A 248070-nucleotide genomic window follows, 5' to 3' on the forward strand; every position below is an offset into this window, starting at 1 on the left:
GTTTCAGAAAAAGAAAATGTGAACTTAAAACACTACTTTGTTCTATGTATAATTTAATCCATTTTTTTATTATTTGCAAAGCGTTAGGACATAAAAAAATTGACATTTTTTGTCAATCTTCCTAATGTGTTCTAAAAAAAGATTGGTAAAGAAAAATGAAGATTTCGTGGCTTTTCCCTTTGCAAATAAAAAGTAATTTGGACATGGGTATCTACTACCAGATCACTTATAACTTAGTAAAAAAAGAATTTATTTACAACCATGTATGCTATATCGATATTACTACCTTCATTATAGGTTAGAAAACCTACCTTTACTTTCAGCCTTTATTTTCGCCCTTAATTTCTTAGTCTATTTTAATTAATTTCTAGCATTGTTTCTGGCATATTGTTACAGCTGACATGCAACTGTTGCAGGTAAAAAACAGAAGGAACAAATGCATAGAGCGCTCAATCGAGTAATCTATCTTTCATTTTATTTTGTATGTATGTTGAATATTCTGTATACTTGTTTATGTTAATATTTGCATGTTTGTTAGGAAATTGTGGAATCTTTTAGTCATAAGATCTTTGCTATATAAGGAGACCATTGCTAAGAGGAAATAAGCTTATTCTAAGGTAAATGAGCCTTAGAATAGGCTTATTTACTCTTAGCAATGTTAGAAAAATGATTAGCCTGTTTGACAAGAAACTAACATTTGATTAGATTCCGGATGTTTATTTATTCGCGTCAACTAAAAATTTTAATTGGCAGACATCAAATCAAAAAATATCATAGAATTATTCCAAATTATAAATACATGTTATGGTTGTAAATGATAATGTATTATATACCAAGGTTGTGAAGTACATTATTGTGATTTCAACGTCAAGTTTAAATTTCGATGTGTGTAGCACTGAGAGTTCTATGACGTGAAAGACATAAATGTTTCACAACCACACTGCATATACGACTTTTTCCACTACTAGACGTTTAATTTGACATTCATGTCCCTGACAACTATTGATAAAATAACATTTGAGAAAAAAGCGAGAAAACGTACTCTACAATCAATTAACTCACCTAATAATCTTTTACAGCTAGCAGTGGAAAAACTTTTTTTAACGACTACTGAATAAATTGTTATTTAAAGCGTTGTTTCGCATTGAATAATTGACCCCTTATATCAAAATTAAATAAAACTACATATTATTGTTGTAAATAAAATTGTAGACATACCACAGTAGAAAGATTGCTTTCCTTGCTGTCTCAAGCTTATAGCTAATCCTGACGCTGCGCGCTTTCGTAAACTCTTCAATCCTACCAATAATGAAATGCTTTCTACCTCGGTATTCAATATATTATTACCTACTCTGGGAGTAAGTATAACATGTAGGCAGTATAATAAAATAATGTAATACTACCTCACTTTTTATCGTAAACTTGTAAGTTAAAAAAATTGTTGGAAGCATCACATAAAAAATTTGTTTTAATTTCTATTTTTCTATACAGCAGATTCATCAAGTACAGAATCAACTTTATTGGACAATAAATCACATTTAGAGGATTTCTTAACAGATTTCGGAATGGAATTTTCATTGGTTGTAACCACATTCTCATCTTCTTGTTTTGCTGCAATCTCACGATTGTGAAGGAATCCGGCAAGAGACCACCTACATGTTTTCAGTATGAAAAATAAAAAGGTGCGCAAGTCACAAAATTGATGTCATACCTTCTTCCTTTTTTGTCAATCACTGATGGCATCTCTGCTATGAGATTATTCTCAAATTCACTAAGCATCAGGTAGTTTTCAACTTTATTACAGGACGTAATGCAGTCTCCAATGTAACTTAAATCGTCTAAAATATCATCTGGAAGATCCATGTCAGCAATGCCTAGAATATCCATATTATATTATCAAAAACAACTTTTTTTTGTTCATTGATCAAACCTTCTTCAGATATGCACGTAAGTTCGCCCTTATCTCCAGCAGAAATCACTAAGTTATCGGTAACTCCTCCAGAATGATTCTGTACCATGTCTGCACTCAGTATAAAAGCAGTGGCAGCGGTAGCCGAACCCAAACCATGATCATTTTCAGGTTCTTGCGTAAAAGACAATTTCCTAGTTTGTGGACAAGATTCATTTAAGCACAAGTGACGAGTACCATTTTCCCTGGTGTGCTTATGCGATATTCTGTGCCTGTGCAAATCTGTGAGAAACAGAGCCAGGCTTCCCAGCAAAGTGCATACAGAGCTAAAGTAGTACCCTGTACGATTTCCGAATTTGTCGTTTAGGTAGCCTAAAAAAATTGTAGTTCTTTAGTTGGCAGACTAATCCTCAACCTAAATCAAAAACTACCTGATAGCGGAATACCAATTGCTATGGGCACAGCTTGTGAAAATTGAACAAATCCCCACGTCCTCGAAAAGTGCCTGGCCCGTACACGTTCATAGGTGTACATTTTTAAAGAGTAGCAATACCCTCCAAAAAAGAAACCTGAAAAACAGGTTAACTTAGTATTTGCTGTTAAGTATAATATTCAAACAAAATAAAAAGTCGGATCAATTGTCAATTGTTTGTTAAATGAACAAACATCAAAGGAAAAACATACTGTTCACGAAATCTAACAGCTAGGCAAAGGAGGACATACATTGTATGGATCGGTTTGGACCGATCGACTCGGCTGAAGGCATCGTCGAAGATGCCGCACTTTGAATTGGCGTCGACACCTTTAGCGGGGGTTGTTCAATCACATTTCTTATCAGTCATGTCATACCTACCTACTAAGTAATTTTTAATTTATCATAGTCACAATATTTGCATCCTTATATTTCGTAATGGTTTCAAGTTCCTTAGATTATGATTAAGATATTACAATTGCCTTAGCATAAATAGAAAAGTCATCAAGTTGTTGGATTCATGAAATTGAAGTGAAAAGACACGCACATTCAATTAATAGCTCGTCAGAAACTCACTACAGTTAACAATTTACATTGGAAACAGAGGGTCGCGACTAAGAATGTACTCAGCAAGAACAGCATCGGAAACAAAATTCGCCGATTGTTAAAACTTAGATATTTAATTACTTCATCTTATAAAAGAGAAAAAGGGGCAATAAAAATGTGAAATTTATTTTGACTGGTCTTTTAAACGGGAAAACATTAAAATTTAAAGTTTATTAGAATGTATGCTTCTCTGGGACAGGGTATACAGGGTGTTTAAGATTAGAATTTCCAGTACATTTTCCCCGAAACATGTTTGTGGCTGATGTCTTTGGTGTTTGTCAAGGACTTTAGGTTATTGTTTTTTGGTGTAGTTTGCTTAGTTAATCTATTCGTACTTTCATCCCTTAAGTTACGCCCATGTGTATCGACACTTATTTGGAGGATTCCATCTGGGTGCCAGATATCCATACCCATCAGGCCACGTCGAAGGGCTCTTTATGGCTGGGAAATACGCTACTTGTCAAAAAAAGTTTTCTAAATTGGACTATTGTCGCGATCTGCAATTCGGCGGATCTGCAATACTCCAATAAAAGCGACTTGTATAGGTATTCACCCGATGGCTGCGATTTATGACATCGGGCACGGCCATAGCCCGTAAGGGCTCTTGGTAGCGGTGCGCCCCTGGTTGGAGCTCCTTTGGTTTAGTACTTAAGGGATGAGCGAAGTAGTTTTGTTCTCTTTGACCAGTGTTCATTCTAGACGTGTGATTGTAAACGTAGTTCGTAATCTACCCAGCTAAGCAAACTCCCGCTTCATACTTAAACCAACAATCATTATTAAAATAAGTGAAAATTACTACAGTCTATTTTCGTAAACCAAATTGTTGTTTTTATGGTTTCGTTTATCGAAGGAACCTTAACAGTTTTCGTAAGGATTTTCAGTGAATCAGACGAGTTCATTGTGACGATTAAATATACTTGAATTAGTGAACCTGCACTCATCTGTCAATATCAATATCACGTTAGAAAAAACTCAATTAAAAAATGTGAGTATTCAAGAAGGCACCCATAAGAAATAACAAACTTGATAATAGTTTCCGAAAATCAAAACTTCCGGTTCATAAAATATGACATCGTAACGTTGTAGAAGAGGAAAAGTTGCCATGATGAAGTATCAATAATTTTGAATTATCTTGTCGAATAAATCTAGGAAAAATCAAAAACCTGCTTTCAAAATTTAGATTTTTTTCTAGTTTTTCAAATTTTGAACTTAGTCTCAATTTAACCGACTTCGTATCTCATATGGTTATCGAAATCTCCACGGTTGAGCTTAAGAAACGCACCCTACATAGAGTTCATTACGCAAACTTGTATTGTCTTTAAATGCACATTTCACTATTAACAGCCCAATTTCAAGACACGCTGTAATAACTGCAGCTCTGCAGCTCGATTCTTCAAATCTCGAATCCATATCTACTATTGTTTTATTTTTAATTGTTTTATTACAAATGTTAGAGTATAATATTAATCAAATTGTGTTAGTATTTGTGCGAGACGGCTGGCGGTGTCACCGTCACTTTAGAGTGATATTCATCACTCAGAGTAACTTAATCTTTATGCTGTTAATATAAACAAGGACCTAGAGCGCTGATCCCATGACAGTGAGATATTGTAAACACCACGGAGAAGGTTAGTACTTTTGGAACGATATGATATCTAAGGCAGTTGACTGATAGATTTTGTGAAATTAAGACATTGATCGGTTGTATTTAATGTAACTAGTGCTTGACGATTACACGTGCCGTTTTGACCGTTCGAGTGTTTTATTTCATTGAACTGACGACATAAATAGGGATTCCGCAAATTTTCGAGGACTTTACAGATAATGGTACACAATTTCGATCCCTATTAAATAAGACTCATATCTTGTTTCTATGTCTTAATAATTAGTCAATAATATTAACTAAATAAAAAATGAACTCATTAAAATAACAATCGTCATTAACTCGAGATTTCAAGAATCGAGCTATTGTACTATGTTTTGTACGCTGGGAGCAACTTGTTTATTTCTTTTACACTTCCAAATTACGTATAAGGCAGTATTTACAAAAAAAGGTAAAAGAAAAGAAGTTCAAAAAGCAGATGAATGCTTTTGACTTGTACAATAGTATTTGTTTGGTTTCTTAAAGAATAAGGAATATCCGAATTTTATAAAATATGGGGCAACAACAGATGTGCAATATTGAGGAAGCCCTCAGAATTTAAATAAAATATACGCGCTGCAAAAAAGTGTATAGACATCCACAAAGAGGGAGAAAGAAAATTTCATTTTCCGACACCAGATAAGGGTTGCCCTTTATGGCTTAATCCTCTTTCAAAAAATAAATCTCCAACATAATCACGGTCATCGATCATCTTTAAAGCGAACAAGTACAGAACAAGCGACGTTGCCAAAGCAAACTTGATCAGCTCAGTCCTCTATAACGAATTAGAAATTGGGATAGAAGGGACAAAATTGAGTGATGCTTCTAAATAACATGCAGTTTTCGATTTTTTCGATAGGCAATCATATATTCTTGAAAAAACTACATTTCAAAAATGCTTCCTTAAGGCAATACAGGGTGTTGAAACATAATTTTGAACAAGTATATTTGTTGACTGACCCGAAGCGACAGAAGATATTTTAATGAAAGTTATGTTTTGTTGAATTTGTTATCGATGATTTTCAAGGAAAAGGCACGCTCTGCAAGAAAAACTATTATTTTTGTACCAGGTTCGAGTAATATTTTCAGTTTCCCAAAATACAAGATCTTATTAAAAAACAAGGTCCTTTGAAAAACATTGCATTCATGTGTATCTTAATTGGTGGTAGTCATTTTGAATATATATTTTTTAATTTTGATCTCAAAAACAAAATGTGATACGAAAAAAAATTAAATGATAGAGAAATGGTATTTTTTGTTACTCTATTCGAACTAATAATGAACATTGAGAAAATCAACTGGATATTACTAAATATTTGTGTGTAAAATTATGATACACCTACCTCATGGGTAATTTATGGATCAACTCAAATACTCTTAATAGTTATCTCATTATATTGTAATTAAAAGAAAAACATTTTTAATGAAATCGGTATAAGTCTTTTTTTTTAATAGTAAAAAAGATATTTTTTCTAAGCATCAACGGCCTGTATTTCAGAAATGAATCGATTCTGTATATATATTTATTGAGACCTTAAATTATAATTTTCTCTGTACGTTTTAGTATTAGAAATAACTCTTACCATAAATCCAAGCAAACATTACATAAGCATGATAGTTGTCGTTGACCACAGTAAATGCTAGAACGGATAATCCACACATGAAGACAGCTGATTGACACAGGTACTGTCTGGCCACTCGACATTCTGAGGTTTTATGAAGAACCAGAGTACTGAAAATAATGCATCCCAAGGAGCAAGCAAGACCCAGGTACACTTGTATTAGTACTATCCAGTCATCTAAACCTAAAAGTAATAAGTAGCTTTACCAATCAGAGGAAAAACATAATGATTTTTCTCCGATTGATATCTATTAACATTTGTTTTGAATTGATTATTGTAGATTTCTTGTAGTTAGGCCGAACTTAACTAAATGCAAAAAAATACATTTTTTTACATTTGTCCTTTGTAAAACTTTTATGGTCTAAGCAATAAAAAACTTTAACTGCCACTTATCTATCAAAAGCAGTGATTGAAAAAATGTTTTTCTCTGATTGACAAAAAGAAATATTTTAATGACACAAAAAATATTGTAAAGTATCCCTTTTAATATTTATAAGGTTGCAAAGTAAAATTTTTAATGTTTAGGTACTAAAAGTGATATTTTACCACTCGTAAAACCTATACCGTTCGTGATGTTTTAATATTTTTCGTGAGACCACATAATTATAAAATAAAAAAAATAACTGTTGGCATGATATTTTTTTGCATCCAGGTAATTTTTACACACTTTTACACAATTGACTGAAATATTGAAGTTTATTTTGTTGTTGCTTCAAATTTGAAACATTCGTAATTCACTCTAAATTACTTACCGCCCTAGTACCATAAGTGAAATCCCATACAGTACGCGATTTACTTATCATTCTGGAACGGTTAGAAAATTCTGTTATCGTTATCAACTGTGAAATATATCTTACTGCGTTCTAAACGAATATCCGCAGCATTCAGAAACAAGCAACTTGTACAAAAACGAATTTCTTAACAATTAAACAAAATTAAGGCAAAAATTAAAAAAATATTTCTGTCATAATAGGTGTCGAAAATAGGACGATGCGTTTTCAGCAGTCATAGTTTCTTTAGGTATACCCATAGTACCTATTATCCATTGTATTTTATTCTGTGGGATTTTAGTTATGGTTCTAGGACGGTAAGCAAATTTAGGGTTAACCACGAACGAATATCACGATATACCACGAATATTTCAATCCATTGGCATGTAAAAAAATTTTCTGGAAGCAAAAAATATCGGATTAACAGTTTTTTTTTAAACTATTTAAAGCGTCATGAACAGTAATGGTATTAAAAAAAATTCAAAATTTACAAGTGTTTTTTTTTTATTTTGAAAATATTACTCTATGAATTACTATAAATGAAGATGTAAAAGTGTAGGTCATTTTGTTCTAATGCAAATGGTTTCCATTTGACTGTTCTCTAAAAAGCGAACATTTTCTCTTTCAGTGTCATTTGTTATATCTAATTTTAGGGACAAACTTAATATGACAAAAACTGTTCGACTATTATTTTAGAAATGACATGTTCATTACTATTTTAGGATTCGTTTTAATAACTTCTAATTATGGCGTTGAGGGTTAGCGAGAAAAACTTTAAATTTTTACGTTTACACACGTTTTTCAAAGTACGAAAGAGCTTTTGTGTATTTCTTGATCCGCTGACCATAAATGACCGCCTTACACAAGGAAATTGCAAGAAACCTATAACCAATACCCTCAATCACATATTCAATTCCCAAGACCTTTATGAAAATTTCGAATTTATTTTCCAGATAAACATTTTGTTTTTACGTATACGTTCAAAAGCTGTATCTCTATACTATCCCTAATTTCATATTCAGTTCAGGCGTTGTCTTAGTGCTTTTCAGTTAAGTTTCGAAAGCTCCTGAACTTTAGAAGCATCAACTTGTCGGTAATGCAAATTTCAAACTTAGTTTACCTATTTTCGACCAATATAAATCTAGGACGAACCAACTTACCCTCCACTTTTGCTTGATAGGCCAAATAAAACAGTGGAGTATTTATCCCGAATGAAGTGATGGCAGTGGAAAATAAAAGAATCCTAACCGTTGTGCTCTTCAATGCAGTCAGATCAAAAAATGGGGGTTTATCGTCTGCCCGGTTCTTTTCTCTAATTTTTCTTTTTTGATTTTTAATATGTAGAATGGCGCGTCTTTGCGGGTGGTACAAAGATGCTGATCTGTAGAATGTCCCTAGGATAAACGTTATTGATAACGTCCCTGTTACTCCTTGCAGCCCCAGTCTCCAACCCATTGAGCTAAAATCATGATTTATTACGAAAAACGGAATCTTTAGTGTCACAGTGGGACTATGCGAATCGTTTCGAAATGTCCTTATATAGCCTTAAATAGAAGATATTCAAATTTTAAACGTCCTCAACGCTTGGAGGGAAAGGGCGACCCCAAAATTTAATTCGCCTTCACGGCCATCACATAAATTTGCGACAGAAACAAATCGCTTCTAGTTGAGTCGGAGCCCAAGTGTTTAGTTAAACGGATAAGCATGCGAGTTGGGTACGAAGACCATGAAAAATAAATGAGGTTAAAACTTTAGTTCAACTTCCTTCCAAGTTTCTGGAGAAAATAGTATTATTTATTATGAAATTTTAAAAATCGACTTACCTAACCATTACTTTGAGCAACACTGACATTAGTGCCATGCCAATTCCAGTTCCAGAAACTACAAAAACTTCGACAAATTCCCTCCTTCTTTTGAAGTACTGTGCCACCATAAGGGTTGAACAGTCTCTAGTGACTCCCACGCCAATACCAATGACAGTGCCGTAACTGAAAGGACACATGCGATGAAGTTTCTATTTATTCCAACCATTCTTGTAGCGTTTTCTATTCGTGCAAAAATAATCTAGGCACTCCTATCCCTATGTTCTGAATGCCAATGAAGTTCTATGGCAATGCAGAAGATCTATATTAAATTTATCAATATAGAAAACGATATAAGACACATTTTTATTGGTAGGAACTACACCCCGTTTTATTTCTTTACGTTTCAGTATTTCAGACAGACATGTTCGGACACAGAGAAAAACCGATGCCGGACCGTTAGAAACAGTAAAAAATATGCGCAGTACACCGGTCGGGACTCCTTGCACATCTTTTTGACGGTTTCAAGCGATCAGCAGTTGGTTTTCTTTTGTGTTGAAACAAACCTAATACTTTGTTGTTCACATTCTAATAACAAAATCGAGCATCCAAAAAATGTATGTACATACATGAGGTGTGATAAAATGGTGGACTTTTTCCGCTGTCTTTGTTATATTACTTTTGACATTTACTATCCCTGAGTGCGCATCTTTTGAATGCTCTTTGCGATAAGTGGTTATTCCACTTTCATTGTTAATGTTTCGATGATAAATATGATATGTTACCGTTTTTAGAACCTAGGAAAAATGAGCAAAAAAAACGAAAATAAACGATTAACTAAAATTTATGAGAGGTGAATATTTAAAATGTGTGAAAAAATTTGAAATTTCTTTTCTCAATCGCTATGGAACGATATTTGTTTTATATGATTAATGTCATTATTCCAAAATATTGATGGGAGATAGGTGAGCGGTGTTTGATCCTTGTTGCCTAATTAACCTGTTTTTTTACTTTCATTTTCTGCTTTGATGATTATTCCAATTGGTATTAGTTAAATAACTTTTTTTCGCTCCAATTTCTAGTCTTCAGAATTTTTTAAACACTTCTTTTCTATCCTTACAGAAAATCGAATGGCACAAAAATGATTTAGGGGTTACATATTTCAGTAACTTATGGCTGCATCTATTTTTTATTTGTTTCGCAACTCGGAAATTCTAGTCACTTTCTTCTTTTTGCTTCTTTTGTACCTTTCGTAACTTTTTCCTTTAAGACTTCGGATTGTCGCGATGTTTCGGCTTTTTTTTAAGGTACAATTATCCTCTTCAGTTATAGTTCTTGAAAATGCAGGGTTAAAATCCGAATCACGATATTCATCCATATTATTATGTTGTTCTTCAAAATCTACATCAGGGGCTTCTATTAGGAGATGTGTGTCTACCAGAAGTTTTTCTACATCTTCGTTAACTGTGCGCATTTCAGTATCTTCAGAGGGTATTTATCATATAATAATATTTTTCAAAGTATTTTGGTTAACTTCCTCCTGATTATTAGCTACTCGCATTATCGCATTTATTAACTAAAACGCATCATTGAATGCATAAACCAACACAATTTAAATAGGTAAACAGTAGTTTTTTCATATTAATAGTATATTTACTATGCTAGTAGTCAGAAATACGTACTTAGCTAAATGGGTGTTAATTATATTTTATTAACACCCGTTTTAAACAAAAGACAACGTGATATTAAAAATTGAAATTATGAAATAAACAATTTCTCTAATGTGCTTTGCAACTCAGAGCAAATTTCTCCAATGTGAATGAAAAACATACATTAGAGATATTTTGGGCTTTATCAATAACTTCGATGTGTTGTAAATGCACATAGAAGTTATTTCGGTCCCAGTTATTTTAGATTCGTCACATTGGAGCTTTTATAAACCACTCGTTTACTCCAATTTATGCAGAACTGTCACATTGTATTTATTGTAGGATGTGCCTAATGTCCCCCTAAAGTTTAAAATTCAAAAACTTCAATATAAGCATATAGGTTACATTCGAGGTATTACTGGCCCGACGACGATATACTTTAATTCGTACAAAAAATTTCCTGCCAACTAAAAAGTCTTTTATTCAAAAAAGCCATTTCTGAAAAAATGTCTAAAAACTACCAAACTCTTGGGAGGATCCCTTTTATAGAGAATGTTCCAGCTATTTCTGTTAATTTCTGCTGACGAATTGAACTTATAGTTGGAGTTTGAGTTGGTGGTTTTAGCCGTTTTCCGTCGTAGTTTTGTGGGATTCGGTAGTCAGAGTTTAGCTTTCGTCGAAGTTTAGTATCAAGTTTTCTTATCCAGTTTTGACTTTATGTTCTAATGTCGAGAGAAAGTACGGTCGCGTAGTTATGCGAATAAAGACATAACATCGCTGTGAACTCTATTTGTGTCTTTCTAGTTAGTGAACTGATTCGAAGTTATTTGAGATTAACAATTCGGGCCGAAATTGAATAATTATTACAAGCAAACGGAAAATTGTGTTTCAACAAGTAAAACATTATTTACATCTGTATTTTGAATTGAGATCCTTCTTTGTGCAAAACTGTAATATTCGTATCCAATAACAAAGCGGGCAGACGTTTTCCAATTCCAAGTTTTCCAATTTTGAACAGCATTTGACTGATTGTTATTTAACATTTCTATGGAATTGTATTTTTTATACATTTTACAAAATAATTTACAAGATTTTTCAAAGAAGGAGGCTAATCCGTTAATATAAGATCTTTGAGCATTAAGAAATCTAAGGAAGCAAATTGGATTCTTATTTCTCGAAGCTTTGAGATATACAGGGTATTTAAATTCAATTTCCATTCTTCATTTTTTCGTCTTAACTCCAATAGTTTTCAAGATATTAAGTTAAAATTTCGTACACGCACTACTTTTTGATAACATAAATGAATAAATGTTAAAAATCGTTGTTAGAATATACGGGTTGATCCTTTTTGAAGTAGAATCTACTATATTATCTAAGTTTCAGTAATTCTAAGTTCTAGGAGAACATAGAAATCGATGCACGATTTTTTCTTTTGAATATATTTAAATTCCACATATTATATATGTTGGTTTCCTAATATGGATAAACTAGGGTAAAAATCAGATTTTTTTAAATTATATTTTTACTAATAGCTAGAAAAAGGTTACAAATACGAAGAAAGATACTACAGATATAAAGTGTGTTAAATGAACAAGGAATTCCCATTTCACGAACTACTAGGGGTTAATGGCATGCTACATAAAAGTATGAGGGGTAAAAAAGGCTTATGCTTAGAAAAAATATCCCCATGTAGATTTAAGCAAACAGGTGAGGAGTTTCTACATAAGTAGGCTATGGCAATGTAGTGCACATTCTTCAATGCACTACCCTTAGATTTATTTATGCTCTAAGAATCTGAAGTTATAATAGATTGGCTACCTCTTTCGAAAAGCTCTGTATATGGAAATAAATTACCCCTAATACTGCAGTATTAGCAGTTGAGGATTACGGACTTTGGGAAGTCGAGTAAACCCCCATGTAGAGACTTACTGAGAACACCATTTCTAACGCACAATGCTAAAGCTTTTCTAATAATTACTGATGAAGGATTTTTGACTGTAAATAGTTAGGTTAAGTAGACTGGTACTATGGACCTTTCTAAACTTTATTATAAATTATGTCACAAACTCAAGTTTTTAAAGAAATTTCAGGAACTGCGCATGACAGATAGATCCCCTTTCAAGATCGATCCATAATAAGGATTAGAATGCTCAACTTTTTCCTAATTTAATCGACCCTAAAGTTTTTGCCATTTCGAATGTTCCCATAATGCTTATTATAAGAGTGACTACAGTCAGCGGCAAAAGTGAGTACACACAATAGAAATTGAAAGAATAATATATTTAAGATAAACTAAATAATGAAAAAGATTTTATAAACATTAAATATAGGTACATATGTGGTTACATAAAAACATGGTGATAATTGTAATTACCTAAATGAATTGCAAATCGATTTATAGATGATTGCCTTATAACAGAGCTTTAAAATAGAGGCAAAAGTCAGTACACAATATTACAAATCGGCGTGTTCCAATGCATTTTGTTAACATTAACGATAAAAATTAATACTTTGTTGGTCCACCATTGGCCTTGATGATAGCTCTTAATCGTTTGGGCATAGAATTAATTAAATTTTGTGTAACAGTAGGCAAAATTGTATTCCATGCTTCAAGTAGTGCAGTTTTGAGAGAAGTTGCGCTTGTAATTTGTTTAGAACGCACTTTCCTGTCCAATATTTCCCACAGATTCTCAATTGGATTGAGATCTGGTGACTGGGGTGGAGTATGGAGTTGTTTTGGAACGTTGTATAACAACCATTCCTTGACCATATGAGCAGTGTGCTTGGGGTCATTATCTTGTTGAAATACCCATGACCCCTGTAAATCTAATTTAACAATACTGGGCCGTAAATTGGCTTTTAGGATATTCATATATATTGTTTTATCCATTATTTTGTCAATAAAAACTAACTGCCCCACTCCAGAGGCTGCCATTGCACCCCAAACCATTACGGAACCACCCCCGTGTTTAACGGTGCTCAAGAGATTTTTGGGATCCAGCTCAGAATTTTTCGTTCGCCATATTTTTGATCTCTTTTTTTGACCAAATATCTCAAATTTACTTTCATCTGTAAAAAGAATCGTGTTCCAAAATTCTAGTGGTTCTGATAAGTATTTTTTTGCAAAGGCCACTCTGAGGGTTCGATTTTTAGCACTAATAGCTGGCTTTTTACGGGATATACGACCATGGAAACCTTGCGAATTGAGTGCTCACCGAATAGTACTAACATTTATAGAAGTCCCCTTCTGTTCTGACATATCCGCGGCTAATTGCACTGCACTGATTTTAGGATTTTTTTTAACCGTCCTTGTTATATCGCGTATATCAAGAGGTGTTAATTTCCGTGGACGTCCTGAACGAGGTTTATTGCGCACACTACCCGTAACTTCATACTTATCCCAAATTTTTTTTATAGTTCTGTAATGTCTCTTCACTATATTTCCAATTTCCCGAAAAGACTTGCCCTCTTGTCGCAAGGTTGTAATAAGTTTGCGTAAATCTTCTGATATTTCAGTCCTTTTATGATTTTCATTACGTTTTGTCATGTTGTTACTTATTGGATATTGTATTAACAGCCAAACAATTAACAAGTCGTACGAATTACTTCTTCACTGCATGCTACTTAGTTTTAATTGATCTCTAATACACAGACTGTGTACTCATTTTTGCATCGTATTTTATGGAGTTCTGTGATTCCCCAAACTCTACCTTGTTGCCAATTGTATATAAACATGTTTTTAAACGGTAATTATGAAGACAATAGAACGAACATTCTACTGTATTCATAACTTTAAATAAGGTTTTTTAAAAATTTTTTACTACGGGATAAATTGTACAACTTTTAAGTGTGTACTCACTTTTGCCGCTGACTGTATCATCATGTACAAGATGTTCCATTAAAAAAATTATAACATTAATTAATTGCGGCTGAATCATAGAATTATACCTCGCAGGGAAAGCTATATCATTATAAGTAGAAAATACAATAATGGATATGACGATTTACTGAAAAATGACTACAATATTAGCATAAATCTAAATTTCTACGGAATTTGGGAAGATTTTTAGTCATGCGGTTGAAAACCGACTAGACCAAAAAGGCTGAGGAGAATAATGTTATGAATATGATGATTTATTTTTGGTTTATATGAGGGAAAAGAGTGTTCTGCTCCAAGTGTATAAATTTATTCCCACTTGGAATGGTTAATCCAAAAATTTCTTTGAAAAAGTTCTGTCACCGGCACATCCCACATAAATTTAACTTCATTTCTTAAGCAAATGCCCCCTTCGACGCACTAACGCAAGAATATTTTAACACTTGTCAAGAAAACAAAAAAGTGAAAAAACGCTGTGCTCGGTTCTTTAGAAACTTTCAACTGATTTAATTCGAGAGGAAAAAACCGCTACGTAAACAACTTACGACACGCTCGACGGCAAAAAAATGCCTATTCCTTGAATAGGAAGACAAGGGTTGGTGCGGTAAATTTAAAGTAATCTTCTAGTTGTAAATTTGAGAAAACATACTCCTTTTGTAACAAGAACGATAAGAATAACAACGCTCGGGGGGATGAACTTTATTAACTTTTACTGCCGCATTTTGAACTTGAAGTGGGCAATTAATCCAAAATCGTTTCGTTATAGCCGCAGAAGTCAAATAAAATACCGATCGTAAAATTTCCAAATGCGGTAAAATACTAAAAGGATTTAAGGTTATCTTGGAACATTCGAAACCGAACAATAAATAATATTTCATCCGAATAAACACTTACTCATTAAAAAGAAGATATTGCTTGTACGTCAATTGTGGACTAAAAATAAATATCAAGGTAAAAATAACAATTTACTGAACATTTATTTCTTACTGAACATTTCGAAAAAAAGAATTTACATCGCACAATGCCTTTAAAAAAATATAAATTATTTAATGCACCTAGGTAATATTATTTAGGGCGAGACAACGATTATTGTAATCTTTTATGTAAATCTTTAAAAAATGATTTATTTTCTGTGAAAATTATAATTTTTTAAAATTTTGCTGACTTATTTTTGGCAATAAACATAGATTTGACCTATATATGATATATTTCAAAACTTCTATTGTGAAACAAAATTTTATTTTTATCAAAAAAATTATTTCAGAAAATTAAAAAGAAAATCAACATGTTCAACTAAACTAAAGTGATTATGTATGCTACTTAGCGATAGTCACTTAAAACCATTTTTGTAGATTTTAAAGCGTAAATCTCATTTATTTTCATTTTTTGCATCGTACTAAATTTATTTAGAGATGTGCAGAAGTTTGGATTTTAATTTTAATCTTGAAAACAAATCCAGACATGCAAAAATTTCAATCTTTATCAAGGGACAGAAATGTTGTATTTTTAGTTGCTCTATTCGAAAATTTATAAAAGTTAAAAACCTACCGAACGTTACTAGTTTTTTGTAAAATTCAGATAGACTAACGTTGCAGGCACCCTTCTTATATATCTGGCCGAACTCTGATATACATATTTAAAAGTAACATCATAATATTGTGACTAAAGGGTGAAAATTTTCATTCTGTCGGCCTTAATTTTTTTTTAATAGGGAAAAAGATTATTTATGGTCTAAACTTCAACCGAAAATCATCAATCGATTAATCAAACTGAAATACAGGATATTTCGAAAACGATGCTATTCCGGACATATGTTTATAGGAACATTTTTTAAATTTTGACTCAAAGAATATTCTCCTAAATTTGCGTTGTGTGTTTGGGAAACAACTGCAAAAAGTTTTGATTATTCCCGACGGACGGAAATTTAGGTATATTATACATACATACAATATTGTATATGCAATATGTATATGTTGTTCTGTACGCGTGAGTTTATGATGAATTGATGTTCTTATACCATCTTCTCACCTAATCACCCGCACATCTAGAAATTGCAAACACTTCTGCTTCCATAGTGAATTTCATAGTTTATTGTTTAAATTATATTAAAATCCTGCAAATATCTGTCATTATTGACCCATATGATGAAAATGTAATCGACGTATATCAAAATCTAATTTTGGGTTTGTCTAAAGAAGTTTTGATGGCTTAAGGTTCAAATCACTGCATTTGTGCGGTGGCCATAACTGTTGACAATTATGAACACATCGGAAAACATTTTCCTTTTCAAACAATTGATATTTACTCTGAGTTTTAAAGCTGCGGATTTATTTTTCAACGTCACATTCGTTCTCACCCTGTCCTCGACGATATTAAATGATATAGTCTAGCAGATAACGAGATTTTCCCTTGTGATTTTAATCAGTATACCGTTTGAGGGGCTTAATAATGCGTAAATTTTAGCTGCAAAAGGGGACTTTTAAAGAATGAAAGCGTGTTTTTTATAGAGAAAAAAGGCATTTCATTTGTTCGCCTTCCATACGTTTTGCTCTACCTTACCGGGGAAAAAATAAAAATCAAATTCAAAAATTTCGGTTTTTCAAAATAATCGAAAAACAAAAGAAAAGTAAATTTGTTTGCACTCTCAAATAAGTCCTCTGAGGACGCAACTTTTCTCCCATGTAACCAAGTCTATATCTATCACAGTTTATGAGATACCAATGCTGGGCATCCTTATCTTGAACACACTTTATACGGTGATCAGAAGTAAAATTTTTCAAGGGCGAATAGCATTGGATTTCTTTAAAGAAAGCAGCCTTCATTAGAAACAATCGAGGTATTTCGGAAAACCGAATTCAGATCTCGATTAGGTATAACTACTGCTAAAATGCCGGTGCCGATCAACTGCGCACAGTTTTGTTGTCAACCAATGAAAGCGTGGCTAGCTAGTATATAAACGAGTGTGAGTAGTCCAAAAACCATTTCATATTATAGCAACCCTTACCGCCCTTACCCCGGTCCGCTCAAGTCAAGCCGAAGATTTAATACATTGAAGTGTAATCAGTGTGTTCACACTAAAGTCAGCACCATTTTCTGATACATACAAATAGGCACCGGGCTCCTTCGAGCGTAAGCATGAGCATCATTTGATCACTAGCATAAAATGGGTTTTAGGATTACTTAGCCGCTCGATACACTTGATAACGAGCAGAGGTAGCACCACTCCAAACCTTGTATAAGAAATCACGTATAATGACAATAGTCCAAGAATTCTTATTAAACAATGCGTCATTCTCTACCATCCTTAAACAATCGATTTTACTCCCCGGTGATCATATCACAAGTCCCATCTCATTAATAATAATTACGTTTATTACAAAAACTATAAATTTGGCTTTTAACATTGCATGATAACCACAAATGAACTCATTAAGAGCTTAACACCATTATTAATGTCCTACATTATGCGTGTTTAAAACTGTCTAACCTCTATTCAAAGTAGCATACATCACTATACTGACCAAACTCCTCTACAAATAGCAATTTTTCACCTCACTTATTTAAAAGGTTTACTATCTATTTCGGAGCATCCCCAGTCACAAACCCCTACATTTACTCTCTCGTAGCGAAGCGGCCCCGAATTCGGGCCATAATCCACCACTTAAACCCGGTTAATGGTGTATAGAATAACTAATAGTTAGTTGTTTTAATTCCGAATTAAGCCTCTTTTACAAATTAAATGAAATGGAAGTAATCGGATCGGTGGTCTTTTTTAATTGGTTGTTATTTCCTCTGTCAGGGAACATCGGGATTTACCGATATCAGAGTTAAAGGGACGACATATCATCTTAATGGCTCCGCAGAATTTTACGAGCGAATACCAGATCATCCTATATTTTTCTTAGACAATCATCCAGGGATAATATTATCCCACTTAGGACATATACGAAATATTCGAAACAGTCAAAACTATTTAAACAAATCATTTTATGCCGGCCAAATTTAGATCCATTTCTTCTAGTGTTTTTCCTCGTAAGTTTTTAGATTTATTACCTTGTCAGCAAAGTCCTCCGCTACTTTTCGTGGAAACCAAAATATATGTTATAGATATGACACAGATTAGGTCGGAAATAAGCTGAAAATACGTACAGGATATGATAAATAAATAATATTAATATATTTATTTGTGGCAAAACCAAAGAAATTGGTAAAAATGTATTTGAGATGGACTAATCTGGAGCTTAATCTTCAATTGAACCTTGAATAAGAAAGATATTAATGATTAAAACTAATAATGCAATTGTTGATGTGGACGTTGAATAGTGAAAATTAATATGTAAATATTTGTCCTGATGTGAAACACGATATTTGCATTACCATGCAGTATAACTCACCTGTAGCGTACGTAGATAGGTATCTACACAATGTTGAAAGTTAACGGCCAGTTTGGCTCCTGGCCAGGCGTTATTATAACATCAGCAAAAATATTCATGCATATAAGTTATAAATGTCAATATTCTCATAAAGCTGCTTCGACCTCAAAGACCCAAAGCAGATGTGCCAAAATAATGAAATTTTTATACTGTTGCAATATAGATCAACCTATTTCTTTTTGAATTTTGTATAAACGTCAGCTATAAATAAAAATAAAATATTTTATTCCTATTTTTAGCTGACATATTTGTCTATGAAATAGCAATAAAATTATAGGGTGTGTCCACCTTCTGTTGTCACCCGATATGTTGAAATTATGAAAAGATCCGCACCTATTTAAAAAAATCTCATTCATATTGAAGAATCATAACTCCATATTTTTTAATTAAAAATGTTCTTTTGATCAATATAGCAAACCAAACTTTTATTAATTCCAATTTACCTATACGGACGAACGGATGAAACATGTACGCAATTAACATTTGACACATAGGTAGGGAAAGTCCGCGTGGGAAAATACTACCTTCAATACCTTCTGCATTTGTTATGGTAATAAGTAAAGATATGTAATGCAATCTTAAGTAAATACAGGAGTTTTAGACTCACCTAAATATCAACTGATGAAACTGCGTGGCAAAACTGCTAAATAGGCACCCCAATGCTGTAATAAGTCCACCCATCACTGCTGTGACCCTAGTAGATCTCGTCCTACAAAACGCGATTACTATTGGGGAAATTAACAGAGAAATTCCAGTGGATAAAGCCCCTAGCCATTCTGTTAAAAAAGAAATAATATTTCAATCACCAGTTGTTCCATATTAAAATCTAAATTAGATGATTAAACATGTTTATATGTGAATTAATTCTTAGCTGTGCAGCAGAAAAAAAGGGGGGGAGGGGGAAGAAAAAAATGGTTAACCTATATACTTTACTTTAACTTAAAAAATGTAATAATAAAAAAGAATTAAAATTAAACCAGAGTCCAATCCCACTAATATAACGAACATCGAAAAATGCCACAATTTTTTGGCGCAATATCACAATGTTATAGAAAATTTTAAGTAAAATTCAGATACATAACCTAATTTTTTTACTTTTCAGTAAGAGTTACTGCCTCCTTGCTAACCCCCGTTTTCTCCGTAGATCTACAACTCGTACTTAAGTATAAGCGCCATTCAAATTGACTTTTGTGCGTGTAAAACTTAGCTTAAGGCACTCTTAAGCATAAGCTTAATTTGCGAGTTTACGGAGAATATGGTAAATCATGTTTACATAAAATTAATAAATCATGGACCAGCCAGTTTGGCAGATCGAATTTGACATGGAGTAGGCCTGAGTTTGAGAATACCTAAGAAATAGTGCGTAACTAAGAAATAGGCGGTGCCTTCATGTTTAGAATTTGTTTCTACACTATCAAAAACTTCCATTTTTTCATGTAATTCCAAAAATTAGTTTTAGAATCGGATCTTAACAACGAATTATGACTCCTATCCTGTAAACTAACGATTGTTAAAGTATGTCACGTTTGGTGGAATTTATGTAACTAAGAAATCTGTACACATGAGTAAAATTCGTCAATCAAGAACATTTTCTTAGACAACATACGAATAATGTTAGTCCCTTGCCATAGGTCGAAAGAAAAGCATCTCCGTTCTCTCAGAAAATGTCGCAAAAGGTCAAAACAGTTTTGGGCATATTTCTATTACGCACTACATGCTGTTTCAAAAAATGACTGATTGGCTGACGTCGATCAATCAAAATGGTTTCATTTGTAGTTACTTGGATTAGACTAGTTAGGGACGTTGTTCCTCACTTGCTTAGGCTTAATTTTTACTAATTATGATATTTTTATATTTTTCACATTTAACTGTATAGAAGCAATGAACAAGAGCGTCACGATCTTTTAAGATTCATAAGTGAAATTGTCCTGCCACGTCTATCTAATATTTTGTGTGTAGGATCTATCCTGAACTAACCCGTTATTTTGTAACAGTACTGACTTAACACATCAAGTAAGACAGAAGAAATATTGTACTTATTTAATTGTGGAAAATTTTTGACATGAATATATGTTATGCCAACGTTCACATCTTGTTAGACGCTAAATAAGATATTCAGCGTATCGATTGTATGCTTTATATTATTTTTCCCGATAACGAATCGGTTCTCCAAAAGAGTCCGAACTGATTCGGTATTCTTTGCGACCAGACACCTTGCGTTTTTTTTGTCATTAAAATCTCGTTACCGAACCGTTAGTTTCAATTTTAAAAATTACCGAAAAATAAACCTACACTCAACATAAATGTATAGGATGTCTCGAAAAAGAAAGCCTGACCTTAGAAAAAATATTACCTTGTAGATTTAGGGGAATAATTGAAAATCTTATTTATGTAGACTTCAATGAATTGCATGTTTTCTAAATTTCAATTTCATGTCTCGAAAACTGTGAGAGCTATGAAGAAGAAAATTTAAATTGAAGTTTTACACCCTGTACATAGAGGCGCTGCGCGGGCCCTCGTCGCGGCATCCTGCCGCCATGTGGCGTTGGCGTCGTCGCCGTTGCCGTAGTTTTCGGCGTTCGCAATGTTTCCTACATTTTCCGTCGCGTTGAGGCTGCGTTATTTCGTTCTTGAGAGATTCCCTCGTCCCAGAGGTCGCGTAACAAATTTTAATTGTAAGCATGCAGAGGTATCCACAAATGACACTTCGTCTGTCACGTGAAAAGAGCTATTTAATAAGTCTGCTCGATAACTCAGGGGCGTCTCGTCGATGAAACTGGTGATTGTCCTCCGTTGATTTAGTAACGGCAATTGATAATTTGCATAAAGCGACACATTTTTAATTTGAGATTGAAAATCTTAAAATTTTGGAGAAAAAGGGGTATCAGTTAAATTTTTATTTTCTAAGGCGCCGCGAAAAAAAGCAGCAAATTTGAAGAAGTTTTTTTATATTATTGTGAAGTAAAATTGCCATGATAATTAGCCGAAATCAGAGTTAACGCTTGCAGTAAAACTATGTTTGCCTACTAAATAGTTGACATCAAACTGAATATATTTGCAAATTACTCTCACTGTGTAATGTACTGAGTTTAGTCTACGGGCCATGTACTCCACATGATACTCCCAGGATACACAACTATAATTATCATTCCCAAGAACTTTATCTTGTTTTGAAAGGTTTGCTGTTTGCAGTTCTATATTAGTTATCTCATTTAATGGAGAATATTTCAATGTTTTGAAGAATACGATGTTGGTCTTTGCTTCTATTTTCAACGTCTTGTTTAATTTTATTTTTATTTTTGCTTGCTATTGCAATATTAGTGTTGTCAGCGTAATTAGTCATTTGGTATATTTTTTTATTACGTTTAAGTTAAATTAAATTATAAATATAAAAGATAAACAACACTGGACCCACACTATTCTGTGGTACTTATACTCTGACATTTTTTATTACGACAGTGATCTGCTTTCTTCCTCACCCTCGGAGCAACAAGATTATTTCTTTCGCTCAAATATATTTAGTGCAATTTAACGTTATTTTTCTTATTTCACAACAGTTAAATTTGTTAAATACTACGTCAATATTCATTGTATCATAAAATGAGTAAGCCGCACTGCTACACTGCTTATACGGCTCTTTTGCGTTCTTACCTTCTCGTTCTTATCTATTTACTGTTAGTCACATAATTCTTAACCGACGCACTATTATTTTATTGTATTCGCTGTTGATTTATCTATCATTCTTAATTTTCTTATTCATTACACATCCATAATCCTCACAATCGCGTTAGTCGCGTTCCTCCTCATTTTTGTGATTAATGATTAAGGTGCATTGCAATTAGCAGAATAAATTATTATTTGAGTGTCCCTAGTTTTGCTTGAGTTCAAAAAATCCACAATATTAAACTTGTGTCACAAGTGAAAACATTACAAACTGGTATTTGGTTCTAAAATAGTCGTAGTGAATTTAAAGATAGTCATAGAAGTTTCATAGCATTCATCATTCAAAAAAGTCTATTTTTAGAACTACCCAGTGTATACCTGTGCTGATTTTTATTTGGCATATTATGTTCCGTCACAAAGCTAAGCATACGCTTACATACTTAGAAATACAGGGAAATTACATAGAACTCTTAAAAATATTTTGAAAAATATAGATAACCGACTTCCAAGTTCATAGTTCCCCAATGGTTTGAAGTTTCCTTTTTTGTTAACAGAGGAAGGACCAATGCCTTTTTCAACCCTTCTGGAAATATGCCAGATGTAATAGTTATTTAATACATATAGCAGATTACTCAATATTTGATTTATTTCAGAATTTATTAACTTATTAGGCATCTCATCAGGATCAACAATTAATTTATTTTTAAATCTAAAATTCAATTGTAAATTATTTTCTAATAATTTTTAAACTTCTTCTCAGTCCAATAACTCTAAACTAATATCTGCAATACTGAATCCCATGTCAGTGCTAAACGGTATCACTTGTAGTTCCGACACTAATTTTAGAGCAACTCTGTCAAAATACTAATTAAAGTTATTAACTGTAGTACATTTAAAACTCTCAGTTTTCGTCTCGGGTTTTATCAGTCTCCTATTAATTTCTCTGGGTTATAGGATTTTTTATTTTCTTTGCATATATTTTCCTTTTTATTCCTTCAATAAACCGTAATTTTTGCTTTGAAAATATACTGAAATATTCTCATAAATGTAAACGGTTATTGATCAACTTTTTTTTTCACATAGAGTAGAAATACTCTCCAGTTTGCGTTTCCAACATCTTTTTTTTAAGCTAACAATATTTTTTTCATTAAATAACTTTCTCAATAAAATTGGGTCTGGTAGATGCAATATTCAGTATTAATTTGTGGGCCGCAAAGTCAAATATTCAGGAGTGCAATACAGTAACGCTCATGCTTCTCTTAAAGTTTGTTAAAAAACTGTCCATATATGATTATTTTATTCCGGTGTGTTCATAAACTGTAAAAAATACTTTTAAACCTGTTTTCTCTAGGAAGACTTATCAAAGTAACCACTGGGAGCTCGGTATGTACTAATTATGACGATTTTTCTTTCCCAGTTTTAAGTTCATATCCACAACACTCAATGGTGTTTTCCTCTCCTATATATTGGTTACGTGAATTGTTATTTTATATCTTTATTTGCTACTTACATAAATGGGATTCCTGTCATGTCTATTTTTACCTAGTCTTCAAAAACTCGTCATCAAATTATATCCGTTAATACTATAATTAGCCCGTTGTTGATTTGCTTTCCAGTATTCTTGCCGGTGTATTTCCTCCTATGACGCCCTCCTGAAAGTCCACGGCTTTCCCGACTGAAGGTGGGTTATGATGATTAACTCATCTTCGAACTTAGTCATAATTTAAGTGGAATTTGCGTAACATAACGTAATATAAAGGAGGATAATAAAAGTGTACTAAGAAAGTATTAATAGCTTTTAAAAAGAATCAGTAACAAAGTAAAATCAGTAAAAAAGAAAATAGATTTTTTCAATAATTTTTTTTATATACACATTTTTTCGTAAGTATTTTAATTGTTAATTTTTTTTGCATTAACATTATTTTGCTCATAAAATGTGGATTTTTCCTCCCGTTAATAACTTACTATTTTTTATAGTTACAGAGATGGCAATACTAAGGCATCGAATTTATCACACCCTATACAATATGTCGCATTCATTTCGGACCGACTTATATACTCTTCGTTTACCAACCATTCTCTGCAATTCTTATTTACTCTTCAACCAATTCGGTGATAAAATATGGGAACATAATTTAAAGAAACGGATATAACCGCTGTATTTTATAAAGATTAAAGCAATGCAATTTGATGGCGCCCAGATTGCAAGCAGTAGTTGCTAGGAGCGCAACATACAAAAGAACGATTAAGTTTCGACTCCCAAAGTTTTGCTGTTTCATTACCTGATGTAAACATGAGTTCATTGTTTTGGTAAACCGAGGTGAAAACTTTTAGGACTTCTAAAGAAAAGGATATTTGCGTTTAACGACAAGACAGCTTTAATCTTGTGTTCTAAAAGTGAACGAGTTAATTTGGAAAAGCGCTGACATTTTGTTTACTGCACAGTATGACTTAATAACACAACTGCCTGATGAGATGAACGAATGATATTGTATTTAGTGTCCTATTAGAATTTAGAATAAGATCAGTTTAATTATTAAAATTACCTGTTTGTTTCCTGAACTCGGCTCCAAATTTCCTTATAACTTCCAGTTGAAATATACCAACTGAAGCTATAAATCCATTAGCAAGAATATGAACTAAAACGCCCGTCCAAAGCACTATCCAGCCCCAACCTCCCTCAGGATAGTAATGCTGTTTCAACGTAATAAGTTGTCGTATGTCGGCCACAAAACGTGCGGTTCTTGATGCTTGATGTTCATCTCCTCCTGATCCCTGCATTTAAAATAGACTACGTTAAAATTTTCATTATATATACAGTGAATCAAAAAAGTATTGCACACCCTTGATTTATCAAATATAATAAAAATTTTAATATTTTTTAAAATTAGTTTAACTACTTTCAATTACTTATTTTACAATAAAAAACAATAAGGTTTTTTTGTTGTAGGACTGCATCAATTAAAAAATATATTAACAGTATTTATTAAGTCAAAAAAGTATTGGCATACTTGAATAGGATGATTGTAATGTTGATTTATTGCAATGAATATCTTTAAATGTAGGTAAAATGGATCTAAATGGCTATGATGTATTCTTAGATGACATTTCATTTAGTTTTTATTTTATGTTGTTTTGATTAGTTGGCTAATATGCTGAAAATTGCAGAGTAATCGAATCAAATTCGTAATCAAATAATTAATTTACATTTACAAGATTTAAGTTATGGAAAAATCACGTTTCAGTTATCATTCAGCTTTAGTAGTGTCAGAAATGTGGTAAAAAAAACACCAAGAAACAGATACGGTTCTAAACAAGCCACGTTCAAGTAGGCCACAGGTACTTAAATCGCTGAGAAAGGCGACAAATCCTTCGAACAGTCCAGAAAAACCAAAAACGGCATTCAATGTCGAGAATATTAGAGCCACAGTGAAGCACGGTGGTGGGAGTATTCTTGTTTGGGGCCGTATGTCTTGGAGTGCTGTTGGAATTTTGGTTTAATTAATGGACTTATTAATGTCCTCAAATAATCTGATATATTGCGGCGTAGTTTACTGGTCAGTCCCAAAAAAATAGGGCTACAGAAGTTATTTGTATTCTAGTAAGACAACGACCCCAAACATACAGCTTTTAAAACGAAAAAGTGGTTGCTGTACAATGTCCGACGCCAATTAAGAACATCACCACAGTCTCCGGATATGAATCCAATAGAGAACCTTTGGTATGGCCTTGACCTGAAAGTTCGCAAATACAAAATATCATCCCAAAATTATTTAAAAAGGGTGCTGCATAACAAATGGGCGAACATTGATGTAAATGTACTCAACGATTTGGTACAGTCTATGCTCAGGCGTCCACAAGTTGTGATAGATGCGAAAGGACTTATAACGAAAGTAAAAAAAAATTATTATAATTCCTAAGCACCAAAATTTTTTTTTCTTACCTGTGCCAATACTTTTTTGATCTAATAAAAACTGTTAATATACATATATTTTTTAATTAATGCAGTCCTATAACAAGGAAACCTTATTGATTTTTTTTTGTAAAATAAATGATTCAAAATAGTTAAACTAGTTTTTTGAAAAAATATGTTAGAATTTTCGTTATATTTGAAAAATCAAAATTGTGCCAATATTTTTTTTTATCTCCTGTATATAGTTCTGCAACTGTGTAGAGTGATAAAGTTCATATACAGACTATTCATTGCAAAATGAGCCACCTGAAATATCTCTTGATTATAAGCAAAATTTATCATTTCGACAAGAACTTTATATACTTTTAAATTATTTGAACCACTATCATTCTTTGTTTTAAGGAATACTTTATTTTTGTACTTTGGAAAAGGAAATTTTTGCCAAGCTTTGATTGTCTCTGATAATTTTTTAAAAATAAATTAAAAGTATTGGAAAATTTGTATGTTTCTACCTTCAAGAATAAATGAAATATTCCGTAAAACCTTTTGAATTTGGGGCACCCTGTACATTACATATGCGTAAATTATTATTTACTGTTCGTCAGGGAAAAATATCATCAATCTTTCAATTAAATTTCCCTTTAATTTTAAATTTCATAAGTCCAACTCAGCTATAAAATTAGCTGACTAACACTCCTGCTAATTTATCATTTCTCCCCCAAATTTTGAAATTTGTCTTACTAACGAAACCTCAAGTTATTAGTTAATTTTCTGATTTTACTTTTCACCCCTCCAAGGGATTTAATTTTCTACCTCAACTGGTATTTTATTCTTAAAAGTGTAGGGGTCCCTATACATAATTACCGTACTGTGAATACCGTAAGCTGTATATAAATTTGAACTCGAGCTTTTCGCTCCTTTTTGTGAAATTTAAAGTAGAAAATTTTTTTAAAATTAAGTTCTTAACTTACCCCGAAGTAACTCCCTAGCCCGGAGTCATGATGTGAAAACTGTGGTAAACTTCTAGACCTCGAAAGTCCGCAGGGGCGCGATCGTTCCGTACTCGAATGTTCATCGTTAGCAGCAGCCATCTGAAGAAACATTTTCATATAGATCATATCAATAAGCCCTAAATTTTATAGTTTCCGGGACGGGATCTTTGAGCTTCTTTTTTTCGATATGTCATTTTGGATGAAAACACGGTATGATTTAAGTCACGTGATTTTTTATTTACTAACACGTTTTGATCCAAAATAACAAATCAAAAAGATCGACTGAGATAACAGAACAGAAAATAATTTGAATTGGAGCGATAGTCACCTAATCATAACGAGTCGCCATTGTTGATGATCAGTACGTCAGCATCTCAGCACTTGAGGTCACTGAATCAGGCTCATAGTGGATGGAATAAATATCTTCTAATTCTCGACTTATGCCTCCTCAGTTCTGTGGTGCCAAAAACTTTGTTAGAAAATTTAATTTTCAAAACTTTTAAGTTGTAACTTCATATATAGAGCCTTTTAAAGATAATTATGATCACTCTCAATTTGATTGGTTGACTTTATATTCTTGTTCCAATGCAATTAGATGATTGGTTGTCATGCTACAGCTGAAAAAAAGCAAGATTTTATTTGTCTAGATTTCAATATTTCATATTTTCCTGCCATAAAAATGCAATAGTTACCGTTATTATAATATTCTAACATTTAACCTTAGGTAACGCTATAGATTTAAAGTGGACCCTGTTAAAGATAATTTCATGTTGTTATGCAAGTTAGAGCTATCCAACGCTTGACCTAAAAATGCCACCATAATGTGAAAATGAGCCCTGGAAATTAGACGCAACTTAAATTGAGTTTGCAAATTGAGCAAACTCCTTTATTTCTCCCAATTTGATAAGTTAACAAACTGTTCTGTGGTAAATGCCAAAACCAACTATTTCATCTTTAAATTGCCGTTCCTTGTTCGCCTTCCTTTTGAATATCGGCTTGTAATTGATGAGTCAGCAGACTAAATTTTTAGGGTATTTTCTGTAAAAGCTTATATTTCATATTAAGGAAATGAAGTCAGTAGGTATCAAATTCATGGTTTACAAATCGTTTCTCATATCTCACTGTGATTTGCAATAGAGTGAACTCGTAGAGGTTTCTAGCGTTTGCTCTCAAATAATGTTAAAACGATCAATTTTCGTAATGCATCAGCCTTGTTCGTTAAGTGCATTGCTGAGTTTCAAAGTGATTGTGATTGTTTTTCTGCAAAGCTGGGTGATGATTTTAGTCCCACAGCACACAGACCTGTAAAAATCGATTTAAAATGATTCCGACTCGGCGAAATCGCCGTCGCAGATTAACAAAAATTACTTTTTCGTTGATTAGCAAAAAAGGAACATTTGAATAACTTGAAATAGATTGTAAAATGTTGCTGTTACTGTCTGGAAAACATAGCGCCACTTTTACTGCCTAGGATGTAAAACCTGGTTTTTTAATTTAATTATATATTTAGCGTGTGCTTACTAAATCCTTCACAAAACAACTGTGGCAAGAATTTAAATTTATATATTTTTCATATTAAATAAAAATGCTATCACCTAGTATTTTTCGCTTAAGGGGAAAGTCCACAAAAAATTTTTGTTGGGGCAAATATATTTTTGTGAGAAATTTCATGGGCGACGAAATATTTTTATCGGACTTTATGAACTAATCCAGCTAATTACTTATTATTTAGATTATTTTCAAATTATTTTTATCTAAACAAAAAGAGAAATTTCTCTGTTTTGTACCTGGTTTTAGGCAAGTGATACATTGGCAAATTCATACCACTTATGCAATATGCAATTCTGAAACCATCAATTCGCATGATTAATTTGAATTTGTCATAGTTACAAAGCCAAATTTTAGATCCTTTAACGATTTTTCATTATTTTTTCTGTACAATTTTCGAATCAAGATTTTGAATTCGGCAAAAAAATTATATGTTTTACTCAGCAAGAAGGTAAATTTACTACCTTAACTTTCTTCGTTTTCTTCAGTAATCAAGGTTTATGGTTTCATAAGTGATTGATGTTAAAAGGGATCGTCCAAATTACTGACTAGAAGCCAGTTGTTTCTACATTTTATTATTTTGTCAGAATTCCTTAAATAAAAATAAACAATTCTGCGTTCAAAACCAATCACTGAATGTGGCCCTTTTGTACGCGAGCATAGCAAATTTATGTAAGATTAATGGAAGGTAACAAGTATTCTTAATAAAAAAATGATGTATTCTTGATTAAAGCAAAAATGAGAGAATTTCTAAATCTATGATACAGTAATGAGAAATAATTACATCCAGTTAGGGGATTGTTTTCACAATGAAATCAGGAAATTGTACTTCTTGGTGTAAACTCTCAGTGAATTATAGTTCTTACTTTTACCAAAGTTAATTTGCTGAGAGCGTCTAAGCAGTGACCATTTGTCATTCAATATAACGAATCTGCAATGTATGTTCGACTTTTTTCTATTTGAATGTGTGCAGAATTTTTCCTTTTAAAGGTGAAATTAGCTTTTATTTTATTACAATTGAAACACTAGAAATATGGGCGATAAAAAATAGACCAAATAGATCAATGGACAACATTGAGCCATTGTAGTAATATCGCGTAGGGCCTGTACAGGGTAGCCTTTTTTCGTTCGATGTATCGAATATACGACAAACGTTGATGAAAAAAAGCAGGATATGTCGTGAATTTTTCAAGAGGTTCCCTTTCCTAAGGGCGGCATAATTTCGGTACATAAAACACATCTTTTCAAAAGCTATTGATACATCTGTAAAATTGATATAACTGACGAAGATTATGCTGTTAACATCCAATTAATTTAGAACTTTCTTGGATATTCTGCATCCGGACTTTTCTCTTTCGGTAATTTTTGTAAACCCTTAAATCGTTTTTATAATAATTTTGAGCTACCCAATCGCATACGTCGCGTCTTGCGTCCATTCTTTTCGCTACTTTAGAAAATAATAATTTCAGAAAACAGTTTAATTTCCTCGGCTACTCCCAGAAGTATCTAACTTTTAAATCAGTCCCATTTTTCTTAATTAACTTTACATTTAATTAATCTTCACTTGTAGGGAGCCATTATCTTCATTATCCTTCATATCGTGATTTTTTAGTTGCCCGCTCATTAAGAGCCGTTTCCTATAATTAAAATTCTAATTTAATCTCCCTTTTTCGTCATTAATCAGCGATCACTGATTGACACTAATCTGTCCAACCCAATTACCAATAACTTTGTACGGCGTAACTGGTCTGAGAGCCAGAACTAAAGCTGATTCTACCTGCAACTCTCGTGCCCAATTTAGCTTTGAGTTCCGTACCTTGTATAAACTGCTCAGCACTGTCCATTTGGCCTTTGGTTTGTGTATGCACATTTTTATCTTTAAATGTGGTATTTTGTGCAGACTAATTAGCACTACCTACCGATGCGTGCTCGTAATTTAGATGTCCCAACTTTTTTCGAACATTTTTTGAATACTACATTCCTGTACCTTCAGTAATATACTGGTACGTTTGAGGTTTTCAGTTGCTTTAAATAATTTAAAAGTTTTATCATCTATTAACTTTATCGAATAAACTAAAACCATGAGAAATCACAAGTATATTAAGGTACCCCCTGTATAAGTTTTTTAGTTATACTTCTCCGTTCTTCGGGGGTTGTATAATACAATATTTCTTTTCTTGCTCGGAGAACGGATACATTACCTATCGCTGCCTCTGCTTTCACATCATTAATTCGATTTAACTTGTGTTTATATGGCAAAAGCGATTTAACAGATCGGAATACATCCATTTTAAAACATCTATCGGTTATTTCTCTCACATCCAATACTGAAGTAATAAATTAACACTAAATTGGAATCCTCGTCCGTAATACTCTTCGACATTGGTTCGGTCTAACAAGATTTCGGTTATTACTGAGCAAGAGGATTTTTCCGGGTATTTCCCAACTCAAATCCTCACTCACAGTGTGATCGCTGCAAACAATTTCGATGGAAAGCTGAAACGAGATTGTATCAAATAAAGAACTTTTGATGGATGTTTTGGAAGACGTCGGATGTTCGTTGCTAACTAAATTGTTTCAATTATTTCAGACCGGACAGTCGTTATTGCTGTCCTCACTTTGTGGGTATTCGTATTTTTCAAGTTTTCTTAAACGGTGAATTACGCATTTTCTTGAAAAGTAGGTACCAATAAATAAATATTATTTTTCAGTATACGAACGTAAGGATAGGGAGAAAATTTTATTTCTTATCGTTACTAGTTTCATCATGACACTCTTGGTTTCTATTCATGCCATATCATTTGTCAAGAATTATCATGAACTTTTTTTCCTGAATTCAGGCCCGGTAATATTTTGTATCGATTTTAAGACAACTTTTTAATAAAAATTCATTGATCACAGTTAGTAATTTATACATTTTTGAAATTTTTTTCTTTTACTTTTTCTGCTGTTTTTTACTATTTTACGTGCCTGTCAAATTTCCGTAAGTATAATTAACATTGCAAAAGTAAAACAGTTTTTTTTTAACTAATCGTACATTACATAAATTACAAAATTTTTATAAACAAGTGTCCATCATTTTCTGAGCACAAATAACTTTCCCCGACTGTTACATCTAAAACTTTAAGTAACATATTTCATATGATAGCATCAAAAGCTTCAAAAACTACTGTTAGTAATTCTTTTTCCCTCTCAAAGGTAATACGATAAACATGATATTTGATGTGGTACCAAAGAAAAAACTAATGGGGTGATGTCCGGAGATCGGGTTAGCCAAGGATGTTCCGAGTGAGTACGTATCCATCTTGCAGGAAATCTATGTGATAGATGTTCCTGCACAATTATTGTGTTATGATCGGATGTGCCATCCTATTGTGTGTTAAAACCAACAGGAGATTATTTAAGGTTTCCTTCAAATCTTTTTCAAGTACAATGTGGTAGCACTCGTTGATAGGGGAATAGTTATAAAAGGAAGAAAACATGTTACTAGACATCCGTTAGTCCATACCGCTTGGCCTAGGCAGCATGGTATTACAAACCAAAAAGTCCTCGTGTATCCTGAGGATTCCGGACTTCTACCTATTAATCTTCAATATTTCTCAACCAGTTATCCGATTCGAGAACATCCTATCTAGCCCTTATAAGAACATCTCTTGTGGCCCACCGGTCCGGCTAGCCGCAACAACATCTCACCAGAAGAAACTCTTTCTTACCAGAAAAAATATAGGCAAAGATTTTATACGTTTTATTACAATTATTATTTTTATTTGTACTTCGACTTGCCACGGAAATTTTCCTATATAGATAACAAATATTCATTTTCAGTTACCACCTCCATTATTTCAATAGAAATTTATAAAGCTACAATGAATTTAACACGTTTTTGAAAACATCCAGTAGTTCCTACTCAGTGACAACACTGATTTAACAATGATATAAATAGTTGATTGCCAGGTTGTCGTTAACATCTGGAATAAAATTCATAAAAGCGTCAATGTAAAAATTTAATGTTGTCGATTTTAACTCGGCATTCTAAAGTTTTTAAGCAATTTCAGCTATAGTTTCATTTAACTCGGCGGGTTATAAATTTATCAGAGATCAACAAGTCTGGTGTCATTTTCCGTCGTACCATTCTTCCTGAAATTGGGGTTAAAACAGCATTATAAAAATACATGTATCATAAACATGATTAGTTTATCAGTCATTTATGAAACGGAGAGCCAAGCAGATATAAGTTTCAGTGAAAATTTTATTCACCACCTGTTGTACATTAAAAATTAAGTGCTTCATTATTAAGTAACAATTGTAACGGCAGTAAAAGACATTGCTAACACAAATTTTACCATAATATCATATCAAATTTCTACGAGTTCAAAACTCTATAAAGATGTCAGAAATACGCGGCATTTAGTTCATGAAATTCTCGTTCAACTGTATGTAACTGGTGCATCGAAAATTATAGATAATTTTAGCCCAATATGCGTTCATGAAATCTGAATAAGAAAAAAGTACTCGTGCACTGCGCGCACTTATGTTTTTTTTTAATTCCAAATTGCATTTATGCATATTGCCCTAAAATTAACACATCGCATTCACTATGCGTAATAAAATATAGTTTGCAGAATTCTTGCATTCTCAGGTTAAAAAAATGGTTCTCAATCTAATAATAATTTTTTCAAAAACAAATAGAATTTGATATTTGGCTACATGTGACGGATTTCTTCTAAGCCTATTAAAAAAAGACTCTGAAGTGCTCAATTTCAAAATAGCTTCTATATTTAAGAAGAGACAGAAGATGGTTCATAAAAGTATCTATACAGGGTATAACAAATTCTAGGCTATGTATTGGGATCTTGGAAACGGTAAGAGATACAAAATCGATTAAATGGATGCAAAGTTGCGTATTTAGATACTCAACAATAATCAATTTGCGAATTTAAAAAAATCCGAATACTTTCGGAAATATTCAATAAAAACGGAAAATTTGGATTTTCATTTTTCTTAAAATACTCTAAAACTATTATTCGGAGAAAGTTGATAATGAAACATTATTAGAGCACTTTTTGTGTAGTTTTCTGTTGGTGCAATCAATATTTTTAATCGGCGATTGGTTTTTGAGATATAATGAATTACTTTGAATTTTCTTATGGGCACCATCTTGGATTTTTACAAAATTAGAATCTACATGAAATTTATTTTTTGACGTTCCATCTAAGGAGCCTTAAATTGCGCTGTTATGTCAGGTCAATAAATCTCAGATTTTATTTTGTACATTTATATATTACTCAGTCTACTAATTTTATTAAACATTTTTAATTTAATGGGGTAAATACCCAAAAAGGTGTCCATTTACCTCCAAGGCCAAGATTGTATATGTGATTGTCTTCTCTCAGAATGATACATTTCCAATGAACGAAACATTTTTCGTTGACGAAAATAAAATATTATAATTAAATCAGTCTTTTTTTTATTTGAAAACTTCATAGTTTAATAAAATTAGTGGACTGAGTAATAAATAAATTAAGAAAATAGGATCTGACGTTTGTTGAATTAACATGGCAAAGCAAATCAAGGCTCCTTAAATGGAAAAGGTTTTTTTTCTTTTATTCATATAAAATTCACTAAAATACTGGGACATAATAAATCATTGGAAAGGAACTTTTATGTAGATTCCACTTTTGTAAAAATCCAAGATGGTGCCCATAAGAAAATTCAAAACTGTTTATGATATCTCCAAAACTAATCGTCAAGTAAAAATATCGATCACACTGGCAGAAAGCCAGACAAAAAGTGTCCTAATAATGTTTCATTATCAGTTTTCTCCGAATAATAGTTTTCAAGATTTTGAAAAACACAAAAATCTAAATTTTCGGTTTTCATCGGATATTTCCAAAAGTGTTTGGATTTTTTAAAATTTGTAAATGGATTATTGTTGGATGCCAAAATGCGCAACTTTGCCTCCATTTAACTGACTTTGCATCTTCTACTGTTTTTGAGATCCCCATATATCGACTGGAATTTGTTACACCCTGTATACTATTAGAAGTATACCAATTAAGTGAATCCCAGCAAAGGTGAAGGGACATCGGCTTGTGACGGTACTTCCGTATAAAAATGTGATTCTTTGTTCAGAGTATGAAGTATGCGAGGATATTGAATTTTTTACTTTTTTGTTCGCGCAAGCAACTGTTTTTCTAGAACCAAAATTAAATGAAAAGTCATAAATAACTCTTTATTGGGACAAGTTAGGAACTGAAGGTATTTATGTTTGTAGTAATCTCTAAAATCAATATATCTTTCGACAGTGATTCATAATGTAAAAATCCGAAGTCCGAGCTGTAAAAACATATCAAAATTACCCTACATCCTTTTATAGAAACCTTATTACATTCTGAATTAATTTGACTACAAATTTCTCCATGTCTCAGTAATATTGTGTACTGCAAGATTTTACTCCCAAAATTGGAACTTTTTAGAATTAAATTTTTTGATTGAAACGCGATGTACGTTATAGGAGATATTCAATCATGTTTAGACAGCGTTACCAAATGCAAAGAAGGCTAAGTGATACGATCTCCAGGGAAGTTGCTTAACGTGCCATTTATTTTTCAATAACAGCTATAGTTTTAATGTATTCAGACATACATAAGTCCATGGATTTAGCTGACATTCGGGAGAAATTGCACACAAAATATCGATAATTTTGTAAGACAGCTTCTTATCCAAAAATGACATAAATTTATTTTCATATTCAGCATTTTCAACGCAACAAGTTTCAATACTAAATTATTTAGTTATTGGGACGAGCGAGTGTAATATTCGAAACCATTTTCGAAGAAAATGAAGTAATTTTGTTTGTACATATTTGACTTTTATACAAGATGTTTCATAAACATATCGATAAACTTTCAGGGGATGTAGAGCTCATAAAATAAATATTTATATCGAATAAAGTTAAGTCCGAAATCGCTTCATTTCCAAGATACAGAATGTTTAATTTCTTTTTTTTATGTTTTAAATATTTCAAAAATGGTTTGGGATACGGACATGAAATTATTGACAAGTTATGACGGGATAAATGTGCATATTCTGGAGTAGGTAGAATATTTTCCCATATATCAGTGGTGTTTGTGCGTGGTGATTCAATGAGACGTTTTTAATGAAAAAAATAGTACGCCACTATTAATACGAATATTTTTTTAATATTGTGATCAGTTCTTAATAAATAAGGTCTCTTAATGGTTTATTGTTTAAGTAGTCATTTTCAGGATAAAAAATAATTTCTCATTCCTGTGCCTATAAAAAAACGGTATAGATTTCCAAGTGCAATTTTTATTAACACTCTTTAAAAGAAATTCACTTAATTTTCTTTTAGTAGAGGTAGAGAACATGAAGACATATGTATATACGTGAAACATGCCTCATGGCAGAATAATACTGTTCTTCCAAAGTATGGTTCTGTTAAATTCTGAGTCATTTACTCGTGTAAAAACGTTTCTATGCATCATAATGGTGCACCATGGTCAAGCTACTTATTTTGTCATTGTCATGAAAATGCACTGTAATTTTGTTTTAAACAAGTAAAGCAGTTCTGGACAGTCTAAGTATAAGTTTATTTATATAATAAATAACCATTAATTTTTTTATCGTTAATTTGCAGATATATTTTATTGAATAAAAAATGTTTGTCTTTATGTCCTCCACCCTTATTAAAAAATTCAAATAAATTTCTTCTAAAGAATTATAAAAAGATCGCACTTGAAAACTTATATCGGTTTTGGTAGGTACAGAAATAAGAAAATTTTTTTTATCTTGAAAGTGGCTACTTGAACAACAAAACACTAAGGGGCATTTTTTTATTAATAACTGATGGAATATAAAAATATATATTCGTATTAAAACATGTCAGTGGCATACCATTTTTTTCATTAAAAACATTTCATTGAATAGTCGCACGGACGCCACTGATGTAGGTGGAAATATTCTGTCTACTCCAAAACATGCAGATTTATCCTACCTTAGTTTGTCCCTATTTTCATGTCTGTATCCCAAATCGTTTTTAAAATATTTAAAAAATATTAAAAAAAGAAGTTAAACACTGTATCTTGGAAACGAAGCGATTTCGAATCTAATTTTATTCGATCTAAATATTTGTTTGTATGAACTTTATATTGCCTGAAAGTTTGTCGGTATGTTTATGAAACACCCTGTATATCAATCAGCATTAAAACGAGTAAGTTTTTTAACAGAAAAACAATCTGCAAGAAATAGTTTAAGTTTAAAATTTTTATCCCTATTTGAAATAGCAGGCAGTGTTGTTCATTATCATACTTGCGCGGATTACCATTTGTAAGGCCAACGGAAATAAAGTTTTTATATCCCGCAGATTCCTCATTATTCACTCTAATCTTATATAGCCCATATTTAACTTCAGTCAACAAGCTGAAATGAATATTGGTTCATTATAGAGTAGTCCTGGAAAAGAGTTTAGTTAATGGGAAAGGGGTTACATAACAGTTTCCATTATATGATGAAGTGGCTAATGCCGGCCCTGACTGAGCATGCAACTGATTTCAATCCGGCATAGTGCTGAATCTTTTATTAATATCCCCTTTATTTTCTCTAAAATTGAATTCCATCAATTACTTTTCCACAAAAAAATATGAGGAAAACTACTATGAATATGAAATATAGTGCAAATAAAATTGGAAGCTATATTTTACGATGGTTTCAAATGTTTTCACCATATTTTCTGTATTAGCTCTAATCGTTTTCACTCAAATGAAATATTTTTGGTTCAGAAGGATAATGGGTAAGACGAGAAATTTACTTCAATTTCAATAGGTAAAAGTTGTGAAATTGGGGTATTTTGTGGGCGTTACACATAATTTTTTGAAGCACATATAATTTATTTCAATAAGAATGATTAGAGATAATATCAGAAAATTTCACGTTTTTTGAATGAAGATGAAGAAGTTCTAATACAAAAATAATATACATATGTATGTCTACTGGATAATACATTATGAAAATCGAAATTTTACATTGTTGTTATTTGTTTTTTTGTCAAATAATCTGTTTAATAATATTTTCGAATTCTATATGTATCAATATACAAAATGCTGGCTCTCAGTTTTTAATAGAAATGCGGAGTGACTCAAAAGAAAGGATTCTCCGTCTCTTTTGAATGGCACTACATATCTCTTAAGATCATGGATTGTGCACCAAATTTCAGAGTGCTGTCCTTTTTAATTATCTAGAGAATTTAAAAAGACACTTATTGTTAATCATTTTGTATATTATAAATATTAAATAAATAAAATCAGAGAAAAGACTTCTTTAAAACCCAGAGTTTTTATTCTAATTTTGGTACACGTTCAATCACAACTGCATTAAGATTTCATTAAATTCGACAATGAATGGCGGCCAATAATTAAAAAACAGACACGTCCGATATTTTTTGCGGAGATCGTTATCTTGTATTATAATTGGAAATCAGGAGCTGAAACATATAGATGCCTACTCGTGTTTAACAATCTTTATGAAGTGCAAAACCACTTTTTAAAGTTGGTAGGCATTGGAATTTCACTCGATGTTTTATTTATGTAATTTTATGTTTTTTTAAGGTGTCGAGACAATTTACTTTGTTGCAGATAATTGCCTCTGATAAATAACCGACTACTGTTTGCAGAATTTAACAGACACATTAAACGACAACTAAGTAAAACTTTACATCGGCTTGACAATATTTTATAAATCACTTAAGCACCTACACTATAGATATATACATATATATATTTTAAATATAACTAGACTTTAGTTCTAACGACAACTCTTCTTAAATTCCAACATCTTAGCATCATTTCTTGAGACGGAAACGCAAGTTCATCTTGCTCAATTTGGAAATAAACATAACAGCTCAGTAATTTGTAAATCAGCGCCCAGAAGTAGTAGAGCGACTTTCATTTGGAAATTCTTCCGCAAGCCCTCCATACGATGTACGGCTTCTTATACTTTTTCACTTCTTGTGAATGCATTAATGCAAATTAAATGTTTAAGTTAAATACGAGCTTTTGGCTTTTGGCTATAGAAAGGCGTCGAAACTTTTCGCTTATCAATGTAATGTAACAATTTGCCTTAAAATGTTTTAATGATACTACATATTCATTATCAGATGGGTTAATTTTACATACATCTACGCGAGAAACATTATATAAATATTGGGTTCTTCACTTATCCATACCGATATTTTGCCTATACCAAAGTGAGCGCGAAAGCAACTTCAAGTTAATGCAAAGGCTAAACAAACAGGCTTTTACTTACAAGGAAGTAATAAATGGCGAATCTTTATTGTCAAGAATGTCTTTCACCTGGCCATCAATCCCCTTTAAGTCGTCACATAAAATCTTATTGGCAATTAGTAATTTAGCATTTTGCTATTCAACCTCTTCAATTGGAAAGAATTAATTAAATGTATCTATAAACAGCGGGTCTCTCTCCGTGAGTCTTAGGTAAAAATTGACATATTGTACCGATTCAGTCTCATTTTGGTTTGTTACATATAAAATCAAGTATCAACCAGCAACTTAAAGAGCTGTCAGAGAAAACACGTGGTTACCAGTTAGCCGGCTAACTCGAGTTTCGATTTAGTTTACACGAGAGCGAAACGGAGACTGAAAGAACGGACCAGTTCGAAAGCCCCTGCTGATTTCAATGGCGATACCGCCTATAATGTGCGCAGGAATTTAAAGAACTTGCGGGATTTTGTGGCCTGAGGATTAATGTGAATAAACCTATTTATATATTAAAGTTCTTTTTCGGATTCTCATTCCGGAATCCCGGGGATCGAAATAGCTGTATCAGATCCGGAAGTAGAACGAAGTTAGTTCGAGATGTCATTGTCTCGCTTTTCTAAATTTACGCTCGATTTTAGATAATTTCAACTCCCTATTTAGGTTTTAGAACTTGAGCGCTTGAAATCTTCGTGGAAGCTGATCTCTGCATTTCGTAGTGAACTTTTCGTCTTATTTGAACCAATTACATATGTAGAAGGTTAATGTTTGGCCATTGCACTGAAATACTGACCCTCTGAAGGTATTACCATTAAAAGTTTAGTAAATATTGTGGTGAGTAATATACAGAGTGATTCAAAGTTGAACGAAAATGTGCTTATAGGATTCGGCATCTTCTAAAATATAAGTTTGGTATAAGCGATGTATCAGTGTCGAGCCAGTGGTTTCAACAAAATTTATTAAGCATAATTTAACGCTAAATTAGAATATCATTTAAATTTCGTATATTTTCGGAAATCCAGGAAAATGATATATAATATTACATAATACATATAATAAAAAATAAAACCTTCTCCTTACAGGAAGTTAAAAAACAAGCTTTTGATACAACAGGGCATGGTTCAATTTTTTCGTATCGAACTATTTCTCTATAGTATAATCGCACATAGTTCCAAAGAACAGAATCCAAGAGGGCGATGCCCGGAGAACGAACTGGCCAAGGATGTTCCGAGTGGCTGCCTCTATCTTCCAGGAGATCTATGTCATAGATGTTCCTGCACAACTCTTGCAGTATGTGCGGGTGTGCTGTCCTGTTGGAACTGACAGTTAGTTGTTGTAGTCAATGAAAAATTATCTGAGGCTTTCTTCGAATTCCGTTCAGGAAACGTGCAGTAAATAAGATGGTACCTTTGCTTGCATAAAATGAACCAGTTGTTGACTTTAGGATATCTGCGGTATGTTCAATTTCGCGAAGCGATATTTCGGAATTTTCAGTAACGGATAACATTACATGTTTTTCTTGTTCTTCGTTACAGCATTCGTTGCGGTTTGTTACCGGTTTTTTAAATGATCCGTATTCCTTAAGATTTCTTACGAGTAGTCTAAAAACTTTACGGATTGGCTGTATGCTTTCCGCGTTAAACACCTTCGTACATGCGTTCTGCTGCAACCTGCTGCAACCTGAACTGTATTATTATAACACAAAATGAAATATTTAAATTTTTCTTCAGATAAAAAGTAAGTTTGGCATTATATTAAATAATAAAAAAGTCATTAAAAGCCAAAATGTTGCGTAAAAATAAAATAAAAATACTAAGTGTGATACATAAATGAATTTGTAATAAAAACTTGTGTTAAAATCGACAAAAAACTTTACAGAGTCGTATTTAGAAAAAAAATGAGGATAATTCTTGAGAAATGAAAACTCATAAAATAAAATCAAAGCTGTCTTATTGAAGATTATTAAAAAAATGCAATAAAAATGTACTTTTAGTTTTCTTCTATATATCTGTTATCATAAATCGGCGACAAAATAAAAAGGAAATTCAAAAATTTCAGTTGTTTTGAAATAACTGCAAAATCAAAAATCACTTTGTAGATTTGTTTCTACTTCCTTAAATGCGCATCTTTTCTTCCATTCAATCAAATCGACATTTATTATCGTTTGGAAGATCCCCATGCTGGGCATCTTTATCTTGGACACTTACATAATTATAGATCTTCTGGCAATTACAGTAAGTAAAGTCAAGTTAAAACCCAGAGTTGGTTGAGGTGTAATCTGCCATTGTTCACCAGTGCGAGCCCTAAAGACTTCTCCTCTTAGGTTAATTTATCTTTATAATTACCTGGTTTATTGAGAGAGTTTATTGAGAGGAAAAAACCAATTAACCTTGTAAAGGACATTTTTTAGTTCTATAGAACTTTGAGTTCTAGTGATATACATAATGAAACTAAATCATATCGTCGAACTTTTTTTCACTTTGTGGCAATGGCATGTAGTACTACATGTATAGAGCAAACGTTATAACAGTTGTATGCCAACTAAAATATTATATTATTTCGGGCATCGACTCTCACGAATGCCGCACCGTTGTTAATTTTATTTGCACACCATCAAAGATTTTGTTTATTTGTGAAATAATTTAATTGCTGAATTTTATATGGAAGGTAGTACCATCTTATTGGAACCACATTTATGGCAGCCAATTGGATATTTCACTCAACGAAATAGTTGCTAAAACACTAGCCAGTATCATTTTTAAAAAAGCCACGGTCCCATGATTCTTCCAGCTCACAGAGCACACTAAACCGTGCATTTTTCTGGTTGAAATATTCTAATTCATTCTAAATGCGACAGTTTTGCTTGTTGACGTATCTATTGAGCTATTTGATGTTTGGACTCGTTTGATTTAAATTGTCCCGGCAGCGTCTTCTTGATATATTATCATGTTCACTAAAATATTAACTGGACATCGATTAGTCAATATCAAAGTTAAGCAACACTTAATCATCTAAATTACTCTAGAATTTAATTTTTGTTTTAAATGTTTGAAATGTTTTACGGCTGAAATTATATATTAGTTTAGGTCAATTTCAAAGCTCTATTTTAACTGGTAGGTATCAAGCAGTAACTAAATTCAATATTCTGCTGTCAGCCTGAGAACGGTCTTATTAATCTAGCTTTATCTAAATTTTGCTTTCATCCTGTAACAACCGTGCACCTCTTTGAAGTCCGCAACAAAAAAGTCGTCAACTCCCTTTTTAATATATTTGAATGGTTACATGCCATTTAACAGTAATTTTAACATTTACGCAACTGTTGCTGAATGTAGTCATTGTTTTATTTATGAAATTGCTGTGCTCGATAATTAGCCACTCATCCGATTTTTGATACCGAAGGAAAAATTGAAAATTAATTTTCTCATTTACCTAATTTTGAGTTTCCTCTAAACACAAATTTATTAATAAAGGCTTTAGCTTCGGAAGATGTTTAATAATTATTTGTTAGAAAGTATAACTTATCCTCAATAACCTACGTGAAATACCCTTTCCTGATGCCTTACAAGAAATGTATCGCCATCGATCTTTACAACTAGTAGATACAACTAGTACAGCAATTTTCTTACATAAGTTTTTATTGCTCATAAAAATGCAATAAATATTTATGACATATCTATGTAAGCATGCAATTGTACTTACAAAACATTTTCTTAATTATGTTAATTATCAAAATTGTTTTAAGTATTTATATATTATAATGAAAATCATGAGATGCAACTTTAAAGTCTAAAAAAATTATAGGTGTTTTTTAACAGGTGGTAGAACTCTTATAGATAGAATTAATGATCCTAAATATGAAATGTTATACAGGGTATAATGGTGAAGGCTAATTTTGATCAGGAAAATGAAAAAATCTATGTGAAAAAAATTTCTTGGAATTCCACATATTTACAGAACAAAACTTGTAAGTTTAAAACATCTCTTAGTGATACATAGTGGATATCCTGAGAGACAAACTAGTAAAATTTTGAAGATGTAGTTAGGCAAATGTTTTGAGTTCTGCTTTATCTAAATGACCAATAGTTTTTCTCCAATAGTTTGGGAATTGACTATATTAGACTATATCATTGATTGACTACATACTGAGAACTGATTAACTATGTTAAAAATTAATATTTATACCAAATTTGATGATGACAAGCAAATTAACCAGATCGAATTACCCTGAATTGAAGTTAGATATAGCAAATGCATGTAACATTCAAGAAGGAATAAAATCAAATAATTAAGTAAGACAGTTAGAGCGTTTTCACACGATACCATTACCATACCATTTATTGCGTGCTATAAATGGTCGCAATATCGCAAACACCAAAACAATGGGTTTTTAAGTCACCTGTTTTGGCATATAGGAAATATCATAAAATTTATGGTATCGCCGATGCGGCATGGTGTGAACACACGATTTGTTCTTTTAAAATTGCACCATTTTTTTTTTATACAAAACAAACCTATGCATGTTTTCACACGTATTACTATAAACAGCCATGATTTGTTCAGTGTTATCGAAGCAGTGTTGTGAAGACAAAATGTTCAAAAATCTGGAAAGTTTTTATAGGATTCTCTAACTTTTGTAGAGTTAATTTTTGTGCATGAATTTTTTTCATGAATTTCTTCAAATGAAAAAAATTCTTCATTTCGAAGTAATTTGTCAAATAATGTATAAAAGGCACTTTTCAAGTATAGTTCGTGACACTGAATATTTACTTTAATTTGCAAAATTTTATGAGAATTAATTATCGTTGTGTGTGAAAACAAATTGCCATATTGCTACCATTTATTGCGCGCTATAAATGGTGTAGCATTGGTGTCGGGTAAACACACTTTTAATGTACCGATTAATACAATTATTAATTATATATCAATTATATCTAAATGAATGGAAGTTCATTTTGGAACTTACTAAGACTCGTTAGAATTCAATTATTGCTGGACAGCAGCAATCTCAATTGTCAACAATAATTAAGTTATAAAAAAGTAAGCGGCTAGAAATTGAGAGAGGCGAAGAAAACTGACAGAACACAGCAAAGAAGTTCTCTTCTAGTAAAAAGACATGAATAACTTCTATGATATAAACTGGATTGTAACCGCTAAAGTATATACATATAGAGAACTCCTCGTAAAGCAAGTGTGCTTAATTTACGGAATGCTTTTATGTGAGATTCATTTTTGTGGTTTATTAAATGTGTAATTTATGAGTTTTTTTAATTGTAAAGGTTTTATACTGATTGCTTCTTGACTGCATGTTTGATGGTCGGTTCGCATTTTATGTAGTTCTCAGAAAGCTTTTAGATTAAAGTCAAGAATTTCGACATAAAGAGAATATTTTTTATTACCTGTTAAACCGATGAAATCCGATTAAATAAACTGTTATGAATATCTTTAGAGAGTTGCTCGGAGGTCAATTTCCCTTTTCCCATATCCAGATAGTTCAGTGATACATTTTAACTAATTTTGGTAGGAATTAGTGCATATATAGGACAATAATAGGAAGGAAAATAATCTGATTTGGTAGTAAAGCTTCCCCTTCGAATTCACCTTATTATATCTAGCAAGTAACAGTTCTCTGGACAGATGTCTCGGAGATGCTAATCGAGCATGTTCAGTCCTTTCTCTTTCCGTTTTTATTGATTCTTTAATGGGTTTTCCATTTAAAAAGAACCTTTTCGTGGCTCGAGTGCGTTTAAACTTATAATTTTGAAATAAAATAACTATATCTAGGTATGTGTTTCAAAATGTATGTATATTTTCCTTTTGTACAATGGCTAGTTCACAAAATCATCTAAAATATACATTATGAGAGATATACAAAAATATTACAATATATGTTTAAGCCGTTAGTTTTGCATGTATTTACTGTAAGTTTCAGACATATTATTAATTTTCCTTGGGTTTTTCGATAAACAAAAACTTAGGAAAGTTCAAAAAACCCAAGAAAATAACAGCGTTAGTTCTACGTTGAGCTACGTAATACATATGAATTTAAGATCTATAATGACTGAGATACTTATTGTTATACGCTTTAGAGAGTTATTTCAGTTGCACCCTAACGAAAGCTTTTCGTGCAGGAAAGCTAACATAAGATGCATATACCTCATTAGATGTAATGATTGTGTTATTTATATCTTATTAATATGAAGGCAGACAAAGAAATGCTGATATAGCAATAATGTGTCCAAGTTGAATACTGAGAGCTCGAAATGCACATTGCAATGAAGCTTGAAAAAAATACTTATGCAAACGATTTAATATTTTGCGAGTGGAAACTAAATGAATAAACAATACAGAAAATTGATATTATTAACAAGTGACTTGTTAAACTGTGTTAAAGAAGCGAAATCGATTATGAATCATATTTGAATGTGGATCTGTAATGCCAAAAGATGAGGAATTAAGTTGCCCATGAAAATATGGTAGATTGGCCAATACTCAGTAGATGTAAGATTATAATGTATAATATCAACCAGGGGAAAATCGATGGAAAATCAAAGCACTAATGGCAGAATCTTCTTCTTGAAAATTTAGAGGATGAAAGGGAAATCCCTTGTGCCTTCTGGCTCCTTAAATCAAAAGTAGTTGAAAAATCAAAATCTGATGAAGCACTTGAATATCATATATTGCATGAAAGCCTCAAAAGTATACAAACAGCATTTTAGCAGCAGGTAAGGAAAGACGTTAGCTTCGAGTATATAACAAAGATGGCAAATAAAGAAATTCTACACGCGTAACAGAGACGAGAATTACTTCAGAAACGTTTTTCGAATGACTAGAGTTGAGACGAGCAAATTTCAACATCCACAACAAGCAATGAATAAACAAAATTTGTAGATGATTCTATGATTAATATCTTCAAAGATACCTCAGGAGTATGGATTTGAAAGACAATTGTGGTTTTCGAAAAAATCACTTGCAGTGTGGTCTCTCAGAAGTCCAACAGAAAAAACCTTTTTGATCCACCTTTTTTTTTTAATTGATCAATTGGCATTAGTTACTAACGGTATTACTCTTAGAAATAATTTTCTTTCTTGGTGGGTATCACTAAAAATGTGCACCTTTACTGTTGATACGAAGAAAAAAGAGGGATTATTCCGTGGATGTCAATAATTATAATTTATATAGCAGAAGAAGAATTATTGATACGTATTCATTGTTATTGTTTCGGGGTAAATCTTATACCATGTAAGATCGAATCGTGTTGATTTTATTGGATGTTGTTCGTCTGGGAAGGATTTTTTCTTTTAGCAGAAAACTTCCAGCTTTATAATGTCAAAGGGTCTTTGGTGTTGGTATCATGGTATTCTCAGAATTTTATGCAAAAGAGGAGAAGAAATTCACCATGGAACCTGTTGGACTACTGTTTAACATAACCCACGGGGAAGAACTGGGTTGTTACATTGATTAATTCAATTCAAACCACCAAATACTACTTGTTTCCTGAGAAAGATGACAAATATCACAATTATAGATATTTTCTGTATCACGCAGATAATCTTTATTGTTTAATCAAAATTAATGGAACCGAGAATGGATTGAGAAGCATAATTACAGCCTCCAAATACGAAAACTTCATATTTTTGTGAATGCGCACTCTGTGGAAGGTAAAAAGTATTTCTTCGTTCTATGATAAGGAAATGAAATTAGTCAGTTTGTCATGTCGAAAAGGCTGAAATTTTTAGGAAAAACTCGAGATGTACCACCTCTAGAGAAATGGTCCACGAAAATTCTCGGAATAGGCATCAGAATTTTGATTTGATGATGAAACATAACCAATTATTTCGATAGGGCTGATCTTTAGGCTGACCTAACCAGGAATGAACTGGCATTTTCCAATGAGAAGAAACCTAAAAAGGGTGAAGTGAATAGAGAATGAAATGAAGCTTTTCAAAAGGGTCAATCCCTAAAATTACTTGAAGAGTGGATAGTGAAGTTGACTCAGAATTTGAGCTCGTAATTAAAAACTTAGAAGTTTTTTGTAGAGGGATCTAAGATATTTCATCAGCTATCTTTTTATCCTCAGCATTTCGAGATCTCGAAGTCTCTCTAAAAGTCTCTTTTTTTGGTGGTTCTATAGTGGTTCTCATAATAAATTTCATCTGTTGTAACTTTTAGAAAAAAATTCTCTGCTTTAATGAAATCAGGAAAACGAATCCCAAGATCTAAAGAAATGGTTGAGGAATATTCAATAATATTGAGAACTGTGATTTAATTGAAATTGATAATTAACAATTTTGGATATCGAAGAACATTTTCTTATAGCTCATACAATTCCTTTCAAGCTTTTTATCTTTAATCTTCGAATATTTCTAACTTGCTTTTCAATTACACTTAAATTAAACCAAAATCTGTATGAACCACCTCGCAATTATTTTGTTTCTCCAAGTTATTAGAAGCCATATTCAATTCTACTAAAGTATCGACGCTGTTAATACTGACCCCTTTGAGGATTTTCTGAGCAGCCAAGCTGGTAAAATTGAAAGATACATCGCTTAAACTAGGAAACTGAGGTTTATCTCTTTCTCGAGATAATGGAATTTCTTTATAGCAAATATTCGGTTCAGACCCAATAAAATTTTTCTCCAACAGCTTCGAATCTGCAAATTTCTCTAAAGAAGATTTGCGAGTTACATCATTCTTGATAAAGCTACCTAGAGGTATGACCTCATAGCTCTTAGTTGGACTGGAAGGAACTGAGTTTTTTGAAAATTCCCTAAAGGAATTGGCAACAGGTGAATCTGGATTTGAATTAGAAATATACTGATTATGGCTACTAGATGACACATTTTTAATCAAATTGTGGAAATTAAGACTGTCTTTTGAGGGTAACTGCAAAGATAATTTCCTGCTATTGTTCATCGTTTCGTTGTAAATTTCCTTATTACTGCCTTCCTCTTTAAATTTATTCAAGCTACCTTGAGACTCTTTGTTAGAATTTTTCGTGAACCGCCCTTCAGTTTGCCCTTGCGAGTTTTGTGCATCTGCGTGAACATCACCATTTATGACAACAACGTTGGGTTTATTAGTTTCGGTATTCTGACCATTTTCGAATGTGATAACAGATCTGACTGGTGAATTCTGGACGAATATTTTGGTGTTTGCAACAGGTCCTCTTCCAGTGTTAATTGTAGCTGTTGCTGTTGCATTACTGTTGCCTAAAGTAACTCCATTCCTATTTGTGGTAACTTCTAATGTAAAGGAACTACTATGGCTGACACTTGATTTGGGGGTACTTTTAAGTTCCTTCTTCCTCGAAATCATTGAATCCGCTTTTGAGTACTCCATAGAGCTTCTGTTGATTACTGTTTTATGGCTCTCTAAGCTAGAAGGACCACTGGTTAAGGAGCTACCAGTTCTATTGCTTTTATGCGATTCTATACTGCTAGGCCCACTGTTATCAATGCTGGAGAGATGCTTCACTGGAGACGCAGATCCAGTACTCCCATCATGATTAGTAGAATTTCCATCTTTATCATTCCTGTTGAGAACCTTAGGTGAAGTGGAGCAGCCCTTTTCACCGTTCTCCATTACTTTATTATTGGGGTCAGTATTAGAGTTGCTGTTACTCGTTGAAGGTCTTCCAAGACTAGATTTACTGGCTTTTCTTGAGCTATCCCTACTTCGGAGTCCATGCTTCCTGGGTAAAGTATTGCTGGAATATGAGGAATATAACCTGGATACAGGAGAATCTTCTCTGGATGCTGTTGGTGGTAATAGTGCATCGTTGTATATTTGCCTGCGATGATGGCGTGGTAGTGTTGCTGATCCAGAGCTAATATCACAGGTGTCCAGATAGGCGGAGATATCCATTCCAGAGTCCTAGAAAATAAAGGAAGTGGAAAGAAAGAAAACGTTAAAAAATAAATATGCATTACCTTCTCCGACCATGTTTGGGTTCCAACACTATGTAAATGCACTGCTTTCGAATTAAACCATTCTGTGGGTGGGAAATGAGGTCCAAATGTTCCAATCTGGCACTGTGATCGCTTAGACCTTCGAAATAGCCTTGATAGGAGAGATTCTTTTTCTAAAATTTAAATTTTGAAATATGTTGTTCAGAGTAAATACTTTTTTATAGTACTTGGAGTTGGAGTTGAATCTCCACTATTAGGATATTCAGTGCTGCTACTCGTATCGGCGTAATACTTATGGAGAGTTCTAGTAGATGCTGATCTTCTAAGTCTTCTGTTTGAACTCCATAATCTAAACGAACTCCGTCGGTCTGAAGTTCTGGGAGTAGGGAATGATGACGACCTGGTTTTGGTTCTTGGATACAGAATTTTGTCACTAGCGTTTCCTAAAAATCAGTATTTGAAGGAAACTCTTCTGAAGATTTATTATTTTTGTAAATGCAAATTCAGTTCATATACGGTATCGGGGAAAGATAGTAAAGACCCAACAATGCTGCAGGATAGTACTCTCACCGTTGGGCTGAATGGTAATAACTAAAATGACGCTGGAGTATGTTCCTTGCGCGTAGAGATCAGCGAACACGGTTTTCACTTGAAAGCAAAAATAAGCGTTCACAGTATCGTCAAGGATTTTAGACCATTAAGTTTTATGTTTCAAGATCAACATGCATATAGCAAGGAAAAATCAATGGAAGTGGCTCTCGATTCAATTATATAGAAAATAGAGACGACTTATTCACCCAGAGAGGTGGTGCTACCACTCTTTTGATATAGAAACAGCATTTCCATACAGATAAGGCAACGACTTTGGTAAGGATTATAGTCTGGGGTTCCCTACTCCAGCTGGTGAGATGAATCAAATCAGTGTCATACCGTTAAGACAACATCTCTGGAAGCCCACCAGAAGACAGTCAGTATTAAGAGTGACTGTCCACAGGGCAGCTGCTTATCGCGACTAATAACCGACTGCGCTGAAACAGTAAGGTGGGCAAGTCTTAAGCATAGAGTTTTCGGAGCCACTTTTCTCCTCTGAAAGAAATTCCCATCTGTTGAATGGGCTAGCATACTATCCATGATGAAGAACATCGGCCGTTTTGTGGAGGGTCACCAAAAGGGGTGGTTTGGAAATGAATTGCAGGGCTTTATCGCTTTACTATTATATGCTACTATAACTACTACTACTTGGCTTTACCGCTATCACTATTTGATTGTTCACTATCTACAAGAAAAATATACTTATATTTCGCATTAACCATCATTGATGAAACTGATCTCAAGAATATAATTTTTTAGAGAATTAAAATTTTAAATTACCTCCGCATATAACATCCGCTAAATTAGTCTGAATACACTGATGAGTGACATTTCCGTCTCGAATAGTGGACATATCTCCGTGAACCATGACCATTGCCTCATCGGTAGACATGAGCATAGTTTTGTTCGGAATGTTAGTTTCGAAAGCGCTTTCGTGGTCTCTTCGCGATCGAGTTCGTGATTGACTTCTTGATCTCCTCCTCCTGCGAAAAATAATATTCTCATTCTGTAAAAATTAATTTTTACTTCGTTAAAAAAACACGCACATTTCCGAATAACATACTGTGAAATATTGTTTTTAGATTAGTTATAATTAAATACCGAGAGAAAGATGATATTATGTGAACAGACACGCCTTCTTGCTTGTTTAAGAAATGTCAAGATTAGCCAAAAATGGCTTGGTTGAAGTAAGATTTCATTTGATTACCATTATATAGGTACTTTCATGCGTTTTGCATACTTACTCAGGCGTGACAATGTAATAACCACTAGAAGTATTATACAGCTTTCGTTCTTTAGTTAGCTGCACTAAGGTGTCATATAAGGTCTGCTCACTTGGGAGAGAAACATGAGGAAATGCCAATATTAGGGCTTCCCTGATAGTTTCTATTCCCGCTGGTCTACCCTGACTAGACAGTTTCAATACAATGGCGCAGACTGCTTCTGGGAGAGGAGTCCATTGAGTCTGGGGTACCGGAACAGAGTTGCATTCTTCAATGTCCTCTGCAACATGAAATATCTAGTTGATATTGAAATTTAAATACTCTCAAAGGAGATTATAAAGGTCAAATCTTGCAAGACGCAAACGTTCAGTTAAAAAATCCTATCACGCCTTTGATTCCTGATCAATATTCCTTGCCTTCACTAACATACGTAACTGGTATAATAAAGAAAATACATAGAAGACAGTTAAGTTGTCCATAAATAAACAATTATAATACTCAATGCAAATAATATTAAATTCATTCATAATTCCATTTATGATATAACATGGTACTAAGCACGTCTTAACAGACCTTATAGGTAGTATATGTACGGAAAATTTCGAGGACAAGCTATAAGGGATATTGCGTGTAAATCCATAACGATTTAATTGAAGTGACGTTAACTGAAGTTAGGAAAGTTAAAAGAAACAAAATCGAATTAAGTTTTTTTTATAATAATTAAATTAATTTTGATTAAATTAAAATTAATCTTTATTAATAAAAAGTAGATTTTTATGATCATTACAAGATCGATAATTACATTTAAAGGCAATAAAAGTGAATATTTTCTCTTTTTAGTGTTGATTATTTAATTACAATAGTCTTTACTTGCCTAGTGCCACAATCTGGTACCCTGGTGGAGGTTGCAATACCCGCCTAGCCCAAGCGTTCCTTATGACCTCCAAGGCACATGGTTCAGATCCTACCAGAAGAGCCCCTGGATTTACATATCCAAAGTAAACTAAGCTTTTAGTTGCTCCATTCAGTGCATTGTTCCACCAACAAACTGAATTTGATGACAAAATACCCTGAAAAAATTGTGTATAGCTGCCTAAGTAAAATTAAGAAAATAAACCATTCTCGAACTCCCATTTTCCGTAAGTGATGATTATGTTTGATCTAGCTATCTGAATTTTTTGAAATAATACCGTCAAATATGATTTTTGCCCACTATGTATGGCTCAAAGCTTAGTGGCCATATTCTTTTTTACACTTAACATTTCTCCAGGAACAACTCAATCAACTGAAAAATTTTCACAGTGGTTAGACCTTGTTGTGATATATTTTTGTCAAAAAAAAGAAATATAAAATGCCAACAAAAAACATAAGAAAAATACGAATACCAATGTAAGTGGAATAATAAAGAAACAACAAACCTACATATCGGAGTAAAACTAAACGGAAAGACAAAAAGGTTAAACACGTAGCAAGAAATCTTAACAAAAAAAACACGTAACTAATTAATCAAAAGAAGCGGATGGTAATGTATATGGAAAACACCTAGTATATCGAGATCAGAATAACAAAAACTAATTCTATAGATCGATATGATATACGTAAAACACGCAGCATGTATCTGGGTAAACTTCCTGGTTAAGTTCAAAAATCTAGACGAGAACACATGATTAGGTGAATTTTCGATATGTAATAGGTAAGATGCAATGAAACTTGATGGATTAGCAATCTACAAAGGATCCTAAACTGCTTTATTAAAGGCACCTAAAAACCATGACAATGGAAAATAGTAATATGTAAAAGAAGAGCAAAACGCCCTTTTTATTCCTTAACGATATTCCATTTCATTTCAGCTTTAAAAACCGGTATGAGGTCGTTTGGAAATCCAATTCTACCGCTTACCGTCAAAACCATTAACAATTTTAACATGATCTTTAAATGTTATTGGTAAAGATAATTCTAAAGTAACTTTTTTTGTGTTTTGTCATTAAACCCTTTTTCTTTAATCCCTTCAGTTCCATCTCGACCAACGATAGCTTAGCTTGGATTGCTATGTTACTGTGTACTTTTATTTTCCTCTCTTTTTTTCTTTAATTTTCTTTCTCTTGCTGTCTCTCCCAGAATATATATATTCTTCATTTTGAATCTATGAAATACAATTTAAAACGAATTAACTTTTATGCATTTCAATTATGTTATATTGCGTCTTTTACATCCATCACTTTGATCTTACCTTTCATGTTTAATGATTTGGTTAGATTTTCAATATTGCTTTCAATTTTTTTTTTGGCTCTCATTTCTAATGCACAAATGAGGATATGAATTACACTATAATTTTAAGATACTGAGATAATATCTATACGGCAAGAACTGAATACACAGCAGTCACAATTGCTTATAATAACTAATGACTTTAAGCTCACTGGAACCCACAATTGCAATGTTTTTTTATGACTTAATGCACAATAAGGAAGCAAGAATACATGCTTTGGAGGTATTACTGGAATAATGTATTTAATTTATATTATTAACTTACCTGAAATAATAGATAACCATTTTCATACATCCAGAAGTCTCCTGGATCACCTCGGCAACCCTCTTTCCGAACTATGATGGCAAGGACTTGATTCAACTTAACTCGGCGACTTGCGTCCTGCCCTAGCCGATTCGAGGTCATCTTCAGCTGTTCATCCTGAAAAGAAAGAAAATAATTGGAAAATAATTTAAATACGCGATTTTTTGTGAGCTGCTTTAAAAGTAAATTGAGATATTTTTGTCTTTGAAGAAGTTTAAAAGTTATTATTAAGCCATTTTCCGACCTGTGAACAATTTTTTTCTCATATTTTTAATTGAAGATTAGCGCTTGACTCATCACTGCTGAAATTTTCTTAAGAAATTTCATTAAAATTTTCATTAAAATCTATTGTGTAGAAAGCAACTTTATGCACTAAATTCACGTGCGAATTAGTTCGGTTCAAGTGAAGTCGAACCAATTCAAATACGATTTCATCTGAAAAGAATACTTTCTTCACACCTATTCTGCACATCTATGGTTTCGTTTCGGTCTAGCGCTTTCTTTAATGAAATGTTTTATGTCTCAAATTTGACGTAAAATTCTCGATGAAATAAAAAACGTACCGTAACTCTAAAAACGAAGAAATTCTGCTTCTGTTTACTAAAGAGTCTTCACAAGTGAGGCAATAACTAGACAGGAAATAGTTAACCGTGAGTTCCGAGAACGTAACAGGTACCTACTGAATTAGGATATTATTTGCTTACCGCTTAGGAGTTGATGTAGGCGTAAAGAATGTCATAACGTTCTAGTTCGTTGTTCAGGTGAAGTGCTGTTTGAATAATTCTAATATTATGAGCAATGTTAATTGAACATTTTATATATTGTCCGCAAAAGAGGTGGCTTTTCAGAAGTTGGTAAAGATAAGTGTAAAAAATGGAAAAAAATTGGAAAAATAGTCGTGGGATAAGTCAATACATATCCAAAATAATAAACACACAAATACCACGAGAATTTTTGCAGTGTTAGAAAATTTCATATGACACAGGGTCTGATTGTGTATGAAATGGCAACATCCCAAATAGAGAAAACTGAAATTATTACTGTTAGCAGACGAGTTTGACGAAGCACTACATCAACCTAGAAAACTTGATGATTGGATGGAACCACGAAGACATGCGCATGATTTGGCATATTACTAAGGTTGCTAAAAAGCAAAAGTCACGATAAATAAAAATGAAGAAAATTTCTCCTATCATGGGTGGTCACGGATATAGAATGAAAAATAAATAAATATCGGTAAAATAATGTCAGCGGTCTAGAAACGAGGTTTATATACTATAGAAAACAAATCGACGACTTGCAACTTCGGTATATAGAGAAGCAACCATAAAAGCAGACTTAAGGTCAGATCAGGTTAGTGTCGGTTACGATAACCAATGCAAAAATCAAAATGTGCATATATGAGGGGCATGGATGCCATCGCAGTGAAGCAGGACGTTAAAAACGTCTTATACAGGGCCAGGTTAGGATGTCCTAGGGAACATGTGCCATAACATAGCGGCCGCTATAACACGTTTGCCCATACATTTTAAATTCATGCCGACTTTAGGTACCGGTAGACAAGACCATTATTGACGTTGGAAAGTATTATTGACGCCACATTACGGCCGCTAGATTACGGCATTGTTTTCCTGGGAAACCATACCTGTAGTTAACAGAACTAACTTTTTAGGCGTTCCTTGACCTGATCTCTCTGTTAAAAATATTTTCGTAAGTGCATATTGCATCGCTTCAATGAGAACTTTAAAATAACAGTAAATACTCCTACTTGTCATCCAAAATGCAAAATTATGAAGCGACAGTTTTTAATCAATTACAACTCATTAAATAATGTAAACCTGTTAAAAATAAAATTTTGAAGTAATCGTGGCGCAATTTGTATGTGCCCGGGTGTGTATCTAGATCGAATATATTCGTGTATTTTCGGTAGCTTTGTCGCCAATCGTAATACATGACGATTTACCCTATTGGCACGGGCGTGGCCTAATTACACAAAGGTTCTATTACTATATTTCTGTGAAAATCTTATTATTAAAAAAGTCTGTTTAAATTCATCCGCTATTATCAAATGACGAATCCAAATTAGGTATTAGATTACTACACTGAATTTGAACGCTTCATCTTATTGTAGTATTGTATTCTTTCAGCTTTTGAAAAGATCAATAACCATTGTTTTTTTTTTAATTATGGGTAAAAACCATCAGTATAAGGTGGTTCACCAAGAAATGCCTCTGTCGATTACAGAAAACCATAATTAGATAAATCTTGAAAATTCTACTCGTCATGAAAATTTATAAGTATGCGGATGTTGATGTTACAGCTGAAATATAGTTCCTTTTGATAATTTTATATCAAGAAGGAATTAGAGAAATGGGAAATGTCAACTTATTTCTGCAACAAAATCTCCTACTCATCTTGGGCTACAACTTATTTAGTGAAGGACTTCGATTTCCACATGACTACCAGAAATCAAGAGGATTCATTTTGTGGATCATCCTATTTGGCGCCCTGCCACATACAGCATTAATATCCTTATGAGTAATATTCCATAGTAGACTAGAAGTAAACTTGATATTTAAAATACTATTATATTTTATTTCATCACCAACCATAGTCAAGTTCAGAATGCCACATTGATCTTTGCAAGCCTAATATGGGTTGCAATAATCATTGAAAGGCCAAACGCGTACATAAATGGTTTTATAAAAGTTCCAAATTTAATCTTTTCATAATCTAAAAGCCATGGTGTATAGACCAAATCGTGGAATACGAACCTCCAAAATAGCCAGGTCACTGAAAACGTGCGGATAAAAACGAACATCTTACTTTCATCCAAGGTAAACGAGCACTAATACCCACAGTGTGACGAATTGCATATTTTTCTAGTTCATTAACTTGTGCAATACCCGTGCTTAATAAATCAAGGCTGTCGATCAAAACCAGTCCAGATAAATTATTCCAAATGCGGGATTAATACAATAATTAACTACCTTGTTTGGTATACCCAATTACCAGTACTTGAATTTTATATGTGTATAATACTGCAGATATTTTCTATTTCAGTTAAAACAATTTAGGACAACGCGCGTCCGGATTTCAAACTTATTAATCTTTCATTTACGATTTATTTAAGTATTTATTATTGCCCTGACCGTAAGCTCTCTGTTGGGAATGGCATGGCTGAATAGGTTCCCTAGGTTAAGATTAAATTGCATTCATTCAGTTTTGACAAAACTCAATTTAAATTCTGGTGCAACAAAAAAAAAGAAATGATTCGTATATTAATCTACGGAATCTAATCTTTGCCTATTTCCGTATCTTTAAAGTACAGATAACTTTAACCACAGAATAATTTTCATTGAAACACTGGAATAAAAGTAATTAGCCTCAGCATTGGCACAGATAACATTTTCCATGCGGAAGCGCTTACAGACACAACACTACAGATTTTAAAAGTTTTGTATATTCATTCAAATGTCACACATCTGAGATGCAATAGCTATGAGTAGATAATCATATTAATGAATGAAATTATAATGAATATTTCACCAATACATTATCGTATGTATTGGGCAGTTTTAATTTAAACATTTTTTTTTTCATTACAATCTTTTAAATTTATTTAATTTCAAATTTTTCAGTGCAATTATATATCTTATAAAGTATCTTAAATATACCAATGATACGAGATTTTAATCAACTACCATTTCTTAGGAGTATATCCAGTAATTTGAAGCAACTTCATGAGCCTATGTTCTAAATATTTTTGAAAATCACTTCGATCCATTTGGGACATTATAGTTTTTTTTTCATATAGAACCCTCTCTGTATCGTGCGATTTTTTAAATTTCCTGCATATTAGAGTTCATTTACTTATAGAATGTACCCATCGCTTTCGTTTTAAAAAAATGTGAAGACTCATAGGATACGCTTTTAATGCTTTTGAGATTTGAGGTTATTTTCTTTACATTGTGCGTTCTGAAAATGCGTTTTTTCCCAATGGACACCCTGTGCAGTAAATATTAAGAGCGAGACCGGGGGGGGAGCCTTGTGATTGCGCTCTTAGGAGCTTCTTTCGTTTCACAATCCTACCTTTTTTCAAACTACGCGGACCCTCTCTCTCTCTCTCTCTTTCTCTCTCTTCCTCCTTCCTTCCCTTTCTTTTACCTTTTAATTTTTAAAAAATTCAAATTTTTGAAAATTATTTTTCGACAAACAGTGTAGTTCAATATCGCTCAGGGTATTAGCCCTCGAAATAGTTGTTTTTATTTGTGTGCTTCTCAAATTCTTTTCTATCCTATCTTTGAGATTTGCTTAAAACTTTTCATTTTGTAATTTTTACTTCCTTTTTATTCATTTATATCCTATCTCGTCTAGCTTTTTCAACCACTTAAAAATTTTATTATTCAAATTCAGTGAAAGGGCATTGATGAGACAGGTGTATTTACGCACCTGCAGAAAGTAATTTTACAGACACTTTGTCCTAAAACGGATACACGTTTTATTCATCTCTTCCATTTCGGTTACATGTTAACCCACACTTCAAAATCAAATCTCATTGTTTGCTCAATGGCTTCTATTATCTGCTTTATTTTATAATTATCTATGCTTAATATCATTGTCTATCTGCAATAATCAGTTACTACCAGTGGAATAACCGCAAAGTAGATTTGTTTGCAAATTTCCATTTTATAATTTTTTTACTAACTTCATATTGATAGTACCTATTTTTACGTAAATGCTAAAAACTCCAAACGTGTATACAAAACTATTTTCACTAACAAGGGAAGAGACCCAAGAGTACAGCCCCTCCCCACCTCCCTCCCCCTTTTCACTCCCTGATTTTAATGAACTTTTGCAGAGAATTAGTCTAGACCTATTTAAGAATAGTGATGTATATTTTACGTGCCATCTTCAAAGTTTAACGGATGAAAACTACCCCCAAAGTTTCGCCTATTTTTCGTTTTTAACAATAACTTTTGATCTAAATGAGTTAGAATAACAAAAAAAGCGAAATGTTCCTTTTTTAATTCGCCATCGACTTGTTAAGGTCCGGAAAAAAACATTTTTGTTCTTTTTTTTTTGAAAATTTCATTTCTTTTTGGCTCCATTTTTACACGCGTCCAGCTGTCTCATTTAACTTTTTACCATTTTATAGAAAAAACATTTCTCAGTAGAACATTACAAAGCAGAGCTCCATATCATGCTTCTAACAAAAGTTATAATTATTTATATAAAAGTGTGCTCGCCATGTTCGACCGCTTATAACGTCAGAATCGTAGGTCGCAGAAGAAAATTTCTCATAATAAAAGGCTTCATTTAATGAGTATTAAAAAATGGTACCATTAAAAATTTATTTTCAATTGAAAATTAGATTAACATTCTTTCTGTAGTTAACAAGTAATATTATGTGTCGTGCATCAGTGTAGAGCATTTTTCCATGTATGAATAATATACAAGTAAGAGAATATTTCATTGGTATCTATGGATTATATGTTTTGCATTAATGATTTTCATCGAAAAAATGTTTAAAATATACATTTTTCTTACACCGAGACCATATAATACTGCAAAACTTGATCACATAAATTATAAAAATAAATAAAATTTACGTTTTAAATATTTTTTCGATGAATATCATTACTGCAAAACATATAATCTATTGACACCAATGAAATATTCTTTTACTTGTATATTATTCGTATATGGAAAAATGCCTTATGCTAATGCATAACGCATAATACTTATTAACTACAGAGGAAATGTTCATCTAATTTTCAATTAAAAATATATTTTAATAATATCATTCTTTAATACTCATTAAATGAAGCCTTTTTTATTATGAGAAATTTTCTTCTACGAGCTGCGGTTCTGACGTTATAAGCAGTCGAACATGGCGTGTACACTTTTATATAAATATTATAACTTTTGATAGAAACGTGATATCGAGCTCTGCTTTATACGATTCTATTGAGAAATGTTTTCTCTATAAAATGGTAAAAATTAAACGAGACAGCTAGACGCGTCTAAAAACGAGGCCAAAAAGAAATTAAATTTCCCAAAAAAAAAAATTAAATGATATTTTTTCCGGACATTAACAGGTTGATGGCGAATTAAAAAAAATATTTCGCTTTTTTTAGTTGTTTTAACTCATTTGGATCAAAAGTTATCGTTAAAAAACGAAAAATTGGCGAAATTTTGTGGGTAATTTTCACCCCGTAGACCTTGAAGATGGCACGTAAAATATACATCATTATTCTTAAATAGGTCTAAACTAAATCTCTGCAAAAATTTCATTAAAATCGGAGAGGGAACACTTTGGTTCTTTCTCTTGTAAGTCTAGAACGCTATTTCTCAATTTTTTCACATAAAACATCTTACACGTTATGTATTTTTTATTTACAAAAATTTCTATTATGATTTTTTAAAATTTTTAAGCAGGTACCATGGGGGCTAATAGGACTATTCGTAATAGGAGAACATTTCCAATTATTTTTAAAGTAATGTATTGATATGAATCTTGTTAAATACTTAAAACTGGATTTTATTCCACAGAAACCCTATATATTACTGAATATTATGAACCAACTACTCAAAAGAAAGAATTCCTTCACTTTCCTACAAATATCTTTATCTGTTTTCAAATAAATTGAGTCCATGAGGCCATACGTGTTTTGGAACATTTAGTTTCTCTGCGTTTACGACGTTAAGCCGACTTGGGTTGTTTAAATTTTCCTCAAGTCGAAAAAAGGATTGCCATACTTCGGTATTACATTCAAGATACTACAGCTATAAATTAAAAAAAAAGTTTAACAGGCTGGCGTCAACAAAAATCCTTTGTCCAAGTTTAGCGCTCATTGTTACCTAATTTTATCGCCACTTTTTACTCACAATGTATGCGTGGATTAAAGGAATCTAGTACGAAGATTTTTATCAAAAATTCGTGGGAAATTATCTTCTAAAGCCATTATTGCCTCGCAGACCAAGGATCATTGTCATCGGTCGGTGGCCTTTGTTAGGACATCCGGCAAGTTACACATTAAATCCGTGCTAGTTAACAGCAATAGCTCAGATTTCTACTTGGCCTGCCAAACTAAGCGCATTAGGACCCAGAGAAAATTGTTCAATGCAGATTTCTTATACTTCGTGACCATTAAGCTTAATTTGACGTATACATACCTTCTGGAATTTCGAACTTAGTGATTTAGTTTAGTCTGATAAATGACTACATTTCTTAGCATAAAGCATTATGCAATATTTTTACCATCGCCTGTGTTTCAACAAAGAAATGACGAACATTTCGACGATTAAAGACAGTAATATATCAAGAAAAATAGGTTCAGAGAAGAAAAGCCAATATTTGAGATAATGTTTCATAAATAAAAAATCACCACCATCAAATCTTTAAAAAAATCATAAATAAATTTGCTCTCTGATTAAAATTTCATTGATTTTGACGAAAATAACACACAAAAAAGAAATCCCTGTCCAAATTTAAACCTAAATTAAACATATTTTAGCGGGAAAATGATTCTGTATTTTATCTAATGAAGGACCCATGGAAGAATTGACAAAATTTTTCCATTCATGCTGATCTGAACTGACATTAACAAGATAATTTTTGCCAATTTTTTGGTAAAGAAAAATCAGAAGAATTTAAAAAATCCATATCCAAATAAAAACATAAATTCGTTTTACTTTGAAGGAAAATTTATTTTATATTTAGCCTAAAAAAATGAATCATAGAAAAATTGAGAGAATTCTCTTAACCTAACTTATTTTCTACGACGCTAAAAGGAGAGTTCCTTCCAGTTTTCTGATGGAGGAAAGTTCCTCAATTTCATTAAGTACTTTTTTTGTCGGTTGCAGTCTTAAATTAAAATTAAAATAAAAAATTATACAGTAATTACTGGCAGCAATATGGGACTGAAAAAAATAAACACAAGTTGTGATTGGACCAATATGGAGGAAATAAATTGACTTTAATAGAATTACTTACAGGAGACAATACCCCACACAATACACCACACATTAAAAGATACTAGTCGTCTGAAATCTTGTTCAGTATTCGTTGCAAAGTTAGTGCTTTTGAGTCACATTTTCAAATAAATAAAAATCTGAAACTGTATGCATTGCATAGAAATCGATGTAAATTCCTACAAGTATATATCTAAATAAAAGTACCAACCTAGAATTGTTCAAACAGTCGTATTCTAATAGATACTTCGAACATGCAAGTAGTTTAAAATATATTCATAGTTAGCTTTATGTCTGTATTTCCACACCATACTTGACTATCTGAAATCTCAAAAGGTACTTTACATTCTGTTTATTTCCTTTGCGTAATACACCTATGGGAGGACATAATATTTTCACTTATTGCCATAAGATAATGCCACTGGAGTACCACTTACCCAGTTAAAGAAGCATTTTTTACTACCACTGTCACAGATAATTTTGTCACTATTTCTAGTATTCCTTATCAAGAAATTGAAGATATCCATTGCTGACTAGAGAATAACATCTATTTCTACTGATCAATGTCCAGTGACTAGTAATTATCGGAGCAATATGCGAGATATTCTTTAAAACCTTGGTGAAACAAGTCAATTATCATCTACGAAAAAACCAGTTAGGTGGAGCAAATAAAGCAATGTTTGACCAGCATCTCAACGTCTATAATATTCCGCAAGTTTTAAAGTTGTAACCTGAGAAGGTTCAAATATCATTCTTCTTACGTAATTCTCATTTTATGTTAATTTCATTAGTACCACTGTTTGCTATTGATTTGTACAGGACGGGATAGTCATTTCCTTTTCGACTGGGTCATGGGAAATTCTTACTTTAAGTAAACGTAAGTACCTAAATAGTTCTATTTATGAGAGTTTTAATAAGTATATGAATCTGGACAAGACTAAAATTCACGATGTTAATATTTTTTCAGTAATTTTGAGTGGACAAAAAAGTGAATAAACTGTTAAAATTTTGAAATGCATAATGAAGTTTTGTAGATTAAATTTAAAGTTAAACATTTTTGAAAATTATAAAGATATTTGAATGCGTCAAATCTTTCAGTGAAATGCGTTCTTGGTCTGTCCTACTAAGATGTTTGAAGTACCATAAGAAAACGCTACAGAGTTAGCAAAAAGATCATTTTTTGTTGCAATTTCTTAAAAGCCATACTTTAGCACATTAGTATATTTTACAGAAGAATATGATAGTTCGAGAAATATTTTAATTAAAATATCTTTTTTTTTAGACAAACTATATTTAATGTATTAAAACGGCACCGAAGTGATATTATCTGTGAACACATGAAAAATCTTGTATTGAAACTTTTCTGCTCTCCCTCATATCTTCAATGACTAAAGAATAACACAGGAATTTCTAAATTTAAATTTTGAAATTTCCTCAGTAAATGAGTATATCCTATAATCTTATTACTTAATTTTGTATTTTCAAAAACTTTAAATAATTTATTGTATATATTATATACGGGGTGTTCCATATATTGGGAATAGGTAGGCGTTTTTTAAGACTGTTGAACGATAATATGAGGATAATCAAACTAATGATTATAATGTTACTAGATCTAAAAAGTTATGAACAGAAAAATTTTAAATTGAACTTGGGAAAAAAATTGAGTTTACTAAATATCGTTTAAAATAATTACTGAACACGTTTATATTACTGTGAATTTAAAACGACAACCAGTTCACTTTTCCTCAATTTGCTGAAGTGAGATGCGTTTAAGGTCAGAACTGATGAAAAATAATTGCGGAGAATTTCCTGAAGGAGATGGTAGCGGCTCTATTGATGGCGGCAGAAAATTTTTTTGCGATGACATCCGGATTATGACGGTTGTTGAGCTGGCCTGAATCATAATTACGAAGGTTTTCTCAATAGCGTGATTGAGAATCAATTCTCCACATTAACTACAAGCCGACCTTAACACCCACGTGCAGCGGGGGTACCCTCTGACGTTGTGCCCCTGTATAAACGCCTCCCATCCGGCATATAAGGCGGTATTTTTGTTAAGGGAAAGGTGGTATCAGAATAAACTGAACCTATCCAAATCTGCTGCTGATTTACCGAGAATCACAAATTCGAGACGGGGTTGAAACTAGAAACGGTACAAGATGTTAAACTGGCACAAGAGGAAGTTAGCATAATGACAAGCTCCAGGTGAGTCTGGAGAAATACGCAACAATATTTCAAGCACAGATGCATCCAAATTCTCTGAAAGAATTAGTTGGTAGGCTTGTTTAACCCGAGTTAACCTAAATGCCATGGATACAGTCTCAATATGTACAAACCACATAGTGAAAGAATATTCTACCTAATAAACAAGAAACTGCAGGTCTCTCACTAACCAGCCCCATAAGCGAATCTAATATAAAAGAGAGCTTTTTGTGAATAATAAATAACATACTAATCAGTTCAGAAGACCATGAACAAAAGCATATGCTCTATCGAAGATAGGATTCGACCAGTACAATATAGACCTGATGAAAAATTGAAGATCGAAGATAATTAATGATCAGAGAAATCAGATAGGAAACAGAAGAGGCTCTGCCTCGAACACCCATTATCTGGTTTGCAAAAACTCAAGGATAAAGCATAATTACAATGTATTATTAGGTTAGAAATCTATAGAAAGTATTAGAATTTACAAAACAATAAAATAAACAACAAGAATTAAAGCTGTGTACAGTGGTTCAAGTGTGTTCTGTATTTATTGTAATAGGAAAGTACATTTGTATTATCATTAGCCAATGAAGAAAATAGTGACTAATACTTCTTATGCAGGTGTGCCTGACTGGATATTGATATGGTAACGTCACATCTCAGCGTAAGCAATCTAACGTTAAATGCAATAAGCTGATTATGCATATTAAGAAAAAGGCACCGGACTGACTTTTAATCCAACAGATCAAGAATTACGCTGAGAGGGCGACGTGGCCGATAGTCCATGGAAAGTTTACATAAATAAAGTTATTTTCGTAGTACTTACATGCCCGCAGTTTTCATTATTATTTTCATAACTACTCAAGTAATTAACAAAGTGCATTAGATGTCATTTTAAGTGTCCAATCACATCTACAAGTTAGTCATATACTTATCGGGGAAAGCAATAGACTGATTCTGGTTACAGACTTGAAGGGTACTGAAGTCGCCGATTCTTTGTCAAATTGAAACGATCGCCTTTACAGGTCTAGAGTTAATATTCACAGAAACAACAAAAAAGACTATCATCCAATGGGAGACCCAGTAGATGTCTACGTATTGGTATACATTCCAGAGAAAACCCTTAAGAACCTTAAGAAGAGATATGTTCACTGTTTACCGTCCACTGCGATACTATACAGGGTCCCCCTTTGGGAGCTATCACCATTCGTATATGGAAAATTACAAGTTTAATGTATTTTTGAAGTTTGTACTTTTGTTTTATGGAGAAAACTCGACATTAAAAAAAATTCAACCTAAGTCGACTTCCGCTTACAACGGAAACTGACCCTTACTTCATTTTTTTAAATGGAACATGGCAATTTTTCCAATGAAAACGGGTTTGTTGTCGAAAATAAACATAAGTTTCATAATACAACAAAGTATCGATTCTCGACTGTTTTTGATTTTTACGACTTTTTCGTCATTTGTAGAGGTTTCCTAACACACAATTATCTACAAAACTATCTAACATTTTATGAAATAAATTTTAGTTTGCTGGAAAATAACACATTTTTATAAACAATTAAAGAATTTAAAAAAATATTTGAAAATGTTTTTTAAAATAGTTATTGAAATTTAGAATTTTTTAATTCAAAAAAGGCATTTTTTTTCAAATAGCACCCTATAATTATTTTTTGCATCATTAGATTGGTTAAAAAAACAACAAATACGATATACATGTCAGAACTTCCCTAACTCGTAGAGAAACAAAAACACAAGTTTAGGCGGTACTTTATTTCTCTAGAATCGGGAATCGAATGAATCCCTTTTTGATGCGTGAGAGTCACCCCAGGTGCATCTGCTTTTCTTCCAAAAGCCTGTCACCATACTTCCCACATTCTTCCCACACTTACATCCCTTAATCATCTTATTCGCACCTCCATATGTTTTTAGGCGAGATGATAAACAGACCTTTATCTTTTACCACGAATGATCTATTCTGACTAGTACAAGTTTAGTCCATTTCTAATTTACAATGGGGCACCAGTAGGTGCCTGTGACATTCCGCACATGTCCAAGGATAGGTTACAATATTATGGGACAACATGTTTTTTGCATTTACATTGAATAGGTTGATAAGTAACCCCATATGGCTTTCTTTATGAAAGCTCACATACATCATAAGTATTAAAAATTAATACATTTTGAATAAATGGAAAAAAACTATAAACTACTTTGTTCTACGTAGGTAATAGACATAAAATTATTGGTTTACTTTAAAACATTTTTTTTAGTTCCTTTTTCTAAATTTTAAAAAGTAAAGAAATTAAGCATTTACATTAAAATTTCAAACTCAGTTATTTCAAAAACGGTACACTTTAGTAACTCGTCAAGGAGTACCATTCTTAAGTAAAAAAGACCAAATTTTTTACATCTTTCATTACAATTGCGGCATATGCGCAAATAAAAAAGTTATGTGGAAGTTAACTCCTTACCTTTCAAAAAATTACCCCTCCCAATGAATTACCGTCTTTTTAAATATCACTATTGACTTTAACATAAAAAATATGTATGTGTACATGTATTTTTTCGATTATCATTTCAGTATTTCTAAAAAAAAATAAAGATCAATATTTTTATTCAATTTCACAAAACTGTGTCTCCCTTAAAAGGCATTTTAGGACATATGTTTATAGGAATTTTTTCCTATTTTAAGCGATACTATCACCCCTCGGAGTTTTGTACACTATTTTTTTACACACGGTATAGGTGCAATAGACCTAATGGGTCACGATAATATAGTATTTGAAGATTCACTCATAATAAATCTAATTTACAGTGTAATCTAATGTCGAAAGTTAGGAAAAGCTAGAACTATTTAATTTTAACCCTAGAAAACTCGCGCTGTAGGATATTTTCTCACAGCAATCAATAGCTTTCTAATACTTGGGAGTCATAATTTATCCCAGCACTACCACTTGTTTGATCATGTCTGACTCTCGAAGTGTCTTTTTCCAAAGAGTCAAATGCAACTAACAATTTGTTTCTTGTTTGTGCAGGTTTCTTTGTGTATTATATTATATTGTGTAGTACATTCTTGAACTTTATAATTTAACCGACCTCGTATCTTTTATGGTTACCGAGATTCCCATGGTTGAGCTCCAAAAACGGACATCCTGCATATTTTAAATAGCTAACATGAAAGCCACAGATTTGTGCGTATTTGAAAGGTATTCTCACATGAGGGAAGTTAACGCCTTACAAATTTTTTGGACTTTTCTAAACTCCATATGTTCCAGATAGAATTGACTGGTATATGTGGTGGCGTTGGCAGTTAAGCAAGTTGGTAATTTAAGCGGTATTTATTGAATATAATTTTACAACGTAGCGTTCACAATTAATTTTTCTTATTTAGGGAATAAAATATGCTGAGCTACTAACATAAGAGTGAAGGTGACAAAAACGCATGCGTGATCGAGTATACGTATTTTAAAGCCATAAATGTTCCAGGGTTAATGGTTTTCTGAGTGTAGCCTCAATTCTATTCACTTTAATTCACACAATAAATTGATTAATCTACAATCTTAAAATTTTTTATAACTCTAATTTTGATACTTTATTACTTGCTATAATTTTATACTCGTTACTCAAAAGTCTTTGATACGTGCCCAAGTAAGTTATTAGAAAGGTACCGAAACAAAGGCTATTGGAAAGAAATTAATCAAAAGCCATACAGGCATTTACCTATCATTAGTATTGAGAAGAAATAAATTACGCCTCTCACGTTATATTTTCGAATAAGTCCGAGATTTCTCTTAGGGGCAAGGTGTCCTTGATCGTAATTCGCCATTTGCGGTTTTGGTTTAGAAACGGCGACATATCGTGTTTGATCGTCATTTGCACCATATGCACAGTAGAAATCATTAGAAACGGCTCATGTTCCTACATACGGATATCGGAGCTTATCAAGATATCAATAATGATAATTAACATTTGACTTGAGCGTGTCTGATATGTGCAATATCACTTAATAATAACCAACAAAAAGTTGTAATTCAATTTCAGTTCATTCAGATATTGTTAAAATGCACAGGAAGTATCCTTGAGGTGTAAGTATCTAAATCAATCAAGATTCATATCAATTTTACTCATTTAAAACCCATTTCACTCATAATTATTATTGTTAAATTATTGTTAAACTCTTATTATTAAACTTCCTTTGGCTTCTTTTTGGGATTGTGGGAATTACAAGGGTTTTTGCCTCCTGCGGTGGCGCTATTGTGAAACATTTTAAATGCAGATTATTCATGGGTTTTTTTTTAAATTTGTCTCTTTTCTGTATCTAAAAAGTACTATATTATAGCACATTCAGAAGTGAACATTATATAAGATTTTACTTTCCATCCTTAAACCATATTACCACTGGATGAATATTTTGGATCTGCTTGTGAAATTGGGCTCATAAATTAATTCTAAATGAATTCTCTTGTTATAATAGAAATGTGGAGGTTTGGATTTGCATATTAAGAGACTTTTCCTGAGTGGTCACAACTGTTTTCAATCCTGCCTGAAGAGAATATATATCGTCGATAGTTGCGTATACATGTAATACAATGGCATTTTTTATGCCAAAAATAGAGATTTGAGAGAGGATCTGACAGATTATTGATAATAAAACAATGAATTCAAGTTTACTCAGCAATCACCGTAATGCTAATATTCAAAAATAAATAAAGCGAAAGCAATGTTTACGGTTTTGGCAGAACGATATTGCATATTAAAGAACTGGTAAAAATAAGCTAATAGATAATGGAAGGTCGTCAGTTCTTACCTAAATCATCTTAAAAAAAAAACAAGAAAAATACCTAATTTCGTGCTTTCAACTAAATTATAATTTAGTTGAAAACAATAGTCCACAATGGAAAGGAATCGGTATAATTTTAGGCGAAATTAAAAAACAAATTGCTTGTTAAGCACTGATTTAAATTAAAATCAGAGCATTCTCTTAATAGGTGTCACCGTTTTTGTAATCTTGCCGACTACAGATGACGTATCTTACGGGGTGTTGATGGACATATCGAACATTTTAAACACGAACACATCTTGATTTTATGAATTTTAAGAAAAGTGGTACTTCTTGATCTATTATGTCTATATAATATGAATGAACCTCTATCACATCGTCTATACTCTATACAATCTTTAAAATCGAGAAGGCTAATGTTAAAACAATGTTCTTTAATAGTTTTTAAGGACGTAAGATGTTGAAACCATATAAACTAAAATGTTTTCTGCGTTTTGAAGGCGTGATCTAACAAATTTATCTTCTCACGTGTCGTCCAGATCTATGGTCGATATTTTCGAAAACGAGGATGCAATGGGTGAAGCGTTCACCCATGCAGGGTGTTCTGAAAAATCATGGAGGGGGCGATTGGATCTTCTATTGCATATCTACTGTGCTCATGCGCGTGCTTGTGTGTGTGGAGGGAGGAGCTTCAGCGCACACGATCTATGATGCTACACAGGTTTCCAATATTAGTTGAAGGCCGTAATTTTTTCCTTTCCATTGAAGTTGTGTCGTGTTTGAAGATCTCGATGACCTTTTTAGTTAGGTTATAATAGTATTGTAGGGATTGGTGAAAAATGTCTACCTTGGAAAAAATGTATAATGTGTGTGAACGTGCTCGGCCTATGTTCATATTCCGTTTTGAATGCGATATACGCAGAACGGCCTGACATCGTACATCGTGTGCTCCGAAACTCTTTCCATTAATTCGCACTTATAAGCGCGCGCATGAGCACAGTATAAATACGACAGAGATCCTGCTGCTTCAGTTATTGTCAAGTAGTCTCTGTACAAGAGATCTCTTCACCCATTTTCTTATCGCTTTTGATAATGTTCTCCACAGATATGGACAAAACAGCAGAAAGAAATTTTCTTGGACCGCAGGATCAAAACCAGCAAAACATTGTAAAATAGAATTGGGGGGATCACGAAAGCGTTGGCCGTTTGATTTTCAAATAATTCTGATTTTTTTGAAAACGTGAATAACTAGAGAAAAAAACACTATGCTATTTTGTGATTTTGAAGAATGCTTTAAAAGTCATTGGTGCCTTTTAAAATTGTTAAACTTCAAATTGCGTAATTTTGTTCCAATTTAACTGATCTTGAATATTTTATGGTTACCAAATCCTCATGGTTGACCTCCAGAAACGGACACACTATATATCTTCAACTGCCAGAAAAGATGTACAGAATTAGAAGAATGAATGGTCATTCAGTTCAGTACTACATCCTTGAATGAGACTCAGGCTGAGATTAAGATGATCGCTGCATATTCGAAATCGTAATTTTCAAATTAGCGAAGACATAATAATAATCAACCTCTGGAATGATGAACTTGTCAATTACAACGTTCTCAATGTAGTTTAGAGCTGTATCATAGGAATTAAAGTGGAAAATATTGTTTATAATCTTTCAATCAAATCTAGAAACATGTATCATTTGAACACTGCATCAAACGTTAAGTTAAAGTCAGTTGTCAAGTATTAGCTTGAAACCAAATCTCCAGTAGTTGTCTTCGTGACCTAACAAAACAGCATTTTATACACCTCCCCTTATGTTTATCATTTCCTTTAACAATGAACATTTTACAACAACTGATAAATTCAATCACAAGGTCTCTTAGGAAACCCGCGTAATTATTACACGATAGCTTTCCTTGATATTAATGAGAATTGTGGGAAGAATTCAATTTTAAACGAGAAAATGAGACGATTAGAATTCTTGTACCTACAGAATTCTTGCAGATAAGTACCTCCGCTAAAGGTGGGACTTGCCATGTCATCCTAGAAAGCTTTATATCGTTAAGTATTAATATTGCATTACTGACGGTTAGTAATAAACCAGATTAGACTTGCGAATATACAAGTTATGTAACTTGATAATTGAGTATGCACAAAAATATGATCGCGACTTTAAAGGATCATCAATTTTATTCTAAATCAACAGGATCTATTCACAACTCGTGATTATGGATTCACACAATAGCACAAGTTTATATAACTGTGAAAAAATTGAAGCATATGGAGAATGGGGAAGCATTTTATATCAGCTTTCAGTACTACCATAAGGTCAATAGGTTCTCGGCAGAACAGTCACAATAAAACTTAAAACTCAAAACGACGGTAAAACGATGTAAATTTTCCTAATTAGTCTCTCTTACATGTTAAATATTAAACATTTCAAAGGAATTTAAAGTGCATATTCCTTCTATGCATCGACACAAAATTTTTTTGTTTTTAAAGGTTGAGAGATGTGCCAAATTTTATTTAAATATCGTAAAACAATATTTACTGATTGAAGAATTCTAATAAATAAAAAAATTGTCAGTATCTCGTAAACAATGTTCATAGATTAGTGATTTATGATCAGTTTGCTATTTTTATGAGGAAATTCGTTCTGTGAATGAAGGCAGTTAAAGCTCTGTAAATACACTATACACAAGAGAAAGTACGATAGCAGCACAATTTGACGAAGAATATCAATTATTATTTCTAGTAAACGCGAAAAAAACATCACGAACACCATATTTGGCAGGAAGTAAGTGTCATTTTATTTAGCACCATTTAGGTCTGAAGTGATTTCTTTTACTTGCTACATATTATGAAAAATAGTTGCAGATTATGTATGGGTACACTTAGTTGGCATAAAATTTCACTTTTCTTTCAGTTTTTGCTGCAAAAAAGATGATAAATTAAGTCCTTACTTTCATATATAAGCGTTCCCTTTTGCTGTAATATCTTTGTAATTTTTTTTTTTTTCAGAAAATTTCTATAATTAGAACAAATTTAAAATGGATGGCAAATTATTATCGCATATCTTCATAAAAATTTGGTCTGCTACTAAATTTGATTGTGAAGTAATTAATAGTGCGTGTATAGCTCAACGGTGGCCAATGAAACCTAAAAGCAAATTTCCAAATCAGAGTGAAATTTCCCCACCTTTTTGCAACAATTTAACCAAATTTCAAGACGTTTTCCGACTCTGTCCTCAATTCCTCGTTAGTTTGGTGATGCAAAAGCAGAGGCCAATTTACGACGTTAATTATGGTTTTATTGCGCGAATTTAATTAAGTACAAACAATGCTCGTACGGGTTTCACTTTCGAGCTGGAACCTGTTTATTTGATTGTCTGTGCGATTCTGTATTTCATTACAGTGACAGTGACAATCGCCGACAAATTACTTTTTAATTCCCGTTTCGGTGCGTAAGAATCAAGAACAATCACCATAAGTAATATAGCCAATACCATACATGGAATCAAATTCAAGTTGTAATACTTATTTTCCTGCGAGCATACAGTAGAGCCACGCGCTTGTGATCTGAAAGTAGCACTTTACCCCACATTAAAAAGTATTAAGAATATGTGCTGCACGCAAAAGAAAGTGGCATTTGTCAAGTTCAAAAATCTTTGAGGGCAATGTTAAGACGTAGCCGTTGTGCCGTACGTGTGCGTTAATTGAACTTACAGGCTGAGCTAACAGACAGACTTAAATATCCTTCCTAACACGTGCGAAAGCAGTTTTACCGCACTCTTGCTGACTGAACTCCACTTCGCATATTTCGGTCAACTGCGGTCAATTGCAATTAGCGTGAGGTAGAGTATTACTTTCTGCACTTAGTAGATAATAGTTATTTACCTAAGCCTAGTCAGACATCAGAGATGCATGAGACACATGCAACTTGAAACATGCAATAGTGCGGAAAGTGATGCCTTACCGCACGCTATGTTAGTTCAGGTTAGTATTTTGTTATTGTTTTCCTTGTATATTATATATTTAAACCATTTTAGATTTTTCTCCATTCGCAAAGGCTCCGTAAGGTATTTTGAGGATAAATGCAGCCGAATGATAAGCATAGAATTTTTTGCAATTTCTTAATTAAACGAACAAATAATAAAAACGTGATATGGATAAATAAATCAGTAGTAGGTGGGCTGTTATACCCCACACCCCAAAATACCACATTTACCAACTCAAATTTTCTAAATGCCCAGGTACCTACCTAGCCCTCAATCACCGCCAAAAACCCACCGCACTAATATTTTCGTCTCACCCAAACCATCGGAAAAAATTTTAAGCAAAGACATAAAAAAACCATCTCAAACCCCCAGGTACCTACCTGGGGAAAATTACAGAAATTTATTCCGAAAATTTTTTTATTTCCCCAAAAAAGTTACTTTGCACAACATATGACGAGTAGGGGGAAGACGTTTAGGTGCATTTTTTGTTAGAATAGTTATTAGTCTGATGTAGGCAGTGCGAACCTGTGAAATTCTGCAAAAACACACGAGAAAAAACGTTCCGGTTTTATTCGCAATTGAAATTGAAAACTTATAAACGAATTTCACTTTGCAAACTCGATTCGACCTTGGGTGCCTGGACAGTTTTGCTTCGTGTATTTTCGTTTACGTGCTTTTTAAATTGGTGCCACAAAATGCTGTCCACCGACGTGGACTTTGATCAGCACTTACACAATGCATTTTAAATGGCAGGGACAGGAAAAGTGTCCCGTTTAGCTGTCTCGGCTTTGTTCGGTTTTTATGTTAATGAAATAGGTCTTGGTTGCATTAAAAGTACATATTACGTATTATTTCATTACTGTTTTTGCATTCGTAAACAATACAAAACACGACTCAACGATTGTGTGCCCGCACACAATCCTAGCAGTAAGTGTGTGCCTCTATTTTTAGATTCGTTATCTAATGAAAGTGAAAATACTTCAATTGATTTAAAAATTGCACAGTTTCGAATAAAACAACGGAAACTTAAAGAAAGTGTTAAAAAACTAAACTTCGAATTAAAGAGCAAATGATAAAGTTACCTTCAGGAAGGTTTCCTAGTAGGGTGCTTTGTGCCCGTATATTTATTACCTTTTAATGTAACCAATGCTAGTCTCAAGTCTAGAAAAATGCAGAGAGGAAGGTATTCTAATTAAATAACACAATACAGCGAACCACTGACTCACACAAGTTAAAGGTTATCGATAATCAAATAATTATTTATTAGCTTGATATCGTTTTTTCACGGTCAATTTTGTTGTTAAATGATTTTTAGAAATGAAATTAAAATCAGGGTTCTTTAAGATTTTTTAAAGTAAGACAATACTTTAAAAAATAGCGAAAACGTTATACTTACGAGTTCGAAGAACCTGATTAGGACGCTTCGCGTCCATATGGAGTTATAGAGTAACGAAGGTTGTATTATTTATTTCTTAAGCCGCGACATACTTAATTTACTTTGTTTACTTTCTTTGCGTTTACTTTCAAGTAATTCAAATTGTCTAGGTATCGTAGCCAAATTTAAAAAAGGTAAAACCCATTTTTCTTTTTTGTCAATAAACAATGCAATGGGCAAAAGCATCTTACCCGTTCTGCCCTGTTTAATCATAATATCCGTAGCTATATCAGATAACGGAAACCATAATCGTTGATCAGTTCGGTATTTTTTGTTTCTATTAACTATTATTGTTGGTGATACTTGTTCGTTATCTTCATATTCATGTATCGGATTTGTCCCCGGAGGAAACAATTCAGGACTTTGTTCACGAAATGTCTTATATCGAATTTTTCCCATTGCTTGTTTGTTCAAACAATTAAAATTTAATACCCCAATTTTATCGATTCTAATAGTTTCATTGTATGATATCGTATCATAGCTTAAATATTCTCTAGCAAATTCTTCTTCCGCCATATTGCTGTATAGCATTGCACCCATTAACGAACCTAAATTAGGCGATACGGATGCTTTGCATCCTAGGGCGCTTTGCTCCCGTATTTGAAAACGGCCACACTTTGCGTTTAACTTTTTATCAATCATATTAATCATCATATAAAATTTAAAAAAATATCAATTTTTCTCCTTTTGTAGGCAGCACTGGATGATACAGTTTTCTTGGGGGCAAAATTTGACATTTAATAAGGCCGTACCAATATTTTTCGAATAATTTTGGTTTGAATATTTTTATAGGACGACCCATAGGATAATAATCAAAGTATTGAACGGAAGGATACAGACTGCAAACATCTATGTACCTTAACATTTTTGCTTTAACTTTTAATTTATAAGCATTAGTTCTTCCTCCATAAAATCCATCGCGTGGATTTAATGGTTCTACCACACGAAGTGTTTTATTTAAAGCATTTTTATACTCTTTTGACTTTAGCCATTTACATTCCCACATTTGTACAAGTTTATAATCCGCATCTGTGATTTGCTTGTTTCTTTCTTTCGTTTTTTCATACAAATCACCCATGGTTTCTTTATTCACTGTATAGTATCTTCGTGATAACATTTTGTACAGTCGTGCCAAATGCATCCGTGATACTGATAAACAGTATTTGTGGTCTTATTAAACTCATCGACTTTTGCTCCACAAACAATAACTTCACCCCCATTTAATGCGTGTTGTAAATTTTTAAAAGTATTGAGCCAAGTGATAGACCCCTTAGTGAAAACTTCTTTTTTGATGTTTTTAATAATAGATATTGTATTTTCTTGTAGATATTTAGACCTATAAATTGCCATACATACTGCTGCTATCGTGATATACTGAAAAGGATCGATGTTTACTATTTCTAAAAATTGTTTTCTCAATTCTAAACAACCTCTTCGTAAAATATCTACATCAGAATTACGATACTCTACTAACTCTTTTTGAAAGTCAAACACATAATTTTCTTTCACTCGATCAGTGTGCCATTCTAGAAGTTTTTTCCTAGCTTCTTTTTTCATTGTATTAAGACTATAATATTTAGTATCAGGAATTGAACCGATGTAGTTTTGATTTTTTTTAACGTTGAACAAATGAGGAAAGTATCCTTTTTTCAATTCGGCAAGAGCAAAAGTTTTCGGAAAATCAGAAAGGGCAGAAGCAACAAAATTATGACTGTCAATAATTTTAATTTTTGGACCTACTTCGAGCATCATTATTTTAGTTCCATTATAAATTGTATAAGGCTTTAAAGAATTCTCAACGCAAAATTGTAATATGAATTGTGAATCATAAGCTTTAGTGTTGTGTGCAATAGCTGTATAACCTGCATGCTTTTTAGAAATGAGCCAAGTACAAAATTCTTTATTTGTTTTAAAAGTGTGCCTAGTGCCATTTAAATAATGTGCAGTTATGAAATTGGCTTCATGGACACCCGTTTCTTACTGAGCTTGGTAATCAAACCATATGTAATTTTCCGTATAAGTACAAGACTTACTTTTTTTGTCAGCTTCTCCATTACAAATGCAGGGCTGTTTACAAACCCCACCCTGTTGAATTTTTTGCTGCATGTAGCATGCATGCAATGCAATGTTGTTATAAAATTTATTACAATTGAAGCACAAAGCAGAAACAAATATAGATGGTACCGAAGGAAGTAAAAAACATAATGTTGAAACTAAATACGCGATTTTATAATTCATGTTGCAATTTATTTATAATATATATTTTATTTTTGCAAAAATTTAAGACATCATTAGTAAATGGTTTTCCTTTAGATAAGTAGTACAAAACAAGTAAACATAAATGACCACAAATTGGCGGGTCAGTGTAGTTTTGAATTCTATCGGAATTATAATATAAATTATCTTTGTCTAAATATTTAATCAGTTAAAGGGGTGGCTTCGCATCACCGTAGGAATCAAAATAATATTTATAACTTTTAATTGTAAAGTAAATGACCCAATGACTACCGTTTTCATAACTATTTTCTAAATTTAGAATGCCACATTCATTTATTTCAGGATAAACAGGAAGTTCGTCTATTCATAAAAACTCCTCTAAAATGTTTTAAATTTAATTTTTTTGCTAGTAATGTTATATCTAAATTATTATAGTAAGTGGTTTTATTAAGCTTTTTTGTGAGGCACTTTTAGACTTTTTTTATCTCCGCTTCAACATTTAAATGTTTTACATCTGATTTTAAATCTTCCATTTTTTTGTTATGTCGTTTCTGTTCTTCCAACGTTGCAGCTTTATCTTTTGCATTTACTACCGCTGAAACAATCGAAGCTCCACCACCCAAAAGCGCACCTAAAGCTCCTAAACCAGCGAAAACTAAAGGGAGAAATCCACCGGTATGATTAACTTTAAGTTGTTCATAAGAAATGTCCAATTCTAAACCCTTTTTTTCAGTTTTGTATTTTTCCAATTTCTTTTTTTGTTTATCGGATAATATTAGTTCACGTTTTCTGTTCACAAGTTGCTTATACTGTAGTCGTACTGTAACGGTATCTTGCCTTTTATAGGTCCGTTTAATTTTTTGTATTTGATGATCAGTTAATGTAATTTTTGTTATATTAATCATTTATTATAAGCAAGTAAATAACTAATGTAATTTGTTTAATAAAATCCCCAGCTTCAGCGTTCTCTTCTTTGAAATTTTAAACCCATCCCAAAATATCATTTTGCTTTCATAGCATTCGTCGCGACCCATGCCCACGACTTTTCATTTATATCAGCGTTTGGTGCTGCAACTCTTTCCCAAGCCTTATGTTCAAGTATTTGGTCCGCTTTATGTCTTTCCTTTGTATCTTTGTGATTCCTATAAAATATGTCACGTTCCTTTGCTGCTTCGTCCAATTTGTTTATGGGTTTATCGTTTCTTTTTAAACGTTTCTCGAGTTTTGTCCCAGACCCTAAATACGAATAACCTGTTGCGTGCAATTCGAATGGTAAGTTGTTTAACAAGTCGTTAAAAAGTCCCGAACCCTCTTTTAATGATCCTCTAGGAAGACTAGGCACAATTCTTATTAAATATTCTAAACTTTTTGGTGTATCTACGATGTTTTCGAGTGAATTTTTAATGAACTGAATAACACCTAACTTTTCATTATGAAAATTGTTATTACCAACTTGTTCTTGTGCATACATGTATTCCAATTTTTTCAGCAACTCATTCAAATTATTGACGTATTTATATTCTATCTTATTTTCGTTGTATTTTAAGATACCTTTACCAGTGTATTCGGTTTTATTTTCTTCTCCTCTTTTTAAAGTGTGCTAAAAGTTTTTTACAAGTACGTTATATTTTTGTCCGCCACATTATTTTGGCTTATTACTCATTTTATTGTTATTTTGATAAATACTATCGGTTAAAAATAGTATGCTTTTATATGTTTCTAAATCAACTGTCGTATACAGTTGATTTAGTGTACAGTTCTCATGTCGAAGTAAAGAAACACAATAAACTATTAGACGAGATAGAGTTCCCCGGAATTGTAGGAACAGTTAAAGGAGCAGTATCGTTTTCTGGTGCTCATATTGCAGATGAAAGTTTAAAAAGTGTAATTACTACGAACGGATATCTTTTGAATTTAGGTTTTATCTCGAGATTTAGTGGTGGAGGAAATTTTTCAGTCGTTGGCAAATTGGGGGATTTAGGTTTGGGATTTTTTTCGGACGTGAATATTCTTATCTATAAAGGTGGTTTTGGAATAACATTTACGAGAAATAATGACAACGAAGTGTTATACAGGTGGAAAAGTAAAAAAGTCGATAGTACTTTTGACGATGGTACATTACCTCATCCAGGAAAAGTTGTAATTACAAAATTTTTACTAAAGATACCAATTCTAGAGTACGACAATAACACTAAAGTTGAAATTATCAATCAATTGACCATAGGTTTGTATCAATACGTATTTAAAAGTTGGCAATGTATACAGCTCAAAAATCTATCAGGAAAAACACTGCATTTAGATATCACGAACATTTATAGGAATGTAGATAATCCGGTATTTGCATTTGTAGCTTTCCAAACAGATAGGACTGACGATCAATTAAAAAATAACAACTTATTTGATCTTGTAAACGTAAAAAATCTTTACTTTGAAATGAATGGCAAGCGTTATCCGGAAGAATTTCTGGACTTGGATTTCGAAAATGAAAAATACGCTATAGCTTATGATATGTATAGTAATAATTTGAAAAAAGTGTTTGGACTTGGTAATACAGTTCCTCTTTATGCACCTGTTTAATTCAACAATGGCCATACAATTTACTGTGTAGATTTGTCTTGCCAGCCTGTCAATATTTCTGGTTTCAAAAACAAAATTATTCTTCATGTGGATTTTAATAAAACTGTCACTTTTTCAACGGACGCCTCAGAAGGAACGATGTTACGTAACTATTGTTTCAAATGTAAGTTTTCATCACGATATACTAAAAAATACTCTAAAAGAGGAAATTTAATGTTTTAAAGTGAATTTAATCTGTTATATTACTGTTACACTTACGTTACACGATTAAATTGTCAGTGTTCTGTTAATGTTATACGTATAAAATTTTTATTTTAATATTAATAAATAAATATTAAAATGAATCCTGAACAAAAATTAGAAATTTATGAACTAATCGAGTACGAAAAGTGTTCTATAACAGAAATAGGACGTAAGTACACACTTCTAACGTATAACGTATAACACTTCTAAAGCGAATGTGTTGCCAATTTATAATCAAATTAAACCGATATATGAATATATGATGAATAAACATGGACTAAAAAATCCTGTAACCAAATAAAAAAAGGAACTTGAAAATGTTACTACTCAAATACAACAAATGCCTACTAGTTCGGATGCTTTGCATCCTAGGAGGTTGGAACGACCTCGTACTGAAGCGCGAACACAGTGTGATTATAATGATACTGTAACAATTAACAGTGACAAAGAGATAACGAAAAGTGAACAAAGTGAGCAATTGAGGCAATTAAAACAGTCAGATAATGGGGTTAGGAGTGCGAATAATGATACCTTCGGTACTGGATGCCGAGGGCATCCGAAGGAAGCTGAAAGCTTCCGTTTCCACAAGATGCCGAAGGTATTGTGTGATCATCAATCAGAAAATGAACAGGCACCTGACAAATTTATATACAATTTAAATGATAAATATCAAAATGATAATTTAACCAAAAAACAAGTTGAAGAAATAATTAAAAATTTAAAAACCAAACCACAAATGTGTTTGTATGTAACTAAACATCAAATATGCACAAGAAAAGGACGAACTAAGAATTTTAAATGTTGTATTCATAGTTAATTTTTAATTTTACAACAAAAAAATTTTAGTCCTTAAAAAAGTAATTTAATAAAATTCCTATTTTCTGCGCCATCTATACCACGTATGTGGTGTTTTGCGTTGCGCCCTGTAATGGTCAAGGTTTCTTTCGAATGTGGTGAAAGAATGAGCTCGGAAACAGCTCTGAAAAAAAGTGGTTTATTATCTCCTCTCTATACATTCTTGCAGTCTGGTCGTACCAAATCAATTTTTAGAATGAACGCGTTAACTAAAACTGACAAAGCTAATTTCAGGTGAGAATATTAATTATCCTTTTATTTTATTCTATTTTTTAACTTGGTTTTAGAAAGCCTCGAATAGTAAATATCAATATGTCAACCACTTACCTGCACGTATTTGTAAATTACAAAAATCGAGGTCTACGTGAAGCAAGAGTTGCAGTTTACATCGACGATAAATTTATACTTATTAAATTCAATAATGGCAACGATACGAAATAAATTTATTTTGGAATAATTTATTGATATGAACATGATGGTAGAAAACTTACTATTGTGCTGAATAATGATGCTGGCAACGTTGAATTTATTTTCCGAACCCCGGAGGAAGTAGATGCTTTCTGTTTAAACATTAATATCGTTAGGTAAGAAGTATTATCAACCCCTTTTTTCACAGGTTAGTTCAGGTTAGCTCAATGCTCATTCGCTCATTGGCTCAAATGAAAAATATAAAAAATGAAAGGGTTTTAATTATTCGTTTTGTGTTTTGTAGCAGAATTTTTAAAACTTTAACTGAAAAATTGCTGTCGCCTTAAAAACAGTGAAAAAAAGGATCACAATTGTTTGACCGCATTTGCAGGAGTGAACCAGAAATATGAGGAAGCCACTTATAATAAAAACTAATAATAATACAACATCACAATAATAATAAATAATAATAAAATATGTCACATATAATAATAAGATAATTATATAAATAATATTTATTATATCAAAGACAATAATAAATCACAAATAAAAACTTATAATAAAAAAGTTCTTTATTATAAAAACCTGTTCGTACATTATATCTAAAGTAAAATTTTTATAGAGTAAACACAATTATAATAGAGAGAAACTTGTTTCTGTTTTCTAAAAGTAACAAAATATTTTTAAATAATCTCAAGAAGGACACAATAACAAATACTTTTTTTCGAAAAGTTAAAATTGAATTTAAATTGCGAATCGCAGAATAAAACCGGAACGTTTTTTCTCGTGTGTTTTCGCAGAATTTCACAGGTTCGCGCTGCCTACACCAGACTAATAACTATTCTAACAAAAGATGCACCTAAACGTCTTCCTCCTACTCGTCATATGTTGTGCAAAGTAACTTTTTTGGGGAAATAAAAAAATTTCCGAAATAAATTTCTGTAACTTTCCCCAGGTAGGTACCTGGGGGTTTGAGATTGTTTTTTTATGTCTTTGCTTAAAATTTTTTCCAATAGTTTGGGTGAGACGAAAATATTAGTGCGGTGGGTTTTTGGCGGTGATTGAGGGCTAGGTAGGTACCTGGGCATTTAGAAAATTTGAGTTGGTAAATGTGGTATTTTGGGGTGTGGGGTATAACAGCCCACCTACTACTACTTAAATCGCTATATCTTTTTTAAAAAAAGTTGTTTTATACAAGAACTAGCTTCGGTATATATTAGTCCCAATATATTATAGTTTATTTTGAAAGAAAAAATTCTCATTCAAAACTTTATGTTGCGAGTGGAAAATTGATTGAATTATAAAAGTATTCCCAACATCATCATAACCTTCTCAAAAAATAATAGTAATAATGGAGCAATTGTATTTTTTTGTAACTAAATAATTAATGCATAATTAAATAATTAAACAATCTTTAAACGCTGCAATGGACTTGCCTCCAAAAAAGACGTTAAGAATGTACTATTCGTTTTTCTTTATCCCCTATAATTACCGAGATTTCCGGTGTAAGTATTAAAATTTGCCCACCTTGTAAAATCAGATTTTAATGATCTAAACCTTAATATATGTAGAAAATATTGTTCTTGTCCACCTACGCATTGTGATTCGCTTTAAGTTGCCAGTAAAAGCTGAAGGCAATGTAAGGATTGGGACGTTGTGAGACAGTAAATTGCACATTACGTACTACCGTCGTGTTTAGTAGCAAAATTGTGGCGCAGATAGCTTTAATCAACTGTGAAATCTGATAAAACATGACCTTCTATAAAAACTTCTCCACTGACACCGGCTCGTTAATTTTATTGCCATTTCGTGAGCACAGACAAAATAATTCGTAGTGAAATTTCTTATCCATTATGCAGCATAATCCATGGCATTTTACACTTGATCTCCCTCTCGATTTGATCTTTTGTTGTCAATAACATTACCTTTCATACACATTTTAATTAGGTATAACCACTTTCATCTCTGCTGGGTTAGTACTCCCAACGAAACCGACAATAATGCGTTCTAATACCCACTATGATTCTTCTAATTTGTTTCAAACGCAGAAAACGAGTTTTTATGGAATGCCGTGTATTGTTAAAAAGAACTTTGTTACCATATATAATGGAGCTAATCTATTATAATAGCCGATATTGTTCAAATTAATTCAAAAAGTACGAGTAATAGAAAGTTCCATTAATGTCAGGAAGTCTAATTTCGTGAAATACAAAAGCTGCGGAAAGTGTTGAGTAACACATTATTATGTGTCAGGTTCTTTGAGAAGATAACAAATTTTCTTAATTTTGTGAGAAAATATGTACGGTAGCTTCTGTGTAGCGGATATCTCAAGTAGGAAAAAAGTTTGCTTATAATGAGGAATAAACTGAAAATATGTATATTGCGTCCTAATTGAAAGTGAAACAGCTTATTTATGGTGCTAAGTTCAACGCCACTGTCTCTGATGGTATAAATGTTAAAATGTTATGCCATACATTATTTGGCTCCCCATATACAGTTCAAAATTAATAAAAGCCAACTAATACTTTCCCCAATTATATGTATTATACAGACCCATAAAAATTCTTTAAACCTCGTCAAAAGTTATAGAGAAAATAATGTAAAATTACCTTTTAAAAAATTACATCTTTCCCCATACACAATCGAAATTCAGGGAGCATACAACACAAACACGGTTCTGATAGTTTCTGATGCCATATTTTAAATGTGTGATTGCCAAATTAATGCGTATCTAATTTTGCTTTACTGCAGCAAAGTATTTCATATGCTGGATCAATTTCTGTTTCATAAATAATTTTGTTGTAATTCTATTTTTAAAGGGCGATTAATCACCTTAAAAGAAAGTGATTAGACCTAACACACCGTAGTAAAAGTTACATAATAAGGAAGATATAATTTTGCGAACAATTTATCAATTCACATTTTTTACTAATTTATTTTTAAGTCATAATACCATCATTCAATAATAATTACTATATTGATAGAAATCTACCTGATGAATAATTCGTGGATACATGAAGAGAAATAATGGAAAAATATTAATTGATAAATTGTTTGACGAAACATCACCCTTATTATGTAACTCTTATTACCGTATTGTACGCCGTTTTTTGAGATGATTAATCACCCCTTCGAAATAAAATCTTAAGAGTTCAAACATGTTCGCAGCGTAATAGCATTCACCTAAATGATGTTCTCCTAACTCCAGAGGACAGTGTTGTATGAATTTGTACATAACTCATTTCAGTTGGCTCATCACTTCACTTTGAGTCTCACGTACCTATGCTATCTTAACACGGTCACGTTCCTTAAACCTAAAAATATGCCTTAAAAAGGTAAATACCTACTAAATTCTGAAATAAGATTAAAGTTATGTTACTCTTCGATTATGCCTTTATTGGTTGGCAGTGTTCTGAAAGGTTCTTTCCTTTAATAATAGAGTTAGAATCCATGTAATTGCCAAATTCTTGTATTCGATTTTGTTATAAGCTGTGAAAATATGACCTTATTACTGTACGTTTTCACCGTTCTGGATGCCTTACACTTGATCGGAGTTATTGCTTTCAGTTGTGCTTTCACCTTGGTGTACAAGACTATGAAAAATTGAGGGAAATATAGATTCTTAAGTTTAATCAAAAATAGGTTATTCACGGAGTGAATATACGCCACCAGTGTCAACTCGAACGTTCCTAGGGATCATTCAGCTCAATTTTGAGTGAAGCTTTCCATAGAATGCTCCAAAAGCTTGCTGTAGAGTCACTACATATCCAGAAACAGTGCTAAAATCTCTGTTATCGTTAAAGCGTATAACAACGAAGTATTTATTGATTCAATAGATTTTTTTTTGTTTGGGATTCGTAGCGTATACGCAGAAGTAAGCACAATCAGTATAAAGTAAATAATGAACATAGACAACCTAAATTTACAAACAAATCTGCTTTGTGGTCATTCTACTAGTTGTAATTACAGATAAATAGAGAATGAAATTGAGCATAGTAGCTATAAAATAAAGCAGATAATTGCAGAAAAAAACAAAAAAAGACTTAGTTTTAAATATGAGTCATAATTAACATATAAAATAAATGGTTAAAAAAACTTGCCGATCTTTGGTCAAAGTGATTGTAAAACCATTTTTGGTAGATTCGTAAGAAGCAGGGCACACTGATGTACCAGGCCATTAAATTTGGATGAAGTGTAATCAGGAAACTATGAGTATTTCCGGGGTATTTATTTGATGCCAAAAAAATCGCAAAAGATATAATGAAAGAAACTTGAAAAACAGGATTATAAACATCTTTTCGCGGATTCATGGAGAGTCAAAATTTATAGGGTAACACCCTAGATTACAAAATGCAATACGCTATTATTATTTTCGAACAACAAAGCAATCGACATATTGCTTCATAGTTAATCGTCGAAAAAGCTTAAAATTTTCTGAAATAGTTTCTTTCTGTTCAAACCTATGTGAGTTCTTTTCAAAGCGTAACCAATTCTTTCCCTCTCTATCTCTAGAATATTTAATTTCCAGTTTTTACCAATTTAAATCTACCTATTAGACTATCTATCCTATCATTGGAGTCCTCCTAATATTATATTCAGAATTCATAAGTATAGAGCTGATGTACATATATGAATTTCTGGATAGCTCATAAGTCTCATGCTAGTGAGTTATGAGATGTCCACACTTCATCCTTACTAACATTATCTAATTGGTTAACTAGAATCACCAAGCGCATGAAGAGTAGAGAGAACTTGCCTACCAATAGTGACTAGCTATTGGTAAGCTATATAGAAAAACTAGAGCTGTATAGAAAAACATACTGAAATGGTTATGATTGAATCTGGGCTATATTCGTTCCCATAGCACTTAAAGGCACAAACTTCCTGATGTAGAACACTATAACAATGATGAAGATTTTTCATTAGAGCCAACAAAAACGAGAAAGAAGTTGGTTCAACTTTGAAGATGTCACCCCAAATATTCTAGTAGACCTTTATCTCAGAACTCTATCAATTCCACCATCGGTTGGAAGGTTATCTTTTTCTATTTGTGGAAAAAAGAACTGAAAAATAATATGGTCAGTAATGAAGATTTATATGATTTAGACTTAGAGAAAATATAAGGATTCTCACCTAAAGTATAAGAACTTAGTAGAAAGGAGAGTGTTATAAACCTGCATGTGAAGAAAGCAATTGAAATTTGAAATATTACGGAGCTTCAATGTAAGACAACTAATTTAATGTTGCCTAATGGAGATATAAATGATTGATAATTAGAGATATATCGACGACAAGTCTGCAGTTTTAAGACTATTTTTCAAAAAATCCTCCAAATTCAATATTTTTAACACATTTCAAGGAGAACTATATTTTAAACTATTCGTCAATAGATTAATAGAAAAGGAATATTTGCTTCCTTCGAAGTTGCAATTTTCCCAAACAATCTTATAAATATGAAAAACTGCATAATCTATAGGGTGGAATAAGCAATAATGCACTTTTGAAAAATAAAACATTTTCGATTATAATAATTTATATACCTGTTGAAATAAATTCACAAGAACTCAGTCATTCTTTCTGGCTGGTCCTCCGTTTATTTTGTCCTTCATTATTGTCTAATAGTATTTATTCGTTATCAGTTCTACTTTCTAATCTTTCAAAATTCATAATAATTTTATACTCGGTACCAAACTCGGCCATGGTTTATTCTATTTTTTAACATCTGTATTTGAAGCTAAAGTTAAAGAATTAAAATTTAGGGTGCTAGGAAGTCGAAAGCTGCCAATAAAATTGCTATAAAATCTCTCTTAACGACGATGAATCTTGAAGTTTCGAATAAGGTTTATTGAAGTCCCTCTCGTTGACATTCCAATATTGTTGCTTTGGCAAACAAATCACGTTTTAGAAATATTTTATCAATGATTTGTGAAATATTCAGTACGAAATAAATCATACAATCAAGGATAAGTTTAATGCGATGTTTGACGTATTAATGAATATCGTTCAAATTTCAAAAAATCAAACACCCATTACCAATGTATTACTGGACTACCATGTAAGTCTATAATCAGATTTCGTGTCAGGTTAGCAACCTTCCTTAGCGTTTATAAGTGAAAGCCTTCAAGTTTGATACCAATTTTTCAATGTCCAATTATCGTTGATGCCTATTCAGTTTAGGAAATAATATTATATATTTTGGTATTCTGTACATTAACTGACCATTGAAAAAACTGGTTGATTTGTCAAGGTTGTCACAGTAAATTGAAATCTACCTTGAGCTGTAGCATCACGGGAAATAGTTAATGAAACTACTTAAAAAAAACTCTTGAACTGAAAACTATTGATATTAAATCCATAAGGAGAGTGTATAATAATAGTAAAATGCACTTCAGCTGCACCTAAACTGGTGTTATATGTAAATATACAATAGATCTATCACTTGCAATAAGTGCTCGTTAAGCTGCAAAAATAATGTGGGAAAATTTGCTATATTATTTTAAAAGTGTGTAAGTGGAGCAGCCGCAGAAACTGTTCTACCTACTAATGATTATTATTATTAACAATACTTGCCCTGAGACGATATAAACCATATTTGCCTATAGATAAATAAGAGACGATGTTTTTTCCCACGTTATGAATATATGTATAATATCTATCTATTATTATAAGGATGATAGTTTTTGCCTTATTGTTTTCAGACATAAAAGATTGACCTAGTCTTGGAATTTTTCCGGTCAGTTTTTCGACAATGGTGCAACATGATTTCTTTGGCATAGTTAACATCTTTATTATTCATCGTTTTCTCAAAAAAAGGAGGTTGTCGTAAAGAATGAATTTTCAAACGGAAGACTTTCTAAGAAACGGACACAAAATCTTTATAGAAAACATCGAGGAAAACATAAAGAAAATATAAATAGATACTTACCTTTATTATCTGAACATACAAGTGAAAAATGGATAACACTTACTCATGTTTATTTTCATATTTTAAATGAGCGCAAAGTTCTTAATGAACATAATAATAGAGAAATTATTAAAACTCTACGTAGAAAGTACTACGTTGAATCTATCTAAACAGTTTATATGGACATGCACTTTAGATCCTAGCTTAAATTACACTAATATTATATTTTCAGTAGAAATACAAAAACACATTAAAAAAAACATGCAAATACTTTTTCTCAATTATACCAACCTTGATGATAATCATGAGGACGCATTAAAGGTCATTTTCTCAATACCTGTTTAGAAAGTGAATTAATAATTCCACAGTGATAGATAAATAGACATGTCCCTAGAAAAGAAGGGAATGAAAGCCGGCGCTTCTCTTTATATTACTTAAGCGTTTCAAAGCCTTGTTATGGTTTATCCCCCTCATTTCATGTTAACAAATTGAAGAACGGATTTTACCAAATTTTTATTCAATTTTCAGTGTTGAAAATCATGAATCGAAAATACATAAACTCCATTTACGACGTCACTTCACATAGAGATGTAATTCATATTCTGTATCTGTATCAAAAATCAAAAAGCACGAATCCGTGACATCGAAGGGTTATACAATGCTGAAGAATCTCAGATGATGGCGGAAGAGAATGGTTTAGTAAAGATGAAAAGAACACAAAGACGTTAGAAGAAAATTGATTTGAGGTGAAGGTTGTTCATTTATGATTTCAAAAAATTGATGGAACAAATAATTTTAAAATTAAAAAAATTAAAAAAAGGAAGATCTAATACAGATGATAAGGAATTTTAGTAAAATTCAAATTGTAAAAATAAAATTAATCCAGATTTGAAAAGAGATTCATTGCAAAACTATTGGGTATCCGTGTATTTTCTACATCTGGTCTTGAATCTGGAGGTGAATACTTGAATCTGTAAAGAGATAATAATATTATTCGCACAATCACTATTAGTTATTAACACCAAAACTTAGAAAAACATATTTTAACATGTATAAATAAAAAATTATGTAACGTTTTTCTGAATCTCTTTAATAGTTTTCCAAATATTTTGATTTCTAAATCTTTAGATTTCCATTGACATTTTATATCATATTGTTATGTACCCCGATGCAGGGAGATAGGTTTGGGCAACAAAAACGCGTTGGTTCTACTAGTCACTACTATAATCAACTATTCTGGTCGAGATTCTATTCGGAAGTGCCTGTTTTTACCCTAAAGCTGTATTTATGTATATATCTAATCAAATAGAAGGGTGATTACAAAACTAATTACTATGCAATGTCTATTGGAAAAACCCCGGACCTTGGCTTAATTACTTTATCTGTGGGGCCAAGGTTAAGTTAGTATTATTGGTTGGGCCAAAGGCCGAGTTAGTACAGAACAAATACAATTCTTCATGAGAAATACAAATAAGCTCAAATGTCAGTTAATTTATCCTAATTCATAAGATAGGTACATTACAATATCATATTACATTTTGGTCTCCAAACTGGAATGTAGGTATGCCCCATGAAGACTTTCATACAAGTTAATCATTCTCCATTGAAACAAATTCTCGAATAGTTTGTTAAGTAAGACATCTTCAAATTTTTGAATTTGGGTTCTTCAAGTTATTTAATTATCTGGTTTTTCATGCTGAAAAGTGAAAAACGGTCAGTCCCTATTGATAGATGTACAATGTATTAACCGGCTATTCTATATAGTTAAGATTATATATAGTATAGCTGCAGTTTAAACTCCACCTGAAGTTAAACTCAATTAATCTGAATTAATCTTGAGGTCGGGTATAAACTTTAGCTATGCAATCCGGCCTAAAGTTTATAAATGTCGACTAATTTTCATATTTCTTACAATTTTAATTTAGAAATTCTTAATTTTGCTTTAACGCTTTAATTAGTTTGTGAGCATTTGGATATGTATTTTTGGATCTTGCTTGTTGTTTCCAAAAAATTTAATTGATATTGAAAATTTGGAACAACCTAGAAAACTGAAACCAACATTCTTGGATTTTAGCTCTCGCATAAATATTAAAATCCTTTGAAAATGACCGATTAATCTTGGCTTTTATTTGCAGAAAAATGATCAACAGAATGAGCTGATTCTAGAATGTTAAAAAGCATAAAATGTGTATCGAGACTGAATAGCGTGCTATCTTAAAATTTCTTCCCATTTTAGCTTAGAAATTTTCAAATTTAATTCCGAAAGTACGACACTAAAAAAATTTAAGAATTTGTATCTAAAAATACATACCAATTTGAAGATTCACTTTTAGGTATTTTAGACACAACTTTTACTTCTTTATTTGCCTAAAATTTCAATTAAATTGGTTTAAAAACATCTGCTTACTGAAAAAATCTGTGCACGATGAAAGTTTGTTTATTATATAACTTTCAAAAATTCATCAAGGGTTATCAACCTAGGTGGTTCATTTCTTAGTATTTGAAGAAGCTTTGTTTGCTCTATGATTAGGGACATCATTTAAGAATTTATAACTCAAGTTTGAGAGATACTGACAGGTGAAATTTCTAATTCTAATTTCTTAATTCTAAGCAAAGTATACAGCTTTTTACACTTAGTATTTAACTATGTAAAATACTAAGTAACATTAATCAAACTCTACTTTTTTATATATATATTAAAAAAACTCATACTTTTTTTAAGCTAGGAATGAAGATTGATTTTTAGATACTGTGCATTTTCGTGTAGTCGTAATTTTTCACTGACTTGAATATCACATACCTTAATTTTTTTTTAATCAATCGAAACAATGAGCAAAATCAAAATGTTCACTTTCAAGAGCCTGGAAGTCCATTCAAAAGATGAAACGTATTTATAAATATGTAACATTTAAATGAAACAAAAGGTTGGTTTCTGGACACTCTAAGTGTACTTTAATTTAAAAAGAAAAGCCTAGAAGATTAAACTTCTGAGATTTGTTTTTTGATATGTTATTTCTATACAGTTTTTATTTTACATCCACCCGTTTAGAATTTGTAGGTTCTCTTAAGTAAATAAAATATAGAAATATTTTAAAAAATAGCAAGCATTGAAATTAAAGTGTAGGGATTGTTTGATATAAAAATTCCCCATCTTTTTAGACTGGAGATTCACAGCTTCTAGTATGACCTAGAATTTATTATTAGTATGGCATGAAAAATCCATTCCTTTGTCTAAGCGAAAAAAAATTAAGGTAAACAACGACTTGTTAACTTCCATTACCGCTTTTTGTAGGTGCTGTCGGTACTACTCGAGATTTGTTCTCCTTTATCTGGTACATTAAGCAACTTTTGCTTCATATTTTTTTACTCCACTTAAATATTAAAGACCTAAAAAAAAACTATCGACGTCTAAACCACCGTTTTAAACTATACAAGTAAAATGAGTTTCTTTCAAATAAAACTAATTAAGGCTAATTATCATAATTTTACCTATGGCGACAAAATGTTGACTCATTAGCCATGTGTTAATATGAAATATTGTGACTTAAAGTCAAGAGGATTTAGAATTCAGTTGTTACTTAACGATACATCATAGACATAATAGCGTTGAAAATATAGGAAAAGAGGCACTATGGAAATCTTATAATGCTCCGCAGTGGGTATTCTACAGAAACATCAAACGGAAGTTACGTTTTCTATGCTTTTAGAAGATATGCCATTTAGTAGATTAAATTAAACTTTGTTCAGTGATAATATGATCTATTGTTAATTCGAATTAAGCGAAACAGATTATCTACTGTTCTTCAGATATCCATCAGTTTAGTTCTGGCTATGATTGCGACTGAATTTCAATATACTGCATTTACTTCAATATAGTTAAATTAAACGTGTTTAATATATGATTGCTATATTTACCTACATTAGCTATTACTCGTAATTAAATAGTGATTGCGTAGTCGGTGGGGATGCGGTTGAACTGCCGTTAAATTGACTATTTGTATTGTAATTTCCTTATAATTTTTTTCACTTGTCATCCAATCCCGTATATGGATTGTTTTCTTTAAAAAACTACGAGGTGTGAAAACATTTTCCGCTCCGTTACCAACAACAAAATTTTAAGATTCAATAATGCACTTTTGGTAATATACAAAGTTAAGCACCGAAACCCTTTTGTTGTAATGTACGAAAAGACGCTAAGAGCGAGATATTAATTTCTAAAATTTTCTAAATGTTACGGTAAATCCATTATTTCCTGCAGATAAAGTTTAGTTATCATGCATGGTAAAGTGGGTGGTTCCCAACATACAGCCTTCACCTGGTTTTCGATGTCACTGATTACAGGTGGATGTTTCGGATAGACATAGAGGTCATAACACCCATCTATAATTCATTATTTTTAGTAAGAACGTGGTAATTAATTATCTTTAAAAAAATCAGTCAATAAACCGGTTGGTTCGGTTTATTGACTGACGCTATGTTTTAATCTTTGGGAAATGCCTTATTAGGAGAAACGGCTATAATCATGCAAATGATGACAGGGGCTTTAATAGTTACTTATCCAACAAGTGCGGAAAGTAATACTTTCCCGCGCGCTGATGCCAGTTACTGGTAGTTGCGATTGAGTGCGGCAAAGGAATTTCCGAGCTGGGATTATAACGAGTTAAAGATTATAAAGAATAACTTTCAGTGTCTAGAAATTAACCTTTAAAGTTAAGATAATTAAGCTACAAGTCCTTAAATTATTATTAAATCTTGAATGGACTTTCGAGTCGAATTTTAAAATATGTATTACCATGCATACGACAAAACTATTCGTCGTTCTTATTGAAATTATTGAGCTGTAAAAATTTTTAAGAGTTTAAAAAACCAAGCCTTGAGATATCAAAAAGTGTGTGGAATAATTATTTATAGCTTCTTCTATTTGAAAGTCACCAATTTTTAAATTTGTTTCAATACTTGAATATATATCGAGCTTTTGTAGACGGCCAATTATTGCTTACCATTTTCTAAAAAAAAAAACAATAAATTGAGGTAATTTTTCAAATAGTTTAAGAATAGCACGAAATATTTAGAATGTCTAGAAACTGGTTTTCGATATCTTTCATTCGGAAGTTACCCATCCCTAGATACATTTTTTTCAACACATGAATGAATTTTCGGAAATTACCTATCGGTTGTTATCTAATACCTCCAAAGACAGACTGAACTCAGCTATTTCTTTAAATTTTCTTTGAATCTCCTGAAATGCACTTTAAAGGTTGTTACATAGAAGATACAAATTCTTAATTTTGCTTCATGTCTCGAATGGACTTTCGACATTTTGGGGATATTAATCTTGTCTAGTACTTTTCAAAATATCAACGTTTCAGAAAGTCAATGAGTATGAAGAAGTTCGAACGTCCAAAAATCGACCTTTCAGGATGTCCAATTTGGAAGCTTAAATTTATTTCAAGACATGAATAAATTTTGTATCTTGAGATGATCTTGTAGCTTTGCCCAAAGCTTCCAGGAAGATGCAGTGATTGAGTTAATATTTTAGACAGTCAAAGGTCAAAGGTACCTAAAGTGCTCAGAAATCAACAGTCTACTTTGGCGTAGCTAACAGGGCTTTACATTGCAATTCAAATGATTAAATCTGGTGCACAGTCTGCATTTTATACGAGAATACCGCTAGCACCACACTAGTTCCAAGAACCAGTATTTATGCACCGTAAGGTTCCCATGTTAAAAAGCAAAATTTCTATTAATTCCAGCATATACTTTGTTCACCTACTAACATATCAGTTCTAAGCGACTGCCCAAGGGGATATCATATCCTGTTCCGACGGGTAATTTCTGTGGGAACTCTCGACCGAACTCTTCGCCAACAAAAACAAAGAACATCATTATTATTTACTTAACATTAGGTATTCGTCATATTTTTGTTGAGTTAGGATTATTTCGTTTTGTGTTTAGGTATTAGAGAATGTAAATTACCAGTTTTTGCGAGAACCACAAGATGCGTTCTCGTTCTGCTGAGTTTATTATTAGCAGGTTCTGAGCATTTAATTTACCTACTTATGCTTTGATATGATTTGTCAACGAATTTTATTGAGTTGCAAAATGCGCAAACTTGTCCTAATTTAACTGTAGTTCTCCGTTTCTGAGATATCAGTGATTTAGCACGAGTATCAATCATCTTAAGAATTAATAATCACAATTATCATTTACGATCGTAAGTAGGTACTAATTTTCAAGTTCTGAAGAGATCATATCTTTAGTCTGCATTTATTAGGAAATTGTTTATTCAAAGATTAGACAACACACCTATCATTTGAAAATTTAAAGTTAAGAACAAATCCAGGACCTTACCAGGGATCAGGGCCTGACGCATTGAAGAACTACCAAGACCGTAACGTTTATTATACCATGAGTTTCTAGACGAATTGAATTGTTATTTCTAAAAACTCGATAAACTACTCTTGCAGGATCAATCAAAGTCAGACTTTCAAACTGTTTTGCATTGAAAACATTATCATGGGCGCGATTCTGTAGCATCGATGTATTTTACGATATGTCGTGTAATTTTCATTGTTTTACATCAAAGTTATGGCTATACATCAATAACACATGGATGTAGTCACAGAATTTAGACATATTTTTTGGTTGTTGTTTCCCGACTCTTTCTATTTTGGTTTTTATCTGGATGAGGCATCTTAGTTCCAATTCAGAAGACTTTGTATCTATTCATTCCTTCTGGGTCAGCAACATGAATCGTTTGAGAAGAACTGTAAATATTTTTATGATCTGGAAGTTCTCCATCCCTTTGTTTCTTCCTTAATTCGACTTAATCATTTATACTAAGTAACACGTATCTAGAAAAATATCTTTTCCAAATTTTTTTAAAACTTTTTGATTAAAATTCAGATATTCACAACTGATTAGGTACCAATTCTTCATAAGAACTTTTTCTATAAAACATTGATCTTCTCAGGAGAATATCACGATAATCTATATTTTAAAAGATTCTTTTGTCTTTTTTCAGACGTTTATATTTTTATTTTTTTGCCTGTTCTTAAGAGAAATGATTTCTTTATTTCCATTGAGGTAAGTTCGTTCATGACTATGACTTCCATCCAAATCTTCAGAAACCGATTTATATTGAGCTCATTTTTTTTCCCTAGAGAAATATTCTTCTTCTATGGAATATTGACTCTTTCGAGACGTTAGAACTAAAATCTATTTTCAGTGTTTATCTGGTCCTCAATATGCAAAAAAAGAAATTTTATTTCTTTACTTGCATTCTCTAATATTTATTCAATACTTTCTTCCCAATAGGATAAGTTTATTCTCAAAAATTCTCTGTCTTCCCTTATCTTCCTTCAGAGACGATTGAATTCCACTTTTCATCTTTTTCCCTTTTCTATCTCCTTTTTAAAAAAATATGCTTGAGTAGAATATGTGGAAGACAACAATAACTTTTATCTGAATTTCTTCTGGACTCTATAATTTTAATGGAGATCTTCAGATATCTATTAAGTTTCCATTTGTTTTAATTTCCTTCTATTTTATTTTTTCTTTAATATGATTTGTTTGAGTAAGGCATGTCAAGAACTTTAAAAAAATTCTTTTTACAAAGTTCTTCAAGGCTTCATGACTTCCACGCAAATATTCAGATACTTTCCTCTTTAGTTTTGGTCCTTATAATTCCATTTCTTCGTGTTCTTACCGCTTTCTTTCTTGTTTAACAAGATATACTTCACTAAAGTGTATCAAGAACTAAAAAAATATATTTCTTCAAAATATCATTAGGACGCTATATGTCTTCCTTCCAAATCTTCAGAAGCTCTTCTTTTAAATTCCAATTTTTCTACATGCCCATGAGAACGAATGAACGAATTTTCCATGGGATTTTGACTTTTTTCGGACTAACACTTAATCAATGTTTTATCAGTTGTCCTTATTCTTATTCCGTCGTATTTTTTTAGATTCTATTCCATCAGTTTTTTTTCTGCTTATACTCCCGTCTCTCATATTAATTTCTTCAAGCCTTTATAACCAGTGTCATCTGTGTCTTCTGAGATTTTTTCGATTTTTTCCCTTAACAATTTTCAGATACCTTTTGTATCAATAATTAAAATAAAATAATATCATAGATGTCAAAACCACAGACCTGGAATTTCCTCTTCATGTTTAGTTATAGTTTTTAGTCGCGATTTGAAAATCAACACAAAGAAGTGTCAGGGTCAAACTTAAACTAGTAACCTACATAAGAAGTACTTGAGAGTACATTATGATCACGAAATACCAAAGTAATGGCATTAAATTCCAACGAACACGTCCCAAAGAAGTACCTATACAGTCTTTAATACCAAGGCAAAGTGTAAATTTTAAAAAGATCAAAACCCGTGTCTGTCGAATGTATAAAGGTTGCATCAGCACCGAAAGATAATCATTTAAATCCTTCTAGAATAAGGAGAAGATATTTCAACCCATTTAGCATTATTTGCTTGACTAATATGCTCTTAAAATAAATCACTGAAAGTAGAGATGAAACACCTACTTTAGTTAGATCTTGATGAATTAAAAACTTTCCAGACATTTCCAGTCGTAAACATTGAAATGAAGAGAAATGAATCGGAATTTATGGTAATACCAACTCTTCAATTATCTCTCAGAGTTAATTTGAAATTATTTCTAGTTTTCCATCATTGAAATCGATCAAATTTCAATTATTTTAAATTTTGATAAAATATTAAAACATTTGATTTCAGCAGGAAGTGTAATGCTGCTCATCATGTCATCAGTTACCAAGCATTGAGAACTTGTAGCTTCCTATATCGACTGTTGTAATTTGCGTGTCATAAAACATCAAATTCGTGAATGGTGATTGGTGAGAGCCTGAATAAAGCATTCGCTACTCACGACAATATCACTCGCAAGACTCATAAGACATCATTATAATATTTTTTCGTGTATCCTAATTCACCAAAAGTGCCCACTTAATGACATAACTGGTGTACGTGCATAATAAAAATTGTCACCCAAGACGATAGCCTTGAAGCAAATTCATTCAGTAATTCAAAGATCGTTTTGTATTTACCTTTAGTCGCCATGAGGTATCCTAAAATGCGTATTCCAAGCAGAAAAATGGCACGATCTACATACACCCACCAACACACTTTCAACCAACGAAAACCAGTCCTTTGAGAAAAAAATCCGATTCGAATCAAAATCCGTGGTTTGTTCAGGTCAACGTGAAGGAACCGCGAACATACCTGCACGCCACCGACATAGTTGGGACTATGGTACTGAATTAGCGGCCGCCCAAGAAACGCTGCTTAAGAGATGGAAGTGGTTCCACGGTTCTACCGGAGAGGCCACGGTGAGAAAGCGAACGTCTGTACCCAAAGGTTTTGTTTATCTTGCTCTTGACGACTATAATAAGATATAAAATGCCGTTGTGTTTATAGAGAACACAATTCGCGACTAGCGCTGCTTTCTTCTAAGCTGATTAGCAGTTGATATAATACACCATAAGAAGTTGGATCTTGGACTTGAAATGTTGGTTCTTCGTCCTTTTAAACCGTAGCCAAATGTTTATGTTTCAAAAAAGTTCAAAATAATCCAAAAAACACGATAAAAAGCTTTGATACTACTAACAAGCACTTGATGCTCCAAATCTCTCTCGTATGACATCTCAAGTTCCTATAAAACAATCGCAATAATTACGTGTGAAGAGATTTCACAAGGGACAATTATTATCAATTACCTGTCTACTTCCCAAAGCTAATTGAGCTTATCCTTGTCTCAATGATACTTTATTTCCTTCATTAAATAGTTGCTTCGTGAATTTTCCAAAGCGGCTTATTTCCGTAAAAGTTCCCAAATTCACTTAAAAGGTTCTATAAAAGTCGACCAATTATGTATATTATTAGGGAGTAGTGCGAGACAGACAAAACACATAAAATGGACAGTGGAGAAAGCACATAATGCAGTCAATGCACTGCGAAAATTATACCAATAATTAGAAGTCCTTGGTGTTGCAAAAAAGTCTAATAAATATTGCAGTTTACGCAGCTCTAACATTATTTGAAAATCAGATTTCCAACTAAGCTAGATTTATTATGATATTAATAAAGATTTGAAAAAAATTTTATTTTTCCTCTGCAACGGAAATTTGAAAATGGATACAAAATTAGTCCCAAAGGCATTAGGCCATGAAGATAAAAATATGCACACGATTATAAATGTGCTGTTAACTTACCATTCAGTTAGTTTCCGTAAAACCAAAAATCAGTCCAGTATCTAATCTATTTGAACATTTTTTTGAAAATTAGATTCAAATTGAGAGCACTCTAATAATTAATAATAAATAATGGTTCTTATACTCGGTTTGTCGAACTCCTGGTCAATATTCTGCTCTGATTTCGTCGTTTCTGTGGAAATTCTTTTTATTATTATTTTTTATTATTAACCATATTCAAGTGAGGGTCTACCGACTACTTTGCCTGGAATAAAATTTCGTTGAAAACCATAAAACTGATCAATACTCTATTTCATTAGTCTCTTGGTAAAGTTATCAAAATTTTGATCTGCTGGTACTGAATGCCATGAAAATCAAACATTAACAGCTAATGTCATTGGTAATTTTTGGTTTCCATGGAAATTACCATCTAGATAAAACTGCTATTACTTTGTTCTATTGGTCCCTTAACGAGCAAAAATTGGTTCAGACATTGGCAAGGACCTTATATTTGCATCTTCAAGGGCCTGGTAAAACTTCATGTGAACTAACTTATAGTCAAACGTAACCATGAGACAAAGTGTCTCTGTTGACTGTGAATGCTGTCTCTCCCTAACTGCACATAGAAAAACCGATTCCTAATAAACTAAGAAACCTAGTAAAAAGCTTATTTTTTCTAATTTTTAATCACAAAATCACAATTAAACTGACGGTGTTTGTAATCTGAATTGGTGATTGAACGAGCTTTATTTGGTAACTGCAGTTCTATAGATATAGGTTAGACCTTAAAAGTATGTTCAAATATAGATAATTTCATTATTATTTTTGGCATTGCCAAAAGAAAGTGTAACTGTTGTCATTTCAAAAAACAAGTTGCCCTTATCACTGCTATTGACTGATTACGCAAAGGCCGTGTAAGGTTAAGGGGTCAATTCGGCCCCCACGGGCGATTGATCTGAAATTTTTACCAATTGTCCCTATCACTCAAAGGACTTGCCACATAAAATTTCAACTTCCTAAGTCTCACCATTCAAGGGTAGGACGGGGTTGAGGGTGAAAACTTTAAAACGCCATATCTCGGGAACTATTCATCGTACAGCGTGGGGCAAAATGGTGCGTCCTTCAGTAACCATCTTCTTATTTTCATATACTTGGAGATTTATCGGTTGATGCCAAAAGGCCGAAATCTAAACAAAAAAAACTTAGGTGATTTTAGAGGAGTTCGCACTTTGGTACACTAACCATTTTTGCACACTGTGTAGAGCGCCTCTCTAAGTATCTACCCACGTTGAATCAGATTTGTATCAAATTCAGTATTTGGGATCTAACGATTCAAAGTATAGGTATACAGGTTTATTCACCCAACCCGTTCATTAGAAGTTTACTAGGATCTAAAAGTGATACGAATTTGAAAATTTGGAGTTAAGTTCGACATATACTATTTTTTTTAAATATTTTCAACTTGCTGTCACTTCCGGTTTAACCGGAAATAGCTGTAACTTGCTTATTTCAAATAGAACCCTCAGTATATTATTTTATTTTTAGATTCTACATAATATTTTAGGTACATTTTCTGTATAATGTCCTATACTTAGTTCTTATCGTTTTTGAGATATTTGACCTTGAATTAAAAACGTGCCTCTGTAATGACCAATTTTAAAATTGCATATCTCTGTAGTTATTAAAGACATAATATCCATATTTTTCAGAATGTCAATACATAGTCTTAGGTTCACTCTTTCACTATTTACATGGCTTAGTATTATACAGGGTGTCCAAAATTCAGCTCCTGACATTTACATTTTTGAAGTTGCAAAAGTCGTTGTTTTTAAATGGGACACCCTATAACTTTAAGCAGTATCAAGTAGAAAATGTAATTCTCTATCGAACTGTATTAGGGTTACCTATACCTATTCGAAACCATTTTCGAGATAATTAAGTTTATGTGAAACTAATAGTAGATATTCATTCTGCCAAATTTTTATTTTTCGCGTAGTTGGCCGTGGAAAAGAAATAATGACCGTTATTTGTTAATAATAATAGTTATTGTACGTTTTTGTTTTTCGGTGGCTGTTAGTAGCAAAATTAAAGTGAAACTTTGAACCAAAATGGAAGAATACACAAACGTTGATATTCTCAATTTTGATTCTGAAGGACGCACCATTTTGCCCCACGCTGTACGATGAATAGTTCCCGAGATATGGCGTTTTAAAGTTTTCACCCTCAACCCCGTCCTACCCTTGAATGGTGAGACTTAGGAAGTTGAAATTTTATGTGGTAAGTCCTTTGAGTGATAGGGACAATTGTTAAAAATTTCAGATCGAGCGCCCGTGGGGGCCGAATTGACTCCTTAACCTTACACGGCCTTTGAGGGGGGTTACCACTTAGTTCTTAAAACAGATCATCGACACCTACTGGCATTGTCCAACACTAAAGCTCACCTGTTTAAGCACAAGTTACAATTTTAATATTGCATATGAGCGGATAAAAAAATTAGCACGTTGGCGTATCATTAAAAACAGCTGATTTGGTTATTGCATGTATTCAAGAAGTTGACTAAAGACGCGTTTGGATTACATATTTCCAGTTAAGCACGACAAATTCTTCGAAAATCTGATTAAACCTTCAAGAAACTTAGAGTTTAATTAAACTCTTTTAGTCCTGGTGGCCACGATATGACCATAATTAAGAAAAGTTAAAAACTGTTAAGAAATGCAGTAAGTATTATCGGACTGTCTTCAAATTGACAAAAGTTTTGCTTATTGCTTTTACTTCTTTGCCCGTGGCCTGAGGCAGAGAACCTTGGTCAAGAGTTCATGTGAATTTTGCCGAGCCATACAAAGGTCATGTCCTTCTCGTCATTGTTGATAGTTGCGGTCAGTTGATCAACTCTGAATCGATAAATTCAGAAACGGCTACAAGCTACTATCAAATATTTATCTACAATGTTTCCCATTTTGGATAAAGTTTCAGACACCATAAATACGGACAGTGGCAAATGGCATTGATTTTTGGCGCTTTCTAGATTTTTTTGTAATATAAATATATATGTATAATAAAAATAAAACAACAATGTCTCAATTAGAATATCACTTATTCATACCCTTTCAAAGAACGACTTTGGTTTATTCAATATGCCTAAGACCATAACACAAGCAAATTTTCAACAATTTAGCAAGTCCGAAAGAGGCTGAATAGTGGGTTTCCAAAAGGCTGATTAATCTTTTAGAGAAATTACTGTTAAGGTGACTACTCGTAGAATTTTAAATACAGTAATGAGTTGTTGTCGGGTATACTTCCAGGAAGCCGAACATAAAGGAGAGAGGTACAAAACGTCACTGAAAAACCACAGAATATCAAAATCGCCTTCTTCAACTTTTGGATTTAAGCATTCACTTTGATAAAGGCTCTTGGGAACAAGTAATTCACGAAACAAAGAATACTTAGTGGAATATGGATTCCATTTTATGAGAACTTTGTAGTGATTTCACACCGTGCTGATCTCGTACTACCTCACTCTCCTGAGCATCGACGAAATTGGCTGAAGTAGTGTAGAAAACGATAGCAATGGAACTTGCACGAACCAGATCTGTCTAAATATGAGAAATCCAGGTTCTGCTTAGATCTGCATGATAGTCAAGCAAGAATGAAAAAGGGACGCGACAGAGCGAAATATGGAATCTTCAATACAAAGGTATGTACACTAGACCATCGTAGGAATGGCGTGGGAGTTTATTGTTAAGGTAGAAGGTCGCCTTTGTTGTTGGAAGCAGTTTGACTGGAACACTGGATACTGGAACAATATTTTTTACCCTATCTCAGATTACGACCCTCCCTAATCCATTTTTTCAACAGGACTATGCACGACCACATGTGGCCAGAGTAACGTTATACTGCGTTCAACAAAATGACAGCAATTTTCAATCTTGGCCACACGGATCTCCAGAGCTTTAACCCATGGAACACATCTGGTGTATTGTTGGTAGAAGACTGCAAAATTGATACCACCCTTACAAACCTTCGCGACTATTTGTAATATTGTAGAAATAAAAATCAAATGAAATGAGAGCACCCAGGAGGACATCGATCATCGCCTTAAATCGATGCCTAGACGTGTTGAGTATGAACGAAATCGTGGAGGACCGACCCATTTTTTAATTTTTGAAGTTTCTCGTTTTTTGAGGTAAATGCACTTTCTGTGGTGTGTAAGTGTGCTTACTTCATCAGTGCCCTATTTCTAACAAATTTTGAATAAGCGATTTATAAATTTATTAATAATTTACTCTTTTAAATAAGTTAAATAGACCTCATTTTTTGCATAATTTATTCAATTATCTCCTTGATTTTGAGGCTATTTGGACTACATTTCTTTCTCCAGCTATCTGTAATAATTAATTGACACCAATAGAATAATCACAAAGCAGATTTACTTGCAAACTTCCATTTTGTAGTTTTCTTACTTGTGCGTGCTTAAACTATTTCTCGTTGAAAATAAACATTACATTCAATTAAACTCATTATGCTTGATGCGTAAGTTGAGTCTAAAAAAATCTAGCAAATCTGGCAATAAAATCATGATACAAAGGCCCAATAAGTGAGTCAATTTCATTACCCTGGCCAAGAGGTAGCAAAAAGTAATTATTCGTTTCTTACTTTGATTACTTCGCTATTCGATATATTTCTGGTTACATTTAACTGATTCTGTTCGCCAGTGCTAAGACTGCTTTGCCTCTACTCGTTTGGAATAACTTTGATCCACAATTCACAATGTATTGGCTACTAGGTAATTTTAAACAATTTAAACTTTGCCCGTCAGGTTAACTCAGATAAGTTATGGCTAGTTTCGATTGGTTACCAAGCTAAAATAAGGATTAAGGGTCAAGTTATGTACATATACGTTATAAACTATTTTCTAAGCCGATACCATTACTATACATTATAAACTCCCGAACTTTACATCAATACACGTGTTGCCGAATTTGAAAGTATATCCAAACTAAGGAATATTTTGAATCATTATTGAAAAATTTAGTAACAATCACTCAAAGGTGACGAAAATTAGCATCACTAATAGATATCGTATTCAGAAAGTTTTAAGTGCCGAAAATTGAATTATAGATACCTAGCTTTGCCACGAAGATAATCTTCATCAGAAGGAGGAAATAATTGGCAAGCGCCTTTATTTTCACGACAATTATTTTTCAAGTACTTTGAACTTTGAACTCTCGGCCTCAACTGGCGGAACAATTTTCCATTAAAATTTCACGAACAATAAAACAAACATTTGCTATATTATAAATATATTCACAAGACAAATACACGTACTTTTAATGTCTTAATTCTCAATAAAAACTCTAGAACTAGGAATTATAAATGGCAATACCGATAAAAAAAATGCTTAAATTTTCAGTAGATACTTCCACATAAAATACAACATGAAATTCAAGTAGTTTAGATATTGCTTGCTTGAATACTCCGAGAATGAAGGGCGATGAGAATTCTACAAAAATGGAACAAGGAAATGGAATGCAAGTATCCACTTAAAAGATATTTACAAATTGATTGTTGACAAATTTATATATACAATTCTATAGTATTTTGTGTAAGTATAGAATTCCTACAGGGGTGCAGTATATTTACAGAAAAAATAATTGTACTTCTTAATTGTAACTCAACGAAATTAGGCCTCATATACAATAATTTTTTTGAGGGTAAGACCAAATTGAACATAAAGAACAAACGTTTTGGATATAATAATCTAACCTACCTGTTAATTCTCCTCTACCACAAATTGCGTGTAAAAATACTGAACCCCAATAAAACTAATCTACTAATAAATAGCAATAAATTAATAATGGTGACTTTGATAGTTCTTAACTAAGTAAAATACAAAAATTATATATCCATCTTAGCGGCCAGAACGCGTCTAACTTCACAATACTAAGAATGGCAACTCAACATGGCTGAACAGAAGACATGCCTATCCCTGAAAAGGTTTTTGTCTTAACTTTTAGGACTACTTACTAAATCGTTTCATTTCTATCGTTTCAAATAGAAACCTCAGTTTTAATATTATTTTACGTGTGCAATAATTCAGTCGAAAGAGTAAAACTGCAAAGCGAATATCTAATTGAAAAAATTTGGCATCAATGGCTAATATTATACTTTTAAAATACTTATTTTCAAACAACAGCGTATACTAATTCTATACATTCAAACAGATCCACTGGGATGATGAATTAGATATTATCATATACTCTATTTAATATTTTTTTAATAAAAAAATACTTTTAAACTATAAAATGCATATTTTCGATAAGTCAATTTACAATAGTTACGGTCTTATTTGGAGATTATCAACAACAATACATTTTACCCATCTTATCATCTACCATAGACTAAAAATATTCCAGAATTTTACTTTTTGTAATTGCGGCGTTAAAATGTATGGAATACGAATTTGCAAGCCTTAATCGCTACAGCATTCGCTCATGCTTTTCAAGTTCGCAGTGGTGATAACGACTTACACAATATCACAGGAAAATGGAATATATTTAATTTTTCGATTAATTATTAAGAAAAGTTAAATATTTAAAAGATTTTCTTCCATACATTTGATGTTTAGTTATGTATAAACTATTTCAGTTACCTAGAGTAATAACAGCATGATATAAAATGAGGTATAGTTGGTATTGTTGTCCTTTTTGAAGTTTGTTCATTAGTTCATTATCCTAATATTCGTAATTAGTGTGATGTTCTCCAGAAGAATAATTTTAAGTTTGTGCTACGTTAGCGCCAAACAAAACGTTTATAAGACTAAGAGAAGCTCAAAATCTACATAGTAGTTAAAAATCTTTGGCTCTCAAAAAACATTTAGAATTTTATTACCGCACTTCATCCGGAATTTACATATTTTGGATTAAAACAAAGAAAATTATAAATTTATAGATTATGATCTGCAAGCCTGAGAAGGAATTATTGCTCTGATAATTTAATCAGTTAGTTTACCCGAGAATGGAGAGAAAATTCAATGTTTCCATCTCATGAAAAAGAGCCAAAAGGAACCGTAAATTCATAAGAAGTATTACCTAATTAAAGACTAATAATGCATTAAAATTCTACTCTGCAGAAGGCGGAACAGTAGCATGAAAAATTGACTTTTACCTTTCCGGCGAACCTGAATTTTTAACCAGGTAAAACGATTTGAGATATTAATTACACAGAAATTTATTGCTAGAAAACGTGTATTTCACTTACATATAGTTCAAATTAGGCAAACAGGCATTAAATGCAAGATTATGTGTTTCCTAAGTCTTATATACATTAAAGAGGAATTAAAAAATCGTTGATGTTGGATTTAGAAGAGGAAGGAAAATATGAGAAATAGAGGGAAAAATATGATGAACAAGATTAATTTTTCTGAGTTAATTGGAGAAAATTGAAAATGAAAAATCCACCCCAAAATTGCAACAAAAGATAAAGGAAATTTAGAAGAAGGCTCAAAGAAAATTCTCCAATCAGCATATTACTGAGCAACGAAGAAAAAATAGAGTCGACTCAATAAATATTCGAACTCGAATTTCAGAAAATTCGGTTTCTCCTACCACGTCTGAGATATTATTTCGAAAATTCCAGTCACCACGGAATTTACTATGAAGTTCACGATGCTCAACATCCCAGAAGGGAGCATTGCACCTTTCTATGTGTCATCCTTGAATCTGGGGGAGAGAACCATTACCAAGCAAGTATTTACAGCCAAGTTCAATAGGTCGCATTACAGCATTCCTACGATCTTCCACTATCCTGAAATATTGGAAACTTCGTATTGTGACTTATTTCAGTCCTACGTTACGTACTCAATACTTGCATGGCGATATTCGGCGGGGGCACATAGGATTTTTAATCAGCAATGGAAGGTGATGGGGAAGAAAAATAAAGGAATGACTATTGGGGTTTGCTTTTGACACCAGGTGTTATAACTGCATCATCCCTGTATAAACGAGATTGCCTAGTTCATGTCCAAAAGAACATGATTCGATATCGAATACCTAGAGGATGCCATGGTTATAATACAAGGACCAGGGAGGATTTGGGGTTCAAGTATTAGGAAGGTTTGAAAACGACGTTGTAGTATAATGGACAATAAAATTATTTAGTGTGTTACATCTCACAGCATGAAATGTTTTGTCATAAGTTCAGTCATAGGTCAGAGCTTTACAAGATTGCAGGCCCCTAATATATCAAACCGTATTCCTGGTTACTGTTCAAAAGAGAGCATCTTTTACTAACACTACTACTCAGACATAACAAAATCAATCAAATCTCATGTTTTCAATGAACTGAAAACCGATTGAAGCGCAATGAATCAGAAAACGTAATACTTAAGTATTACGAGGCTAACGGAAAGCATTCAAATGTTAAAATACAGATATAAAATCTTTTTAAATCTTACACTCTGTTTACTGCTCTAAGCAATAATGCTGTTTGAAACACTGGCTAAGCCTTAATGGGTAAAGCTTTCTTTGGTAAAGATATACTTTGTTATGTACACTGAATGACTTTTTGTACTTTGTTTCGGCAATGTTAAATATTCTAACGTTAGTATTTCTGAGATCATAGAGGCACTATGAGTTAACGGCGTTAGTTACTTGAAATCACAAGTATTTTGGTATTTTTTTTTCATACTGAATGACAGTTAAAAATCGCGAAAACCATACACTGTGTTTCAGACCTAAAATATATGTACATTTTACAGCCTTTTTGTAGTAGAAAATTCCCAAACAGTCAAAGGCATTTTTATTTAGCGGTCATGAATAGCAGTGCTCAATATACAAATTTATAGTCTAAAATACTATTACTAACTTTGGCAAACTAAGAAATGGCAGCAACTTAATTTTTTGGTATGGCCTTTGAACCCACATAGGGTTCCTGGTAAGCACCTGTAACCATACATGGGTACATGGGAAACATTGTGGTAAAAGAAAAGGTTGGTAGTGTGCTTGTTTTAAGTCCCACCTCACTTCCTAAATTACCTAGCAAATCCAAGGTTTTAAACTTGGAATCAACTGGTTCAAGGCCCTTCAGCTTCAAATAGTCGCACAGACCATGTTGTGGCTTATTCAAGCTTCGATGTTGGTAGAAAACTAAGCTTATGCGAGTAGGATTAGTCCTATCAGGGGTTCTGAGAGATGTCGTTGCATGTAGCTCATGTTTGGCACACTCAAATAAGACACTCCCGTGGGATAAAGCTATGGCTATTCCCCCTATCTCTGAATCCCTAAAGCATTCAGTATTATCGGTATATCTGATATCTACAGTTTTGCATTTAGGGCTATTATCTATTGACTCAGTTGAAGCCATATTGTAATTATACCAGTCAGGACTAGGTAATCCATGATTAAAATGAGGAAGCACTTTCGATTCATAGTTATTAGAGTAATTTGAATAATTATTATTGAGATATCCATCGCGATTGTAGTGTTGGCTAAAATACTGAGGCACACTATAATACGCTGCTGGTTTGAAATATGAATTGCTGCTTGGAAATTCTGGTAAGCCATGGCCTTGCACGTACCTACCATAGGAATTATTAAACTGGTCATACCCCCAACCAGTTCTGGAAACTGGAGAATCCATTACTGTGCTGGAGATTTGATCGTTCTGGATTTCAGCGTTATTGTGAAAGCTGGCAGTTTCTTGGGGGGATTGCAATAATGATGTAGACGACACTGATGGAGATGATGGTGGATGAGGAGTGGAAGACTTGCGTTTTCTTTGGCTGTCTTCTTTCTTGCTTTTGCGGTTCTTGCATTTTTCTGCTGGTTCTGAAAATGTGCGCACTTCGCATTCATATCTAGAATGAGAAGGGATTTTTTAGAATTTATTTTCCAATCTAGATTAGTTAAGAATTTTTCGATCGCAATGCATCAAAGGAAATATTGTGACCAAAAGAACGGAACAGAGACAAACCGGGAGGGGAGTTTAAAAGAAACAAAGAAACATCATTTGGATGGAAGGAAAACCGAGGAAGGAAGATGAGAGAACAAAATCAGAAACATAGAGAGACTAAAGGAAATATCTATAGGTGTATACCAGGGAAAGGCGTAAAGCATCTCTAAAAAAAAGTACTAAATAAAATCACCCCTCATAGAGTATATCAAGAGAAATTACTAACTTTGTGATGACGCATCTCCTTCTCCAAAATTTTCAAGGTCTAATTAAGCCCCATATGAATTTACTTTCTTTCATTTTCCATTCTTTATATACAGGGTGTTCTATAATGAGAGGAAGATATTTTAGTTGATGATTATACAGCTTATTTCCAACAAAAAGTAAGATAAATAAGGGTCAAATTTTCAATGGTTTAAGAATGATTTAATGTTTAATTCAATAGCTCATTAACCAATAACCAATCAAAACAACAATAAAATAATTTTAAATAAATTGATTGATAATATCAGTATTTAATGTTATTATCATATAAATTTTTCAAAATGTCGCCCCACTCCCTTCTTCTGGAATTCACAATTTAGATCGACGACACACAAATTTCATGGCACGCGTGCGCAATCTCTTGTAGATTTTCTCTTTGGAATTGATAGACTGAGAATATACTTAAACTTTTAAGTAACCCCAAACATAAAAATCCAGAGGTGTTAGGTCTAAGCTGCGCGAAAGTCATTTCATAGGACCATAGCCTCCAATTCGTATTTCAGTATAATTTTTCTTCAGCCACATAGTCACTTGTCTAATCTTAGTGACTACTGATTTACCAAAAAAAAAAATTAGTTTGACCCTAGAAAGTTACACTGACAGTAAAGGAAATGGGTTAGTACCTACTTTAGACCGAAGTTTTCTTTGCTTCTTTTAAATAAGGGATGAAAAGAAGGAAAAAAGATGGAAATCACAGAATTAAATGCGTCGACAATTTAATACTTACTTATTAAGAACTTCAATTTCTCCCTTGACACATTTGGAAACTTGATTTTGTTGAGAGTCAAATTCATCTGTATCTTCTGGAACATATAGAGGCAGCACGTGCAGCTGCTCTTCCAAAGGTTTCGCTATTCCCTTGTGCTTAGTCAAAGTAACAACCACGGTGCACCCGTTAACCATATTGTGAATATCCTTATGAGAGTGGGCGCAAAAATCCACACAAGCCGTCACTCCTGAGAAAGGTCGACCTGGATTGCGTCCAAGTCTACAATCCGATGCAACGTGTTCAAAACGTGTCTGATTCTTAAAAGATTGCGGGGCAAGTGCTTTGTACATAGGACTAACAATGTCGGCTAAATCCTGCAGTTTTTCCTCTATTAGGCCTTCTTCTTCTTTAGTACTTAGTCTGAATTTCCTCACATCTTTGGAGCGAGTAAACTTACATCCATTGTAGTACATGCTCCAGGAACATCCAAATGAATAGCTGGCTCCACATTTGTCCTCGTTTATTCCCTGGCAAGCGCAGGTGCGTAGGTCATTGGTGGAGCATCTTCTTTTAGTGGGAAGTCCGAATTTAGTTAGTTTGTCAGTGAGGAGTTGATATAACTCGTCTGCATTATCGTTAGTCACTCCTTCCCATACTACTAAGCACACTACAATGAAAGTTGAATGGCAAGTGTGACCTCTGCGCTGTTTCACTATGACTAGATACTTTTCTTCTGCGCTAACGCGACGATGAACCTACAAAAAAATTCCTGTAGAATCAACTACAATTTTTAATGGTAAATATTTTTTCAAATGAGAGAAAAATTCAAAAGAAAATTCCTGATAAATCGTGAAATAGGTCATAAAGGAAATTTAAAAAAAAACAAGTCTCAATTTTTGGATTTTAAAAGTTAAAAGCTAGAGCTAGAGCTAAAAAGAAGATATAAATGAAAACAATAATCGGGGGGTTGTGACAGGCCATGGTACATATTTGTAGATGCAGAATTTATAGGACGCTAATATTACTAATATGCATGTAATAGGGATCCGAAGGAGAATAAAAGATCAAAAATTTATCTGATGACTTACCCACTTGACTATCGGACATCCCTGAGCAGTCTTCCCTTCCTTTCCCGTATATCTGATCTTCTCAATTCGAATAGCCGGACCTTTAGCTCCGGTCTGCGACTCGAGATTATGCCTAAGGTTCCTAAGACTACTGGCACAGCCTAGATGCGTGTAATAGGTTCCGGGTTCTGGAGGTCTTTGGTCCGGGGGAAAACAATGACACTGAGGAATTTCTTCACCCACCATTTTTGTAGGGGAGGTCTTCTCCCCTGATTTCGGTTTCCTTAGAAAGGTGTCATCGGACAGCAACTTTTTACGTGGTACAGAGCTTTCATCCTTCCTATCTTGCAGCCAGGATTTAGTGTCTTCAGGAGAAGAGAATGTTGCTCTCTGAGAGAGTTTGTTTAAACTACCTTGTTCTTGTTTAATATCCCATAGTTTTTGCTGGCTGTATGGAGATTGAATTTGCGGCTCAATATATTGAGGAGAGATGTTGGGAGGTTCTCGAGAGATAACTGGAGATCTCTCATGTAATATGCTTGGGAATTTAGGTTCTGGATTTATGTATTTGTCACTTCTGTATTCATCATATGTTTTCATAGGCAAATTTTGAAATGTAGTATTCCATCGCTCTTTAATTCGGTTATCAACACTTTCTTCACTTCTCATAGAATGCAAATTATGGCTTTTTAAATAATAATCAGTCTTATTACAAACATTATTGCTATTGGAGTTTTCTGGCATTGACAAATAATTATTAGTCCTTTCTGGGCTGATTTGAGTGAAAATAGCACTTTCTTTCCTCAAAACTGACGGTGGAAGCTCTCTAATTGTCGTCGGCTTAACTTGAGCAAATATATGAGTATTATCCGATAAATGGTTACTGTTGAACTTATGGGGGCCACCATCAACCCTTAGAGCATCTAAGCGATGATGGTGGCTATACCATAAAAAATGACCGGTAGGTTGGTTTTGATCCACATTCTTCACCTCTTGGTCAATTTTTACGTCGTTCTGCTGCTTGTTCAGAATCATGGTTTTTATCCGGGTGTTTAAGTTCACTTTATCGGCCTGAGAAAAAACCTTCTGGGGGCCGTCACTGGCCAGTTTCGTTGGAGTGGTGCTCTCAGAGCGATGTGCCATATAATGTGAGTGACTGTTTTGTTGCTGATCTGGCTGATAATGCTCAGGTTTATTTTCCTGAACCTGCAAGTGTTGCTCCCACATCATCTGATCCTGTTTACTGTCTACCCACTGGTTTTGTTGTCCGCTGTATTGCTCACTGCCTGGGTAACCACTAGAGTTGTGTGAAACTACCTGCGGACTGCTGGTGTTCACCTAAAACAAAAAAATATTGAATAGGCAACAGATGGTTTTTCAATAGTGAAAGTTTACCTGTGGGTACCCAGGCTGAGCGTTTCCCGAATTCGCATTTACGAATTGAGTTTGTTGATGGTTTGAGCTGGGACTGAAGTTAGCTGTACTAACGGTAGCGTACACTGTAGTCTGTTGCTGTTGGGACAGTTGTTGCTGTTGCGATTGTTGCTGATTGTTTTGCTGGTAGTTTTGGTTCGGTGTTGGAGGGTTCTGGTTCACAACGCTGCTTACCTGCAAGCAAAATATGATAATTTTACATACAGGAAAGATTATGTAGGAAGTGAAAGGTCTCTATGGTTAAAGCCTTAAAAACTAAACGTTTCGACATTGTATAATTTTTATCTACATATTTAAAAAATGTTTTTTGCTGTCTTAAAGAAGCAAAATTAACTGTTGGTGAGATACTGAAGATATAGGATAAGTACTCACTGAACTAGGTCTAGACTGTGATCCTTCATTGTTAGAATTACTAGATCCAAATTGATTGTATTCCTGGAACTGCCTATTAGAGCTTTGTTGTTGCTGAGGTGGTTGGGCCTGTTGGTTCTGGGACGGCTGTACTTGGTTGGCTGAACTCGGACTGGGGGTATGAGAATAATTCGAATTTGGTCTAGGTGGAACCATTTGGGTAGATTGAACGGGCACACTGAGAACAGTTCTTCTCTCAGATAATCATATAAAAAATAAAATTTTACCTACCTTGGCGGTCTTGCGTTGGTCGGCGTCAAGACTTGAACAGCACTTGTGTAAAACGTGCTAGGCTCAAACGCCGGTTGCTGATAACTAGTTTGATAAATTCCATTGGGATATTGCTGATAAGTATCGATTGGTTGTCCAGCGGACGGGATTTGCTGGATAAACTGCCCTTGCCAGCCTGAAACTAGATAGAAATAGTTTTGAATCGATTTTTCATTCATGGCATTGAATGAGTTGCAATATGACCTCCTATTTAAAATGAATGAAAACTAAACTTCTGTAGATTTATTTTGTATTTCCTTTACCTCGCTAATAAAATGTCAATAAGCTCGAATTAATTCGGTGTTGAGTTTTAAATCACACCAACATGTATCAACTTGCTTTACATAAACTAAATGCCAATACAAGAGACATATTTACCTTGCGGGGGTTCCGCTTGCCATACTGGAGTCGGAAATCGGTTCGGATCAGCGTAGAAGGGCATTGGGGTCTGAAGAAGATAAAACACTATTTAAATATGTTACTTTCAGTTTGAGTATGATGAAAATATTTAATAGTTTCATGTCGTACTTAATATGAAGCACTACTTTACATCTAGACGAAGAGATTAGGCGAAAAAAGAGAACTACTATGTTTACCAAACATGCGTTGACCATGAGGCCACAGGATGTCATCTCTATTCACCTATTCAATAAAATACACGCCAAGGGAGAAGCAATGTATAAAGTCATGTTTAATTCTTAATTCGTAAACTACATACTTTACTCCTCGTACATAATCGGTTTTAAACGTCTTTGCCTTACTTCTAATTTTTTTATATTCACTTTAAAATACAGGGTGTATTAAAATTCGATAGAATTGCAGTACCTTTAGACGTAGAATACCATCTTTTAAAAGTCGTAATATTCCTAACACTTCCGAACCATCCTAATATTCCGACTTTTTCTACCTAAAAATCGTAAAATATACAGAGTGTTTCCTAAATGTTGGGCACAAATTTAGGGGGCTATTCTCTAAGTAATTTAAGAAATGTTTTGTCCTTTTATGATTTTTGGAAAAATGCTTTGTTCTTTAGATACAAGGTGATAAATGTTTTTCATGAAATTTATTAAAAGCTACAATAATTGTTCAAAATTACTGCCGCCAGCTTGAATGCATGCTTCCAATCTTCTCCATATTGACAGCCGAACTCTTTCAAAAATACCAGGACTGTTTTTTATTGAATTGCACCCATCAATTATACGATTTCTCAACTCTTCCAGGATTCCTATTGGATTAGTGCAAACTAATGATTTTAAATGACCCCATAGAAAATAGTCCAGAGAGTTCAAGTCTGGACATTTAACTGACCATAAGTGAGGTCCACCGCGACCAATCCAGCGATCTTCATATGTTTCCATTAAAAATTCGCGTACAATCCTACTGAAATAACCTAATAAAAAATTTAGTTAATAAACATTTATGGCCTTGTATTTAGGAAACAAAGCATTTTTTCTAAAATCGTCAAAGGACAAAAAATTCTTAAAATTACTCAGAAAACTATTTTCTGGTTTCTGGTTTTAGGAAATACCCTGTATTACGTAAAAATAAAATTTTGCAAAAAATGCAATCCCTATTTGCGATTGTTTGTTAATCCTAACAAAACAGAACTAGTCTTTTACAGCACAAGAAAAGCGAATACAGCTTTTAGACAACTTAGGTTGTACAGAGAATCCCTTCTATTAAAGATAGAAACTAACTTAGAGGGTAATCATTGACAGCAAGATAACCTGGAAAAGCCACATGGAAACCACATACAAGACAATGAACCTGACATGACAACTTCACAGGGAAGTGGAACCGAGACGGCACCTAAAACCCTATGTCCTATACCGGCTTTTCTCCTGCAATAATCATACTGAAGGCTTTGATTACAGAAATTCTCACAACACCATGATGAGATTGCCGAAGATTTTAATCTTGATACGGAAGATCTCTGTATGAAGATGGCTTTCTGTAGAAAGATTGAGGATTGCAAGCATTAGAAGCAAGTACAGGGCGGAACTAGTTATTCGAAAATTGAGGCATCAAGAACCTAGATATATAGGGTTGGTAGTAGGAAAGGCGAATTCTTTCCTTCAGGACACCACAGAACAGTTTTCCAGGCCAAGAATTTGGCTATTCTTTAAATTGAACACAGAAGGCTCTACGAGCTATCTACAGAGCCAGGATGAGTTGAAAGCTCGCCCATACGCAAAAAGAGTCATCTTAGATTGTCTAACGGATGGCAGGAGTGTCGCCAACGGAACCATGATTGAGGGTCAACAACAGATACGACCAATCATTGCTATTAAGGAAGAGTCGTCAATGCATCTGGGACCTAATGAGAGTCCTGAAAGATCATTATAGACTAAACAGAGATATGCATCTCCTGAAAGTGGAGGACAGCCTGCTCTGCAAATACTGAGGTGCGACAGAAGAAACCTTATACCACTTTCTAAAAGTGTGCAATAGGTGGGCATGTCTTAGACTCAGGATTTTCAGAGCCATTTTTCTCTTTTCACCGATTCTTGAACTGGATAAAATACTTTCTTCCAAAACGAAGACGCACCGTTTTGCATGGGGTAGGGGGGCACATGGAATAAAAAAGTCTAAACCTAAGACGTTAGGATATTAAAAAATTAAAATCAACTATCATCATTATTGCATAATCTGCTATTCAACCGTGTGTACATAAAAAATGTATTATTTTTATTAAAAAAATCAAGAAAATTATATTCTTGATTTTTTCGGAAACAGCTAGTACAGTCTCTCTGACGAGACCAAATGTAATCATCAGTCACTCAATAGAGATAGAGATACGAGACTAATGCGCACTGAAAAACCATGGCGAGGTCCAGCATTGGAGTCAACAAGTTAAAACAGACCGTACAATGTCTTCATTCATAAATCACACGCACCTTGCGGTTTGACAAAAACTGATGGTCTCGGCACAAACCGGCCTCTGTCGTAGTTTATTTGGCAACTGGGGTTAAAGTTGAGACAGACAGAATACGATTTCGTTATCCCTGGGGGGAAAAGGCCTCGGACCCGACCTGCCCTAACGGTAGGGTGTTTATACGGCGGACCCTTTATCCCCTTGAAGCTATCAAATGGAGAATCTCCCCCGGCTCAGCTGATGATAACACGGACTTTTATACTCAAGGTTAGTATCGGGTGAATTTTTTAAGGAAACGTCTTGTTCAATGGGAGAAACAACCCGGAAATGTTTAATGAATGGACTTAATCGGGGGAGTAAAATGTTCAGGTTAGAAATTTACATTCTGTATTAATGCAGATTTCTATCGAGGCTACTATCGAGATCTATCGAGAACACTTTTAATGCCGAAAAACCATATTTACCATTGGCTGCTGCTGGACGGTTACGGACTGGGATATGGGTTGAGGACTAGGGCGGGAAGCTGGCTGTTGCACTGGGCCTACAGCTCCTCCGTTCGCATCACCTGTTGACAAGCCGCCAGAAGCCAGAGAACTAATGGGACCATTAGGTTTTCTTCCACGATAGCTCTGTAAACAACAAAAACAATAAATTAGTACCAGCTTTGTTATAGGACCTGTGTAATAAAGTAACTATAATCCTAACTCAGAAAGCTGAGAAAAGATGCTATAAATACAGTGCATTAATTTCAAAAGTGATTCCTGTATATTCCATTTTTTTTGCTTTAAATTTTTTATTGGAACATAAATAAATCCATTTAATTTTTTTTTCACATTGTAGCATAAGGATTTTAACACCCATATACCTTAAGATGGGTTGCGCCATTAAAGGTTCTTAGTTGGTTTAGATGGGGGCTACGGGCGGAATCTACATTACAAGAGACATCAATGTTAAACGCTCCCCTTGATATCTCAATCTCAATTAACGCGGTTTTGATCTAGACCTAATTTTCTGTACAAAAACGAATAATAATGAAGATGGCTACACTATTTGAAATTAATGAAAGGACTGTGCAAGGAAGAGACTTTGTTTTTACGTAAATATTTACTCATCTGCTAAAATGGAGATAGACTAAAAAAAATCATTTCAGATTAAGATCAAGCCAAATGGTTAATGGTAACATCAACTTCTACGAATTTATCTTCAAATTCTACAATTTTCGGCAATTTTTTGTAAGTAGGAAATTCAAAACTTTGCTACTTTAGTTCAAAAAATCTAATTCTAGCCAATGCAATTGACGATAATAGAAAATATAGTGTAATTCAAGCAAATAGAATGAATTCGATGCCTCAATTAATGTGCATAAAAAAATAAAAAATATCAATTTTATATCATACATTTATCACACATATATCATACAAAAAAATAGTTTAGTTTACACTTTTTCTTAGTTTTTGAAGATTGTTCATTCGAACCCTTAGTAAGGGGTGAGTGTTATTTTCAATTAGTTTTATCTGAGAATAGTAAACAACTCCTTCTCTACAACAATCCCTACTGGTGTATGAGGTGTTATTCGCCAAAAAAATATTAATAAATTTTTAATTAATATGTATGTATATATCTCGAAAACGGAATGACGGAGCAATAGTTCCGAAATACACCATTTTTAAGTATAAACGTTAGCACAATCAGTCCTATACTTTAATTATCCATACACTGTGGCCTCAACAATTGTGGACTTTTAAAAATAAAAACAGTGTCGCCTATAGCTGTCTACTCTCGATAAAAGTTTTCGAAGTTCAATAATATTCATCTTCTTTGTCAGGGTAATTCCGTGAGGTTTTATCTAAAATGATTTCTCTAACAATCATATAGTAAATCTAGGATTATCTCCTACGTTAAATTATCTATTTGAGGAATAAAATTATCAAAAAATTACAACGGTAATTACTCGCTGACTATACACAAGTGCCTGGAAGTTATCAATCAAATGTATCAACATTAAAAAAATATATATTTGTCTCGCTTCGGAGATAATTCCTGAGACAAAATACAAAAATACTGCAGGTGAAACTGAAACCAGAAATACTAGAAAAAGTACACGCAATACGTATGACGCCAATTTTCTTCACTCACCAAGTATTCCACTAAATAGCACTTGTGCTTCAAAATAACCAAATAATTTTCCATTCCTTAAAAACGTCAGATATTAATTTTCATATTTTGTTAAAAACAGTGCCCTCCATCTTCGATATCGAAAATTCGGCAGTAGAAAACGTTCAAGCTGGATAAACGGAATGGCTCAAAGTAGGTAAGAAGTTTAACGTGTCACAAACTGTAGTGGCACAAAACGGAAATGTAACAGCCAACGGTGTGAGAAAAGTTATCCTGGAGGCATCACATCCAATTTTAGTGCTGAAGTGGAACGCCAAATTTTAGACCATATAAAAGGTTTTAAAATTTCTTATTTTGGTTTGACAACGCTTGATGTGCGGAAATTGGCACATGAGTTATTCGAAACAAATAATGTGCCAAACAAATTCAATGCCAACGACAAAATGGCAGGTTGGGACTGGTTAAAAGAATTTCGGGTAAGAAAACCTAATATTTCATTAAGGACGCCAGAATTTACCTTAATTTCAAGAGCTAAGACCTTTAACAGACCGCAAGTGGCTGCTCTCGTCATCGTCTATACAGAAGAACTAAGCAGGTTGAAAAATAACCCAAATCATGTTGTGACTCAACATGAAATCAGAAAAAGATTCAGGTTTGCTCGTGCAAAATGCGTAATTCTGCAAAATATAGAACATAATTTTGCTGCAACTGAAATCTATCTATGTACCCTCCAACTGGAGTAACTGGTCAATCACTACCCGATATCAATGATGACAAGTAAGCAACCACATCGGACCACAATAGAAATTATTAAATTTTGAAGTCGATGTATAAAACGGCCTTTACCCTCATCGAAAGAAACTCAAACGAAGTAAAAGCGAAAAAATAAATCTGGCTTGTTTGAGATTCCCAGTTCAACCCTAGAGACTGTTTCTTTAAAAGGTAAGCAATCCGTCTTGGAGCAATCCGAGACGGCACCTAAAAATTCTTACGTAAAAAACCAGAATTTGTGAAAATAATGTATTATATATCAAGAGCCTAAAGTAAGTCTTTTAATCTCACTGTAAAGTTTGCTTCCCTTACCGAAGCAAATCGCTAAGGGAATAAAAGACACCGTCACCTCGAGGTATATATGCTATTTCTTACACATTGAAGTACGTATATTCTTATTATTTTCAATTAAAATCATTTTCAGCTACGTGCTACCGTTGTATATTGATAGTCTTAGGTAGCTATCGGCCATATTGTTGACTGATATCTATAATAAATGTCGAAAAAATACCATTAAATCAATTAAATAAGTGCTGAAGTAAGTTTAAAGCTATGTATTTCACTATTGAAAATACTCTAAGAGAAGCCACTGTAACATTTTTACTGAAAACGTCAAAATTGATATACGAGAAACGATATATAGATTTGAGAAAACAGTGCGAAGAGAAAGAAGTAGGCGAAAATTGAATAAAAAGCATGTCCCTTACATATTTTTAGTATGACAGGTAGCGTAAATAACCTACTTCAACCCCTCCTCACACAGACTAAAGTGCTACTTCAGTTTTCGAATTCCATGCTATATTACATGTTCACTCCATTGTTTCTCTAGCTTCCAATTTCCTTATTTTATTACTAGTTTGAAACTGTCTAGTTTCTGTCACAAAGATGGAAGGAAACAATTCATTTATTTAAGTTTAATTAGAGGTATCTTCACAAAACAGTAATGTTTGTTTCGCTGATTTCTAGACTATTTTAAAGTACAGTGTTCAGCTCAGTATTTCTGTAGATAAGATTTCTTCAATTAATTCCCTTTCGTAACAAACTGGTGTGATGAATGAAGGAAGGATGAAGAAAATCTTTCTCTTTATGCATAATCAAAATTACTTATCAAAAGAGTGATATTATTCTATGATTGGTGTTCGGTCCTGCACTCCTCTGGCCGCTGATTTCTTCACTCACTTATCAAAACGTACATGAAGAAGCTTCGCCAAACAATGAAGCCTGCTTGGCAAAAACGAATGTTCATACTTCGGGATTCTCAGCGAACTTGGAACCGGTTGATTTTTTGAAGTAAGAAGTGAAGAAGATAGTTCTCAACAGGGCTATCTTCTTCATGAATATGTTTCTTCCTTTTCCCTTTCTAGATTCCTCCATGACGTACATACATATACAAAAGCATTCATTGAGTATAGCTTTTTTTGTAACGTCTGGTTTCTTCTTTTCATTCCTATGGAGAACCACTGGGGGTTTTAATGGAAAAATGGAAAAATCAGTTATTTTCTTAACTATTAAATATTTTAAAAATCATCAGGAAACTTTGACTTCAAACTTGAAGTTTCATGTCTTTTTAGGTTTGTTAGATACTACAAGTGTTCAATCCAATCTCATGTCTATGTCATGCACTGTTAAAATGAATGTACAATACCTGAATTTTGGCTCTAAAGCTGTGCGAAAATAACTGGTTATTATTTTGGACTGGATAACCAAAAGCATGTTTCTTTACTTATTCCTTTTTGCGAATTTGAAAATCAAAACTCGATTGAAACAAGAGGAAAACGACATATATGCGAGTAGCACTTGCTTGACCTAAATGATATAACGTTTAACATTGTATATATAATCATACCTAAATTTGAGTAATAATTAGGGTACCTGTTATCGTGATTACTGTTACGTAACTTCAATATTTAGATCATATTCTTCAAATTAATAGTCTATTATAAACCAAGGTCATGAAGTATATTATTATGACCCGAGCGTCAAGTTTAAATTCAGAATTCTTAATATAAGACACGAGGATCATAGGTATTTCACCACAGCGGTGTATACACGACTTTTTCTCTACTAGACTGAAATAGATTTTTATAATGTTACATTAAATTTATTTAAATTAAGCATAAATTAAATCTAAAACCATAAATCCATAACTAAAGTAACAATGAGGATGATGACGACATTGTGACCGATTAGCTCGCTAGGTAAATAATGGACCATAAGCTGGTCATTATTGACCTGTTATTCATCTGTTGTTGAAAAAAGGGCAAGAAAACGTACTTTACGGTCATTCGATACACCCAATTATGGTGTCTTTTAAAGGGAGTAATGGAAGAAAATTAAACAGATGTTAGCAACATCCCCAAAGGTAATATATATGTAACAGTCTTCTATCTATAACTCAATCACCTCCTACAGCGAACTTGCCATTTCAGCGTTCGCATAATAGGAATAGTAATTAATATCAGTGACATTAATCCTATTATTTCATGAGTTTACTATGTTCTGCAACATGATTATCAAATTTTGTGAATGAAAACATTCATTAACACATGTCGTAACTAAAAAACGTCTCGAAAAATGTATATTGACTCACGATATTCCACATAAAACTTGATAAGTAGGTTGAGAGCTTTAGTCAGATCACATAAACACGTTATTATGCCATCTTTGATGTACTTAAGTAATATACATACATAAGTAGTTCTAAGGCAAAGCACACTTACTTGCATACCCTTGGTTGGAAGATACCTTCCCTTTCAACTACACCAACTAAAGAGAAACGAGTACCTGGATGAACCTAGGTACTCCAAAATTTAGTTCGCACGAGTGATTTAGGTACCAAAAAGGGTACCACCTACAGATGCCTTTAAAACTCAAGAGACTGAAGCTCGACGTGAAGGTATGCTTGCGCGCTTGATGCCTCTGACAATGCGTACTGAACTACAAAATATATATATATTTAGAACGCACTATTCTAAAATTTGGGTTAAAACGAGGACGCGAGAGACTCGAACGTTATCTTCCTCGATTTCAACTTTCAACAGAAAATTAATATTTTCGCTTGACCCCCACAGCTGTAGATGTACCTGGGCTGAGAAAGCCCGATTCCCAACTTGAGCTTTGCATTTTTTGTTCCGTTGTTTAAAGCTGAGGATCGATGTGCCGTTGGTCTGCACTAACTTCACAATATAATGCACTCGGCTATTTCCGTTCAATTTCGATCATCCTCGCTTGTTTTCAGCCTTCAGTTCAACGTGTGTCACGTTTTCATGTTCCACTGATACAGCTAAAGCAATCAGCACTAAACCGTAACGTTATCTAAGAGAATTCCGCATTTGAATGAGCCATATCTTTGATCCATTTGAGATTGTTAATTACTGAGGGATATTCCAGACGTAACAGAGAAAAATAATACCAGATAATTGAATTTAAGGCGACTTACGTAACAGTCCCATGATGATCTAAAAGGCGTCTCTTTAATCGGATAAAATTAGAGAGAATGTTGTTCGAAACTACAAAGCCGTAATGCCGTAATGCCGAGAGGAGACAAATTTGGCAGTCCTTAATATTGGTGGAAAACGAGGAACTTCACATGCAAAAGGGTGCAGATTGGGAGATAATTATGCCGACTAGAGAAAACTAGGAAAGAAGGTGATGATGATATTATATCACACTGGAAGCGTTTTGTTCTGACAGTACAAAAGCAAAGGGACAGGCCTTCGAGTAAGATGTTTAATTGGTAGTTTTTGCTATCAAATGATTAACATTTTTGTTTGATGAAAGCCCAGAGAGTCCCCGAATGTAAACTTAAAAGATCAAATCGGATAAAATGTCCTCTCCGCTTTTTCTGTAAAACCTTTCGTCTTCTCGAGGTACATTATAATTTCGCAGAATTCTCATTAAATCTCTATTTTTTAGGATAACTGAGCACCTCAGTTATCTGAAATAATTGGAGAAAATCTAACGGGTTGTGGAATTTCCCGAATACAGTACCTAGTTCAATCAAATTCGGATATATAAACAATTATGTTTCTAAGACAAAAAAAATGAAAATAAACGTCAAGAAAATAGTGTTAAAAATATCGGACAATGTTTGACAAATGCGATGTTTAACGTGTCGTGTTGTACTCAAAAGCAAAAATAAACCTGTAAATAATAATCCACAAAAACAAAGATAACAATATGACAAAAATGTATATATAAACAAAGAATAAGATGACAATTGAAATATTGAAAATCAAAAATAATCTAAAATTTTTGGCGCAGTCGTTTGGATCTCGAACTTGGGTCGAATAGAGTAAGGTATACTATATATGCGATATTTTTATTTTAACGTGATGTTTAGTAAATATGGCAGATACACGGTAGTCCAGGTTTTTCGGCCTACGAAACCCGACAGAATTTTTTTTTCTCGAAAAATCCTTGAAAGAAGCATTCCATAAGAAACACAAACAGAAAAATAACCAATACTCAAGATCATACTTTAAAAATATCAATAAAGAAATGCAGTGCACAAAACAGAAGTAGGAAATTAACACTTGAGATAGATGGCTGATAAAATGAACTGCAAAAACAAATATACTTTTTCTAATTTTCACAAATAGAGTGACAGTTTTATTAATCCAGACCGGTGACTAAACGGGTTTTATTTCATAATTAGATATAAAATGAAAGCAGACACTTTCAGTTCGTAACTTAGTTAACAAATAGGACCAGTGAGAACAATAATTGGTATAATTCCACAAATACGGGGTGTAAATTTAATAATCTGAAATATCTACCTTTTTCTTCGGATTATTTTATTGTAAAACAAAATTAAGAATGACGTATAGAACTCAATTTTGAAAGTGGAAATTGAACATGGCAAAAAATAACGAAATCAACAATCATAACATTAACAAACATTTTTGACAGTCGATTGCTACTCGTTCATAACAGTCTACACTTCAGAAAGAAACAGGCTGATAAAAGAGTAAATAAAAATAAATTAAATTCGAAACACAAAACGACAACGCGTTTTGAATCACAACATTAACGTTGACGTTTTATTTGACTTATTTCCATGACAATTGTAAATAAAACACCAATGAGGATGATGACGACATTAACCGATTAACCCACTAGGCATATAATGAGCTATATGCATGTCATTATTAACTCGATATTCAACTCTTTTTGAATTTAGAAAAACAGTGAAAAAACCTATTTCATAGCGATTTCACACACCCAATAATGGGTGCCTGGGAACAGTGAAAAACATTTTTAAATAGTGGTCAGTGGTTTCAAAAAATTGACTGATAGCTAGTCCACCGAACATATCTTTATCGTAGAAGATAGAAATAGATAGAAAGACAGAAATGTCAGTTGGTCAAACGCCCGAGTACATCTTTGATAACTCGAGTGCCCCTCTTTTTCGCCTCGTGCATCTCATTTACTTCCGCGTGATATTGGATGACAAGAGTGAGCCAAAATGAGCCACGAAATTGTGAGCACACCTGGCCATTTTTGGTTCTGTCGGTGTTGATCAAATTTGAGTAGATGAAGGTGCCGCAGCTGACAGAACTTTTTATGATAAATATGTTTAGTCGTTAGATGACTATATTTTATATCGTTGATAACGTGACAACGAAGTAACCAGTTATTTTCAATTAAACAGTACTTACTCACATATACATATAATTCTACGGGGACAAAGGTTATACATTTTAAATTATTCTTATAATGGAAGTGTTGCCTAGTTTTCTCGTTTATCAGACTCGAGCCGAGTCTGATGAAATGGTTAACCACTTATTTCTATAGTCATCTCTATTTTGTCTTACACATCTAGGTAGTATAGTATGTTAGACAAAGACAGAGAGAATTTTCGGCTTCCACATTGAATCACTCAGATCGAGGTGCGCAGTACAGTCAAAAATCGGTCTAGGTAACATATTTTTTGGAATGTTTGATTACTCTGCGAATACTGTTATATTGTAATTTATAGGAGAACATAGACATGGGAATTTCTAAAAAATTCTTATATTGTCACCGAAATTGAAATATCCCGAAAGAGGGAGTGGATGAACACGTTATTACAAAACTTATCCGCTCATGCCACAGACATAATTTCGTGAAAACCGTACGCGGCAGCACGGGAATGTAATTGCAGAAACGAAAGAAGACCTGCGCCTGCCCAGTGCGACATAATCAATAACATCCAGGCTAGATTAAGGGGGTTGAAAGCGGTGTTGCCGTGTAATGCTAGTAGTGGTATGGGTTTGAAAGCGAGAGTAGAGTGGTGAGATAGAATTTCTAATGAGTTTTGAAATTTATGTTTCTGGGACATACCGCTCTTTGTCTTGCCCTTTTCCAGTTATTTCGTGCAGAAATAATCAAAAGAGAATTTTATTATTTCACAAAGTTAATGCGAAACATCCAAATTGGATTTTCATTGCGTTTACAAGATTTATTTCGGTCCCCATAAATAATAGTTTCCAGATTTCGTTATGGCCATGTGTACAATACTGTTCATTATCGTAAATAACTGTGGGCCTAATGAAACACATTTCAATGAAAACAACTTTCTTTGTTATATTAAATTCATTTCATTCAATCCACGAGCCGGCAATTTCGGCATGGCAACGTCGCACAAGCTTCGAGTGAAAATGCGCAACGCACTGGGGGTTGCTTTCGCTTTTGTTGATAATGCATAACTCTCGCTTTCTCTTACGCACCCTCTGTTGAATTATTTTAATACTACTACTAGGTATTTTTTACCCTCTCATTCACTGAAAAATTTAGCAGTGAAGTGACGTCATTCACTAATTTTCTTGCTGAGACTTCTCGTTGGGCGGTAATAAAGATAGATGAGAGTGAAACTGGTATGCGGAAATCTAGATCAGCACTAAAAACGATCTCGACAAGGGTAATGGAACTGTGAATGGCACTCCTGAACAACCTGATTAATCTGAACTCGAAAATATCCCCTCCAAGATCAATTCAACATTTTTGAATACTCCGATCTCAAAATTGACCAACCGATCGGTGGAAAATTCATAGTGAAGAAAAGAGAAACAACATCGAACAGTTTGATTCAGTCCATTTTAAATAATTTTCCTCAAGATAATAAACAATATCATCATTTAACATTAGCCACGGCATCAAATTTAGGATGTGAATTCTGGAAGAATAATGAAACAATCAATGCAAAATATCGAAATCTTAGATGTTGTGTATCCCAAGAAGCCGATGCTTGATACATACGACATTATCATTAAAACTGATCTGTTGCTAGATTAATTGTTGAAAAATCTGACTGAGAAAGTCGATCATTTTAAAGGTAAAGAACCACCATAGTCTGTTATCTTAAAATCAGGCGAGTCCCAATCTGTAGATCTTGGAACATTTGAATCAACAGAGTCTTGATCTGGAGAACTCCCAGCAAACGATGATGAGAATCTTCTTAAGGAAAGATTATTAATTCTTTTAGGTTCGCTCACTGACGGTTGATGCTTTGTTGATATATCTCAGTAGTGCAGTAAATATTATCTTTATTAACAAAACATTACTTAAGCCTTGTACATACATGGCCATATTTCAACCATCTCTGCATAACTTGGAAGCTAGTTTTTGCCTTTCCCCCATAATTACCTACAATAAAACATATTTCCCTTTATTGAGCTTTCACGCCTTTTTTATTCTTTTACTAGCGTCTCTCTTTCGTTTTCTCATTCCCACCTTTTCACAAACTTACAATTTGCCATTAGTGGCAAATAATCTTGCTTTTAAATCTTCCCAGGAGTTTGCCGTCGGGCAAAATTCTCAGCACTCCGTGGACAAACTAAAAAACAATAAAATTTTCCTGCTTATCGAGAGTAAACAAACAACTTTTCCTCACGCTTTCTCCGAAAATTTTTTCTCTGAAAATTCAGAAAATGGGAGCTTCCACAACTTTGATACTTCGTCAGAGATAAAGGAGTAGAAATTCCTTAAATTCTATAAAATATGTCGTTTTTTAGGTTCCGCGTAATCTTCTTTCCCCTTATTAGATATTTTCCGTTAATCTAAATTAAAACCTGAGCTAACCTAATGTTTTGGGTATAAAATATCGCCGTGTTATCTCAAAGGAAGATATTAATAAATGAGTTTTCATGAGTTTAAAATTCATAAATACGTCGAACTTCTAGAAATTAGAGTTTGTGTGTTAACTCGAATCAAATTAATAACAAAGCTACCACATAGAAAAACAGAGTTTTTGCTGAGTTAACCTGAACGAAGAATCTAAATTTGCCTTAATTTGATTAAAAAAACTTCACCATATTACTTGAATTGAACTTGAATGAATCTAATAACAAATGTGTAATAAAAGTTCTTAAAAAGCAAATCTTTTGGGAAATAAAATCTAGATGCACATTAACTCGAGTTCCATCAGTACCTAACTAATCTTACTGTTAAATTATCAGCAGAATGAATAAAACCATTAAGAAAGTGAAAATTGATGATGGTTTAATATATGGGAGGTAATGTTAATTTAAAGATAGTGCCCAAATAATAGAATCCTGAAAAAAAGACAGTTTGACCAAGAAAAAGCGGCTTTTTATGAGTGCAGTGAGTAATAACTGAGTAATCAGTATACGTGTAGCGTTCGCTAGGTTCACGCGAGCGTAAATTCAACCCATACAAAAGTGTAACCCATACGAATTAATAATCATTTCCGTATTAACCCAAATGAACTAAGTAACGAACCTCTAAAGAATTGGGATCCATGAGAAGAAACATTTTCATGTTAATCTACACAATGATTAATTTCATTGAACTTCTGAGAAGTAAAATTGGTTTAGTAACCAAAACAACAGATAAAAAAGTAGAATACCATAATAGCACTGCTTTGTGTTAATCTGAATTATCTGAATAGTAAAATAATAGCGCTGTGTTATCTTACTGTACAGTATTTCCTTTCGTGAATAAAACCTTCACGAAAGTGAAATATCTGTTAAGAAACTTCACGGTGTTAATTTAAGTATGTTGCGTAATAAAATCTCTTTAGGAAGAGAGCTGTAGGAGGTAAAGTTTCTGTGTAAACTCCAATTATCTGAATAACAAAGCCACCTTCAGAAGAAGTGGAATATCTGGAAAATAATCAGCTACGTGTAAACCTGAGTTAAACAAGTAATAAAATCTTGAAAAAAGCTGAATTTCTAAGAGATAAATATTCCATTGTCAACCCGACTTAAATGAATAATTGAACTCTCAAAAATGGGGCAGTAATAGCGCTACAAGCGCACTTTTTGGAAGAGCTCAACATTAACTTTCGTAAGATACCTGAGTAATTAAATCCCTTAAGGGGGTTAGTATTTCAATACTACCCAAGTTACTGCATTTTCACAAAACCATGTACGCATAATTCAATAAATGCCCAGAGTAGCTAGGCACACATCCTTGACTAGTTATTGATATTGAAAAAACGTACCGATCCACCACGACCTTTCCCTCTCCCTCTTCTTGATTCGCCCCTCATGTAAGGTTCTCCGTATAGGTTCTAAAACAAAGAAACAAAACGAAAATAAATAAAAAGAAATCATAAAAAGCATAGCTAAAAATGTGCAAACGCCACAATCAAACTACGCAGTGAGGATGGAACCAATGAATTAACTTTCAGATACTACCTACATGCAATTTAATGGTGATCATCATCAAATTTTGATTAAAATGATCATTAGGTTTGTCTAATGTTGCTTAATGAAAAAACAATTTACTTGAATAATATCTAATTATTATCGCATAGCATAGAACTAAAATAAGCAATAGCAAAAAATTATCAAAAGAGCTATTTCTGTGGCAGAAGGTAGGTAAGTCGATAGGGTAATTCTAGAAACCGGATTTTAAGGGCATCGAGGGGTGAGAGCGGGTAGGATTATTCAGGATGTAGGGGTCGTTAACCTATAGAGCTTTCTGAAAGAGAAGAAGGAATCGATAATCAGCAACCATCTTTGCAAGTGATGCCTGCCTAGGTGATATTTTATTCTATGCCTCAAAAAATTGCTATTGTGCCGAATGAAGAATAATTTTATGGTTAATTTTCGCAAAGCGATTTGTGCTACATCCAGTAGGGTCTAGGGTATTTTGCTGTAACAAGAATAAGTAATTAATTGCAAGAGAGGTGTAATTATAGAGGAGACATTATTTAAAGGATTCGAGAAACTTCACTACCAGTGGGTGGAATTGGAAACATGTTGTGTGCACAGACCAGTATATGATATGTAGGTAAACCACGTGTTTCCGTCAGGGTCGAACAACTGGTGTGTTGCTGTAAATAAAGGGGACGGCTTATATAACATTTCAATCGAGAAAAATGTACGTTTGAATCTGTAATCGATATTTTTCTTGATTACTAAAGGTCTGAAAATTAATTTATTTTCCAAGATCGGGCACCATAATGTTTCACCTGAAACCCGCCGCCCTCCATCAAACTTCTTTGTTGTCATGATTAACCCATTTGCCGATAGGTACATGCATATATACCACAAAATTAAAATTTTTCCGCATTAAAATTAATAAGTAAACAAACCCTATAGGGCCTGTTTAGCAAAAAAGGAAAGATGCACCTGGTTCTGTTGCCTACCGGATATGTGTGCCGAACCAGACGTTGTCTGCCGTTTCAACCCAATGTGGTTTTAAATTCACGTTAATAAAAATAGTTCCCATATAAAGTGGGTGAACCGAATATTGAACCATTCATTATTTTAGGTTTTAGCATGAACGTGTTCTTCCTGGCGACAAGAAATTCTTACTCATAATAAGGGAAAAAGCCCTTGATATTGATTCCCATGTAATAAATACATGCAGAGCTCTAAAACGACACAAAACTTGGTAGTTTATAAGACTTTTTCCAAATTTTTTTCATGAAAAACATCGAGGTTACAATTAATTCGTAAATCGCCTCCATTTTGGCTCTCATCAACTTTTTAACAACCCATTCATGTCCGCATTATAAAGGAAACAGTATTTCAACATATTGTTTAACATACAATCCGATAACTGGTCCCTAAAGGGTTACGTTACTCAAAACTGGATGGTAACCTGCAGTGTTTCAGTCAAAGATTTAATCAAATCTAGTTAATTTGTAGAAACGTGATTTAAATTTTAAAACATCATATGTATTATCCAAAAACATAGTATATATTGAACAAATTCAACGTTTCGTGATATGATTTGAAAGCAAATTGGACGTCCATTCTTTGGCTGCGAAAATTTATTGTTTACCTTTTTGGCATTTCTGAAATTTTGAAAAATTTTTACATTGCATAGGTCTTGATTAAACCTGATGTTTAAGACTCCCTGCCTTAATTGTGCAGGAATAAAGGAACTTTATTATTGAACGATTTTCTTCAACATAATTTCACTTGAGGGAAAATGTCATGCCCTTTTCGATGCTTAAAAGCTTCTTTTGTTAACGCTTTTCGTGTTTTGGAAATTACAGAAAACGTTCATCTATCTTGACTAGGTCTGAGATTTAAACTCCCTGTATTAATTCTACAGAGAAGTACGGTTTCTGCTTAATTCATTTTCATTGTCATGGTCGTTTTTGTTAGAAAATATCAAGCTCTCTTCCATAGTGAAAAGCTTAACCTTCCGAAATTATAGGATATTTTTTATATTATGTCGTCTCTCTAGGAAATTTAAATCTTTAGGTGTCAGATTTAGATTCTCCGCCTTGTGTGTACAGGAAACAAAACTAGAGAAATAAGGAATTTCTGTGAAAAATAATTTAAGTTTGGAAAGCTTTCTGAAAGACAAGAAGAAATCGATAAGCAGTGACCATTTTTACAGATGAATCCTGCGTAGGTAAAATTTAATTCTGTGCTCTAAAAATAGCCCTAAAAATGGGTATCTAAGTTTTTTATCTATTTATTTCATGTCCACTATACAAAATTTTCATTTCTTTTTTTTTTGTTTCATTTTTTTGCAATTGTTACTTCATATTATTATACTTCTCGTGGGATCGGCGATAAGTGAAACTGTCTCTCAAACTTTGTAAGACCCAACAAACTTTATTTAAACACACATTTAACAATTAATAACACCCCATTTACTTCAACAACGCTTTGAACTACTTAGAATATTTTTAGTTGTATTTATTAAGTCTGTTCACTACAACGTTTATTAACTAACTAACGATTTCTAGTTGCTTTAAGTTCATGTTAGTCTTCCATGAATCCCTGGAAATATTCTAGTAAGATTATACCGGGGCGTCTCCGTAAGTAGTCACATAGGCTGTCCATATGAAACACGCAAAATCCATGAGGTAATATAGTAGGTACCACAGTACTTCACGGTTCCAAAGAACATTGTAAAATTTGTATATATCTTGACTAGATCTGAGATTTAGACTACCTGCCTTGTTCGTAGCGCAGAAGAGGTACTTTCTCCTTGATTCAATTTCCTCAGAATGATCTTATTTCATAGAAAATATCATAACTTATTTGATACTGAAAAGCTTCTTTGGCAGAGCTTTTAATATTTACGTAATCTTGAAGTATATTCGTTCTTTCTTCAAGGATCTGTGAAATGTCATGTTAACCTATTGTTTGAAATACTTCAAGATATTGAGATTCTAGAATAGATAAAAAAACTTATAGTTTTCCTCTACAAAACCATCAAGTTTCATTCTACTTCTTCAATCTAAAGAAATAGGGGGAGGAAGAATCTCTATATACCATATCTTTATATGTATACATTATAATATAGTATGTACATCCGAACGATAATCAATCTTCAATAAATACTCCGAAACGGTATAAGTAATAATAAAAAAACAGGCTTAATTTCAGAGGATTTCAATGTTGGGTTATCCTTCGGCATTTATGTCTTTTTTATTTTTATCATGTTTTTTTATAGTCCCATATCTATTATTTCAACTTCCATTTCAAGAACAATAACCTCCGTGTCTCTTCTCTGCTGTCAGTGTTTCTTTCTCAATAGGTTGCACTTTTGCTTTCTGTCTTATTAGTTTTTTTCACGGCTCGCGCAGTGCTATCAAAATCATTTGACTCGGACAGATTTATGATTTGCATAGGCGGCAAGAGTTCATGAATCGCAACATGGACTACCCTGGAACAATTGCTTTGATTGCTTCAATTACTCTCTTAAACTCTCATATAAACCAGTGTGAAGCTAGCAAATCATGTAGGAATAGTCACTTTTGCGGGCCCATAAAAAAGACACGTAAGATGTTCCTTGGAGAGCACTTGCCCGCGGGGTTGACTCAATTCAAAAACACATTTTTAAATGGAAAATATTGCCTTATTTCTTGTGTAATCGATTGAATAACTGCTCCCTTTCAGGGTAGAGATTAATGATATCCGCGTGAATCGTTCAGGATTCAAATGCTGAACATCGTGAAATACGGCTAAATAGCTGGTGTTTAAGTATTGTAATTGTGAGTAATTTATTTAGGAGTATTAATTATTTCAACTGTTAGATAATTTGAAAATATATACTTATAGTTTGACGAATCAGAGTCTGACGAGTAATGGAATATATCCACTACGAAGTGAGACAAACGTAAGAAGCACGTTATGAACCTTATCATACCTAATCTGTACTGACAACAAAGAAATACAATTTTTTAAATTATTTTTAATTATGTTCTCCTATTCTGAACAGAGCACAGCTTAAGTCTAAAATATGCAAGGATTTCAATTCCATAGAATGAAGGCGACGACTGAGTACAATATTTAAGGGCAAGGAACCGGTGGTACCACGGGTTTTCTAAGCCAGGGTATCCGAGGTATCAGGGGATGTAGCCAAAAAGTGCGACAGCAACATTGTTTTTTGAATAATTGATAATTGAAAATGTCCCAAGTGGGTTTCTGAAGCATGTTTCGAGAGTAGAAGAGAATGCTAACTCATTGGAGTATCAGGAACATTGGCAATCTGTTGCCGTGGGAAAGTGGGGATTCCTCCAAATTTGAAGGAAATGGGTTTTGTCATCTGTAGATGTAAGTTCGGGTTAATCGACAAAAACTAACGCGTCCAAACCGATGGCATGAAATGTTTTCGATTATTATGTACAGTAGCAGGAGTTTGGATTCCATCCTACTCAGGATCTCCCTTCCAGTTTTCTCGGCACTCTGACACCTCGGCGCTATCTCATAAGGAGTACAAAATAGTTTCGATCTGAAATCTGAACTGACTTGTAATATTGGCACTACCAATTAAAATATGAATTAAAAAGAAAAAGAGTAAAAACTGTTAGAAGCCAAGAATTGAGAAAAGAAATGAAAATGAGTAGGATATTGGCACAATCTTTCTGCATACATTCGCATTCAATATAAATTATTTTAAAGCCCAATTCATTGTTGAGTAACAAAAATATATGATACATGGTGTCCTTTTTAAGTGTACTCACTATTGTTGATTACTATTTTCGAAACGACTGACTTATGATGTTGCCACATGTTGAGGGGTTTGAGATATTTGAGAAAATAGTTTACAAAGTAGAAATTTTCATAAATTATTTCCCTGAATATCTCAGTGATCACTCAAGTGTGGCAACGCTGTAAAGGCTTCCTAAATGAACTCCACAAACGGCAACTTTTGTCTAATTTAACCAACCTTGTAACTCCAGCCGTTTCAGAAATAGCAATACCGAGCGGTCTTAAAAAAGGCACCCTATAGAGTATCATTTGATGCTGCTGTTTTCATTGCCGGATATCATCTACTAAAATATGTATTTGGATATTAAAATATGGCAATGATACATATTTTATTATTATGTATAATTTTTTTCGATAAAAAACAACATATCCTACGGAATACACGTGAGTTTAGGATAGACTATAGTAAAGAGATTAACTCAGTATCGCTAACTTAAAGTTCTTCCGATGAGTAAAGCTAAACTTCGCTATGATGAGAATAAGCAAACATGACATCGAAGTTGATATTTCCACAATTCTTTTGTGAACAAACTAGTAAACTTTCTGGAATCGCCATATTACGATAATTCCTTATTACTCATTAAGCTTTCTATCAATTTCCGATGCTTTCTTGCACGAGAATGTGTAACTACTTTGGGAGAACGGTACTGTTACATATTTTTTCCTTGTAAGATTGACGAAACATCAAGGAAATGGAAGGCGCAAAGATGATTCCCAGATATGTAAGGTACCATAACTGAGACCTAGGGTTATAGATAAGACAGATAATTGATCAAAAGAATGTTACTAAGCAGCAAAAAGATTTTTGCATCTACAGGAGACCGTAAATAATAATAATACTGGGCAATCTGACTCTATAGAAATAAATTCATACTAACACACTGTGTAGAACAGAAGCAAATTTTGAACAGTTAAATTACTAAATCTGGTTCATTCTGCTCCGCTAATTACAAAATTTTATATATTCCAAAGCTTTTTTATCTATCGGAACTTTTGGCTGACATTCCAAAAGAAGGCTGTGTAACAACCATATTGACATATTGCAAACCATTGACGAAGTACAGACTTTGGAAACATAAAAATCTTAGATTTTAAGAGCTAGTATCTAAAAGACTATTAAAGACAGATTTTAATAAGCTGCATAGAAACTATTTTGAAACGCCCACAGAACCCAAAAATATCATTCTAGCAGTTCTAGTAATATTCTATCGGTCTCAATTTAAATAAGGATTCTGCTTTGAAGAAAGAACCTGGAATACTGTAACTGATGATATAAGGTTTTAGACAGAGAAAATCTTATCAAGAAACCAACTAATATAAAACTACCTGACCTACGGCAATTGAACGAAGACTAGTCCATGGTAAGGGATCGAACGAGAACCAGAAAGGGGAAAATGGATAAAGCGGGATAAACGGAATATCAAGATCTAGAGGAATTAAAAGCCAGAATAACTACACCAAATTTCATGAATTTTTGCTGTATATTTTCTAATGTATTGAGTCATTCCCGAACTTGTTACTAACTCTGTTTCCAAGTATGCAAAGAACTGATCAGATGGATGCTGAGGAAAATTGATAAGGCGAAGCGTGCCATTAAAGTTTTTTATGTTGGACCCACGAGGGTTAGGCCCACGAGAGTTGGGGGTAAAATCTCCAATAAAGAACGCCTCCGATTTTGAATGTCTGCCTAGATACCTCAATGGGCGTGTTATTGGTCTAATAAAAACATTGTACGTAGTAGGGAAGTGTATTTTGTGGTCCTCAATAAAGGACCAAATTCAGAGAACAAAATAACCATGAAGTTTGCTTCAGATAGTAGATATCTAATGGGACAGTTGGTTATATAGAAATAAGTAAAATTTAGGTTGGCTGATTGCAATAAAAATAGCAGGCAAGAAAACATGCTTTTCTTAAAGGAATTTTCAAAATTTCCATTCATTCCACCTCTAATAGGTGTCGGAGGTATTCTTTTACAGCAAGTGCCAGTTGCTCATTTCTTTAGAGTTTTCAATCTTTCGTATTCTGCCTTCCTTTTTGTTAAAGAATTTTTGAGTTTCAGGTTTGCGGTAGCGTTTCACCTATTTTCATGTTTGTTTGATCTCCTCGTTCGGTTTCCGATTTTTCCTGTCCCACTCTTTTGGTTGCCAAATACAATAATTATTTTTCTCCTCCTCATTTTTTAGCTCCAAGTTTTACAATTTACTCCTCCCGGCGAAGTTAACACAAAAACTTGCCGTTCCTTGAGCCACACAATGACATATGATCAGCTGGACAACTCCCACTAACATGAGCACACCAAAATATCCTCCATTTTGAGGCATTCAACCCAAAATCGCCATAAGAATAGCCATTGTGTACGTCACGGATAAAACCCAAACAAAGACGACCTTCGGACAAACGTTACCACCCCCTGCTTGCGTGAATCCTTCCGTTTCAGGGTGAGATTTGTAGACATGGGGTAATAACCCCGAGCCACGATGTCATAAGCTATTTGGGTCGCTGACCATTCAACTCGTTATTTACATAAGTTGCAATGGCACTGTAGTGGGTCAGAAATGGCCGAGAAAAAGACGAGAGAGAAATGGGGATAACCAGGCCAGTTGAGTGTTAGTTCTGCACATTTGTATCTCTCCGTGCTGTACATCTTAAAAACTGCTACTTAAAAGGATGCGGAGAATTTTAAGTTAGGAACTAATGAATAACTGCTAAGGCTCCGAAAGCAATTTTTCTTGAATTACAAAGTAGTGGAAAATGATGTGTTAAAGTGTTTTTAACTGACAGATGCCGTGATAGAGCGAGACGAAACACCGTTTCAAATAATTCGCTAACCTGCATGTCTGGGCAACGTCTAGCCGTGCGGTTAACGTCCACATCAGACCTGCAGCAGTGACCGACCGTCTCAGTTGACGGATAGGGCGTCCCTTACCTTGGGCAACGTGGAGCGTAAGGGTATTTCGAGCCCCATTCTCCCCCATTTCACGCCTCTGCTAATAGATCACTGTCAGTCCGTCACGTCATCCCCTGCGGTTCATGTAAAAAAGCCGAAAAGGCGTCTTCTTTTACTTGTTAAGATCGAATTAGGACAAGGGATTTACGCCTTTAAATGATTTGTCATTTAACCCAGAAAAGTGTTTTCGAGGTCAAAATTTCGACGAAAATTAAAATATCGCAATTAATAATTGAGGCTTAGAGAAAATGACGGATTCCGTGCGTCGACCAAATGGTTCGTCTGAGCTTGAGCTGTTTGATTGATAAATGGGTGGTAGGCGCTATTACAGACTTTCATGGACAATAGACCCATGGCCCAGGTGCGGGCCCAGGTGAACGATTCTACCGTTCGCAAACAAATGGAAGTAATGACAAGCTTTATATCTTTGAATAGCCTACTTTGCAGTTTGCGCAATAAAATATATCAGTTGTGCAACGTCCTGGCATTTTCAACGCGGGAAAAGTTTTCGAATTAAAGATCATGGGAAGTTGTAAACGGACACAAAGGAAAAACGCAACTTGATGAAGGGAATAGAGAACTAAAGTTGCCAACAGTTGGATTTCCAGTAAAAAAATGTACCAGAAACGCTATTATATCAAACTCACCAATGCTATACATATCCTAAAGCGGAAGGACGGATTCAATATCTTGGGACCGATACGTATGTCAATGTCTTGATAACTTTACCAAGAAGCAAATCTCCGTAGAAATGGAGAAATTGATCAATGCCCTGTTCTGATTTTAGTTACCGAGAGTCTGACATAAAGATTTTAAGATATAGTACAATATGCTCATTCGGTAACTCAGCAATCATCAGTTGACGCTTTTCCAATTTCAACTAAATCAATCGAGGAAATGGAGCCTTGGAGAAGCATTTTTAGTGTTATACGACGAATAAATTTTGCTTCAAAACACTCTTTGTCCGGGGATTTCTTGATACATCTGTTAACTTTCGAGCTAATTAATTTGACATATTTTTTAGGAAATTACTTACGAATCCCCGAGATATCTTTTTACGAAAGAAAGAAGCAATGTTGCTTTAGAGAGTACAGAGTTCCTATGGCGGCAGTAGTTAACTCCTCAAATAGTTTCCTGATCGCATCATCACGGTTTATACCTAAGCTAAGTAGTTAAATTTTCTGAGGCAGATAAATGAACTCTTTTTTTTTAATATTTCAGGTTAGTTCAGGTTAATTGGGCTTAATGTCAATTAGAATCGATTACATATGATCTAGAATCACTGGATGTAACTAACAATTGCTGGTATTCCCTTAAAAGGGACCAATTTCTTCTAACCAGAAAGCCGCCATTTTTTAGTGTTTCCATATACATGAGCTGCATAACATAGAGAAACCACTTCCGGACTGTTAGAAACAGTCAGAAATATGCGCAGTCTTTCAGACGGTCTGGAATTGATTTCTCTCACTGTTGGAAGAAGACATTGATCGTAGTTTGCCGCCAGAGAAGCGTAACTTCACTTCCTCCAATTTCACCGAACTGGGTTATTACTTCATTTGTCAAAAATGAAAATCAAAACCGTAAAAAAACGGGGCTAGATTCAGTTTTTTTAGACCATTGGTTCTGACCTATGGACCAAGTTCAAGAGTACAAGTGATGCAGTCGGAATTTCAGTTTGTCAAGTAGTTACTTAGACTTATCGAGAACGAAGGTGATGTATCTATTTGGATGTCTTCAAATATAAAAGAAACGTATCAAAATGCCCTTCTGTACCGTCCAGATTCTGGCTGTTAGATCCGTATATTTTAGCTAATGTAAGTATTTCAGTTTAACAAGAATGTGTTGTTTTCAAGCATAAAGGAATTCTTTCAAAACCAACAGATCGCTGCCCTTATTTGCGTTAAACCTTCCTCGGCAAGGTATGACCTGGTGAACGAACCTATATCCTGACTATTAATGTCTGGTTTAAACTTGTTATTAAGCAAAATGCATTTAGAGAGATTGGCTAGACGCTCCACCTAAATGTATGTGTTCATCTGGAATACCTATAAATAGTTTTCTGGATTCTTGGTACATTCCTTCTTAGACTCGTTCTTTATGCATGCTGACCTGAACTACTAAACTACTAAAGACATGATAATTAACTCTTCATGTCAAATCTCGCCTATTTAAAACAGGCAGATTCAAAATAGGCAGAACAGTTGTCTGTTCGTTGGGGGGAGCTAAAAATAAAGGAAGCACGGAAACGTTTCAGGTAGGATTCATGGACTGTCAAGGTTATTGGGGGACATTGAAATAGCTTCAAGAAGTGAGCTCTATAAGGTATGAGAGGCTGTTATTTTCATTTAGAAGACACCTGTGTATTTAAAATTTAGAGAGAATTGGACTATTTCTTCTGCGTCAATAGGAAGTATGGGCGGAGTTACACTACCGGACAAAAGAATAGCTTTTTTGTCCTAAAGGACTGGGACGACGCCTTATGAGAATATATTCTGTCAGTCTATCGACGCGTCGTTACCGCCATACGGATTCGTTCCTTTCAACCTTCTAACTTTTGAAAACAATCTCTAAACTTTCTCTATCATTTGAAAATGTTATAATTTGAGAAACTGTACTTAATTAACAAATGGAATTAACATAAATTTACAAGCAACAGATGTATAATTCTCATCTTGTTAGAGAGCTTCGCACCGAGAATAGCAAGTCACAATTCCTTTTCTCATTTGTAGCTACGCCTTAGCTATCCAAACTGTCCACCTGAAACCAGCAATAAAACTTCAAATTAACCGCCACAACAACAAATAGTCTTATTCTTCAACATATGACTACAATTTGTTGAAAAATATTAAACTTTTCGACCAACTGTCACTTTGGTACAGCAGCAGTACCAAAATAGCAGCAGCTACAGTAGTAAGCAGTGAACATTCTCTTGTACGAGAATCGCAGCGCACCAAATCAGGACCTCATGCAGGCCGCTTCCATTTGAACTGCTATGAGTAAGATATCTTTGCACATGAGTGATGAAGAGGAGGAACGCTCAGCTATTGAACGCTTGAGGTCGAATAAAGGTACCTGATTTAGTAGGAAAAGACGGTCTTTGTCAAGGACCAAATATTGCAAAGTGCCGAGTTTATAAAGGCAGGAAACTGAAAGAATGTTTTAAAGACTCCTTTCAAGTTTAGAAAATTTAGAGTTTTAAACCTTCAATAACTGGAAAATTGTCAAAGTTCGAAGCAGGCGTTTGTGGATGGAAATGTTCCTTAGGATCAGTAGATTATGCGTATTCAACAAAAAATCTGAAATTCTGTGAGAAAAACTTAAATTTCCGGTAAAAATAAGTGGAAGGCTTTGCTCTCAAAATACAATGAGGGTTTGGAAAACCTAGAGTTTTCAGTCCTTCAATAACTGGAAAAAATTTTGCTTACATGTAGAAACTAGAAATCTTGGGATGAAAACAAAGTATATGAGGTTCTATGAGCATGTGAAATATTCAAAATTCACCACTTTCAAAAACCTTTAATAAATTGCAAATTATTAAAGATGTATGAGGGAATTCATCTCGTAATTAAAATTGATTGGTAATTTATAGATATTCAATGAAACATGCTTCTATATGAAAATAGTACATTAAGGTACAAGTTTCATAAAATACTAAAACACCATATTGGCGCATGAATCCAAATCACAAAATGAGGAGCGAATCGTTAAGGAGACAATAAATGAATAAGTGCGCCAATGGTCTTATGAAACGTGCACCTCACATTGTTTTTTCTATTGAGGTCAACTTGATAATCAAAATTTAGATTGACAGTATCGCACAAAAATAGATGATAATTCTGGACGCCATTTTTTTTGCTTTACCATTTCAATTAAACTATCCATCAATTATTGTAATCAGTACGACAGACAAAATAACAAAAGCAGTGCCGTAATGCAGTTAATAATAAAAATGCTAGCAGTGCGGCAATTTTCAAGCAAAAAATTGATAAGAAAAATCTAAAGGTATGTTTTAGCTTTAAAAAATGTGCAGTTTTAATACCTTCAATAATTAGATAAATATCAAAATTAGGATTAGGAGTCTAAAGAACAAAATGTTTCTTATGAGCAGCAGTATTCATTAAAAAAAATTACTTTATACAACTGTCTATTTTTAGGTAAAAAACGAAAAAATTTTGTGTGGAAAAATGTTCTAGAAATGAAAATTTTTCAATTTCCAGAACATAAATGACTAGAAAACTCGACTACCAGGAAAAATTCAACCTAAATCTGGGAAAATTGATAACCAATGAGATAGGTACCTTGTGAAAATAAAAAGGAAAGATATACTCGATTTAACCGTTTTTGATGAGTGTCCTGGCAGCAAATAAAAAATATATGATTCTTCACGTTTGTTGTAAAACGATTGATTATCGAGAACTCGAAAACACTTCTTTTCATTAGATCAACAGAAAAAATGTATTAGTCTCGGATTACATATTAATTACCGAAATTTTACAGTTACAGGGTATTACAGTTTTATTATTGGGTAAGTTCCAAAGGAACTAAACTGTAATTTTTTTGAGTAATCGGAAATATACGTTATTCCAACTTCGATCGAAATATACCGCGAATCGAATTATACCGTTAGTAGTATATTATGCACCAAAATCGTGAAGTTCGATATTATGACACGAGCGCCAAGTTTAAAGCCGAAGAGCGCATCTCTAAGAAATCTAAGATGTCACTACTATAATATACTATAATATAGATTTAACCAGATTTCATGAAATTACAATAAGTTTACCTAAGTTGAGCATAAATTATATCCGAAATATAAATAGACGTCTGGAATTATCACATCAACAGTGACGTTTCATTTGAAATTAGTTTCCATGTCAACTACAAAATAACAACAACAGAACAAACATCTCAAAGTCTGTTATCCAACTCTTTTAGAAAAAAACGCCATAAAATCTACCTAATAATGATTGAAAGAACCCAATACTGGCCATGACAGTTGTTTAATTTGACAAACGAAGGAAGTTATAAATTAGACAAATGTCAAATTTTATTAGACATATGCCAAGTATCTAACTTCAAATGCTTATTGACTTAACATGTTTCTTGTAAAATTTGATATTGTTTACATTGTATCATCATTGACTTGTCAAATTTAGCGTCGGTCATTGTCCATTGTGCATACAGGGCAAAACCATCGGTATCCCATAACACATAAGATTTTTAACGAATCGAAAGAACATGTAAGCATTTAATAGCCCTCTGTTTGGGACGAAAATTGTACACAATAACAACAAAAGTCAGGGTCGGTCAAGGTCGTAAGGGGAATTCCCCTTAAGGCGGCCATCGCTTTGCGGTGGGATTAACCCTTCCGAGTGGCTACGAGCCGGACACCTGCTGGTTACGGCGCGTGCCAAGATCCCGAAGATCGCTTTCGAGAGGCGCGTGGGTGGCGTCAAATGAGAGGGAGCCCCCTCGTCGCATTAGGGCCCTCGCTCCCTCGTCTGTGATTCAAGACATGGGCCGATTTGGGGTGACTAATCTGTCATTATTACTGTTCTTTTTTATAGCGGCACGCGCGACACGAATTTATAAGGAACGAAACTGGGAATAGCAATTTTTTTACCCCGACGCGAAATCGAGAGAAAAATTTTGGATGCAGTTGGAAATTTGATTTACATTGATGGATTTTACGTGAGGCTAGTTCCTGGTTAATTTTTTCATATAAGTATAGTGCCTCATAAGACTTCTCTGCACTACATTTCAAAAGTATCACAATCTCAAAAATAGTGAGCTAGGAACCGGAAGTAGATTAAAAAATATTCTATATCATTAATAAACAGTAATAATAATAAAATAATAATAATAATGATAAATTCATAGTCTGCTAACGTTCAGTAGGAAATGGAATTTAAGGCCAAATGTAGAACTAGATTTCTTTAAAATTGTTCAACCGATTTCTAATACACAAAATGCAATGCATTCAGACAGGTGCAATTTTTGGATTATTGTGCAATGGCACTTAAAATCCCATATGTTCCATAGAAAAAACACTGTAGGACCGGTAAAAAGACCATGTTTTCTTTGCGACATTTCTTCCATCCACAGCTCTTAGAATGGCATTCTCGGACTATTCTTTTCTGCAGAGCAATATGATAGTTCGGGACATATTTGACTGATTGTCGATATCCTATTTGGACCTGTAGAAATATCTTCATATCATGCATATTGAACGACATTTTTATTCTGTTTTCCTAATGAATGTATGCTGTAAATCTTTGACAACTTATCAATGAGTAAGAAGCGAATAGAAAGGAAGCCAAATATACAGGCAAAAGCAAAAACTAGAAATTGGTCACGCAATCCCTTTTGTATTAAATCGACCCCGAATTACCCATATTATCCGTGAGGAGATGAAACGTTTCGAAATTGGGCATCAGAATGTCGAAGTGAGTGATCTTGTTTCGAACCCTCTTTTTGATCCCTCTGATATCTCCACTAGTCGAAGAATACTCCAGAATTTTCGACAGTCCCAAGCTTCGAATTAAAATCAGCTATGAATCCATCACATTACTTTATTTCGAAGTTAAGTATTTTAAAACATTTTAAATAATTCCTTTACAGACCTAAAGTCAATCTAGAGGATGCTCTCTATGTAGAGAATAAGTGTTTTTTGGAAGATTTCGGTTAACAATGACATGAAGAAACTTGAAAATAAAAATAGGATAACGATCCCAGGCTTAATCTGGTTCATACAATAGATTTACTTAATATGTTGTCGTTATATCGTAGTACTGTTCTTTACATACTACTTACCGAAAAATCTACAACACAATGACATAATGAAAAACCTACAGGAAGAAGGGAAAATGCCATTTCTCTGTGGATAGCAATAACAAGGAATAAGTATATCTATAAACTGAACTCAAAAAATTAAAGTGGTTTGACTTCTTAATGATAGTTTAACGATACACTATAAACCAGGCTTCATTCCTTTTAAAAACGTTTAAAGAGACGCAGTGTTGCCAAATCTATCAAAATAATAGAAACTCAAAAATTTTAAATGAAACATGGGACAAAGTATTTTTCAATTTAATTTAGTACTATCTATTAAAGTAACAACCGAACATCTTCCTGAACGTATTTTTGCTTTTTTCTGAAACATGGTTTACGACTTTTTACGATGAAGTTACGATATTTTAAATAGGAGATCCCGTGTATTATTAGATATTTTAAATCGTTCCGTCAATAGTTTTCGAGAACAAGAATTATTTTTTGCATTACATATTTTGTTTATATTGGCTTAAACCAGTTAAAGAATGAGTAGCGGCTATTGAATCTATGACATCATTTTCCAGATAGCGTTTTTAGTTTGCTGAACATTGATAAGGCCACCAATTCCGAAAATGTAAAATTTCTAAATATGCTTATAATCTGCACAAGAAACAACCGCTTCACAAAAAAGGCAATGTTCGCGAAAACCGCATTTTCCCATTTTCATTAGAAACCGAAATATCCAGCTCACATCGAAAAAAGAGTACTCTACACTTCTCGAAAAAAGGCATGTTATTTTGCTCGACGAAATTACTGACCTCGCCTGCCACTCGTTTGCAAACTTCCATCTCTATCGTACTATGCGCCTTGCTATTCTCGTACTGTAATGCACTATTGCAGCAATTAACACCCATGCGTTCGTAAAACCAATATTATACCGACACGTGCGAAATAGTTATTTACGTAACCAGTTAGAGTGGTACTTTGGAGAAACAACGAGGAGCGAGGCCCCGCAATATGACACAAGACACTTGGGGAAAACGTCTATCAGACTCATTTTACATACAATCACAAACCATTTATCTATAGAAGGACGATATTAGCATGTTATGTATTATTTGTTGTAAACGCAACAATTGTTCTAGAAAATAAAAACTAGATAAAATGAACTTAAGGCTACTTTTTCAATTTTTTTAATATATTTTTTAGATGAATTGAGGTCAAATATTCCACTCGTTTTAATAAAACTGTTGCGTTTTGCGTTCCTTGTAACGAAACATACGTTTTGATTCCTTTATCATCAGACTGATGGCATAGGTGAAACGACAGCTGCAATATATCCGGTGAAAAAGCAACGGAGGGTGAAACGTGGAACCAAACTAAAATCTAATTTTACCGTTTTTGATGCATGCAGCGAGTTGCAGAGGTAGTATGCACATTATTTAGTGAGTGAGGCACTTTCTACCAAGGGTGCGGTTACGTTGGGGAAGAAAGGGTGATTGCTCCCCAGCTACATAAAAAAAAGTCTAGCAAGAGCAGACTTGATATGAACAATCAGTAAAGAAAGATTTACGAATGCAAATATTTCTGTTACGTTTGACCCATAAAAAAGTATGTACTGCTCTCCCAAAGAGGATTTCGGAGAATTTCCAAAAATCCTCCATTTCTCCAATTTCTTATGTGGATTACTCCGAAATCGTAACAATTTCTGTTCAATTCATTCAATTATAGAACTTTTGTTAGTCCAGACTCTTCAAACTTCTAAAGGCCTTTTAGGTGGGCACTTCAATATTACTGAAATATCTGTTCAAGTCAATCCAAAATTTCAAAAGATGAAGAAATATTTTGAAGGTTTAAATTTTATAAGTCCGTGATTTCCTAAAAATTTTCCATATCTTCATTTTATAATCTCTCTATTTTTAGTAATTTCTATTCAATACAGGTAAGGAATTTTTTGCTCAGGCCTTTTCAAGCTTTTAATGGTGGTTTAGGTGACTTATTCAATATTACTGAAGCGTCAGTTTCAGGCCAGATTTCTACCGTAGTTGAGGAAGAAGAGCTTACTCTTTAATTTTATATTAATTAATTCCTCTATAGAAGAAGTTTGTTTAGAAGTAATGGCAATAAGTCGAAATCCAGTGAAGCTCCTAAAGGATAAATTTTAAATTTAACTTTTTCTGTGATTTTTAAAGAATTTTATCGGAGAAGATATATGGAGACTAATTAAGAAGGTTTATATCTGTATTCCTATGGGTTAACAACCCATAGGGATATAAATTATATGTATGTACATATAGGTCATAAGTGAATTTCTTCTTTAGAAAAATAAAATATGAGAGCAACATAATACACAAGTTATTCTATTAGAAAATATGAATTATAGATCTTTGAAATCAGAAAATCGATTTTCAACGTCACCTTAGTCCTGTCTACCATTATAAATGTATATCTTGAATGCATTGTTCCTTTTAATAAAAGAATCAGAAAGCATATACAAGATGTTTTATTTGCAAAAATTTGAATTTTCGCTCTTTGAATGCGAGCAAACCTCTAATTTTCAAGCTTACTTTTAATCTTATGTTCATATACTTACTCTCGAATATCCAAAAAACCAATCGAGATCGACATTCCATATTGCGTGTTCTATGACTTGGATTATATGATATTTCAAAAATAAAACTTTCTGGCAATATATTAATTAAAAATGAAATTATGCATAGAAGAAGTTCAGAAAATATCATCTGTATCTCAGAAACATCACTCGTATTTCAAAATGAAGCAGATGTATTTTATCTTGTCATTTGTAGTTTACAATGATCATTTTAACTTCAAAATGTATCACTTGCATTTCAAAACAATTATTTTGATTATATGTTCCTATTTCAGAAAATGTCACTTGTATTTAGAAGAAATTACTTTAATTCCATAAATACTTTGCTTCCTTAAAAATGTACTCCACCTGGATGTGCAATCTATGCACATGTGGTTGAAATTGGAGTTTTAAAGGAGAATATTATTACAGTTCACACTATTTAACATTCACAGCACGTCATCTAAGCTTTCTAACTATGTCTATAGAATTTTATGTCTTCTAGTAAACCACCCTGTATAATTCAAAATATCGCAGACAATTCATAGATGTTGAAGACAAAAACGACACTGTTGGCACATTTCCCCATTTACACCGTCTTCTCGATGAGAGATATATAAATTTTTATGGGAATTTATGGGAGAGATAAACAACAATAATGATCCGTTTATGGGCTTTAAACGTGGCGTTTAAGGGCAACCAGCGCCTTTGTCTTAAGCCAGCAGGATGAAAATATGGTAGAGACAAGTCCCAAAAATAAGGGAATAATCTCAAGGTAAGTTGTGTTTATAGTCTCAAACTAGTAAATTTTATTGTTATGTCTTCAACGCAGTGGAAAATTGGGAATTAGTTACAATTTGTCAATCACCCTTTTAACTTGAGGCCCCCATGCAACTTCAAGGGCACCTGTAACCCACACTCCGAGACAATAAGTCGCCCCTAAAGGGGTGGAATTTGCCACTTTACCCTTTTAAATATTAAGATTTGTATTAAAATTAACCCTAATGTTAGGAAGCGACCCTAACATAGAGGGGAAACCAAATTCCTACACCAACTATTCCGCTCAGCGAATGTAACAGGTTAACATGAAAATTTGTAGAAGAATAATTTTAAGTGCCGTAAAATCAACATCTAGATAACTTTATTAGAATAGTTTGCAGATGAAATAACGGTAAATATAGTATTAGCCATTTTTTTGGTTTTAATGGAATTAATTTTCCTAACTGCAAGAACTAATTAGAGCATTGGCTGATTTTTTGATAACAATTTTTTTCCAGGTATATTCATCAGAACGTTGATGTTTCGAGCATTCTTTGTTTGTTATCAAAGCTTGTTTAATGAAATTTAACAAGAATCGTCTCTATCCCCTCTCGTTGGCTCACAAACACATATTCATTTTCATTCATCCCCCATCCTCACACCGCTCAACATCCCCGGACAAATCCAACATTGGCTGACGTCAGAGGTTTATCTGGTGGAATATTCAACACAGTGGGTCGATATAACTGAATTCAATGTCATGCTAAAATAACAGGTTTTCAGGCTGACGATGGGATGTATGTAAAACTTGATCGAAGAAAAAATGAATGCAAATTTAGTAAACTTGTGATATTTTATTTGGAGGTTCATCCAGAGATTTTTCCCCATAGGAACCTGAATTCAATAGAAGAATAACTTTCATAAGTTCCTAATAATTTTCTAATTTCCTGGAAATTTTCTAATACCGGTCGACTCTCTTAAAAGTCTTAGAATAACAAAACAAGATCAGAATTCCTAAATCAGGAATTAGGTGGTCTCGCCAAATTACGATAAATTGCCAGGTTAGTTTGATCTAATGATTTTATGAGCTAGGGTCTGGTTATCCCTATAAAAAGGAAATTTTGGAAATCAAATTGAAAGAAGTATAATTTCCAAGTCTCTGATAACCTCCTAAATTTCATGCTAAATTACTTCCTTTGGAAGAGTTCCTCAGGCGTCATTTGAAAGATATTGTACATTCCTATATACCAGAATTAAACTTTTGGAATCTTCACAAAGCGAAGAAAAGACTTCTAAAATTTCCTTTATAAACTCTACAATAATACTTTAAAATCTCAAAAATGTCCAAAAGTACCAAATTTAGAGGAGTTTCTTAGGTTCTCAGAGATTAATTCTCCAACTCCAGGTTGGAATTTATTGATGTGTTAGTTCTAGTTCCTTAATTTGAAGAACGTTTAGAAATCAATCTGAACTAACCCACAGGAAAAGTTCCAAGGCCTGATAACCTTTTAAATTGGTCCATAATGAAAATTTCTTTGGAAATATCAACTGTCTTTCCAATATTTTTTTCACATTCTTCCAAAAATTCAGAAGTTGAAAGTATTTATCAGAAATTAAGAAATTGCTACTGATTAGATGAGATTCGCCTTTCGGTAAGGATTTTTGGAGAAAGAAACTGAAAGATCTCAATACTTCCAGAAGTTCTCCATTAAGCCATAATTAACATAACTAACGTAAACAAAAAAAATGATATCAATGAATGAGAACTTCCGAGAGCTCTTAATCATATCCTGAATTGTAAACTATAAAAAATTCCAGAAATCTTTAAAAAAACCTGCTAAAAATTCACATTCGGAATTCCTTAGAGAATAAAAGGCTAAGGGAAACTTCAAACAATTCGTCCAAAAGCTACTGCTTCTAAAAATCAAGGTTTAATATCCAAATCCAGAAGGGAGTGTTGGAAAACTTCTAAATCTGCCTCAGGATCAAAATATCCTAGAAAGATTAATTTCAGAATAATCTATCAAAAAGTTACAAAAACCCCTAATCTGCAGAAGTTCTTCAGGCACTAATTTTATTGAAGGATTCTGGGAATTCTTGGTTAACTAGCCAACGATTAATTATATGAGTTCAGCAACGACTTTCTCTTTTGAAAGGACACTTTGGAAATTAAACTAAATTTACCCAAAGAAACAGAACTTTCAAAAGTTCTTAATAATCATCTAAATCCCTTCAAAACGGAAATTATCTAAGACAATTAACTAGCCCATAATACTTCCACAATTCTTTGGACACATTTAAGCATTAATTGAAAAATTTTAGGCACTTCTAAGCTAAAAGCTTATGGATTAGAGAGCAGAGATTTAAAAATAGTGAGATTTAAGAGATGGTATGTTTTTCAATTCAAAAGGACATTTTAGGCACGAACTAACTTAAAGAAAGAGAATTTCCAGACGTTTCTATAAATCTCCTAAATTTCTTTGATTTTAATTTATTTTTAAAAAAATTAGTAAAATCAGTTATCGAATAGTATGTCAAACGTCCAAAAATGCCTTCTTCGAAGAGGTTTTGCAACTTGTAACTGAACAACTTAGGAAATTCCTAGACTACATTAAACCAGCTAAATTCTAAAACTAAAGCAAAAGACATATTTCAAAAATAATCCTTGAAGACGGAAATTCCCTGGGAAGAATGGAGTTTCATTTACCAGTTTTAGGGGACTTCCTCAAGGATTAATATTTCGGGATCCCTAAACTGATAACTATTCATTATAAGAGTGGGTTGTAAGGGGTGTCCCCCTTTGTAAAGAATATTTGACAACCAAACTAAACCAACGCAAAAAATGAGATCTTCAAGAGGTTCTCGATTACTCCCTACATTAATTCCCAATGAAAATTTTTGAACTCCATCGTTTCTCCATTAATTCCTCAAAAATATTTAAAAAATATCTACCTGAGGTAGCTTTCTATTCCTATCCTGGTTAGACTTGAAAAGTATTCACTGGATAAATCCGGACAGACTAGAAAAAAGCATTTTCTATTTGAAAGTTTGTGAAAATGTGTGTACTGTGTCAACACATAATTTACAGTTAACATTTTCGACACTTAACTCATAATTCAAGAAACTACTAATTTTATTTTACTATTCAAATTCTGTTCCTCTGATGAGTTTTTGGGATTTTAGACCAGAAAAAGGCATTTTATTAACTCTAAGGCCTCTTAAACCTGATATTATTGCCACTTGTAGACTTAATTATCTCAAATTTTTAGGTGTCTTCTTTCTTGATTTAAACTGAGAAATACAATAGGTCCGTTCACAGCAAGGTTCAACGTTCCAGTCAAAAATACGTTTCACCAAATTAACAAATTCTTTGAATTCGCGAGATTTAAAACTTTGTGACTTTATAAATTCCCCTTTTCATGGTACACATAACCTTAATAAGGTTCCAGTAATTAGTACGAGATTGGTAATTAAATTAATGGAGGGCTGCCTGAATGCTAAATTACATTAAAATTAGCGACTGTGATAAGGTATTATCATATCTCCAAGAATAGCACTATAGCACCGGCAAGGAACAAATGAGACAGAGAGGACAGATGTAGTTAGGTGAAAAATGTATGTATGAGAACTCGAACTTAACAACATTGAAAGCTAAACTTTAGGCAGTTTACGCCAAGTTGTTGCCACCCTGAAAGTTGTACAAAAAATTGTCAAAATTGCAGATAGCTGAGGCGGCCATTCGTTTTTGATACGTGTGCACATGTTGCAAAAATTCCCGAAATTTTGATCGTAGGAAACTACAAACTGTGCCGAGGCTTTTATAGTTGTTCCTAACAATTCGCTCAATAATGGCAGTGTGATTACACGAATAAATCAGAGCCATGAGAAATAACAGCCCTAACCACTTCGGGGGCTAGAGCAACAAATTTATGCCCTAATTTTTTTTTTTCCCCTAATTAGTAAGCATTATTTTACCCCTGTTCGCTACGCGAATTTAACTGTGTTATTTATGTGTTTAATATCCCGGACGTACTGCTGGCCCAATATCATTCCGGGGGACGTTTTTGCATTATTTCCAATGGCAGCACACGAGGACACATACATTTTTCGTTATACTGTTCATTGTAGGGCAAATAAAGTCAACTTAATAGGATTTTCCACCTGCAAGAGTAGTGCAAAAGATTAGTACGGAATAGGTACCAACTAAATTAACTCCATAACCAAAACTGGAGTTTTCAGTATTGATTCGAATTCTTCTTGTCTTTTCTTATTCCCTTAAGTAAAGACAAGAAATATTCAGGAAATAATTATCACTTCATGTTTTTACGGGGAACTTTTAACGTTCCACGGCTTATTCCTGGGTAATCTTCGTTCTCGTCTTCCATCGAGAAAAATCAATTCTCTGGCGCCTTCATTCACTTTCCACTTTAATTATTGTTCTCTTTCCAAAAAGTATGTGTCATGTCCTTGGCGAAATTCATTTTGGTTTGATAACAAGTTGAAACATTCAATGACCGTAAATATTAATTTTTTTCTATACTTTCACAGTTTACATTACACAAGCATGATGATATAATCTAAAATAGAGTGGAATTTATTACAACGAAATCCACATCGATTTTGCTTTGATAAGGAAATCAAATTATTAAACATGTTACGAGTACTCGGAAAAAATACGAACTTAAATTAACAAAATAATATGCAATTCTGAGAAGTGAAAATGCAAATAAAAACCATTAACAAGTGCTTGTTAGGTTTTGTTGAATTTTTACTATTAAGGAATTAATTGGAATCTACAAAATATTTGATAGACACGTCAAACCATTGATGGGATTTAAGTGAATATTAAAGTTAATAATGTACTAACCTGAGTTAATCTGAACATTTTATCATTTCATGGTACCATCTTGATTAATTAGTCCAATTCCAAGTCTAGGATAAAATCTACTATCGTTATTTTTTTCGTTTTAGTTATTACTGTTGTTATTATTTGATTATTTTTACTTTTCTTTCATTTTATATTATTTTGTTTTGGCTCATTTAATGTGATTCTAGTCATATGTCTTCTCTATATGGTTTTATCCCTTCTCTCCAAATTTGGTTTAATTTTCTATAATTATTCCTTCATTCATTGATAGGTAGATATACTTAATTTAGGTCTTGTCTACATAATTATATTGTTCATATTGTTTTCTTCATTTGTTATTTGATATTTGTCTCAACTTTAATCATATATTGTCCTATTTTATAAGCTTTATTTAAAAAGTCTATCATCACTTATGATACAATTTTTGTCATAATATGTATACTCTTATGCATTATAAATATGATCAAATTTAGTTTTCACACATTGTTCTTTCTGTTCACTTCGACGTCAGTTTATTTCTGATCCCTTTTTCGACAACTTATTTTATCAAATTTGCTTTTCCTTAATTTTTAGTTATGTTACGTATTTCAGTTCATTTATTATATTTTAGTACTCGCTCGTTTAGTTGGTATTTCTATGATATTCCCTTTGTTTAGCCTATTACTAGTTTTGTTGAAATTGCTTTATTGTCGTTTCATGTATTATTATGGTTTATTTTCACATTGAGTTTGCTTTCAATTCTCTCCTATTTTAGATTTTTTATATATTTAAATTTATGCTTTTGGTTCTTGTGATTTAGGACTTTTTCAATTTTTTTTGTTTTGAATTTTTTTCGTTTTAATGAAAATTTTAGGGCAATTTGTTAACATTGTAGCAATTCTAAACTAAGAAGCGTCTCAGCAGGTTAACAACCGCATAATCCAAGAAACTAACTACCAAGCAAATTTCCAGTCAAATGTAAGATCATTTCGATTTAAATGGTGAAATCGAAGTGGGACATTAGCGAATTTCTTTATTTCCTTTAAAGTTATCTTCTTGGTAAAGTCACTAAGGCTCTGATGTTTGGCCCTAAGGGTTATATTAGGGCGAATGGTAACCTAGAAAGTGTGTAGCAAATACAATATATTTTTACGCACTTTCCACACACGACTTTTTTATTTTATATTTAATTTTCAACAAATCAGCGCCCATGCATGAAGCGAAATCAAAAACTGCAAAATTCTAAACGGATTTAATTTTCTATTTTCCAGGAGATGGGGCCTGTCTGAATATTTCTGAAATCTTTCACCATAAAGCAAAACTTATAATGTTATTTTCAGCCAAAAATACGAACGTGTATAAAAGTAATTTGAAAATGTTGTCACACACAGCCGTTCACGTCATGGGAAATTTGGCAACAGTTGGCATTTGTTGGATTGATTTTTTTACAGCAGCTATCCGGCAATAGCTATACTTATTTCAGTAGCGTTACATAATGACGTTTTCATGTTTCCCTTACAAAAAATGTTTGTTTCTTTAAGTTTTACAGCATATCGCATTATAAATGCAACTTCCATAAATTAACAATATTTAATATTATCAGATTACTTCAAACAGATGAGCGCAACTAACCCAAGAGAACTTGGAACTCTACTTAAACCCGGAACGATACTAAGCGAACTGAAAAACCGAACAGCGAGCAAAAAAACATAATATGAGACAAGGGAATATAACCGATCAATCTAATTTTCACAGCTAATAAAATAATCTCCAAACAGCACTGATCAATAATCAAAAGTTAGACGAAGTAATAACCAAAAATATAAGACAATCTGTGTTAAAACTGTCAAAAAAAGTTTTTTGAATCTTCAAATAAAAACAAAAACGAGAATCCCTCAGAGACCAATAAGAGAGACTATCCTTGCAACGCTAATAAATGACTACCTAAACACCACCAATCGTCACTAAAAGCTCATTTCCAGGGGTCTAAAATGAAGTAAAATGCTTTTCCAATAATGTTTGTGTTATTTCTAAAAGTGACAATGCACCTTAACCTTGAAAGAAAATATTGGAGGGTCCGAAGACAGCCAAAACCATGGCAACGCCACTGACGATGGCGGTGCGTGGCACGCCATTTAGGGGGTGAAGGGGGTGCAAGGGGATGTTGCATGAGTCATCATTGCACTCCTTATTGATCTCAGCGTCCATGGGTCTCATCCGTGGTGTGTTGCAGGACTGCACAATATTTGAATCGTTTTTCGCCCTTGCATTACTCACGCGTGAATAACAGGATTTTTAACGGTAAATCAGGAACTTATGTGTACTAAAATACCAAAAATACGTCCTTTTTTATTTTTTTGTACCCCTCACAAATTGTCCGGTAACAGCTCGACAATAATATTTTCTACTGAACTTATTAACGTATTGCACATATAATTTATTCGTTAAAATAATAAGTAGCGGCGAGCAAACAATCTGTTGACGTTTTAAAGTAGACGAGTTTAATTTAGGAAATAGATTGTTAAATCTAACACAGTCGACTTTGCATCCTGCCATAGGTACTTCCTCTTGAAAGCATTCTCATCTCTATTAAATTGAACGGGCAAGCTTCAATGCGAAATTAATAAGTTTGGTTGTCTTCAGTGAATGTTTTGTGACACGTTTTCTGGGTTTATACAAAAAACCTTGGCCAAGATTTATATAAAAATATGTTCTGGACTGATTCAAACTGAAACACAATTTGTCCCAACAGACCCTACGCGTAGTAATTAGATTCTTCTAAGATTCACCAATTTGTAAAAATTACTGATATCAAGTTGGTTCAGGTTAGTTCAGGTTAGTTAGTTAAAAAAAAGATCAACTTGCGAAAAAGCAATAGATTCTAAAAAGGTACTTATACAAAAACGTATTTTTACACAACAAAAATCCTACAAAGCTTCTATGAAATGTGTTAATATACGCAGTTTTAAAGCTGGAAAAGATAACCTGAACTAAAACTTACACATGGAAAGGAGAGCTTTCAAAAAATATCTGAGCATCTCTAACCAAGAGTTGTAACTCACTCTTCATCAAATCTGAATTTTAATGGTTCAACAGCTGCTCGAATTAGAGAAGAAAGAAGTCTTTAGGCATGAAAAGGTTCATTCTTAACTTCGTCAAAAGCCTTTGTAAAGTCCGCAACATTATATGTTGTCAGTTATGATAGTTGTACCAGACAAGATTTCTTCAAATTCTCACATGAAACCAATAGAGGTTTCATATCATTTTCTGTGCAGTGTAGGTGTAGAATACTTGGAATTGAAACTTCTAAAAGTCATTCGTTAAGTCGATAATAAAACAATTCGTGGATTTCAGAGACTTCACTAGTACTATGTTGATTTTAAGGTAAGGCAACAAAACGTTTAAGTCATCACAAGCATCTTCCATACAACACCATGCACCTTGCTCACCGATGATGTAATAAGGACAAATACAATGATACGCAATATAATACACTCAGAAGAGCTACATCCTTTGGGAGGAACTTTCACCTTTTGAATGGAATAAGATACACCCTTTTATAAAGAAAGCATTCCGTTTTGCGGAGATGGACGAGACCCACATGGATTGAAAAGGAGTAGATTGGAGAGCGAAACGGCCCCTAAGGGACTAATCGCGGGGCGTCAATCCCCATACCCCTCTTTTTTACTAGTAGTACTACTAGCATTGTCGTTGTTATACGGTTGCGCATAATTCGGAAGTAAACCGTAGAAACTCATATATAAAATATTTCTCTATTATACAGGGGGTATCTTAATAACGTGCGAATATTTTGAGTTCTCTTCTTCACAACTCGATCAATAATTTTAGATATTTAGTTGAAATTTTTTACATATCATTTCTTAGAATTTGTACGAGTAGATTGTACACACTTGTGAAAATTTTCCCAGTTTAGGACTATATTTCGCATGCTACCATTTTTTATGTTGCATCACTAACACTACAGAAACTTTTTCGACTTGATTTTTATCTTTTATAGGATTGTTCTCGTTTTTTACGAATGTCGCAGATAAAATCCTATTTCACCCTAATTTTTCAGCTTTTTCGAGCTTAAATAAAATTGCAGGAACTTGCGACAAAAATCGCATACATTTTCTTGTGAGTAAGTAAAACAATCTTGGAAAATCCTCAAGAATTCCCTCATAATCCATATAAAATCTCTTTACTTTACACCATCTTCATCAATCTCCAAAAAACAAGCGAGTAATCATAAGCACAAAAAAATTGTAGCAAGCAAATCTGTCTAAAATTCCTTGGAAATTCATGCCCAAAATTAATTAAAAAATCAATACGAATTCCGTTAATACCAAAAAATATCTCAGAAAATTTCTTGAAAGCGTTAGGAAATCCAAATCTTAAAAATTCATTGGGAATTCTAAATACTGAATCTATAGAATTATAGAATCTCAAAAATTATTACAACTTTTGACAAATTACGGTCGAAAAACTATAAATTTTCACAACAATCTGGAGAACCAGTGTCGATTCTAAAGAATGGTATATGTAAAAAACTTCAGTTAAATGTTTTAAAGAAACTGTAAAGTAAACGTGATATTTTGATATCGTGTGACTCAGAAAGGAAGCAATTTGTGTTTCCCCTAAAAACACTCCTATCCACTTATACCAGTATACCCAGTACAGTCCTAAATTATTCTCTTTTGATGCTTTCACCTTTTTCCTTTTGCAATTTTCCGTATCCCTTGACCAACGTTTGCGATCTCAATCTTTCATCAATTACCAATACTTCCCACTTTATCAAATTAAGTTAAGGGATTGGATTTTTTTTTGCTCCTACGTGGTTTAAAATAATACGGGCAAAGTGTTTTTAATAGATTCATAATTGACCAGATTTGAACAAGAAGTTGAAGAATATACATGATGGAGTGAAGATACGGAACTGCTCTGCTCTTCACGTCAACCTAGTCAGCGTACTGTTACGTACCAATTCTTGCACTCCATTTGTAAATAATAATTATAACGTTTTCTTAAAGCTCGTTTGAATTCACTTACAGTGCTTCAGCAACAAAAAACCAAGAGGGAACTTAAATTAAAAATTAAAATAACGACTTTATAAGAGAAAAAAAACACAATTCAAAGGAGCCCTATTAATTCGACATTTACATTCGTTTCTCGAAAATCATGCATGAACTAGTTACTCCAGTTCCCCGGATCTATTTACAAAGAGTAGATCTGGCTTTTCAACAAGATCTCATCTTCAGGTGATGTGAAACTGCTTTTCTCCCAGACGACCGTTAAAACCTGTCCAGATCGAATTCGAGATGAAGCAAAGTGCAAAGGTGAAACAAGAAATAATGCTGATTACGATTAAGGGTAACTGGATTCAATAGATTTGTATTTTCTATCATGAGAACTAGATTTTCATGCCTGAGAACTTAAATATGAATAATCAAACAACTTAGCGTATTCAACACAGAAGGCATGTTTTTTAGGGCATTCAAATCGACTTCTGGAGATATGTATAATTCCCGGTATTTTAAAAATTCGCACCCATGGTAAAGATAACACTCCGTATATTGCAATAAAAAAAACCGGTGCACTGAAAATGTGCTGTGTCGAAAGGACAGCAGCTGCTCTAGAGTTGGGCGGGCACGCGACAAACAAGATTTTCTTTATCTGAGGTGATTGTTGTTTCATCTGCTTACTTTTTGTTCCATTGAACACTGACAGCCGAGCGGTAAAGGAAATAGTTGATAGCTAATAAAATGAATAAACTGCTCTGTAAGTAAGAACGCATCTGTAGTAATACTAGTAGTAGTCCTAGTATGAGTACTTTGATACGAATTTCCGACAAGGTGCAATAAGCCCAACACATAGAAAAACTCAGAACGATTGAATATTATTCCTGAATAATAACAGGAATGCCATTAAGGAAATAGTACTGAGTTATGTTGATGATTTCATTTTAGACTGGCTCAGGTTAATAACTTAAAAGAGTTGACAAGTTTTTTAATTAAGTTCGGTTTATCTGAAATCAAATACAGAACGTCCCAAATACTTATTGAATTAAAATTTCTCTCGTAAGACTGTCTTTGAAAACCTTTTTGATATGAAATGACCTTCGTTCGAAGGATTAAGGCTGCCAGATGGCTGCTTCACATTCTTATGGTGTCTGTCCCATATTTATGTTACGTCTTAGATAGAGCCATGTAAAAAATCCGAAATGGAAATATCACTTGCACCTGCAAGCGATTCTTCCAATTTAAAAGTTTCTCCAGTTTAAACGCGGATTTGTTGGACAGAAATGACTCTCACACCAGCTTTTTATATTTGTGAGTTTCAGCTCGTTTTTCCACCTGAAGATCGCTCTCTATAGGGGTGGCTCTATATTTTTTTATCTGTTTAATTGCCACCTGTAGTAAACCATTTGTTCCCTTTCCAATATCACTCCCTGCATTCCCAACCTATCCCTCGTGCAATACTCCCTATTACATTTTGACGTCTTCCTTTATAACTTCATTTCTCATCTATCGGCCTTCCCAAATTTGTTAACTTACCAGATAAGGAATTTTCCAGTTTCGTCCAGAGTGCTCCTTGTAACATACTCATTCGACATTGTATTATCCAGCTATAAAATGAGCTAACAAAAGTCGCTGTAATGAGGATGAGGAGAGTGTATTGGCGGACGTGAAAGATTTAGTTGGTGAAAAAATTTACCAACTATAGAATTTTCAAATCAGAGGAGCCCACGACGTAAACAAAGAAACGTGACCGGTAACCAATAGCAATGCCCGCCAGACCAATAATAGCAAGACAATTAGACAGCCACACCTTAATCATGCGTCATTTTTGTTTCTAGCATAGGCCTTTGAAATGTGAATTGACTATAGCGGTCAATTAAACTGATGAAACTGGAAACCATTAAAGGAACTCTCAGCATGACAGCATAAGAAACACTCGCATTATGGGTAAATAACATTATAAAATGCCTGCTTCATACTGGTATATTAAGTGAACCTTACTTAAGATTGTTATTGGTACGAATCATTGGCGCCAATTTGCTGTTAAAATCTACGTCTTCACACATGCTAAAAAACTGACGCTAGTAGCAGAGAGTTTAACTTCGACCTATAAAATTGGCCGCAAGATAATAAAAAAAAACAAGATAAATTCCGAACGAACCCAAGAGAGCTTAAGTCTTCTTGTGGAGAAAACTTTAATTAACTGAAGGATCGTAAAATCGTCCCAATTAATCCAAAAGAATTTAATTTGAACACTTCTTAAAAGAACTCAACTGGAGGTGAAGAAAATATACTGTTCTCGAAACCAGGGAAAGATCATTTTAACTACAAAACTGCAAACCAACTAGCTTCCTGCCACATAAGAGAACGATTGTGCAAAGCAAAATTCGCATTCAGGAAACAACATTTAACGGAACTTCAGCTGCTAAAGATGCTTGAATACATAACGGACAACTTCCACAGGAATCTAGCTACGGTAGGAGGAATGTGGCATAGTGAACTACTGATTAGGATGACTGACGCGGGGTTCTCAATCTCCCTTGCCAAACTTGTCAGGTCACTCATCAGCAATAGGATCTTCAGCTTCAAAGTAGAAAGTCAACATTCAATCTACAGGGAAATGGAAGGAGGAGTGCAGCAAAGAACAACGTTCCCCGTTCTTAGTATTATGTTATCTACATGAGACCATCCAGAAGACAAAACATACATGTTGGCATAGTGTGCACTCAGGACTCACTAAGAAGAACCGACAATTACAAATCACCTCCGGACAACAAATCCCCCCAGATTGAAGGAAACCTATCCCCAACTAGTTCTGATCGAAATCCTTGAATGGAATTAAAGCGAAAATGACATAATGTTGGTAAGTAAAAGACAGTAATGTAACACATTCAAAATTTTAAAAAGTTAGTAATGTCATTAATACATATGGGGTTGGAAATAACGATTACCTTCTACTAATTAGGGTCAAATTACCGAAGTGGCGCTAGCTTTATCCGGAGGAAAGTTTCCCCGGAAACGGACCTAAAAAGTTAATAATTTGATCTTTAAGAATATTAAAAAAGTAAAATAGCCAACTTAAACAGGAGGTTAGGTGTGTTATTTTGATACTGCGTATAAAGTGCACGAAGATGTAGCTACTAAATTGATAAAGTTTTATCATTAATGTACTGTTGTAGTAAAGCAGTCAATTTAAGGATGTTTAGCAATTTTGGTAAAATAATTTTGTCGCCCCCGCAGCGTAAATATCGAAACCAAAATATAATGGAAATGAACTGGGCAGCGGCAGTGTCCGCAATTTTTTTAAGAGAATAATACTGATAGCCTGTTTTAGGGCATAAAACCATTGAAATGTCTGCCGACATCAAAATGTCAAATTGGACTCATTTTTAAATGAATTTGTCTGCTCAGGGGCATTTTAAAGGTTACTCAAGCTTAGTCGAAGCTTGTTGCGACATAATGATTTACGCGTTTAGGAAGTGATTAATTTCTTCACTTGAGTAACTTTTAAAAGTGAAAAATGAGGTACAATGCTTCTAATGCCTTTGAGGAGACAAGTTAATCTCAAATAAGTCCAATTTGGCATTTTTATGTCGGCAAACTCTGCTATCAATATATGCCCTAAAACAGCGTGGCAACACGATTCCCACAGAAGCGTTGCGGACACTGTCTCTGCCCGGTTCATTTCCATGACATTTTGCTAAGACGTTAATGCCACAGGGGTAACGAAGTCAAGTTTCCGAAACTGTCAAAAAATCATTGAATTTACTGCTTTACTCCAACAGGGCATTATTGCTCAAAATTTATCATGTTGGTAGCTATATCGTTATGCAGTTTATTTCGCTATTATGCGAGTAACGGTATCACCCAAATCATTTTTCCAACACGTCAGCACCAAAACGTAATTATACTTTGTCTGGCCCGTTGCACCCAAACAGCTGGCCAAAGTTTATTCTTTTAAAAGAGCGCAGCTGTTACGTTTCGGCCCATGGCGTACTACCTGGTTTTGAGAACATTTTATATGATGGCATATGCTGAATGCAGAGGTACATAACATATCCCGTAGGATGAGACAAGCCTGAAATTTTAGGTTCAATGTTCTCTAATAGTATAACGAACTGAACAAAAAAGTTTGATGACGGACAATAGGTTCGTTTTATGGGCTCGAAGGGCAGATGACCATATTGGCATTTGCATTCATTAATTAGAGCCAATTAATAATTCCGTCTCTTTATTTTTGAGAGATAATAATATGCACATCGGACTGCAGCATTTCTGGCATTTATGTGATTTCTTCCCTAGATTCCTTCACTGAATTAGGTATTTCCTGGTGAAGAGCTCTCGTTCAAAACCCATCCAAACACCCTAATACCAAGACATTTAGCATTTATTCAAATCTATTTAGTGGTATTTAAACCGAATACATTTCCTTCTCCGAGCGACTGTAGGTACTGATCGCAGACTGGGTCTGGGTCGGCCCATGTGTGTCAATTTAAGGGATGTAGGTTCTCAAGTTACGATCACAACTGCACATCCACCTCGCCATGTTATTAAGTTTTGGAAGATTACTCGAACACCTTGACTGAATTTATTAATAGTTCTTGAGCTGTAGGGAAAGTCTGAATGTTGAACTTATAGAGTTGCGTCATAGATTTGCTATTTTCACGAACATATATTACGATTCTGGATTGATTGGAAAAATTCCGAACCAGAATTGATTAAAGTTCAATTAGTAGAGTATACATAGCAGAAACAAATAGTTCTTGGAAAGTGTTCAAAGAAAGATGAATTACGGAAAACAGTGAAAAATTTACCTTTTACAATCTCTACAATACTTAGTATTGTAGAGATTTTTGGTAAAATTCTATTCTGATAAAATTATTTTTTGGATGAGTGCAAATACTAGGTGTCCCAGAAGTCATATCCGAACTTTTGGAATTTGATGTAAGGAGCTATAACAAAACGAACGTTTAAGAAGAAAATTTTGAAATTTTAATTCTTTACCGATATACATGGTGTAAAAAATATCCTGTCAATTTTAGCCCGTTATTTTACATTTAAACTTAAACAAGAAGAGAGAAGTAATTTAAACGTATAATACCTTATTAATAGGAAAACTACATACAATACTTGATAATTTTACAAATGATTCGAAAGCTGTGAAAAATAAGAAGAAATGAATGAGACAAAGAGGATATAGATTCAACAGAAAATTCAAATTTTGAAAAATGAACAGTTAGTGACGTACTCCAAAGAAACCCGAATCCGTAAAATATGGGTTCGATTCTAGAAAAAAAATAACATCTTGTAAATTTCTTCACCTACTCTGCCACCCAAAAAGCCAAATATTTCAAAAATTTGGATTTCCAAATAAAAGTTTAATAAAAATATGAATTTTTACCATCCTGTACCTTGTTAATAAACTGAAATTCAATATTTTCTCCTGAAACATTGTTTTTCTTCTAGCTCCTTTCATTAAACTAGAAGAGCGCTAATCTCACATTATTTGACTGCTGCGTATGAACTTGAAATAAATATTGTTTTATGTTATTGTATAATATTTAACACATTTGTATATGTATATTATTAATAAATTATGAGAATATTCATTTTGTTTCTTTTTTACTTATTTACAAATTATTATAAATGGCCTCATTTTTTTTTACTCTTTCATATAAAAAATTAGATTCCATATCTGCATAATTGAAAATTATGAACTAATTTGGTTTTTCTTCGCAGTTAATGTTTTAAAATGTTTATTAAACGTTTATCTTCAACCCATCCATCATCGTTAAGTTGAATAAATGAATATTTATGAGAATGATTTTAACATTTTTGATAAAACCACTCACATTTCATCAAAAATTTCAGTGAATTTGACTTTTTTCGATCGCTGTATGTATATGCTACGAAGGAGATACTTATGGTGAAAAAACTTTATTTTAAAGACAAAAGCCAATTGACACAAATCTCATGTTCAAAGCCCGTAAAGTAATTATTACATAGTAGTAAATACAAAAAAAAAATATTTTCCTGGGAAGAAACCAAGTTTGCAAATCATTACCTTATGTAATACAAAACGCTCCAGCTCTAACTTAAATTTTATCATAAAAGTAAACTATCCCTAATGGAAGCACAACTCAAAACAAGTTTGTAATTAAAGGTAAATCTTATTTAGGACATGCTAACATTTAGAGATGGCTTCACGAATGATGACGCAACTCCGCAAGTTCAATACTCAAACTATACCTATAAATCTCCTTTCTTGGTATTCAAGAATTATTCAATTTTCATGGAGATGAGGGTTAAATTTGAATTTAAGTGAATTAAAAATATGATTAAGGACTACCGAATAAGGGCCAATAAAATAAGTAATGAATAATTTTAAAGATTTGATAGAGAAGCGATCGGTCAAAATTCCTGGCGTTCCATAATCCTAATGACCTCCGATTGATTTTGTTATTTAGGATTTATCGATATTTGCGGGTTTATAAAAGCTTTATAGACGAACAACGATATTGAAGACATATAGAGGGATTTCTATTATATGTCAATAAGATTTGTTGACCCTATACTTTTTCTCAAAGGAAAACGTACTGATTAGAATCGCCCGGCATGACACAAAAAAGTTCTTGTACAATGTGCTTTGCCAAAAACGAGGTTTTCATTTCTAATATTTTTAACCTCGTTCCACGGAAACCCATCTCTAACGTGAACATTTCTCGAATAGTTAAATTTAAGGATTACTATCTTAACAATAACTTTTTATCATCTTGAAATCAACAATTTTATACAGAGTGATACAAATTCGCCGACGCATATAGGATCTTCTAAATCATATAAAACATAGGATGGGTTCACTTAAGGCAAATATGGATAATTGAATGCCCATCTAGAATCTACTTGAAAATCGAAAAAATTCGTAATGCTTACAGATGTCTGAGAAAAAACGAATGTTTCAATTTTATTTTATGCAAACCTAATTTAATTAAGGATTTAATGGATACGATGTTTTTTATGGTTTAGAAGATGTCCATACTTGTCAGCGAATTTTTAGCATTGTGTATACCTGTGTTCCAATTTGCAATTGCCCTTATTTCGATGTATATGTATTTAACGCAATATATGGACAGCTCTAAATGATTCAATTTTCGTTATCTTGAATTGAACGTCCATAAGCTGAATTTTTAAACCCTCAGTTAATATATAGGAGATCGATATAGCATCCAAATCAGTTGATTTAAGTTAAGAATAGCGCAATTGATCTTAAACATTCAAAATATTAAACAGTTTAGCCGTAATCTTCCGAGACCGCCCTAACTGACCACTCTGTATATAAAATGATCTTCTCGCCGAGTTCTAGAAGTGCATAAGAACGAAATTGCGTTACCTCGTTTACTTTCCGAGATGACTCGTTTTTAGACCTATTTGAGTAATTTATAGAGCACCTTTAAAAAACATTCATCAATTCAATTTCCAATAGCTTCCTAGCTCTGGAATAATGAGGTTTCACAGGTCAATATATGATAGAAATCGGTTCTTATTTAAATAAGACAACATTTCTAGATTTCTCTAAAGATTGCAAAGGTGTAATAGTTAAAATCGTTTTCGTATAAATGAAAATTATTACGTGCCTTACGAGTCTACGATGTTGCGGTACCTCATTCACTTTCAACAATTCGCTGTCATTTTAATTAATATTTTAGTTATTTTGAAAACGTTCTCAAATGAAGCTTCTTCGAACTCCGCTTTCAAAAATATTGTACACCAATTACCAGCGTCATTACCAGATTTCAATATTCCAGAATTTAAATTTATATAATATATATATAATATATTATATAATATTTATTATATATAATATATAATAAATTTAAATATTAAACTTAATATATACATATATCTTGCCCCTAAAAAATTACTGATTGATAAAACAGTAAAAATTATAAGTAAATGTAATAATAATGAAGTTCTGAGTAAAAATATGATTTTTGAGACAAAAATATGACCTGTGATTTCACAGTCTTCTGAATTCTTTACACTTGTTATGGGCGAGTTCGATCCCTAACAAGGCTATAGACTTAAGTCCCCTCAAAAATTAAGAAAAACTTAGCCATGGAAGGTGATTTTTTTAAAACGTAATAAGGCAATATCACAAAAACGGTTAAAACATTTTCATTACATTTGGAGGAGAACGTATTTAGAAATAGTTTTATGGTTTATGATTATTATATTTATGATTTGTTTAATTAAAAGTCAAGAAATGATTTACTATGTGTTTGTCTTCACGATTTAAAGCTTTCTACTCTTAAAAAAATATCGAAAATATCCCCTCCCAACTTCGAATTACATTCACCTTCTTTTTACCTATTTTAATAAAATGTACGTTATTTTGTAAAGTTAAACAAGTCAGGTTCTTAAAAAGCACTGGATTCATTAAAACTTTTAACATTATAGGCAAAACCAAAAAAGGTTTAAAGGCCATCCTAATACCAGGTCATTATCAACATGTTATTAAAAAAAAGTTTCACCCTAATGATACAAATCCTCAGTAAAACAGATGGGCCCGACCCGACATACTCTTGAGCTACCACTAAAGGCAAATCTTGCAAATTTGGGTAAGACTGAGTCTCCAACATGTGGAATTCGGGACGGGTCGGGCCAAAGTGTCTCCACGGACTTATTGAACAAATTCGGGACACCACTTACCTTCTTATCAATTTATATCTTGATATTCAGAGACGTTAAATACTAACACTCAACTCAAAACGAATAATGCAAAATTATGTATCATCCATGAATAAGTGGATAAAAAAGGAATAAATATGTTTTATACATTTCAGGCGGATTGTTCATTTTTTTTAATTATCGATAATAATGCTTCACACACCATTGGGGGTTGTTGGAATATTGACATTGACCACCATTCTCAGTTAAAACCAACTAGGAATAACACTCACTTATTAACGTTTCGGTGACAAATTTGTCACCATCTTCAGAACATAGAATACTCAGATGTCCAAATCAGTAAAATCCAAAGGGTGTCAGTGAAGTTAATACATTTTGGAAACCGTAGAAAATCTGAAGTCACTCCACCGTAAAACTGACTTATAATGACTTAATGACCTATTCACGGATGCTACAGAATTCTAGCTATGTATGTAGGAGCACAAAACTCACCTTCTTCTCCGTTAGCTTCTCGCATCTTCGCTGCTTGCAGATCTGATGACTCTTGTCGTTCCTGCATGGAGCACAATCGCCGCAATTATCCTTCTTTTGACACCCGATACATTCACCACACCGCTTCCTCTTCTTCTTCACTTGCTTGTCCATGGAACCACCACTTATATCGTGTTCCATACCAACCGCCAAACCCTGCTGCGTCTTAAATCCGTCCGTACTTGAAACCGCGGCTACTTGGCCCGAACTTTCCGAACCCAAGTCCATATTACTCGAAGCTCCGTCACTTTCCGCCGAACTTTCCAGGCTATTAGCCCGGATTTTCCGCCTCTCTTTCTTCCGAAAATCGTTGCGGGAGGGTGAAGTCAAGATTGAAGAGCCGTTTAGTTTCTTCTCGATACCGTTGTAAGGGCCACAGTCACTAAGGGCCGTTATAGGGTTCTGGAATTGAGTAGGGTGGAGAGCCACATTTTGCAACTTCATGGAAGGATCTCCTTGATGAAGCGTTGTCAAGTGGCCCCCCAACTTGATTTCGGGATCGGATTTTAATACTGTCACTACAGTGGGGGAAGATATTAGCTGGTTATTCTGGATAATTGCTCCATTCTGAGCTGGAAATAGACTTGCGGAATGTATGGTGTTGTTAATAGTGATATTTGCAGTTGGGTGTGAATACAACTGGATATGTCTCTCATCCAAGAACTGTTGTTGGATAGAGGGAATCTCGCGGGCCTGGATGGGGGCTGGTACCAAAGGGTACCCTCGAGGATTTACGGCACTTAAAGTATGAAAACTTGAGTTTAAAGTTGTAAGTGTTTGGCCTTGCGGGCTTGGAGCTGAGTTGGGAGAAACCGGGGTTAAGTTTGTCAGCGTTGTTAATGTAGGCTCATTAGTTGCTTCGCTGAAGGCTTGGAATTGGCTTTGGAATGAAGGCAGCTTTGAGGCAGCTCCGTTTTGCGGAGAAAACGTATCGGTGAAAACTTGAGTGGTTCCCGCGAAAGCTGAAGTAGAGTCCACAGGTTTTGACTCCCAAGGACGATATTGGGGCTGCGAGGAAATAATGGAAAGTCCGTTTTCACCCCTTTCCACGAGCCGCGTTTCGGTGTAATAGTCCCAATTTGATATGTCTAATAAGCGCGTATCACTAAATAACCGATCGGATACCGAACTAAATGTTCCACTGGAGTCGATCTCGGATGCAAACGATGAAAATGGGGGCAAATTCGCCCCTGGAGGAACATCTTGAACCGTGGAACTTGGAGTCGCCGGAGTAGAAGGGTAAGATGGTGCCAACGTCGTGTAAGTAACCCCGAGCCCGTCGGGATCCTGACTCAACGTTTCGCTCATATCGCTCTTCGCTAACTCATCACTGTGATTTTAGAATATGTGCTGAGGTAAATAAATTCTAGGAAGAAGGTTTCACAAAAATATCCTCTTTATTGTCATTGTATAAATCCTGAATGCTCTCTGAGATGGCCATAAATTTGTACTCTTCGATATTTGTACTTTTGTTTGTATTTGGTATAAAAATAGCATTATCCTCTGTACATCACGTAACGAAGTTTAAAAAAATAACATCTGAAAGGAAAAAATAGAAATTAAACATTAATGGCGACAGTGTAAGTTTGGAATTTTAAGCATTTATGCAGTCATAGCTATAATGAACATGAAGTAATAAAATTTCAAAATGGAAATATGCAAGCGAAATTTGCTTTGCGGCTATTCTATTGATTGCAATAGATTATTGTAAATAGATTAGCAGTAACTATAATACCACTGTTGTCTTCAAATAGCTCATATTCTAATGATTATGATCTCATATCCCTGATTTTTCTTCTTACCGCCAAAGAGCAAAAACAAGGATTTTCTAGTCTGAGTAGAATCAATCGACTAAGTACCTATTGTCTCTTAATTTAAGGACACCCTGTATATGTTCAACTGCATAGTCAAAAAATTATTGCCCACAAATTGAAAGAGTACATTTTTAAAACATCGTATAGTATTGTCATGCGGTTGTAATGTACCATAATATAGTCACGCATAGTTCGAGTGAATTCAGGTTAATATCATGGAGATTCAGGTTAGGTTTGTAGGGCCTCTCAGATTTTGTGGAATTTCCGTGATTTGCTGGAGATAATACATTAACTAAGTTGTAATGTCCATATAGAGGCTAAAGAGATCTTTAAATACTTATATCAGGAAGGATGAGTATTAAATTGAGCATTTTTGCCTTAATCTGGCAATCCTATGTCCGTTAAAATTTAAGAAATTGCCACACATTCACATGAATTGGCAGCTTTCATATCTATTTCTTTAGGTTACTGTTCTTATCGCCTTTTACCGGATACAAAATAATTGATCTCTCCGAGATAACAACATTCAAGTAGGCAAGATACTTCTTTATAAACAATTCTTAATTGCTACACAATATACACACATAATGTAGTTTACACTACACTAAAATCAAATAATTATGAAAAAAAAACTTCTTCTTAGTAGTAGCTATAGGTAGTGTTAAAAATATAACACGGAATTAATTTTTTTGTAGTCAACTCCGTTAGTCATTGAATACCTAAGATTATATTTATATTGAAAATACATTAGAAAGGAGTTTCACTAACTTTAGGAAATGTTGAATCAGACCCTTTAGGAAAGCTAAAAATTCTTATTAACCAAAAATTATAACAAACGGTTGAAAGTATATCGGGATTATCCAAAAAGTTTCTCCAAAGTACCATATGACATTAAATGTAATGCTGAAGAAAAACTGAAATTACAGTAAATTCTAACGAACCCGGACCGGGAAAAATTTTCAGTAACTGAATTGTACAATAACAAAAATTTCTCGATAATTTCGTGATTTTCATGAATTGAAACGATCTGTACGAAAACTTTAAACAGCCCTTTCGGAAAGGAGCAAATATCAAGAAAAATATCTTGAGGTTATATAGTTAAAAAAATTAAGAAAATACAACATTTTCAGAAATTGTAACTAAATATGCACATACCTCGTGATTTTCAGGTTAGTTCAGATTTAGGAACAGCTCTATAAATAACTTGAGAATGTTTTTGAACCGGATGACGAAACTGCTCTGGAAATAAAACAAACGACCAAAAAAATAGAGTAAAACTGTATGTCAACAATTTTACTTGAAAAACGAATATTTTCACGAACTAAGGCAAATCTTGCAAGAAATTCTTCAGGCTGATGAAAATCCCAAAAAATCTCCTTATAGTCGCAATAATTTCAACAATTTCAAAATCCAGAAAGTTAACAAAAACTTGTCGGAAATTCCGAGCCTCGCTAGAATCCAATGAATCCTTCAAGAGAGTTAAAAAACAATTAGAGAAATACGAAAAGAAAACAGAAATTGCGATACTGCCTGTTACGTAGTGGTGAATCTCTTAAAAATGAATACAAAAATTGTTTATAAAGAACCACAGTTGATGAAACTAATGAACTAGTTTAGTATTACAGTAAATTATCCAGACTGCAAAATTAGGAAAATTATCATCCTCATAGAAGACGGCAGATTATAAAATATATAGTCTAAATGGTCCGACGACGTGATTCTGAGCTATACGCGTTTTCCAATTATTGATTTCTCTTTGTGTAGTGACTCATTTCAACTTTAAGAACGAGCGCTAGTAACCAGTGGTGTAGGCTATTTCATTTTAACCCTACACAGAGAACAAAAAGATAAGAAAAATCCAAGGGGTATTTAGTATCAACATCTAGCTTTTATGTATGAGAAATGCGGCCAATTTTTGCGCCAAATAGTAAATTGGTGATAGTGTAATGGTGTAAAGTTTCAGAAGAAGGAACCAAAACATTTTTTACTATGCGAGAGACAAGATCATAACTCAAAGCAGCCCCTTAATCAAACTTTAGGGAATTATCTTGGTGACGAAGATCTGATTTTTGTGATAAGACAGAGAGTAACGTTGATTTCTCTTTAAATGTGAAAATGACATCGACAAATGGTCCTACCGCTGGGTGCACACAAGTCGTGACACAAAATTTTAAAAAAGTGAAAGTTTCAGCATCTTAATCGCCTATGAAGGAATGATCTTGGTGACAACCGACCTATAACTTTCGTGACGCGGGAAAGGATGACATTGATTTCCTGCACGTAAATAAAAACATAAAATTACAAATAGCTAATAGAGTTTTAATGTTCATCTTTGAAGCGAAAAAATTCGTTCACTTGTCGCATTGGAATTTCTACTTGAAACTGATTATTTCCATTTCAAATATGAAAATGGCATAACCCTGCCACTGGCTGCACACAACTTATGACTACAGTGCGAGAGACAGAAAAAAAAGGAAAAAAGTTGAAGTTGTAGTACCTTAATCGCGTTTTATGGAACGACCTTGGTGAGAACTGACATGTGACTTTCATGACAAGAGAAAGAGTGACGTTGGTTCCTCTCACATAAAAAGAGCATAAAATTATAGGTCGTTAATAGAGTTTCATCTTTGATTTTAACGCATTTTCAGCTTTGAAGCAAGAGAGTGCGTTCTCTCGTCTCATTGAAGTTCCCATTTCAAATTCATTCTTTCCTGCTCAAGTATGAAAATGATGTGGTCCTGCCACTGGCCACACACAACTCATGACACTACAGTTCGCGAGAGCAGGAATAACAGAAACGACGAGGCGACCGTGACCTGTCCTTAACACGGAAATGCGTTACGCATCGCACGACGCCTCATTTCGCCTGCGTATACCGAACGCGCCGAATCCTCCGGGCTTTGCTCTATCTCTACCTTTGTGCCTTTCTTCCAATACTCTTGCTCTAAGCTTCAGCCGGGCGCTGAGTTGCCAATTTCACCTGACATTTCTCAAACAATTCAAAACCGTAAAACTGTTCGACTCAATTCTGAACTGAGCCATAGCACCAAATTATTCTGGTTCGTGGTTTAAAGTACAGAGAGAGGGAGAGAGAGAGAGAAAGAAAAAACAGCGTTTTTCGAAAACTATTTTGAAAATCAGAAAAAAAATGCGCTTTGAGGAACGGGTTAAGCGGATGTACGTACTTCACACAAGGAAATATGAACGCAACGTAAATTTTACACACGCCTATCATAGCTTTGCTATGGCATGATATAATGTGAACACCTGCGAAAGTCACTTTTCACACTCGGGAGACTCTGGACAATGTCGCCCAATAAATTAGGGAACCCCAACTAACGTGAAGTACATTTCATACTTCTACTCTAAGGCTCTTCCAGCAAAAGCGTGCAGTAAAGAGACTCTGCACCATGCTCATTGAGAAGTCGTAGGACGGAAAGCAAAATCCGATTAATTTTTATCAAACGAGCGTGCCGTAAAGCTGTTTTATCGCACATATTTGACAATTGAAATTAACATTTTGCCACTGTATATGGACTTAAATTGCATGGCAGACATAAAGAATCACAGAAAACGAATGCCTTTCCTTGACGGTGATGTTTTTGCTATTTGCTTACGAGAAAATACACTTTTACTTCCTTTTCCTCATATTAGTGCGGGAAAAAGACCAAATGTTGTTTTCTCGCACTAGTGCGGGAAAGTGTCATTAACGGTTATTTTACCTTACTAATCACCTGAAAGTAACTGGGATATATATTCATTAAACAGAGTATCTAAGGTTATAATACACTCATGGAAAAAAAATTCTTCCAATATGTATGTACAGAAAGTGTTTTTGCCGCATTTGACTACTTACCCAATCTCCGCTTCAGGTCGTTCGTACCACGGAAAAAAGTAACTATTTCTTAAAACAAATGCGAAAAGTGATACTTTACCGTACGCTACTGCCGGCGCACAAACGACGCTAAACAGTGTGCAGACAAATGTCAATGGTTGGAAAGACCTTTTCTACAAAAGATGAGAACAGATTTTTTTCTGTGAGCATATTGTGACCTTAGATGCAAACATTTTTTACCGCAAGGAGAACAAAGTAGTATGTGTAAGTCTCAAAAATTTTTGCGAACAATGTCAAACTTTTGCTAGTAGCTCTATCGCGCACACGTAGGAAATAGCTACTTCCTGGAGCGTGCGATAAAGCTGCTCTACCGCATGTATTTGCAAAATGAAAGGACCAGCTTTAGGGTATTAGTAAATTACATTAGAAAACTAGTAAGAAGTTTTTACAAGTTATTAACGAGACGAAAATATGCAACCGAGCCGGAACTGAAATCAGTAATTTCAGCAAGTTAAATAACATGTTTATTAGAGTTATTTACAATTTTTTTTCTATGACCTACGACAGGCATTTTTAATTAAGAAATCAAATATGGAGTTTATTTTATATTATGTTTTGACCTAAACGAATATTTTCTGTTTTTTAATGTGTACGGTAAAATAAGACAGTCAGTGATACTCAGTACGGATAACCAGTCCGTCCCGTACTTAAATTAATGGGGTAAAGGTTTTACTGCTTGCATATCAATCACTATAGCTTGACATTACCTACAAAGATATTTTACACATACCACCTTGTTTTCCGTGAGGTAAAAAATGTTCCTATAAACATGCGGTAAGGTCACTTTACTGCTTTAAAATAGCAAAAAACCATGTCACTCGTCAAAAGCTGCGTTTTGTGTGTGTTCCTAGTAAAAGCTTCTTGTGTGTTTGGGCTTTGAGTAATTCTTATACGGCAAAATAAAATTTTCCGCCTTTTTAAGGTAAATAATTGCATCAGAACCTTTTGTCGCTCATCAAGAACTAGCATGTTCCGTGCGTTCCCGGCAAAACCTTCTTTCTAACATCATCAAGGTAGAAATTAATTTGTAGTAAGTTTTCACTTGGAAAAACTCGGACGGCGTCAGCCAATTTATTTAGGAAAGTATCATTTTCCGGACTTTTAGGCAATGTATTATGGGAAATTCCCTTCAAACTTAAAAACGTTTCCCTGCTATTTCCAGCAAAAGCATTCTCTTTAAAATTTTCAGCATGGTTAAGGTAAAAGTCTAAACGGCATCGAATCATTCGAACGTGAGCCATCTTATATTGCTAAATATTATGTGGGCATCTGTTAGGTCAATGAAATATTTCATCGCTAATCAAAATGTAACACTTCTAGCAAGATCCTCTTTTCATCGTTTTTACACTACAAATTTACTTTTGTGACTTTTTGTTTCGAGTCATTCTCCTGCAGGAAATTAATTGTTTCAGCACTTGTTAGGTAATTCGATGCAACTAAACATTTTCGTGGTCACCAAAACATAGTTTTTTCTCGCATTTTTAGCAAAAGCTTCTTTTCAATTCAATCAAAGTATTGAAACTTATTTCCGTAAATTTGCATCTTGAGTAGTTCAGAGGACGACAATCTCGTTCCAGGGGTCACTTCCCGCACTTACAAGTATTAGATCATTTACTATTAGAAATATTTTGTTTCTATTGTAAAGCGGTTTCTGCTCGTTCCTAGCAGAGCAGCTGAAATTTATTTTTAGTGCGTTTCCGCTTAGAATAAATTGGACATCATTCATCTCGTGGGGAAAGAATCACTTTCCGCACTTCCTACATATTTCATCATAACAAAACACATCTCCCTCAGAAAATCGCACAACTTTTCCTTACTATTCGAGCAAAAACGCTTCTTTTCAATACTATCAATGGACAAAAATATATTCCCAGTGTATCTCCGCTTCCCGTAAATCGCGCCTTGAAAGCTCCCGCGATAAGGTATCACTTTCCGCATTGCTGCGGTATTATACCAAACGGTCTCATGAAAATGATCAAAATTCATAAATTTATTGAAATTAATTCGGAATGCTTCGAATTGGCAACACCGATGATTCAATGACGCAGTACTCTTACAAGCTTTTCCTGTAATGTCCCACAAAAACATGCATGGCCTGCGTCACCAAAAAGGGCTGTTTATAAACATTTATCTTTTTGTTTTCTTTTCTTCCGAATACTCAAGCGTGGGCTGTGTGCTCTGTTATTCTTTATGAAGGAGAATCTATTTACGTTTCTCGGTGGCATGGAACAATCGATAGGTGTATGTACCTAAGAAACTAGATTACAACGAAGAAGGACAATTATTGGAAGGCGCTTAAGTTTCCCTACTGAAATGCTATTTTATTTACTGCTCGAGCTGCACTTGCACGGTTTTATCATAGATTTTCTGAACAGTCCTTTTTGGTATTGACCCAACGCACGGAAAAGTTGGAACCGCGTCATCTACGGAGTGCTATAAACAAACATCAAGCAAACCCAGGGATGAACAGCCTCAGCTGGGGATGTTAACAAAGAACTAGAGCCAGAGGAAGAAAATAATTACTAAAAAACAAAGCACAATGCAGCGGAGAAAATTGACCGCGCTATCAAAAACAAGCATATCACACCTTGCTTTTAAACTCTAAAAAAAATGTGGATATTAATGTTTTTCGCGTATGAAATATTGCGCTGCTAAAGTCCACCAGCGATCAACAAGATCTTCATAGTGATCAATAGCATTTCCATTCAACATTAGGCGCGCACAAGAAACGATTTAGCGTTGCCATTGAGACTTCCTTATAGCGCGAACTTAAATCATGGAGAAATGCGTCGTTAATAAAGCGGCAATAAAGCAATTTTTAATGGAATTCAATGTCGCATAGCACACAAGCAAATTTTTATGGCGGTTTTAAAAACGAATTATGAGTGTGGGATATAATTCTGAGCCGGCAATTGGCAGCTCGCTGGCACTACGAAAGATTGTCATGCAAAATCTACTCATGCAAAGGACGAAGCGAAATAGAGTCTATGGAAGTACCTATTATAAAAATACCAAAAATCCACAGAAGGGCTAAAAATCGTAACTGACCCTGGTAAAATAAAAAGTTCGTACACACCACCACAGCACGCACGATGTCTTCAACTGGCCTCCGATTTACGCACACTTTGAACGCTCCGTGTCTCGCGCCGTGGTGCACATCTGCCGCTACTTTGCACCAATCAGGATCAGGGCTCCTTTTATTCGGCCCCATTCGCAGTCCTTTCGTGTCAGGATCGGAGCTTTGAGCTTGCAGACTCGTATTTTTTAACTATTTCCCTTTATTTGCCTTCATCCTGGATGTGCGATTGTGGCTTGTGTAGAGCTGAATTTTAAATATTTCGGCTTAGCGACACCAAAATACGTAAAAAAAATTAAACCAATGGCCGCCAAGTTGGAAAAAAATTAGGGTCTTCGGGGCACATTAGATCGTAAGCAGTTTCGCGAATAAAATACTATTAATCATATTTCTCACACTACCGGGGGTCCATAATACTAAGGTCGATAATATGAAGATAGTTCCTCGCAGATGTTCTATACAAACAACCACATTCAAGACACTCAGCTCGGAAAACTAGCCTTTCCAACACCAAAATTAATACAGTAAAAGCACTTTTCCGTGCACGAGTAGGAAAATGTTACTGTTAGTGTACCAATGGCCACCTCCGGACATTGCCCACAAGGATATTTGACCCATACCACCTTGTTTTCTGTGGACTAAAACATGTTCTTTACTGCAACTTCGTAGGAACATAATTAAACTTTAAAAAAATTGCTTGAAAATAAGAGAAATTGCGGCGGCAGTTACTGTTCAGGCACCATTCTGAGGCACTGCGCAAGTAAGAAAACGGTCACTAAATCAATTAAGGAGTGTGGAAAAGTGATAGCAAAATAAAATAGGAGTTGTCCGAAAGACCCAGCGTGAAGTATTTTTCGCACATCTGCAAAAACACAAAAAAAAATAAATTTTTTATTGCCACAAAAACAACTTTGCCATATTTTGTGGTAATAATTTGGCATACGTATACGTTAATATCTTACCTATACGCAACTTTTCCGCTCTCTGCCATATTGCTTTTTTCATAAGAAAACAATTCCTTATCCTGTGGTAAACAACATTTTTGCCCCTTTCGATTCTTGCCATGAAATAGTGCACGGTTAGTTCTAAACCTAAAAAAATGGATCCAATAAGTGTCGCAGCTAAAATGAGAGTGGGTCTACCTAATAGGATCTACGAAACTTACGTCTAACATCATCAAAATCGTAAAACTATTACCCAATGACTCGCAAAAGAAAAGGTCAAATATATGTCTCCTCGGAAGATATTATGTCTACCTTAAGGCCCTAGGGAACCTAACTTAAAGATCATTATATAATATCATCATCTTGAACGTCGTCAAAAGAAAATTTATTACAATGGGAGGGATAGCTATATACCGGGTGTCCCAACTTTTAAAAATCAAATTTTAACAACGATTTCTATATAGGGAAATAATCATGGGTTGTTATACATGGTTATTCACTCAACCCGTTCATTAGAAGTTTACTAGGATCTAAAAGTAATACGAATTTGAAAATATGGAGTTATGTTAAGTTCGACATATACTTTTTTTTTTTAAATAGTTTCAACTTGCTGTCACTTCCGGTTTAACCGGAAATAGCTGTAACTTGCTTATTTCAAATGGAACCCCCAGTATATTATTTTATTTTTAGATTCTCCATAATATTTTAAGTACATTTTCTGTATAATGTCCTATACTTAGTTCTTACCGTTTTTGAGATATTTGACCTTGAATTAAAAATGTGCCTTTGTAATGGCCAATTTTAAAATTGCATATAATATATATATATATATATATATATACCAGGTTAGTTCAGGTTAGTTCATATTATTATTTCATTTTATATATAATATATATAAAAATAATAATAAAAATATAGGGCGTTAAAATTTTCGTAGAAAATTACAAATTTATTAATTTTTTATAAAACGCTTAATATATTTTATTTTTCCAATTTGTAGGCGTTATTTATATCAAACAACCAATCTTTTGAAATAAAATGCAATATTTTATTTAAACAGTAGCGTGGACATGTGTATTACCTTAAATATATTTATAGAAAAAAAACGTACAGCACTAGTTTTGATCGAAATAAAAATCACATTTGTAGTCTGAATTAATTTTTGAATAAAAGAGATATCCAATCTTTTTTTAGCAGGAACACACCGTGTTAGATTAGAGACCGTTAAGATTAGCCTTAATGCATCAGCAGTAATTTTTTTTAACTGAGATCTTAAAAATAATATTGAGGTAATTTTCATTTTTTTAAATTAAAAAAATTTAAATATTAATAATTAACAATTTGTTAAACATTATTGAATTTTATGGTCAATGCTCAAAGTGTAACTCATCGAGTTAGATATATTTTTGACATCGATGAAGTGAATAAAAGTTGATACTTAAAAACAAACGCTATAAAGTTCAATAATGTTTAACGACTTGTTAATTATTAGTCTTGCAGTTAATTTTATTTAAAAAAATGAAAATTGCCTCAACATTATTTTTAAAATACCAATAAAAGAAAAATTACTGCTGATGCATCAAGAGGATTTTAATTATTTTCCTTTAAAACGATGTTTTCCAAGAAAAGATTAGATATCGTTTTTATTCAAAAATGAATGCAGACTACAAATGTGATTTTTATTTCAAGAAAACCCAGTACCGTATATGTTTTCTTTAAATATATCCAAAGTAGTACCTTTGCGCACGTTACTGTTGAATTATGTTACTGAAATGTTACTAAAATATTATATGTATTTTACTTCAAAAAATTAGTTGTTTGATATGAATAATGTCTACAGAATTGCAATAAAATATATCAAGCCGTTTTATGGGAAATTCATAAATTTGTAGTTTTATACGAAACATTTTTGGAATATAATTTATCTAGCCTACTAAGATTATTTTTCTACATAGAAATCGTGGTTAAAATTTGACATCTAAAAGTTGGAACACCCTGTATAGTTTTATGTTCCATGTACAATATTGCTTAGTGATGCGCAAACTAATGAGTCCTAGGTCCTAGGCTTGCCATTAACTCATTATTCCATACGTTTTTGAACTCGTTAACTCAACTTACCAAACAATTACCTAACTAATGTCTCAATCCAATCAGAGAAAAGTGGAGCCTATAATTGGCCTATGTGAAGTTCATTTGTCCATACTTAACAGGAAACTTAAGTCTAACTTCATCAGATTCATAAAACATTACTAAACGACCCGACACATCAAAAAGAAAAACATGTAAGATAAATGTTTAAAAGGATTGTTTTTTCAGACGTTAGTACGAAATTGAAAATATCCTGTCTAACATGCAGAATCATAAACCATTCAATCGATGATCTATCAAATACAAAAATTAATTGCTGTATCTAGTAAGTACCCTGGAAGGACCATTTGGATCCATATCTAATATGTAGGACCTAGGAAACCTACATTATTAGAATTGCAAAACGCTATGGAATGGTCTAACAAGTAAAAAGAAAAATATGTCCAGTAAATATCTTAGAGAGATTCAGACCAAAAAACGTAAACATTTCTAGGCCAGTATATTAAAAAAAGATTATGAAGGTTATTACAAAACCAAAACGTTGTATCTCTTCGTCTTCTTATCGTAGGAAAAATTAGTATCGTCTTTTTCTCATTCGATTACGATGATCTTCTGACGTCCAGCCAGGTTAAGGAAAAATTATTTTCATGCTGTTGCCCATAAAAGTGCCGTAACACCCATATTCTCCCACCCATATTCTCCGCAGACTTAAGCTCAACTTGTAGACCTACGGACAATATAAGGGTGAAAAAGATAAAGCCGTGTTTATGCTTCTCGGAAATTTAAGCCTGGAAAAATAAAAAGAAAACAGCAATTTTCTTTTTTCTCCATATGTATATCTCAGGAAATATAAGTACTGTTTTTATATTAAAAAAGCAAAATGCTCGTTTCATAAAGGCGCGACATAGCTTTTATTGCTACCTTTGTATTTCTAATAGTTTACGATATTCCCTCGTTGAAAGTAGAAGTTGGAACACTCTGTACAACTCTCCAAACAACAAAAACCTTACAGCCCGTTTATGGTTTATTTATTATCAATGAAAGCAGTTCCTGGTTGATCATCTAGCTCCAGAAATTTTTCAGTATGCTCATCACACTACAAGTACAGAATCGGTTACAAATATCCCTCCTCTTCTTTTTGTCTTGTTTGCATCACCTTGGAACTTGAGAAGTTCTTCATGTGTTTTCGTTTATTTCACGGTAATCACAGAGAATACGCATTTTTTAATCCGACAAAATGTTAAAGCGCATCATTCCATATATTACCTTAAACTTGTATGCGGAAATTATGGATGTTACAAAGGGCATTTCAAAGCGTTAACAATACTTATAAACCCTTTAATTTCGAAGGGTGTATCAAAAGCACCTTGGTTAGTAATAATTTGAATAATAGTGTGTTTGGTGCTTGCTCTTGCTTAATTTCTGCCTTAAAAATTCACCTTTTAGTTTTGCATATTTTACCTGTGAGTAACTAATTGTGACGGTTCGATATGATTTTAATTCTCAAGACGCGTTTTTATCTCAAAAACAGTTTTCCCATACTAAACAATAAGTTTTTCACTTGAAGAGGATATCTGTGATCGAAAGCTATTTTCGTCACAGTCGAATACTGTGCTATCTTACTCAGTTTAAGATTGTTTAGAAGAGTTCCGTATCTATTATACCTTCCAGAGCTCGCTTCCGACTATACAGAGTGATTCATTATCAATGGACAACCGAAAAGTAGAGATACTAGACGTTAAATGGTGACGATTGGAGAAAATGTACGTCATTCGAAAGTTGATACTTTCGGATATATACAGGGTGTTGAAAGTTAAAATTTTAATTCATTTTTTTCCATTATTCTAAAAATACCTAGGTTAGGTACTTGAAAATTTGTCCAGTGTTTTTTTTGGGAGACTATTAAGATGTGTTTTGCAATTTCCGCGTTGCTAATAGAAGACGTCACTTACCATTAATTTTGTAGAATTTACAATTAATAATTTTTCACTCTGTATGTATAACATAAAATCTGATTAAAAATGTGAAAGACTATAATTTTTATATTAATTATAGATTCTTGTTTCATTTCGATATCTCGATCCGTTTTCGATAAAAATATATTTAACGAACGCCATGTTTAAATTTGATAATACGAGAAATTAAAAGCCAAACAAAGCAAAGTGTATTTTTATTTTCTACAACACATAACTCTTTACCTAAAAAAACATAACTTTACAAATTTTCAAGTATCTAATCTAGATATTTTCAAAATGGCAAAAAATTAACTAAAATTTTAACTTTCAACACTCTCCCTATATATCCTAAACTATCAACTTTCGGATAAGGCATATTTTCTCCAATCGTCACTATTTGACATGTAGTATCTTCAGCTGTCGGTTGTTCCTTTGTTAATGAATCACCCTGTATACAATTGCCAGAGTATTTGACTAGGAGCTATATTGCTATATTTGAACAGAGTCTTTAATAAGAAAATAAGGCAGCGGAATTCCAATAAGATCTTTATTAGAAGTCATTCATGCAACGGCGTGGTCATTGTGACAGGGGGATCATTTATGCAATATCATTAACGCACGCTCAAACTTTAACCCAATTCGCCGTTCTTTTGTATCGACTAAATGCAGATTAACACGTTCACTAAACCGCTTATTCCATTAATTAAACATCTCTCAATGCTGAATATCGCTAACGCAGATAATCTATCTTGTCCGATTGCGTTGTTCATTAAATCGCGGACATGCCTGGATTTTCAGACGAATAGGTTTATCGTGGCCTCGTAAAACCAGCTTAAATGCCCCAGAGACCTTGACACACTCAATAACTTTACTTCAAATATAACGTTTTTTGGATAAATTTTCGTTAAAATTTGTAACAGATTTTCTATAAATCTCTTTGAATTTCGATATTCCGGTGTCCGTAAGGCACTCCGCTATATGGCCGCATAAAACCCATGGGAAAGCTTTACCAATCGATGGTTTTTATGTGGCTTACATGAGATATGAACAAACCGGTGGGAGTTCGTAAGTTGATTGCGCCCTTGAATGTGCACATTTTGATGGCAATTGCCAAAATCAGACCAGATATAGTAATTGGTAAGATCATTTACTCTGGAGGGTTCGGTGAATAAAAGTGTCTAGTCGAGAGTCATTCATTTAGAACTAAAATCTTATATAAAATTGAAAAGTAATGAGTATTATAAGCTAAAACTGCTCAAGAAATGAAATTGTGAATTCGCTCAAAAAACCTTTATAGCTACTCACTTAGAGAGGTTTACTGAAAAGTACCTATGCAATTTAATGGTGATAATGAACGAGGTAGTGTTTTAAGAAACTGTTTTTTATTTAAAATTACTGGACACCTTGCTTTGCATAAAGGACACTATGAATTTTGAATTAGTACCATATTGTGAGTTCATTTAGATCTGTTGGGAAGAAGATGACGCTTAATTTTGAGATGTTAGAAGATGGAAAATGTTAGAACATTTTTAACCGTGACCATTTGAACACATAACAAAATGTAATGATGAATTCCATCGAATCGAAAATTTTCTATGAAATTTGTTGGTCATGTGTAATGATGATCGTCAAGTGCTTTGTTAAATCGATGCCTGTTTTAACTACGCTAAGAAATTTATTAAACAATTTGATGCGCATTTAGATCAAAGGTTTTCTATTAATTTTTAATAGAAGTTTTCTAATATTTTTTGCTTTGAAGGAAACGTAGTGAATTTAAAAACGGGCGGACAAACTCCGTTAATAGATTGTTATCTTAAATATCTAAGCAAAAAAGCAGGTTTCCCACCCTAAAGGAATTGATATGGTTCCCGGATTTAGTGAAGCTTTAGTGGTCAACCAAAATTTAAACATTACTACAAAGAATCAAATTGCTATTTCATAAATCCCAAAAAAAAATTGCAATAAGACTCTTATTTTTCATCTGTACCGATTTTCTAAATTACCAAAATAACATTTACTGTTTCCTTGAAGTGGGACAATTGATTCAGCCGCATTGCGGAATCGTCAATTTAAAGCGAGTAACAATTGAATTAGGAGGGAAGAGCCCTTACATTATATTATCTGATACAGGTCTGGAAAAGGCTGTAGAACCTGCACATACGATGGTTCTTTAAGTTCCAAATCAATTATCTACGGACTTGTAAACATCTTTTAGGGCAGGCTTGTTGCGCTGGGTCTCGCAATTTTGTAAAAGAATCAATGTATGTTTTTTTTTTAAAGATTTGTTGAAAAGGCTAAGATATGAGGAGACCGTTTTCATGCAAAGACTCAATAAATACCTCAGGTAGCTACATACTACAGGGTGTTTCAAAAAAGTTGCGCTAAACTTAAGGAGGTTATAGGGGACATTGCAATAGAAACTCCCAGACACAAATGAGCAGTTCTGGCTTCGGAGTCATTTTTGTTCAAAATACTTCGATATTCACCTTAAGTCAATGGAATAAGCGTAAACCAAATAAATAGTTTTTTTGTCTCCTGATACAATATGAGACGATCACAATCCTGACGCCGCATGGATCAGAGCTCATCAAAACTAATTTTCCATTAACATGTGGGCCGGTATTGCTGGTTTTAATTGGCCCGTTCCTGCCTTCACCTCGGCTAACTGGTAAAATCTACCTAAATTTTCTGGAAGGCGTACTTCCTGAATTATTTAGCAATGTACACCTTTCTCTGGATATGCTTCCAAAATGACGATGCACCAATACATTTTGCCCGTACTGTGCACGATCATCTCAACATTTTTATGGGTCGGAAGAATCGGAAAAAGTGAACCTATCAGATGGCTAGCGCCAAGAGTTGATTTAAACCCGTTGCATTTTATCCTCTGGGGTTACATCACGTCGTTGGCGTATGAAACTCCTGTAACCACCCAAGAGGAACTGTTAGGAAGAGTAATGGCAGCCTCTTGTTATACAGTAAGATTCGCACATCTTACGAGTGCCCATTTCAATTATTGAAAAGGCAAATTTATGTAATTAAGTTGGGGGTCGTCATTTTGGACTTTTATTATAATTTTTTTTGCATTATCTTTAATAAAAATGAATTAAATATCGAAGTCTTTTGGTATAAGCTAACAATACATTTTTGAGCAAAAATTACTCTGGAACCAAAACGGCTCATTTTTGACTAGAGGTTTCTATGCAAAAATTGTTCTTCGCAATGTCCCCTATAACCTCCTTAAGTTCGGCATAAACTTTTTAAAATACCCTACAGGCATCATTTGAGGACAAGTTAGTGAAATTTTTAAAGAACATGGGTTAACAAATTTGCATTGCAGGATGCAGAGACTCAGAATTGGTAAAAAAATATAGAGTCCGAGAAACAGCTTACAAAGAAGTGGAAACTGTTATTATTGCTGTACCTCAAAAATCTTACACAAATTGTTTGGCATAGTCAGTTTTATTTGTTGATATTCCTTCAAAGCAAAAATATGCCAAAATTTTGTGCTACCGACAAAAACGAAAGAATTTATTGCCGGTACTGGAACCCTCATTTACAATTTTGGTATATTTTGTGATTTGCGAAATCTCTGTAGGGCGTATTATTATCCAGAACACGCTTATGCCTAGAAGAAAAAAAGTACTAAAACAGTTATCTTAAAAAAATATAAACAATTTATTTTTCTTACCTAACATTAAGTATATTTTAACAATGAATGTGGACGAACTAACCATAACTACATACATACTTCTTACTGGAGAAAATCACTTCCTATAATATTTCAACAAATGTGTAATTAGATAATCGGAATCGTCTTTATTGATTCTTCTCAAATAATCATTCACATATACAGTATTGAAGCATTTAATTCCTTGTTGCGCTAAAGGCACGTACGCCGAAAAGTCCTTGACCATTTTAATTTCCAACAAACAATGCGTGGCGTGTATGGCATCGTCAAATGGAGGCTCTACATTAACAATAATTCCCCCTCCTGCCTTAATTACATTTATAATCGGTATTCTCGATTCTGCAACAACAATAGCCCGCATGTCATTAAATGCTCCGTAACCTCTTCGTGACACTTCTCTTCTCCAGAAGTAGGGTCCACCATCCTCCTTTCCAAAAGAGACATTTGCACGAGCATTGGGATTTCCAAATTCAAACTCTTCTTCCTCCAAAAAACGTCCAGCAGCCTTCGATTTTTCTATGTAGGATACATCTAAAATCCATTTCCCTGCTGCCATGCTCGCTAAGGTTTTTTCGTTCTTAGCAAGCCTGGGGCAAATTAAATGAGTGACTGATGGGTCATAACTAACCGAGGTTAAAACCACGGCACCCAAATCTTTCACATACGTAGTCAGTTCTTCTCTCAAATTAATTTCAATTCCGGAAAACATAAATATTTTAGACTGAGGATTTTGAGTTCGATCTTCTCCGTAATCCCATCCGACTGTAAACACTTGAGACTGTACAACTTCAGACGATTTCTCAATCCCAGGAACTTTCATTGTAGATTCAAACATTCGGCTGATCGAAGTTCTAGTAGCACTTGCCGATCCATTGGCCATCACTTTTTGATGTAGTTCTTGCAATTTTTGCTGCAATTCGATATTCTCACGCGGAGATTTGTTTATATCCTCATTGTTTTCTTCAACTACTTGATTCAAATTGGAATTGTCATGCTGACGTTGAGATTCATCTCGATCTTCATTAATCTGCTCTCCTTCATGCATACTGAGATTCTCATGTTGAGTATCTTCACTAAATTCGCCTCTACCTAATAATTTATCCACTAAGCGTCGCTTTAGTTCTGACAAGGGTGTACTTAGACGTCTTTGGGCAGGCGGATTAAAATCCGGGAAAGAATTTAGATACCTTTGCAACTCCTTTCTTAAGGCTCGATTCGGATTAGGTGTGAAGAATGCTTCTAATGGTGTGTCCGGGGTCTTTGGATCCCAAGGATAATACGTTCTAGGGGTAGGAGGTGTTGGCAACACTTTGTTATCAATGGCTTCTTGTATTAGTTTATTAACAGGAGTCACCTGACTGCAACCATCGATGGACTTTCTCAGATCTAAATTGTGTATTTGATTAACAGGTGTTTTTGGACCATCATTTTTTACTTCCATGACTCGTTGCACTGAAGCATCTTTAGGAACTATAGCTTCATCATCAACACTTTTTTCTGTGGCAATAAAATAACTCTCTATCAATGCTTTTGTACCATTTTTCAAACATTCCAGCACCCAATCTTTGCTCACTACAGGCAAGGCCCATTGCACTGCAGCCTCATATTTCTTTCCACTAGGTTCTGGACAAACTAGATGGGTGCAGGCTAAGATATTTTTTTCCTGGCGAGTTTTCCGAGAGAACTGTTCTTGATAGACTCCGCCGAGCCTTTCGATTGCTTCTCTAAGAAAGTGTCTCTCGTCTGAAGTGTAACTACTTATCGTAATCACACACCCGGTTAAAGGGGTTACTGAAGGTGTCTCTATGATTCTGTGATAATATTTGAGATCAGTGTACAAAGTTTGATCCTCTAGACAACGATTAAACCATAAAATGTTTACTACTTCTTTTGCTTTCAATGAATCTGGCTGCCATACTGTCGGATATACCGCATAATCGCAAAATCCTTCAAAATGTTTATCTACAACAGTTCCATGACCAGCGGTAACTTGCGCTACAATCATCTCCATTTCCTCTTCGTTAAAACCATCAAAAAATAAGGTCAAATTGCTGAAAATCGGTGGAATGTCATTTTGCAATGACTCCGTTTCTTCGTTAAATTGGGTTGAAGTGTTATTTGGCCGAAATTCCATGGTCTTATTTCCAGTATCATCTTTTGCTGGGCAGCGGGTTCTTATACTAAATTCTCCTTTTTCCTTGGGATGGAATGGATCAGCTTCTTGCTGATTCAAGAGTTTGGCCAACGTATCTTCTTCTTCATTGGTAGTGTTTGTACCTTGTAGATATTTTTGCGTCAATGCATCTTCCTGAACTGTTGCTACTCCGGTTACATCACTATTCTGTCTTTTCAGAGAATTTTCGCCTTGAAGGAAAGTTAACACTTTTTTATTTATCGGAGATCCTCGTAATAAAGTGTTTTCCTTAGCGTTGGAGTCATTACTCAGGTATCTTTCTTCATTCATGGGCCGTCGTTGTTCTACCGAATCAATCAACCAGTGAACATTTACTAAAACACAATCCGAATTCGAGGTTTTAATTGAGGTTACTTCATTGCAATTTGAATCTCCTACAATGACATGAGAAACACGACTGGAGAAGGAATCATACCGTGTTGCGCCACTGATATTAATTATCTTGTTTAATTTGTCTCTAACTGAAGAACTAAAACCGACCACTAAAACCGAACATCCGTCCAAAAAACTACCGGCGCTTTTTACTTTCTTTATATCCAACTTGTCCACCAGGTCTTCATCTGCCTTCCTCTTGTTATTTTTTTTTATGCTATGCGTTAAGCTTGCCTCAAGAGTTCGATTATTAGCCGGACCTGCAATTGCGCTTATAGTTGAGATGGTTGAAAAATTTGGATCAATATTTTCTCCGTCTTTCGTGGGAGTTGAAACTGCTACACTTTTAACTTTATAATGTTCAAGAGGTAAAGCATAACCCCGTTCAACACTATTGTAAATCCAGTCAAGACTAACGCAAATATCGGCCTTCAACTTAATTGCTGCTTTATACTTTTCGCTAGTTGTTCCAGCGACGCCATGACAAATCAACACATCAGTTTTCGAAACATTTAGATGGCTCACCATAGTGCCTCCATTTTCTTCAATCAGCTTCCCCACTTTTTTTCTTTCGTTAGAAGATAATCCACTGCTGCAAATTGTCAAATGCCAGAATGCAGGGCATTTATATTTGTTCAATATTTCCTGATCATTTGCATCAACATCCTCAGTGGCATTGAATAAATAATTAACCCATTCAGGCAGCATCAACTTTACTCCACGTTCAACTGCTAGCTTGTACTTTTCAGATATTGTCCGGTCACATATTAAATGTGTCGTTGTTTCAGCGAAAACTGATGTGCAAATGCCACCCATGAGTTTCACATTTTTGCTTATAGTTTGCTTATCAGATTTGGATAAGTGAGTGCAGGTTACTTCACAACCGTACATCTTAACATTTAGTATTGGCCACTGGAAACTTGGGATTGGTTTTCCTTCAGACAAACATATTGACATGGCTTTCGGACCCAACACCATGCACTTTTTCTCTATTAAGGTACTAAAATCACATCCCTCAAAATTTTCAAACACTAAGTAATCACGGTTTGGTGTAAAATTCATTCTGTCTAATTCCGTTTCTTTTACCCACAAAAGGGTTTTTACAGTTTGTTTGCACACTTCAAACGTTTGAACCATTATTTCAGATGCGGCGGTTTCATGATCAACTTCTTTGGGAAGGACAAATATAACTCGTATATCTCCCATTGTAAATAAGTTTTCCCTGCAACAAAGAAGAGCAATATAAGAAATGGTAATTTGAGATAAATAATGAATTACTGAATGCAAGCCTTTAAAGTGTAGATTTAGAAATTGTTTAGAGATATATGAAAAAATCAATGCATCAGCGAATGAGTACAAACAAACTGTCACTCAATCTGTCTCTCATTTGTCTCCTTTTCTTATTTTTACGTTTTTTAAAAATAATTTTTACTTTATTACACTTTTTTTATTGCTAATATCCAGATTTTTATCCTTGACTTTATATATACATATTTTTTCTCTTTTTTCTAATTTAGCTTTTTCATTTGCTCTCTTAAAATAAGTTCTTCTTCATCAATGACAATTAGGGTCTTAGTGCATATTATAAAAAGATATAAATGATATATACCATTTTTTTACCCACAAATAAATTTTTATAAATAGTTGTTCAAGTTTGGATGATCCTAAAGGTTTGATTGGGTTATTTCTGGTATTGTTAGAAAGCTTAATGTTAGTTTCGATTGAGCACATTTATGGAAAAAATCCTTAAATGGACCAATATTGTGGAGAAAAATTGACAAATAAGTATATGGTAATACATGAGGGAATACATTACCCATATTAATTATCTAGATTTTTCTAGCACAATGCCATCAATATCCATCATTTTTTATTCAAGTTTCTTTCTACTTACGACTTCCAATTGAAAGTTCTAGTTATTCATAGCTATATACATATTCTAAATTCACACACCATGCAGTGTTATCTATTTGTTTCCGTGGCATTATTCTGTTGTTGAAATCAAAGCTCACGCCAAAATTCTTCAAACTGAAACTAGCAACAACAAACCCAAGCGGAATGATAAGTCTGGGGTTGTTTAGCTTTTGGGTTTTATCCTAAACATATACTACAAATCTAAGCTCACCTTAACTTTCTCTTCACCTATCTATATCAACTGTCCAAAGAATATGCCTAGAGAACTCAGCAAAGCTAACCTGAACTACTCCGTTCTCCATACCAGTTTTTAGTAGTTTGTATATATTTGATACACAACAATTCTGATGTATTTGGAGTCATTGTGTGATCATTGTCAGACCGAAAGTCGTAATTGCACTGCTTGATAACTTTTATTATTTATAACTTGAGTTATATCAAAATGAGCTTGAGGGGAAGACTGATTCAAAGATAGAGGTAAAATTTTCAGTAATGTGTTCATGCTTAATATTCACTAGCACCAGAATTATTAATAGTTTAAGATGTTAATAACTTACCTTTCTTTCATGAATCAAGTATAAATTAAAATGAAAAATTAAACTTAAGACACCATACATTAAAAAACAATAAACAATGGCTAATGGTCGTTGTAAGTGCGGGGGTTCGATTCTGTAGGAACATGGAACGTGCGAGAGCGAGAATAACAATTTGGTCCAATAAAATTCACGAATGAGATTGTGTTGACCAATCAGCGTCGCCAGAAATGTCTTCTTCACTGTCACACGTCCCCAAAGATTCGGGATCTAGAAGCCGGATTCTTAAAATCTCATTTCGACTTCGATTGTGCCGTCCAGTATCGACAGTTGTCTTATTAATAGTTGCACAACTGTAAACTCTGTTGAAACCGGCCGATTAGGCGAGTTTGCTGGCCCTGAACGTTGTAAAGCAAAATTTTGCTCAATAAAAATCTTTGACCTTTCAATATCAATAAAAATTTTATTCTCATTCTTGCATCTTTTTAGAGAATCAAGATCTTTTACAGTAAATTCAAAAACCCTTTTGAGTATGTACTATAAATTCAATAGAAAGTTACATTAACAATCTACACTCAATCACATTTTTTACACCAAGTGCTCACTAACAGTTTTGACTCCTCTGACATTCCAAAACCGAACTCTGAACGTATATATTTTTATTTACATTTTCCTAACCTAATTTGCTTATTTGTTATTGTTTATTCTTATTATATTCGTTATTAATAAGAGAAATTTCTTTTTGCTTTATCAACGTTCAGTGTAAATCAAAGCTGAATTTGGTACCAGTTTAGGGTGTAATTAAAACTTTAACTTTAGTTTTAACCATTACAAGTAACCTTTTAATGGTAGATAGGTTGAGATAAAGCTGTGTATGTAAGGATTTCAAAGCTGTTAAAATGAGTTTACCCACAGATTTTGGACCAGATTCAGGGGGGAGGATAAAGGTATGTTGTGGTATATCTACTTTTGCCATAAAGTTAACATGAAGGCTAAATTATTGAAGTTCCCATAAGTTTAGCAAGAACATAATATGATTATTAGTTTGAAAACTGTGACTTGGCTATTGTTTTGTTACTCACTTTCCAGTGAAACTATGCTCCCTGTAAAATTATCATCCAAAGGAGAAACCAGTGTGGTGTTTTAGTAGTGCACATATGACTGCTATTTAATGGAATTTGTATTTTATGAAAGCTCACCATATTCCTTGAATTCCATCAATTTTGTGGAAATCCTTGTTATTCTGGGATTTTTGAAATGATACCATAGTTCATGTCAAAATACCTGTCATCCCTCAGCAGTTGAGAAGAGGAATTTCTGAGCATTTCACATATATATTCACCTCTCGTGCATTATAGTTTTTTATAGTGTTTTTTTTCTACTCACTTTTCTTAAGCACTAAAAACAGTGACTTAATTGTCATTGAATATTAACAAAAATGATTGTTGGAGCCCTTAGTAAATGGCCAATGTCATTTTCACCTAGTTTAAACTAAGAATAGTATGCAATTCCATGGCCCTTATAACCCCTACTTGTGTCAATCACAAAAAAAAAATTAAACAATAAAACAATCCACCTCAACTGTATAGAACATATTTACTGAAATTGAATAGATCCCTAAAGAAATGGTGGAATTATAAACTGATATTTTGTGGAAATTCTGGAATATACATCTGTATTTCATGGTGTTTTTCATCAAAAAGTCCAATATCCTATTGAAAAGTGGTAATTTCCGTATAAAGTGAATATAAATTTATGCAAAAAACAAATTTAGGGTAATGATTTTAATTTCATTATCAGCACTTTCACTTTGCCCCAAAAATTAAATAAGTGTTCTAAGACCCAATTTATCAAACTCCCTGAAATGCTGAAATTGATCAGTCCTCTGTTCTGGTTTTTGACAACCATGGTGATATCCGTCAACTATCAAACCAAATATAATATATTTAAATTGATTTTCTTCAAAATATACAAAAAGTTGCCTAATTCCTTTTAAATAAGCGATTTTTCATTATTCATAAAAGTAACTAAAACCAGTATATTTTTCAGTACCATAGTTTTCTTAGAAAATGTAATTTTCCAACTAAAGTTATTGGTACTTTAATTTATTGACCCAAAAATTTATATATTGCTGGGCATATATGTGAGTAGGAAAATGTTCTTACATGAAGTTCCAATAGTCAAAATTAAATATGCATTGTGATAGGCCAAGACAAAAACAATAAATTTAATAAATGAAATAAAAATTATTTTTTATGATGAAATCTATATCTAAATGTTTCTTTTTCAGGGCGTTTGTATAGTCAAACCAATTGTTTATGGAAACATAGCCCGGTATTTTGGAAAAAAACGAGAAGAAGATGGCCATACACATCAGTGGACTGTGTATGTCAAACCATATAGCAATGAAGATATGTCTGGATATGTCAAAAAAGTTCATTTCAAATTGCATGAAAGCTATGCTAATCAGAATAGAATTGTCGTAAAACCTCCATATGAAATCAGTGAAACTGGTTGGGGAGAATTTGAAATTGTTATTAAAATTCATTTTCATGATCCAAATGAAAGACCTGTAAGTTGGTTTATAATAGTAAAATTTCTAAATGTTTCTGATTAGAGAGCAAAATCATTGTTTACCAATTTGCAGGTTACAATGTATCACATACTTAAATTATTTCATTCTGGAGGTACACAAGACATAGGTCTGGAACAAGGAAAAGGACTGGTTTCAGAGAGCTATGACGAAATTGTTTTTCAGGATCCAACGCAATTAATGCACCATTTATTAACTAGCACCAAACAATTAACTTTAGGGAGATGGGAACACAACACTAACTGTTAGTTTTGTATGGTGAAATATTATTTCTTAAGTATGCTTTTCTAATGGTTTTAGTTGAAGAAAAGAAGGAGAAAACTTTAAAAGCTATCCTAGAGGCCAAACAGAAAGTAAAAATTGAAATTGCTGCGCATAAGAATAAACTGAAACTTGCTAAGGAAACTATTGAGCATTTTAAGGATGAAATTGCCAAATGTCAAGATTCACAAGTGTGTCCTGGCACGTGAAAACGACATAAAACAATCTAATGTAATATATTGTCTTAGGTTATTTAATGCAGTAGGTAGGAAAAAAGAATTGGCTCGACTGAATGTCTTATAAACTGTGTGAACCGAGAATTTTTTGAAAATGCAAACACGATTCTTCTTCCCTCTTTATTATATACGTACAATTTTTTGTATAAAATTTGTAATAAACCACATTCACTTTGAAATTATTATTTCCAATTTTTATGTTCATGCAAAACAAAGTAATGTTTTTAATATTCAAATGGCGCGGAAAATTGGAGGTATCTTTCAGCAGAACCCAATCATGGTGCTATCATTTGTGCCTGTAGATGATGAACGAAACTAAACTGACTCCGGTTTAAAGTACCTCAGCAATTTCAATAATGTTTCAAAAGTTCTGTGATATTCGTAAGTCAAGTTTCTTTAATATCTCCATTGATATTTAATTCCTTTATATGTCCGCAACTAGGACATCACATAAGACATCACAGCTTTAATGCTGCATAGATCTTGCTATTTATACTTTGCGTGGCTGTGTTCTGATATTGTTTGAATTTCACTAAGGATAATGAAGTAATATGATTTGCACGTTACAAGGCAATTTTCAAGCAATTAAAATAGACGTAATGTCTCTAACAGTTGTATCGATATTATAACGTGATAAATATTTAATTCAATGTTACAATGACATTTAAATCTACTAATACACACATATAAACTAAAACACAACAAAATGAAACTCCTCTCTTGATCAATTGGCATCGATTTTCAATTTTCGATAAGATAACAGTTGAACATTTATGAAAATTTTACACTTATCAAAGCCATTCTGCATAATAGCTAAACGGTTAAATAACTGCTAGCTGTTCTGTGTTGAAGAAAAAAATATATGTCAGACATATAAAAAACTGAATTAAGTTGAGTATTGACTCATGTAATTTGATGATACATAATATTATGTGAGTAGGTCAAAAATACTTACACTCTATATAGAGGGATATAATATCCAAATTGGTCCTGGCTTTTGTTTTCTTTGCCTCAGCCCGACGGCCATGTTTCGTGGGACTATACTGCTTCTCTCCGCATACATATTATGTTTAATAAATTGTCTGTTCAACTTAAACAAGTCACGTTATTATCGAACGATTTTAATCGAGACGTCATGCCTTAGGGTTAATGACGAGATAATCAAGGTTTATTATTATTATTATTAAAGTCGGGAGAGACTAGCATATTCCATAGGCTTACCGTCACGCTCAATACTAACTTTATTTCATATAAGTAACTATAACATCGAGTAAAAATATTTACGATAAAAAAATTAAATAATCATTAAATTCTTTATCCTACTGCGGATGTAATGAGTTCCGCAACACTTTCATCTTGTGAACGCACTGTTAACTGCATCGTAACTCCATCTGCTAGAGCCAATTTGGCCCTTACCAAGATGTCAATACCGCCTCTAAAGATGCCTGTAAATTTACGTGTAAAACACACATTTAAAAAATGCACGTTTCTCTAATAATTCTCACCCGCCAAAAGCAACGTATGGGTAGTTTTCCCTTTAGGCACCTTATCACTCCTTTCGGCGGGCTGCAAGCCCAAAAACTTGACGATATTCGTAACGGCCTCTTCCAAGCTACTCATGGAACTTAACGCGTACGTATCTTCCATTTCGTGAAAAGAGGATTCTGCCTCTTCCCACGCGGCCCCCCAATTTGCCTTGCTAATTTTCTGAATTTGATCGCCCAAGGTTATTTCAAGGTCTTCAAGGATGTACTCATCATTGTAACCTAAATCCACTAATTCATATTTATAAAAGAAAGATATATAGTTTCACCTTCATCAATATCTGGAAGGCCTGTGGCAGGATCGCAATCCTTAACAATGAACTTCATAACAGCTCCAAACGTACCAATACTGTTGGGTAAATCATCTTCAGGAAAGTTGAGAATCACATAAACTGTACCTGTTTCGTTGTATGGTAGTTTTTCACATGGAATTTCTTTCAGAACTTTATAACCTTCACAGAAACTCATAAAATCAGTTGTCAATAGAATGCATAAAAATTTACTAACCCTCGCTCGGATCCAGTTGTATCCGAACATTTTCTAGAAGTTGATAATTGAGGGTATTAAGACAGTCGAATTGAAGAACGACATGTTTCGCATAACTGTGTTTAACACATCGCACCACATATTCGGTCTCAGACTCGGTAAGTTCTACTACTTCCGAGCTGCGGAATAATGGTCCGAACGATTGAATATCTGAAATAAGAGAAATAATTCTTTGAGTTTTGTGGCAATTTACGTGTCAAGTAACAAAAAAGTGCACAAATGATGGCAAAAGGGCTGTCGTTACAAGCGGGAATTTCTGGCTGAATGAAACTGATAGGTCGAATTTCTATGATAACTTAATGCGTGTAACTGGACTTCTGTTTTGTAATTACATATTCTGTGGATTGACAGAACATTTTAAAATTTCTATGTTAAATTATAAGAACAATTTTTCATGAAATTCTACTTATTACAATGACAAATTAATTAATTATAAGTTTTACAAGCTTTAATGTGTTTTATGGAAATTTTATAATTTCGTTAGATCTGAAGTTCTCATTTGATTCAAGCAAAAAAAGGTTTCATTACATCTTCTTAAATAATCCAACGAATGTTAGAGGACGAAATATATCCAAAAATCGGATAACAAGGAAAAGAACCTACCTGGTAACGCAGACAATCTTTCAGCGAAGTTCTCTTCCCGGGAAGCAGGCTGTGCTTTAGTTGGACCGCTACTAACCAACATTCCTTCCGTTTTTTGTTTAATTTCAAGTTCGTCGGGCTTTGGAACAGCTGCAATAGGCACAGTTTTTATATCAAAAGGACGCTCGGTACTGGACTGTAAGTATTCTGTTAACGATCGTGCCAATGCCGGAATAGAAACCTTAAACAATTAAATTACTTTCTTTGTTATATAATAATAAGATGAATCAGTTTACTTGTAGTGTATCTAAGATGTAGTTATTATAAAGGCTCTTATCCTTTTTGCCTAAAATATTGCTATAATATGTAGCTCTGTCTCGAACTTCATCATCTGAATCCATTTGGCAACGTGCAAGTAAAACTTGGATGTTTTCTAATAAATCAGGGCAAGAAGCTCCGAATTGAGCCATCGCGGAAACTGCTGCAGCTCTAATTGACGGACATTCCAAGATAACGCGGTTGTAAATAAATCGGATGTACCTAAAATACAGATTTTCATATAAAAAACATAACATTCAATGTGATTCCTTATATTGCTAACTTGCCTTGAAGGTTGCTTAGTTTTAGGCCCTTCTTTACCCAAAAGATTTAATATGCGTACAGCTAAAGAAACATGCTCGCAATCCTCTATAAATTCGCATAGATGTGCCAGACCTGTTTCCTTGGCCTCTGGATTATCCTGGATGATAGTTATAATCGTATCGGCAATTGAAGCTTTATATTCAAGTCCACCTTCGTCTCTTAACATGGCAGATAAAAAGTTCATTAAAACACTGTGTTTACGGGGGAATTTCAGAGTTAGGGCTCGAATGGCTTGCACCACAACCACTTTAAATTCATCGCTTATTTCAGATACAAAGGTGGCGATTTGTTTCATTAAACGGTCTACTGAGGATTCGGCACCTGATATTAAAACAGAAAAATTTACTCATAAATGTAAACCAATTAAAATACATACCAGTTTTCAGCAGTGTCGTTATAGCCAAAGTAGCTATGGACCTGTTTGAGTCAGTAATTAAGTTCTCCAAATCCAAATTACAAGCTGCAACAGCGGTAGGGTGAGAAATGGCAACTTGGTTTAAAGTTCTTACTGCTGCAAATCTAAAAAATCACATTGTTGAATTAAAAATATTAAAAAATCCATTAGAGTTTCTCCTCCAAGACTAACCTCAAGGTGGGTTTTGGGGCGCCACAAAACAATTGCAAAACACTAATTGCCTGAGCTAATTCTCTACTGGTTGAATATTCCAAATTCACAATCGCATGAGCAGCTTCATACACTACCATCTCAGATTTATGTCTAAAGCAAGACTCAATAAATTGACTGTAAGGTGATGAGCTCTCAGCACCCTCTTCTTCCATGAGCTTTGCCGCAATTCGAATCTATAAACAAAAGTAGTTTGATCTTTGTAGTCTTGTGAGTGGCATTTTACATACCAACATGCAAACTGCATAAGGTGATTTTAGCGACATTTTTGTCAGTCTTGCGACTAGTTTAGTTACCGCTAATCTATCTGTCTTTCTGATGTGATAGAGCAGACCCAATGCGTGGTATTGCACCATTATACTAAAATAATGATTAAGTTTAAACCAATAAACAGTGAGATATATAGTTTTATTATTACTTATCGCTGTTTACTGCCTCCTGCGCCTCATTTGCCCATCTTTTAACGACGTCAGGGGCGAATTTGGTCATGTGTAAAGAACTGACAAGGGCCGCAGAACTTACAGATGGATTGCGATCAACAATGGCTTGTTTCATGTATCTCTCAATTGCTTGAAGCATTGTTGCATCTAAAAAGTTGGGTATTAATTACTAAGTGAGTTTATGCCAATATCAGTGAGAAATGTTTACATTAATTTATGGCAGTTTGTTACAGTAAATATCTATACAGGGTGTCCAGACTTTTGGCACCTAGTTCTGATGAAAATGTTTTACAAAAATTATTGTTAAGTACAAAAGAATGACTGATGTGACAAACAGCGAGTAAAGGGAAACAAGTATACAGCAAGGAAGTCAACAAAAATGGCTATCTATTAAATACTGCACAAAATAAAGAAAGCTTATTGAGTTAAAGAGGTGGTGTTAGTGCTCTCCTTTAACATAGAAGGATTCAATGATGAAAAGAATGACAACATTTGTGATCAATTTTAGCAGGGCTCTCCATCTGACCCTCAATGGAATGGACAAAGGGGTGCTTTGGAGTTGCAATTCTGACATTTTAGGAGACCTTTAAAAGAAAATCTGGAGCAAGGTTAGTTCTGGCCATCCACCTGCTTATCATCTCTCTTTAGTACAACTATTTGCATAATTTTGTTAGGTTTAATCTTCTAAATCAATAAGTTGAAGAATTGTGTTTATTGTGAAATCAACAACAATGTGTAATGGCCAGTGCCTACCTTTTCACTGAAAAAACTTTGGAATCTCTCAATATATGAAATAAAACACACTTGATTTTCCTTTATCCAACAGATTAACAATTAAATATCTATTCCTTACCTGTGATACTACATAAGGCACTAATAGCAGCAGCTCGGTACATATCCTCTTTCCCAGTCATGTCCTTTGTTAAGCTAGAAGTGACAATAATAACATCATCAGCAATTGAACTCAATTCCTTGATTCCCAAATAAACTAATCTTCGAAGAATTACATCCTTGGATTGGAAGAGCTTGGTCATTGCAAAAAAGACATCTGTGGCCTCTTTAGCGCTCAATTGCTCACCCTAAAGTAATCTTTCTGTTTAAATGTTTCAAGCAAGTTAAAGTAAAATGAACATGTTGAAGTACCTTATGAATTCAGGTTTTTTTATTTATATGACTTACCTGGTTCAACATGTAAAGCAATTTTGTTAAGATTGGGGTACATTTTCGAGGATTTACAGATGTTTCATTAAATATCCTAGCTTCTTGAAGAACAGTGGTCTTTTCAATGTTTTGAAATGGGTTTCCTCCACCTGAAAGAAGGAATTACTGGAATAGAACAACATAGACATTTAAACATTAATAAACTTACCGTCTTCCTCTTCTTTTTTGTCTCTTTTAAAACTACTCATTCTCCTAATTTAAAGGTATTCTTTAAGAAATGTTTAATGAAATTAATGAAAAATATCGAAAAATTGGAAAAGTGGGCAACAAAACATCCACGTAAAACGAAGTGACGGCAAACGTCAGTGTCAGTTATTAGTAACGTCACTTTAAATTAGCTCTTATTTTGTTCCTAGCTATGAAGTAACTACTAGCAACGTTGGATGGCACAGAGGTTTTATTTGTTTCATATTAATTGATATTTTAGGAGGTTCCGAAGCTACTTCTTGACTAATGTGAGTAATTTTAAGAACGTTATTACAATAATGGTTTGAAATGCTTATTTTAAAAATGAGTCCAATGTCTATCTCAATATGATATTTATTCTCATTTATGCCACAATATTATTGCAGATAATGTTTAGAGTACAAATTAATATAAATTCAACCCAGTTAAAAATATTATCAACAATCAATGATGTTTCCATTTTTTGTAGTAAGGCTTCTAGGACTCAATTATGCAGGTGTAAGTGAAGTAGTGCACATTGATAGTTCTTACTTCACAGTGAACAAATCAGTCTTGTTTTTCACATGCACAGGATATCCATCAGTTTAAATTAGCAATACTATGTTGAATGACTGTTAAATGAAAGAAACAATCGTAAAACACCCTGTATTACAGTTAACTAAGATGATACACTCACACTACGCTCAACACTTATTAACTTAGTTGAGTCCAAAATTAAATCTTTACGTCAATTGTCAAACTGAACAAAAGACCCGTACCAACGATGCAAGAATAACAAACTGCAAAAATCAAAATACCCGAACGGAATAAGCGAAAATGTCAGTCGTTTCAGAACATACAAAAATGTCGGGTCTTTTCAAATTGGCCCAGAAATTTAATTGTTTCTATTTATCAGGTAAGAACACTAATATTCAGTTAAACAATTGCAGCAGTTCATGTTAAAGTAATTCATTTAATTCTTATTGATATAGTGGCATTAGCAGGAACTCTGCCAAGATATTGATTTCCTCTATCTAATAAATATCTATTCGCACTTAGGGCGTTATAATCTCGTTGAATACTGAATATTTTACAGGTTTTCAGTCTTCGGAGTGCAAACCATTCGTTGTAGGGGGCTTTCAAGTAGGCCTAATTAGGCCTGATGTTGTCAAGCAGCTTATAAACTTTCCAGAGGTAAGTGTCTCTTGAGTTGTTAAAAGGTGTCTCTGTGTGCCTTTAAGGCGATTCGTTTAATTAGAATTATTTAAAATAATACTGTATTAAGTGAAAACAGTTTCAATTCTAAATTGGATATGCTAAAAGGTACCTAACTAATATGACAATCACTTTTATTTGTTATTCAATTTTACTTATTATCAAACATTTATTATTAAACATATTTTTCAGATATTCCATTTCTCCCAAGGGTGCATTGAACTGAATCCAGCATTTCGTGATTATGAAAAACGGAGTCTTAAAATTGATGAAGTTCTGCGACATCTCAGAGATAAAAATGTATTTGTTACTTTGCAAGGATGGAGGGATGAGGTATGTTTTAATATAATAAAATAACATTCACATGTTCAGGTGATGTTGAAATTTCTGTGGCATCATGACTTGCTGCTCATGCACATGTATGATAACACTACACAAATGAAATGAGAGGAGAAGAGATTTAGAAAAATGTTTGTTACTCTGGAATGCTCATGAAAAATAAATTTATTCAAGGTGAAATGTTCTTGCAGTGTATGTTAGTTAATTAATAAAATCTATTTTAAAGATGAAAATTGATATTAAAATATAAAATTCCACTTAAAACTTGGCACTGGATAGGTATATTCTTGGCAAATAAGAACATCAATAATGTCCTGTTATCTTGTGGTATGATTAAAGTTTATAGTGATAAAAAGAAAGTTAACATTAGTTTATTTAACTTTAAACTTCTATTTAGCATTTGCTTAGGGAAGTCCCCTTTTTTGAGTAAAACAAATTTGATCACCTTACTATTAGTTTTGGCTAATTTATGTTCCTTTCTAGTCAACCAGTATTTGCAATTACATATTTAAATTTATGATAATAGTACTGTAAATACCAGTTCACCAATTCCTGCCAATATTATAAATAATACAACTTATTTAATTATTAAACAGTAATAAATTTGCTAAAGATCCTTTACCAAAGTATAAAAATAATAATTACTGGGGATTATCTCTGTATGTTTGTTTTTGGTTCATTTTCATAAATCTTTATTGATTCCTGATATTTTTATGACATATGCAGTAAATTAATATTTTCAGAGGTTGTTTTTATATTGAGTTAGCAAATGTTGGATACGAATCTGACTCATTTTAATAAGCCACATCGTACTGTTTATTTAATACTTAACATATTACATAACCATATATATCCTGTACCTTCATATACCTACAAATTAACTTGCATTTTAAAAATATTTCCTCAGTAATTATTGTCATTTTTATGTGATACAAACCTTTATGAGGTATAAGTGTTTATTCTTTTAATTTGCATATTCTTTCCCTATAGTGATTCCTCAAAAGGGCTGTAGTGACCTTTTTTCTTTTACTGCCCTTGTGTACTATGAGTGGTCCATCTGTGTTTTATAATATATATTTGTTTTTTTTTGTACTGATTATTTTATTTCAGTATAATCATATAATATCAGAAGTTTGTTCACAAGAATCAACTATTTTAGGACAATATGCTAGAATGAAATCTAGAATGAAAAAAACATAAGTGTATGTAATGCACACAAGTGCTTTTTTCTGATTTAGATTGATAAATACATATTGGTCTAAAACTGTTTCACTGTTTAGAAAGCTATAAGTTGTTTTTTTATTATTAAATATTACAATAAAATTTAGGTTCCTTTCTTTAGATAGTTTATGTTATTACAGTGTGTCAAAAATAGATAACACACCTTTTTGGAACTGGAATTGTTACAAAAATAATCTAATTTAACCGAATTTTTAAATTATGTATTTGAGCTTTTAAATAAATAATGAATATTGACAGTAAAACTAAGAAATTTCATGTGTATTCAATTAGAATTATTATCCTTACACTTGTAAACAATATCATCTTGCCTTCAACATCTGTGTTAAATTATCTAGGTACTACAAGGTGGTTAATATATGTTTGTGTATAATTCGGTGTTTTCATAGTCGATTAACTATAAATAGATTATTTAAACTTATTATAAAAACCGAAACGTTTTTTAAAAATTGCATAAAGACAAATTCAGGATGTAACTGCATTTTTATTTAATTCAGTTTATTATTATATAGTTAGACGAATAGGGAAAATAGATGTAAGGATTAAATTCCTGTTTTTTAGGTTTTTTGTTTGAATTGTCTAAAAACTATTTTTATAGTTTATTATATACATATACATAGTTTATTATAATAGAGAAGTTCATAACGTGAAATAAATAAGAGATATTTCTATACCTTTGAATTGAGCAAGTTTAATACAAGCAAATTTTTCTGTCTAGATGATTTCCACCTTGAAAATATACCACAACATATTTTTTCCAGTGTTACGAGGTTAAAACGGAATTTGATACTCCCAGTTTGTTGAAAATGGACCGATCAGCCACCTGTCTGTTCGGCATTAGAAACTATGGCGTCACAATTAATGGTTTCGTTAGGGATCCGCAACGAGGACAATGTCTCTGGTTCCAAAAGAGATCTGCGACGAAGCAAACTTGGCCCGGTAATGTGTAATATTAGGCATTACTAGTATGTTTGTAATTCAGGTAATTCAGTTTGTCTTTAAAGTTTTGGGAAGAGCAAAAAAGTCAAGTTAGGTAGGGTAAAAACCTGCTGGTGTAAATGCTGTTTAAGAAACTAGTTAGGAAATGCATAATTTTATGTAGCCAGTATACAATAAAGCAATATGGCACAAATCACATAAAATAGTATTTCCTACTGCATTTCATACATAATTTTATTTTAATTTTGCTCAATGAGAAAATGACATACATTTGAATGTATTCAAAGTGCGTCCTACCTATTGTTTGGATTTTATAGAACCTCAATTTTCTATATAACAGGCAAATGGGATTCAATGGTCAGCGGAGGATTATCCGTTGGACACGGTATACTTGAAACGGCTTACAAAGAAGCAATGGAAGAAGCTTCCGTTCCTCCAGAACACCTAAAGAAAGTAACCAGTGCAGGATGTGTTTCGTAAGCAGTTTTAGCTCATAAATTATTCGCCAATAGTTTTGGATGTACACCTTTTAGCTTTTATTTCGAGTCGGAAAGAGGTTTATTCCCCAATACAGAGTTTGTATTTGATCTAGAGCTGCCCATAGATTTCAGGCCGGAATGCGCAGACGGAGAAGTAGAAAGCTTCGAGGTATTGCCTGTCACGCAGTGCTTAAAGAAGATACTAGCCCCTGATTTCAAAACGACAAGTGCCCCAGTAGTATTAGATTTTTTAGTTAGACACGGTGTAATAACTCCTGAAAATGGTAAGTACACACATGGATTTTAATGTTTAAATTTTGTAATTGTGACATGGGGGGTAATGGGTAATACTACGAATCTCTTGAATGCAAGTTTTAGAGAAGCAGAATTGAAAACCCCCATTTGCAAACATTTTTAGAATAAATTTAATACTTAATGCACCTTCTGCAAATTTTTCAACGGGCGCCCCTCGGTAAAAATAATTATTTGGCAAAAAATTTTTATACATAATCTAATTCCAAGTCGTCAACGTCACACTTCAACTTCCAATTTTGCTATAAAAATCTTTCAGAGCCTGATTACTTAAAAATCATCGAACTACTTCACATTCCCCTACAAACCATATATGGCAACCGCTTCAAGATAAAGGAAAACGGAGTGGCCGAAAATAGTATTTAAATAGCGTATGAAACGATCTGATTAGCTTGCTTTCTGCAAACGTCAGTTTCAAATATACAGTGACTCCAATAACCAATAATCATCTCGAGAGAACATATTCAATGCAAAGATTTGAAAATGATCTCATGTTAGGTTATTTTATTTACTGATGATTGAGAACTTTCTTTGGAACTCTTTGAGGTAAATGTTACGTTGTTGGTGAAACTGTGTAGTTTAATATTTTTGTATTAAATTTTCCTAGGCGCATTAAAACTTTACAATATGTTTCCTATTATATTTTATACCTAGTTTTTCTAGAATATTAGGTCTTGTTAAATATGCGCTTCGACGATTAGTATAGCTAAAGATAAAACCGGTTGTGACGGTTTTGTTGATGCGTTTCGCATAGTACGGTTTTATTTTCTGATCTACTTAAAACGTAGAAATCAAATGTTGTTAATAAAAAAATCAAAATAAGAATAATCTTAGTATTAAATACTTTTTTTTGTTATAGTCCCAAGCTGATATTGCCAAATAAAATGTGACTCTTACAATCGTGCATTGAGAATTCCAATGTACAAGGGGATACATAAGCTTTTGACCAAATTTTAACAAACGAAAAATGATGGCATTCTAAGGAAAAAATGTCATAAACATACATTATGTTATTGTTTTTTACCCGTAAGTCAAAAATTCGTACATTTTACAAATAGAATTCTGGTGCCCTCAGACTGAGTAGTCATTAAATGGCAAAATATATTGATGCGTAAGAGATCTTCATCTTTATACTACCCCGAACTATTTTACGTAATTTACAGCTAAAATGCTTTCAGGTTCTCCACAACGTACCTAACGGAGAATCTGAAAATATTTTGACATAACTTTTTGGAAGAATCTTTAACGGACCTCTTGGGAACAAGTTTATTTTAAAATTGGTTTGATATCTTAATGGTACATGGATAAAAGTTCATTGTCTTCAACGGGTCGCAGTTCAGTTCCAACTTAACACGTAAAGCTTTTGACGGGGGTTTCTTCAATGTAATTGATTTTTTGGGACTTCCTACGACGCAGCTGTTCTTCAGTGTGAGCTTAAACCCTACTCATATACGCTACAACTTAATGAACCCCAAAAATTCTTGATGCATCTTGCCTGCGCTAATGTTTTTGATGATGGATTGTTTTAAATATGTTGATGTGATTGTTGAAAATTAGTTGACTTTAAATAAAATTATCTTTTGGACAGGCTAGGTTTTTTACCTTATCGCAAGGGAATAGTATAGGGGAAGACCCATATGCAAGACTCATCGAGAATTTTTTAGCTTTACTGAATCACAGAGTATGCATACAACCAATGTTTGCAGACTCGCACCGAAGGACAACTGTGTATTAGAATCTATCTCGTCGCATATTTCACTAAAGGTCGCGTTTGTCGGCTGTAAATTAAGCAAATGTTAAGTATTAATTTTCCTTAGACTCCATCTTTAGAGCCGGTTATCATTGGATAAAAGTGCCAAATATGTTTTTATAAAGCAAAAATTAGTTCTGTAGTCTTTGTTTCAAGTTAATACGTTGATGTTTACTTATAAAAATGACAAGAGCTTTGTCGTGCGCCATATATTTCATTCACCCTTTACAGTAACACCGTGAGTTTACTGCCGGCTGTACAGCTGGCAGTTAACATATTATTAAAAATTGCTAAATGCTTATAGCCTTGTTCCAACTCGCCAGAAAACTGTCAAAACGGTTCAAAAGCCCTTCTGAATAAAAGCATTATCTAGAAAGGCTCTTGAAAGTATTCTGAGATGGTTTTCTTACCAGTTGAAACAAATCTTATAACTTCCAAGCTAAACGGAAGCTGATATAATATGTATGTTATTTTTTATTTTAATTGTCAAAGTTTGGTATATAGCTTATGAACCACCCTGTATTATAAGCAATTTAAATATTTCACAACAGTGGACATACGAAAAATATGGCCTAACAGTAATACAAAAAATTGTGTTTTATTTTAATAAAATTTTAGCATGTTGATTGAAATAATATTCCGTACGTTGGTATTGCTTATAATAATTAACGAGGAAAATGATTACCTATATTTAGATTAGATTTTTCCAGTTTGTAGCTTTTTGTACTACTTTGTGATATTATTTATTAACCAAAAATGTTTTGTGTTAAGTAAATGTTAATAAACTTAATATATTATGATGAAAATTTTAGTTTTGCTTAATGTTTCAGAAGTAAAACTACAATTAAAAACAACGTTTCATATATTCATAAAGTATTTCTGCTGATTTAAAACTTGGTCGCGATTTTCTAATCACTAATTTTTGATAAACCCTTAACCCTAAACTTTTTAACATTTCTATTACCCGTACCAGTGCAACAACATGGTCTTACTTTTCGCCCGTATCATTTTATTATGACATTTGAGAATATGTTAGACAAAGACTGCCCAAATTGTTGCACTGGTGCGGATCCCCGCATTCGTTCTGTGTAAAAAACGTGCACACATTCTTTAATGGCCTAGAAACTTTTTTTAATCCTTCTGAAGTAAACGCAAAATTACATCCAAACTACATTAATACTGAATAATTTTCCCTGCAGATTTATCTTCTCAATTTTCATTATTTATTCGACACAAAAAATAGTTTTCAATTCTAGAGAGACCGCTACTACATACCGAAAACCTTAGCACTAGCTAAGACATGCTATAGCACTATCCTGTTTTCCCACACTTTCTCTGTAGACACTTTCGTTCTTTAACCTAGGAGACATCGTAGTGTTCGATGACGAAATTGGAGCTTTGTAATATGATGTTATAAACCTGTTGAGAATAAACGGGTGTTATTAACAATAAAAACATTAATGGCGAGGTACCATGAATTTTGTCCTGAAGTTTGATATCTCGCTTGATGATCAATATCACACGTGTTTAAAGGTATGAGACTTCACCTTTTCACTTAAACATGTACTAAACGTATAATGAATAACATACCTTTGTTTAAACTTCTTATACAAATAAATCACAGTCAGAGGAAATGGCGTCATTAGGGCCACAGAAACGGGAATAACTGCAACAATAATAAAGAATATCAATTTTGAATATTATGCAGTACGCGTAAGGCTGACTGGGCCAATTTCGAGAAAGGGACGCACAGATTTCTCTCTCACATTATATGATGCGAAATGCGGAGGGGACGGTTTAATCGGCAAGGTCAGTCCTACTTAGTACTTAGGTATCAATCTATAGGGCAGGCTTTGCAGATTTACTGAATAGCTCGCATCGAAATGTTTAAAATTTATACCAAATTGTATTCTTTTCTTACAGTCCTTTTCTTGAAATTGGTTCAGTCAGTCTTACACGTACTGTATATTCTTTTGAAACCAAATACTACCTGTTGTGAGATCAGCATGCAAAGGTTCCAAGGCAAATCTTAACAAAAATATAGCAATTCCGGTGTTTTGTATACCAGTTTCAATGGCTATCGCAAGTGTATCGGGATCAGGTTGATTACCCAGTTTTGCAATGATATAACCCAGCATATAACCCACCCAAGGCAAACCCATGCCCGCTACTACAATCTAAAAATATGCATATAATCATAATTTTCATATCTTTTTTTATATTATTTTACTAACCCTCCAAGAAAATAATTCGAAAAGGTACAAATTTGTTACAATGGCAAATATAATGATAAAGGTAATTAAAAGAGAAGAAAAACCCTTCAGTATTCTGCCCAAAAAGGCACCTGCTCTTGTTAAGTATCGGTTTATTAAATATCCTATAGTCAATGGTGCTATTAAGGCAAAGACGTACATTGAGATATGAAAATATGGAACCTGGAAACAAGTGTGATAATATGACAGTCTAATGTAGATTGAAAAATATGTACCTCCAATTGAGCGTCTTTAAAAATAGTTTTTCCTAAAGTAAATAACCAAAACGGCATCATACCAAAGGCAGCAAGGGTACTTATTGTCGTCATTAGGATCGATAGATCTATATTTCCATCCAATATAGCAGTCCAAATGTTAGAAGCGCCTCCTGCAGGGGACACTCCAGTGAAAAACATACCGAGACGCATGGCAGGATCGTTGGGAAAAAGAGCATAACCGATAGCATAACTTAGCTAAAAAAAAAGGGGGGATATAACTCTAAAATTTGAATCTGGGAAGTAGGGTAATATTGGAATAATGACTGGTATATTGCTTCTAAAACTTCAATTCAGTGTAATTATATGTAGTGTTTAACGCATTATGATTTGAAAATTATTTTTTCTTCTGAAAAATTGTTAGTGTTATTCGGCATTTAACTCTTATGACATCTGTGGTCGATAAAACGGGTCACCATTTTTCAATCATTAGAGTAGTGGCGGATTAAATTTTAAACCACATATGCAAAATCATTTATATTTCATTAATTAATTATACATTATTTTATTGCTTCGAACGTACATAATTTTAATCGCCTATTTTTTCAAACATCCTATTAAAGGAAAAAAGGCACATGTAACTATCTATTTAACCACTTAGAGCAATCAACTTTAATAAAACCCCAACAATAAAAAAAATTCTTTGCGCCATTTATATATATATTTTTTAATATATATAAATATTATATATATATATTTATATATACAGGGTATTTCAAATTCGACCCTCACCATTGGGATCTCGGAAACTAGAGGAGATACGAAAAAGTTTAAATGGAGGCAAAGTTGCGCAATCTAGTGCTTGATCGAATACCGTTTTCAAAATTTTAATTTTCCGAGTACTTCCGAAGATATCCGAGAAAAACTAAAAATTGGAGAATCCATTTTTATTTTTTTTTAGCGTTATTTGACAAGAAAGGTTAAATCCGTAAGCACATTTTCATTGTCACTTTTTCTCAGCTACACAATGACATATTCAAATTTGCGATCCGACGTTTCGTCTTTCGGCTACCATCATCAACTTTATTTTTTCTTATGGGCGCCATATTGGATTTTTCGACAAAAAAATAGTGCGTTTCATTCTGAATTCATTGATATAGAACTTCTTATAATTTACTTTTTTAAAAGCCGAAATATTTAAATAAAAAGAAATATTACATAGGTGGCCTTGACTCCATCGAAAGACTTTCTTTTGTTCGCGTTATATGACAGAACTTCTCAAACGAATTTAGAGCGTGTGCAGATTTCCAATGAAAATGAGTTTCCGAAGTGAAGAAAAACGAGATATGTTGAGACTTTATTACAAATTTGATAGGAACAGTACGAAAACAGCTCAAATGTATTTTGAGTTATATCCGGAAAGACAACAGCCGCATAGAACATTATTTAAAACTTTGGACGAACATTTAGCTAAGTTTGGTGCTTTTGAAAAACCTAGGATGAAGTATGGAAGCAGAATGAAAGAAGATACTAGAAATAACCTACTGGCAGAGACAAAACTAAATTATTATTAAATGATACAACAAGTGTTCAGATTGACGATCTTCCTCCTGCATACATAAACGAACACGTCTATTTAAATTAGTGACAGCCCTAATAATATTTCTCCTTCTGATTACTCTACATTGTGTAATGATGTTTTCTCTAAGTTCTTCTATTGTGTTATAATCTCGATTCTCATATATTCTATTTTTCAAAGTGCCCCACAAAAAAGTCGTCAATTTGAGCACTTGTTGTAACATTTAATAATAATTTAGTTTTGTCTCTGCCAGTAGGTTATTTCTAGTATCTTCTTTCATTCTGCTTCCATACTTCATCCTAGGTTTTTCAAAAGCACCAAACTTAGCTAAATGTTCGTCCAAAGTTTTAAATAATGTTCTATGCGGCTGTTGTCTTTCCGGATATAACTCAAAATACATTTGAGCTGTTTTCGTACTGTTCCTATCAAATTTGTAATAAAGTCTTAACATATCTCGTTTTTCTTCACTTCGGAAACTCATTTTCATTGGAAATCTGCACACGCTCTAAATTCGTTTGAGAAGTTCTGTCATATAACGCGAACAAAAGAAAGTCTTTCGATGGAGTCAAGGCCACCTATGTAATATTTCTTTTTATTTAAATATTTCGGCTTTTAAAAAAGTAAATTATAAGAAGTTCTATATCAATGAATTCAGAATGAAACGCACTATTTTTTTGTCGAAAAATCCAATATGGCGCCCATAAGAAAAAATAAAGTTGATGATGGTAGCCGAAAGACGAAACGTCGGATCGCAAATTTGAATATGTCATTGTGTAGCTGAGAAAAAGTGACAATGAAAATGTGCTTACGGATTTAACCTTTCTTGTCAAATAACGCTAAAAAAAAATAAAAATGGATTCTCCAATTTTTAGTTTTTCTCGGATATCTCCGGAAGTACTCGGAAAATTAAAATTTTAAAAACGGTATTCGATCAAGCACTAGATTGCGCAACTTTGCCCCCATTTAAACTTTTTTGTATCTCCTCTAGTTTCCGAGATCCCAATGGTGAGGGTCGAATTTGAAATACCCTGTATATATAGCAACATTCAAACTATGTCTTAAAGGAAAAAAATGTTGTATAGAAACATACACAAAACTTTCTACGAAAATAGTTTCTAAACTGAACAGGAAATTAGCGTTTTTGGGGTGGTAAAACGGGCCTTGAACACCGGAAGTTTACCATTTTGTAGATATCTACAACCACTTGTAAAATTAAATTATGTAAATATTCGTTGAAAAAATGATGCAAGTGCGAAATATCATCTAAAATCTAAAAAGAATAAAGAAACTATAAGCATAAAACATTTTACACTTTACCTCAGTAATTGAGGGATTGCCACCGAATCTCATCTAGCATAGAGCACCATGTATAACGTAAAATTAACACACTGATTTGTTTAATCAGGAGTTCAGGTTTTTCAATCAGCAAGAGTTTAAAATTACCATTTCAAAGCTTTTAGTGATTTAAATGTAGTAGATTGATGGATGGGTGACTTGATTAATTGTCTTCTAAATTCAACTTACCAATGGCATAACAAGGAACTGCCCAAAAAAACCAATCGTCGGCCCCATGGGTCTTCTAATTAGATTTTTCAGTTTCGACCATTGCACAACACAGCCAAAATTGATATAAATTATTGCGACTAATACTGCAGTCGAAGCACTAAATATGCGATCTATGGTTCTCTTTTTTCTTAGACATTTTATGGGGAGTTTCCCTTCAATAGTTCTATTTGAGGTTGTTTCCTTACATGCTATCACAGTTCGACCTGAAATTTAAAGGATTTTTTAGTAATTCCTCACAGACCTGGAGGTGCTTATAAAACTATTACACTATCTGATTTAACTTTGGAATATGTAACTATTTGCATCTCACGTTAATGATGTATGACTGTAAATTTTATATGAAACAATGAAAGTTGCAACGATACACCACACTAAAGATACATTAAATGTTACAAAATCATTTAGTTTAATAAAGAGGCTGCGAAACTCACCTAGGAAATTGCCCGTTACGTTAAAGGACCCTGTGTAATTTGACTGTTGTAAAAAAATAGTTTTATCTACTGAAGCGACGTGTGGGTTTTCGCTGTATAGTGAACATTGGGTGAAATTATCTGAAAAAAAAAAGGTTTTAACACAAAAATAATACAGTAAAGAACTTCAGTTGGAAAAACTAAAAGTGCCATGAAAATACAGGGTGTTTGGAAAAGTTGGTACAAAACTTAACGTGAATGTAGAGCCAAAAATAATTAAAAAAAAGTTCCTATACATATTAGTCTGACGGAGCACTGTTACTGAGATATGGCCCTCCAAAAGGATCCTATCATTTGTAATTTATTAAAATAACTTTCATTTTGATTAAGATAATGGAATGAAAATTGTAAGTAATAATTATACCATAATGGTCTTTAACTATCACAAGTTTCATCAAAATCGATTATAAATAAGGATAGTTTTCTAACTACTATTAACAAAAATGTTTCAAATTTTTTTTATTCCTTTGAATTATCAAGCAAATAATATGTTTTAATGAATTAATTTTTTTTAAAGAAAAAAATTTCTACTCTTTTTTCGAATTCTGTTTAATTTAGTCAGAAACAATTATTTTTTAAATAATGCATGGCTCAGTACAGTAATATTCTTTTAACATTTTTACACAGTAGACACCTTTCTCACTGACAATTTCATTGTAGTAATTGTCATTTTCGTGCGCTATCATTTAAATTCTTACATTTCTTAGTTGTAATCTTTGTGCTTGACTTTGCATTACATTCGAATTTTTTACAATCATGGACTATCATGCTTTTACTAACCATAAATATGAAATATTTATTAAAAATATGAAAGTGACAATTACTACAATGAAACCGTCACCATGAAAAATGTCTACTAGGTGAAAATGTTAAAAAATGTTACTGTTCTGAGTCATACATTATTTAAAAAATAATTATTTCTGATTAAATTACGCAGAATTCGAAGAAAAATTCAATTTTTTCTTCCAAAAAGTTTAATTCGTTAGAATATAATACTATTTGCTTGATAATTCAAAGGAATTAAAAAAATCGAAAAATGTTTGTTAATGATAGTTAGAAAACTATCCTTATTTATAATCGATTTAAAGAAACTTATAATAGTTAAAAATCCTTATGGTATAATTATTATCTACAATTTTCATTCATTATTTTAATCAGAGAGTTATTTTAAAAAATATCCAAATGATGGGACCCTTTCGGAGTAACTATCTCAGTAACGATGCTCCGTCGGATCAATATATATTACAATAAATTTATAGGAACAATTTTTACTATTTTTGGCTCCACTTTCACCTCCTTAAGCTCTGTATCAACTTTTCCAAGCACCTTGTATATTATCCAAACACTTTAGTACTGAACGTATCTAGAACGTATAAATAAGAATCTGTTACCTGCATTTGATATGAAGTAATCTACAGCGACAGTGTCGTACATGAAAACTGTAACATTTTTGGGAATAAATGTTACATTTGCAAAACATTTAACGATTGCTGCATGGCACACTAAAAGTAAGGCAAATATTACGATCACGGATTGGACACAACTAGAGATTGGACACATCTGAAAGAGACAAAATTAAATATTATTAAAAACATAAACAAAACTTATATCCTGTGTGTCTTAAATGGCAGATCATCTCTGCAGAACGTTACAGGACGATTCTCAGGGAGTATGGGAAAAATAATAGAAAAATCCTGTTTGAAAAATTTACGGAGTTATTAAGGAAAATATAAATAATATAGTTGGCAACATTTTGTTGAAATTTAGAGGGACTTTTCAAAATGTTGTCGGTGTACTTCAACCCACAAACACGTACGTCTCAAAAAATTTGCCTGTACACATTCAACATAGTAGGGGTAATAGTGGCAAACTCAGCAGTGATTCTGTTTATTAAGTTCACTTCATTTGCTACAGGAGTACAATATACTAAAGATTTTATGTGAGCCCATAAAAAAAAATCTAGTGGAATCATGTCCGGGGATCAAGGAGGCTCCGGTATTGGCCCACCATGACCGAGCCATCGTGCCAGATAGTTTTAATTTAATCACTGTCTCACAGGACAAGCAAAATGCGCACGAGCACCATCCATTTACAGCCACATACTTATCATATTGCCTAATAATAAATTCTCCACGATATTTTGAAATTCGTTAAGAAGGAAATCTGAGAAATTCTTCCCGTTCAAGCGCAACGGTAAGAAAAGAGCCAAATATTCGAGTTCCAACGATTGCAGCCCAGACATTAACCCTAAACCAATGTTGATGACTTCTTTCGTGTGTTACATGAAGGTTTTCCAGCGCGTAATAATGGTTAATATGAACACTGAAAAATCCATCTTTGGTAAAACTTGCCTCATCGGTTCACATAATGAATCTTCCAAAACCTGGATTCAATGTCAATGTCTGCATGTACTACTGAGCGAACACCGAAGAAAATCAACATCCAGAAGGACTTATATCTTTGTGAAATGGTACGGATGAAGTCCTTCTTGTTGTATGTATAAAACGCGTGGCACTACTTTGTGAAATATTTAGCTTGTTAGCAGTATTCTGGCTGTTTCGATATGAATCATCTTCCAAAAGGTGTAATATGGCTTCCTGCATATCAACATGACCGTTTGAAGACGACCACGATTCGCCTCAACAGGTTGTAGAACTCTAAATTGGAATATGCTATTTTTTAATCTCCTGAATACATTTGGACTGGGATGTCTTAAATTTGGATACCTCATTGCATAAAGCCTAGATGTTTCGCGTGAATTTCCACGGCATTCCCCCAAAATCAACATCATATTTCCATTTTCACTATTAATGAACATTGTAGAAATAAATAAATGAATAAATAATTAAATATGAACACTTTACAAAAACTTATTTTTTTTAGCTTAGTGTTAATTTGAAAAGTATCTTTTCAAATGTACCTGTTTTTTTCATTGAGAGGTTTTCGAAAAATTCTGCCCAAATCGTAAACAAGCTTAGGTATCAATTGTATTGTAGAAAAATTGTTTATTAATGTTTTTAACGTTTAAAATGCTGTCCAGTATTTTCTAAACAATAATAAAATCTGTTTTCCAACTCTAATTTTCACTTCAAACTTCAAATTCACAAACACTTCTATTTGAATCCTTCTAAATCGTAAGGCTGGGTTTTATAAACAATAGATTTAAGATGAAAAAAATTAAGAGGTATTAAATCGGGTGATCGCGGTAGCCACTCAATTGGTCCTCTTTGATCAATCCATTTCTCAGGAAATCTATCGTGTTTAACAGAAAAAAAATAGTGTGATAAAGCTCTATCTTGTTAAAAATGAAAATCTTGAAAAGCGCTATTACAAGCCTTTAAGTCGCGAAATAAAATTTACGATAATAAATAATAATTTAACAAAAACCTCAAGAATTCCACGGTTCTTTTTTAACCGAACAGTCTTATTCTTACTATTTTTCTTCTACAAGTAAAATATTTAAATAAATGCATTGACAAGTACAAACAAACGAATGAAAACCAAAATAATCATCTGTTGTTTATAAAACCTAGCCTCAAGATTTGGAAGAATTGAAGAGAAAAGTTACAGCTGTGTGTAGGGAAGTTTAAGTAGAAGTTTTTGTGAATGTTAGAGCGGAATTTGAAAACAGACTTTATTATTCTTTAGGGAATTTTGAACCCTTAAAACATTAATAAATATTTTTTCTACGATAAAGTTGATACCTAAGATTGTTTAGGTTTGAGTATATTTCGAAAACTCCTAAATGAAAAAAAAAAACAAGTACATTTGGAAAAATAATCAACGTGTTTTTGAATATTTACATATTTTCTATAAAGACTGAAATATAGAGAGTGGATCGTTTTCGAATTGACACGCTGTATGTAATGAAAAATAGCTCGAGATAAAAATGACGTTGCAACTCTTACTGGAATGGATTTGTTTCAAAATAATCTAACATTTTCTTTACGGCGAAGATCGCTTTAATTAGGAATAAGTAAAATGCATATTCAAAAAATGATGAAGCGATTGAAAATTCATCCCTTCAAACCAATTTTTAATCACACTTTAAAGCCAGGAGATCAAGCAACACGTTTGGATGTATGCTAGTGGATGGGCGCTCAAATCATGAATAACTAATACTTTTATCGAGAAATTATACTCCTTGATAAAGTCATGTTCTTCACCAATGGTACTGTATCTCAGCATGTAAAGAACTAGAATCATCACAAGCCCTATTTCCGAATCGCTCCTAATAGGTAATATTCGGCTAAAGTGAACAAATGGCGCGCAATTTCGTATCATGGTAAAATTGGACCATATTTTTTGTGCGTGAAATTTTTATTTGTAGTGTCCCCGTTTTTGTTGAATTATTAAAATTTGTTTATTAAAAACTTAATAAACAAAAGTATTAATTACAATCGCCATTTAAACAAGAATACATTTTTGAAAATAATGATCTACTAAATGACCCCCGCCCCCCCCATTTTTCGATATTTCTCTGTAACGAAAAGGAAAATTGAAACGGTGAGAACTGATTGAACCATTTTGAAACAAGCAATGACTTTCATGAAGAATACATTTCTCTCGCAAAATGAAAAATAAAAAACTTTCTCCTCTTGGCAACCCCATTTGGGGACAAACTGTATAATCATTAGAAATCACTAAATCCGTAATAACTGATTGCATCGTTTAGTTATTGGAACTGTATGATGTAATTCAAAATATTCTACAAAAAAGCAGAGTAATTAAAAATAGACATAATTATTATACCAAAATTTGGTTTTAAACGATGAAGCAAAAAACAAACGTTTTAGTCCCCACGGATTTGCTCATTTGAATGATTTACTTAAAACATAAAATCAACAAATACGCTGCATGCTTCTTTAGACCTTGGTTTTTTATGAAATCCCTTTTTAGTGCTTGAACCCACCCAACTACTAAAGTCGATAAAAGAAAATCCTAAACCTTTAGTGCTACTAAAGTGGGTAGAAGTTTATTTTCCCTATTTGAACCCGGCGTGTGCAAATAATGTTGATTGATTTACGTAAACGTGTCGGTAATCAATCAAATCATATTTTAGAAAAATGTGGAACAGAAAAATTAACGTAAGGTACATATTGATTCATCAGGAAGAGCTGAAAATCCAATTACAAAAAGAATAACTGGGGAAAACCCCGTCATTTTAGCTTATTCATAATATTGATCAAGATGTGTTTTGAGAATTGAGAAACTTCCGCGTATTGACCTATAGCCTGCGAATATTATTTAGTTTATAAAAACGGCATTCAACAATATATGCACATTGCGTTAATTGAAGGGAGCATCAAAGGTCAAAAAAGCGTCTGGAATAAATGTTTAAGTTACAACAATTTTTCAACTGACAACGCGTGATTTTTACTTTTAAATTAGTGTTCAGTATTTGGCAAGCAAAAGGGGTCAATGTCAATGGCTAATATTCACTCTTATTTCTTTTCTAAAATTTCATACCATTTTTATTTGTCAAGAAAAACTATTTGGAACACACAAAAACTCGCACTTTTTTACATAACACCCTCGAAAATTGGGAATATATGAAGGGAAAAAAGTGAAAGTAAAACTGCTTCTTGTTTGAGAATACAGGGGATCAACTCGTAATTCGAAACAACACTTTACAGTCAGAACCTCGGTCTACAACTACTGCTACAGACAACAGTTGTGTGTGGCAGCGCAGTAAAGAGAAAAGAAAACTGATTTCAAATTTCGCAATAAATAACCTTGGCTTCCACCAGCAATTAAATCCGTTATGGTGTACTTTACAGATCCTGTTTTGACAAAACAAAAATCGTAACTTAGTAGGTAGGATAATTAATCGGGGGAACCGCATTTGATGTGGAGGGCGGCAATTAGAATTAATTTCGGTTTTTAGAGTTTTTTTTTTAATAATAAAACCAAAAAGATTAATAAAATATGAGTACGTATTTAAAGTGTTTCAGCTTTAACCTCCGTTTTTTTGGATGGTCGCAGAAATCGCAAAATAAAAAATTTCGGTAAGGAAACATTTGATGTAAAACGCATATTAACGAAGGTCCATGGCATTAAAGCTTCAGATTTTTCTCATTTTTCGTTACAAGTTTTCCAATTTTTGAGGTGTTGGCTTCCAATGAGGGATTTGTCTACACAGTTATCATGTAGGTATGACATCCTCTTTCACCTTAGTGTACTGGTGTTTACCATATAAAATTTTATGTTTTTAATTGCCCAAAATTCAGATTAATTGTTCAATTCAAACAGTTTTGGTCTCCTGTACTTCTTCCCGATTTATAACTATTTTAGAGGTGGCTTCCTCACGCAGATTCCCCAATACTACTAAATTAGAGAAAAATATTGTGATTTCTATGTTATTTTTTCAAATAACTCCAAAATACTACGAAAAAATTGAGGAGACAATAAATAGTTGCAAATTCACAAAAAAATTATACTTTATCATATAAAAACACTCCAAAAACGTATTTTGTTAACTTTATAGGATCTAAATATCCCCCAAACTACGCCACTATATGCCTAGCACATGTAGTTTACTATACATGGTGTCCGGGAATAACGTAGAAATGTTTTAGAAGATGATGCTAGAAATTAAAATAGTAAAAATAGTTTTTATAAACATACATCAAAAATTGCTTTTTAAAGGGGCTAAAAACCCTTAAAGGGGGAACTCTGAAGGTGGTTTTTTCGCAATATTTTCGAAAGGGTTTGAACTAAAATTATGAAATTCGGTATACTATAATATAATAAGTTCGAATGAGAAATTTTTTTGTCAATAATTGCAAATTTTAGTCAGAGACGTCATATACAGGTCCTACGTAAATGTTACTTAATTTTTTGTTTGTCATTCTAAAGAAGTGATAAAGATTTGAATATAAAAATTTGTTCTTCAAAAGGAAAACGGGCTATGTCACTGAATTTCTAGTTAGTTATTTTGGTTTGCGCTTTATCATAAAATCAATAAATAAACAATAAAATAAAACAAATAAATAAAATTAAAAAAAAAATCTATTTACATTTATATGATTTAAATCTCCAAGATCTAAGTCTGTTGAATTTAACTGAATAGAAGATTTAGTACATTAAATAGTTCAAGTTTGAAATTTTTAGTGCTTACGCAAAGGTAATACAGTAAATATGAAGTAAATAATGAAATGACAAAATGGAAATTTGCTGGCACATCTACTTGCAAATACGAGTTCAATCTGAAAATGTCTGCTTTGAAAAGAAAACAGACTACGTACGCTACTGAATTTTGAACAAGCAGTTTGATTACGGAGCAATAGGTAACTAGAAGAGAAAACTTAACCCAAATACTCAAACATGTATAGTGTCCCAAATTCGAAGCTCACCATCGTGATTTCAAGATCGACAAAAAATACGACCTCGTTTAAATAAGGGTAAAGTTGCGTATTTGATATCAAATTTCAGTTTTAAAAGTTCCGAAATTCTGAATACATACAGAAAAAAAGAATTTTGCTTTTTATTTTTATGATAGCTTTATTTTCAGAGATAGAGAAATACCCAGGTTACTTTTCTGGGACCCTTTTGGGCCAATCTTAAGGTGCTAATACAATTTTTTGAGCAGGATCATTGTCAACAAATTTATTTTCTAGTACGGTCTTGGATTTCATAAAATGTTTGGTTTTGATATTTTAAAATATGTTATATGCAGTGAGCTTTGAAATGATGACATTTTAACACAAAATGTTCATTTTCAAGCTAGATTATTACTAGAAAAAAAAATGACTCCGAACACATCGCCTTATTTTTGTGGATATATTTCAAATTCAACAAGTGTTTGAAACTGAAATTTCACAACTACAATTATGTACTTAACACCCATTTAAAGAAGATCATATCTCTGAATTTGGAACATTCTGTATAATTAGTAAGCTCTGACTTGAGTGTCTAGACCAATCAGCCTATAGAAATTGTTAAAAATATTTCTTCTTACCAGCATAATTAATTATTATCTTAAACAATTATAGAGTAAAGAAATCACGGTCATGCATGCACACACCCGTAGATAAACTGAACAAACAGTACCTCTAGACGTATCTCCATTCATACCTACTTATCCAGTGTAACCATAAATATACCGCAGGTCAATGTGAATATGTGGAAAATATAATTGTTTATTCATTTGGAATAAGGAAAATATTTGTTTTCGTTTGCGGTGCTTCACTAGATGGCCGAGTAAATATGAAATTGCTGAAATGTCTTTATGGTTTCTCAATGTGGTGAATTGTTTTCATATATTTAAAACTGAGACATTTTGTGGTAAAAACAACTTTCAATATAATAAGATAGAAAAGTAAGGCAGTGCATTGCTGAGATCTCAACCAACGATATATGAGTGATGTAATAATAGGGCTTTTATACATATTTTACCAAAACTCACCATTTTCTCCAAAATTATGGTTTACGAGGAAGCTATTTTATTACATGTTTATACGTATTATCTATTTATATCTTCCAGTCATTCCAATCGGTGTTCCTGACAATGCAAAATCCATTATCAAAATCTTTACTTGCCCTATCATGCGGCTACTTTATACGTAACAATATAATACCAGTCATCTATCAAAAAACTTTTAAGTGAAAGTCCTAATCTCTAATCGCATTTATTCAATTGCAATTATTCCATTTTTCATATTTACCGTGCTTACTTCCTAGGAAATGAGAATTACGTTTTCTATATGGAAACACTTTTCCCAGTAAATTAATTATACTGCTTGATCGTGACACAGCTAAAGAGTGACTTCAACGATGAACTAACGTCGCAAAGAATAATTAACCGAACTAAGACATGCGATATATTCTTGATGGAAGGTCCTGTTTAATAAAACCATTATTCAAATTGATGTTTTCCAATTAACTAAAGTGGATTGGTAATAAATTATTAGGTATTACAGATAATTACAAAGGTAATATAGAGGTCAGCAAGAACATGCAAAGCATTCAAAAGTTACAGCTGGAGAGGAATCTCTAGATGTAAAACTCTAGATAAGGAAGCAGAACCCTAAATCAAGAATAGCGAAAACCAATCAAGACCCTGGAAAAAAACTTAAATGGGGAAAATATGAGCAGATATGGAGGAAGGGAACACGTAATATTTGAACAGTTAAAAATTGGGATAGACTAGCTCAAAAAAATTAAAAAATATATAAAAAGTTACAAGTATTTTATTTCTGGGGAATTTAGAGTTTTTGCTTAAAAAGGAAATTTTGAGGCTATTCCGGCTGCTGAGTGGTATACGTTTGGCACCCCAAATTGGTATCTTTATTTAAACCCCTGAATGAAACGAAGTAAAAACATAAATTTGAGATATCAGATACTTGCCGATCGTGGGCCGAAATCGCCTCTAATTTACTTATTTTAGTAGCGAACTTTTCTCCAAATATATACAGGGTGTCCGGGTTAACGACTTACCACCCTTGTAAAATCCTTATTTCTGGGCTGATTAAGAGGTTTTTTTTTGTTAATTATAATAAAAAAAAGCTTATTAAGTGCATCACTTAACTCTTTTTGTAAAAATCTCAGAAAACGAGCAGCATTTAAACTTTTATTGAAAAATATTGGCCCAATAATCATTTGATTTACAATACTACAGAAAACGTTTACTCTCAAAGAATATTGTCGTTTACATTCGATTATCCAATTCGGGTTATGATTTCTTTGCATTCCACTATTTTATGCCGACACTACACCATTTGTCATAAACATAGTTTCATCGGTGTATAAGATGTTTTTTTTAAAATTAGGACCTTGGTACGTATACTGCAGCCATAAAGAGAACTCCATTATTATATTTTGATCTCCAGCTTCAAGTGTATGAAGAAATTTTGGTTTAAAAGGCTTCTCACCATTTTTTTTACAACATGTTTTATAGATTTTCTCAAAAATCCTGTGCAGCAGAAAACTGAAAATCAGTATAGATCAGTTTTAGATTGCTCTATTTGAGAATCTGTTTTCATTTTTAGTCTAAAAAGAATCTTAATAGTACTTTTTTAAATTTGATCCTATAAAATGCACGCAGTTGGCCATAAATTTGGGTGCGCATTTTGAGTATCTAATTAACAAAAAAAAAAACATCAAAATCAGTCAAGACATAATCATATGACGGTTTGCAACTGTTTTCTGTAAAGGTTTAACAGGTATTATATTTCAATAGGTCATAGACTGTATAGGGTTACCTATTGTATACAGGATGCTATTTAAGTACATGACCAAACTTCAAGGGGTCATTCTTTGAGTGACGAAGACGAGAAATTTATATAACCATAGGTAGTAATATTCAATTTTCAAAATACAGGGTGTTTCTTATTTACATTCAGGGAGTAAAATCAAGCATATTATATGTTGTGATATATGTTTATATAAAGTTTTTGTTATATTTTGGGACCTAACATATGTGATTTAATTTATGGTGCTATGTTCAGAGACACTTTGTATATTCCAATAGTGAATAATCATTTTCTTGAACTTCCTACTTTAACAAATGATTGATCACATTTCAACATACTGGCTGCACTTCTAGCATTCAGGTCAGGTGGCACTTCATACCAAAGCATAGCACTCACCTGGGAGTGTTGCATGACATATGTATCTCTGAAACTACTATGAATTTTCCAAGTCTCAAAAATACATTTTATTAAGTGGCTAATTGTACAACTCTGTCATCATTAAACAAACCTTGTATCTCTTATAGATTTTGATACTTCAATGGTGAGCCTGAAATTTGGTCAACCACCACCATTTCCAAATACATTGTGATGTAATCTCACATGTAATTGAATGGAATTCATTGAAAACAGACTAAATTCTCCAACATGATTTTTATACCTTTATTTATATTATTTTTTTAGTGATTTACACTACAACAATTCATTAAATTTATCATAAATTTGAAAGAGAAACTACCAAACTTTACGGGAATTTTTTACACTTTATTATGCAATAATACAACTTACTTAGTGTGTTATTAAATAGAGCTAAAATAAAATTTCAGTCAATTCTAGTGATTGATTATGATATATCAATATCGTATCCGAGATCATATTGATTAATAATTAAAGGAATTCTTGAAAAAGTGTAATGGGCGATTCCAGACGGGGTTAAGTAACTATATATGGGTTTTACTTACCTCTTCAATTAATATATATTTATTCACAATTCTACAAACAACGAATCTTCAACAAACCCGCATTATGCACTAAGTATTGTAATTAAGTTTTTATTGGCTTAATTAAAAAAATACAAAAATGATAATTTAAATCAAATGCAACAAGCAGCAGCAACTGAAAGTTTCATGCACCGCTCATCCGGTCGAATTAAGTTTATGTCATCGACCAGCTGATTTTCGTTACGTGTTGGTATCCCACACTTTTACATGTCATGAAGTAAGACAATAGATAAAAAATTATGTGCGATAAGGAGAAAATAGCTTTGTCATTGTCGCGAGCGAATAGCGGTAGCATAAATGGTCATGGGGTCGCCATCTTGAAAACAATTTTACAGCTTCTTGTACTTCAATAGTTGAGAATTTTTGACGATTTTATAATTTGATATAAACATTATAAATATAATAATAGAGAAATAAATAAAGCTGTAGATACAGGAGTAATATACATGCAAGATATGTAAGAAGGTGTTACAGTTGAAGAGCAAGCAAGGTATATTTTTTAGTGCCGGGGACAGCTATTAAAGTTAAAAAAAAAATTTACCCACTTTCGGTTGGGTTTGTACCAGCGACCATTAGTTTTCTGGACTATCGTTTTAACATTTGAGTTACATAGGCCTTTTTTCGATAGTTCTAAAATTAATAGTAGGAAATTAAAGATGTTAGGTTATGTTGGAGTCACATTCACAATCAGAGACCATTGGGTCCTGTTTCCTCAACTTAAAGGGTCGTCTAATATGTTGGCATCCAAGCCAGAAATTAAATTAATCATTAAATGGTTTTTTTTAGCATCCAAAATCCATTAATAAACTTGGACTAACCAGAGGAGCCGAACCATTCGGTGTTCCTATGTAGCTCTGTTGGTAGAGCAGTAGCTAGGTCCAGTCAAAGGTGGGTGGTCATTCACTTTAATTCCTAACCGTGAAAAATATTCCTTTCCATTATTCAATTTTGGACCCAAAAAACACTTCATGATTATAATTGAACTTGCTGATTGATAAAATGGACCACAATTCATTTATTTAATGGAACACACATATTCTAAATTTAATAAACAAGGCTCTTCACAGTAATTTAAAAAATATAAGCTGTTATAATGGCATCTTTAATCATTTTCTCCCAAGTAAATATTACTTATGTACATGTCTTTGCAATGTCAGTAATTTCAGACAAACATGAACTACTGTGAGTACTGGGTAGTTACAAGTATTATATTGTTCTCTTAAGCACATAACTTAGGTCTATATGTCTTTATACCTATAATTTCAACATGTTGGATATTTACATTTATACAATAGAAAATACTATACTTAACATTTATTTTTGGTTTTTTGCCATTTATGAGATGTTACTAAGCATCTCGAAAATCACATTATTTGTTGCTTAATTAGTTGACCGAACTAACCAGAACGTTTTCAAAACAAAAAGGCACTAAATATCCTCTGAAGTAGTACTGTCAGCCTCACAGAGCTGTACTTCTTCTGCACAGGCTTTAAATCTTTCGCATTCAATTTTGAAGCATTTTTCGCTCGTTTGCGTTTTAGCCTCATCATGGTTGATACTGCAATGGAAACGCCTCACCAACGTTCTTCTTAGGTTAAATTCAAGTTGTTTAATCTTATTCTCCATCTGCCTCCAATAATCCACCGTCATTTCAAGAATGTCAATTGTTTCAAGGCTTCCAGCCCTAGGCCCATCTCGATGTCTCGTTAGCAGTTCAGGATCGCAGTTTAGTAATATTTGTTTCAAAGTATGTAAAGCAGTTTTCACCCGATGGTCATCCTCCAGCATCGAACAGACAGGTACTCGAAGAACGGTTTTTATTAGTGCCAAATCATTGAAATAAGACTGTTGGTCCATGTTTCTTTTTTGAGGAATTCGGTAGTCACTGACTTTGTGTTGCACAGCAAGAGACTTGGACACGGAATGGCAAAATAGGAAAATATTATTTGACCGAAACCGAAAAGTTTTGCCCCACCAAAATTTTACCTGCAGACTTATAAATCTGGGGTTGGAGGCAGACACCCTATTAGTCACCAGATTGTCATTGAGTCTATATATATCTAATAAAGGTCTTTGAGATCGCCGCATTTGAAAGTAATTTCAAAAAATAAAATAAAGTTCTGTCATCCTTTTGAGAAGTAAACAACCGAATTAAATATTTATAAAACTTGAAAGAGCAATCTGTAAAGATGTTGCACTGCAGAATATTTTAGAACTGTAGTTTAAACTATACCTACATAGTTTATAAAAAATTCTTCGTTCTACCGGATCTTTGAGAAACAAATTGTTATTTTAGGCTTAAAAGTTCATTCAGAAATTATGGATTCTGTTATCCTTACGCAAGACCTGCTCAAGAGTAGAATAATGACTCTCATCACGAAGTGTCGTTTTTAAGTATAAAAAAGTCTCTATCAAAAGATTTATGTATGTGCTATTTCAAACCCTTAATTCAAATTCGGTGACAATTTACTAATTTAAAGAGGTTGTATAGAAGCATCTTTAAAGGCCAAATACCCAATGATATAGTAGGTGCCAATGTTTCCTATTGGAAGAAAATGTGTTGTTTGTATTAAATTTACCAGGAGAAGTCGCTATTGGCAGGTATTAATGCTCATTCCAATATTTCTAGAACACTATCCAATGTTCTATGTGAAAAATTAGTATTTTATAATAGAAGTGTATAAGACCATTAAACAACGCGCGACATATTGCGAAATACAACGTGTAGCAACAACGCCTTAAAACTTTCATTACGTTCAAAACTCACAAAGTCAAAACTGTGAAAGAAAACAAGCACAGAAAAAACGTCATAAAAATTTCTTGCAAATGTGAGAACTTTTAAATTGGTGAAACATTTAGATTCTTAAAAAAGAGCATTAAATAATATCGAAATTTCATTAATAATAGAGAATTTTATAGGTCAAATATATGTCAACATTCCTTTGATAATAGTCACAGAATTAAATGTAATGAATAGAAAATACATGAATCAAAGACAATTTTATACGTGCTGCATCGTGCTATAATAGTTGATTGTAATCTGAAATATTTTCAAGATATAATATAAATTTATATGAACATATCAAGTTTTTGTAATAATAATACATTCATTTGAGCTATTCATTTTGAAAAGATTGCAAAGAAACGCAAACAATTAGTTAGAGATTTTTCATCATTTAAGCCATAATGGCATGATAAATGACATTTTTCAGCAGCTGGTATCTCGGGCGCTTTGGAACCCAATTGCCTTTAATATGGTAAAATTGCTATAGAATATGGTCCTCTGTAAAAGACTAATAGTTTCGTTTATAGTAGTTTTATTGTAGATAAGTGGCTCAGCCAAAATTTATCAAGTGGAAACGTCACTTTTGAGAATATAATTGACTGCTGAGCATGAAAGAAATATAACAGCATATGTCCCTTTCATGCCCTTTATCGTTTAGTTCTGACATATTTTCTTAAAAATGTTCGAATCTTGAATATGTGTGGAATATGAGGAAATAGGGAAAAGGGGATGAACGTTTTTTTTTTAAGGAAAAGAGCTTAAAAAATAGTGAATATTCCATTTTTGCAGAGTTTATGTAAAACATACAGTAGAGTGCATAAAACGTCTATTGTAAGGCGAAAATAATAAGAAAAATTTGAAGTATTCTTAGCACTATACATATTTCTCTAACAAAAAAGGAGTCAAGAAGTACAGGTATACAGGGTGTCCCATCACTTAAGGTAAGGTCACTACTCAACATACTTAATTTTCACATCAAATCAAGTAAAAACCTCTATAAAGTATTACCTTAAAGTACACTTTCTTGATAATAAAGAGGTTTAAATTGTTATCATACAGATATTTACAATTTCAAATCTACGAATTGAATTTGAAATTCTCGCTGGAATATGAAAATTACTTCATTTAAATACCAAATAGTAAATTAAAATCGGTTTCTCTTGTTATACCGATTTTAATTAAGAAGTTTAACTTTTTATTTCACAATGTAACACGGTTTTTTATAAATAAATCTTTATTAACAGTTTTTACTCTATTCAATCTGAAGATTTCTATTAGGTAAGGACTTTGAGTTGTGAGACACCGTGTGTGGTGCACGTAATTTAGTTCAGGTGCTAATTGTTAGTACCTGTTTTACGTTATTAATAATTAGTTCATTATAGGTGTATTATAATCTGGTTGTTGTCATAGGTAGGTCTGGCAAACCACCAATTATTATTATTTTTTAGAGTATTTTGTGAATAGTTACTTTTTGTCAAATTAGTTTATTTAAGTAGTTGTCAAGATTAAAATAAAAGAGTTCCTTACAACATTCGCGATCATCAACATCTTTTAACCACACAAGGACACCGTGTATAGTTTTAAAACATGAACTTTAAGTTAAAACTCAGTTACAAATAAGTGTTTATTCCATTAACTAAACTTGCCAAAAATTGTTTCAAATTAAATATTTGTTCCATGGGAGGTATATAGCTGAAATTTAGTTGAAAGTTAACGCGTTGTAGATTTGTTCGTAACGAATCATATGAAAATTAAAAATTAATTTTTCTTTTTGATTCTCTTATACACTATATTCCTGGTCTACTTAGAATCCACTGATTAACTGAGAAAAAAATACATTTTTATCTTGCATCGCTAAAATAAGAGAGGGAAGTGAATTGTTTATGGTCAATGTATCAAAGTCCTGGCAACTTTACGGACAAGATATTTTTTAAAGAAATTACGCAGTCAGAGCCGATGTTTGGCTAAATCGTTTCCACATAAATTATCTTTTTCATAAAGTTAAAGAGATGTTGTTGTGTTGGTCTTTAGTGGTAACATAATAGGTGGCTTTACACACTAACGGAATAGTTTAATTTGAATCAATTTCTGGAAAATGCCCTTCTGCATTCCATGAGAAGAAGCCAGAGGTGTAAGAATGAAGATAAACGGAATATCCACATATTCTGGAATTGATTTCTTAATTTTAATTAAGAACTCCAATTATAGGAAAGAAAAGTAAAAGAAAAGTGCTATTTTTCGTTTGAGTAAGAATAACAAAAAACTTCAGAGACCTGGAAAATTGAACATTTCTCTCTTAATTAGATGAAGAAAGTACCATTTCTGTTTCTATTTTCGTAAGGAACCTTGCATTGTCTGTCTCTTCTTATCTTATCTAGGGTATGTTCGTATATGCATAGTATGAATACAGGATGTATTAGAGATATATTACTTATGCAAATTATATCAAAAAATTTAAAAATCCTGATGGAAAATTCAAGGGTCATATAAGTAATACCACATACATTTCCGGTTGTAAAATTAGCCCGTTTCCTTTTCTATTTTGAATTTTTTGTTTTTATTTCACTTTCTAAAATCTCACCCATTTTTTGCGGACGTACTGCAATACCTACTCTTTTATGGTATCTTTTTCGAAGGATTTTATGGCTTCACTTTTTAACTTTAGTGTATCTAAAAAGCCCAAAATTATAAAATATCTGCAATAATGCAATTTTCAAAGATGTTAGTCTGTAACTCTTTACTAGAAGGTCAAAATACCTGCAATTTGTATTGTACTAATGTAGAAAGGGTTTAGAGTTTTTGTCGGCGTCATAAAGTTATTGCATTTTGCAAGGGAATGCCGTAAAATCTGGTAAATTTGCGAAGATTACAGAGACATCAAGTGAAAGTTTTTTTTTTAGGTTGACTTTAAATTGAACCGTAAAAACTATTCACTTAAATACAGATCTTTTTTTAATTTTTGAGATTGTAGCAATGGGTTTTAGTAGTTTTTCTTTTATTTAATTTTTGCGAACATCTCACACACCAAAGAGTTGTTGTTGCGATGAAATTAAACACTATTCTATGCTAAAATTAATTGAAAATAACATTCACCCCTTATTATCTCAGTTACTTTTAACTAAAAGTAGTGTGCAATTTTACTGCAACAACAATCCTTACTGGTGTGTGAAGGATAGTTCTAAAAAAGGGAATAATCCGCCTGAGAAGTGTACAGGGTTTTTTTGAATAGATAGTAAAAATTTTAGTGTGTCAATCCTGAGCCAAATTTAAGATGAAAAGTTTATATAAAGAGATGTCCAAAAATGCTTCGTCTTAGATCTACAGGGTGTTAAAAACACTTTTTTTTTCTTTTTTTTAAATTACTTGTTTATTTTTTTATCGAAACTTGCTACAAATTTGTACATATCATAGGCCGAGTGTTTTCTATAAACAAAAAGTTTAGATAATACGCAATTATTTCCTGCAGATGCAATTATTAACATCAATATTAATCAACTAAGCTTAAACAAGAACTTAACTTTATTTAATATGATAATATTTTAATTTTGTAGCAGGTGCTGAAAATGACCCTCACTAATATGAAAAAAAAAATCTATACTTACTAACGTATGAAAAATATAATTTACTATATAAAAAAATATATCATTTATCACATATAATGTGATAAATGAGAGCTCAAGACCCATCAATCCGGATCACCCCGTATGTGAAATTAAAGTCTGAAAATTTCCGTTTGTAAGAAACACTCTGCGTATGATATGTATAAATTTTCAACAAGTTTCAATAAAAAATAAACAAGTAATTAAAAAAAACGAAAAAAAGTATTTTTTAACATCCTGTAGATCGAAGACGAAGCATTTTTGGACATCTCTTTATATGAACGTTTCATCTTAAATTTGGCTCAGGATTCACCCATTAAAATGTTTATCATCTATTCAGAAACACTTTGTAAAATATAATTATGTTTCTGATTCGGAGGATGTTGAAGGTCATTGAACTTTCGAAAAGAGTCAATAATATGATTGTGTAAATTCAATTAATGACGTAAATTTTAAAAAAATTATTAAAACCTTCCTCTAAGACATAATTTTTTGAATTGAAAAGAAGCTGTTTTGTTTAAAGTTCTTTACTATACAAGCAGTTTCATCTAAGCCGAATTGTTTTGTATGTTTTCTAATACGAGATAGAAGAAAAAATTAAATGCAGAAATTGTAGAGAATAGTTCGAAGCATATATTCAAAGTGTAGTAAAATATGCAGAATAGTTCTAAAAGTATAGTTTCATTTATTTATAAATGGGACATCCCGTAAATTTTTGTCTCGTTGCATATCTAGTACTATAGAGCATTGTAAACAACTTTTATGAAGCATGTTTAAAATTATACTTATCATTTTGATATAATTAGACAAAATAAGCTTATACTTTTCTATCGTAGTTTAAATGATTTATCAGAAAGCACTATAATTACTAATATAGGATGTTATTTATGTACGTGGCCAACCTTCCAGGGATGATTTTTTGAGTGATTCTAAGACAAAAAGTTTATATAAATATAGGTGCTGTAATGCTTCGTTCTCAAGATACAGGGTGTCAAACTTTACTTTTAAAATCGCTTTTTTGTAAAAAGCTTAATAATCATTTAGTCGATTTTGTTGAAATTTGGCATTTACTTACTATTAAATGATTTTTTACTAAAAACACGCGCACCATTAAGTGTAGTTTTAATAAAACGATTTTCTTGTTTGATTTTTCTTCTATATTATTCCTGTGTATGCCACTAGCAAAGAAGACAAACAATTTTCAGCTTAAAAAATTCCTTTGTACTACATTAAAAACTGTCGTCAAGCTTCAATGTCATATTAGTTTGCGTCTTCTTGTTATTTAAAAGTTTTTTTTTAATATGTAATAATTTAAAAAGAAGTTAGACACCTTGTACCTTGAAAACGAAGCATTACCGAACCTATATTTATATAAACTTTTCGTCTTCTAATCACTCAAAGAATCACCCCTTGAAGTTTGACCACGTACTTAAATAACTTCCTGTATACATTTCATTTAAGTTTTTTAAAACACCTTGTATATTTTATTATTTTTTAAGCATCTCCCGCACTATGCTTAACAGTTTCGACTTTAATTCATCACTAGGATCTCGATTACGTTTTTAAAATCGAACTAACGCCTTTCGGTTTTGAAATGTTTAAAAAATTACTTTGGGAAAGTTCCGCTCCAGACGAGAAAAGTCAACTGATGAATGCTCCGATAGTGGCTCTGACATTATAGAGGTGAATAACTATTTTCTCAAAATTCATACATTAACAAATGATCTATCGAATTTCAATCCCGCGGCTGCATTTCTCGTAAATCATATCAGATAGTACTTTATATGAGCGCATAACGCCCGCATGGGAGGATTGTGGGAGGCTACTGTTAAGTCGACCAAATTTCATCTTCACTGTGTTCTTGATGAATCATCACTAACCAATGAAGACATTTTCACACCTTACTGGTAAAAATCGAAGTTTATCTTAATTTACATTGGCTAATGCCAATCTTCAAGGACATAAGTGACTCTTCACTATTAACTCCGGCACACTTCCTTATTGGTGACTCATTGGTAAGTTTACCTTAAGGCGACGTTAAAAACATTGATATGTCGCGTTTATTCCATTACAGCAACTTCAACAGCATTTTTGGAATAGCTGATCCAGGCGTTATTATACCAAACTATAAACTTTTTATAAATGAAATGACTTTTTCACACTGAATTTTTTGGACATTTTGATTGTCTATTTTTGTGCCATTTTCTATCGTGCAGCAGAATGCAATTTTCTTAAATTCATTATCTATTTGGAAGTCCCTAAAATCTTTTAAAATATCCGGAATTTTAAGAGATTCCAAGGCTCTTGACAGACGATAGAGTCCTGGAACAGATGCAAAAAAAGTTTATTATGCATTCAAATCGGAAGAGATGCTGAAAAAAAATTAAGAGAAAAATTCTGAACAATTTAAAATCATAAAACAGGATTCGAGCAAAAGTAAATCTAAAATGTAAACGAAAAAGAAACTTGGAAAATGGAGAAAGAAACTGAAACATTGACAAATGTTCAAGCAAAGTTTCATCAAGTATCAGCTTAGAAAAAAAGGCCGGAACAAAGTAGATACTACAGGATTAAAACAAGCAAATTTTAAAATAAAATGAATTAAAAGACTAATGATTGACTCCCAAAATCAAAGGACGAAGCATACCTATATATTGCAATTAGAAATAGCTTTAAAATATAAAAAAGTGCTTACATAATAATAGATACATTTTTCGAAGCATAATGGATACTTGTATGTACGTATTGCAAAAAGTTAATTATATTATATATTATATATGATATATGCAGAGGAGGGAGGGGGTAAACTTAAAGCCAGACCGTATGCAACCATAAATCATAAAGATCAAATTGTTTCTCCTCGATTTGGCAAGAAGATGGACATTATTGACAATTAATGCATAAATAAAAACTTCAGTTCGTCAGGATCCGTTCTGCACAATAAATAGTAATTGTTATTGCTGGTTCTTGAGGTGAAGCCTGCCATAAATTAAAGACGAAGATATATTTTTATACCTTTAGCCTTCAACACCTCGAACCAATAGGCGGCATCAGTAAATCTACCATAACGAAGGACAGCCCCAAAAATTAGTTCTCCCTGTCCTATGTCAATCTAACCGCTTCCTGGTCTTCAGTCTGCCACGCAAACAGGAGTGCGTCAGTTTTTGTGCAGAAAATTCCATCATGGGATTTGAAGATAGAAAAGTGAGAAAACCCCTTATGGAAAAGAAAAGGAGGGCCAGAATTAATAGCAGTCTAGAGACTTTGAAGAAAATTCTGCTTCTTAACGACCCGTATGTCACCAATAAGATAGTCCCGAAAGTGTCCAAGCTGGAAAAGGCTGATATCTTGGAGTTAACAGTGAATTTCCTGAGACGGATGTTGTCCATGAACCGTCGGACTTATCTTCCTCAATTTCCGCAAATTATGTCACCTTTTCGAATATCGAGTAATTTCATGAAGCGTTCACGAGACCGACAGCACTTGCATCTAGGAGGACCGAGTCCTGAAGACAGTTATGGAATGTGTCAATCATATAACAATTCGATACCTATGGTCAGTTCACCAAGTAATCACCAATATGCAATTCTTTCGCCGCCACCTTCATCAGACGGGGATCTAGAAACTCTTTCTAGAAATAGTGAACATGAAGAAGAAAATCGTGTAGATGTTAGCTTAAATGGTGAAGACGAAAATGTTTGGAGGCCTTGGCAGAGTGTGAGTTAAAGATTTTTGTGTGTGAAGTGGTGACGCAACCTAGGTTCGATTAAATTTTTGTTGTGCATATTAAACAATTAAGGCAGGTACTTAATATGTTAATGTGTGTTTGTTTAGGCTTATACCTTCATTTTGTTTCATAGGTTTAGTTATAAGAAATAGATTTATTCGGTATGATTACATTAAAAAAAACCATTGCTGTAACAATGGCCATGATATATACAGTATTATGTAGTATTAAACTGGATTTTAAGTTTAAATAATTTGTTTTAAACGCGATTTTGCATGTTATTTATAAATAGACATATTTACTTTTTAATTATTTATAATATTTATTTTCTGATTGGATCTAGCACATAGGTTTGGTCTACAGATTTATTACTTGTTAAATCTGTTCAAGCATATTCGTTAAAGCTACTTAATAAATTCCTCTATATTTGCCATCTTGTGTATATATTATTGTATTGAAGAGCAATATTTCATTTTGAAAAATTCAACTAAAACATGACATCGCGTCAAAATTGGTGAATATTTAAATCAATGATTAACATCAACAATGTCGCACTTTTGGGCTCATACTCAAATTTTGCGATAACAAGGAGGCGCTCACCTTATACGACGGTTTGTTATCTTATGCCCTACTACCAGTTTTTCAGCAGCAAGTTTCTTAGCTTTTAATCCCATGATTTTCAGTTCCTAAGTATACAATATCCGGTTATTTCGAGCTCATGGGGAAAATAGAAAAAAAAAAAAATTTTATGAACTCAAATTATCTGTCACCATTTTGTAACATCTTCATCTACAAATTTCTTCTTTTGTAAATTTCGACTTTAAATCCAAATTTAATTCTTAATTACTCATTCAGTAAATTCATTTGATACACTTCTGTGATAACTCTGAAGATGTTGACATTGAAGTTTGATAAAATTACGAAAGGAGTCTACAACTTGTTATCACTTTTTGTAATGAATCAAGAAAATTCAAGATTTTTTTGTATTGTAAATTTATCGATGGTGTTTACAATTGTTTCCCACTTTTAATGGGCAAATTTGAAATATTACATTACCTGTAGATACCGATAGCCTGCGATTATTTAGGGAATTTTCAAACTTACGAATCTCATATAAAAAAAGCCCTTACGGCTGGGAATCTATATCACAGCTTATAGCCTCGTTTATGTATGCCAAATTGCGCTCCGAATTCTCGCATTCATGTCCTAAGTTTCGTCGATTTCCTTTTACTTGGGCCAGGCCCTAGGCCAGTCTACCTGCAGGGGGCAATAATCACATTTAAGGCTTAAAGAGCACAGACAAAAACATGTCACAGACATCAAAAGTGGCGTTATCTTTTGGATTTTAAAGTATAATTGCTTTATGACTTTATTACACCCTTTATGGCTATTGTCCCTTACTTAAAGTATAGATAACCTCGAGTCTCCCTATTTAAGTTAGCAGACACTCAAAAAAATGCTATATGAAAGTGTCAAATAGAGGGACAGCTGATACTTGATGTTACCTGAACTAACCTGAACTAACCCTAACCAAAAATATTCCTTTAGAATATCCGCATTTTCAAATTATTTTTAATAACCTTCAATTGCGAGCAAATTATGGTAATGGTAAAAGTCAAATAAATTCAAAACGATAATTTCGAAAACCCTGAAAGTTTTGCGAAATTTCATAAATTTCAAATCATGTGTTTGTAAATCCAAACCAAAATGGTCGATATAAGAAGTACGAAAAGTTGAGTTATTTTTTAAAGTTTTTTCCTTTTTGTGGAAGCATGGTTCACCACATGATCTTTCAAGAAAAATTTCAAGCAGTAAGCATATTCACACAAGAATTTTTTCACTGTCGAATAATTGAAGGATTGATCAAATATCTTACTAGTTCTTCAAAATTGTTCTAGTTATAAGTTAAATTCTTTTTGGAAGATTTCTCTCATGGGGCAATGAATTCCTCGTGATATTGTGATTCAAGTATTAGAAATATGAGTTGTGATGTAAAATATAAACCAAACTTTAGTAACAAGATATTTCTATTAAGTCTGTATGTGAACGTCACAGCAATTTCAAGAAAAGCCATATTTATGGTCCCAAAAGCGCACCGACACTCCCAAGTAACCTCCAAAAAAAGCTGCAAATAAGTCTATAGAAACTTGGTAAACCCTATAAGCCCAATACTTTTACACCCCAGGTCCCAAACCTTTTTTAGTTCTTTTTTGAACGGTTATTGGGATCCATAAATTGTTAATGGAGACAATAAAAATCCTTTCTTCAGTTAAAAAATCCTTTGCGGTCCGTACCCAACGGATTATTACCACTAATTTAAGGGTAAAAAGTTTTAGTGAAAAAAAATGTTAACTTAGATTTAAGGAGGTCTAGAATTGCAAAAATTTAGTCCTTGAAGGTACCGTTAGGAGGTTTTATTAGTGTTTACCGTTAATGGGAAATGGTATTAGGAAATTGTAGCTTTTTCGTGGAATTTTACTCGTTTTTAAAAATCTTTTTTTATAAATTAGATTCATATGAATATTTCTCACAAACACGTAAACGTTTTTTTGTCTTCGAAATCCTTAGCAACATTACAATAAATTGGTTCCACCTTAATATTAAATTACTCGTCGGTACTTTTGGCTCTAAATATTTCAACCCTGGAAAATAATTCGGAACCCTATTTTATTGCACCCAATTTGTACTCTTTACGCAACGTTGAGGAACAAATGAAGAAAGGAATGTTGACGCAATGAGGGGGCGAACTAAGATCTTCATTGTAAAGAAAGAAGGCACAAGGCCATGTAACCAAGATTTGAAGGGTTTTAACGGCGATTAGAAGGGATTTTTAAAAAGGGGTTGTAAATTTCACAGTGTGACACTAGTTTTGCATATTGCGTGTATCTGGAGCAGAATTTTTATGGTCTACCATTCACATTGCGAAAGGGAGTTTTGTTGTAGGTTTTTATGGGGGTATGAAGTCGATAGCCGAAACAAATTCGGCCAAAAAGGATTTATTTACTTGAAAGTTTTTGGCAAGTTTAAATAAATTACACAAAAGTAATTCTAATTGCGCACATACAGTACCGACCAAAAGTGGAGAAACTTTGATTAATTGGCTATAATTTTGTACAGTGTAGTAGCATTCAAAGAAAACATATGTATGTATGATCTGTAAAATAATGATTCAAAAGAAGTTTAAAAAATAACCTTTATTATAAGCAAACAACACTACAATAGATCCTAATGCGGACAAAAATGAGGAAACATTTATGAAAATCAAAATTACCAATACATTCTTTAATTATTTTGTTGCGAAACCTTTGTTTTTAATTACTGCTTAGCATATTTTTTGTATCGATTTCACTAGTTTTTTAATAACGTTTGCTTCCAATGTTTCTTCCTAAGCTTATAATAAGGCATTAAATAATTCTTCTTTATTTTAAAATTTTTCCGTATTTTTATGTCTCACATCAGCTTCAAGTTGGTCCCACAATTTTCCAACGGATTTAAATCCGGGCTCTGAGCTGGCCATATTGTGATCATACTCCATGAATAGAAAAACATGTCTAATCAAAGAAATTCCCTCCTCCCTATCTTATTGTGGGTATAGTATACTTAGAGTTGAATTGTCCACTGGCAGCATGCCTTATCTAGTTAATGCCATCCTATCCAAATGTAATAGTGTGCTTGCTTTCAATCGACCAGAGTACATTTTTCTACTGATCGTATGTCCAGGTAGAATATTCTAAGGCAAATTCAAGTGTAGTCTTCCTATTTTTTCAAGAAATAAATGTTTTTTTGGCATATCTCCTGGCGTTTAGTTTTGCTTGGCACAGGCGTACTCTAATTGATCTAACAGAAATTGAAATTGATGGGTTTTCTTTTTTTATATCGTCAGTAGTTAAAAATGGATTTTTAACGAGCATCTTGTAAATAATTTATCTATGACTAAAGTAGTTTTTCTGGGCCTTCCAGGCTTAGGAAAACTAACAATAATCTCTTGACTTTGTATCATTTGTTTACAAACAACGCTTTTATGCAAATTTACTTGCTTAGCGATATTAACTTGTCTCACTCCCGAACAATACTTATCAATTATAATTTGTTTAATTTGATCAGATAAATTCTTACCACGCGGTATTTTCTTCACCCTCTTAAACACCTCACCAAAATTTGAAATTATTTAAGTGAGAAAAACTAAAAAAATATTATAAATGAGAAAAAGTTTCTTTATTTTTGACCTCTTAAATTTACAAAAAATGTTTTGCTTTTTTTTCTAATGCCCTTAGAATTTTGTCTATACGCTATCTGAAGAATATCTAATATATAATATTCTTCTAAAAAAAAAGAAGCGTATAATGTATGGATATAGAACTTTGAATAGAATTTAAAAGTCTCTCCATTTATTATTAGGTGTACAACTTTGCTTCCGCCGTTTTTTTTCCGAATTTCGCGATTTTATTGTAAAAAACTAATTATACCTTTAGGATCCAAAGTATTGTCCATCGCTGGCCACTACTTTCTCCCATCTTTCGGGCAGCATACGAATCCCGTGTTGAAAAAATTGGACATCTTTTGAAGCGATCCACGATTCTATCCAATTTCTTATTTCTTCATAAGACCGGAAGTGTTGGTCAGCTAGCCCATGTGCCATGGATCGAAACAAGTGATAATCAGAAGGAGCTAGGTCAGGAGAATATGGCGGGTGGGGTAGGACTTCCCATTTCAATGTTTCCAAGTATTTCTTGACCACTTGCGCAACATGGGGTCGAGCATTATCGTGCTGCAAAATCACTTTATCATGTCTCTCGTTGTATTGCAGCCGTTTCTTTTTCAATGCTCGGCTCAAACGCATTAATTGGGTTCGATAAAGAGCACCTGTGATTGTTTCAGTTGGTTGTAACAGCTCATAATATATTACGCCGAGTTGATCCCACCAAATACAGAGCATGATTTTGGAACCATGAATAGACGGTTTGGCCGTCGACGTGGAAGCATGGCCGGGATATCCCCAAGTCTTTTTGCGTTTGGGATTATCGTAATGAACCCATTTCTCGTCCCCAGTCACAATACGATGCAGAAATCCCTTCCGTCTTTGCCTTGCAAGCAACTGTTCACAAGCGAACAGACGCCTGTCAATATCTCTTGGTTTCAACTCGTACGGCACCCAATATCCTTGCTTCTGAATCATTCCCATGTCTTTGAGGCGTTTTGAGATTGTTTGTTGAGTCACTCCCAATGATTGTGCCAATTCTTGTTGACTTTGACACGAGTCTTCGTCAAGTAATGCTTCCAAGTTCGCATCTTGGAAAACCTTCTTTCTTCCACCGCTATGTTGGTCTTCGACGTGAAAATCACCGTTCTTGAAGCGCTGAAACCACTCACGACATGTCCTTTCACTAATAGTGGCTTCCCCATAAGTATCTGAGAGCATTCGATGAGCCTCAGCAGCAGATTTCTTCATATTGAAGCAGAAAAGTAAAACCTCCCGCAAATGACGAGAATTTGGCTCGTACACTGACATTTTCAATTGCGAATAACTTTATGATGAAGACACAAATAGACTAATATTTTTATGAGGTTATGTTAACAGGTGCCCAAGGCTCCTGCATGCCCACATGGGGTTATTTATTTCGATCATTACTTACCGCTACATACATCTATTCAAAAACGGCGGAAGCAAAGTTGTACACCTAATATAAATCCTACAACTTTTGTATTTAAAGGTTTTTTTTATAATAAAAATAATAGACGCTGTCTAAATATATAGGGGCCCTCTACAGTGTATTCATTTTATTTTAGTACTATTTTAATCGACTGTAAAATAATTATTTCTTGAGATAGAGATGTCATTCAAAAACGAGGTTAAATATTTTTTTCCAAAATTTTATGTCGTAATTTTAGATTTTTTCTATCGCTTTCGATTTTCAAGCTGTCGCATAACTTCATTTTTTTCAAATAGGACACATTAGTTCTCTGACTCAAGTCAGAACTGATGACAGCTTGAAAATCGAGCCCTAGAGGAAAAATTTTAAATTACGACAAAAACTTTGAAAAAAAAACATTTAACCTAATTTTTAAATGGCAAATCTACCTTAAGAAATAATGGTTTTATAGTCGATGAAAAGTATACCAAAATAAAATGAACATAGTGTACATAGCCGAGTAGTTTGATATTGTGCCCAGGAAATCGTTAACTCTAGATCCGTTATTAACTGTAAGTTATAAAATATGATTTTAAAGTCAGTAAAAACAAAGGCGTCCCTGAAGTAAGAACCAACTAACAAACCAAATACAAGACAAATATACGAGGTGTGTAAATTAAGTAATAAGACTGGCAACGTAGCGTTCGATCTGGCAGCACTTGGGAAGTGACTTGGAGGAGCGGCAGGTGAACATGTGATACGCCTTCAGTACGAGTTTGAACTCGCTAAAGTCATTTGGTGGTCCATAGCGATTTTGTTTGTGTACCTGTTTCTTCTACTGCGTTCTAAAAATGAGTGACATCAATTTCGAGCAATGGTGTGCTATCAGGTTTTGCTTCAGATTAGAGCACAGTGCAATGGAAACTTTTGCAAAACTTCAGAAGGCCTATGGAGACAATGTTTTGTCAAGGGCCCAGTTTTTCGGTGGTTTAAGGCATTTTCAGAAGGAAGAGGGACCATTGAAGATGAACCACAAAGCGGGAGGCCTTCATCTTCAAGAACCGATGAAAATGTCGACACAATCCGGGATCTTGTGCGTTCAGATCGACGGTTGACCGTCAGAATGATCGGACAAGAGTTGAATTTAACTCACACTACCGTTCATCAGATTTTAACCAATGAATTGGGGATGAGAAAAATCTGCTCAAAAATGGTCCCAAAAAACCTTTCGCAAAACCAAAAGGACATCAGGAAGGAAAGGTGCCTTGACCTTTTGGAATCTATTGAAAATGAACCAAATTTTGTGGAACGTGTCATTACTAGTGACGAGTCTTGGGTTTTTGAATACGACCCGGAAACCAAGCGCCAGAGCATGGAGTGGCACCGTTTAACCTCTCCAAGGTCCAAAAAAGAAAGAATGATCAAATCAAAGATCAAATGCATGCTGATTTGTTTTTTCGATGTCCAGGGAATCGTCCACAAAGAGTTTGTGCCTGAAGGCCAAACGGTCAATAAACACTTTTACCGAGAGGTTCTTGAAAGACTTCGAAAAAGGTTCATTCGTGTGAGACCAAACATCAAGAACAACTGGGCGTTGCATCATGATAATGCGCCTTGTCACACAGCAATTTCAATCAACGAGTTTTTGGCCCGTAAAAACATTCATGTGGCTCCTCAGCCTCCTTATTCGCCTGACTTGAGTCCTTGTGACTTTTTCCTCTCCCCGAAATTGAAAAATTACCTCAAGGGAACTCATTTTGGGACACTCCAAAATATTAAAACGGCTGTAACCGACCAGCTGAAGGCTATTCCAGTATCGGAGTTCCAGCACTGCTATGCGGATTGGAAGGACCGTCTCCAGCGCTGTGTGGCTTCCCAAGGAAGTTATTTTGAGGGAGACAATATTAAATTATAATTCTATTCGAATAAAAAAATTTTTAAAAATCAGTCTCATTACTTAATTTACACATCTTATATGTAAAATATTTGGGTATTATAAGGCCAACAATTTTTAGTGTACGCTTTCTGAGTGCTGCAGAAGTTTTCTACAATATGAAAATTTTACATTTATGTATTGTAAAAACAGAGGCGAACTAGATATATTTTTAAGTGACGAATTAAAAAAAGCATAAAAAAGAAATAATTTTGAAAAATTGTTGGATCCCAAAACGACATGATATGCAAATGGGTCAAACTTCATCCTTCATCTTACACATTCTTTCTGCGAAAATATTGCGATTTAATTGTATTCCTTTTACACAAAAGTTGACAGTGTTCTATATACAGGGTCAAACTCTTAAATGGTTAGTAGTGCGCCGCATAAAAGATTTATTGAAGGTAAAAGGATATCCCGAAATATGATCCTATAGATTCTAGTAATCACTTGATTAGCCCAATGGAGTAAATCTAAATGAATGTCCTCATGTCAAATTTTGAATGAAATATTTCAAAAATTGTCAGGGTTTTAAGCAAAATTAGAACAAAAATTTCAAACTTTGACTCTATGTGTATAAAAAAACTGTCAACCTTCGTATAACACAAATTTGGTTAAATCGTAATATTTATATAGACAGGACATGTAGATGAAGTTTGGCCCATTAAGGGACGACCACTTTATAATGAGCATTGTAAGGGTTCTATAAAATTTGAAAAACATGCATTTGAAGCTAATGAAAAGAGGGGCGAACAGAACACAATTGTCAAGTTGAAATCAGTAACAACAAAAAAATCAGAGTTGTACCCAAGGGAATTAAAAAAGTCAAAACGTGAAGGAAGAAGCTACTTCTCAAAATTGTGAAAATTTATAGAGACTCTGAGAAACAAAGCAAGCTATAAATCGTCATGGCTATTAAAGCTCTAAAAAAATTCAAAAGAAAAATGTGCGACTGATGATGGTCATGAATGTTTATATCCCATAGTTATTCATTTCATTTAATTATGAACTACTTTAAAACACTCCTCCTTACTTCCGATGCTAAAAATATTACCAATAGAAAGTTTACATTAACTTTATTGAGTACCCTAGAGAGGTCAAAGAAGAACCTCACTACATTCCTCTCCTCATCCATTTCTTTAGAAAAAAACCTTAAGGAGTCTGTAGCAGCACCTTTCCTTCAAGAGAAATCCACGTTGCACCAACCATAGAAGATCTCGGCCCAGATGAAATGACTTTCAACATGCATTTCTCAGAGATTTTGGACACAGAGTTCAACAGGGTTACGGGTCTATAATTATTATGGAATTACTGCTGCATGCTTGAGTATATCGGGAAACTGCTCCAAGTTAACAACTTGGTTAGTCAAACATGAAGATGGCTCACTGGTGGCCCGCACGATGTCCCGAAAGACAATAGATGATATGACCTAGAAGAAGAAGACGAAGTATTCAATAATTACTGGCGTTCCACTAAAATGGTTTAATTTTTTGAGTAGATGGCCACCATCTATTGCTACCTCCATCTTACTACCCTTCTACTTTTTGAGCAATATTACCAATTTTCTTGCATTTAATAGATATCCATAAGTGTGATCTCAATCTACAGTGTGTGGCACAATCCTTTCCTTTCAAGTTCAGTAATTTTTTGAAAATTTACTTTTTATGTCATTGAGAGAATTTGGTTATACCTTGATTATTTAATACCTTACTGTACCTCTGGTTGTTAATCAATTATGGTAATAATTTTTCTAACTAATCGATGCTTTTATTATGCTCTAAGCCCATAGTCACTGGCGGGGCTGATCCAAAATCGTAGACCTATTTCGTTTACGGTCAAGAGCAACGGTATTTTTTTGCATAATTTAGCCCCAATTAGTGAAAGGTCGGGACTTTAGTACAATCAGATAGAGTACCGTTTTACAACTAAGGACGCAATGTTACCTAACAGTAAACTATTCAGAGATGCACAAAAAATCTTTTCACGTATTACCGCGTCTACTGGACAATGGTGACCGTTACGTTCCTAAAATTGTGCAAAAAACAGATCAGAGTCGTAAAACAGTAAAATAGCATAAAAATTGTGCAACCATTGGTAATAGCTAACAATGGAAATTAGGGCTCACGTAAAATTCGGCAATTTTTTATGTTAACACCACGAGAAAAATAGCTAGAATTAGGAAAAAAAAAATTTTTTTTTACAAGGTTTAAGTTTAATTTATAGTATTAATCTTCAAATGATTTTGGAGAAATTGGAACTTAAATTTTAGGAAAATGGATCTTGAGGTTTCTAAGGGACTTTTCATTTAATCGAGGACTAGGAAAGGTTTACAATTGAATTCTAAAAATTTCCTTAAAAAAATTTTACCTCTTCTAAAACTTTCGGAAATATGATTTGTCAATAATTTCTACAGATTTTTCGAAGGCATTCAGTAATACATACATGTTTGAAATTTGTTGAAAAAAAATATCGAAATTTTTGTGAAATCCTGCAACGCCTCGATTTTTGACTTTTTGCCAGTTGTAAAGTATTTCTTCATTTCTTAGAGATTTTTGAGAATCGTTCATATATTTTTCCCATCAAAAGGATTTTTGAGGCTTCCAAAGAACTTCTCAAAATCAGTTTTCAACTTCCGAAATAATAATTATCACATTGTAATCACCTTTATTGTAAACTATTAAATGTTCTACTTCCGAATTTTATAATTTACAACAAGCAAAACTTTTTTATACCTACCTGCCTACAAAAATGTGATTTCTCACTAGAAAGTGAATCTTCATAGGCACTCACAAATCAGAAAGGAGCCTCCATTAAAAAACCCAAAAACATATAATGCCTTGGGCAATTTTGTGCAAGTAGTTGTACAATAGTTGTCGTAAAAAATTGACAATAGACCTTTTTTTATTTGGGCATACCGAAAGATGTTTTTTTGAAAATTAGGTAATTCTTCGTAATAATTGTGCAAAAGCATTTTTTATGGAGGAGGGAAATGTGCTTTTTATGAAGGTCATGGACTCATTGTCGCTGTAAACCTTCGATATTTTTATGGAGCTCTATTACCGTTGAAAACTTAGATGAAAAGAAACCCTTTGATATTTAACAAACCTGCTTTTAAAAAAAATTAATTTTATATTAGTTAAGTATTTCTGATTCTTAAACATGTAACCCTTCTTAGTTAATACTAAGTACTCATTCCATTTTTTTCTTACCATTTACAGCCAATAATTAGTTCCACCCATCAATCTTTCTAATGAATACTTCATTCCTAGACAACCATCAAGTCCATTTATTTACATCAGTAAAAACATGTCAATATTGAACCAAATTTGTATTATTTTCTGGGTTTACTGCTGTTCGGCATTGAAAACTTCCGAAAAAATGGGTTCCAAAAACTCATGGTTTCGGTTGGTATGGGTAACCACTTGATAATGGGCTTCTGTCATGGTTCCCGAAAGGAGTCAAGTTCCGGGAAGGTGAATAAGAATTCGCCACAGTCGTTTAAACTATGGCAATGCAATAAAATGTTTTCATAGTTTAATTTATGTGGTAAAAGAAATCGCTTTTAACACTTCTGACAACGTTTCCAGATAGAAAATTACAATCTAATACTGAACGTTAATTAAGTATACAGGGCGAGTTTTTTCGATGATTAGTGAAGAAATTCCGGAAACTGGTAGAGTTATGAAGTCAGTGAAATGGGGAAAGAATTGCAGCTCTAGGGGCCCAATATAAAACCACTTTTAATTTCTTGAAAAAGTCCATGACTTATTAGATATTTAGCAAAAACCAGATTTTGTCGATTTTTTTAAAATCGATCTAGCCGTCTAATTGGTTCTTGAAAAATTATTTAAATACGAATATTGTACATAAATTTGTACATTGTTGAAAAGATAGGCTAACCAGATTTTTTTTAATAATTATTAGATTGTTTTTGTAATATAATATAAACTTGCTTTTTTTTTAATAGGAAAAGCATAGTAGGTTATGACTTATTTAAAAAGGTATTTTTTCAAGCTTTAAAATGATACCAATAAGTAAACATTTATTTCTTAAAACAGTCAATTTACAGCTTTTTTTTAAGCCGGTACTGTAATTTTAAGATATTTAGCCATGAAATAGTTTCATATCTGTTTATTATTTGTTTAATATTGACAGCTTGCATCATTGATAAGAACTTTTCAAATCGAGAAATTATTAAATGTGCATACATTTTTGAAATGAATTTTTCAAACCTGGAAAATCAGGATATTATCAAGTTATTTTTTTCCATGGGGAAAAATAAAAAACAACGTTCACAGAAAAAATTATAAATCAGTAAAATCTCTTAGAGAAGTGGTTGAAGAAGCTTTCGATATTATCGAAGGACTTTCAATTAGAATAGCTACGATTTCAATTTTGAACCGGTGCAATACATGTCTAAATAACAACGGAGGGTTTTTTAAATATCTGCATTATTAATAATTAATTAGGTGATTAATAAATAATTGTTCATAAATTGGTATTTGATTTTTTTATAATTTAAAAAATTCTTATCAAAACAATTTAAAACCTTAAAATAACTGACTTAAATGATACGAGCTATCAGTATTAAACAAATAATAAACAGATATGAATGATTTCATGGCCAAGAATCTTAAAATTGCAATATCATATTAAAAAAGGGCTGTAAATCCACCATTTTGAGAAATAACTTTCTACTTATTGGTATCATTTTAAAGCTTGAAAAAATACCTTTTTAACTAATTTTAAAACTTTTTTTTTTTTTAAACTATGCTTTTCATTAAAAAAATAAATGTATGCCATATATCAAAAATGACAGCTATCAGAAAAAATCTGGATAACCTATCTTTTTTATTTACAACACATTTACATAATTTCTCTAGAACTAAAATTACACGGTTAAATCGATTAAAAAAACCGACAAAATTTAGTTTTTGCTAAATATCTAACCTGAACTAACCTGGACTTTTTCAAGAAACCAGAAATGGCTTTAAATTGATCCCCTAAAGCTGCAATTCTTTTCCCATTTAATCGCCTTCGTAACTCTGCTTGTTTCTGCGATCCCTTAACTAATCATTGAAAAAAATCGTCCTGTATAAACAAACTACCAAAAAATATATTTTTAGATCTTTTTAAGTACTTATGCTTATTTTCAATACCTTTGGATTTTTTTTTCATTCGATATCGCCAATTTTCCTTTATCCACTCTAATTTTTTGTGAAGCTTTATTTATACGACCTTCCTCTCTTAGAATTTTCCTAGAGACTAAATTACCATTCTGTATACAGGCGTACGTTGAAGTGTGCTATCATCTCCATAAACGACCTTACGACAATATTCCTTCTCATTCTACCTGACACCAGGGCCGCCTTTAGCCATTTACAGGTCCTTCGAGACCATATAATTACGTGAGATCAGGTTTTTGGTACATCTCCAACGAACTTTCTTCAATGAGCATCCTTTTTAACGTATTTTTTCTTAAGATACATGTAAATTAGGGCCGACGCTTATTCATCTATTCAAATCCACACTTCCGACTAAAAGAGCTAGTACAAAAGCGAAAGGAAATTCGATTTTATTGATAGAAATTAGATTTTAAGGTTGTGTGTGCACATTGTTAACTTGGCCATTTTTCTGCGGTATTTTTTATTTTTATTTATATGAAGCTTAAAACTACTGAAACTTTTAAAACACCTCAAAAATCGGCAATTTTGATGGATGCGTGATTGTCAAATATCAACTGTCTACCTCTTCTTGAGAACAAACTGATTAATTTTAATTAGGATTTAATTTTGAGTTATGTTCTTATTTTTCGTTCAAATTTAATAAAATAATCAGGATCAAAAGAGCAATCAAATTGGGCAGCGTCAACTTAGTTCTAAGCTTACAATAATTCCTTACAATAATCAGTCTCGAAATGTTTGATGTATAAATAATATAAATTAATGGTTCTGACATAGAACCCTGGGGAACCCCGGAGTCATTTACTTTCTGGGTAAATAACCAGAACCCTCTTTGTAAGATCAGATAGAATTAGCCTAGAAGTGCCAAAGTTTAGCCAAAGTAATGATTTATTCATTAAAATGCTTTTGAAAAGTCCAAAACAATCACCAATATTCTTTACTAACATTTCAAAAGGTCATAAACGACATGTCATGACTCCTAATTTGTATTGACTATCTGGCAAAATATTATAGGTAACTCATATCAAGTTTTTTCCTTTTAAAATCATGATTTAGCTACCTTTTGACCCTTTTTTGGGGGTTATTTGGAGCTTTTGGTTCTAGTGTTTCTCCTGAATTATTTTCAACTTAATTAAATTTTCCACGTATTTGTAAAATTTTCTTGAATAGGTGCTTAGAAATATAATTAATATCCAATAAAAACTCTTAGCGGTATTTAAAACTTATAAAATTTAGACTTTATCTCAAAAAAGGTTTAAAAATTTTGGAAATTCTTATTTCACTTAAAAGAAAAACTATGACACAACAGTGATTTATAAGAAAATTATGCGAGTTAACAAAATTTAAAAGGGCAGATCACCCTTTTGAATTATCTTTTAGACCTTCCATAAAGTGTTGAAAACCTTGCAAAAATGTCTGCAATAAACCAAAAAATAAACCCTTTAGGTACCGGAAATTTTATTACGCAGTTTACAACACACAAATGTTGTCACAATACTTCAAAAGAAAACCCCTTTTTTAGGTCGTCCATAAAATTCGCAATGCCCTCTAAAATTTTTGGCAAAAATGCAATTTTCGAAAGGGTACAAACCCTTTTGTTAAGCTTTTTTTACCCCAAAATTTGAAAGGTTTTAACAGCAATTTTCAGGGTGTTTGATAATATTTTTTACTGTCTTTGAAAGGTGTTTTATAACCCTTTCAGGGGAATTGTGTACTGTGCGTTGAATTTTGAAGGAAAAAAAAGTCCGCGTAAACAGCTTCTAAATTAAAAGAACGTTTACTTGATTTGCCTTCACCAAATTTTCGTTATTTTAGTAAAAATTTAACTTTGAATTACTGTTCATATACTACTATTGGAATCTAAAATTGAAATAAAAAATGACAGTTTTAGATTTCAAATTTGGAATAAAATCTCTTAATTGTCAATCATACGCACTCAGTATTCAATTTAATCGGAAATTCACTTAAGTTTCCTGAATCACATTCGTCCTTTCGGAATTAAATTAGAATTTTTAAAAAATTGCTATTTTCTAGTTTGCATTTACACAAATTTGTATTCATATAGTAATTGAAAAAAGCCAAATTTAGCCCTTTAATTATTAACAAACTCATATATTAGCTACATTTAGCATAGGGATCGGCCATGCAACAGTTTTACAACTGTTGAAAAAAATGACTTCAGCTCCCGTTTAGTTATATTTGAAAGGTAGCGTGTGATTCAGCGGAAATCCCAACAGTTGCACAACTGCTCACTTTGTTGAATCCGATCATTATTATTTGCTCATGCAATGCAAGAGTGAAATTTAATTTGCGAGGGAACAGAATATGATCTTAAGGCAGTGAAGGGAATGCAGTAAAATAATTTACATGTACACATCATCCAATAATTACAGAGTATTTATTATTTTAATATCACAGAATTTATTGTACTCAGAACATATTTACATATCACACATCATCAACTTACAACAGGGTACTAAAAGTAAATATATAGAATTTCGAGAAAATGATTGTAACTTATTACCTAGAAGTGCTCTAAATTAATTAAACTCTTATCTATACGATAAATTCCAAAGTACGCTGGAAAAAATACAAATATTGCAATAATCACCATGGCCTCCACACATTCAGATTATGTTCATGATTTTCTTTCAAACCTTCTCTATCGCCCTTTGGTGAAGGCACCACAAAGACAATGTCACCTGACGGCAACTTGGTAGGATATATCGTTACACGCCTATTATTAGCACTATCACTACTGTCAGGGCTCATCAATCCCTTTACATCGCCCACCTTCGCTGAATTAATGTCTTGCAGCTTCATCATCCTTGAGTGCAGAAATTGTAGGTGTTGCACAGTCATCTCAAGTATATCAGCTTTTTCCAACTTGGCTGTACGGTTTTTGCCTTCTCTTAGAGTTGGTCTGGATTTCATCAGCATTTGCTTCAAAGTTTCCAAACTATCATTGATTCTCGCTCTGCGCATCTTCTCCATCAAAGGTTTACGAATTTTTCTCGATTCTGATACCGGTTTCTTCACGTCACTCTTCATTTTGATTTTAATGAATATCGCGAGATTCACTGGAAGATCCTGTTCGAAGAAAGGTCAAAGATAATGTAAGTTTCCTAAAGGGATGTGTCCCGTTTTTGAAGACGCACGACCATCACCCCACTCCTTCGGAATCTCTCGTTGTGCTTTTGAATAGAGGGTTGCTGAAAGGAGCCGAAAAAGGTGTACCAATACCTGCTAACTATTAAGAAGTGGTGAGTTCTGCTATTTAAAATATGTTTGACTTTTTTAAATAGCAATAAAGGCATTAGTATAAGTTAGATTTTTGTTGGCTCTTTGGCCAAGTTCTCCGCTGCGCATTGATCAAGCAACTGCAATCACTTGCGGAAAAGTATCGCTTTCCGCACTGGTTAGGAAAATAAGTGATTTGAGTCAAAATTTGTAATTTTTTAATATTTATGAGGACACGATAAAGATAGTCAAGGTGTAGAATTATAGAGCTGAAGACCGCAGACGTGCCATGATGTTTGGTCTTAAAATTAGAGAAGAGAGAATTTACAGAATTTTTACGTTCAAAGAGATAAAAGTCTGATATCCCCAGACCCAAAAAAGTCTGTTTTGAATAGTTCAAAATAGAAATTGTGTGATATTCAGAGATGAATATCATATTACATTACATGATTATTCTGCGATACCCCTCGTTCATATAACCAAACGTGACGCAAAAATAATCGTGTCCCGAGAATGCTCATTTGTCCATTCCCATGTTGGGTATAAAATGGCTCTCAAGTATCTCTTTTTCAAGAATTATTCTGGAGTATTTTAAATAGTCAATAATAACCCACTTCCTGTCTATACAAAATGTACAGTGGGCCATTTAACAAAGAAGTCGCATTTTCTCTTCAAAAGTGTGTTTCCATTCACGAATCGAGTACCCGGGCAGGCCCACCGTCAAAAAATACGAAAAGAACACAAAAGACTCGATTTACTACGATTTCTATACTACATGAACTAGAAGATATTTGGATGCACAAAAGTCATTCTTTATATAGCTCAGGTGGCCCCTCACGCGATGCTTTTGTCCCCCTTTTTTTTTGTGCTACTCTTTGAAGTATTTGTGAATGCATTTACCTGTGGGTTATGGTAGTTTAATATGTGAATTTTCGCAAATCTCAAATTTTCCACACAGACACAAGCAATAATTCTTTAATATACTTTAATAAATATTTTTATCAGTTTTTGAGGAATTTGAGCCTATTATTTCATGTTTTGACGCGTTAAAACTCTACTTTTTCATATGTGTTTGAGAACTTCAATGTTATGAGATTTGAACTTGCTAATCATTGATGTTAATTTACGCAGTGTCTCATAGTTTTCATTGCTTTTTAAAGGGAGATCTTCTCTTTAAACAATAGGAAGTATTTTTTTTAGTGGACAACCTGTATATTATTGGTTATTGAACCAACACGTGACAAGGAACGATTCTTGGTTTTCGAGAAATTTGAGCCTACATGAGGGCACTTTTTAAAAATATTGGCAAATTAAATTCGCAATGTTTGGGACTCTAAAACTCTACTTTTTTTTATATAGAACAACCTGTATATTATGTGATTTTGTACCTGTAGAGGTCTATTGTGGCCTACGACATACCTATGGGTTCAATTGTATTAACCCCGTTCTAAAGGAACAAAATGATTGAAATAATAGGACAAGAATCAAATTGCAGGTTTTTATGGAGGAATTATATTGGAGATTTTCCGACAAAAACATGCTAGAAAAATTGCAGTCCAAGTCCAAGCGTAACATGCGTGGCAATATCAATGGTTCTTAATGAGTAATACCTCCATTAAAATCTCATTTAATGAAAATTTGTAGGCTCATAACTGAACGTAGTCAAAGGTACCAGCCTGATTTTGGCGATACAACCAAAGCAAACTAGCCTACCCAATAATCCTAAAAAATGGTCAGTATGTCTGAATAAAATAGATGGGACTCTTATGATATAACAGTAAGATTGCATATTTCTGTTTACGCTCCTGTAGGAATTTGGAAATATTCCTTGCAAACTAACATTGCAAGGCAAAATGAGAAGAGAGAAGATTATGAGGTATGTAGAAATGGTAAATTGACGATAAATAAATCAATAATGACGGCGATAATTAATTATCAACCACTCATCAATATATTGCTATTTATTACATTACATTGAATCATAAGCATTTACACTTCTAGTTATACTGATTCATCCTCCAAAATCATAAATTCAGGCTAGTTCAAGTTAGGTCCAGGTTGGTTTTTTTTATTCAAGCGGATATACGTTAAGCACTAACCGAGGGTCTTTGATGTTGTTGCTATTGCTCAGCCCTCGAATGTGGGACTCGCCCTGGGAGAACCCAGGGGGTACCTACTGAACACCCTTCTCGCTCTTTACCCCGTTTCCATTCTGAAACTGCCGTTAGGCATTGCTTTAAATGGGTGATGGTCTATGTATACATATAGATACTTTTTTTTGTTTCTCAGGAGCTTTCCTGCTGTTTTTGAATCCTCTCTTCCTCCATCTTTATCTTCATCACTGCCTCCAAGTACCTTCCAATAGCATCCCAGTGTCTCTCTGATTTGAATAGGAATTTTGCGTAGATTTCCTTGTTAAATTCCTTCATGCAAGTGTTACTGAATTCTTTTCTCAGACCAACACATTTTTGACATCCCAATATCGTCTGTTCCGGGTTATCTAATTTCCCACAGAACCAACAGTCGTCAGTATCCGGCTTACCGACTTCGACTCATCTTTAATATGTTTATGTATACAAGGTGTTTCCTAAGTACGGCACGTAATTTCGAGAGCGTATTCTATCGCTAAAATAAAGGTAATTTTGTTATATAAACTATATCCCAAAAATGCTTCATCACGGAAGTACAGGGTGTGAAAGTTTCATTAAAAAATTAAAATTAAAAATTAAACTTTTATTTATGGAGTCACCTCAAGTCGCTCGTGTATAAGATACCAATATTAGATGAAAATGATTTAAGAAATCGAATAATTCAAAGTTGCAGTGCCATAAGAAATACTCTAGTTTTAAAATGAGTGAGATAATCAATGATGCGACGATTGGGATCGTGCGTTTTATCAAAAAGTGATAATTTTCAACATTTGCTTTAATTCTGTGTCACAAATGATTATTTTCATGATTGCTATTTGTCATTAAACAATGCAAAAATAAAAATAGCTCTCTATTCATTCATGAATAGTAGTTATTAAATTACGGCGCACTACAATGTCTTTTTTTTAACGAAAACGGTACGTCTTACGGAAAAACATCAAGAGATCTTTTTCCTTCCAAATCGAACAAACAATTAAAAAAGAAAAAATATTGTAAAAGAACACTGGCGTACCACGTTTATCGCGTAATTTTTTAATGAAACTTTCACACTGTATTTTCGTAACGAAACATTTTTGGGATATAGTTTATATAACAAAATCATCTTTATTTTAGGGACAGAATACACTCTCGAAGTTATGTACCGTACCTGTATAATTGTGTACTGCATGTACACTGCACAAAATTAACGCATATTTA

General features: G+C 33.2%; 9 protein-coding genes across 12 annotated transcripts; 3 read left to right on the forward strand and 6 right to left on the reverse strand.

Moving 5' to 3' along the window:
* Window positions 1-1438: 1438 nt before the first annotated feature.
* Window positions 1439-39415, reverse strand: LOC136416668 (monocarboxylate transporter 10-like). Its single transcript, XM_066401951.1, has 12 exons — window positions 39222-39415; window positions 27679-27804; window positions 27330-27449; window positions 24992-25220; window positions 19390-19558; window positions 8845-9009; window positions 8182-8480; window positions 6213-6434; window positions 2341-2478; window positions 1931-2281; window positions 1712-1874; window positions 1439-1652 (listed from the first exon to the last, which is right to left on the reverse strand). Exons 3-12 carry the CDS (start codon window positions 27447-27449, stop codon window positions 1484-1486), a joined length of 2025 nt encoding a protein of 674 aa, XP_066258048.1. The 5' UTR covers window positions 27679-27804; window positions 39222-39415; the 3' UTR covers window positions 1439-1483.
* Window positions 39416-44974: 5559 nt separating this feature from the next.
* knockout (Stork-head domain-containing protein knockout) lies at window positions 44975-96404 on the reverse strand. Of its 2 annotated transcripts, none has more exons than XM_066402012.1 (8): window positions 96179-96404; window positions 53446-53601; window positions 51787-51982; window positions 50934-51192; window positions 50470-50672; window positions 49326-49541; window positions 49120-49271; window positions 44975-49063 (listed from the first exon to the last, which is right to left on the reverse strand). In XM_066402012.1, exons 2-8 carry the CDS (start codon window positions 53584-53586, stop codon window positions 47576-47578), a joined length of 2655 nt encoding a protein of 884 aa, XP_066258109.1. In that variant the 5' UTR covers window positions 53587-53601; window positions 96179-96404; the 3' UTR covers window positions 44975-47575. The 2 variants fall into 2 exon arrangements, with proteins under 2 accessions (XP_066258109.1, XP_066258108.1); XM_066402011.1 differs by lacking the exon at window positions 96179-96404 and adding an exon at window positions 61899-62030.
* A 6200-nt stretch (window positions 96405-102604) lies between these two features.
* On the reverse strand, window positions 102605-175699 carry Tet (Ten-Eleven Translocation (TET) family protein). Its single transcript, XM_066402080.1, has 12 exons — window positions 175682-175699; window positions 172507-172780; window positions 163711-165288; window positions 126631-126699; window positions 114764-114928; window positions 111803-111872; window positions 111386-111566; window positions 111116-111332; window positions 110705-110917; window positions 109331-110647; window positions 108261-108997; window positions 102605-107174 (listed from the first exon to the last, which is right to left on the reverse strand). Exons 3-12 carry the CDS (start codon window positions 165055-165057, stop codon window positions 106211-106213), a joined length of 5280 nt encoding a protein of 1759 aa, XP_066258177.1. The 5' UTR covers window positions 165058-165288; window positions 172507-172780; window positions 175682-175699; the 3' UTR covers window positions 102605-106210.
* A 5476-nt stretch (window positions 175700-181175) lies between these two features.
* mus101 (mutagen-sensitive 101) lies at window positions 181176-186314 on the reverse strand. Its single transcript, XM_066402060.1, has 2 exons — window positions 186250-186314; window positions 181176-185000 (listed from the first exon to the last, which is right to left on the reverse strand). Exons 1-2 carry the CDS (start codon window positions 186258-186260, stop codon window positions 181289-181291), a joined length of 3723 nt encoding a protein of 1240 aa, XP_066258157.1. The 5' UTR covers window positions 186261-186314; the 3' UTR covers window positions 181176-181288.
* A 675-nt stretch (window positions 186315-186989) lies between these two features.
* On the forward strand, window positions 186990-189480 carry Gas41 (YEATS domain-containing protein 4 Gas41). The gene is made up of 4 exons (XM_066402108.1): window positions 186990-187172; window positions 188516-188797; window positions 188873-189062; window positions 189119-189480. The coding sequence occupies exons 1-4, from the start codon at window positions 187125-187127 to the stop codon at window positions 189286-189288; spliced, it is 690 nt and encodes a 229-aa protein (XP_066258205.1). The 5' UTR covers window positions 186990-187124; the 3' UTR covers window positions 189289-189480.
* Window positions 189481-190538: 1058 nt separating this feature from the next.
* Window positions 190539-195203, reverse strand: gammaCOP (coat protein (coatomer) gamma). The gene is made up of 14 exons (XM_066401937.1): window positions 195064-195203; window positions 194874-195004; window positions 194548-194773; window positions 193673-193841; window positions 193485-193614; window positions 193216-193430; window positions 193006-193148; window positions 192593-192950; window positions 192284-192527; window positions 192009-192228; window positions 191367-191555; window positions 191129-191311; window positions 190821-191081; window positions 190539-190760 (listed from the first exon to the last, which is right to left on the reverse strand). The coding sequence occupies exons 1-14, from the start codon at window positions 195101-195103 to the stop codon at window positions 190630-190632; spliced, it is 2640 nt and encodes an 879-aa protein (XP_066258034.1). The 5' UTR covers window positions 195104-195203; the 3' UTR covers window positions 190539-190629.
* Window positions 195204-195851: 648 nt separating this feature from the next.
* LOC136416768 (uncharacterized) lies at window positions 195852-202159 on the forward strand. Its single transcript, XM_066402122.1, has 7 exons — window positions 195852-195996; window positions 196177-196274; window positions 196488-196628; window positions 198635-198812; window positions 199153-199288; window positions 199346-199575; window positions 199863-202159. Exons 1-7 carry the CDS (start codon window positions 195918-195920, stop codon window positions 199967-199969), a joined length of 969 nt encoding a protein of 322 aa, XP_066258219.1. The 5' UTR covers window positions 195852-195917; the 3' UTR covers window positions 199970-202159.
* LOC136416767 (ileal sodium/bile acid cotransporter-like) lies at window positions 201927-218737 on the reverse strand. Of its 3 annotated transcripts, none has more exons than XM_066402120.1 (9): window positions 218588-218737; window positions 208827-208995; window positions 207397-207516; window positions 206924-207168; window positions 203842-204078; window positions 203588-203788; window positions 203344-203530; window positions 202944-203019; window positions 201927-202772 (listed from the first exon to the last, which is right to left on the reverse strand). In XM_066402120.1, the coding sequence occupies exons 2-9, from the start codon at window positions 208993-208995 to the stop codon at window positions 202643-202645; spliced, it is 1365 nt and encodes a 454-aa protein (XP_066258217.1). In that variant the 5' UTR covers window positions 218588-218737; the 3' UTR covers window positions 201927-202642. The 3 variants fall into 3 exon arrangements, with proteins under 3 accessions (XP_066258217.1, XP_066258215.1, XP_066258216.1); XM_066402118.1 differs by lacking the exon at window positions 218588-218737 and adding an exon at window positions 215396-215416; XM_066402119.1 differs by lacking the exon at window positions 218588-218737 and adding an exon at window positions 212905-213061.
* Window positions 218738-235241: 16504 nt separating this feature from the next.
* LOC136416748 (histone-lysine N-methyltransferase SETMAR-like) lies at window positions 235242-236282 on the forward strand. Its single transcript, XM_066402082.1, has one exon. The coding sequence runs from the start codon at window positions 235242-235244 to the stop codon at window positions 236280-236282; it is 1041 nt and encodes a 346-aa protein (XP_066258179.1).
* The last annotated feature ends 11788 nt before the right edge of the window (window positions 236283-248070 follow it).

The sequence above is a fragment of the Euwallacea similis genome, chromosome 24 (assembly GCF_039881205.1).
Source record: "Euwallacea similis isolate ESF13 chromosome 24, ESF131.1, whole genome shotgun sequence".
Classification (NCBI taxonomy): domain Eukaryota; kingdom Metazoa; phylum Arthropoda; class Insecta; order Coleoptera; family Curculionidae; genus Euwallacea; species Euwallacea similis.

Bases quoted from the DNA above. Each gene is read 5' to 3' on its own strand.
- LOC136416668 (XM_066401951.1), bottom strand. From the start codon at position 27,449: ATGGCTGCTGCTAACGATGAACATTCGAGTACGGAACGATCGCGCCCC. The intron at 9,010-19,389 runs GTGAGTCTAAAA...GTGTCCTTTCAG, and splicing joins TTTCATCAGTTGATATTTAG to TTACGGCACTGTCATTGGTA. The intron at 6,435-8,181 runs GTAAGTTGGTTC...TATTACTTTTAG, and splicing joins CTATCAAGCAAAAGTGGAGG to GTTTAGATGACTGGATAGTA.
- knockout (XM_066402011.1), bottom strand. From the start codon at position 61,988: ATGGATATCTTCAATTTCTTGATAAGGAATACTAGAAATAGTGACAAA. The intron at 51,193-51,786 runs GCAAGTAAAGAC...TTCATGTTGCAG, and splicing joins GTACCAGATTGTGGCACTAG to AGGACATTGAAGAATGCAAC. The intron at 50,673-50,933 runs GTAAGTATGCAA...TATTTTTCGCAG, and splicing joins TATTACATTGTCACGCCTGA to GAGGAGGAGATCAAGAAGTC.
- Tet (XM_066402080.1), bottom strand. From the start codon at position 165,057: ATGAGCGAAACGTTGAGTCAGGATCCCGACGGGCTCGGGGTTACTTAC. The intron at 111,567-111,802 runs GTAAATATGTCT...ATTTCTATCTAG, and splicing joins GCAAGCGGAACCCCCGCAAG to TTTCAGGCTGGCAAGGGCAG. The intron at 110,648-110,704 runs GTAAACTTTCAC...TTTTTGTTTTAG, and splicing joins CTCAGCCTGGGTACCCACAG to GTGAACACCAGCAGTCCGCA.
- Gas41 (XM_066402108.1), top strand. From the start codon at position 187,125: ATGAGTTTACCCACAGATTTTGGACCAGATTCAGGGGGGAGGATAAAG. The intron at 188,798-188,872 runs GTAAGTTGGTTT...ACCAATTTGCAG, and splicing joins ATGATCCAAATGAAAGACCT to GTTACAATGTATCACATACT. The intron at 189,063-189,118 runs GTTAGTTTTGTA...TAATGGTTTTAG, and splicing joins ATGGGAACACAACACTAACT to TTGAAGAAAAGAAGGAGAAA.
- gammaCOP (XM_066401937.1), bottom strand. From the start codon at position 195,103: ATGAGTAGTTTTAAAAGAGACAAAAAAGAAGAGGAAGACG. The intron at 193,615-193,672 runs GTAATAATAAAA...TCATTATTTTAG, and splicing joins GAGGCAGTAAACAGCGATAA to TATAATGGTGCAATACCACG. The intron at 193,431-193,484 runs GTATGTAAAATG...TTTTGTTTATAG, and splicing joins CTTATGCAGTTTGCATGTTG to ATTCGAATTGCGGCAAAGCT.
- LOC136416768 (XM_066402122.1), top strand. From the start codon at position 195,918: ATGTCAGTCGTTTCAGAACATACAAAAATGTCGGGTCTTTTCAAATTG. The intron at 195,997-196,176 runs GTAAGAACACTA...AATATTTTACAG, and splicing joins TAATTGTTTCTATTTATCAG to GTTTTCAGTCTTCGGAGTGC. The intron at 196,275-196,487 runs GTAAGTGTCTCT...CATATTTTTCAG, and splicing joins AGCTTATAAACTTTCCAGAG to ATATTCCATTTCTCCCAAGG.
- LOC136416767 (XM_066402118.1), bottom strand. The intron at 204,079-206,923 runs GTAAGTTGAATT...CTTTTTTTTTAG, and splicing joins AGTTCCTTGTTATGCCATTG to CTAAGTTATGCTATCGGTTA. The intron at 203,789-203,841 runs GTACATATTTTT...ACTTGTTTCCAG, and splicing joins TTAAAGACGCTCAATTGGAG to GTTCCATATTTTCATATCTC.
- LOC136416748 (XM_066402082.1), top strand. From the start codon at position 235,242: ATGGTGTGCTATCAGGTTTTGCTTCAGATTAGAGCACAGTGCAATGGA.